Source organism: Heloderma suspectum, chromosome 5 (genome assembly GCF_057233095.1).
Source record: "Heloderma suspectum isolate Gila_16-S chromosome 5, 16-S_ref, whole genome shotgun sequence".
Lineage (NCBI taxonomy): Eukaryota > Metazoa > Chordata > Lepidosauria > Squamata > Helodermatidae > Heloderma > Heloderma suspectum.
Window position 1 is genome coordinate 100,959,537 of NC_139462.1, and position 288,358 is coordinate 101,247,894.

Sequence of the window (288,358 nt, forward strand, 5' to 3'; positions counted from 1 at the left end):
TACAACAGCTCATTGTCAAGATTGGTCTGTGGGAAATGTTCTTCCCAACAGACTCCAGTATATAGGGCTTGTTCTTTGAAAATCTGGCAAGGAAAATGGGGTTAGTGATTAAAAGAAATTGCAGAGAAAAAATCGGGGGGGGGGAAAGAAAGTAGAAAAGGGGAGTGCAAGGAAGGATGGATTAATGCAAGAAGAGACTTAACTTATTCTTTGTAAGTCCGAGAACTTTTTGTGCGTTTTCAGTGTTGTTGTCATTTTTTGGTGTCCTCCTATGGCCAGTATCAGGCTTGCAAAAGATTATGGGGAACGTCCCAGCTGACTAATGTGGCATCCCTTATATTTCTGCTTTTAAAAATTCAATAGATTATGCCATTCAGATAATATCATACATATACTGATTTAGATAATCAGCAAAATGCAAGAAAAAACTTATGGAATGGAAGTCAAGTTGCCTAAATTCTCGTTTTTATCTTTAAATCATGCAATAAGTGCAGTGATTGCACAAGCCCATCCCCCCACCCCGATTTTCTTTAAGTTTGAGCTAATACGCCTGGTGTATCTGGCAAATAACAGAGGGGAAGCTCCCTTTTATGAGTTACAACATGCATTCTGTCAGATCCAGTTTGAAAGTTACTCAGAAACCAAAAGTTAGAGCTGCTCCATGTTTCCAAGATGTTTTCTGCATCTCCTGTTTGGCTGTCCGGAGTAATTGTCGCATATAGTTGTCATACAAAGAGCAGCGTTGTTAACTGGGCAGGCTCCTAGTCACTTCCTATTTGCAATGCTCTGATGCTTACATTGCTATGCGCTCTTGTTACAGTATTTCTTCTTCTCCATAGATAAGCCTTTTATAATAATGACTTAAGGGCTACTTGTCTCTTTCCAAGGCTCAGCCCTGGTGATCCTGTTAAAGCATTGAGAGAAGTATTGCAATATTAACAAAGCAAAGTATGACATATTTGAATTGGCTACTTTGCCCCTTTCCATCCATTTTTAAAACAAGACATCTACCCTAGTTTTGCTAGCAACTCTGCTAGTCCATTTGAAACCATGTCTAGTCAATAGTGAATTGTTTGTTATTTTATATAGATAGCTTTATAGTCTACCCCATGCCAAAGGTTCAGGTGGGGAACAAGGAAAACCTGGATGAAATTTTATGACATTCACAAGTGGTCTGAAGCACGGAGCAAGGAGGAGGGACTGTGTTAGCATCTAGTTAGGCTCTGATTATCCTGTAAGAGTCACCCCTATCTCTTTCTGCAGTATAAAAGCAATCAAAACAAATGCTTTTAAAATGCACCACTTTTTTTGGTGGCCGATTTATTTATTTGGTAGTTTCATATCCAGCTTTTTGCCTAAACTCCTGAAAGTAGCTTACAATACTTAAAAATACAATGGGTTGGATCTAAACTTAGTCATGCTTAGACCCACTGAAATCAATGGAACAAGTTGGTCATGACTAAGACCAAATATGGAACCAACCCAGAGGATACACCAAGAACCACACATTCAAAACAAAAGAAAAAGCCCCACTGATTCTGAAGCCTTTTTTGTCTGTCCCCTCCCTCTCCTGTTCCTTCCCACAGAGCTGTTGGTGACAATTAGCCCTGTGAGGGAAGGACGGACTGTCTTGAATATAGCTAATCTTGAATATATCCTAGAGTGGGTATTTGAACCTTGCTGTGGATCTTCTTTTACATGCTGAAGCCTCTTCTCATCTATCCCACCACTGAAACCTGTAAAGCACTGTGACTCAAGATTTTTTTTATCTCCATTTTTTCCCTCAGCAAACTGGATGCAATTTATTTGGGAAAACACATGCAATGGTACAGGTTCAACTCAGAAAGGGGAAAAAATCACTTCAGAAACTCAAGCCTGAAATTCCAGAACTCAGCATTGTCCCTGGGAAATATGTAAAGATATGGTATTGGGACTGGGAATAACAAAAAATAACTGAAATGCTACAAGAGACCTGGTTTGGACTTACCCCCCTTGATGCTGGAAGTGCTTAGGAAACCAAGAGTCATGTTTTAAAAGTTGTGTGTCTGGAGGGTGGGGGGGAACAGAGCGTTTATTTTTACTGCCTCTTAACATTTCCTCCCATCATTTCGGGGCAGGAGTATGAATATGGATATCTCAGTCTGAGCACTTGTCAAACATTTCAAATGCCTGTCCTGCTAATTTGAGCCACCAGCAGGTTGAGGGAAACAGAAAGAACAAAGTGTGCTGTGTACCAGCAATAAAACTCTCTAGACTAGCAGGCGCGTTTGTAAAAAACGTAGGCTATTTTTCCCAAGCAAGGTCCTCCCAACACGAGGGCTACTTTCTCCCAGTCATCATAGAAATAAGGAACAGTTCACTTTCACCCTCAAATATCTTTGAAGCTGATAAACAGCTGTTACAATTCTCTTATTGCCATCGTTTTTATATACAAAGATAAGCACAGGATGGATTTCTGACTCACAAATAGCTTGGACAAAAAGGCAGTCTTATGATAATTAAAGCCTAATTCATTCCTGACCCTTTTAGCATTAGCGAGGTGGGTGTATAGAACCCTCTGTGAGAACGTTTGCTAGTGTTGTGAGATCTCTTTTTGTTTTTCTTGAAATTCTTCCGACGTTTTTAAAAAGCCAAGAGAGGAATATCCAAATGTGATATTCCTCGAACTTTCAGTTCAGGTGAAATTTGGTGGCAATTGTACTGTGATATCTGAATGTAAATTTGCATTTAAGATATTGCTGCAACATCAACAACAACAAAAGCCAATGTCTTGCAGATGCAAATAAAACGAATGAGGAGATATCTGTTCTCCAGAATTGTAGTGGCAGAAAGATAATGCCATTTATTGCACCAAATTGCCTTTAAATTAGTGCAAGCAATTTATTTTGAATTATGCAGAACTCTTCCCCCTATTCTTCTTCAGCTCTTCTTGGGAGATGATGTAGTGCAAAGTGGCTAAAAGTGTGAGCCCAAAAATCTTTAATTGAAATTTTACCTCAGTCAAGAACATTTCTCAGAATCAGTCCCACTGCTGCAGTGCAGAGAGAATCTGGTCCATCTTACTAAAAATAGGGCATTATCCAAATAAAGCTAAGCATATTTCAGTTCCATTGATTTAAATAGAAAAATTTAAGTTCGTGCTTAAATCTCTCTTTGAAATCAGTGGAACTTAAAGTTATGTAATTTTGGCTGGATCACACTCCACAGACCTGTATAAAATATTAGGTATTATTCAGTCTTTGTTTTTCAGAGCAAAAATAAAAGGAGGATTGCCATCTTTTGCACACTTACTTGGGAGTAAGCCTCTTTGTACAAAGTGGGATTACTTCTGAGTAAATGTGCATATGATCATGCTGCATGTTGTATGGCCAGAGCGACGCTCAAAGGCTGTAATTTCCAAATCCATGAGAGTTGCTTCTGGGTAAATGTGTTTAGGATCTGGGTGTGTATTTGCTGCATTTTAGAACAAACAAAAGGAGGTTGGTTCACTCCAGTCTTTAAAATGTTCAAACCCCTGTGTTAAATTGATGCAGTTCTCCAAATCTACTTCATTATTGCTGTTCTAAAATGCCTTGAATCAACCTTTGGATTGTCAACAATTATTGAAAGGTCAGTTGTGAATGTTTTTTAATTGTAATTTTGGTGTGGGCCTATTGGTAGGCTTAAGACACAAAATACCCCATAGAAACTATGCCAATTATGAGGAATGGTCCAGAGTCCACTGAAGAAAATGGGAGCCCTTATACTGGCCACTGTTTTTAACATCATCAGGCTTCTGCCATGAGCCGAGAGCAGTATTCCAAAATTGTCTGATAAGAGGGCAGATATTTGTGGATCCAAAGTTTGGCTAGTAACTGGAATGCCTTCATCACTACCCCCTTGCTATACTAAAAGGCTTTAAGCTACAAAGCGGCCACAGTGATTATAATGACCGCCCTCATGAATGGGGTAAGAATAGGCATTATGCTCATAGTTCAGGACACTGGCTCATTTGCCCGCCAAAAAACAGCTGGGAAAGCTTAGGCACTCTCCGCAAAATAAGTTGGTGTAATACAAAATATCAAGCCAACCAACTCTTCCCTGAGTTGACCCACAAAGCAGCAAAAACATTTAAAACAAAGGCCAGCCAGTTGAAATCCAAATCACCTTTGTCCTAGAAACTCTGTAAGTCATATAGTTACTAAAATAAATGGGATAATTGTCTGTTCCTGAAGCATTTTGAGGGATAATACTGGGTGCTTGGAAGGTAGCTAGCTGGCCTGGTAATATAATTATAATGCCTTTGGTTCAGTTTCGCTGTTTGGCGTGTGTGTGTGCTTAACGCTATGGGCCTGCTACATACATGAGCCGTGGTGAGCTGTGCCCACTCCTTCCTCTTGTGAGTGCCTGAGGAGGTCAGGGGGAGCCGCTTCTGGTTTTAAATGAACTACAGTTCCCTGTTAACATCTGAAATGGGGAAACTGCTTTGTTTAAAATAGTGGTTTATGAACCTGGCTTGTTCACTAACTGGAGTTTAAAGATAAACAAAGCACAGTTCCTTGAGTTTGATTGTTAGTGGGGAGCTGTGGTTAGTTTAAAACCAGAAACATACGCTTCCATCCTTCTCAGGCATGCATGAGAGCAGGAGAGGGAAGGGGAACACACACGGCCAAGGTTTGTCACTGTCATGCACTTGGCAGGAAATGACGGTATCTTTAAATCCAAATAGGCCCAAAGTCTCCTTTGGACACAGAGGTATTAAAATGAAATTTGATATAATTTTTAGGTCACAGTCCTCCATTTGAGAATTTGAAGCTTGACCATCTCCATTTTATGGAGAAGAGGATAAATGCAAAGTACACTGCATTGTAACGATTGAGATATCTAAAAGGAAATGGGGGACACATTTGGGACACAATCCTACATCTCAAGTTCAAACACTGTGTGACCCCCATTTTTAAGGAGGGGCAGCAAAGACCCAGTGCCAGGTCCAGGTTTTTGAGGGCTCTTGGGCAAGACACCCTCAGTGAGTCTACCTCCTCACCACCATGGTCACCAGCTTCCATTGCTCCTCCTCCTCTTTCTCATCATTGCTACTGCTTGCTTGACCAAAAGAGATCCATGGAGAAAATAGGGAGTGGCATCTCCTCCTCCTCCTCACCACCGCTGTTGTCTGGGCCAGAGTGAGAGGCAGCTGATCAAACAGGTTGCAGTGGTGAGGAGGGGGGGGCATTCCAGGGAGTGCCCATTGTCAGTGCGCCCCTGCTGGGGTGTGGGCCCACAGCAGGTGCCCAATCATGCCTACCATTGACACTGGCCCTGCTGTTCTCTCAGCCTGCATCTAGCATGCTAGTATTACTGAAATTAAAAGTTAGTAATGTTAGAATCATCACTCTTTTAAGATACCCAAAACCCAAATAATTTTGTCAAAAATGTCAAAAGCAACACCTTGAATTGTGCCCAGAAGCAATGTGCTAAAGTATACTTTTTTTTTTCAAAATATAGGGGGAGGAGATTACTCCCCATGGCCAATTCAAGCAAGTAACTGGGCTGCTACATTCTAGACTAGCTGAAGTTTCCAAACGGTCTCCAAGGACACCCGTACAAAGAGCATATTGCAGCAATCGTATTTGGAACATCAGCAGAACATCAATAATGAACTTTTAATCCTTCAATCAATATTGAAGCACAATTCTTACCCAGACCCTATAATTCAGCTTCCAGTTGTTACTTAATATGTGGTAGCCTTTGGATTTAATTTAAGTATAATTAAATTTCCTTATCGGAGATTTTGTCAGGGAAAATAAACCAAAATAGCATGAACTCATTTTCACAGAGTCTCCAGTGATGATGATAAACCATTTATATTCATAGTTCAATATTAGCTCTGTTTAAATATAGTGGCAAACTTTGTCTTCTTTCTTCCTTTAGTGAGCAAAAAGTAAATAAACCTGCCCTTTAAATGTTACAGGGCCCAAGCAAAAGTAGCTGAATAGTGCCATCTAGTGCTCAGTGTATGACATAACTGTTGTTTAAAATAGGTTTTCCAGGCTAGAGCCGCTAGTCCCCTTTCACACCTCTGAGGCATTGCTTTTCTGCAACTAGATGAAAGCCAAATTGTGGCACTTAATATAGCGCTATATTATCTAGCAATGGCTTTTCCCATGGCCAAGATCCTTCTATAATGTTTACTCAGAACTTCCGCAAAGGTGTTCAAACCACTGAGAAGGCCCTTTTTCTATTTCCCGCCAATTGGATCTTAGTGGCGAGGCTCAGATGCTCATCTCAAGACTCAGGGAGGTTCATGTGGAGCGTAGGTAATCGCTGAGACAACAACCGTGATTTTTGTCCCAAAACTTCTCGTTTCCAAGATGATAACTTATAAATGTGAATAAATTCTTGCTGGCTGACACTACCACAAAATCTTTATACCAGAAAGATATTTTTGTCATGCAGTTTAATTGTTCAAAGACACCATTTATGTTTAGAATACCTCCGAGGGTGCAAAGCATTATCTCAGATGTCCTTCAGATAATCCTACAATGTAGGTCAGGTCACCAAACTGAAGATAAGGAGGGGGTTAAGGCTGAGATAATATACATACTGCGTTCTCATAGCAGAGGCAACATTTCAGCCTGGTTTCCTAGTTCACAACTCAGTTCCTTGGGCACTACACTCAAGCACAAGAGCAGGCAGAAAGTAGATCAGCATCTATTGGATGATGTTTGGGTGATTTGCAGTTGATCATCAAGGATTTCTGAATCCTGATAATTTAACAATAGCAACAATAAAAATATTGCAGTCCTATATACACTTATTTGCCTGATCCAATGGGCAAGTTATTTCTCTGAGCCTGAGATTGCTGGCACAAATTGCTATACCTCAAAAAAAAAAAAAAAAACCACCCAACACCAAATCACCACTGCCATGTCTTGCCTTGAGTTAACCACTTATCTCTAAAACATGAGTATTAATTGATTTCTCTTTCACCACAGGTGCTTTCAGATGAGACTTTTACTATGCAATCCTATTGCCTCATTTACAGGATTTTACAGGGGGTCCAGGTGGCATTGTTTCCAATTTGTAGACCTACTGTGTTTCCCCACCATTTCTTCCATCTCTTTTTTTACCAGAAAAAAATCCATTAAAGAAGAAAAGACAGAATAGCAGCACAATGCTTTTGATTGTTAACAATAAGAGTCCTCAGGAGGATACCCCAGGACTTTGTTCCCTTCTGCTAGTCAGTTTTAGAGCTTTGCATTAGGATTCCTGACCTCTAGTAATTCAGATGTAGACTTGCACTTGTATATGCAGGTTGTCCGTGAGCATATGGCTCATGGAATGCAATAGATAACTGGTTCTATCCCCTGAGCCACCATTTTGCAACTGGCTCTGGCTGGTAGACCTCAGAGTTCTAGGCTTGCCCATCCTGCTCTAGCAGACCTGTAAGATGCTTATGTACACTTGAAAAATAGATGTTCTACTTTTTATATTTCTATCTTGTACACAATTACGTATCAGTGCACATGTTTTTACATTAAGTCATGATTCATAACAAGAATAGTTCACCTCTATTATTAAACTTTATTCATTTATTTAGCCCAGTCCTTGGCCAAAAAGGTTCCTGGAGTGGATTACATGTAATCAGTAAAATAAGAGTTCCTGCCACTCTAAAAAGACATGACACAAAATGGAATGGGATGGGATGGGATTTGATGGGATGGGAAGGGAAGGGAAGGGAAGGGAAGAGGAAAAAAATAACTAGTCTTTCAGCAGGACTGGTGGAATGGTGCTGCTTCCCCTCTCTCCTCCAAATGCAGCTTCCAAACCCCACAAGGGTGACACCATGGCCCTTTTGTTCAACTTGCTGTGAGGTACTTCAGTCACTCTTCTGTTAATCAGAATTTAGTTCAGCAAACAAATCCTTCATTTTTGCTGATATGTTTTGTTTTAGCTAGTAATCAAAGCTTCAGTTGTGCTGTCTCCAAAAGACAATTACCAACTAATGAAGGGAGCACTTCTGGGTTATTTCATTGTCAAAACCAGTTTGGTGTCAGTTTAACAACAAAACTTATTTGTCATCATGTGGTACATCACCCCACGTCCCACCTCACATAAGTAGCTGGCGGGGATATAGAATGACATCATGTCATGCACTGTGATGTAATAAACATTAAAGGATGAAGAGAGCAAGAGATATGGAATTGGGGCAGTTTGGAGTCTCATATAACATCTAATTGTGCCCTTAGATTTCAGTGGAGGCAGGTTAAGCTAACTCTGATATATCTGTATTTTGTTTTTAGGGCTATGCTAAATCTTTGTCCATTTCTGATTTCAGGCCAAAAATAGAAGTTTCAGGGAAGCTGAAATATTTCTTAAAAAACAACCTGTTCATTGTTTCTGCTGTGCGCTACTGCTTAGACACCATTAGCTACCTGCTACTGTTTGGCTAGAGTTTCTGTGTCTTGAATAGAATGATCCTAGGCAGTTAGGGAACATACAATGTATGTGATGATGTCATGACACTACATAGTTAGTCAGATTTGGCTATGGGCTGACATCACTGTGGGCAAATAAAGCTGATTTAGCGTGACTGCAATGCTTCTTGGATTTGTCACACAGGTAAACTTAATCAATTAGGAACATGATGGCATTTTCAAGGACAAATTAAGCCTATTAAGATCAGTTCTCCTAGAATAGGTGAACACTTTAATCCCCTTCACTGATCACAATGTAACATTTAGTAACATTGGATGTGCTCTGTGTTGGGTTGCTCTTTAAAAGCATCCAGAAAAATCAGCTGGTCCAAAATATCACTGCATGGTGCATGTTACTCTGGTCCTTCACTATCATTGCTGTTATCATCATCATCGGCTTCCTGTTCATTATGGATTCAGTTCAAAGTGCTGGTTCTTACCTTCGAAAGCCCTAAATGGTTTCCAATCTGGGCAACCTAAGGACTGCCTCCTTCCATAACTTCCACCTGTGTGCTCCAGTCAATATGTGAGGTCCTGCTCTGGGTTCCCCCACCAACTGAAGTTTGGCGGACAAGTACATAGGACAGATGTGGCACCAGCACTATGGCGTGGCCTCCCTAGGAAAGCCCACTAGAAAGCTCCCTAGGAAAGCCCACCACATCCAAATGCAGCTTTTTAGAATGGATTGTGTGGGAGGTTGGTGGGTGCTGAGTTTACGTTCTACCTGCTATGATTGGCGTTGGTGTCCCTTTTTATTCTGCTGATGGTTTTATTATTGTTGCTGTTGTATATTTGGTTGGGTTTGGCTGAAGCTATTGTTTGGTACTGAGTTGCATGTTGTTTGCTTTTTATCATTTTCCTGTAACCCATTTTGGGTTTTTATAAAGAAATGTGGAATATTTTTAAACTGGTGAATGAATACATTGGGTCATCTCAAGCTCTAGTATTATGAGAAAGGGAGAAAAAAATCCTCTCTCAAATACCACAATAAGTAGCTCAGGTTGGTGTGTAAGCCTCACAACAGCCCTGTGATGTAACTTAGTCTGAAAGATTAAAATTTGCCCAAGTGAATCATCCAGGCTTCTTCATTACTGAGCATTTAAACCTGGGGCCTGTCTTCATGGGTGATTTGTGTGGATTGGGACCGTTTGGAGGTCCTTTGCAGCATATGACATTGCAGCCAGTCTACAGCCACCCTGGAGTTTACCTGTGGGAAAGCCTCATTTTTACTCAATTTTTTTCTTTAATTCGGCTCCCCTGTGGTTCAGCTGCTGTGTACCCATTCCTCACTTTAAATTTGATATGATTGGCCGTTCCTAAGGGTGTGTCTTTCACCTGGCCATGACCTCAGTAACCTAGGTAACTAGAGTAACTATCCTGCCTTTCCAACTCATCAAAACGCTAGAGCGCTCTTCCGTGCTTTCAGACATGGGAGTAACTAGCCTCCATTTCCCAGCCCGTCCCCCTTGATAGCCTTGTCTGATGCTTACTGTATGTAACTTTGCTTCTCTGATGCTTGTGTTACTTCGCTGCTTCTCTGCACGGAGGGAAAGGGCTGGTTGGAGTTGCCTCCCTCTGCTAGCACTGCTGCTACCTCTGCCAGCCGCATCCTCTCCTCCCTTTCCTGCATTCTTTAGTTTTTGCAGTATCACCATATCGATACAGTGAAATACTGGGGCTGCAGGTTCCCACTCCCCTGAACGCCTCCTCTCGCTAGGTAGCTAGTACTTGAAACAGCACAGCTCCAATTTTCTCAGTGGGAAAAAGACACTACAGATTCCCAATGGGGGGAAGCAGGCAACAGAGGCTGCAGACTGAGAATGAGTGAAGCAGCTAGATCACTGTATTTACTTCCTGGAAAAGGAGAAAGGGGGTGGGAGCTCTAACTCCCTGACTGTTGGCTGGAATGGGACAAAATTGCATTGGTGGGGTGCTCTCATGGGCAGCCTTCAGATGCTATCAGGGGTAATAACGTGGTAGCTGGGGGGAGCCTGGACAGGGGTGGGAAACAAGCCCCTCTCATTGGTTGAGCAGCAGCTGCTGGGTTAATGATGTTCAGTTCTACTCCCCCAAACCCAGAAGTATGTTGCTTTCAAGCATCGCGTGACCCGTAAAAAGTGGATTTTTAAGGTATGGTACAAGTGGCTTTTCTTGCTTCGTGTGCCCCTGACCGACCAAAGCCAATTCCATGAAAATCCTGCAGTATTATCCAGTATTCCAGGATAATACTGCAACGCGCTTCCCATTCCGTTGTCACGAAGATCCCCCGTGGTTTCTTGAGTTTTTCACATTCTGACCCAACAAGCTAGATCTTGCACCGTACTGGTTCCTTCTGATATCATATAGACAGGCATTTTAAAGTGTAAAACAGAACATGAAAACATACTTCTGCAATTCTTCGATAAAGCAATCATGAATTAATATTTGTAAAAAAATAAGTGCCATTAAGTTAAGATAGGCAATTCCCTGATGTCATTATCTCTCGAGTTCTCTTTTCTGTTCATTTATCAACTACAGTGGCGAGAAAAAGTTTTGAACCTCTTAGGACTGTCATATATTTCCAACCTAAAATGTTATTAGATCTTAATCTAACCCCATATTCCAAGATAAAGAACAACAGACAACCTGATTAAACAAATGACACACAAACATGATGCCTTTTCAACATTTATTTATCCACAACTGACTCAACATTCAATATCCATGTGTGAAAAAGTATGTGAACATTTAGATTCAGTACCTGGTGACACCCCCTTGAGCAGCAGTGACTTCAAGTAAGCGTTTCCTGTTACTGTTGGTCTGTCTCTCACATAGGTTTTGAGGAATTTTGGCCCATTCCTCCTTACAGAACTGCTTCAGCTCTGACATTTGAGGGCTTCCTTGCATGAAGAGCTCATCTCTGGTCCTGCCACAACATTTTGATGGGGTTTAGGCCTGGACTTTGATTAGGCCATTCTAAAACACATTTCTTTCTTTTGTAGATCCGCCTGTATGTTTAAGATCATTGCCGTGTTGCATGACCCACTTTCAGTTCAGCTTCAGCTCACGGACAGATGACCCCACCTCCTTTAGAATCTTCTGATATGCTGCAGAATTCATGGTTGCGTCAGTGATGGCAAGCTGTCCAGGTCTTGAGAGAGCAAAGCAGGCCCAAACCATCACCTTCCCACCACTATTCTTGATGGTTAGGATGAGGTTCTTTTGTTCAAACTCAGTAGGGGGCTTTTTCACCAAACGTAACGTTTCTCATTGAGGCCAAAAAGTTCTACCTTTGACTCATCTGTCCAGAGAACGTTGTTCCAGAAGTCTTGGGGATCATCTATGTGATATTTAGCGAACTTCAGGGGGGCAGCAATGTTCTTTTTAGAGAGCAGCGGTTTTCTCCTGGCTATTCTCCCATGAACGCCATTCTTGTTCATTCTTTTTCTGATCACTGAGTCATAAATAGTCACATTAGCTAGGCAAGAGTGGCCTGGAGATCCTTGGATGTTGCTCTGGGATCCTTTTTGACTTCCTGGATGATGCGCTGGTTTGTTCTTGGAGAGATGTTGGTAGGACAACTGCTCCTGGGTACAGTGACTGTGATCTTGAACCTTCTCAATTTATAGATTATCTATCTGACAGTGAATTGGTGGAGCCCCAAATCCTTAGAAATGGTTTTGTAACTCTTTCTAGACTTTCTAAACAGCAATAACTGCTTTTTTGAGGTCCTCAGAGATGTCTTTCAATTGTGGTATAACATGTTCCCACACAACCCTATGGTGAAGACCAAACTCACAAAGTTTCTGATCCTTTTATAGGGTTGGGCCTCTCAAATTCTTCCCTGAAGATCTACCTAATTACTTAAACACCTGATTCTAATTATTCCCTATAATTGAGCTGATGCAACCAGAGGTTTACTTACTTTTGCACATACCCTGACTCTTAAGTACTCATTGTTTTCCTAATTTATACATAATTTTATTTCACAAGACACAGGATTGGTTAATATAAACCCTACTGGATATTTAGAAAAGGACTGGTTTTGATTCACAAATCATGATTCGCTATCATGATAAAACTATGGAATTTCCATAATTATCATTGGGGTTCACAAACGTTTTCTTGCCACTGTATGTTGAATACAGAGTTTATTGAAAATCTACCTACCTCTGGAAGATTGTCTTTTCCCCATCCCTTGAACGGGGCCTTGTGAATTCTGATTAAAATCTCTTCCTCTGGGCTGTATCACAGACCTAGTTCACTACCGCCAGACCCAAATAAGCTGTTTATCGTTCAAAGTAATGGAAGCCCTTGGAGAGATTTCTTAGAAGGGTATATGATTACATCAATTCTGTGACCCTCCACTCTTGGGAATGGAGTCTTTTCAGCCCCACCCATACCTACTCCTGTTTGGCTAATAATATTACTAGAGCATCTACAAGTCCCGGATTTTTATTGAGCTTGCAGAATTATGACAGTCTAGAGTATTTATGTGTAAAGGGTGTTTTGATTAGGATCTTTTGCTGAGGCATGGTAAATTGTACACTGTACTTCAACAAAATGGGGAAATTAGCTCAGTTGGAACATAGAATTGTTATTTTGCATAAATGTTTACAGAATGGAAATGAATAGTACACCAAACCCTAACTGGATCAGCAGACTATTTATTGTCATAGTGACAGAGCAAGAAGAGGCAAAGGCAGGGAATTATGGTTAACCAAACCAAGAGTGGGGAAGGTGCTAGGTGCCCATTGAAGCCCAAGTACAACAGGGGAACTATGACTATCAATGGCAAAGGGTAGGACACACAAGGGGCAGAATGGATAGATTTAAAGCAATTTCAAGAGGATGCAGAAGAAATTAAAAAGTGGGCATATTTGCCTTGCTTCAAAGGAAGGAGAACACAAGGGACCGCACTTCCTGGTTAGTCACGATCACTTGGAAAACCCTCCATGGGCACAAGCTATCCTGGCTTTTACCAGCTTTAAGGCATGTTTTGGCCTTGTTCTGGATTGGAGTGAGGACTACAGTGTGAGTTGCTGCCTGCTCAATGGCTGTTATGTCCAAAGATCATTGGACTGTTAGGCAGAGGTAATGATGGGGAGACTGAATGGCTAACTTAGCTGTTATTAGGGACCATGGAGTCCCACAAGGGTGCAGAATGCAGTTCAAAAATAGAATTTGAATAAAGAGCCCTAGAGCAAATTCTCCTGACTAATTTGAGGAAAATAACAAGCATTGGGAGAGGCAGGGGAGAAATCAGGCAATGATGGGAACCTCAGGCCTGGAGTCCCAGTCCAGCCCTCTGGAGTCCCCCAGATGGCTGTATCCCTTTTCCCCACCCAGTCGTTTGGTGGTTTTCCAGTTTTTGTGCAGTTTTTCCCCCCAATCTAAAAGGTTGAAGTGCCTTTCCGAAGGCTTAGCTACTGGCAGCAAGAGCTTTAAGCCAAAATAGGTTGAGTTTTTTGTTTCGTTTTTGGGGCCCAATTTGCTTTCAGCCCTGCCCACCATTGGAGTGGTGGCCCTAAGAGCTTCTCCAGAATGGAATTTGGCCCTCGCGCTGAAAGAGGTTTCCCACCCCTGTTGTACGGGGGTGGGTTTCACTTGACTCAAGATGCTGAAAACTCCAAGGCTTTCAGCTCGTCCACAAAGGAGAAACTACTCAGGTTAAAGACCGTAAACTTAAAAGCCATGTTGTCCCATGAGAAATGGTTGCCCCTTAGGTCCCAGAGGGTTGCCCACCAGACTCTGCAGCCCCATGAATGTGGCTACATACACAAAGTGGTGATCACCTCGTGCACCCCTAATGACAAGTAACTGGTCTCATAGCATGGGTGAGTCACCTTGCTGAAATGGATGCAGTCAAAATGCTTTAAGTCCTCAAAAGTGGTTTAGAAATCTGTTAAAAAAAAGCACAACATTGCTGTCTTGTGGAATTTTAGTGCTGTTCATTTGAGAGATGTTTGAGTATATATTTTAAGAATTATGATTTTACATTTGTATCATTTATTATTATATTCTATTTATTGTTTGCATTCTGCCTTCTGACAGCTATAAATCCTAAAAAGCAGTTTAGAAATCTGTTACTAATAAGTAATAATAAATTAAAATGCAGCAATGGGCTCATCACAGGGGGTGAAGCTCTATCTGGGTGTACAAGTCAGCAGATCTGTCTGGGCATACAAGGCAGCAAGATGGTATAAACAAGAAAAAAGGCATTCTGGCTCTGGAAACATAGTTTAGGCACCAAAGGAGGAGAGGGAGAGTGCTAGGAACAGATAATTAAGAACAGACTGTAAGCCATAGGGAACCCTGGGTGGATCTTGGGGCTGTGTAGCAGAATGTAATGCTGGGCCCTGTTATCAAAAAACATGCTGCATGGCCAGATTCAAAGGCAGATAGATATAGGTTTGTCTGAGAGCACATGATGAGTGCTGAATGCTGTCAAGATGAGGCTAAAACAAAGTATACTGTAGTAAACTGCAGGGACTGAGTAGGAATTCTCCAAAGGTTCCTGACTTCTTGACTGAATTTTCAGCTGCCTAGTTCGGAATTACAAAAGGCATGCTTCTGAGAGAGAAAGGTGGCAGTTCTTGGAATAAAAAACTTACCACAAGCGGTGCTTTACCTACTGCTTAGCTGTGAAGTGTGGGCATTTCATGGTGGAATCATATTTCCCACCAAGGCTTTAGACTGGCCAATTTAAGGTTACCAATCTGGGTAACCAAGGTCAGGAGGTCAGGAACTCCATTTATCTGGAGTTCCCATATTTTACATACTGCAGAAAGGTAACTCCTTTTAATTCATTTAAGGTAGAGCACTCAAAGCTCAATTAATTTTAAACACAATAGATACAGTAGCTTAGCACAGTAAGTGGCGCCCTAAGTAGGTCAGCTGTTAGCTACCCCGCACCTATCATAGGACTCATTTGCTTCTGTTGTTGTTGTTGTTCAGTCGTTCAGTCGTGTCCGACTCTTCGTGACCCCATGGACCATAGCACGCCAGGCCTTCCTGTCCTGCGCTCTCTCCCGGAGCGTGCTCAAGTTCATATTCATTGCATCCGTGATGCTATCTAGCCATCTCATCCTCTGCCGTCCCCTTCTCCTTTTGCCTTCAGTCTTTCCCAGCATCAGGGTCTTTTCCAGGGAGTTTTCTCTTCGCATTAGGTGGCCAAAATATTGGAGCTTCAGCTTCATTATCTGTCCTTCCAATGAGCACTCAGGGTTGATTTCCTTTAGGATGGACTGATTTGACCTCCTTGCAGTCCAGGGGACTCGTAAGAGTCTTCTCCAGCACCACAGTTCGAAAGCATCAGTTCTTCGGCGCTCAGCCTTCCTTATAGTCCAGCTCTCACAGCCATACGTTGCTACTGGGAAAACCATAGCTTTGATTAGACGGAAAAACGTCTATTTCTGCTTCATTGACTACGCTAAAGCCTTTGATTGTGTGGATCACAACAAACTGTGGCAAATTCTTAAAGTGATGGGAGTACCAGACCACCTTACCTTACTCAGGGTTGATTTCCTTACCTGTTATGGAATGGGCAGGGATAACTATCACTTCAAGCACATCTTTGCCCTAACAGTCAGGCGTGCTTTTATCATTTTACCAGGCTGTGATGTTTTGGCAGGAACAAGGGGTGTGAGGCAACTCTCTGGTGCACCTTTGCTGTTCACTGGAATGTGGCTAATCCAGTGTGCTTCCATGGCATCTTGGGGTCAGTTTTTAATGTATAGGCAGAGGCTGTCTACAACTGTATCTAAAATGTGTTTCTCCATCACAGAGGTGAGAATAACTAACGTGTGAAAACAGGATGGCAGGCGAGGAGAAAGAATCTGCAAATTGGTAAGAATCTGCATTATTTAATTTTAAAAACTTATTCTTTCAGTTATGTCCAAAGTTTGAAGGAAAACATTTGGGGCGTGGGGAAGCAAAACCCACCAGGAACTAATCCTGTGCACCTCCACTGAAATGAATAGTAGCTGACGATGACACCTCTAATTGTGTTTTTAGTAGGAAACCTTTAAGTAAGAAAATCAACTTGTATTTTCTGCTAGAGATTTTGTTTCTGTTTGCCTTTCTTGCACACACATTATCCTTACATATTGGGGGCGGGGGAAGCCTATTGCTTGATCTAGTTATGTGGGCAGCTGCCAGTACTGCAAACATGTCATGGAGCTGTAGCCTGCTTTCCTCGCTAAGTGAAGCTGCATCATTTCCAAGTGGGGTTTGAAAGAAATGAATGGAAAATCAGTGATTATCTCATAACCAACAGAAACTTCTATAACCCTGTCACCAAGCTCAAAGTATTTATGTATATTATAAGTGTCTGGGAATTGTTAGTGTCAGACATGTGTAACTTGAATACTATGGTTACTTTTAACTTCAGAAACTTTTACGTGACCACCTTCTTTAAATCAATAAGAGCTTCCTTAAGTGATGCCTAACCACCCCACTCACGGTCCTCCTAATAGCTAAAGGGAGATTTTATAGGTGAGACTGAACGGAGGGGGTTCTGGACAGGGAAATTCAGGTGTCTTCCCACTCAACCCATAGTGTTTCACCAGCAATTTTATAATACGTAAAGGATCATATTTTATGAGAAAGCTGCAAGTTGAACCAACAGCATAAGCCTCCTGCATAGAGTTGCTCTTTACAGCAGGGGTGGGGAAACTTTTTCAGCTCAAGAATTGCATTTTGTAGAAGGTCTTGAGGAGCACATTCCAGTGCTGGCCAGGTCCACAAATACGTATGGTTGGGGCTGAAAAATAAAAACACTCCAAATACCATTGTTACCCATTTATAGCTGGAAGTACTATACTTCCTGAAGTAATGAGTACTTCTACTCAGAAGTAAGCATGAGCAGCAGGTCTACTCACAAATAAACAGGAGAAGTCTCTGCATATCTTCTCAGAAGTAAGCAGGACAGAATCACTCAGCAGCATTTTCAAATAGCTTCTCAATATCACGCCACTGCATGTGTACTCAGATGTAAGCATGAGCATAATGTCTGCTCAGAAGCAAGCAGGGCAAGACTCCACATGTCTACTCAGAGGTAAGCAGAGCAAGGCTCAGAAAGAAACAGGGCTATGTCACTCAGCAGCTTCCTCCCCTGGCCCTACCCCCTCTGTCCCGCAGGGGAAAGCTTTTATCCTCCAGTTAGCAGCTGCCTCACCACCTCAGCAGCTGATCAGAGATAAGTGCTTTCCCCTGCTAAGCTTTGAGAAAGGAAGTTCAAGCTGCCTTGAGCTCTTTTATGCATCGGGGAGCATATGTTAAGAATCGTGTTTGAAGCTAGTCCTGCCCAGAAGCTGTTCTTCAGAATTTAACACAAGGAAAATCCTTACTGTTGTGAAAATGAGGTCCCTTTAAATGTCAGAGGTATATGGAATAATGGATTATGAAATACAAATCTTTGGCTCAGTTATCAGATTTTTACCATATGAGTTATGACTGAGCAAGTCATGCTTTTTTTTTTAGTGTTACCTGGATTTGCTTACATTAACCAAAGTTAAATAACACCATGACCTGATCTGGTGCCCTCAGCCTAGCATAACTTAAGAAATTAGTTTTCCATCCCAAGTACATTTTAGCTCAAATGACGCCACAGTTTATGTGAAAGCAGTGCCACCTAGAGTCAGCCTATCTGTGTTCCTTATTTTTGCTTAAATTCCTTTAACAACTTCAAGTAATATTTATATATAAATCAGCTAGCTAACATGCAACACAGCAAATATATCAAATGCTGAAAAAGCTGGACTCTAGAAGTTAAATGCTTATGGTAATTATTAGTAGCCAGTATTAACTAGGGCTGCGGAGAAACTGTAGAGAAGTGTTTAACCAAAAGTTCATAAAATTGACCCAGGCCGCATCTACACGGCGCTGATTTCATTGTTCGTTCCATCGGAACTGTGCAGTATTAGTGCTGTGAATTAACAACTGGGCTACTGGGTAGATGAGAGGGTTAAAACGGGCTTCCCAAGCTGGGAAGAGCAGAAAGCGCAGAGCTGGGGAGGAGGGTGCGGGGCTAGCATGTAGGACTTGCTTGTGAGTAGACACTCCTAACAAACCCCGCATACATGTTTCTGAGGTGGGCAGGCAGCTGCTGCCTCAGGAGATTGAGCCCGCACTGAGAGCAGAGAGTGTGGAGCTAGGGAGGAGGAGAGGGCAAGTAGCACATAGTCTCTTAACTGCCCAGTCAACAGGCTCCCCCACCCCCACACAAACACAGGCTCAGTGAAGTTCTTCCTACCTAGTACACATTTATGAAAATCATCTGCCCTGGCACCCACCCTTTCTCAGCTTCGCAGCTGCGAATCCACAAGTATCCAACGTGTCTCAGCTCTGTTCCTTCGTAGCTGAACATCTCCACTCTCAAGCTCCATACTTAAAATGAGAAAGGTAGTGATGTGGAACTGAAGGCAATGAGTTACTTACCGGTAGACATGTTTGCCCCTCTGCTCTCCCCCGCCCCCGGCTCCTTTCCCTTCCACTAATCAGCACGGCTTCCACCAGCCTGCTTCTTCATGCCTCTGTAACTGGAGCTGTGAAGGAGGAGGGGCATCGCTAACAATACCGCGATTTCAATCCGAGGAAGGGGCAGACAGCTCGCCCCCCCACTGCAGTGAACCCAAAGCAAGTGAAAACTTCACAGCAAACTGACTCTGAGAAAATCCGGATTTCTCCGTGAAAACCACAGTTGGGGACTACATCATCTGTCGCAAAGATCTTCCCTTCGAAGCAGCACCGGGGCAAATGGCTCGTGTAGATGGGCCCCAGTAATTCCAGGAGAAATGATTCCATGAAGCGCACCCTGCAACTGTGGTTCATCAGTTCATTACCTGGCTAATAAAACACGATTTCTTGCCTTGCGATTGAGGACGCAATACCTAGGAGTGAGGCCCATTGTATCTAATGTGGATTACTTCTGAGTAGACATGCATAGAATTGTTATTTTATTTTAAAATAACTCTTATTTTCCCCACCCCCAAAATGTAGGCATGGTTACGCCTCTGGGTCTGCTTTCAAATAAAGCATCTTTGGGATTTGCAAGACATTATTTTTATGTTTAAAATCCACACATAAACATTTCTCCGTAGTATTTCAGGTTTAAAAATAGGATTGCATAGAATGGCATACTGGGACTTTATGTTTTTAACAAGCCTGCTTCAGTCAATTCCCTTTCTCCAGAAGGATATTTAACGTAGCACTTCTTAAATAAAATGAGCTGCTGGAAGAACAATCTGACAACTCTTTAAACGTGTGCATTTTTCTTTAGCTGTTCACTATATTGGCAGCCCCAAATGAGTGGCAAAGGAGGCAGCCATTTTTTATGGGAACTGCAATTTTGAATTTCCCACGATGCACCTCAGAGCAGGACATTCTGAAGAAACGAAATGGCAGCCATGAGCCTACCAGAACTCAGATTTGTTTTCCTTCCGCCGAAACAATTTTGCATGTCCGCTCTGAAAAACTGCGGAATTGAAACAACCCATTTTGAGGTGAGTGAAATGTTTCGTAATGATCCGTGTCATTTTGCAATAGCCCTAAATTCAGTGGATGACATTAACACATAATAAAAAAGCACTTTCTTAATAACAGCCTTCAGTAAAGTAAATCTATAGATACAATCCAGCCGAAGTTAAGCACTTTGAAATTGCATGAATTTAAATGGGAGAACTGCACACATGCTAAATATCTTCCATCAAAATTAATGGCATTTAACAGTGCTAAATAGATTGTGCTATTTCGTCATTCCTGCTGACACTGTTTTGTGCTGGTTCTGGTCCTGTGTGGAAGACAGGTTCCAGAACATGGTGCTGGGGAAAACCCCATAAAAACAACAACACACAAATGCAACCATCTGGCAGGTGGTCTCCAAACAAACAGGCTGTTTGGCAATCCTAGACTGAATTAGATACATCTCCCCACTCCCAACCAATTTCTGCACTTTAATCATCTTCTGGATTTTTCAAAGAGCTTTCGCTATAGAATACCTGTGTGCTGTAGATACGTTACAATCCATTAGGTTTTTTTTTTAACTGCCTACATCCTCCGGGTGTCTGAGAGCCTTATAGCCTTTTCCATTCAAAGAGCAGTTTAATCACTTCAAGGCAGGGACTCATTGATTAAAAATGTCACAAGTGATGAGAATGTAAAAGATTGCTTCCACGCTTGATGAATTACACATGCAAGTTCGCATACGCTGCAAAATGAATAAAAAATGAAATGAATTAGAATCTTGTGAAGAAATGAACAAGCCCATATTTGCATGCAAAATTTATGAGGTGGGGTGGATGTGCTTATTTTTAGGAGAAACAGCATGTGCAAATCTTGGAATTTACTAAAACGACCTGCACTTATAGCTCATTAGAGCATGCTGTCTGTACTGTCAATGTGTGCAAACAATCTCAACTTTGTGTTTTCAGAAAAGGAAACTGCTCTGGCAAATTCAAAAAGATATTTCAGTTCCTTTCTAACATCTCTGATGTCTAGTTTGCAAAGGATTCTTCAATGCAGCAGAGTTAAATGCCTGGCCAATGATTTCTCACAACCAGTGCATTATTTTTCTCTGGAAAATTCTCCATTTCATTAGTAACAATGAATGGATGCCAACTGCTAATACAATATCAGGCAAGCTTGGTAATTTCAAAGTTGTAGATGAGTGGTGGTGGCAGCATATCATGCACAGTCCTTTGCAATTCTATGTGGATAGTTGGCAGTCTCTGAACTCAGAGGCTGCCAAGTATCCAATGCAGGACAGGAGGACAGTGGAAGCTATTTTCCCCTCCACACTCCAGTTGCCCTGCATTTCTGCTAGATGGGTGTCTAGCAGATGTTTTGCCCGTTTAGCAGTGGTGCCTTGGAGGGCGAGGGAAGGAGGCTGGGGCGGCTATAGGAAATGGCTTACCACAGCTGCCTCGGTCTCCTCTCCCCCAGGAATGCCCCCTTTTCCCCATCTCCACGCTCCATTTTCCAAATGCGGAGAGGTAGCCAGTGTGGTTCTCTTCACGCCAGCTACAACGGAGAGGGGAGCGGGGTTTTCTGGCTTTGAGGTTGGAGCCCTGCCTCTGACCTCAGAGCCAGGAAACTGAACAATCCAATGGCCCCCAGATGCTATCTAGGGGCCATAGGATTGCTCTCTTAGTGTGTCAACAGTTTTAATTACCTCTGTTTATTTTCTTAAATTTAAACAATGTAAAGGAAGTACATGCTATTGTCTTAAATTTTTTACAACTATTCCAATTTAAAATTTATATATTATAACATTTAAATCACATTATGTGTACTTTAATTTCTCTCCCTCAAATATTTCAGGTCAAATACTTGTGGTGTGTTGGGACAAAAAAATAACATGGGGTCCTTTTTTTAAGCATTATTATTCACTAAATACAAGTAAAATAAAGATGCTAAATTAGGTTACACTAGGGCAGAGCTTTCCAAACTTTTCATGTTGGTGACACACTTTTTAGACATGCATCATTTTGTGACACGGTAATTCAGTTTTACTAGCAAACCGGAGGTTAAACTAACCCGTTATAAGAGATACGGACACATACATCAATTGTAATAATGAAATGTATGGGGATAGAACATATCTCATGAAAACCTTTCATTTATATTTTTAAAAATATATGATTTGTAAGATAATAACATACATTGTTGTCATTTATGAGTAACAGTATGTAAATATGTGCAAGAAAATGTACATAAACAAAAAAATAAAATTTTAAAAATAAACAAAATTAACTAAAGTATTTACAATACATATTAGGACACGTAGGCCCAGGTAGGAGCTCAGCTGCAAAAACACATGAAATAGAGAAGCAAAAGTCCAACAAAAATGGTGTAAATATATATGTCTCACTACAAGGCTATATTGCTGTAAATATTTGCAATGCCTATGCCCAGAGTCCAGTTCCAGCACTCTCCGGTGGTACACTGCCAGTGGGTGGTTAATCCACAATTACAGCAGAGTGAAAATAAATGGCAGAAATCAAATCATAAGTGCCACATGGTGGGTGGTTTGCTGTTTGCCACATTGGGTTTGGGAGGGTGGCCTCCCTTCAGCCAGCAGCAGGTAGGTTGACTGGGTGACAGCCTGCAGCTGCGCTCGCCCGGGTGATTGGGAGCACGCCGATTCTGAGGCTTCTGGCCTCCACTGAGCTCCGTTCCGACTGGCCAAGATGGTGGACGGCCCGCTTGGTGCAGTCCCAGTCCCAGGCGGCGTTTCCACCCGCACGCTACTCTGGCCTGGCCACGCAGGAGCACGGTGCAGAAGTCTGCGAAGGGCGCGCTCGAAATCTCGCAGGGCTGGTGGCCGCTGCCACTTCTCCATGCCGTCATCAGCCAAGCTCTGCTCCCAGGGCGGCACCTCCCCTCCCCTCTCCTCTTTTTGCCCTGCGCCTCTACCTCGCCGTACTGCTCCAACACCGCCAATCGTGTGTCCTACGTCAAGACGCCACATGATCCTAAAGCAGCTAATGTTAAAGCAGCTAAGCCTTAGCTGCTTTAACATTAGCTGCTTTAGGAAGTTTTGGGGGAGGGGCTAAGGGAAGCAAACGCGAGTAAGGGAGCTCCGCAGTGCCCTTCCGCACAATTTTCTGCATTTCGCGCGACACACCTACACACTGCTGGTGACACACTAATGTGTCGTGGCACGCAGTTTGGAAAGCTCTGCACTAGGGCATCAGAAAATTAGCTGATGCAGTCTGAAGATTTCCATTGCAAATTGCCCTGTGCAAATTTGTATAAGAATTTTTTCCAGAAAATTTTCCCAATACAAAATTTTCTGGAAAACTCACATCGCTAGTCTGAAACCCTGGAGAGCCACTGCCAATCAGTATGGACAGTAGTGAGCTAGTCAGTCTGCCTTAGTATAAGGCAGCTTTTTGTGAACATTTTCAGGTTCTTTCAATCAATTTTGGTTGAATCTTGGAGTCTGGGCCTGATCAGGTCCCCAAATCCAGCATCCAAACCTAGGGTTTCCAGTGTTCAGAACCACCTCTATTCCATGCCAATTCAAGACAGTGAACAGACGTTTTTAAAGTAGCTGCTAGTGTGCATATGAGTTATTCGTGCCTTTGACATTCACCCTTTTGCTTCTTCCTTCACCCACATTCTGAAAAGAGAACAGGAAGGAGAAGTCCAAAATGTGCATGTGAATGCAGCAGCAGTAGATCAGTTTTCAAAGGGGCATCTGAGGATTTCAGCGTGAAAGAACAGAGGCCTGGGGAGGGCTTGAAAACTTGCTGGAGGCAGATGTGGCAGAGGTGCTAGAATGATAAGATGGAGAAGCCAAGAGGTGTGAGAAGGGGGAGAAGCAGCAGTGTGCAGGAGAAGAGGACAATAGCAGGGGCTGCAGTCATCATAAATGGATTGCAGAAAATTTGGAACACCTCTCTACTGTTGTATAATATAAAGGTTCTGTGAAACATTAACGGAAGACTGAATACTGCTGTCTGGTTCATAATATGAACTTCTTATAACGTCCTTGATTATTGCTGGCTTTTGTCTAGACATCTGAAAGATGTCACACATTTAAGTAATGTGTGTTGGTTTTGTGCACCCTCCCGCATAATTCCATTTTATGCTGCACTAATGTTGCTGTTACAGTATCCAAATTTCAAATTAACTTTTACCACCACATTTGCCTTCTGCCACCTAATGATGGAAATTTGCGTAAGAGGTAAACATATTGTTCTCCAACGCACCATTTCTCTTTATTAATTCAGTACCTAGTGTGTCATCTAAAATTATCCTCTGGCTTTGCTAATATAAGGACTATGTCATATTGTACTTCTGCTCTCAGGGACCAGTGAGTTCTGATTCGGGATGGAGAGAAAGCCAAATAACTGCTGGCTGTTACGATTTCAGATGTAACAGCCAGCAGCCACTGCTTCTTTGTTCAGAAGGCCTCACTGCAAACAGAACTTTTGCACTGGGCACAAACTCATCTAATTTAATCACCATCTTAAAATGGCAGTGTATTGCAGATGGGGCTCCTAGCATGCCCTATTCCAGCAACATATTTATTGTTATTTTATTATTAACATTTATATATCGCCTCAAGGTATAATAAAAAGAAGAAAACCTTAAAACAAGAGAAATAAGAACATAAGCAGTAAAAACCAAAACATTAAAACTACGTATTTTAAAAGGCTAAATGCAAAAGATGTGTCTTCACATTCTTTCTAAAGCCAATCATAGTTCTTGAGGGAGCTTTTGTTGTTTTACACACACACTCCCTGCCCCACCCTTTTATTTAATACTTAGTCTAAAGGACAAATGAGACATGACAGCAGCAACCCAGTGTGTCATGATAGAGGCAGTATCAAATTTCTGTATAGCAATAGATGGAGGAGTAATTTAAAAGGGCAGCAAGGGCAGGCAGCAAGGATGGGGATGCTGAACATTTGTCACTCTAAAACAGATACTTCCAGCTGGTTTTCTCCCAGTACTGCTCCCAGACTAGAAATAGCATTCACTCCCCCCCCCGGGGGGGCTTCTTTGCTGCACATTAAATTCCCCCCATCTCAGCCCTGCTTTGTAGGAAATCTTTATGAGCTGTATTCATAGAATAGTAGGATTGGAAGGGGCCTATAAGACCATCGAGTCCAACACACTTGTCATGCCATTGCCACTAAAATGCCTGTTTCCCCCTGGATAAAACTTAATTAACTGGACTTGAAAACTAGCCCACTGCTTTGGAGTTTTTCCTTGACCCTAATACAGGTATTATGATTCTGTCATTTCTTTTTCCTAATGGAGCAGCACAGCTAGCTACCTTTGTTTTTTTAAATTCAGATTTCTAGTGGAATCTAATAGTGCCCTCTAGAGGAATACAATTTGTATTGATCTCTTATTGACCATTAGAATGAGGGCCCTGTCTCTCTTTTCTTACCTGAACTAGGAAAATATTTCTTCTAAAGCCGCAAGCCTTCTTTGGCAATTTACTCTGCAACAAGGAAGCCTCTACTTCATTCCTTGAAATCCCTATTCCAAGGAACAGAATGATTTGTCTTTATTCAACAACGTATTTGCTGGCTGTGTTTGCACATAATTTGTTTCGTTTTATCAGTGAAATAATGGTTATCGCCATTGTATTTCAAACACCATCTTGAAGAAAAGATTGCCTGGGATAAATACTCCCAGAGCAAAATCCTGTAGGCACCTCCTTTCACTTCAGTAGGATACTTTTGTTCAACTTTGTGTACTATCTCGTACATTCCTACACATATCAGAAGAGAGAGCTATTTCTTAACACAGGCACAAAAACATAGTGCTGCCATCTTAAGTAGAGCTGGTTGAAGAATGGTGAAGGGGGTTCTAAAAGGACACTCCAGAATTAGACCAAGAACGTAGGTGACTATTGTCGCCAAGCTGCCCATAACAGAGCAGACACTGTCAGCTCCCACGGTATTTGGCAACCTTCAGTATGTCACTTTAAGAAACTCAGCCATAGTTAAGAAATTCAGCCAGGCAAAGGCAGGAAAACATAATGGTACAATAAGCCAAGTGAACTTGCCTGAAGCAGAGTAATGGTTAGTCAGTGTGCAAGGCTGACATTGAGCAAACGTTCAAGACAAATGGCAGGTAATCACAGACCACTCCCACCCCCAAGTGAGAAGGCATCAGTTTGTTATCAATAGACAAAGCATATCCCAGCCCTATAGTAATTCCCTCAGGAATTAACAAGCTTAGTTGCAAGACCAGGAATTTCCCAATCTTTGGAAGTGTTATTATGGGAGATTACCTCTCCCCAGCACTGCCACCACCTAAGGGGAAACTTCTCCTTCACTAGGCACTCCCACCTATGGGGGTTTCTTATTTCTAGCAAATGCTTATATTTCAAAGCCTAAGGAGCCCTCTGCCACTATAACTCAAGAGTTCCACAAGCTGACCCTTTTCCACTGCCACCAATTCTGTTAGAATACTTAAAAACCTCCTAGTAGCTAGTATAAGTGGCTTAGGCGTGAAATGGGCACTGACACGAGAGACAAGATGAATTATTAAACAAGTAATTTATTAAAGGGATATTTTATATATAAGAGTTTACTAGTATTTACTTTGGGGGGGTTTCAAAAAACTGCTTACTGACAATTCTTTAGGACTCAAGAAACACTGTTGCAAATACAAGCCACTTAGGGTGCAATGCTATGGGGATAGGCGTCCACCTCCGACCTCGGAGGCGACCGCCTATCCAATGCAGGGCAGGAGAAGCACGGGAGGGATCATTCCCTCCACGCTTCTCTTGCCCTCCATTTGCAGCTAGACAGCCGATTTCAGCTGTATAGCACGGGAAGGAGGAGCGGGGGAGGAGGCTACCGCACGACAAATAGGATGTGTCGTACCAGCTTTTCCGCCTTCCCCGCCCTGGAACGCCCCATTTTGGCCACTCCATGCTCCTCTTCCAAGCGTGGAGCGTGAGGCTGTTCCGTGCTGCCTGCAAGGCAGTGCAGGGAAGGGCAGTTCTCCAGGAACCAACCTCAGAGCACAGGCTCCAAGGTTGGTTCCCAGAAACCCACATATCCTATGGCCGTCTAGCCACTGACTAGCAGGCATAGGATTGCTCCCTCCATGGCTTCTTTTACCTCAGGCCAAATTCCCTAAACCTCTACCCCAGCCATATACTCCCACAACCAGGTCCAGCTTCTGGGTACAGCCTCCCTCTGATATCAGAGCTCTTCCTGTTGTATTTCTGGCTACTTGTACAGTTTATCTGGGTTTTTACTGCCTGCTTGTATAACCTTCTTCTGGCAAGATCTTAGGACAGGCTCCTGGCCTACACAGGTACCTGCTTCTTGCTCTTGACCTTCATCAGCCACATAGTTATCCCACAAAGAAGGAGTAGCTTACTATTCAGGCCTTACCTTATTCTTGTGTGCTGAATAAATTCCCCTGTTTGTGAAGAAACCTGTAGGTATCTGTATCATGGTTTACTTCTGTCAAGATGCGTTATTGCCAAGGTCTAAAGATCCCTTAACAAATGTGTGTCATAGATAGGGAGAAATCCGCCATGGACTCCAATGAGGCTGGATTCTTTAGAATCCAGCCCCCCAGAGTCCGTGGCGGAACAGACTACACCCCCCTTACCCCCCGAAATCCCCCCGGGACAGACCCTAGCTGGCGGCGGCGGCAGCGGCTGCTCCGGGTCGTTGTCTCCATCTGTTGCCGGGCTGCGGAACGAAATGGCGGCCAGTGTAGCAGCCGCCATTTGCGTCCCTGCCCATGGCCATGATTAGCTACGTAAATATATACGTAGCCTATCATGGCCTAACGTAGGGACACAAATGGCGGCCGCTACACCATTTGCGTCCCTGCGTTAGCCGTGATAGGCTACTTATATATTTACGGAGCCTATCATGGAAAGAGAAGGGACGCAAATGGCGTAGCAGCCGCCATTTGCGCCCCTGCTCTTTGCCGTGATAGGCTACGTAAATATATACGTAGCCTATCACGGCCTAACGTAGGGACACAAATGGCAGCCGCTACACCAGCCACCATTTGCAGCCGCAGCAGCCTGGCAGCGGGCAGCAGTCCGGCTGCGGATGGGCCCGGCCAGCAGCTCCGCAGACCCGCCACGGAGCGGAGCCAGCCGGGCAGGATTCCAGGCGGAGGGACGGATCACCTCCCCCCCCGCAGCGGACGCCGCCACCCAGAACAGTGAGTGGGGTTTGTACACTCCTAATCATAGAACGTACACAAGTGTGTACACATGTCTTGAGAACACATTTCATAGCACTCTCTGTATCTCATTTCTAGAGTTCAAATGACAGATGCCAAAGAAAGAAGGCAAAGTATCTATTAGTAAGTATGTCGAAAGTGCCACCACCTGTCTGACTATTTTGAATCAAAATATAATCAGCATTGACTTTTCCCAGTGTGTGTGTGTGTGATGGTATTTGTTCAAAATTCTCCCAGCTTTTGTTACCATCTGCTCATGTGTTTTGATTTTCCTTCCCCAATAACCATTTACAACTTAATTCTTCTTGGTTATCTTCCTTTTTGTCAGTATTTACTTGTATGCCCGTTGCGATCTTTTATTCATGATCTTCTTGTGTTTGCTTTTCTTTAATAGTTTTATTCAGATCTTTAAATATAATTTTATGAATAGGCAGCAGAATTGGGTGGGGAGAGACAAATCGGTGACTATAATGCATTCTAAGGAAATGTTTTACCTTGCAATAAGTGACTGTATTATGAATAAGCATATAAAGGAACCCTAGTCAATAAAGTGATAAGCATTTGTATTAAATCCAGGGAGGTGAACAATTAAACATTTGTTTGCAGTTCGTGTTCTGACATGCACTCAGATCCAGGGCTGGTGAATGCCTGGGGAAGATTGTCAAGCAAAAGATAAAAATAATAATCCACAGGCAGGTTTCCTCAACAGTAGGTTGGGCATACTAAGGGAGACCAGTGGATCTGGAGGTTTGTATTTGTTTGTTTGTTGTTTTATTTTTAAAACCTATACCCTGCCTTTTTTTTTTTACCAGGAGAATTCAAGCCAAGTTACAAAACAGAGCCTCATAATAGCAAGAATATAGCAGGCAATGGAACAGGATTGGCTCTCTAGGTTCATCTGTTTCCAAGGGTTGGAAGGATTTGGCAAGAACTGCTTGCAGTTCCATCCCCAACCAACAGGTGGTAGGGAACGAGTACTTGACCATGGGGCTCCCAATTCAAGCTTCATGGTATCAGTCATGTTCATCTGTATCTGCAAATTCTCCATTATCCTTCTTGTTCAGACATTGAACCATAGTTTTGAGTTAGAAACGGGTGGTTCAAGCACTCGGGACCAGTTTGAAACTGGCTCGGATTCATTTTTTGTGGCTGTGTGGTATATCTTTATATTCATGCCATGTAACTTCTCCCCTGAGACACATGCAATTAACATGTGTTTTTTGTTATGTAAATAGCAGCTGTGGCGAGGCCTGAACAGTCTTGGGGCTGAGGGAGATGGGGATGGGATGTTGTAACTCACTAAAGCTGCTATATATATGTCAAGGGAAGCGTCCACAAATAGAAATTTCCTTTCTGATGCACACTGGAACTTGGGAGGAGTGATGTGTCAGGACCATGGCAGGGAGGGAAAGGGCCTGTTTGCACGATCAACCAGCCCACCATGGTGTATTTAAGCCACAAGTGGCTGTGGCATGGGTAGGTGGCCATTTTTAATGTTCAAGCTGCAACCCTGGCTTGTTGTGTTGTGCAAACCCGGTGGGGGGGTGTTGTTGGTATAGTTAACAAACCACCCACAACCCTAAAACAGTCCATGGGTTTGGGGTGGTTTGTAACCACATCAACAACCCACCTTCTCCTGGTTTGGATGACACAACAAGGCGTCATTGCAGATTGAATACCCAAAAGCTGCCTGGCATGTGCCAGAACCCTCGGTGGCTTAGGCTTAAATAAGCCACAGTGGGCTGCTTGATAGTGTGAACAGGCCTTTTCTCTCCCTGCCACGGTCCTGACACACATCAACCCACCCAGGTTGCTATTGTGGCTTAGATAAACCATAGTGGGCTACAGTGATGGTGCAAATCCAGTCAATGAGTTAAACTTTCTCTCCCCGCTCACTGCCCAGGCTTCCCGGTGGCAGTTATTTACATAACAAAACAATCCAAGCATATTAATTTCAGTTATCTCAAGTCTACTTTGACCTATGTTTCAGACCCAAGCTCTTTTTTATGCTAAACTTAAACAGCACGGATATGAAACAAAAAATTGAGTTGACTGATATAGTCCAGATCTCAATTAGGAGTGAAGAATATTTTCATTTCTAGCGAGATGAGATGGATTAATAAAAGAATCCAGGAAGGCACCAATACATTTTTGTGCCTTGCTTTGATCATGTGCTTCTTCTTTCCTGAAATGTTTTAACTATACATTTCTACAGGATACACGGCAGATTTCTCCTTACCACTTGGCAAGATGGTCCAAATGGGGCCCAACTATTACCTTGTGGTAAGAGAGCTCTCCCCAGGGTACTTGGGTTGTCTGTAAGGTTTCAATGTCATCAGCTGTGCTTGAAAATTTGTGCTTGAAAATCTCTCATATACACAAAGTTCATCATTTGGAATATAAGTTCATCATTTAGAAATTCTAAATTGACTTCCATTTTAGTTAGATAGACTTCACCTTTTTATTTGCCCCCATTTGAAAAGAGTTTTAGGAACAAAGAAAATAAGAACATAAGAAGAGCCCTGCTGGATCAGACCAAGGGTCCATCTAGTCTAGCATTCTGTTCACACAGTGGCCAACCAGCTGTTAACCATACCACAAGCAGGGCATGAGCGCAACAGCACCCTCCTACCATGTTCCTCAGCAACTGGTGTACATAGGCTCACTGCCTCTGGTACTGGAGGTAGCACCTAGCCATCAAGGCTAGTAGCCATTGATAGCCTTCTCCTCCATGAATTTGTCCAACCCCCTTTTAAAGCCGTCCAAATTGGTGGCCCTCACTACATCCTGTGGTAGCAAATTCCATAGTTTTAACTGTGCGCTGTGTGAAGAAGTACTTCCTTTTATCTATCCTGAATCACCAATCAGCTTCATAGGATGACCCCGGGTTGTAGTATTTTGAGAGAGGGAGAAAAATGTCTCCCTATCCACATTCTCCACACCATGCCTTCCTTTTTTCCAAGCATTTCCAAGCATTTTTCAAAATGCAAAGTACAGGAGAAGAACCACTCCCAGAAAGGTTTCTCCATCTCTTCTCCGGTGCCTTCCTGGGGTGTGTTTCCATGCTATCAGCTTCACTTTGTTTGCAACTTTGTTGCAATGTTTCCCCAATCGCATCTTCTCCTTTTCCTGTTTCCACAGCCCTTAAAGACCCGGCTTAGCATCGCTGTAGCCTGGGGCTCTGTGCTATTTCCACTAATTGAATTATTTTCTTGATGGCTGGATGGAGTCTGAGTGGAGTCTGGGTTGGGTCTGAGTACCTCATCAGTGTTCCCACCTCCTCGGCCATGTTTCCACGACAACGGAAGAAGCTAATGGAGGCACCTGCATTTCAGGAGCAAGCCTCATTGAGCACAATGGGAGTTACTTCCAAGTAGACACACATATGCTTGTGCTGGGAAAGGGGGGAGGGAGAAAACAAAGAGGAAAACCAGCCCCCATTTTAACCCAGAGGACCTCATTGAGCACAATGGGAGTTACTTCTGAGGAGACACTAATAGGTTTGTTGTGGGAAAGAGCCTGAAACCAGTCCCCATTTTAATGCACAGGATCTCTATAAGGAAGCTGTGAAGGAGTTATGTCCTAAGGCAATAGACTGAAGCCTTGAGATCGCGCTTAATCGCATTTAAGGAATTGGGCTTTGATATGTGCCATGTCAATTGAGGGACTTCTCTGTTATTTCTGTGGTCATTGAGAAAGCAAGCCTCATTAAGCACAATGGAAAAAAAACACCCCTTGACTGGGGTCATGGGCTGTGTTCTAGTGCTTATTTTCAATTATGTTTTAAAAGTTGGTCCCTCAGCATCCTGCTCCAAAACGGAGATGAAACTTCCGGAAAACGGGGAGGGAAAGGGTTGGGTCACTGAGGTCAGAGCGACATACCCACAAAAGCTGGGCTACATGCCCCATGGGCAGGACTATGATACAAAGCCCAGTGAGGTTGTGGAAACAAGTCAGGAATGGAGCCAAAGTAAGCTGGAAAAGTCGGTCTATATCCAGTCTCAGAAAAAGTGGTTTTTCTGCGTTAAAATGCAGGGCTGGTGCTAAATGGCCATGATGTCATGGAAACACAGAGACCTCACCATGCAGCCAGGTTGGAGTAAATCATTGGTGGAGGAACAGCCCTGGAAATGATAGTCCAGGAATAATAGCCATGCTGGCTGGGAATGACTGGGGTTGTAGACCAATACATCTAGAGGGCATCAGGTTGGAGCAGCCAGCTTTTGCCTCTCTTTCTCTGCATTTGAGAGGCTCTTCCTTACCACCTTCAAATTAACATCCTGAACCACTTGTTTTGAAACGAGTATTGTTTTTATTTTGTTTCCTGTGTTTTCTTGATGGAGGGAGGTTATTTCTGGTTTTATAAGGCACCTGAGAGATTTTAGTCTGAGTTTCATTCTGGTTTGTTTGTGGAAGGGGGGGGGGGGGCAGAAACGTTACGTGCTCTGTTACAGGCAGCAAAATGTAGTCTGTCTGTAGCCTTGAATTCAAAAGTTCAGCCTCAGATTTCAAGAACTGAAAGCAAAGCAAACCTTGGCAAAATAATTTCTGCTCCACTCTCCACAGCACCATTCTACACTTTCTTACTAGAGCCTACATTTATATATATATAAAAAAAAAAACCTTCCCACAGCAGCATATGTGTTCACCTCTCCAAAATCTGTTCTAGATATGGAGTGGTATACAAATATTATAAATAAATATAACATCTAAGTCATCATTTTGCAAATGGGATAATGGCATCCCAACAGATAGCATTTTTATTATTGCAATCTTCTGGCCTTAAAATACATTCTTATAGTGTCCGTTGTGTCTCTTCTAAACACAGTAGTTGACAAAGTTGCCCTTTGTGAGCATTTACAAAAGTTAAATCCAATAAAGAACATACGGTTGTTAACTCATACAGGTGGGGTCTGCAACAAAATGTTGCAGTATGGAGTGTTCCTGATCAGTGTTTCAGCCAATCAGCCATGCTTTCTCCCAGAATATTTCATTACCCCTCTCTCTCTCTCTCTCAGTTGTCTGTTCTCCCCACACACACATCACATGCACAGTCAGGATTCTGTGGCCACTGAGCATACTCAGGCCTCATTGGGCTGTTTGGGGCGGGGGTGCCTCATTGGGTTCTTTTTCCTCTAGTTTTTTTTTTTAACTTCTGCAAACCTCAGGGTTCGCCAAGCCTGCTGATACCACTCTCATATTCATGGGTGGTGTCATTTGGGCTACTAGGCACCTGGAGAATGTGTTTTCCCTTAGTATACATTAGGGATGTATGAAAGTTCCGCCAGCGCATTCGGCCCCCCGAAATCGGTGGCAGAATGTCCCTGGGACAGGACTTACCTTAGGCGGATCTTCCTGGTGGCGGCGGCCAGTCTTCCGACCGGCTGCTGCCGCCGCCATTTCCAGGTAAAACAAAAACAAAAAAAGTGATAGGCTACGTAAAGATTTACGTAGCCTATCATGGCTAGATTTAAAAAAAACACCATGATAGGCTACGTAAATGTTTACGTAGCCTATCACGGCTGATTAAAAAAAAAAAATGCGTGTACGCAAATGGCGGCGCCCATGGGTGCTGCCATTTGCATTCCTTATTTTGGCATGTCTTAGTCTACGTAAACATTTACATAGACTAAGACGGCGAAAATAAGGGGAACGCAAATAGCTTAGACGCTACGCTATTTGTGTTCCCCTTATTTTCGCTGTCAGCATCTACACTATTTGCGTTCCCCTTATTTTCGCCGTCTTAGTCTACATAAATGTTTACGTAGACTAAGACATGCCAAAATAAGGAATGCAAATGGCGGTGCCCATGGGCGCCGCCATTTGCGTACGCACGTTTGTTTGTTTTTTAATCAGCTGTGATAGGCTACATAAACATTTATGTAGCCTATCACGGCTGACTGCTACGGCCGCCGCCATTTGCGTCCCTGCTAGCCAGCGGCCGGATGTCCGGCTGCTGGCAGAGCCAGCCGGCGGCTCCAGAGAATCCCTGCGGAGTGGAGCCGGCCGGCCAGGATTCTGGGGGGAGGGACGGAATGCCTCCCCCCCAGCATCAGCATAATCCGCGGAAAGGTAAGTACCTTTCGTACATCCCTAGTATACATCAGGGCAGGCAACATGGTGCCTATAGGCACCAGTGCAACCCTGGAGCTCTTTCTTGGTGCCCACCAGGATGTCCTACCCCTCCTTCTTTTTAAAAAAACACATTTTCTTACTGGCAGCTGGGATCACTGTGCAATGGGTTTCTAATGCTGCCAAAAACTGTGGGTTCAAAGGAGTTGTGTAGTGTGTTGGTGCACAGACCCCACCTCTGCCTTGTACTCAGTCTTTGGGGCAGGTTACTTGTCCTTTGCCGCACCTCCCATTGCAGCCATTTTGTGGTGGTACCCAGGACGGTTTCTCAAATTGCCAGATGTACCCACAGGCCAGAAACATTGCCTATCCCAGGTATACATGATGTTTTTGTCTCTAGGAAACCTGTGTATTAACTCTACATTCATGTGTCATTCTTTGTGAGAGTGTGGCAAGTTAGTCTGAAAGTTAAAAAAAAATCTGCAAAGATCTGATTTGCTGATGAATCTAGTATCTTGGGTGCCCAGTGAGTACAGAGTCACTTTGAAAATCAGTCTTTAAGAGACCAAAGGGAAAGAAAAGTTCCCAGCCAACATTCATGCTGCTAAAAGAGTTCCCTTTTCAGAAAGTCAAATAAGTAGCTTGATAAGATGATCTTCTGCCTTGTGTGTGTAAAGGGCACTTTTCAGAAATCCTGTTTTGGTCAAAGAAAATACAGATGACTTGTCCTAGAATACACTTCTAAAAGAATACAGAATACAATGAGCCAGGGTGGTGTGGTGAGAGTGTTGGACTGGGAGCAGGGAGATCCGGGTTCTAGTCCCCACTCGGCCATGGAAGCTCACTGGGTGACTTTGGGCCAGTCACAGATTCTCAGCCCAACCTACCTCACAGGGTTGTTGTGAGGATGAAATGGAGAGGAGGAGAATTATGTACACTGCCTTGCGTTCCTTGGAGGAAAAAAGCTGGGGTATAAATGCAATAAATAAGTAAGTACAGAAGGTGAGAAGCCATGCCTTGCAATCTAAACAAACAGTGTTTACCTGTGCAAAAATAATCTGCAAATCTGCTTCTTGCTCACAAGCATCACCTGTGCACAGATTAGTTGAATTTACAATGGGATTGACTACATGAAGGCTTCATTTCAGGGAGATACCATGAGAGCAAATAGGCTAGTCTAATTCTCAAAAGAGAAATGTCCATCACATTTTGGGGGGAATAGCACTCTGTCTTGGGAGAAATCAAAAGATATTGACTTTTCTTGCACAGACACTGACTGACTATGCATGGTGATGTATTAGCTCCTTTAGGGTTTATTCACATATTACATGCAGATGGTATGCTGCTCTGTATAACTGGCTGGGGCTGGTGAAAGTGGAACTGCCTGGAAAGTGCGTTCGATTCCCTCCTCCCCCCTACACTTGATCTTGAGCCTGCCTTTTCTGTTTGTTTCAAGGTATATAAGGCTGTGGCCGCCTGAGATGCTGTACTGGGGCTGGGGCTGGCGGGAGTATAACGGGGCTATAGAAGCATATCTAGACCACATTCCTTTAACAGTCATGACCTCTCTCCCATGGAATCCTGGGAATTGTAGTTCTCTGTGGGATAATAGGGATATCACACAGAATTCTAAGGGCATTTCTACACCAGCCTAAAATCCTGCACTTAAAATGGAGCTTTGTGCTTCAGTTTTAAATGCAGGATCACCACTGACTCACTTTACATGCGCTTCCTCCCCCCCCCCCCCCGTATCTTGAGTCTTCCATTATCTTTCATTGATCTCGCTCCTATGGGTGTGTGAAACCCCGTTCTGGCCGGCATTCCACAGTAGGGGGGGAGGCGATCCGTCTCTCCCCCCCCGGAATCCTCCCCGGTCGGTTCCGCTCCACAGCAAGGCTGCGGAGCCAGCTGCAGCCGGACTTCGGGCCGCCATTTGTGTCCCTGCCAAGCCGTGATAGGCTACATAAGTATCTACGTAGCCTATCACAGCAAAAGGCAGGGACGCAAATGGCGCCACTACGCCATTTGCGTCCCTGTCTTTTGCTGTGATAGGCTATGTAGATACTTACGTAGCCTATCACGGATTGGCAGGGACGCAAATGGCAGCCGGCGTGGCAGCCGCCATTTGCGGCCGCAGCCTGGCAGCGGCTGGAAGATGACCCGGAGCCACCGCCAGGTGGGTCCATTCCGGGGGGGATTTTGGGGGGTGGGGGGGGTAGTCTGTTCTGCCACAGACTCTGGAGGGTGGATTCTAAAGAATCCAGCCTCACTGGAGTCTGTGGCGGAATTCTCCAACATCCCTCCTTGCTCCTCTTTTTCATGGAGGAAATTGAAATGGAACACAAACGGGGTAATTTGATAGCTCATTATCTGCAATCTATTTAAAATGGAACAAAGGGCATTTAGTGCAGAAGGGTCATGGCAGGGTCGCGGCGTCATGTAAAGAGCCCACAGACTTCCATGAAGGAGCAATCTCAATCGCAGGATAAAAGCTCCATGTGATGAAGCCCTAAGTGCCCCCACCAAGTTCTAGTTTGTGGGATTCTTTGGGGAAAGCCACAACTGTCAAATAGACACATAACTAATATAAGTGTATAGTTTAGATATGACATAGGGATACTTTCATGTAAATAGGTTTGTGAGTGATCATAGTGCCAAGTACACCCCTCCCCCAGCCCCAAATTAGGCTGCAACTGTATGTTATGTTGATGGCGCTTTTTAATAAAGCATGCTTAAACTGACCACTTTTACTTCGAAGAAAAAGCAGGTGTGGTAGCCTGATCTGGAATATGCTCTCTATGAAGACCGGGGCCTTACCATCAGATTCCTGCTGAAAATTATTCTCCTCCACCTCTTGCTGGCCGCTATTTGCCCCCTAACATTCTGATCGCATCAAACAGCACCTTTTGGGACAAAATAGTAGCCAGGTGATGGGGGGATGATTTTCAGCAGGAAACTTGTGCAGGCCCCTGATACAGATTGGGAGCATGTTCCCGATCAGTGTCCTGCACCTTTTTCTACAAAATCAAAGTGGCCAGTTTAAGGGTGGAGAGGGGGGAGCATTAATAATGTAACCTGTAAATTGTCCAAGAAACATTCAAAGGAGTAATCTCCCTCCAATTGCTGATTGGGCTAGGGTACTGGGTAGATAGTGTGGTGCCAGTGGGCAATTCTTGGCGCCCACCAAGGTGCCCTACCTCTCCCACTTTTTTAAAAAATACTTTCTTACCGGTGGCTGTGAATTAGGCTTCTGCTGAAAACTGTAAGTTCAAAGGCATTGTTTAGTGTGTTGGGGCACAGACCACACCTCTGCCTTGTGCTTTGTCTTTTGAGCAGGTTTCTTGTCCTTTGCCACGCCTCCCATGGCAGCCATTTTGTGGTAGTGCCCAGGACAGTTTCTTAAATTGCCACATGTGCCCATGGCCCCAAAAGGTTGCCTACTTTGGACTAGCAGGATCAGCACAAGAAACGCACAAATAGTGACAGTGGGTCTAAACTCCTGAAGCTGGACATACCTATTCAGTAGGGATTATTTTTATGTTCTTAAGCTGCCAATTAATGTTTCTGCATCCCTATCCATTGATGAATTTTACTGTGTCCACATTTGGTATTGTGCATTTTATATCAGTCTTAGAGATTATCTTGTCAGAGCTCTTGAAATATATAAATCCTCCGTTAAAAACCAGTGCAAAAAATATTATTGTGCACGTCCCTGACAGCAAAATTACCATCACCTAGCCCTCATACTACAAATTCAGCGAGACGCAGTAAGAAATCAATAAAAACACAAATTGCTCCATCAATACGTGCATTCATTTATACTCTTCAAGGTTATCTTTGTAATGTTGGTGCAGAGGCACATTTTCTCTGTCATGCATATTAAACCAGGCAAAGAGTTATGGAAAGGAAACCCAATCTGTCAGAATAAATCTAGTCGAGCATCTACAATAGATAGGTGCCATGGGTTTCATTCCCACGCCTGCTCAGCCACACATATCCTCTAGGTGGATGTAGCTAATATTTTGAAATGTGCATAGATGATTTGATCAGTACTTCTAACCGACCTTCTCCTGTGTATATAATCAATAATGCCCCAAGGTTGACATGCTATTGTTAGCATGCAATGGGTTCATATTCATCTTAGCCACTTACTATGACTATCACCATAATGATGGTGTGAATTATTTTATTTTTTACAACAGATCACACTTGTGCAATCATTTTCCCCATACACAAAATAAAAGGCTAGCAAGTAATACTTTCTTAGTGTTTTCACATGTGTAAGCTTTTGGCAAAAATAATGGGAGATTAGAAATTAAGTCTATCCTCCTTCCTAAGGTTCTGGATCACTAAAAAAACCCAGTAGATTATTGAAGGAGAAAACATGGAAACATTGATTGTTGAAGGTAAAGCAACCTCTTTTAATCTCTGGATGTCAAATTTTAAAAGGGGAAATGATGTCAAGTATTCACACATTCATACTAATTTAGGGTTAAAGCCTAATCCAGCTCTCCTCAACATTCTGCTCTCCTACAGATATGTTGGACTACAGCTCCCATCGTGGCTCAAACTATGGAAATCATGACAGCCACATGGAAAGTCTGTGCTTGGAGGTACCAGCTCACAAGAATGGCACTTCTGTGTGAGCGCTGTTCAGCTGCAAGCCAAGTAGCATCCCCATAGATTCTAAGAGGTGAAAGCTGCAGGTGACCAGGTATACAAATCAGCTAATTGGACTCAAACATCAAATTGAATTCAAATAGTCTGTTTAGGTGTTAATGGATCTCAATATTTGAGGCATATATACTGAAGCTCTAGGCAAGTAAAAACAGAACAGAACTGAAGCACACAAACTTTCATTCAAAAAATCCCAGCTCCAGCTTGCTCCTGCTGTTTTAGTCCTAAAAGCCAACCTAGACCGAGCGGGCTTAAATCCTTCCAAGATGCTCGTAAGTCTCCAGGTGAGGGGGTGGAGAGTTCAGTCATTATGAAACAGACCAACAATTGCTTGCTGAGTGCTTTTTAAAAAAAACTACTTTGAAACATGGCATCGTTTAGAACACGGTTGGGCATCAGTTAGATCTCCATATGTTATGGACTTCAGCTTCCAGTGTTGGCCATACTAGCAGGGCCTATGGGAGCTGAAGTCCAAAACGTCTGGAGATACACTTTCTCCCGCACCTGGTTTAGAGGGTATGGTTGGTCGATCTTAGACACATAACGGGAAATGGCCTCCGCAGTATCTTGGAACTTAGCCATTGTCAGGTGCCACGGGGCTTGAACTGCAAGTCAGGCCTTAGGTCCCTGCTTCCTGCATCACTGATACTTCTTGTCACAAGAGGGAGCTACAATTTGAACTGGGACACTCTTCTCACTACAGCCCAGAATCCTCCAGGTCCAGAGAATTGGATAGGGACATACAAGAATTTTATTTCTGTTCACAAATCATGTGAACATGGCCTGTTTGCAATCCCAAACACATAGCAGGAGTGCATTTTCCAAGAAATGTTTTCAAATTCTTGAATTTGCTATTGCATTTGAAAATTGTGTGTTTTTAACAAATCACTTTGAAATGTGCATTTTTTTTAAAAAAAAATATGCATTTTAATGATTTAATCAATGGGGGAAAATGTATGCTTTTGGAAAAACGCACACAGAAATGTGCACTTTTCCCATTTGAGCTGAAAAACAGGTCGAAAAGAGAAGCAAGCCAAAACGAGCTTCCAAATGATTTTCGGAGGATTTAGATGAGCTTGAAAATCCCTGTTTCTCCTATCCATAGAATCGAATGATGCCAGAGAGTCATGTCTGCTGCCCTCCCTCAGTCTGGACAACTTGCCACTTGGGGAAGCCACCAACTTTCCTGTCTATGATGCTAAATCATCTGGGTGGCTGGCTGTACACCTGCTGTCAGTCTTCCTGATGCCTGCTGGTTGGATGTCTGGTTATCTTCCCTCAGGTATTTCCTGGACCTTGACTTGCATATCTGACAGTCATCTAGGGCAGCCTTCCCCAACCTGGTGCCTTCCAGATACTTTGGACTACAACTCCAGGGATTCTTGGCCATTGGCCATGCTGGCTGGGGCTGATGAGAGTTGCAGTCCAAAACATTTGGAGGGTGCCAGGTTGTGGAAGGCTGATCTAGAGTTTTTTAAGTTCAAGAACGGCACCTTAAATTGTGCATGAAAAACAACAAAGTCAATGAAGCCACTGATTAAATATGTTCCCAGAACCCCAGGTGTCTATACATTAATAAGCTGCTTATGGTCCATCAGGAAAACAATATTATATGCAGAGCCACAAAACTACAAAAGAATACAATTAGGGATGGCGGAGAAATCCGCCACGGACTCCAATGAGTCTGTGGTGGAACGGACTACCCCCCCCCCGCCACCCCGCAACATTTTCCTGGGATGGACCCTACCTGCTGCTAGCCGGTCCAGGTCCATCCCCTGCTGTCCATTGCCCCGGTCTGCGGATGCAAATGGCGTCCGGCGTAGCGGATGCCATTTGTGTCCCTGCTTTAGCTGTGATAGGCTACGTAAATCCTTACATAAAGATTTACGTAGCTTATCTAGGGATGTCAGAGAAATCTGCTCGAAAGTCAAATGGGACCGAATTCAAACACATTTGGCCCGCCGAACCCTCCCCCGGGATGGGGCGCCCCGGTCTACTCGAACCGGAGCTCACGCGGTACTTTTTTTTTTCTCTGCCGAAAATTTTACGAAGGTATTTACGAAGGAAACTTCGCAAATTGGGACGAAAGATGGCGAAAGGGATTTTACGAAACTATTTAATAAACATGCAGTTTCCTGCTACGACGCGGCTTTCTTTCGCTGGGAGGGACGGGGTCACGAAGTGCACATAGCCTGCCTGAGGCTGAGTCACGAACTGCATGTAGCCTCATCTTTTGTTTTATTGTCTGTGTGTGAAGGTGAGGTCAGGTTCAGGTCAGGTGAGGTCAGGTGAGCGAGATCCCTCCAGGCTACCCCCCCACCCCACCTGGAAGATAACGTCATTGAGGGGAGGGAACTCATTGACCATTTATCCCGTGGATTCCCGCCTTCAGTTCACATAGGACGGCGGTCGTGTATGTCCAGCAGCCTCAGTTGCTCCAGGCCAGACTCCAGAGTCCAGACTAGAACAGAGGCGCCGCTGCTGCAGACAGAGTGTCCGTCCCAGCAGCTGCGAGGAGTGTGTTTCTGCATCCCCCCATTCTACGGCACTGCAGTTCAACCTTTATTACAGTGAAGGTATGTTTACTTTACCTGAATGTGCCCCTATGCTTAGTGATTTTGGGGTGAGATGGAGGAGCAGGGGGAACTGGGTGGGAAGGCATCCTCCCTCCAGCAGCCTTTGTTAGTCTGCCGGGCCCGGGAAGGACTCCATCCCCCACCCTCCTGGGCTTTCCAGGATTAATCCATGTGCCTGCCTATGTATTTCTGAGTGGGTTGGGGCGGGGGGAACTGGGTGGGAGGGAAGGCATGCTCCAGCAGCCATTGTTAGTCTGCAAGGACTCCATCCCCCATCCTCCTGGGCTTTCCAGGATTAATCCATGTGCCTGCCTATGTATTTCTGAGTGGGTTGGGGCAGGGGGAGGGAAGGGAAGGGAACTGGGTGGGGGGAAAGGCATGAGCGGCCATTGTTAGTCTGCCGGGCCCGGGAAGGACTCCATCCTCCAGCATCCTGTGTGTACTGTAGGCTTGTGTTTTTCAGGCCGCATGGATGGACTACATCCTCCATCCTGGGCTTTTCAGCCTAATCTGCTGTACAGTATGCCCCTATTTAGTTAGCATTGAATGGCTGGATTGGTGGGTAACTACTTCTACACTGCACTATATCTGCGAATGTAGGCTGTTCACATGATTTCAGCTTTGCCACATGCATTTATGTCTCCTTCTGCCCAGAGACATGAACATGGAGAAAAGAGGAACTCGTGGTCAATCCAGCACTCAAAAGAGGCGTGGATGCCCGGCGAGAACATACACCGCTGAGGTTGCATTTCAGCGGTATTTTAAGAATGAGATGGAAGAGGAGGAAGCCCAAGGTGTGACCAGCAGCGGCAGCAGCCCCAGCCCCAGCCCACCCCACACCCGTAAGCAGCTCACACCACCAATTTCCGCTACAGAAAGTGGCACAGGCACAGCCGGCCACAACTCCAGAGGAAGAGGAAGAAAGTTCATGGATGGTGAGCGGAAGGGCAGTGTCTCCAAACCCAAAGCGGATGAAAATGTTCCCAAGGAGACTGTACAGCGGCGGAATGAAAGTCAAGATACCTACATCATTCCAAAGGATGAATCTGGTAAGACTCTGTCATCACAGGTGCTTGTAAATATCTGGATACAAATAAATATCTTTGAATATTTGAATAGTCCCTACATTAGCCTTCTGCAACCTGCAGCCTTCCAGATGTTTTCGGCTACAACTCCCAGCATTATTGACCATTGGTCATGCCGGCTGGGCCTGATGGGAGTTGAAGTCCAAAACCTTTGGAGGGGACCATTTGGGGAAGGGATCTTCTTCTTCAACACGACAAAACATACACGACTGTTTTACATTCATTCATATTCATTGCTGTGAACATATTTCATATTATTTAAATGTTACATGCTACTCCAGTACTAAAGAAAACCCCAATTCTTTAAAAGAACTGCAATACTTTCTCAAACGATACACCTTTTCGGTGGGAAAACACTTCAGTGTTTTGTGCTTGCTTTGTTTCCAAAGCCATTCATCATAGTTTGCTGTCTTGTTTGGCCTTGATCTCTTTTAACTAGAGCTGCAATGTGAATTGATTAAGCAATTACATTTCTGAGGATGGTTTTTAAAAGAGGGCCTGACTAATCAGACACTGCTCCCGGGGGGCCACAAATGCACCCCAGAAAAAGGCAGTGGGATTTGCCAAGTATGTGCTCAGGTCAGGACCAGCCCTATCGTTGGGTAGCAGCGAGGTGTTGGGGCACAGAACTGTGGGTGCTCCTCAGACTGCCTTGTAGCTCCTCAGCCAGCTTGTTGTCCTCTGGTGTGGTGGAAGAGGCTCTCCCATTGTCACTGTTCAAGTAAGATTCAGCTATCGCTCTGTGTAGGATGGAGGGGTGCCATTTTATCCTTTGCCTCAGGAAGCAAAACGCTTTGGGCCAGCCCTGTAGGTGCTGAGTCCCACACAGTGGTATAATAGAGCTGATGCAAAGGAGTGGACCTTGCAAGGGAGCAAGATATCTCCTCCCCCATGCTTTTCAGACTTTCACCGGTGAGGGCACGTTTAGATAACTCTTGTTGAGTTTCCAAGTCTGTACAGCACATTTTTTTTTGCACCTAATGTGTTTTCGCAGTGCTAGCTAGTGCAGTAGTAGCTTACATCTGCACCTTGTGTCATGTTGATTGATCGCAATTCCAAGCTATGTTTCATAGATTTCTGCAAATACACAGTTTTATTCTCTTGGCTATTACTCATGTGTAAAAGTTGCATTTCTCATGAAACTCGGCTTCTATCTATTTTGAATCTTTACAGAGATGCCCACAACCGTCCTCCCTGCATCAGACAGCGGAAGTGGGACAGGTGAACCAGGTCCACAGCTGCCTGCTGATAATCACCTCGTGGGCGGCGGCTCATGTGATTTTGAAAAAAAGGCCGGAGGACTTAGTGTCATCAGTGATCTGGACAGCAAAGATGAGGAGGAGCCCTTCTATATCAATGATGTCCCTGCTGAGACTGGGTCTGACTCTGTTCTCCACTTCCAGCCTTCTGGGTTCTTTGGGAGCAATCCCAAACCTCAGGAACAAACATCCCCTGCTAAGCACTGGTCAGCGCCATCAACAACACCGACAACAACACCATCCACGAATGAGCGGAAACGTGCAGCTCCTGATGCCACCTCATCTGGAACCGATACCCCCATTCCCCAAAGAAGAAATGGTGGTGGCAGGGTGAGCTCCTATGTGTGGCGCTTCTTCAAATATGCAGAGAACGACCGCTATGTCGTGATGTGCGATATTTGTCGAAGCCGTGTGCGGCTAGGAAAAGAAGGGGGCTGTGCACGAGTGGGCACGTCTGCCATGAGGCGACACATGGAGGTGCATCATCCGCTTCTTGTGCCCAAAGATAGCCACGGGAAGCCACAACCATCCAAAAAGAACAGTACCGCCTTCTTTGCCTCATCTTCCAAAGACCTCACGCAAAGTGGTCTGGGTGAGAAGGGCACAGAAGGCAGCTTCGCTAAGAGGCAGGCATCACTGGAGAAATGCCTCACGCTGACACAGAAATTCCCCTCTGACAGCGTCCAGGCACAAAGGTTGATTCAGGACCTGACAGTGGTCATTGCAACACGTATGCTTCCCTTCTCCCTGGTGGAAGATGAAGACTTTTTGCGCTTCATTAAGAGAATGTGCCCTCGGTGGGATGTCCCCTCTCGTCACTACATTAGTGGCATAGCCATTCCAGCCCTGGCTTCTGCAATCAGACGGGTGCTCCAACAGGATTTGAAATGTTCAGTTGGAGGAAGTGTACATTTAATGAGTGACACATGGACAAGTAACCAAACAAAGTCTTATCTGTGTGTCACCGCGCAATGGGTATCCATCAGTGCGAGCAGCCGACTGACTCGTAGAACAGCTACATTGTCCCTCACAATGCTCTCAGGGACACACACAGCAGAAAACATCAGCAGTAGCATCAGTGGTGTTGTTCAGTCCTGGTTGGCCCCCTTAAATCTAACAGTGGGCTGTGTAGCAACAGACAATGCCTCCAACTACCTAAAAGCAGCCCGCATCACACAGCTAAACCACATTCAGTGCGTTGTGCACTGTTTGAACCTTGTGGTGCATTCCGGATTGAGCAACGCATCTCCTAAAATAGGCAAGCTACTTAAGGTGGCCCGATCCATTTGCACCCACTTCAGGCAGTCCTGCTCAGCAATGGAGGCAATCGGCGCCATCCAACGTAGCCGTGGCCTTCCAGAACACAAATTCATTTTGGATGTGTGCACGCGCTGGAACAGCACATTGCATATGCTTCAGAGACTCTGTGAGCAGAGATCAGCTATAAACGACTACATTACTGAGAAACAACACCACTCCAAATTTTTTGTCACACCACATCAGTGGCTCTTGATGCAAGACCTGGTGGACATTTTAAACATTTCCGATGAATGCACAACGGTACTGAGTGCAGACTGTGCCACACTGGGCCAGGTTCTACCTGTGCTGAAGATTATAGAGGGGGTGCTGAGAAAACGCCATGCTGAGCTTTGTGAGCGCACCAGTGCTGTAGGCAGTCAAGTCCCCAATCCTGCAGTTAGGCTTGCTGAATTCCTTCTGCAGGAGCTGGGCACCAACAAACACATCACTTCGATGAGGGGGGACATGAAATACGTTGCTGCTGCATTCCTTGAACCACGGTTCCGGGATAGCCCAACAAGGGCGGTGACTTCCAAAGTGTAAAAACCTATTTGACAGAGAAAGTCATGGAGTGCTGCCGCAGCCAGAGAGATGTGCTGGATGAGAAGGAGCTGGGGAAGAGTGAGGTTAGTAGGACTACTACCTCCCCTGAAGATAATAGCTGCAGCAGTAGCACCATCACCAGGAGGAGGGGCGATGATGACGCCACAGCAGCTGCATCACCAACACAGCATACAGACACAGGGGCATCTTGTTGAAAGTTCACCTTGCACTCCTCAATGGCAGTGGAGCTCGGTGTAAGTGGGAGCAGGCAGGGGGAATGTGCCAAAGCAGCCAGGAAAGGATCAGCTTATGATGTGGCTATCCAGGAACTGGAAGCTTATGCCAGAGAGAGTTTCTCCGGAACACAGAGCAGCCCAGAGAGTGATCCTCTCCTCTCCTATACTGGGAGACAAACGTGGCGTTTGGCCAAATCTGACCAAAGTTGCCATTTGGCATCTATCTTGCCCTCCCTCGAGTGTGTCCTCTGAAAGGCTTTTCTACACCACTGGCAACATTGTCACCACCCACCGAAGCAGACTCACACCAGAACATGTCTCCACCCTTTCTTCATACGCTCCAACGGGTTGGATTCCCGAGGAGCACCTCCCCCCCTCCCCACCAGCTGTCAGCAGAGTGGAACAGTCATCAAGTGATGAGGAAGACCCCTGGAATGATGATACTGCTGCTAATGTGAGCCAGAGTTCTGAGGGACAATGAGGCAGAATGATATAATTTGTGAGTGTGGTCACACTGAGGTGTCCCTCAGAACTTTGTCCAAACAAGCAGTTCCTGTCTGGCCTGGGCAGAGCCCAAAGCACTGGCGATATGTGGCGGAGCTTTATAATACCTCACATGCAGAGTCCAGTTGCGCTGCCGGACTGTGTGTGGCGGACTATGCAACAGCGTACATCCCTGCTACACACACACACACACACACACACACACACAGAGTTTTCTATGCATCCCAGTGTACTTAGCTATCGACTGTATATGTGTATCTTTACCCCTCTGAATGTTAGTATGATTCTTATTCCCCAAATGTATGTATAGTTCTAATTCTCTTGATGTGTGCTTTTAATTCATTTAAAATTCTTTCATAAATCAAGGAATTGCTTTCAAAGACCTTGTTGTGGTCTCTTTCTGGACTCCCTCAGCTTTTGGGTTTTCCTAAGCACCGAGAGTTCTATGTGAAAAGATCCCTCTGGTATGTGTCCAGTTTACATGTATGTGATATGCACCTCCACGTAAAACAAAGCATACTTCATAGAATCATAGAGTTATAGAATCATAGGGTTGGAAGGGGCCTACAAGGCCATCGAGTCCAACCCCCTGCTCAATGCAGGTATCCAAGTCAGAGCATCCCTGGCAGATGGCTGTCCAGCCTCGTCTTGAATGCATTCATTCATAACATCAGGGATGCTGACTGACCATCTCCCTATGAGGGAAGCTTACAGCAGCTGGGCTTGTTTGGCTGGGATTCTGGGAAGGCATTCTTGTTGCAGTTAACAGTAAGCAAACACAGAGATCATTGTGTACAATGATATCTGTGGACTTGAACCAAGGAATTGTTACCTTTTTTTTCGAAAGAACTTTATATACAAACAGAACAGATCAAAACAAAACACAGAAAGAATTGCAATGTTGGGCTGGGCACTGGCTGGCTGCAGGCCTCAGTTCGTAGTAGGAGGATGCAGTTCCCGCTCCATGGCCTCCAGCCTTCTTTGAAGGTCGTCACCTGTGTGTAGAAAGAGAAGAATAAAGCACAATGGTAATATGCATCTTGCAGGCAGAGTTGTTAGCTCAGGTCAGGTGCCATTCTGTAGTACTACTTACAGGTCCTCCTGAGCATCTGGACGTCTCCCATCAGACCCATCAGGAGCACAAGAGGAGGGGCTTCATCTGTGGAAGAAGGGTGGCCTTCCTCCACAGATGCTGCTTCTCTTGCTGCTGGCTCTTCCTCCTCCTCTTCTTCCTCCTCCTCCTCTGTCCTCTCCCTCTCCGCGGCCCTCAGTGCCTCCTCCGCCAGCAAGGCACGATGCGCAGCTGTGGGATGTCACAGTAACAGAATGAATGCATTTATATATGTGGTGCGTGAACAAAACCACAGTCATTGATTGATCTGTCTATCACCATCCCCACTACCGTAAGAACCACTGATTCTGTCCTCCCACCACAAGGTCTAATGATGAGGGGATAATTAGGGAGGCAGATTATACAGTACTGACAGTTTTGGTGTGATGGGGACTGTTGGACTTCTGTAAACATGCACAGGATTGCACTTCTAGTCACCCATTTCTACATTTGCAATGCCATGGTATCTGTTTATTCTATTGATGCATTGCATAAATGCCACCTTTTTTCCTAGCGTAAGGAACCCAAGGCGGCTCACATTAGCCTCTCCCTCTCCATTTAACGCTCACAACAACAACACTGAGGTAGGCTGGGGCTTTCTGACTGGGCCAAAGTCACCCAGCGAGTTTCCATGGCTGAGTGGACTATACCCAGATCTCCAAGCTCTCAGATGAACACTTGCTCATGAGTTGACTTGAGCGCCAATGTCTTGGTAGAAAGGTGGGGTGGGTGGGGTGCAAAAATTCAGCAATCACTACATGAAGAAGGATAACGTGCACACTGAGAGACTGGTCCTGTTGCTGCTGAGCTGGTGCCAGTCCCCCTGTGTGCACTGTGCAGAGACCGGCAGCAGCAGCATTTCCCTGGAAATGGACAGCGTGTCAGTGTGTAATATGAGTTGTAGCCAGGCCCGCATAATCCTATGCATGTGGTTGTACAGGAAAAAGCAATGCAGTTCCCAGCATCCCTTCAACCAGCCAAAGTGGTCGGAAGATGATGGGACCTTTTTCTGTCCTAGTTCAACAAGCATAGGATTGCAGGCTAAATGTCAGGATTTGTTTGTTTCCGCATGAGACCACAAAGAGATAGCTTCATTTTCGGTACACATCCTCGTCTTCATATTTAGTTAAGCTTGATGATGGGATGGGATAACTATAACTTACCAGGCATATGCCTCTGCAAAAATGGGGGCCGGCCTGCTTTGACCCACATTCTGTGGGTGCGCCAGTAGTAGGGGGGGTTGGAGAGTGGTGCCCTCTTCTCGGCAGCAGCAATCCCCTCTCTGACGAAGGACTGCTTTAGTGCCTTCCATTTGGACCTCAATTGTCCAATTGTGCGATGGTGGCCCGCTCGCTCCATCCTCCTCTTTATCTGGGCCCAATAAAGTTCATTGCGGCAGGAGGAGCTGCCAAACAGCACTGCCACCGCCTCGCTGCTCTTAATGTTGATGAGGAGGGCCTTGGTCTCCTCATGGTCCCACCTCCTGCCATGCACTGGTGCAGCCATTTTAGAGCAGCCACACTACTACTACACACACACACCAAGACAGACAGCCACGCACAACCACCACTTAACTACACACAGACCAAACCGGACAAAAACACCACAATGCACAACTACACACACACACACACACACACACCAGACAAAACCACCACAATGCACAAACAACAGGAAATCCACTAAGCACCACCACTAACACACCACCACCACCACAGAACTCCACCCACAAATCACCACGCAGACGCAAGCGCAAATGCAGACGACATTCAGGAAGTTAGCAGGAAGTTGACGACAGATTTTGTGGAAGCGGAGCTGCAGCCCCATTTTTTTTTTATTGTGAGGCGGTTAGGTTAACAATAAACCTAACCAGTAAACACAATAAAACACCAGTAAACACAAGGATCATCAAGCACAAATACACAGAAATTAATAAAATCACAGTCCCTGTCCGAGAAAACAAGACAGTGGGGGAGCGCACAGAGGGCGGGAAACATTTCGGGCAGCAACGAAAAAAAATACGTAAATAATTACAGAAATAGTGGGAAAGTTCTGGCCAAGGCAATCCACAATGGCGAGAGTGCGGCGGAAGCTACGGGGGGATTCCCCCCTAGGGAGGAAATACATAAGCAACCCCAGCAATGGCGAGAGTGTGGCAGAAGCTATGGGGGGATTCCCCCCTAGGGGGGAAATACGTAAGCAATCACAACAAGGGATAGGGTCAATTCCGGCCAATGGAAACTACGTAAATATTTGCAACGAATAGTCTTTCGCAGAATGGCGGGACGGGACGGGCGGCTGTTGGGCGCGGAGAATTTTTCGATGTTTGCTGCGATTTTATTTATATAACTTTAGAGGCGAGGAAAAAAAAACAGTATTTTGGGGGTTTGCGGACAGCGGGGTGGGACAGAGGACGCCGATTGTGAAAGTCAAGCGGAATGGTAGGAGCACAATTCGTACATCCCTAAGCCTATCACGGCTAAAGCAGGGATGCAAATGGCAGACGCTACACTGGACACGATTTGCAGCTGCAGATGGGCCCGGCCGGCGGCTCTACAGACTCGCCACAGAGTGGAGCTGGCCAGGGAGGATTCCGGGAGGAGGGAGAGATCACCTCCTCACCCCCTCCCAGCAGACGCCCCAACCGGACGGGTGAGTGTGTTTCGTACACCCCTAAATACAATAAATGTCTCACTGTTAAGCAAAGAAAGCAATTTACTTGTTTGTTTCTATGTGCTGAATGCAGAATTTGATGATGCTTTCCCTATCAAAGGGTACCTTAATAATGCAACTATTGTTATTTTTCACCATTCAGTGTTCAATATGGAAATCTATGTAATCATCTAGCAACCTCTCCCTTGGATTTTAAGTTTTAAGCAGGCAAAACCATAAAGCAATGTGATTAACTCTGATTGTAAAACGCCCTCCATATAACAAAGATATAAATTATTGGTTCCCTTAACAACTGCAAATCACTCTTACCTGGTTGCATTACAATCTCTTTTTCTGCATTGTGAGCTATTATCAGCCTGACCTTGTTTGTGCAATACCAATGCTATGTTCTACAGCTCAAAAAATGTGCATTTTCCCATAGCTAGCCTGATCCTGAGTGTTTTTACCAGCTGCCTACCTACTCCCTAAGAATCCTAAGCAGTGAACTGGTGATATGTGCTTACTGGTGTCTGACCCAGTAGGCACATAAGTTATATATATCTACTGAGTCAGAGCAAACTAGTAGGGCAACAGGAGTATTGTTGCTGTTGTTGGTTTCACTGAAGTACTTCCCAATGCAGAAGAGTCAAGTCACTTTCTAAACTGAAAGTGTCTTGCCTCTTTGGCAGTGAGAATGGCTGCAGCAAAAAAACAACGTTCAGAGGTCCAGCTGCACTCAGGATCAGGTTTAAAGTTCAATAGACTTTTAAACTTGCATTACTGAACTGGCCTAAAAAAATAAATATATATATAATTATATTGATAGAGGGCTCCATTTATTTATTTAAATATTTGTTCCTCGGATATCTTATTTATTTATGAAGCATTTGTATCACTTCATAACAGTTTCTAGAAAAATAGCTATGTTAGTCATTTACAATAGGAAAAAGGAAAAAAATGTGGCGTCTTAAAGACAAACAGATTTACATTGCAATAGTATGATGTTCACTCAGAAGTAAGTTCCACTGAGTTCAGTGGGATTTACTTCAGTGTAAGTGTGTATAGGATTGCAGCCTTACTATAGTATAAGCTTTAGGGAGCATTCCTGTGGCCGCTAGTCAGCGGCTAGATGGCCATAGAATATATGGTTTTCTGGGAACTGACCTTGGAGCCCACGCTCCGAGGTCGGTTCCCGGAGAATCAACCTTCCCCCACTTCCACGCTCCCTTCCCTTGCTCCGCGTTTGCAAGAGGAGCGTGGAGCGGCCGAAATGGGGCGTTCCAGGGTGGAGAGGGCGGAAATGCCTGTACGACACATCCAATATGTCATACGGCAGCCGCCTCCCCCGCTCTGCCCTCCTGCGGCTAGACAGCCGCAATTGGCTGCCTAGCCAAAAATGCAGGGCAGGAGAAGCGTGGAGGGAACAATCCCCTCCGTGCTTCTCCTGCCCTGCTTTGGATAGGCAGTCGCCTCCAAGTTCGGAGGCAGCCACCTATCTGAATAGGATTGCGCCCTTATTCTATTTATAGTGGTGAAAGCTCATGCCACAATAAATATAAATCATATAAGGATTGAATATATATTTAAAAACCTGGACTTTAGTCATGAAGCGTTGGAATAATAAGCTTCAAGATATATATATATTACCTGTTTGCTTTATTTTTGTGTATTACAGTCCAAGTTAAGGAACAGAAAGATAGTTAAGTTCTTTGTAGAGAAAATGTAGCAAAGCAAAGAAGACTTTAACCACTTAACATTAAAGAATACATGTAGCTAGGCATCAGAAATATGTTTGGTTGAAAGTCCTTTAAGGCTTTATAAATATAACATTATGTAGCCTTTCTATAAGGTCCGTACAGCTTTGCAGATATTATCTTGTTATAATCCTTACAGCAACTCTGTAAGACAGGTAAGTAATATTATTCCCATATTACAGATGGGGAAGGGCTGAGGCTGGGAGAGAGTGGCTTGCCAAGGACCCTCTGCTGGAAACTTAAAGACAATTAAGAATAAACTCCATTGGACACAGTGGGACTCCCCCCCCCCCAGTAAAATCGTATAGAATGGAGCACTTATTTTGTGGCAAAGGAAGAGTCAAACAAGGGACTTTCTGATTTGTAACTCAGTCCCTTAGGCAATACACTGCACCAGGTCTCTCTATAATACAGCAGAAAGTAATAAAACAACATTGAGGTTGATATGAGATATAACATCAAACATAAAGACCAAATTGCAGTGTTACATATTGAATCCTGAAACTCTTACTGGCTTTTTATTGCTATCACTTATGTGGTCCTCAGCTTAGAATTATTTTTCTTCTGTACTTTAACAAAGTGATTTGTATTATGCAAGGTTTTACATCAGCAAAGGAGGAGAAATGACTGCAGACAGACCTCTTAACTTGTATATGGATATTTGAACTGGATGGTTACTGGCCCTGCTGAGAGTACAGTAAAAATTAAAGGCCCATTCAAAACAAGACTGCTGTTGCTTATAGTCATGGAAACCTATTAACGCTGCAGTCCTATGCACATTTTCTCAGACATAAATCCCACTGGTTTCAACAGGACATACTCCCAAGTAAGGGTGCATAGGATTGCAGCCTCGCAATCCCCAATTCAAAGCCTTGGGTGTGCTCTAGTGTGTACATGGAGCTCCATCTTCAGCAGGGGCTGCCATGTTCACCACAACAGTAAGCTAATTCGAAATGTGACCGTGGATATAAAACAATGCACTCCACATCTCACAGAAATCATTGTCAATCTCCCCTGATTTTAATGGCTGTGGGCTGCATTTGGGGAAAATACATTACTCACATGTATAGCTTTTGTATCAAATTCTCATAGTTCTCCATGCATGTTTACATGTGTGTGCACGTGCGCACAAGTGTGGGAACCATAGCTTGGTGAGGGAACTGAGAATTAGAGATGGCTAGCAGAGTATCCTCCCTACAGGACTACAGTCTCAGGATATCAGGAGAGAGGGAATGACTACTAAACCTGTTTAAATCCAGTGTAGAAATGCCCTGAATCAAGACAAACATATATCAGAGGTTGGACTTTAGGTTGTTGTTGTTCAGTCGTTCAGTCGTGTCCGACTCTTCGTGACCCCATGGACCATAGCACGCCAGGCCTTCCTGTCCTGCGCTCTCTCCCGGAGCGCGTAGTTAAAAGCTAAGAGTGTGAGAACAATGTGGCTAACTTCTTAGGCTTTCTTCTAAACCCTACAAAGCCAAACACCATCCCAATTGTCATTTTAAAAAGACATTTCAGAGGCAATGAATGACTCAGTGGATCCATTTTCAAGGACGTATCAATTTCTTTGCCTTGCTATTGCATCAGAAATACCAAAGAAATAGAACTGCTGATGATCAAGCCAGACAGCAGCAATCAGTCTCCATACATTTGTTTGCATAACATTTTGGGTACTTTCAAGCTGGGCCATCTGGTTTCAATTCTCATCAGAGCTGCAATAATAAGTACAGTACTTCACAAGTATATAGCACATTTCAAATATTTCAAGTGCTTCACACACATTATCTGAGTAATCCTAACAGCGACCCTATAAGGTAGGCAACTATTATCACTACCCCTGTTAGTAAAGTGGGTGTCCATATGCAGATGCACTTGGTGGAGGAACATGGGAAAGGACAGGAGGGGTTTTCTGCATCCTAAGTTATGCAAGAAGACGATTTAAACACACACACACACACCCAAAAACATGAGCAAAGCTATGCCTGCACGCTGCCCTTGTGCTGCCAGCGAATGTTGGCCGCAGAGAGCCCACAGCAAGTGCTTTTTGTTTCCCTTCAGCCTAAGAGGAAGGCAGGGAACCGGGTACAGACCTCTAAGCCCAATTCCCATCTTCCGTAGGATCCTTTAAGTTGCAAGGCAGACTGCCCCTTCACCTACTCATTATCATCATCTTTATTACAGTCACCGACCAGACTTTGAGCATACAAAAACAAAAAGAGTCTACAGACACATTTAGAGAATATGCAATAAAATCAGTTCTGAAGAGATCTTATTCTCATAGCATTCAAAAAGAATGTTGCAAAAGCCTCAATTGTATCCCTATCCTCTGTTCTGCAGTAAAGAAGTGCATTGATATCTGATCTAATATCAAACAGTAATTTCTCTGTAAACTCTATATAAAAGGAGCAGCAAAGTAAGACATGAATAACTGATTTGATTTCGTTCCTTCACCTACTTCAAGGGTGTGGAACCTCAAGCCTTGGGGCTGAATCTGACCCTCCAGGGGTCCCAATCCAGCCCTTTGGGATTCTCCAGGGTGCTCCACCCTTTCCGCTGGCCCAGCCCTTTCCCTCAACCACCAATCATGTGGTGGTTTCCCAGGTTTTGTGCACCCACCCACCCACCCCCTAATCCTAAAAATGCCCCTCCTAAGGCTTAGTTACTGGCAGTAAGAACGTTAAGCCAAAATAGGCTAGTGTTTTTGTGTTTTGGCCTCACTCCTTTGGTCTTCTCCCCTGCCCACCACTGGAATGCGTCCCCCAAGAGCTTCTCCAAAATGGAATTTGACCCTCAGGTTGGAAGAGGTTCCCCACCCCTGTTCCAAGATAAATACCAAAGGGTTCCTCAGCACACAAGTCAGCATGGAAAATATTCTCTGAAGGTGGAGAGTATAAACCATAGCCTTGAGTTATGTGATCTGGTGGTAATGGACAAAGACATCATTCACCAAGTAAATGTAGTAAGCTCCCTGCAGAAACATCTGTAGGGTGTAGGCTCTGTCCTCTGTTATACAGGAGGAGACGGCAAGACCTGTTGGGGTGAATACCCAGCTGGCACTGTAATCTCTATGAAGCAGAGGGGAAGCATCATCTTGGGGTATTGATTTAGATGCCTACCTGGAAAATTACCAGGATCTGGATCAATTTTATATATTTTTCTTTTCATATTTTTCTGATGGTATCTTGGTTCTGTCTTTGTTCTTTTCTTCTAGTGTGTCTTGGTTCTCTCACACACACACTGTGTCTATACTATAACATGTTAAAGTTACACTGAATCTATAATAGGAAATCCATTTTAAGAATCTATCTATCTATCTATCTATCTATCTATCTATCTATCTATCTATCTATCTATCTATCTATACACTGTAGGCACCTCTCCAAGACCGAGAGAACTCCCCACCATAACCTAGTGTTTTTCTGATATACCTTCCCTTTCCAACATGATGAATTTAGGTTTTTTCCCCACATGGAGGCTGTTCCAGGCAGTTCAAACTGAAAGCATCATTCTTATCTGTCTCAAGGGCAAAATGATCAAAAGAAAAAGCAAGGAGCAGGGCCACGAGGACTCGGAGTACATTGTAAATTCTCAAGAAGCAAAGAGCTTGTGTAAGATTGATGGCTCCCCATTAACTCTCTGCTTTTGACAACTGACAGAGGGAGAGAGATGCCTGGTAGATGAATCACTGGAAAGATTCAGGGAGCAACTCACATGGCCTTGGCACCTGTATCCACCTCCTTAGGGAGGCCCCCGTCTTACATCTATTCACATATGCTCCAGACTCAATGCTTAGTGGGATGGTGAAATAATGTCCACCTACTCCACCCCAGCTCTGCTTCAAGTCTACACATTTGATGTATTTCTTGGGCTTGGTTTGTCCATGCAAGAAGTACAAGACTCAAATTCTCTGCACTTCTTTGCTGTAAATTTGGAGGACTATCATCTTTGGAACACTATCAATTTATTTATGACATACCGTATCAACTGAATATGTGAATTAACATGGGACAATTTAGTTGCACCTTAAGTCACATTGATTTCACTGGGAACCAAGTGCAACTAACATAGGCTTGACCTAACCTACAGAACCCTACACATGTTCACCTGATTTGCACAATCTCCCCTCTGCCCACAGCACTATTTTGACAGGTAATGATTGTGTGTTGTAGGATATGAGCACCTAAGTGTCAGCACACAACTATGTCAAACACATGGAGGCAGTGAGTGAAGATGGACATTATCTCATGGCCCCCTCATGTGTTTGAGTTTGCTAATTTAGAAAGTACGTGATTAGGCCTTTTGAGAATCACAGTTTTATATTTTTACAAGTACTATCTATCTTATTTATTTAGAACTGGCCACCTTAACAATGCCATTCTTTTGAATGGTAATCAAGAATATGTACACAGATTCCTTAATTAAATCAAGTGATCAGCAGAAAAGATAATTAAATGCAGCACAAAAAGCCATAGCCATAAGCCATTCTGCAAGTAAACATTAGTAAGAACAACTAAAACTGTGTCAACTGCATTTTATTTTGTTTTAATTGGGATGACATTCTTTAAGCTACCATTTGAAAATCCATAGGCTTCTGTTGTGATCTGCTTTCCTTTTTCTTCATCCTGTGACCTTACTGCAGCAGGTATGAAATATGTTTCAAAGTACAGCTCTGAACTCATTTGCAACTAATTATAACAGCCAAGTGGTGCAGTAAATGGAACCACCAATTTTTCTTCATTCATATATATATATATATATATATATATATATATATATATATATAAGCTTTCTGATGTTCGGCAGGTGAATTCCATGCATAATGTAAGACAGGCAATGCTGTTTGCATAATAAGCTATTTTCTACCATAGAAGCAGAAACATTTTATCACTATAGAGAAAACTCAGATTATGAATACATTTTCCATATATATAAGTTGATTTATGTGAAAATTACCAATAAAAGCAGAGTGTAGCCATCAACAAAATGTTTACTCCCAGCTTAATGTTCTCCAAAAGTTACAAATAAATATTTACCGCATCCCACTAAATGCAGTATTTTTAATAGGATACAGTATAGTCTGCGGGGTGCAATTGCATTTGGTGCTAAGTGTTCTTATGACTCAGGGTACGTGAGACGTTATATACTTTTCCTGCATAGAGACCCATCATGCATATTTTTCAAATTGTCTCTTGTGAACTGACCAGAGAACATTGTTCTTGGCCAGCCTCTGTAAATTTCATAAATATAAAATATTCAGGGAAGCTACAACTGACCATGGCTTTGCAGTGTGAGTTCACCAAATGTTCACTCATATATGATAATCACATATCTACATGTGTGTGTGCATGCATTTCCTACACAGAAATGTCATGTGTAAAAAAAAAAAAAAAAAGGCCCCCAATGTGCCAGTAAGTTCAATGGGTTAACGCAAGCATTTCATCTTCCAATTCTCCCAAAACACCCCGAAGCAAGATTTAATTGTGAGCTATGCACATGAGAAGTGTTTTTAACTCAGGAGATGGACTCAAGGGCTGAAACCCCACCTCCACTCATGACCTGCAAGACAGGAAGGAGGAGGTGACTGGAAGGTTAAAGGTTATTCCCTGTCCACACAGTTGCATACCCTACCCACCCAACTCCTGTGGTGCAAACTTAGCAAAACATTAGCATGAGGGGGACAACCTGTTCCCTCACACCAGAACTGGGGCACAACCCTGGCGAGTAGTTTCCTGTCATATTGGTGCATTGGTGTTTTTCCTCCTGTCCCCCTGAGCAGTACAGCCATGTATACTGGACAATGCATGTAACAGGGCTTAAACTGGGAGCCCTGCAGGCCAGGCACTGTCTCCCTGCATCACTGAGGTTGCTTGTCAGAGAAAGGAACTAGTATTTTATTGACTAGGGTACAATCCCATCTGGATGCCTGTCAGCCCCCAAACTTAGAGGCTGACAGGCATTCTATGCAGAGTGAGAAAAGTTGGCTTTTGCAAGCTTGGAGAGGCAGCCAGCGCAGTTCTCTCTGCGCTGGCTGTGAGGGGGCAGGGAGCTCAGACTCCTGGGTCCAAGGTCAGAGCACTGACTCCAGCCTCAGATCCAGAAATCTGAACTATTCTATGCCCCCCATGCTGTCTAGGGGCCATAGAATTGCTCTCTTATTGCTTTTCTATGTTTTTGCATATTTTTGTATTGTTTTTGTCTTGTACGCAGCCTTGAGAGGTTCTACCCTTGAAAGTGGCTTAAAAATCACTACATAAAAATAAATAAACTCTAGGAAAGTTGAGCTGGGACACAATGGCCACAGCCTAGAATTCTTCCGGTCCAGAGAATCAGATGATGCCAGAAAGCCAATCATGGGCCACAGCTTGCTATAAAGCTCCTGATCTGGTGCACTCTTTCAATCTGGGCAACTAAATCACTGCAGGAGGCCACCTGGCTCACCCTCTGTACCTCCAGACTCTCTGACTGCAGGTGGTTGTCAAACCTGAGTGTCCAATAATGGGATTAAGAAGTGACTCAGTCTGTATACACTGCTGAGTGAATGTACCGGAACACACAGGTTGTCATGATGCCTGTGTTCCGTAACAGTTACCATTCTTACACTTCACTTTCCTAGTTGAAACTTCAGTAAGTGAGCAGACTGCTTAAATGCAATGCAGCAGTTATGCAGGAAAGGTCAACTTGATGCATGTGACGGCCATTAATCAATCCTTCCCATACTCTCTAATTATCCTGACTGGCTTTACTGAATGAAGTGTGGATTACAGATCATCTATATATTTATTCACTGTCTTGGCTCTTGCCGCTTCTCTTGGAGATTAGAGGAGATATTCAGTTGTGACGTCCCCCTCCAATGATGCTGCCATCCCCTTTCTATTCCTGACCTCTGAGTATTGATCTTGCTAGTTGAATGGTGACTTGAACAAGATATCTAGTGCCATGTTCTGGATGCACACAAATGGAAAGAGAAGCCTGAAAGTATGTAGGTTGTCGCTGGGGATATGTTAGAATCCAGAGATGGGGCTGAATATAGTTTCCTGTAGCTGGGGGCAGGATTCAGTGCCCTTCATAGTTTCTTTCCTCTCTTAGAACTAACAAAAGGCTTAAATTAGGCCAAGTCAGACAAATTATGCACATGTGCTTAATTTGCATAATTTTAGAAGTGGCAAAACTCAGCTTTCCTCATTGCAGAATTTAGGGTTGCTTTGGTGCAATTTTTTGTGTGTACACACAGCACAGCCCTTCGTACATCCCATGATGAACTTTCAGATGTATCCAAAGCTACTTTTTTTTTTTTTTTGCAATAACATCCATGTGACAAACCTAGATAGCTAGACTGCTGTTCTCAGTGGGGGCTCTCTCAGGCATGGAGCCCACCCCCACCCCCACCCCAAGGCTCATCATAGCCTGCAGCTGAGCTATTGGACGTGCTGTAGGATTTTGATGTGGGCTCACTTTGGGGTTGGGTAGAGGGACAAAGTTAGTCTAATAGTAGTAGGACAAGAAGTCATTTTACAGTGCTGTGTTAGTTGCTTTTAGATTTAAGTGGACATTTTTAATTTGCATTTCCTCCCCACCAACTGTTGCTGGTTTCAGGATGGGGTAGGCAATTCTTTGTAATTAATTAGATTTATTATTATTGACTGGAAATGTCATGTTCTTTTGACCCTCTTCTGGAACATTCAGAACTAAATGCCTTCTTTATGGTGGGGGGGGTCGCTTTGATCCTAGGTTGCTCCATTCATGTGAGAGGGAAATTTCTGTCAGTTCCACCTTCTTCTGTAACCCCTCAAACTACATCCCACACCATCACATTGACCATCCAGATGATGAAGTGGTTTTGGTTTTTTGAAATTGTACCGTTATAGCTCTCTCCTTTGTAAAATGTCTTATTCTAAGGACTGTGGTTTCCTCATAACTTAAGATGTATGCTTTTATTACGAGTTTGGCTTTAACAATAGGGCATGATTATGATAAGGTGCTTGCTTAATGGGTACTGATGATCCCTCGAGTATCCCAGAGCTTGGAATGTAAGTCACCACCTACCTGCCAGGATGGAGTCTCAGATGAGAGAGAGAGAGAATACCAGCGAATAGATAGATGCTTTTTAGTTTCCATCTGAGCTATTACTTCGGGCAGGAGGGGAGATCTCATTTCCCATAAAACTTGTTCTCATTATTTTTGCCACACAATGTGATGGACTCCACCTACAATGGTCATTAAGGGCTCATTTGGGGGTTGAAGACGTTATTTCAAGAGGCCTTCCTTGCATGACCAGCCATGGTTTGTTAAATTCCACCTTGTTGGGGTTTGTCTTTGTCTTTGTCTTTTTTTAATGTTTTAACTCTTTTAACCTGTGTTTTATTCTTTTATCATGTTGTTCACCACTCCGAAATCTTCTGATGTGGAACGGTATATAAATATTGTAAATAAATACATACATACATACATTTTGAAGCCCAGGGTGTCTTTCAAAATTGTATATTGCTGTGTGCCCAAATTAGCAGACACACAGCAGTAACTGATGGCCAAAGATTTATGAATTTTCCAAGTATGTCCACACCCATTATCTCTTATGCAGGTAGTTCTGTAATGGCTTTGGCTGTGTCAGTTCACCTACTTGTGATCTGTTCACCCAGCACATTTCAGTGCTATATTCCTATGCACACAATGATTTGGGCTGCGAGATTTCTGAAAAATTGAGAAATCCCCCTCCCTCCACCCCAGCCAACCAATAGGGGTGCACGAAAGCCACTTACCTGGTCTCGCAGCTTTTCGCGGTGGTGGGGAGGCACTTCGCTGCTCTCCCCCCGAAGTTCAGGCCGGGGGGGGAGGCTTCCCACCTCGCCCGGCCAAAATTCAGGCCTGGGGGGAGGCTTCCCGCCTTGCCTGGCCGAAATTCAGGCCGGGGAGGAGGCGCCTCGCCTCGCCCGGCCACGAAATAAAAAGTTAAAAAAAAACACGCCCCCGTGATAGGCTACGTGACGATTAACGTAGCCTATCACGGCTAGATCTGCAAAGTCAGCCGTGATAGGCTACGTAAATCGTCACGTAGCCTATCACGGGTGACTTAAAAAAAAAAAAAAGCGCATACGCAAATGGTGGCCCCCATAGGGAGCTGCCATTCGCGTTCCTTATTTGGTCGCTGTAGTCTACGTAAAGATTTACGTAGACTACGGCGAAAATAAGGGCAACGCAAATAGACTTTGCAAATCTAGCTGTGATAGGCTACGTTAATCGTCACGTAGCCTATCACGGGGGCGTGTGTGTTTTTTTTAGTTTTATTGGAATGGCGGCGGCGGCAGCCGGTCGAAAGATCGGCTGCCGCCCCCGCCCCTGACGAAGACCCAACGAACCGCCGCCGGGAGGGACATTTGGGAAAGGTAAGTCCCGTCCTGGGGGGGGGGTGCGGGGGGTGGGGGGGCGGAGAATTTCTCCCCGAAACTTCTTCGGGGGGCCGAACATGTTGGCGCTCGGCCCCCCGAAGTTTCGGGGAGAAATTCTCCGCCAACCCTACCAACCAACTTGTGTGCTAGATACTATAATGTCCATCAGCATAACTGCCTAGTCATCAACAGGGGAATGTGGTTTGGTGGCTGCACAGTTACAATTGCTAAGACACAGCCACAGATTATGCAAAATGCATGACACCCCCCCCCATTTTTGCCTCTCCCAACCAGTGCAAGGTACTATAATGTTCAAAATCCATTTGCTTGATAGTTTAGGATGTGTTCAGCAACACCAAGAAGAATTGTCTTAACATTCTAGTCGATTGTATTTTAAAACTGTTTCTATATATGTCAGCAATTCACATCAAGGAGAAGGTCCCCAAAATACAAATAACACAAAGTCAAAAGGACCCATATTAATATATAAGGTGATTTTTATTGCTAGAAAAAACGACAATGTGAAGTAGTACAAAAATAGTGCATAACAATATATGAAGAAGAAATTATGAAGAAACTGCATTTATCTGAGGTAAAAGTTGGATAGTATAAAGAGTTAACTGGGGGGGGGGGGTACTTTGGCTAGGGCCAGAAAAGTCATACAGACTTTGAATGTTATGCTGCCAATCTGCAAACAGATAAACAGCAATTCTGTTGCCTGTTGTTACCAAGGTGGTGGCTATACAGTGTGATATGTCTGTGAAGTTTCTGTGTTCTTTATACTGTAATGTGGAATCAAAATGTGGTCAGATATGACTGATTAACTTCTGGATGTTCTATTCAAATCTGTTGGTTCATTATTACAGTCCGGGGTGTGTGTGTGGATTTTATCCCGAAATGAGTTGATTGGCTGGAGGGAATATAAGGACAGTTTAGCACTTGCAAAGTCTTGTCAGTGGGCAGTCTGTGTTTGGAATCAATCAATTGCAGAAGAAGCTGGGAGAAGAGCTGAAGGAAGACTGAAGAACATCCCTGAGTCTGAAATCACTTGAGGCAAAGAAGGTCTGCAAGTGAGAAGCAGGAGTTTCCCGGGGCAGCCTTCAGGAAGGATCAGAAGCCAAAGTGACAGCAGGATGCAGCAGAGCTGAGGCAATGGTGGTTGCTGGACCAAACTGAAGACTGCAAATGAAGCTTGGAGAAAGCCTTAAAGGTACCTGAATGTGGAGAAGCCCTACCAGAGTGAAAGCTGCAAACAAAACCCTCAGTATAGTCTGCTTAGTAGCTCAGGTGGAGCTTTACAGGGAAATTGGCTTAAGGTTGGATAGGGAGCGGAACTAGGGCCAGCGCATAGCCAGCTTCTTACGGCAACAGTAACACCCAGTAGCGTAGTGGCAAATTCAGAAGTGCAGGGTCCCTTCATGACAGCCACAGCCATGCCCCCTCCTAAGACTGTACAACCCTGTAAGATATACAGCCTTCAGCTGGGATCCAAAAACAGTGCAGCTGAGAGTAAGGCAGTGGCATTTCAATTGGATGTCTGAGAAAACATGCAGGGGAGTTAAAATCTTTTTCACACACACACACACACACACATTTTAGGTTTTCAAAATATGATAGTCTATGGGAGCTTCACCCTCAGCCCTCATGGACAGATCCCTTCTCATTTAAACAGCCCCTTGCACACGCCCTTAGCACCCCAACATTACCCATTCACCTTTCCTAAGCTCCTTCATTATATCTCTCCCATCCCGCAACAGAAATGTCCACACACCCAGCTGGATTGAGACACACCTTCTTTCTCCTCTCCCCCAACTGATTTTTTTCTGTTTCCCTTCCCTCCACCAGGGTTTGCCCAGATACATGCCAACCTTGTACCAAAAAGTGTAGCTGACAGAGCAGGTTGCATTTGGCAGTTCTGCTTACTGTAGAAATTAATGTTCAAGAATTAACAGTGCAATCCAATGGGTCTTTTTGTTGTTGTTCAGTCGTTCAGTCGTGTCCGACTCTTCGTGACCCCATGGACCATATCACGCCAGGCCTTCCTGTCCTGCGCTCTCTCCCAGAGCGTGCTCAAGTTCATATTCATTGCATCGGTGATGCTATCTAGCCATCTCATCCTCTGCCGTCCCCTTCTCCTTTTGCCTTCAGTCTTTCCCAGCATCAGGGTCTTTTCCAGAGAGTTTTCTCTTCGCATTAGGTGGCCAAAATGTTTGAGCTTCAGCTTCAGTATCTGTCCTTCCAATGAGCACTCAGGGTTGATTTCCTTTAGGATTGACTGATTTGACCTCCTTGCAGTCCAGGGGACTCCTAAGAGTCTTCTCCAGCACCACAGTTCGAAAGCATCAATTCTTCGGCGCTCAGCCTTCCTTATAGTCCAGCTCTCACAGCCATACGTTACTACTGGGAAAACCATAGCTTTGATTAGACGGACCTTTGTCGGCAAGGTGATGTCTCTGCTTCTTACTATGCTGTCTAGGTTGGCCATAGCTTTCCTCCCAAGGAGCAAGCGTCTTTTAATTTCATGGCTACAGTCACTGTCTGCGGTGATCTTGGAGCCCAAGAAAGTAAAATCTGTCACTGCTTCCATTTCTTCCCCTTCTATATGCCAGGAAGTGATGGGGCCAGATGCCATGATCTTAGTTGTTTTAATGTTGAGTTTCAAACCAGCTTTTGCACTCTCCTCTTTCACCCTCAACAAGAGGCTCTTGAGATCCTCTTCGCTTTCTGCCATTAGGGTGGTATCGTCTGCATATCGGAGGTTGTTGATAATTCTCCCGGCAGTCTTAATTCCGACCTGTGATTCATCCAACCCGGCGTTTCTCATGATGTACTCTGCATATAAGTTAAATAAGCAGGGTGACAATATGCAGCCTTGTCGTACTCCTTTCCCAGTTTTGAACCAATCGGTTGTTCCATGTCTGGTTCTTACTGTTGCTTCTTGACCCTCGTACAAGTCTTTATTTCGAATTAAATTAAAAGGTCTTGGGAAGGCAGCTAAGGCTGCAGTCCTACACACACTTATCTGGGAGAAAGCCCAATTGGCAATTGAACATAGCGGGACTGACTTCTGAGTAAACATGCATAGGATTGTGTGATAAACCCTAAAAACTGGCACAAACCAGCCACCTGCCCTGCCCATAAGTAAATAATGGTGGCAGCAACGCCCCCCCCCCCACTGCTGCCGTGGGCAGCAACAGCCCTGAACGGGTGGCCGGTGTTGCAGGAGACGAGGGCGGTGCCAGGCGTGCACGCACGGAACAGGGATGGGTGGAGAAGCCGAGAGCTGAGGAGAAGGGGGGGCGAGAGTCAGCTGCAGAGCTCCTTCAGGCTCCCTCTCTTGCTCGCCCCCTTTGTCTGTCTGGCTGTGCGTAGTACACAAGAGGCAGCCTCCCGCACTCCCTTCCTCTGCTCCCTCCTCTTTCCCAAGCAGATGGCGACCCAGCTGGGGTCTGGCTTCAAAAAAAGTGCTGGAGCAAAGCCCCAGCGCGACCTGGCACCACTACACCGCTGGTAACACCGTTGTTGTTTGTGAGTCATCCATTAAAAGAAACAGTAGTATATTCTGTTAAAGTAAATTTACTTTTTAAACAATATAGTTTTGTTTTACTTATATGAGCTTCTGGTCTGTTTCGTCCTATGCCCAGCTACTGTAGGGAATAGGGATAACAGGAAAATAAGAGTTCATATTTTATGGAAGTGAATAAAGGGATAATTAACCAGTGGCGTGAGCCTCCATGTACTTGTAGCTGGTAGTCCTCATCAAGGTGGTATTTGAGTAGCGTGATAACCTGCGGGTTTCCCCCCCTTACACTTGGTGGTTACACTTGCTTGGACAGTCCTAAAAGAGATGGTTCCTCCTTGACAGATTGGTAACTAACAGCGGGATATCCCACATCATCATGGTGATTCCCCAATGGTAACAATAACACATGTCAAAATCAAACACACTGCAAAGCTGGACTTGCACCAAAAAAAAAACCAAACAAGCTGTAATGCTAAAGGCACAGTATAGTTGCTGTTGAAGCTGACTCTAGGATGGAACTATCACAGCTCTGAGCCCCACTCCCAATGTAGCAATGCTACATTGGTGCCCAGAAGCATTGTGGGGAAATAAACATGGCAGCTGCTGGCGTCACCCAGCTCAGCATTTCTCCAACCAGTGCTGGGCTGTAAAAATAAATTTAGAACGCAAAAGAACACACACCGCACCTATGTCTGCAGGCCTCTGCTGCTGCCAGATAAACTTGTGGGGGGACATCAACCACCAGAGATCCTGGCGGGGAGGTCCATCACAGCAACTTGGCTGGGGGCCCTCCTGCTACTTGGCCCTTTTAGATGGAGATGGCAGGGGTTGAACCTGGAACCTTCTGCATGCAAAGCATGTACTCGAATGCTGAGCTATGGTTGCATGTCTCTTTTAAAAACCATCACCACATCCTGGCATAGAGAATTCCATAGTTAGCTATGCACTGTGTGAAGAAATGCTTCCTTTTGTCTGTCCCAGCCCTATCGCCAGTGAGCTTCATTGTGTGACACCGAGTCCTAATATTACAAGAGAGGAAGTAACATTTCTCTTTATTGGGCATTTGGCTGTGTTGTTTTAAAAGGGAATGATCACTAAACCCATCCTCCCACAAAGGACCACATGGTTACCATTTACTGCTTGCATTCCTAATTTTTAAATATTTTTTTGGTTAGGTTCTGTATTTCTGTGCTTTGGGAAAGAAAATCCAAAGCAGCTTTCTTCTTATTTTTTCCTAGGGCTGAGCTGAAGGGACAGATCCTTGGCAGTAGGGCTTGGAAACTCCTCAAGCTGCTGGGGAGTATGTCTAGGGCAAGGGTACCCATCACAGTGTCCATGGGCACCTCCAATGGCACGCGCAAGGGTTCTCAACATGGTGCCCATGGGTACCCAAATGATTAAAAAATAATTATTTTTTTTAAAAAATCCCATATTTTAATATATGAAAAGCATACAACTTTCTGGCAATTATCCATAGGCTTCAACAAAAGTGGACCAAATATCCCAATAAGTATCCATTTGAGGGTGGTGTCTATATGCCACCCATTCAAATATTGTAAGGTCCTCAATCCATTGCATTATAGGTGGTGAGTGTTTATCCTTCCAGTGTTGTAATATCAGTCTTTTAGCTGTCAAAAAGCTGCAGAGAATCCATTTATGCTGGCCTGGCCATTTTTTAATTTCCATGAAGCAGGTAAATAATTTAAAAAAGTGTGTACATCAGTGAATACTAAGGTTTGAGTGCATCTAAGGGCCTCCTCCAAGTGCCTTCTCCAAGAGAAGCTCGGAAGGCAGCAACAAGGGTGGTGGCCCCCCGTCTGTGGAACGAGCTCCTCACTGAGGTCCGTCTGGTGCCAACATTATTATCTTTTCAGTGCCAGGTTAAGACTTAACTCTTTCCTCAGGCATTTGGCAGCACGTGATGAGTTTTAATTGGTCCTGGATGTGTCTTTAGTTATGACTGACAGTTCAAAGTTGTTTTTAGTTATATGTTATCTGTATATATTGTCTGTGTGCTTTTCTGTAAATGGCTTTTAAACTTTTTATATTGTATTTAATGTTTTAACTTCTGTAAACTGCCCAGAGAGCTTTGGCTATGGGGCGTTATAGAAACGTAATAAAGTGTTGTTGTTGTTGTTGTAGAACAACTGCAGTTGTTAGTAGAACAGTTGTAGTTCTTGATGAGATCTCCAGATTGTATCTTGTTTCATTACTTCATCAAAACCTAATTGGAACAGGGAAAATTGTCATGGTTGACAGTTGGAAATGACCCTCTGGCCTCTTTTGTATCTCTTTCAAACCACTTGCCTGATGTAAATCATCCAGAATATATCCCAGAAGAATTCCCCCAAGGAATTTATTACACACACTCTCCAAAAGCAGTAATGTGAAACAAATGTATAAGTGTTGCATACTGCTCCCAATAGAAAACTAAACCTTTACAATATAAAATGAAAATACTAACCTTCATTGTAAAAGTCAGTTCACAGCGACCTAGCAGTCTCAGTAGTGGACCAGCCCTGGGCTGCTCTTCACAAGATATGGCAGCACAAGATGACTTTTATAGAGTAACAGAAACCAGCTGCCCATCCACGTTACACAAGTTAAAGTCAGTAGTGTAGTGGCAAATTCAGAAGTGCAGGGTCCCTTCGTGCCAGTCAGCCATGCCCCCTCACAGCCACGCCCCCTTCTAAGATTGTACAACCTTGTAAGATATACAGCCTTCAGCTGGGATCCCAAAACAGTGCAGCTGAGAGTAAGGCAGTGGTATTTCAATTGGATGTCTGAGAAAAAAATGCAGGGGTGTTAATTTTTTCACTCACTCACTCACCCAAACACAAACATTTTAGGTTTTTAAAATATGATACTCTATGGAAGCCTCACCCTCTCAACTCAGCCCTCATGGACAGAACCCTTCTAATTTAAACAGCCCCCTGGCACACTCCCTTAGTGCCCCAACATCACCCATCAGCCTTCCCTAGGCTCCTTCATTATATCTCTCCCCTTCCCCCAAAAGAAACGTCCACACACCCGGCTGGATTGAAACACACACAAATTCCAACTGGTTTTTTTTTTCTGTTTCCCTTCCCTCCACCAGGGTTTGTTTGCCCAGATACATGCCAACCTTGTACCAAAAATTGTAGCTGACAGAGCAGGTTGCATCTGGCAATTCCGCTTACTATAGAAATTAATATTCAAGAATTAACTGCAATCCAATGGGTGTTTATTTCAAATTAAATTTACAGAGATCTTGGGAAGGCAGCTAAGGCTGCAGTCCTAAACACACTTAACTGAGAGAGCTGGTGTATTGTGGTGGCCCTGTTCTCCTCTCCTGCCCTGGGATTGTGAGAGTGGGATAGGATGATGCTCTAGCTGGCTCTGTCTGCTGGTACTGGGGTATAGTTTGGAGAACGGCCAAGAACAAGTTTAAGCATCAGGAGTTCTAAGGGTGATGCAGTAATGAGCCCCCCCACACACACACACCTCCACCACCATTATAAACAAACCTCAGTTAAGGGTATGTAAATCAGCTTTATGTGAGGTTTTAAATAAAAGGTACGAAACAATGGGAGTATATTTTGAAGAGGTGGACGAGGATCTAGGCCATTCACATCTCCACAACCTTACTTCCTAAAGGCACATTTTATCTAAATGTTGTGAGGAAAAAGGAGAACATAATAATGATAACAATATTGATAATTTGTATAATCAAAAATTAAGTTTCAAACAGCTGTGTAACTTTAGCTTACAAATTAAATTTAAATGTAGATTGTAAGCTTCTAGGGGCAGAGACCTGACTTTTTTGCTTATGATTCTTGGTAAAGTACCACACATATTGTAAAAACCAAAGTCTGTGCATCTTCTGGAACCAGCTGAAGACATGTTTTATTCAAACTGTCTTTTGGTGACCAACAACAGGGGAAGGTAAAGTAGATTGATTAGCATATTGTTACCAGCCCTGAGCCTTTTGGATGAAGTAGACTACACATCCAATCAATTAAGGGTGCTGTCCTATGCATGTTTAGACAGAAAAAGCCCTACAATTCCCAACATTCCCCAGCCAGCTTAGCTGGGGGATGCTGGGAGTTGTAGGACTTTTTTCTGTCTAAAGATTGTGCCCTAATTAGATATATAATACATCAGATATGGACAACAATGATGATGTATTCTTTTCTACCTCAGATAGAATAGTAACCCTATCATATGGATAGAATAAAGCCTCATGGCCATGAGGCTTACTCTCAAGTATGGGGGCTTACTCTCAAGTAAGCACAAAGCAAATATATGGAGGAAGTGTGTGTGTGTGTGTGTGTGTGTGTGTAGAGGGAGAACAAGAAAAAAGCTGCTTTACTTAAATTTATTCAAAGACCATCAGGGTTGCTGGTAATGCGCACTTTAGGCCCTCACCCTCTGCAGGAACAGTCAATAAGAAACACAGCAGGCTGCAGCCTTCCCTAACCTGGCACCCTCCAGATTTGCTGGATGACAACTCCCATTGGCTCCAGGCAGCATACTGGCTATGCTGGCTGGGAGGGGGGATGATAGGATTTGCAGCCCAACACATCTGGAGGGCACAAGGTTGGGAAAGGCTGGGTGAGAGACGCAATAGAGAAGTTCTCTGGCCCCTGCCCAGAGCTGTGTGGGCTGTGCGGAGGGAGGCGAGGCAGCTGGTATCCACGTACATGTCTTCTTGGAAGTAAGCGTATAGATTTCAATAGGTTTTATTCCCAGGTATTTCTCACCATTTGAATGTAATGTTTTAAATTTCATTTTTTTTCACTCATATAGACTTCCTCTTTCTTCTCTCTGCCCTCCCCACACAACCCCGCACCCTGACTGAGCTGACCTATCTGAGTCTGATGTTGGCCAGCGTGTTCTGGGGTACTGGGTGCATTGTGCCTTTCGCTGCAGCAGCCCATGCATGCTGGGTTGCCTTTGCTGTACAACTGGCTGGGCCTGCTGGGGGCACAGGATTGACGATCAGGATCAGTGTCTCCTACAAGCAACTTAGCCTGGCCCACATGCCCCCATCCTTTCCCGAAACTGGATGGCAGTCAGCTCCTCCATCTCTCTATCTCGGAGCAAGAAAAGGTGGGCTATAAGAGAGGGTACATTAACTGTTTGCTGGGCGAGGCTGCTCTACGGATAGGGCAGGGGGGAATTGGCCACTCTTCCTGTCCCATGCCTGGCACTTGGGGAGAGTAGCTGCTGCAAGCAATAGCAGCAGCACCGACTGCTCTAGGGCTCTTCCAACTGCCTGCCCTGCCCCACAAGGCAGAGCCCACACACACACACATTTAATTCTCTTAAAGTCAGGAGAACACATATTTGAAAGTAAGATGATTATAAAAATACAGACACATCCATTTTATCATTTAACCCTGTAGGGGACATTGTATGTAACTTATGTTCAGTTGCCAGCCATGAGAAATCGTTCTGTTTGAACTTGGTTTTGGTGTAGTAATGAAACAAGATACAATGCAGATATCTTGTCAACAACTACAAGAGATGTTCTACTAAAAACAAGAGCAGTTACAATTCCATCCCAGACTCAGCATTAATAATAACAATTCTACTATACTTTTAGTGTTAAAGTTTGATTTTTTGTACAAGTCCAACTTCACTGTGGGTTTTTTTTGTTGTTGTTATAACGTCATCGTTGGGGCCTTTTTTATTATTTAAACATGCTATTGATTGTAGAACCACATTTCTTGAACATTTATGTACAGATGTGATATTGTTTGGATAAAAATGCTATAATCAATAAGCACTAATATATAGGATGCACGGCCTTTTCATGTTGCATCATATATGGCTATTTCTACTGGATCTACTACAAGAGATCATGGGTGCAGGCATTCTTGAAAATGTGGAAATTTTGTAAGTCGTTGGCTGCTAATTACGGATGTATTTCTTCTAATCTGGGCACACAACATTTTGCATTTTTGAAAAAGATCCTGCGCTTCAAAATGAGCCTTTAACGACTGTGGAGGTAGAGTACATCTCATTTTATGACAAAAAGAACAAGCACAAGTTTTATGGAAAATATAACCTTGAACACATTTGTAGAGGGATGTGTCCCTGCCCCAATGGCATAAAAACACATGACTTTGGCTAGAGATATATTCCTATATGTATATGGACTCAGCAAAATCTCAACAGAACCATGACTATGATGCAAGCAAGCCCTGGTCACTGATTTGGCATGGAATGCCCCATGCACACACAAGATTTGTGTTTACTGTTTTATTGTACTGCATTTGTGGCACATGTTAGTATTTTCATGGTTGTATACGAGGCTGATATCTCTCATGATGAACAGCAGTTTAAAATTACTTTCCATAAGTAAATATGAGGTCTCATCCAGCTAGAGATACACATGCAGAGGCCTGTTTCTGCCCACATGTGCTCCCTGCTGGATGGGAACAATGACCTTTTTGTAATATCTTGTCATAATTATGTAATATTTGCAAACATACAAATTCTGTTTGGGGATTAGGCAGACACCAAGGCAGATAGCATTAGTCTTGGAACAGCACCAGTCCCCCAAAAGCAATGCAAAGTCTTGTGGCTCCTTCAGACTGCTGCTTTCTGGCCAACTTGAAAAACTCAGGCTTCTTTTTTGTCTGGCAATTCAAAATTTGTCTCTCTTCTCTCTTCTGTTGTTGTTGTTCAGTTGTTAAGTCGTGTCCAACTCTTTGTGACCCCATGGACCATAGCACACCAGGCCTTCCTGTCCTCCGCTCTCTCCCAGAGTGTGCTCGAGTTCATATTCATTGCATCGGTGATGCTATCTAGCCATCTCATCCTCTGCCGTCCCCTTCTCCTTTTGCCTTCAATCTTTCCCAGCATCAGGGTCTTTTCCAGTGAGTTTTCTCTTCGCATTAGGTGGCCAAAATATTTGAGCTTCAGTTTCAGTATCTGTCCTTCCAATGAGCAGTCAGGGTTGATTTCCTTTAGGATGGACTGATTTGACCTCCTTGCAGTCCAGGGGACTCGTAAGAGTCTTCTCCAGCACCACAGTTCGAAAGCATCAATTCTTCGGCACTCGGCCTTCCTTATAGTCCAGCTCTCACAGCCTTGCATTACTAGTGGGAAAACCATAGCTTTGATTATACGGACCTTTGTTGGCAAGGTGATGTCCCTGCTTCTTACTATGCTGTCTAGATTTGCCATAGCTTTCCTCCCAAGGAGCAAGCGTCTTTTAATTTCATGGCTACAGTCACTGTCTGCAGTGATCTTGGAGCCCAAGAAAATAAAATCTGTCACTGCTTCCATTTCTTCCCCTTCTATATGCCAGGAAGTGATGGGGCCAGATGCCATGATCTTCGTTTTTTTAATGTTGAGTTTCAAACCAGCTTTTGCACTCTTCATTTTCACCCTTAACAAGAGGCTCTTGAGATCCTCTTCGCTTTCTGCCATTAGGGTGGTATCGTCTGCGTATCTGAGGTTGTTGTTAATTCTCCCGGCAATCTTAATTCTGACCTGTGATTCATCCAGGCCAGCGTTTCTCATGATGTACTCTGCATATAAGTTAAATAAGCAGGGCGACAATATGCAGTCTTCTTGTACTCCTTTCTCAATTTTGAACCAATCGGTTGTTCCATGTCCGGTTCTTACTGTTGCTTCTTGACCCTCATACAGGTTTCTCAGGAGACAGGTAAGGTGGTCTGGTACTCCCACCTCTTTAAGAATTTGCCAGAGTTTGTTGTGATCCACACAATCAAAGGCTTTCGCGTAGTCAACGAAGCAGAAATAAACGTTCTTCTGGAATTCTTTTGCTTTCTCCATGATCCAGCGAATGTTGGCGATTTGATCTCTAGTTCCTCTGCCTCTTCAAAACCCAGCTTGTACTTCCAGTGGTTCTCGGTTCACATACCGCTGAAGCCTAGCTTGTAGGATTTTGAACATAACCTTGCTGGCATGTGAAATGAGTGCAATTGTACGGTAGTTTGAACACTCTTTGGCATTGCCCTTCTTGGGAAATGGAATGTAAACTGACCTTTTCCAGTCTTGTGGCCACTGTTGAGTGCTCCAAATTTGTTGGCATATTGAGTGCAGCACTTTAACAGCATCATCTTTTAGGATCTTAAATAGCTCAGCTGGAATACTGTCATCTCCACTAGCTTTGTTTTTACTAATGCTTCCTAAGGCCCACTTGACTTCACTCTCGAGGATGTCTGGCTCAAGTTCATTGACCACACTATCATGGCTATCAGGGACATTCAGATCTTTCCTGTATAGTTCTTCTGTGTATTCTTTCCACCTCTTCTTAATCTCATCTGCTTCTGGTAGGTCCCTGCCTTCTTTGTCCTTTATCATGCCCGTCTTTGCACAAAACGTTCCCTTGAGATCTCCGATTTTCTTGAAGAGATCTCTAGTCTTTCCCATTCTATTGTTTTCCTCAATTTCTTTGTTCATTTAAGAAGGCTTTCTTGTCTCTCCTTGCTATTCTCTGGAACTCTGCATTCAGTTGGATATATCTTCCCCTTTCTCCCTTGCTTTTCGCTTTCCTTCTTTCCTCAGCTACTTGTAAAGCCTCATCAGACAGCCACTTTGCTTTCTTGCATTTCTTTTTCTTTGGGATGGATTTAGTTGCTGCCTCTCCCCTACAGCCCCCCTCACACACATATACACCCAGGTAGAACAGTGGTGTCAGCCCCTTTGCAGGTAGGTAGATCTGACTGCCATTTCTAGCTGATCTTGATTGCCCATCGATCTGCATTCCTTGTTAGTGCATGGCCAAGTTACTGAGCAGGACAGTATGTGGCTCATCAAAAACCTGCAATGCTGGATGCCTTTTGGTACCAAGGATCCGAATCCAATGACATCGGCTCTATGCAGAATACAAATATTCTGTTGTATAAGCTGCCTAGCTTACAAGCTGTCAGTGTTTATAGGCTGCCTTAATGGCTCTCTCATTGGGCATATCGGTAGTCTCTTTCCTCCTTTCTATGAGTTCTCTCATCTCCAGTAGTCTACTTCTTTTTTCAATCTGTTCTTCAAGTAGGTTGTGTTAGCACCTCTTCCAACTGACTTGAGCTGCTATCAGCTCTGATTCTCAATCTCCAGTGATTGTGCCTGGGGACTTCACTGTTCCTCCTTTCCTTCCACTGCTTTTTTTTCAAATAAAGGCAATACATTGGGTCCTGAGAATGATTTCAGCAAGTTTCCCACAGGATTCTTATTATTCCTCCTGTATCCAATAATTTGCCTCTAGAAATATTTGATCTAGGGTTGCAGTTTAGTCAATTAGGGTGCAATCCTATGCATGTTTAGACAGAAAGAGGTCCTACAACTCCCAACATTTTCCAGCTAGCATGGCTGGCTGGGGAATGCTGGGAGTTGTAGGCCTTTTTTATGTCTAAATATACATAGGATTGCACTCTTAATATTGTGATGTAGCTCAACAGTGCCACCTGGTATGTGTGGGATTTTACTCCTATACAGTGAACGCAAATAAGCATATATCCTGAATTTTGTCTCTGAATAAACATTCTGACGACAATCCTCTTTTCTCTTCTCTTCTCTTCTCTTCTCTTCTCTTCTCTTCTCTTCTCTTCTCTTCTCACAAAAAGCAGCCAACCAGAATCAGCTATCTCTTTTATAATGTAAAAGCAGGTGAGGGCAGCATCTAATTTTATTTTTATTTTTTTACTAACCAGCTAGACAGGTGATAGCAGAGATGGGGCTTATCTCATCATTGGACAAAGCAGCAGTCCATCTCCACTAATGGGTTGGTCTCAGATTCCCATAACTAGGTAAAGTCTCACCAAAGTATTTTGTCTTCCTGAAAACATATAATCATAAGTCTAAATATATTCTCTCTCTGACTTTCTTCTCTGCAACGAACTCTGCACGTGGTCTGAAACTCAAGATTTTATTTAAGCAGGTAAAATGTACTAGCTAAGGGAGCAATCCTATGGCCACTAGTCAGTGGCTAGACAGCCATAGGATACGTCAGTTTCCAGGAACCGATCTCGGAGCCCGCACTCCGAGGTCGGTTCCCTGAGAACTGACCTTCCCCTCTCCCACGCTGCCTTGTAGGCAGCGCGGAATGGCTCCACACTCATAAGAACAGCATGGAGCAGCGTAAAAGGGCCGTTCCCGGGGGTGGGGAGGGTAGGGCAGTAATGCCAGTACGACACGTGTCATCCAGCTGCTGCCGCCCTCACTCTGACTTCCCATGGCTAGACAGCCAAAATCAGCTGTCTAGCTGCGAATGCAGGGCAGGAGAAGCGCAGAGGAGATGTTCCCCTCTATGCTTCTCCTGTCCTGCATTGGATAGGTGGTTGCCTCTGAGTTCAGAGGCAGCTGCCTATCCCCATAGGATTGCGCCCTAAGACTTTATTGGTTTTTATTTGGAATTGAACGTATGTGTGTTTTTGTGCCTTTTTCTTCCTGTCTCGCCCATTTTCTCAAATAAATTTCTTTTTTGTATTTGGACATTTGGCTGCATTCTTTTAAATGCGAATTTTTCACTGCACAGTTGCTAAACTATCCTTTGTGTTCTTAGGATATTTCACAAGGTTTTGTTAAGTACAGTGTCTTCTTTGGGGCAAGTAAATCCAAAGTGCCTTCCTTTGTATTTTATTTTCGCCTAGAGCTGAGCTGAAGAGTGGAGTCTGTCCATAGGGCTTAGAACTCCCAAAGCAGCAGGACAGCCCAGAGCAGGGATCAGGATAGCACATGCACTCTGCCACTGAGCTATGGTTCCCGCTCCCAAATGTGTATTTGTATGTGATGGGTACATGTGGGATACTTACACAGGCAAGAGCTTTTAACTGCAGCCATTTCTGTTTTTCATCCATTATGTTTGGCAGGCAGGTTTATCGACCCAGTGGAAGCCTCTCCACTCAGAGAGCTATCTGAAGGGCAGGAGCATTAGAAGCAAAAGCCACTCACTAATCAAAGTCGCACCCTCCCCTCTCCTCCCACCCCCCAAACCCCCACACTTCCTTACATTTTAACGGAGTTCGATTTGTTTAATTATCCTTGATCTGCCCAGGAGGCAGGTATGAACCACAGTAGGCCACCCTTGTTATATTTAAGGAGTCAAACTCTGCACATTCCAAGCTGAATTTTATTTGCTGTCCTTAAATAAAATGAGCTTTTCCTTGTGTTCACAATTGGATCCCTTAAAATATTTATATTTTCCCCACATCTTGTGTCAGAGCCATTACTTCTCCCTGCATACCCTTTTGACTATTTTTAAATAATTCATTCATTCATTCGTCAGTTCTCGGGGGAGCACGCTCCTCTTTTCTTCACACAACATGATCTTTCCAAACAAACATTCTCTCTTTCTCCTTCCATTATTCTTCCTTCCTTTTGTTTACTCTGTCCAAGTATTCAATTTGCTATGGTTTCGCTAAACTGCACAAGTTTCAGCCCAGAATGAGTTATATTTATTTACCAGTATGTGCCGGCTTCTCATCAGTGAAGAACCCCACTGTAATTAAAAACAAAAAAAAAGTAAAGCAAGTTCATTGAAACCACTGTAGTTAATGTAAAGTAGCCTTCCCCAATGTGGTGCCCCCCGGACATGTTATATTGCTAGGAATTATGGCAGCTGTTGTCCAAGACATCTGGAAGGCACCAGGTTGGGGAAGGCTGATGCAGAGAGAGAGACACACACAATAGCCCGAACCCCAATCGTCTCCCGTGCTACAGACAAAAGGCCAGATGCTGTCTTTATAAGGGAGGAGAGGAACAACTGAAGTGACCAAGTCCACAATTTGCTGGGCTGGCTGAGCTCAGCTGGGTTGCCTCCCACACACTTGGATCAATGAGGGTGCAGCTGGCAGAGGACACCTGGGAGGTATGCAGAGGGCAGGGCCCGGAGGGAGGGAGGGTGGGTGGAGTTCCACCTTCAAAAGGTCCATTGGTGTCAGGGGGCCCACCCTGAGCAGCACCCTGGATTCTGACTCAGATCAAGGTGAGAAGGGGCCAGTCAGACCAAGGCACCAAGATCACACCTGGGCTAGAGCCCAAGACACTAGGGACCAGAGAAACCTCAATTGGGACCTCCAGCGTCAGTAACCTCTGGGCCTGCACCCCATCACCACCCCACGCCAGGGAGCCATCCCTCTGCACACCAGGGGCTCTATGTCTCCCCATGTCTGCCCATTACAGCATGAAGGGATAACAGAGAAGAGTAACAGTATTTGGCTCCAGGCCAGAGGCCTGCCCTTTTAAGGCCTTCCACTGTTTGGGGAAGGGGAGGAGCCTGGGATTAGGTAGAGGAATAAAAGGCTCTGTTGGGCCCAGGCCTTGTTGAAGTAAATTGCTCACTTGGAGCTCTCCAAAGTCCTGCAATGCTGGCCTGCCTTGCTTCCCTGTCAAGCTCTGTGGGCTTCTTGTCAAAGTCAGTGTGGGGCTCTCCGAAAGAGCCCAGACCCTCAGAGTAGTCTCAGCCCACCTTATGTCAGAGGACAGGACTTGAGCCCATTCCAGGCCTCTGTTCTTGGACCTAGGAGCCCCAGTTCATCCTAGGGGAAGGTTGAGGACTGCCTACCCCTCCCCACTACATACCTTACTAGAATCCTTCTTCTCTGGGGCTGTCAGTGCTACTCCTTGCAAGCTTTCTCAGTCCTATCACTCTGTCCTCTCTTCCCTCTTATCTGTGGTTTATAAAGCTGCCCTTCCTGCTTATCACACCCCTCCAATTTCCAGCCACCACCCTTATCCAGTCTAGCTATGTTTAATTTCAACTAGCTAGCGTGGGTGAGGAGCCAAATTGTATCTCTCACTATCATCACAGTCAGGTTAGGACACATCGACCCCTTCTCTTCTTGGGCTGGGCAAACTGCTCATAGAATCTGGGAGGGATAAACTGAAAGTGCCGGTGTTTGCCCTTTGTGGGGAAATTGCAAGCTAATGTAGAGAGTAGAAAGAAGGGGCATGAGTGTGAGGCAGCCCCATTCTAAGACCTAACTTGCAAATCCCACTGAACCTTTCTCGAGAGAGAAGGAAGATTCAGGGCTCCCTGAAGCAAGGACAACCCTGCACCTAGAGCAAAGAAACATCAGGGTGTCCCCCTTCGGGTTGCATTTCCCCCGTCTTTGGTTTACTCCAAGGTGAAGCTTTGCTCTGTGGCTGGGACTGGAGGGCAACTGCTACATAATCCCTAGAAACTAGATAGGTTCCTGTATGAACTAGTTCAAAGACAGTTGGATTTTTTAAAGGGAAAATTTGGAACTGCACCATGGTATGTGGTTGTCGTTTGTGTATTTAGTGTGTGCCACTAAAACATATCTGTGCATTTTTCCTTATGTGTACACATAAGGAAAAGCATGCTTTATTGCTTAAGGTCACATTTCACTTAAATGTGATCAGGGTCTGGGGTTCTAAAGGAGCCTGAATTATTTACTGTACTTAAAAAAAAAAAAAGCTAACTTTTCTATGAGTTGGATTTCTAAACTGCATGAGTGTTCTTTTGGAACAGCACATTTTTTCCTGGAACTGCACATTTTGTTTGCACATTAAAAAAGAAAAAGAAAGCCCTGAAAAACAACAAGGACTCAGTTGGAGACTCCTTTCTGGCTCTTTGGACCAAACTCATCCTCCCCTGTAGCTATATAAAATGTTTGTGTGAGAGAGAGAATGAATGTTAAAAACCTGATGAATTGTCACATTTGTGTGTGACTTAACAACAATCCCAATGAATTTTGTGAATGCTCAAAACTAGATGTTTCCTCATATTTGACATACACATATGAATGTTGCATTTAGGTGACTATCAACATTCAGTAGTGTATCTCAGAGTTTTCAGACATTGTCAAAATGTGCCTGGAAATGTCAACATTTATATGTGAATTGTGACACCAGATTTTGGACATTCACTGTAATATATCAATGTAGTTCAGTGACTTTCAGCCCAACTTTAAGTACCAGTGACACTAGCAATTGACTGCTTTCTTAAGAAAAACATTTATCAGTTGCCACACACACACACACACACACACACAGTTAATTTAATTTTAAAATTAAATCAGACACATCAAAGAACATTAAATGAAACAGCAGCAGTACAAAGAGGAGATGTGGTAATCAGTTCCACTCCAGGGCCTTGCAAAACAAGGACATTTTTTTCACCAGTCTGCAGGTAACTCTTCAGGACTGAGCTTGGCAGGCTTTCCTTGGAAGGAGGTGCTACTACAGAAAAGGCCCTCCCTAATGTAACCATTAATGGTTCTCACCTATAAAGCCCTAACTGGCTTGGGGCCAGGGTATCTGAAAGACCTTCTCCTCTCATACAAACTTCATTCATCTTCTGAAGCCTGATTATGTGTCCCACCTCCTTAGAGAGGTGAGGATAGTGGGGACTTGAGGCAGGGCCTTTTATATAGTACAACCCCAGTTATGGAACTCCCTCCCCCAGGGATGTTAGTTTGGTTCCCCCATTATTTCAAAGCAAGGTGTAATGTTTTGACAATTCAAAGTGTTGATGATCACCTTTAAAACCTTAAGGGCACATTCCTATGCATGTTTAGACTGGCTGAGGAATGCTGTGAATTGTTGGACTTTTTTGTTCTAAACATACATAGGATTTTGCTTGGATCCAAGATACCTGAGGAATTGCCTCTGCCCATACTGACCAGCCCACTCCTTAAGATCAAGAGAGGCCCTTCTCTGTAGCCCATCTGTGGTCAAGGTACTGTTGATGGTGACAAGAGACAGGGCCTTCTTAGTGGCTGCACCAATATCGCGGAACACTTTGCTGCGTGAAGCGAAAGTGGCCCCCTCTCTGGATATTTTTCACAATTCAGTGAACACCTTTTTATTCCAGCAGCCTTTGGGCAGCTAAATGTTCATTTGGTCTCTGCCTCTTTATATTTATTGTATTTTACTGAATGTATAGTTTTATACTGTATTGTGATTTTACACTGTTGTGAGCTGCTCCAAGTGGTGCATAGGCACTAGAGGGGCAGGATATACATTTTCATTTAATTCAAATAAATAATGCATGTTCCCTGGCTTTTCCTGGTCAAGGGCCAAACAGCAACATTCTATACCAGCTGATGCTGCCAAATGGTCTTCCAGAGCAGCCCCATAATGGCCATATTGCAGCAATCCAACCCAAAATTACCAGGGCATACGTGGCAATAGCAAGATCTCAAACCTTGTAAAAATATTGTAACTAGTATGAATAAATCATAAACAGTGTCCTCCCCAACTGTCTTCTCCCAGAAATTACTGGTAAAATACAGCCAAGCAAAAAGTAATATTTTCCCATGGAAATCTGTATAAATATATTGAGGGGACAATGCTTAGTTCAGTTGATGAGTTATCAAAGGCCAACAGTACAGTACCACAACTCTCTGGGCTCAAGATTCAGCGAACTGATCCCATCTAGCCTCATAGCTAGAATCACCAGAGAGGTTAAAAACAGAAACAAACACTGCATAATCTGTAACCTCAGGGGACTTCAAAAAGAAAAAAAATTGCTGCGTCAATCTCATTTGCTTGTTAGGTTCATTATCATAATTGAAGGCCTAGGGTTCCGCCGCTCTTTGATACCTTTTTTTTTTTGTCTATCAAGAGCTGCTGAAACAGTGGATTCTGCACTCATCGTTTCCTTTTGATCCTCCTGACTATTTTGTTATTCATAAACATGAGTATTTGAGCTAGGCTTCAATTAGCTAGCTAAAGTTAAATGTTTCTGGAAGAAGAAAAAGATGGTCAGTTAAGTCCGCTCAAAAAGCAGCTTAGATTACAGAGGACAGTTGCTGATTGCAGCATTCATCAGGCAAATGTAGACGGTAACATTGGCATGTGCAGGGCAAATTGCATTTGCCCTCGGTAGGCTTGTCGGCAATTGAGTCTGGCATAAAAAGAGAGAGATTTAGCCATTGCTCCGAAGGTAGAGATAAATCGCTTTTGTTCTTTGAATACTTGCTTTGTTCTTTGAATACCGCACCTTCAGACACTGACACATTTCATGATTGATAGCCCATGTCTAGACTGAGTATTTTTCGCTCTACTACAAACACGTACTACTACGTAATATTTTCTAGAAAGATGAGAAGATATAAAGTAATGTGGCTGCCTGCCTAGGTCCCTTTATTATTTTCCTTTATTTTAATACCACGAAACATTCAAAAACATGCAACACATTCAAAATTCCACGCATTTTTATAGTAACATTGAATCTGTAGGACATGCAAGTAGGTAGCACTCCAGTTGCTTCTCCTATTTATAGCTGTTTGGTTCCTTACATTGTAAAATGTAAATACGGTGCACACATGCGCACACAGTCTTTGCACATTGTTTTTCATCCTGAACAGTACGAAGTTCCAGAGGAAGTTTTTTATTGCAGAGTTTGAGCAATGTATGGGTCGTTTAAATGCCTATTTATTTACTTCAATGTATATATACTGAGCATGGGAAACAGACAAACACCCAGCCAGTCTGCAATGTTGCATCAGTTCCCCGCAAAGCACGCCCTTGGTACCCCCAAGACTTCTCCTTGCCATCCAGTTTTTATAGATGGACTTTTATGTCCCTTCTGTCTTTGTTACATTCCAACTGCCAAAACTATTTCTTTCTCCAGTCTCCATAAGAACTTAAGAGCCATGCCGGATCAGACCAAGAGTCCATCTAGTCCAGCATTCTGTTCACACAGTGGCCAACCAGCTGCTGACCAGAAACCCACAAGCAGGATATGAGTGCAATAGCACCCTCCTATGTTCCCCAGCAACTGGTGTACATAGGCATACTGCCTCTGATACTGAGGTAGCATAGAGCCATCAAGACTAGTAGCTATTGATAGTTTATCCCCCATGAATTTGTCCAATCCCCTTTTAAAGCCAACGAAATTGGTGGCCATTACTATGTCTTGTGCAAGTGAATTCCATAGTTTCACTATGTGCTGTGTGATGAAGTCCTTCCTTTTATCTGTCCTGAATATCCCACCATTCAGCTTCATGGAATAACCCTGGGTTCTTTATTTTGAGAGAGGGAAAAAAATATCTCCCTATCCACTTTCTCTACACCATGCATAATTTTGTAAACCTCTGTCATGTCTCCCTTTACTCGCCTTTTTTTTAAAGCTAAACAATCCCAACTGTTGTAACCTTTCCTCATAGGGGAGATGCTCCAGCCCCTTGATCAAATGATTAGTTGCCCTTTTCTGTACTTTTTCCAACTCTACAATATCCTTTTTTAGGTGCAGTGACCAGAACTGTACACAGTGTTCCAAATGTGCTCACACCATAGATTTGTATAAGGGCAGTATGATATCGGCAGTTTTATTTTCCTTTCCTTTCCTAATTATGCCTAACATAGAATTTGCCTTTTTCACAGCAGCTGCACACTGGGTTGACATTTTCATCGAGCTGTCCACCACAAGCCAAGATCTCTTTCTTGGCCAGTCACTGCTAGTTCGGATCCCATCAGCTTATACTTCAATTTGGGATTTTTTTGCCCCAACATGCATCACTTCACACTTGCTTACATTGAACCGCATTTGCCATTTAGATGCCCATTCTCCAGTTTGGAGAGATACTTTTGGAGCTCCTCACAATCCTTTTTTGTTACTCACCTTAAATAATTTGATATCATCAGCAAACTTGGCCACTTCACTACTCACACCTAATTCCAAATGATTTATGAACAAGTTGAAAAGCATTGGTCCCAAATACATATCCCTGTGGGACACCACTTTTCACATCCCTCCATTAGGAGAAATTATCATTTATTCCTACTCTCTGCTTTCTGTTCTTTAACCAGTTACTGATCCATAAGAGGACCTGTCCTCTTAATCCATGACTGCTAAGTTTGCTCAGGAGTCTTTGGTGAGGAACTTTGTCAAAAGCCTTTTGGAAGTCTAAGTAAACGTCTACCAGATCACCCCTGTTTATGGACACTCTAAAATAATTCTAAAGGTTTAGTGAGGAAGGTCTTATCTTTGCGGAACTCATGTTGATTTTTTTTCCAGCTGGGCTTGTTCGTCTATATGTTTACTAATTTTATCTTTAATAATTATTTTAAACAATTTATCTGGAATAGACATTAAGCTAACCGGTCTGTAATTTCCCAGATCCCCTGGCTCCCTTTTTAAAAATTGGTGATACATTGGCCATTCTGCCCTCTGGCACCAAGGCTGATCTTAGGGACATGTTGCATATTTTGGTTAGAAGATCAGCAATTTCATATTTGGGTTCTTTAAGAACTCTAGGATGGATACCATCCGTGCCTGTTGATTTCTTAACTTCCAATTTGTCCATCCAAGCAGGTGGGGTGTGTCCAGGAAGTAGTAGCCACCAGCCATCAGTAACCATCAACAGTAATTTAAGTGAGGCTAGGCTCCCTTGTGTTCCCAATAGTGGCTCACCAGGTGCCTCTGGAATATTTCAACCAGGACATGAAAGTGATGGCTGTCCCAGTTTTTCTCCAGATCTGGTATTCAGAGAGATATTGCCTCTGAGTATGGAGGCTCCACTGTTCCACATTCCAACAGTAGTTCATTCAGAGAATAGGAAGGAATAGGAATGCATCTGCTACTCCTATTTTCTTGACCCAAACTGTTGTTTTATTCTACCAGGTTAAAGTGAATTGGGAGAAATAAGACAACTCACCCGAAATACCAGCCACTGAGGCAGCACTACAAATGTTTGGAATGAATGCAGTAGAACAGCTAAACAGACGAACTAACAAACTTGCAGCTCTTTTGTTTTTTCAGCAGCTTGGACTGTGCTGAGTTCCAAATCTCACCAAACTGCAAATGATGCCCAGTCCCAAGTTTAATTGCCATTTGAGGAATGAATGGCTCCAAAGTCCTTAGGCTTCAAATAAATGAACAAGCACAATCTTACCAGAGCTAAGTCCCACTGATTTCAAGGGTGGGAATTTCAGCCCAGTTCTGTGTTGACATGCCACCTTTTCAACTGTGCCTTTATCATCAGCTTGGTGTGTGGGAAGGTGATGATAATTCATCTCCGTGGTGCGAAACGTCTGCTGTCTTTTCAGGAGGAACAGCGTGACAGCAGGAGCAATGACATCTTCCTGGCCTGGATGATCTGTTTCTGGATTTGTTCCTGGGGGCTTGGAAGAGAATGGGTGCTTCCAGGGAGGGGCTGCTCTGCAAAACAGCCAGAACCTGACTAGGAACAGAGGAAGCTGCTTTGTACTGAATCAGGCCATTCGTCCATCTAGCCCAGTATTGTCGACACTGGCTGGCAGCAATGGCTGTCCAGGGTTTCAGACAGGATTTTTCCCTACCTGGAGATGCCAGGGCCTGAACCTGGGAGCTTCAGCATGCAAAGCAGGTGCAGATCGGCCCAACCATTACACAGAGCAAGCCGGCCCCCTCAAGCAGCCAATCTGGGGTGTGATGAAGAGGCAAGAAAAAGGTACCCGAGTTATTATTTGATTTATTAGTACTGTATTTCTGCTACCAGGGAGGCTTGGCCGGCCTTGGATATTGTGCACCTTGACTTGGGAGGCACTGTTTGCTGCTCTTCCTCGGGCAGCAAATGTCTTGGTCTGGTCCTGACTGTAATGTGCTTATGGGCCACCTGTGACTATGTTAAACCGCTTTGAGAACATAGGAAGCCACCTTAAGCCGAGTCAGATCCTTGGTCCATCTAGCCCAGTATTGTTGACACTGACCAGCAGTGGCTCTCCAGGGGTTCAGGCAGGAGTTTCTCCAGCCCTACCTGGAGATGCCGGGATTAAACCTTGAACCTTCTGCATGCAAAGCAGTTGCTCTACCATGGAGCTAGGGCCCCTCGCCTAGTCTTGCTGAAAAGCAGTAAATATTCTAAATAAACAACTATAAAAGCTTCAGGGGCCGGCTTCTGGTAATCAAGCAGCTTCTTAAAAGCAGGCCAGATGAGGCTGTTTCCCTGGTAAGCTGGCAGCCCTAGAAGCCACTCTCATCCATTTCTTATGGCCATGCTTCCAAGTAAGTATGCTGAGGACTGCATCCTTAAACCCCTGCTTAACTTTCCATTGAATTCAATAGGACTTAAGAGTGATTTGCATTAGCTGAAGTGGGCAGAACCGGTTTGTCCATTTGATTCCCCCCCCCCCCCCGGAATTAAACAGAAAAGGCTGGAGGCGGGAAGAAATGTGACCGTAAGAAACTGGTAACCGACTCCAGATGACAGGGAAGTCTTTTAAGAAAAACATCAGGCGCGAGCCGATGTGGAATTTGACATTGAAAAGCCAAAGGCTTTATTGTAATCCTGGTCAATTACAGCAGCAAAGCGAAGGCTTGGGCTGGGGAGAGGGGCACGGAGGAAGGAGAAGGCGACGCTCGAGCAAAAATATGTACGAAATCCCCCGTCTGAAAAAATTCGGGTTTGCTCCGGTTTATTTTCTCTCGGTACGTATCCCTCCATTGGAGCTGCCCGCCTCTCGCCTCGCCGTAGATCGCCTCGGTTCCTGAGCCGCGGGTCCCGGCAGCAGCACCGCCTCCCCTCGTTGGGCCCGGGCGTGCCCCTTCCCGGGGCGGGGAGGGGCGGCCGGCCACGCGTCCAGCGCCCGGAAGAGTTCAGGCGGGCAGGCGCCGGATCGCGGCGAGAGACGCGCCAGCCTTCCTTGCAAACCACGTCGGAGGACGTGACGAATCTCCGGCGTTCCCGGCAACCTGACATGCTTGAGCTCCAGCCCCGCCGCCGCCTCTCCGATTTCGCCATGAAGCAGCTTTGGCATAATGAGAAACAAAATGTCCTCTGCTCGCTCATCGGCCCTGGCGGCCTCCCTGGACTCCCGAATACTTTTATTTGTCGGCATGCCCGGTTTCCTCGCCAACCGAGGCGGAGGCGGGGCGGGCGGGCGGCGAGGGAGCGGGAAACATGCGGGGAGCAGGGCGGAATGGCAACGAGGCGGCTGCGTGACCCCAGCCCCGAGGGGAGGCGAGGGGACTGTCGCGATCGGGCACCCCCGCCCTGCCCCCGGCGTTCGTTTGCGCGGCTGGGGCTTGGAGACGCGGCCTGTAGCCGCGCTCTTAACCAAACTTACAGCGCGATCCTGTGCGCCTCTACTCAGAAGGAAGTCCCGCTGAGTTCAAAGAGATCAGTCCCAAGGAAGCGCGCAGAAGACTGCAGCCTGATCTTTAGGATTTTGTAAGCAAGCGGGCGGGGCGGGGGGGGGGCAGAACAGACATCACTTCAAACGCGCATCCAGAGGCTCTGCCTCCTTTTCATTTTTGCTGTAGAGGAGGTGCAAGGAGCCCGATCCGGATCTTAAAAGCCCGCCCCCGCCGAGCCCACTTGTTAGGAGCCCCATCCAGATGGGAGGGGCTACGCATACTTTAGAATCAGAATGAAAGAAGGCGGACCTGCTAAGCACTCGCTTAAAGTACCGTCTATTTGGCCCTAAGGACGCAATCCTCGGCAGGCTTAACAAAGTTGGGAGGAGGGACGTCCCACTGGCTTTACTTCCGAGTAAAAGTGCCCAGGATCTGGCTGCTGCTGCCCCCCCCCCCCACTTCACCAGGCTCAAGCGCCCCCATCACAAGAGCTGGCACGATCCTAAGCAGACGCACGGCGAGGTCCATGTGGCTTACTCCGAAGCAAGCGCGCAGAAGCTCGCGAGCAACTCCCCTTCGGGAAGCCGGATCCGGCCCGCCGAGCGCCGCACGCTTTTGCAGCGCCCCCGACCTCCCGCGCCAGGCACCTGCCGGGGCGGCGCACTCGACAGCGCCTTGGCGCAGCCGGCGTCGCTCTCCTCCGGGCGATCCCGCCTCCCCACCGCGGGCCGTCCCCATCAGCGGCCGGGGCGGCGGCGGGGGGCTCCCTCGCTCGCGCTTCGCTCCCTTCTCCCTGCAGGCATTGGCGAGGCCGCCTGTCAATCACGCGCCGCCACCCCCCCCCCGCCGCCGCCGCCCGCATCTCCCCCGGCGCCGCGCGACGGGGCGCAGGAGCGCCGCGCCGCCATCGAGCCCAGGCGGCGGCGGCGGCGGCGGCAGACGGAGCTCTGGAGAGCCGAGCGCGCGGCGGCGGCGGGCGAGCGCGATGCTGGCGCCGGAGGAGGAGATGCGGCCGGCGGCCGAGGAGGGCCCCAGCGTGGCCAAGATCTACAAGCAGCAGCGCAGCCCGTACAGCGCCCTCAAGACCTTCCCCGGCAGCAGGAGGCCGGCGCTGAGCAAGCGCTACGAGAGACCCACCATGGTGGAGCTCCCGCAGGTCCGGGCGGCCGTCGGGCACCCCCAGCACCACTTCCAGCCGCTGCCCGCCGCCGCCGCGTCGTCGGCCGGCGAGCCCCAGCAGCTGCCTTACCAGGCGCACGGCGCCTACCCCGGCGGCGGCAGAGCCTCGGCGCAGGGCCGTCCGCCCCGGACCCCGGGTCCGCGGCTGGGACATCAGGCGGCTCCTGCCGCCGCCGCCGCCTTCTCGGCCAGGTACGGCCACAGCCACCAGGGGGCAGCAAGCAGCAGCAGCAGCAGCGAGGGAAGCGGCGGCGGCGGCAGCCTGGAGCTGAGCGCAGGTATCCGCTGCGGCCGGGGGCTTGCCAGGCGCGGGGGTTCGTGGCACGCGACGTTCAGGGAGCCCCCCCCCCGCGCCGGTATTTCCCGCCACCTTTCTCGCCAGACGTAAAGTAACGGGAGTGGCCCCGAGCGCGTGCGGAGGGCGCGCGCCGCTGTTAACGCACCCCGAGTGCAGCCGGGGGCTTTCTGAGCGTTCAGAGCGCTTCGTGTGCGTTGTTTCGGCGGTGCTTGACGACCGCTCTTTGAGGTGGGCCAGTTTTAGGGAGAGCCGTTTTGTAGTTTGAGGATGGGGAGGGTTGCTGGGGCTGAGGAGAGGCTTGCAGCTGCTGGCTCATACTCTGAGCAGCTGCACTGTGCCAGGTCTCTTGAGAGGGGGGGGGGCGGCCATTAGGCAGTGTGAGGCAGCCACCTCAGGTGCTGGGGGGGCAGAGACCAGTGGCAAGGTGTTGGGGGACAGGGCAGTGTGTGCCCGCAGCCTGCCCTGAGGCCCCCCAAACCAGCCTGCTGCCCTCCGGTGCAGTGAGGACGTTGCCCTGCCCCAGAGCTGAAGGAAGACTCGACTGCCGGAGTCCAGCGGTGGCGTCCTGCCCCCTCTGCGGAATGGGGAGGAGGGTGTCATCTTGCCTCTTGCCTGAGGCAGCAAAATGCCTGGGGCTGGCACTGCTCATGGGGAACTGTAGCCAGCCTCAGACATCTCATAGGGCATTTCTGTGCTTGGAAATTAACCCCTGCTGGATCGTATGTTGGGCATCCCTTGGAAATGGCCTTCCGGGCCAGATTGCATCTGACTGACGCAGGAGCTGCACGAAAGGTTCAGGACGTGCAGGTGAGCGTGAGTATCCCACATGAAATCTTTCTGATATGCTATCAACTAAAAAAAAAGTTCTCAAAAGACTGGGGAGATGGCCCCTTCTCACCTCCCATCACTGACCCCTTCAGAAACTTATCTGCTCAGCCTCAGAGCCAGTTTCCAGTGTTAGAATTCACCTCGGACTGTATATAGTAAGAAAAACCGTCTCTGACCGTACACAACACACCTTACCCTTGCCGCCAGAGAACCATAGGTATTCCCCCCTACACACACCGAGGATTCACAAGCAGGGCTTTACAAGCTGGAGAGTGTTAACTTCCAGGCGGACTTGATCCGCGCATCTCTTATTTTCGAAGCGAAACAATTGGAGCAGGGTAGGCATGGGCTCTGGGGAGTGCCCTGTGCTGGTAGTGCAATGCGGACGGTGTGGGTGCTTCAGGCCCTAAATGTGGGGAACCTTACCTATTTGGGGGATCAGCAACCAGAGCCCCAATTCTGCTCTCTTATCTCTCCCTTTCCCAGCGGGCTGCCCAGAGAAGGGTGGGGTGGGGTGGAGGGAATATTGACCATGGCAGCAGGGCTTCCCGTTGGTCTAATGTGAAGAGGAGAAGCGGGGCCCTGACCTGCCACCATCCTCAGAGTGGCCCTCCCACCAACCATAGTTGCTGATGAGACTCTGCTGCATGGGGTTTGCTCTTGGCCCTTACAAGGGGCTTGGAGACTATCCTAGACCAGTTTTCAAACTTTCTGAACTCAGACCCCCCGCCCTTTAAACTTTACCTCCAAGCCTCCCCCAACCCCCAACTGGAAGTCATCTTTTTGGCAGGTGAGCACACCAAATCCTCGCAAAACAGCATCGGGATTTGTGGTTTGACATGCTCGACATCAGAAGAGGGCTAGAATGGATCTCAGATTCCGTCTTAAAGCCATCTGGCTAGGAATGGGGGTGGGGGAGAGGAGGAGGAGGAGGAGGAGCTGCTTGAACCAGAAGTTCCTACGTGTTCCCCGTTCCTCTGAGCAAACACTGATCCTCTGTTGGGAGACAAGTAGCTCTGTCTTCTACAGGATTGCTTCTCCACCCCCCTGGAGTCTTGTGCCCTTCCACAACTTCTAGGCCCCCCCACCCCCAGTTTGAGCAGCACTGCCATAGAAGGCCACACAGGGAAAAGCAGAAGGACACAGTTTGTATTGTCTCAAGGACACCTGGTACATCCATTGGATAAAATTCAATGTCAGTCCTACTTAGAGTGTTGTTGTTCAGTCGTTAAGTCGTGTCCGACTCTTCGTGACCCCATGGACCATAGCACGCCAGGCCTTCCTGTCCTGTGCTCTATCCCGGAGTGTGCTCAAGTTCGTATTCATTGCATCGGTGATGCTATCTAGCCATCTCATCCTCTGCCGTCCCCTTCTCCTTTTGCCTTCAATCTTTCCCAGCATCAGGGTCTTTTCCAGTGACTTTTCTCTTCGCATTAGGTGGCCAAAATATTTGAGCTTCAGCTTCAGTATCTGTCCTTCCAAAGAGCAGTCAGGGTTGATTTCCTTTAGGATTGACTGATTTGACCTCCTTGCAGTCCAGGGCACTCGTAAGAGTCTTCTCCAGCACCACAGTTCGAAAGCATCAATTCTTCGGCGCTCGGCCTTCCTTATAGTCCAGCTCTCACAGCCATACGTTGCTACTGGGAAAACCATAGCTTTGATTAGACGGACCTTTGTCGGCAAGGTGATGTCTTTGCTTCTTACTATGCTGTCTAGGTTTGCCATAGCTTTCCTTCCAAGGAGCAAGCGTCTTTTAATTTCATGGCTACAGTCACCGTCTGCGGTGATCTTGGAGCCCAAGAAAATAAAATCTGTCACTGCTTCCATTTCTTCCCCTTCTATATGCCAGAAAGTGATGGGGCCAGATGCCATGATCTTCATTTTTTTAATGTTGAGTTTCAAACCAGCTTTTGCACTCTCCACTTTCACCCTTGACAAGAGGCTCTTTAGATCCTCTTTGCCTTCTGCCATTAGGGTGGTATCATCTGCGTATCTGGGGTTGTTGATAATTCTCCCGGCAATCTTAGTTCCAACCTGTGATGCATCCAACCCGGGGTTTCTCATGATGTACTCTGCATATAAGTTAAATAAGCAGGGTGACAATATACAGCCTTGTCGTACTCCTTTCCCAATTTTGAACCAATCGGTTGTTCCATGTCCGGTTCTTACTGTTGCTTCTTGACCCTCATACAGGTTTCTCAGAAGACAGGTAAGGTGGTCTGGTACTCCCATCTCTTTAAGAATTTGCCAGAGTTTGTTGTGATCCACACAATCAAAGGCTTTCGCGTAGTCAATGAAGCATAAATAGACGTTTTTCTGGGATTCTCTTGCTTTCCCCATGATCCAGCGAATGTTGGCGATTTGATCTCTAGTTCCTCTGCCTCTTCGAAACCCAGCTTGTACTTCCAGTAGTTGTCGGTTCACATACCGCTGAAGCCTAGCTTGTAGGATTTTGAGCATAACCTTGCTGGCATGTGAAATGAGTGCAATTGTACGGTAGTTCGAACACTCTTTGGCATTGTCCTTCTTTGGAATTGGAATGTAAACTGACCTTTTCCAGTTTTGTGGCCACTGTTGAGTGTTCCAAATTTGTTGGCATATTGAGTGCCACACTTTAACAGCATCATCTTTTAGGACTGAGTCATTGAAAAGACTGGGACTTGCGTTAAGTCTTGATTAATTTAAGTCCCAGTCTTTTCAATGGGTCTACTCTAAGTAGGACTGACGTTGGATTTTACTCCTTGTATTTAACTGGGGTTTCCTCTACCACTTCCAGATCCAGTGTTATGCCTGGGATTCACTGTCCCTCTGATTTGTGCCTGGTCTGGTCTTGTTGCTGCTTGCCTGCAAATGAAATTAGGAGTTTAGACCCCCAGAAGGAGACATTATCTACAGCACGCTCACACACAGATCCCTGTGCTTTTGCCAACTGACATGTACAGATATTTCACACATCAGAATGATGCCAGCTTTTTGTTTCTTATATTGGTCAGAGGGTCCACAGCTTAGTCATGGGACGTTAGGTCTTTTGCATGCAGAAGAGACCCGAGCCCAATCCATGGCATCTCCGTTTAAAAGGTTCTTGAGTGACAGGGCTAAGAAAGACCTTGGAGACAGGCTACCAGTTGGAGCAGTAGAGTAAACCATGTTGGGTTATAGAAGGGCCAGTAGTCTGCCTCCGTATAAGGAAGCCTCATATGTTAGGCTTGTTTAATTACTCTTTGGCCTCCATCAGGCACATAAGACTTTTGCCCCAAAGGGGTGGGGTGGGGAGAGACTGTTAACCTCATATTGTGAAACTGCTGCGCATGGAAGGATGATTGAAAATATGACAGTCTTCCATGCCCTGTCTAAACCTTCTTGTGAAAAATGGAGCAGTATTGGGTAGCAACATTTTCTCATAGCTGCCTTGTGATAATGATTTTGCTTCTCTATTCACATCTGCAGCCTGATCTTTTAGAAGAGAGCTCCACTCTGCTTCTCCAATGAGGTGACAAGAGTCAGGGCCAAAATGACCATCTCTATTGACTTGCTTCTATGAAATGGATAGGGCCCTAGTACAGACTATTAGTGGAAAATAGACTAAAGATAATCCCCAAGTCTGGATGGGCACATAAGATTTTGATTTTTAAAAAAATAAAATAAAATTCTTGCGTGTTGGGTAGGTTAACTAAGATGAAGACAAGATCAAAATATTTCTCTCTCTCAAGGTATAACCTACTAAGGTGTATCCTTCTGTCTCTTTTTCCCCTCTTCTGCTACTGAAGGCTTGGTGTCGGAGCTCACGTAGTTCTTGATATGCAGCCTAAATTTGGCACCAGGAAATGGGAAATTGCATCTTTAAGCAGACTACAATCAAAAATGAATTACAATAAATCCTATATAATTGCATAGGTCATTCTCTTTAATGAGATTTTATTAACCTGACTGTCAGGCTTTTGAGTCGGGCAGATATTTTATCTTCTTCAACTGATAAAAGTGTCAGCTATAAACCACCGTATAAATATTCATAAATCTACACATCTGTGGCAGCCTATCAGCATCATTCTTTTGGACATTAAAAGCATTCTAATTACTTTCTGTCTAGCAGAGCTGAAAGGCTGCCTGTTATAGTACAGGGCTTGGCAGGCATGATTGCTTTTGTTTGCCCATCACAAATAACAGCATCTCTGTTTTATAGACTATGGGTCCAAGGAAATAGTCAGGGTTTGACTGATCAGGCTGAATACTGGGAGGCAACCATCTGGTTTTGAGAGCATTGGGCATCTCTACTCATCTGTTCATTTTGACACATCCTTTCCTTATTTATTTATTTATTTATTTATTGGGGACAATGAGGGGGGAGAATGGAAGCTGGTTTTACTAGCTTTGATGGCTCCCCCCCCCCCTTTAAGCAAATGCGATGGTGTCTTTTAAATGCCTTTTTCTGTGAAATTCATTAGCTGTGTCGGTTGCTGCCCTTGGCATGTGAGCGAAGTGCACCACAGGCTCCGTTTGCACCCAACTACAGAGCCGTTTCCTTGCAGTGTGACTGCGTGCCACGGGGAAGTTTGTATGAAGGAGCAACCGTGTCGTTGAGGCCGGCCATGCGGAGGGCTTCTTACCTCGTGATCTCCGTCGGGCTGGGAAGGAGAGAGACAGTCGGGTTGGAAATACCTATGTGACTCGTCTCTCCAGGCAGCTGTGTCATTCACACACACAGAGGTTGTTCGGTGGTGTGGAATGGCCCCACGAGGAAGTGTCTCCCCCATTCTTCTACAGGGGTATGTGAAGAGGACCCATTTCTTGGGCTCACGCATGTCTTTCCCATCTAGAACATCATGCGTGACATACGTACATCATGTGAGTGTACAGAGGACGATATGCCCTGGATTGCTCAAGGTGTTCTGCATGTGGTAGGAGGCTGCCTGAAAATCCAGGACTTAGGTTTTCCCTCACATGTACAGCCCATGCTCCAAGGCCCATTGTGAACCGTTCTGTTTTTTGTCACCCTCTTGGTTCTTTCCCTAATTGTTTTCTCAGGGAATATCTATACCACAGACTGGGATAATAGTCATTCCTGCTCAGTAGAATCCTAGTTTGAGTGAGGCAGAGCTGGTGTGGAAAGCCCCCGATTGTGGAAAGCTTCAACAGTTTAACAGGAATAAAATCCATATAATGTGTTTGTACATGTGTCCAAGCAAGTTTCAGTTCGCTGTATCAGCTTTCCCCAACAAAAAAAGCTTGCCCTCCAGATGTCTTGGACTACAATTCCCAACATCCCTGACTGGGGCTGATAGGAGTTGTACTCCCAACCTCTGGAAGGCACCACGTAGCAGAAGGCTGTCCTATATATTTGCTCATCATTTTCTTATTGACCTAGTGCTTTCAACGGTGGCTGCGGATTCTATAAAAATGCATTTTTAAAAATTTACATAATGAAATAAGACATCGTAATGTAAATTATTCATGTTTTGATTCTTCTTTCCCCCTCCCCACCCTGAATGTTCTCGGATATCCACATTCTCTTCTATGTAACCCCGTATCAGTTACATAAACAGCTCTTCCAAACTTGTAATTATCTGTATTTTACTTTGATGGCCTCGAGCAAATTCAGATTGTTTGGGCAGAAGGGAGAGGTGATGATCTTGTTTCATTATCAAAATGCCAGTACTGCAAAGACAGAAGTAGGATGCTCTTCAGAAGACATTTAACTGTCTGGTAAATATGATTGGATGCAGAGTATTATTGCTTGATTGGTCTAAGAGAATGAAAGGTACATGTAGGTAAGAGGTATGCAGAGGTGTTTTGGAAAGCACCAAATGGCAAAATAGCAGCACCCTGGTTCAGTGCTGACATTGCTGTTTCTTACCGAAACACATCTTGCAAATCTGTGTGAGTGAGGACACAAATGATTTAGCATCGCAGAGTTGTTCTTCACATGAAATGAGAATGAAGAACAAGGTGAATCCAAAACAAGGCTCACTAAACATGCAAATATTGTAGTCAGTTCAGGCTGGTAGTAACCTAATCACATAAAGCTGTTGCTGGCACCAGAAAATTGGCCTGCGGGGAAGAATACAAATTGTTGTTCAGATCCAGGGAATAAGAAGACCTTGGTTTTGGAAATGAGCAGAGATGCATGACGAAGGCGGACCTTGTGACACGCAAGGCCCTTCTGTGGCAAAGGACTAGTGCTCACTTCAGGAGTTACCCTCCCCTACACATGGTGGGGAGAGAATAGATTGCACCCTCTGTCCTGCCCATGAGATGCTCCTGCCCCATCTCCCAATACCACCAGTCAGCCCCATGTTGGCATAATGTTTTAATAGGGTCCGTGTGTATAAAATCCAATGCATATAAGTCCAAATTGCATGGTTGATTCCTGGACATCTTTGGCGTGAGGAGAAAGTTGATTGCATTATTTGGAGTGGGGTGATCTGGCACCCTTCCAAATGTTTTGGGTTACAACGCCCATAAAGCCCCAGCCAGAATGGCCAACAATCAGGGATTATGGGAATTGTAGTCCATTATATATTCTGGAGGTGACGGGCTCGACCTTGGGGGAGCTGGGGGTGGCGACGGCCGACAGGAAGCTCTGGCGTGGGCTGGTCCAGGAAGCCGCAAAGAGTCGGAAGCGACTGACCAAATAAACAACAAAGTCCATAACATCTGGAAGACACCAGGTTGCCTACCCCTGATTTAGAGTTACGCATGTTGGATTTGACATGCACACATGACCCCATTCAAATATTACGCAGAGTTGATGCACAAAAATGTGATTCAACCTTAAGGGTCCATCTTGTCTAAGGCTACCTCATCATTGAATGGTTTTATTATTAGGTTGTTCTCCTTACATTGTAAGTTGCATCAATGATATTAGGTTTTAGTTTTAATTTGTAAATTGCTTGCTGTGATACAGCCTTCCCCAACCTGGGGCCCTCCAGATGCATCAGACTACAACTCTCATAATCCCTAGATAGCATGATGGGAATTATGGGACTTGTAGTCCAACACATCTGAAGGGTGCCGGGTTGGGGAAGACTGCTGTAATGTTTGCCACTTGTTTCCTATTTTTGCAATGGCCAATGGCAAGAGAGCAGATATCCGATACTGACTTCTGCTTGTGACTAGGGACAGCATTAGATTTTAAAATGTTTAAATCGAGTGAGCATTATATATGCAAGCAGCCATGAAGGGGGCAGTGGGGTGACTGAAATGGAACAGGTGGGAGAGAAGGTGCAATCTAGTTCCCTTCCTCTTGTCATGTGTGAGAGTACCCTCTGAACCAGGTCGAAGAAGTCACAGCTGTACTGGGTGTACTGGGTGACATTCTTCAGTATTGCTACATTTGGCATGAAGATGACTCTTTTGAATCATGAAAGCTTGTGTTTTAATAATCACACTTGGCGTTTTTATCAGTCTTTCCTTTTGGGGGGAAAGTTCTCAGAGGCCGCATTCCAGTGGTGGCTGAAGGTAAAAAGGGTGGGGCAAAACCCCATCATATTCTACCTTAAATCTCTTACTGCGAGGAACCAAGCCTTAGGAGAGGCATTTCTACCTTCTAGAATGGTGAAAAAATGCACAGAAGCCCGTAGACCACCAAACGCCACGAGGCCAGGGAAAAGGGGGTGGGGCCAGGGAAAGGGGCATGGCCATCTGGGCAACCCTGAAGGACCCGATTGGAACCCCAGGAGGGCCAAATTTGGCCCCCAAGCCTGAGGTTCTGCACCCTTGCCATGTTGTTTTTCAGTCGTGAAGTCGTGTCCGACTCTTCGTGACCCCATGGACCATAGCATGCCAGGCCTTCCTGTCCTCCGCTCTTGCCATAAGTAGAGCCATAATTTTGTCACCATACTGCAGGGTGGGCAAGAGGTTTGAAGCGGAAAATGAGTGACTTGCCAAGCAACTGTGTGAATTCATGGCTGAGGTGAAATTTGAATTGCAAACTTCTCAGCTCTTGCTGTGTGGGCTACATTCTTTGGGGGTGCATAAGGGCCAAACTAGATGTGATGCTTGTCAGGTAGTTTGCCCTTGCATGGTTGATTTTTCATTAATGACTCCATGGAACCGAGGGTTGCTGAATCAGGGCCATAGGGGAAAGAGGCCTTCAACCCTTGTCCTCCTCACATAGTCCCAGTCAGACTAGCACGACGCAGAGGGGTGGGGTGGGGGTTGATTGGGACCACAGTGGGAGAAAGGGTTAAAGACCTGCCCTGTGCCAGAGTTCTGATCTGGATTGGACCCCTTTGTGCTGATAATTTGTTACAGCAAATCAACCATGCAAGGGCAAACTACATGACAAATGTTGCATCTAGTCTGGCCCTTTGTTAATACTGTTAACATGCTGGACTGTTATGGATGCAGTATTGCTTTATGCAGTGGAGGCTGGTGGCTCCGAGTTCCTTGGATACCTCCTTGAGAGTTCTGGCTGGTGTTGACGGAAACCCGGAATAGATGCACCGCCCCACCAAAATCGGTGCCACCAGCCCCCACTGGTTTTATGGCTTGTTTCTGTCATAGTCTTTGTGCAGTTGTCTACTTAGCAAAGTTGTACTAGAATCCAGGACCAAATCCACGATGCTGACACCAATTATTTATTTCAGAATGTTTATATACCGCTTCCCATTTTAAAAATCCCAAAGTGAAATGATAAAACAATACATCATTATAAAAGCACAACAATATTTAGACAAGGTAATGGTTGGGAAAAAGCCATGGCAAACAAGTACGTTTTTAATAATCAGTGAAAGCACATGATTGTCGGTGCCTGATGTATCGCAGAGGAGATGTTATGCGAGAGGGAGGGGGCCAACACAAAGAAGGCCCATTGCCCTGTCGCTGTCAGATGGGATTCTGCAGGAAGTGTCACAGACAGCAGGGCCTCCCCTGAGGATCATAGTGGTCTAACGGGTCTATATAGGGGGAGATGATCCTCCTATATAGCCCTAAGTTGTTTAGGGCTTTATATATGTCAATAATAAAACCTTGAACCTAGCTTGGGAGCAAGTTCCACACAGTATGGGACATAACACATTATTATTGAGGCATAAAATGAAAGTGTAGGTTGAAGTGCTGAGCGACTCAGTCTCGGTAGCAATGGCACCTTTTCCTATAGCATATTAGCCGGATATTAAGTCTGCAAGCAACTTCACATGTTGCAAGGAAGCACAAGTGAATTGTGCATCCTTTGTGCTTCTGGGGCAACAGGCAGAGCAGAAGATGCATACCGCCTCCACTGTGACCTGTGTGAGCCATCTCCTTACCTGGAGCATGTGCCACGTATGTCTGCAGGAGCAACCTGCAAGTTCACCATCTGCACATTGCCCCCGAAGAGCACAAAGAGGACGTGTGACTCGCCAACATGCTTCTCATCCACTTGAAAGCCATCTTGACCTGTCTGTGTTAGGACCTGAGTAAGGGACTGTTTTTCTGAGGAGTTGAATTGGACTGTATCACTTCAGATCACCACATATCACCATACAAGTGGGCATTGCCCACTTTGAAAGGCTCCCTGTGTTTAAAAACAAGTCATACAGTCTCCCCACATATAGAAAGCTAGTGAGTTGGGCGAGAGGGTTTTAGCCTAGCTTACCTGATCTGCTAACCTTTCACATGTGAGTCTTTTGTTTTGTTCGTAACAGTCTGAAATGCTTCAGTCCAGGAAGGACTGTGCTTTGTGCTTTTCCTTTAGGTTTGGCTTCAGCTCAGTGTTGCAAAGTACCTTTTCAGTAAAGCGAAAGGCTAATTCTAAGCCCTTCTACTCTCTGGGTCTCTCCTGTGCCATCCATCAAAGAACTCTGTGGTCCCCTTTGTAGTTGGTCTTGGGAGGATAATGCCTTTGAACTGGAACAATGTATTCAGGTTTGTAAATAAACATTTCATCCATTCTGGTTCTGTTTGTGAACTTTTGCACCCGCGCAACTGTTGATAGCATTGGAAGATCAGGAGCACTTGTCCAGCTTTCAGTTGAGGGTAAGATCTGAAGGACTTAAGCATGCAAAACATCACCGAAACCAACTACCCAAACCTGTTTGAGTTCTGCTTTGTTCCCTGTGTTGTACAAGGTGGAACCATTCCTTTGGTGGAACAAGGATGTTTAGCAGCACAACTTTCCATTTTGTTTGGGTCCTCAAAGTTTTGGACAGTCTTCAGAGAAGATGAGCTAGTACATGATTCAACACCCTTGCCATGAACACTTGCTCCTAGAGACATAGCCAGGGGATCCATGAGGGTAGGCGTCTAGAGAAATATTCTAGGCTCCTTCGCCTGGGTGAATTTTCAGTTGTTTAGGTACACCTATAGTTCTTTGTACACTTATAAGGTACAAGGAAAACTGTACAGGTATTCTGCTCAGTAAGAAGTAAACCTGTTTCCAGATTCTGGCTAATGAATGAAAACGTCAAGCTGCTTATATTCTAATTTTTTGCGATTTTGCAGTGACTTATGACACCCTCTCATTGTACCCTTAGGCTGTTCCACCATCATAAAATGTGTGACTACAAATGCAATTTGTGTTTAAAGATTTGCAACCATTTAAGCTATTAGTTGGAGATGTGTGTGTGTGTGTGTGTGTGTGTATATATATATATATATAAAATAACTGTCTTGTCTTGTTTTGTGGGACAGATTTATCTACAAGCAATCTGATCTTGTAAGCCATATCTCCCTCATCATTTACAGATATTTAAAAGACCCATGGTCTTTTAACCATGGAAAGGCAGCAAAGAAATGTATTAAATAAATTAAAATACATTTATTAAAATAAATTTATAAAGAAAAAAGAACCAACATGGCACATTGTTGTTATATTCTACTGATTTGTCACTTCCTGATTTTAAAATGTAGTAAGTTATTTACATTTATATTTGTGCTGTTGAAGAGTGGATCATTCTTATCTTTCTAGGGAAAACCACAATACTCAACACAGAATATATAATATCATTTTGAGCCTCCATTCATGTCTTGCTTCCTTTGTGGTTGGGGGAGGCAATGAAAGGATACAAAGGAGAAGAACTTCTGAAAACTTAGGATCATCATGATTAAAATGCACACAGTAAATACTGCTTTCAGGTCTAGAATCTGATTATAGGATTAAAACGAATGAAAAACTTCTGTGTATTTGAATTACAAAGTTTCAATCAATATCTTCCTTTGATATTTTTCAAAAGAGAAATGGAGTGAGTGAATACTGAGGGAAGCCAACCTTATATTGAGGCTTCTGCCGCTATTTAAATTTTCATGATTCTTTTATCATCTAATCAAAATGTTAGCAGACTCTCTCATTTTGTGTGTGAGTTTGTGTATGTGTGTGTGTGTGCATGTGCTTTTGTGTTTCTAGAGCTGTGAGTCCCATGGAAGCTTACATTACCATGGAATGTGTTTAGGAGTTGGGTTTAAACATATCTCATATCACGTGGGTGTTACTGACCTGACTGCACAGCAACCCAAGTACTTGCTAGCTGAGCAGAGTAGAGACGGAGGGTAAAATCCAGCATAAGCTCTACTTAGAGCAGCGGAGGCTGGTGGCTCCGATGTCAGTGGGGCAGTGAATCCACTTTGGGTTTCAGTCAGAACTCTGAAGGAGCTAGCCAAGGTGTGCACCTTGACTGAAACCCAAAGTGGATTCACTGCCCCACTGACATCGGAGCCACCAGCCTCTGCTGACTTAGAGTAGATCCATTGAAATTAATGGGACTTAGGTTAGTTATGACTAAGTCCCATTCATTTCAATGGGTCTACTCTAAGTAGGACTTATGTTGGATTTCACCAGGTTCCCTTGTAGTGTCTTGAAGGAAGTTGGAATACCATTCTAGGAGCGCACAACGTGCGAGTTGCACTTAGATCTCGCAGGTGGCGGTCTTACAATTCCAGAATCCACTTGGCCCAGAATCTCTGAAGAGGACAGGTCTCGTTTGAGGAGGATGGCAGGTCATCCAACTCCAGCTCTGGTAGGTCAGACCTTTCAGAGGGAAGAATCTTGAATCAAGCCATGAACCACCCCAGGTGATTGGCTGAGAGATGTATGAGGATTTCATTTGTGTCTACAAATCACAGGAGCATGCCCCATTTGCACCCCCAAACAGGAATGCGAACAGAAGAACATGTTCTCTAAAAATGCTCGCAAATTCCCAAACTCACATTTGCGCTTGCAAAAATGTGCATTAGAAAAATGCACTCTTAAAAGTACGCATTTTAATGTTTTACTCCATGTGGGCAAGCATGCATCTTTGGAGTGCTTTTTAAAAATGCACATTTTCTCATTCAGAATGTGCACTGAAATGCGGGAAATCGCACAAATGAATGCGGAAAACAAGGTGAGAAGAGCTTCAGATTGGTATTCAGAGAATCTGGGACAATCGCAAAAATCACTTGTTTGCCCACCCCTAGATGTGCTCTCCTCAAGGTCTCCACTGGAGAAGGCAGAAGGCACAATTTTGAGGCCACAGCACCATGCCAGAGCACCACTCCTTGTGAAAGCCCTAATCAATTAATTCAGCGTATGGTTTTCCCTAAAGTCAAGTCTCTCAGGGCAACTGCAGCCTCACTTAAGGAGTGGCATCTTAACAGTCATCATGCCCCATGTGGGAATATAAGCACAGATGCTACTGCAGTCTGATTGGCACTTTAGGCCTAAAGTCGAACTCATTTCCAGTGCAAAGTATGTAGGGGTTTTCACTATCAAGATGCAGATGAATGGAGCTCTTGGTCCATAGAGAATCATGGCCTATGGATTGGCATCTTTTAAAAATATTATATGTTCAGGCCATATATTGTTCTAAACTTTTCCTGTCTCTGTCCAGAATTATTAAGATTCAGCTGGCCTTGGGTTTTCTTGGATACCTATTCTGCACTCCCTGGGAGCTTTCCGTGGTCCTGCAGTACCTTTACCTGACAGGTCTCTGGGCCAAACTTGATGTTACATTCATACACTTGTGTAACATTGCCCTGCCTGCTGGTGTGTGTGTGTGTGTGGGGGGGTCATTTTAAAGGAAAGGCAGTCTGAAGTCAGGAGGAGAAGAAAGACAGAAAGGGGGCCAAACTAGATACTGCACACACGCGCGCGCGCACACCACTTTTTCCTCTATGGGAGAACATTTTACCCACAGTTGAAAGGCTTTGCTGCTGGAGAGCGTGTGGGGTTCACCCAGTTCCTCTTGGGAGTGCGAGACACACCCCTTGTCTCAAATTGACTAGCAAAATACCATTATAAATGGTCTTTTTGCAATTACATCTTCTTCCACCTTCAAGCCCTGGTCTCTCCAAACAAGTGCCAGTGTAAGACATAACTACTGTCACTACATTAATTATTATTTAGTTATGCATTTATCGGATTTATATCCTGCCCTTCCTCTCATAGAGCCCAGGGTGGCTAACAACCTTTATAAAACACAGTAAACAACATAAACAGCATTAATACCATGACTCTAAAATCACACATGTAGAATACCATAAAGCCATCAATCAATCCATTCATCAAAACAAAACAAATAGACCACTTGTCTATACTCCCAAAGCCTGCACAAATAAATAGGGCTTTAACTGGCACCTAAATGTCAACAGCGTGGTCAGCAAGAGTGTCAGGGAAGATAAAAAATAAAGCAGATTAAGCTTTGTTTGAGCAGAGGTGCCCTTTAGATTGAGAAGGCGGCAGTTCCCTTCCCCATATGCTTCAGGCCATGTGATCAAGCTTTGTCAACCTGGAATGCCATTCCCATCATTCCAAGCCAGCATGGCCATTGGAGCCAAGAGTCTGGATCCATCTTATTGTTTGGTTAGAGCAGAGGTGGGGAACCTGTAGTCCTCCAGATATGGTTGGACCTCAACTCCCATGAGCCCTAGCCAGCACAACTAGTGCTGAGGGATGATGGGAGTTGTAGGTCAGAACATCTGGAGGGACACAAGTTGCTGACCCCTGGTAAAAATGAAGAAAAGTACTTAAAGAACAGGGCAATGATAGGTTTAATATGTTTGGGTGGGTTTTTTGTTTGTTTGTCTCTAATGTAGTTGGATTTTTAATGAAGCTACAATTGGTGAAAAATGCAGCAGCAAGGCTGCTGACCAGTACACAATATCAGGACCATTTTACACTTGTCCTGAAAGATCCTCACTGGTTGCCAATTATTTCCCAGTTGCAATTCAAGGTGTTGATTTCAACCTTTAAAATTCTAAATGGCTCAGGACCTGGCTATGTAAGGAATTGCCTATCTCATTATCCATCTGTCCGGATATTCAGATCTGCAGAAGAGGCCTGTTTGTCAGGCACATGAGAAAGGGCTTTCTTCTGTGTCACTCCCAAGTTGTAGAATTCACTCCCTCAAGAACTACCATTGGCTCCCACTCCTTTGGCTTTTAGACAAGGGTGTGAAGATGTATCAGTTAAAATCTAGCCTTCTAAACTGTGCGGTTGTTTTAATGTTCTCAAGTTTTACTGTCCTAACTTTTATCGTTTTAAGGTTTGATAGTTTTAAATGGCTGTGCGCCATCTTGATGGCTTTTTAGCAAATGAGGATTGATATAAATGTTCATAATCAATCAATCAATCAATCAATCAATCCACTTCCTCATGCCCATTGTCTAGTCAGCATTTGTGACTGGCGGGTGGCTCTGCTTTGGGTTTCTGCGATTCATCTCTCCTTTTATTTCAGAGAGTCGTGTGATTCTGGATGCCTTTGCCCAGCAGTGCAGCCGGGTTCTTAGTCTTTTAAACTGTGGCGGAAAACTTCTGGAGAACAGTCGCTCTCACACCTTGGCTTCCTGCGTGAAGCAGGAGGGCATAAGCTTTAATGAGAGACCAGACCAGTGCCAGCTTGGGAAAATGGTCCCTAGTCAGACGTCTGACAGCTTAGACCTAGAGTTGCAGTACATGCACAAGAAGCAGCAAACCTCAGCTTTTCTGAGGGTATTTACTGATTCTCTTCAAAACTATTTGCTTTCTGGAAGCTTTCCATCTCAGAATGCGTCCTCTGCAAGCGATTTTGGCCACTTGGCAGATGTGGATCCACTCTCAACCTCTCCAGTGCACACGTTAGGTGGGTGGACCTCCCCGGCAACCTCTGAGTCCCATGGTCACCCGTCGTCTTCGACTCTTCCAGAGGAGGAAGAGGAGGAAGAGGAAGGCTACTGTCCTCGGTGCCAAGAGCTGGAGCAGGAGGTCATTTCATTGCAACAAGAAAATGAGGAACTCCGAAGGAAGCTGGAGAGCATTCCAGGTAATCTGAAAAAAACCAAATGAGACATTTGATGTAAGAGGTGTAAGGCCCAGCGATTAATATCTCTACACCCCATTGACATCAGTGGGACTTCTGCCCATGCAGGTGTGTTTAAGGCTCAAGGCCAGCATGGTCGTGCAGCTACCAGAGCCAGAGGAATGATGGGAATTTGTTGTTCAGGCTGCAAACCAAAATTGTTGTTGTTGTTCAGGCTGCAAACCAAAATTGTTGTTGTTGTTCAGTCGTTAAGTCGTGTCTGACTCTTCGTGACCCCATGGACCATAGCACGCCAGGCCTTCCTGTCCTCCGCTCTCTCCAGGAGTTAGGCTTACTTAAATGAAACAAGGACTACGTTCCAAAGAAATGTGTTTGGCATCAAGACATTGGTTACATGAGCCTTCTCCAACCTCCTGCTCTCCATTGTGTTGGATTGCAATTCCCATCATTCCCAGCCAGCATGGCTATACTGGGTGGGAATGATGGGAATTGCAATCTGACACATCTGGAGGGCGCTAAGTTGGGGGAGGCTGGCTTACAGCATGTTTATAACTTCTGCAGGAACTGGTAAGGTTTCATCTTCCATTCACAAAGAGATGGGCTAATATATTATTGCTTTCAGTTGCTGTTTTTCAACAGTACGGTGGGAGTATGCTGTTTTTCAGCAGGAAGTTTCTCCCCACTCAAATCATGGGAAGGGGAGGCCTTGCACTGTGTTCCCTCCTTCTCAGAAGGGAAACCATAGGGGACACAGGGCAGAGTCTGTTCTTCTGTGGCACCCCCCTTTGGATCTCTCTAGCCAGCCACTTCGCTTGAGCAACTTCCTTGTTCTCCTTCCATCAGTAGTTGAGGTCCTTTTAATCTCCAAATGTTTCCCTGATCACTGAAACTGATTCTCTAGGTATGATGACGTTTTTAAGTCTTCACTTATGTGCTTCCTAATTAATTTTAATCGGCTATTTTTACACTGATATTTTGTTTAAATGGGCTTTCGAATTTTTAAAAGTTGCTTTGAGAGCTTAATTTGTCTAAGCATGCATAGGATTGTGCCCTAAGGCATTAAATATATGCAAATGTTAAATATATATTAGATAGTAGAAGTAAATTACATGTTATATCAGGCCTGCACAACCCACCAGGCTGAAAACAGATTGCTAGCCATGTATTTTCCCCAACCTGGTGCCCTCCAAATTTTTTGGACTAGAACTTCCAGCATTCCCAACTTTTGGTCCATGCTGGCTGGGGCTGATGGGAGTTGCAGTCCAAAACATCTAGAGGGCACCCGGTTGGGGAAGGCTGTATTATGTCATCCCAGTCACGTGACATGTTTGCATACACGTGACCAGACACACACACCTGTTTTTGCAAGCTCCTGCTCTGGTACCATAGATGGCTGGTGGCTGCATCCATCTTGCCCAATCACAGGTTGTGCAGGCCTGATATAAGGTGTTATTTTACTTAGATGACTTATAATCATTAGTTGAAACATCAACCAAAAGATGCCATCGCATAAAGCAATTACACATCCTTGTACGCAGGTGTTTGTATGCTCAAGGATCTCTTTCTGTCAGACATGATCTCTCTGGCCATGCTGATCACAGCTTTTGAGGGTCAGGGAAGAGCTGCTTGGGTTCAGTTCCTCCATCTTCCAAACAGGATATCTGCCACTCCGCACCACTCATTGTTATACCAAAAAGAGTAGAACAAATATGTGCATACTTAGTCCCCTGTGCATCAGGGTGGAGAGAAGGCAGATCATTGGCCAATTTCCAGTGGGCTGCCTAATACAGAGGTGGGCAAATTGTGGCTGTCTGGATATTTTGGCCTACAACTCCCATCAAACCTAGCCAGTAGAGCCAGCAATAAGGGATGATGGGAGTTGTAGGCCAAAACATCAGGGTGGCAGGGGGACAAGTTTCCCACCCCTGGCCCTGTTGGTTTGCTGAGATTCTTCCAAAGAATGCTGGACTATTTATTTTTAGTAATATTAACCATTTAATGCTCTGCTTTTTTGCTTGCTTTTTTTTTAGTCCAAAAGACTTTCAAAGCAGAACTGCTTAGGTGGGCCTTGGTCTGATCCAGTAAGACACTTCCTCTGTTCCTAATCAAGTGTGGTTACTCAGGGCTACTGAACATGGATTAGTTATGCCTTCCCGGTTAAGAGTCCTGAGAGCGTACTCTTGTTTTGTTAGTTTTAAAATGCATTCGTGGACTACAGGAATTCTAGTTAAAGAAAAATGCAAACCATGCAAGGCTGAAATCAACACATACACACACCACCATTGTACATAACTCAAGGAAAAAGAAAAATGGCGGGGGGGGGAGACCAAGCCCAGCACCCAGCCTATTCCTACAGAGCAGCCTATGACCTGGTGCCTGCCAGATGTTTTGGACTTCAGCACCCATCAGCCCCAGCCAGTATGGCCAATGGTTAGGAATGCTGAGAGTTGTAGTCCAAAACATCTAAGGGGCAGGTTGGGGGAGGTTGTTATAGAGATATATAAGATGCCCTATGTATTATTTGAGGAGAATTCACTAAAGCCAGTGCTTAGCACATCATCTTCACGGTTGGATGAAGAGCCTGTAACAGTCACTTCTTAGGGCATATACCCAACAGATTTAGGTTGCAATCCTGTGCCCACTTGCCTTAGAGTAAGACCTATTGAACTCAGTGGGACTTGCTTCTGAGTAGCTATGTATAGGATTGTGCTGTTAACTGCTTTAGTAGTTATTTCCTCTCACCAGGGATCTCTGGGAACTCTTCCTCTGTGAGGAGAGCTCAGGATGCCTAATAGATCTTTCCCAGAACCCGCCCCTAATTACAGTTTCCAGGATTCTTTGGGGGATGGGGATGGGGAGAGCCATGATACTTATACCAATATATGTTTGTAATGTAGATGTGCCACTTTCAGATTCCAGTGGCCCAGTCCCAAGGATGTGAACTTGTAACCTATAGATGTAGGCCTCATTCAGTATTCCAGGCACAGATCACACACCCAGCTTACAAAACTACAAACAAATTAAAGGGAAGCAGGTATAAATATACTCAAGAACATTTATTTCGCATGATCTTCTTTCTATGATGACTTCATATTGATAGTTTCCAGAGGGTTAGCCATAGTAGTCAGTTGCAGCAAAAACAACTAACTTTTGTGGCGCCTTAAAGGCTAACAAATTTATTATGGCATCAGCAGACTTGCACAACCTGGCACCACTACCCCCCAGGTACACCGGTGTATTAGACTGCCACTCCCACCACCCCCATCCACTATGGCCATTGGGGGTTATGGGTGTTGTAGTCCAGTACATTCAGGGGCAGGGAGTACAGGTTGCAGAAGGATGGCATAAAGGTTTCATGGATTGGAATCCGCTTCATCAGAAGCTTATGCCATAATAAATGTGTTAGTCTTTGAGCTGTAACATTTAAATGGTGTGTTCAGGTAACTCTTATGCTTTGGGCTCAGCATTTCAGTGCCCATATGTGGTGAGGGAAAAGATACCAGGGCCTGTAGTAACATTTAGTAGCCAGTGGCCTGTTCCCATCTTTTCTCTCAATCCTCCAGCATTGTCCAAGGATTTGAATACCAGTGGTATAATACCTCTTTAAACCCCACCCGCCCCCTCACCACTCACCTTTTCCTCCCATCTACTCCATACACCTGCATCCAAGTTTGTCTTGTCTTGTTATTTGAGCCCCTACCTGTTTGTTTGGCAGTGGCATGGATTCCCTGTCCCCTGTGTATTTGTTCTGCATATCCGGGTGTTCCTGCTGGCAGCAGGAATGAATGTTCTGCCCTGGAATGCTCAGTCAGTGTCACAGGGTACTATTTGGCATGGGCCCTGCTAAGCCACCCATGCTGAGTTACTTGCCAGTCACATTTCTGGTAGCATGAAGGGGCCAGCTAACTAGAGATGGGAGAACCAGTGATTTTTGAGCACACCTAAATGCTCCAAACGTCGCTTCAAAGCTCATTTCAGCTCACTCCCATTTTTGTTTTTTACCTGTTTTTTTGCTCATTTGAATGGGAAAGGTTCGCATTTCAGTGCATATTTTTCAAAAGTGTGTACTTTCCCCCATTGACTAAGTCATAAAAATGCATATTTCAAAGTGCACATTTTAAAAAATGCACATTTTTCCAAATGCACATTTTTCGAGCACAATCATGAATTTGGGAATGTAAGAACAATTCTCGGGATGAGGGGGTATATGTTCGCATTTGGGATTGTGAAGGGGACATGTTCCCATGGTTTGCAAGCAAAAACAAAATTCTCATACATCCCTGCTGCTAAGCTCTGTGACTGTTTTGCCGTCATCCCAACTCCCACCCCAAATGATGGAAATGGAAAGAGATACGTCATGCAGAGGAGGAGGTATTTAGGTCACAAGATAGCGCTGGATTTTCTTTGGTTCACTTTCTCTGGCCTCTGTTGTATTCGCTTCTCATCTGTTTTGTGTGTGGTGGTGGTGGTGGTGGTGTTTTCCTTTATATCCGTGTGTGTGTGACTGAGTGTGGGTGGCTTTTTTAAAGGGTTAGATGAACACACAGAGGGCCAACCTATCAATATTCAGAGACTGCATCCCTTTGCTGACCAGGGGCTGAGGGCAAGCAACAGGGGCTGGCAGTCTCCATCTTGTTCAGTTCCTAAGTTTCCCAGAGGCACCTGGCTGGCCACTGCTGGAGAAAGTCTGCTGGGCCAGATGGAGCCTTCACCTGATTCCCTTCAGTTGGGAAAAAAACCTTCTCAGAGTACCATATTAATTTTAAAAAAGCAAACCAGGAAATATATAAGACACTACAAAGATAAAACAACAGAAGCAGCTATTTTTTTATTTAGGGTGTGATCCTATGCATATTTAGACCAAAAAAAACCCCAACACTTCTCAGCATGCCCCAGTCAGCATGGCTGCCTGGAGGTATGGTGGAAGTTGCAGGACTTTATTCTGTCAAAATATGCATAGGATTGCGCCCTTGGTGTCTTTTTTTTAGTCGCTTTTCAGGGCTGTGCTCTCTTAAAGCAGCACACGGACAAGAGCCCGGTCAGATACGAAACGTAACAGCCACAGTTGCAAGCATACAGACTACTTTGTGATGCTGCTTTGAACTCAAAAAGCAATTACAATTTCAATAATTGAATTCCCACCTTAGGAAGGCAGCTTTAAACAGAAAGGTCTTTACTGCTTGCTAAAAAACGCCTGCACAGTTGAAACAATGGCATACATTTCAGCAGAACTGAGAAAACCACAAGACTAGCTTACGTTACATGCTGAAACGTCCAGGCAGATAAAAAGGGGTTTGCCTGTTGCTGAAATGGCATCAAACCTGACACCAGGCAGGCCTCTCTGAGCTGGGCATTCTGCAGAGAGGACACCACCACCACAAAGGTCCCTTCTTGGTCCTAACCATTTTGGGCTTTGGAGTTCATCTCCAGTATTTTGAATTAGGCCCGCAAGCAAACCAATAGCCATGGTTGCAGTTTAAGAATGAGTGAGACATGCTCCATACAGCTGCTCTCAGTTGGTAATCTGGCAGCTGCTTTGAGGGCCTAACTACTCCTTACAGTAAGGATGTGACTAGTGATCACATTGTAGGTTTTTAAAAAGTAAGGATGCAATCCTATGCATGTTTAAACAGAAAGAAGTCCTACAACTCCCAGCATGCCCCAACCAGCCGTGGCTAGCTCGGGCATGCTGGGAGTTGTAGGATTTTTTTCCGCCTAAGCATGCATACGATTGCACCCTAAGTAACACTTGCAAGGGCGGGGAGGATTGTGATTGGCACCACAGTGTGTGGGGAGAAGAGGGCAGATATAAGTTTCCTTCCGCAGCCACAGTTTCGATAAAAATGTCCCCCACATGGCAATCAGCATGAGCGGGGGGAACTCCCTATTGGCACCAACTGAAGGTTTTTTTCCTAAAGCAAATTGCTGTACTAGGGGAGGTGGGAGAGATATTTTTTATCCCTATTGTGGTTGGGGTCTGTGATCGGCACCCATTTCCTAGGGTTCCAATCACAGTCACCCCAACACCTGTGCTGGGTATTTCATTTTTTAAAACCCACGACATGGTTGCTAGTCATGTTGTTAACTTGTAGTTAGGCCCTGTTAAGCAGGGGTGGTGGCTTAGTGATCGACACAAGAACCAGCCAATCACGCACAGCATTATCAGCCGCAAACCAGGTTTCCCTTGGGTTTGATTCAAGTCCTCTTTTAACACCCGCCCCCTCCTCTCTTTATTAAAAGTGGGTCTTTGTTCTCTTCTTCCCCCACCCCATCCCCAGTGATGTATTGTGTTTTATGTCTTTGTTGTATTTGTATCCCACCCATCTTCCAAGGGAAGCATTCTTAAGGGCGCAATCCTATGCATGTTTAAACAGGAAAAGTCCTACAATTCCCAGTATGCATGGCTGGGTGGAGGGATGCCGGGAGTTGTAGGACTTTTTTCTGTCTAAACATGCACAGGATTGCACCCTTAGTCTTGCAGCCATCTTGGGAGGGCACCGAGGCTGCTCAGCTGAGGACCTCTTCACACATTACAAAGCAGCAAACCCTGCAAAGAAAGAGACACAAATATCTTCACATATGGGAAAGCAGCAAACCCCACAAAGAAGGAAATACAAATATCTTCTGGTGATCCATTCCTGCCTTTTTGGAACGTTTGTCTTGCGTATGCAGCTCTCTTTTAATAGCGAGCAACCTATCTACAGTCACGTGTGTTATCTTTTCTGCAGTGCCCTGCCAGACTGTTCTCGATTACTTGAAGACGGTCCTTCAGCATCATAATCAGCTAATGATTCCTCAGCCAGTGGAGCAGCCGGCAGAGGTAGTGTGCAGCGATGCTGAGAAGCGCCTTTAGACTGGAAACTCCAGTGAACATATCCATACAGCGGGGTATAAGTCAGTCCATGCTGGATGAATCTGGGTTGGGTCCAGATTTAATCATCCTTCGAATGGACCCATTAAAATCAGCGGGACTTAAATTAGCCATGACTCACGGAAATCCCATTTATTTCAGCGGGCCTTCTGTAAGCATGACTAAATCTGAATCCGAGCCTAACCTCCGGTTTGCACGTCACAACTACCCAGGGGTTGTTCAAGCTGCTGGTAGTTGTGAACGAGTGGGAGTGAGAGTGCTGGCACCCACCTGAGCTAAACAACTCCCTGGGTTGTTGATCGTGAAGTCAGAACCAGAATTCTGCGTTGTTGGGGAAGAGGCAATTCAAAGTTGTAACCCAAGAACAAAGCACCGGTTACAACTCCGGGTTGTGTTTCCCTCAGCAACCCAGAATGCCCAGTTTGGACATCACAATTAACAACCCAGGGACAGGACATCCCTGGGTTGTTTGGCTCAGCAGGAGTGGGTGGACAGGAACCCACTTGCTCACTTCTGCCCATTCACAACTACCCATGGTTTAAACAACCCATGGGTAGTCGTGACATGCAAAACAGATCTATACTACTTGTTTAAAAAATGTAATCTTTGGTAACAAAACCCTTTATCTCTCAGATGCAGCACATTCTTGCGTTTACAAGACAGAGAAGCCCATTCGTTCTCAGCCCAAGTGCATAGGCTATACACCCAGCTGGTCTTGAAACAATCTTTGAGCTTACATGTCCTCTCTCACACCAGACATATAGCCTTTAATGTGAATTGGGGTCTACACTGAGAAATGATTCCACAATTAGGCTTCACTCGAACAGTTTTCCCACTGGAAAACAAATAAAGGGGCTGGATGGATCCTGTGAGTAAGGCCGGCATAGGTGTTTACAGGCATAGGCTCTAGGTCAGCTGTGGGAAACCTGTGGCCCTCAAGATATTTTGGCCTACAATTCCCATCAACCCTAGCCAGCATAGCTAATGGTGAGGGACCATGGGAGTTGTAGATATCTGGAGGGCCACAAGTTGCCCACCCCTGCTCTAGGTGAATGTTAAAAGTTATACACTCAGAGCGTATAGAAACTCAAGGCTTAAGCCCTACTGACTGTATAGCTGAGACAACTGGTCCATGTGTGAACGAAAAGGTTCATGTTTCCATTTCAGGCTCAGCTATAACCCACAGTCACTTCCCATTTGGTCACATGCTTCTGCTATATATGAATTCAATTTATGGTTGGCTCCTGTGGTTCGGTCTGCCTGAAAGCCTTGGCATATGCTGGGAATTAGCCCAGGCTAGATTTCTTCCATAGCTGCAGTGCAGTGAATTGTGAGAGGTGAGAGAGTAGGAGGAAAGAAAAAAAGTCCAACTCCAGACTTCTTGGCTTCCACATCAAGTCAGCCAAATATTCTTCTCCCTTTGTCCATAGACACACACACCCTGCCCTACACACAGAGAGGGACACTTTTTTGGCATCTTGGCTGATGAAGGAATCTACAGATGATCAGTGGAATGACCCATTTATGAAGGCATTCCCACGCTACAGCCTTAGGCCATTTTTACAACAATTCCCTCTTCATGACAGTTGCAATTGAGCAGGGGAGAGGGGAGGAGGCACTCAGGGGTCTGTAATAGAAGTATGCTCAGCATCTCTCCCCAAACTTCAATTCCCATCATTCTTAAGAGGAAGTCATGACAGTTAAAAGTAATACAAAACCACTATAAATTTGCACAGAAAGCAGAGGTAGCTATGGTGGCCATTTAAAAAGTGCGGGGGCTCACCCACATTGTGGAAGCTTTGAGATCTGCAGTTCTCTTCAGGCAAAATGTTAGAAAACATGGGGCAGAGGTGAGAGAGTAGGAGGAAAGAAAAAAAGTCCAACTCCAGACTTCTTGGCTTCCACATCAAGTCAGCCAAATATTCTTCTCCCTTTGTCCATAGACACACACACCCTGCCCTACACACAGAGAGGGACACTTTTTTGGCATCTTGGCTGATGAAGGAATCTACAGATGATCAGTGGAATGACCCATTTATGAAGGCATTCCCACGCTACAGCCTTAGGCCATTTTTACAACAATTCCCTCTTCATGACAGTTGCAATTGAGCAGGGGAGAGGGGAGGAGGCACTCAGGGGTCTGTAATAGAAGTATGCTCAGCATCTCTCCCCAAACTTCAATTCCCATCATTCTTAAGAGGAAGTCATGACAGTTAAAAGTAATACAAAACCACTATAAATTTGCACAGAAAGCAGAGGTAGCTATGGTGGCCATTTAAAAAGTGCGGGGGCTCACCCACATTGTGGAAGCTTTGAGATCTGCAGTTCTCTTCAGGCAAAATGTTAGAAAACATGGGGCAGAGGTGAGAGAGTAGGAGGAAAGAAAAAAAGTCCAACTCCAGACTTCTTGGCTTCCACATCAAGTCAGCCAAATATTCTTCTCCCTTTGTCCATAGACACACACACCCTGCCCTACACACAGAGAGGGACACTTTTTTGGCATCTTGGCTGATGAAGGAATCTACAGATGATGAAAGCTTACACATTTTTGGTGACTTTTGAGTTGTCCTAATAAAGGTATTACCCTAACATGGATTTATAAATTTGTACGGTAGATAGGGCCCCTGTGTAGCAGGAGACAAGGGGCATATCTGAACATCTCTCCACATGGAGCACTTCTCATGTTCTGTTAGAAGCTTTTAAAATCTGTTTCATAAGCCTTTGTCTGCCTCTATAGATAGCATCATTTGCTAGTACAGAGATTAAAATGTTCCGTCTTCTAATATTTGCTACATTCCATGACTTTGTGCCAAAATACAGCACACTTTTGCAAAGGGTTATTGCATCCCAAAACATATTACTTACAGAGATCCATGCCCCAAATTGGTAAGCAGTAAGTTACCCTTGAGGTCAGTACAAGATTTAGCTCATTTTGCCAATGGACATGTAAGTCTCTAAGTGTAATGTAAAATATATGTCCAAATGGCTTTTGAGGGAGAGGTGTTAAAACTCAATTTTCCTGAGAGAAGATATTAAACCTGACCTAATTAACAAATGGCACAAATCTCCCCTCTCCAGTTAACGTTCCCTTCCCTCAGTTATTGTTGAACATGTACACAGTGATCTAATTGCTACTTGCTACGTTGTACGAAATTAAACCCACCTTGATGTTTTACGCTGCCCCCCCTTTCCAAGTGGTGAAACCATTAGGACAGCCTTTATGATATAAAGCTGCAATTTGCTCACCTGAGAGTAAGTCCCATTTAACTCAGTGGAACTTGCTTCCAAGCAAGCGTACATAGGATCAGATATTTTCCTTGGAAGAAGAGAACACTGGAGATGGTATCATTTTAATCTTTACAAATATATAGGTTGAGCAGATATGAACAGGGGTGTAGAAAAAAATGTACAGGTGACACCAGATACACAGTGACAGCATTCCAGTCCCCTCAACCCTCAAACCACACCCTTCCAGCTCTTCTGGTGCATAGAATCATGGAATAGTAGGGTTGGAAGGGGCCTACAAGACCATCGAGTCCAACTCCCTGCTCAGTGCAGGAATCCAAGTCAGAGCATCCCTGACAAGTGGCTGTCCAGCTTCATCTTGAATGCCTCCAGTGTAGGAGAGCTCACTACCTCCCTAGGCAATTGGTTCCATGCACTTACACACACTATAGTCTCAAACTTAGGTAGGCTAATTTCTCACACACCCCTCCAGTGTCCACTGTCCCTCACCAACAATTAGGTCATACCAGAGCCTAGAGAGAGACCAATTTCTCCACAAAGTCACAGCTCACTGAAAAGTGTCACCCTGAGTTGCAAGTTTTCTGGAATTACGTTGTTGAGCTTGAGAAAGAGACCAAGATGTGATGTAATTCAAGGCAAGACATGAAGAACAGAACTTGTATATTATAAACTTCAAACTTCCTACACTTAGTGGCTTTCCAGTTTTTCTGTCTTCATGGAATCCTCTCCATTTTGACTTGTCTGTTGAGGAACCCTTGAGCATCTGGCATGGATCTCATCCTTGCTGCTGAAAATTCTGGGCTATGGTCTAAGCCAGATGTTCATATTCTAGGGCATACACACTGCCCAAGACTGTTGAGCCTCACTGTTGCTTCATGTAAACTGAGAGTGGACCCAACAAGGCCAGCCTTACCTTTATTTATTTATCTATTTACTTACATACTTACTTATTTAATAAAATAAAAAAATAGGTGTGGGAGCACCTTGGATAGCTCCTTTAGAGTTCTAACTGAAACCTGGAGAGGATTCACTACCCCAATGACATCAGAGTCACTAGCTTCCACAGCCTGATGGTGTCACTGAGGAACCCCTGTGAAACTTCCACAGAACTTTGGTGTTCTCTGGGCCACAGTTTGAAAACCACTGTCCAGCTGAGTCTGGGCTTTCCCCATTGTCTCATTACTATTGCAGGGTATCACACCACATCACTGCTAGAGAGACTTCTTACTCCTGTGTAAGAAGTCCAACTGTGTGCCAACATATAAACTAATGGCTCACGGCCTGGAATGTTTTGCAAGTCCTGGTTTTTTTAAGACTGTATTATTATTTATAAGGCACCAGCACTGCACATGAGGTTTTACAGAGTAACCTAAAGCAAAGATATACAGATCCCTGCCCTGGAGAAGCTTATAATCTAAGAACATTACCAGCGAAAGGGAGGAAAGGAAGTGGCAAGGGAAAAAAGAGATGAACATAATCAACTGCGGGACCAAACGATACATTAAAAGTGTTTTTAATTAATGTGAGTAGAACTGGCCATATATTTTTTTTCTTTAGAAAAAGTACTCAGTAGGTCCCATGATCTGGGCTGCAGCATGGGGGAAGAAGACTAATCATCCCCTTACTCTTTTCTCACCATAAATCACCTGCCACTAAGCTGCTCTTTTCCCCTGAAGGTGGTATTTATAGCAAATTGCCATTAGGTGGGGGGCAGTGGAGGCTGGTGGCTCTGATTTTGGTGAGGCTGTGAATCCATTCCAGGTTTCATTCAGAACCAGCCAGAACCCTGAAGGAGCTATCCAAGGTGCTGAAGCTATTTTGGGGCTAGGGATCAGCACCTTCGATAGGTCTTTCAGAGTTTGGGCTGGTTCTGACTGAAACCCACTGGCGGGGGGGGGGGGGCGGGATTGGCAGAAATATGGCACTGGGGGAAAGGGTAACCCCCTCCTGTGCCACATTACCAATCTGGACTGGGTGTGGGTGAGTGTAGCTGCTTTTGCTAAAGCGATATGGTCAGTTCTAAGCATGTTAGTTTGCCCTGCAGTCACCCATCAGGGTAAATGTCTGAATCTTGGCTCTACTTTTTACCTATTTAGAGCCAGGAGCTTTAAAGTAATATCAACCAGGAGAGTCTGTGGGAAGAGTTATCTCAAGCTGATGTGGCAGCGTTTGCACAAAGCTCTCGTTTGCATTTCTGCAGAGTTCATTAATAGTAACGCTCCTTTGCATCTTACGGTTGTAACTTTGTTTACTTGCTTTGGAGTTTTTCCTGCAACATAACTGCTATCAGGTTCTAAGAATGTTAAACAAAAGGTAATACATTAATTATGTAAATGGATTTATTAAAAATATATTCTGAAGTAGCTATCTGTCAGCTGCCATGAAAAGGCCTGTTTGATCACACTCTTCAGAATACATTTTTACACATTTTAATAGATTAAGAGAGATGATTATATTTAAATAGCTTTCCCAATCATTGGATCCTGACACTTTTTAACCTACCTGCGAAAGTACATTATAAATAGCTTCTTCTTCTCTCAAGGTGTTCATTATACCTCACTGGTTCCTGTTATAGAAAATGCAAATGTAATTTGCCTTTTTTTTAATGCACATTCTTGGGATGAGCAATTCCTTGTTCCCAGCACTGTGTTTTCATTGTCAGCATTTCACAGCTGCCTAATTTTTATTTGACTGAACTTGATTTGGCAACTGACTTCATCTTCCTTGTCCATTAGCCTTCTGAGAAACTGGGAAACCATTTTGCTTTTTTTCCCACCCCCAGGGGAGCAAGCAGTTGCTGAACAACTACCCCGTCTACATCACTAGCAAACAGTGGGACGAGGCTGTAAACTCCTCAAAGAAAGATGGGCGGCGGCTCCTTCGTTACCTCATTAGATTCGTCTTCACAACCGATGAGCTTAAGTACTCGTGCGGCCTTGGAAAAAGGAAAAGGTCAGTGCAGTCAGGAGACACTGGTCCTGAAAGACGTCCTCTGGATCCAGTAAAAGTAACATGTCTCAGAGGTACTGCATCTTTTCACTCGGTGTCCACCATATACAATCTCATTTCACCACATTGGCTCTGGCTTAATACCAAAAAAAATTTAGCTTCCTGTAACCTAGAGAGAAAGGGGGAGCTTCCTGTAAACATAAGGGGTCTTGGGGCTTAGATGGAAGAAAGAGTGGCTGATTCAATTACCTGCCTTTTAATCAATTTATCCAGTGGTTTACAAACTCTTGTCAGGAGCTCTGAGATTCCTCAGTAAGAAAATTAGTAATGGTGGGAAAACATCTTGGACAGATGGCTTGCCCATCACCACAACCAGTCTTCCCCTGCAAGCCACAGGTCTGGGAAGTGTGTTCTAGGATGCCCTCTCAGTTCTTGCTAGCCAAAAGTGAGGTCCCCTGTGAAGTCAGCATATAACCTAGAACATGCCCCAGGATCTATTGTAGTCAGCTAAGCAGTTCTTCATTGGACAAACTGATGGATAAATTGTCCTTGAAGATGGAAAGTTTGATCGTCACTGAACTAATTGAATTTTTAAAAGCATGTTTATTTCCAAAACCTCAGTATAGGTGCTTTCCATAAGTTGCACTTTCTTCATAATTTACAATATAATAAATGCAAGCATCCACTCCTTAAACATTTTCTTTTTCATTCTTCATTATGGCAGCAAACCCCAATTAAAATAGCCTCCATAGAAACAAGAGTGCCCTTACTCCCAAGCCCCACTGATCAAAAACTACTTACAGTGCAATACTGGGCATGTCTACTCAGAATTAAGCCCCATTGACTTCAATGGGACTTACTCCTAGGTAAATGAGTATAGGATTGCAGCCTTAGAGAGTAATTCTGTGGCTACTAGACAGTGTCTAGAGGACCACAGAATTTTTTGGTTCCCAGAAAACGCACTCCCCACACACTCCCCTGCCACCTCGTAGGCAGCATGGTTCTTCCCCATCTCCGCACTCGTAAGCGCAATGCAGGGCAGGCAAAAAAATGGCCGTTCCCAGGGGCAGGGAGGGGAGGGGAGGAGACTGCGGAAGCATCATTACGATGCTTTCTATGCACCATCTCCAGCACACACCCCGCCCTGCTCCAACGTCCCCAGCTAGACAGCCAAAATCGGCTGCCTACCACAAATGCAGGGTGGCCAGAGCATGGAGGAGAGGATCCCCTCTGCACCTCACCCACCCTGCACTGGATAGTCGGCCACCTCTGAACTTTCCCCATAGGATTGTGCCCTTAGTTGATGAAAACTGGCCCTATTTCATCAACTGAAATTTTAATCAGAGTTTAAATGAAACTGTATTTTAAAATGGACTGAAATTGATTGATCTTCTGATTTTTAACAAATTATGTAGGAACACAGAGGATTCACTATTTCAGAAATTATAGGTGGTTCCCTCCCCACCCTCCACCCCAGTGGAATAAAATTTGGTTGGTTAATAGGATGCTTTATTTAAGGAAATAAGAGTTTTCATTGCTTCTGAAGCCCATCTTTTTTGTGGAAACTATTTGTAATTTATTGGAATAGATAATATGCAAAACATATTGAATCGTATGGGCCCGGTCCAGCCATAATTGCACAACTAGCTGGAACTGCATGCAGCAAGATGTGGGGTGTGGATGAACAGCATCATACACAGACAGGTCCTCATCTGCATTAGTCACACTTGTCCCTTGCTGGAGCGGAATATGTGTGGTGGAAAATCTTCTAAATGCAAGGGGTTTCCTTTCTAACCCTGCAATGTGATTCTTTCCATTTTGGTGTGCCTGAATGTTTTGTAGATGTTGTAAGATACTAAAGGTATGTGAAACAGCAAATATTTTCAAGAAGATAAAAATAAAAAACTTCCTCCTTGTACCTCACCTGTATAATGCCTAGAGCAAAGAGAAATGCAGGGGCACTGACTTTCGATTACCAAAGACACAGGCCCCAATCTGGCTCTAGGTGCATGCAACTGTAACAGCAACTAGTGACTCTGGCAGGCCCAGTGTCAGCACCCAGCACACTGGAGCATTTGCACAACTGGGCTTACCAGGGCACATGCCTTGCCTGCCCGCTCCCCGCCTACCCCATACCTGCTGCCACTTGGGCCTCTTTGACAACTGTGCTGCTGCATCCACCATCTTCTCCCTCGCACTTGCGCTTGCACTCCCCAGCAGCCGTGACTCTGTAATGGGAGCGCAGTGGCCACTCAGGTTTCCAGCCACATTACAGCGTCCGCCTCACACACACACAGTTGGGTAAGCCCACCCACAAGGGGAGGCTGACAGCTGCTCCTCACTCTCATGAGCTCACCTGGCAGCGGTGCTGTAATGGGCCCGGGAGCCAAGCAGCAGCTCATTACACTGCCTGGGTAAGTCTACTTAGGCATGAGAGGAAGGCCGAGGAAGGCATCTGTAGCAGTGCTGCCACTGGGGTGAGGGCAAGTGGAAGCAGGTGTTAGGGGCCCCCGGTCAGCCCTGAGGGTGGGGCACCAAGGGCAGCCTGCCCAGGGTCCAGAAAACCTGGGATCTGGAATGGGACGCACATCCCCTTCCCCTTTGACAGATGAGTCCAGCTAGTTCAGGCCCCCCCGACCGCGATGAAGGTGCAGATACACGTCCAAGCATGTTTTTGCATGGGCAGTACACATGGAGGCCTTCGTCTGCATGCATGCATCCCTTGTTGGACTGAGACAGTCGTGAAAGTTGGTGTTCAGTGGCACCTGGCAACTGGTTTGTTCAGTGGCTAAATCAAATATAATCTACAGATGCTAAACCTTTTCAGTGTAAACTCTGCATATAAATCTCATCATCATTGAATGGGTCATTGGTTTTGTTCCTATTGCTTTTTGTTTTCTGAGGGCGTTTGTCATGGTGAAGGGTGTTTTTCGAATAAAACACGGGCTGTTAACCATTTATGCGTGGAGGCTGGTGGCTCCGATGTCAGTGGGGTGGTGAGGCTGCTCCGGGTTTCAGTCAGAACCAGTCAGAACTCTCAAGGAGCTCTCCAAGGTGCTTCCGCACCTTGGAGAGCTCCTTGAGAGTTCTGACTGAAACCCAGAGCGGACACCGCCCCACTGACATCGGACGCACCAGCCCCCACTGCCGTTTATAGGATTTCTAAAAGCTTAAAATAACTTGTAAACCACCAAACCCAATGCTGCCTACCTTGAGCTTGATAAATCTCCTGCCTGAGACTTCAAAAATGGGGGCTGGGGGTGGGGGGGATCAAGCACCTGGCAGCCCTGGCTATATTCAGCTTGCTGAAGCATGAGCTGTGCCGGCTCAGCGTCTTATACACTCTGCTACAGTCAAAAATATTGAAAATTATTGCCAAATGTTGCAGCAGCATAAAATGTTTCCTGGAGCTTAAAAACAGAAGAAGACGGAAAGCCATTTGTGTAGTACAGAGCTTTGCAGTCCCCACATTAGATGCAAGCCATCTGACGTTAATCTGGAACTAAAGGGTTTAAGGGTTGAATTCAAGTTCAATTAAATGCTTTTTAATTTCAAATAGTAATTTCTATTGAGGCAGAGGCATAATATCTAGCTTTGCCCCTCCAGCCTCTCTCTCTCTCTCTCTCTCTCTCTCACACACACACACACACAACTACCTACCTTCCTATCTCAGTCAAGTAAGGGCGATAAGTGTGCAAAATCACCTTTTGCTCAAGGCCCACCCTTGCTTGATTGGGAAATGAACATGCCCACTGGATGAAGATCAGCAGCTACATTGTGATGGGCATTCAGTGTGCCCCCTTCTCATTACCCAGTCATGGGAGGAAGTACATTTCCCTTCACACTGCAGCCTTTTCCTTGGACTGGATTGGGACCATCCCCTTCCTGCATTGCACCTAGAACAGCCTCAGAAAAATAAAGCTGTCCAGTAGGTTGATACGTCTGGCAATAGAAAACCATGTGTACATTGCTGGACACCTACACAAGAGACTCATTGGACTGGACAAAGTCTCTGAATGCATTTGAAACATTGCCTCAAAACCCAAATATAAAGATGGTCCTTTAGGCTTTGAAGGTTTTTTTTCTTGGAGGACTCCTTAGGTACTTATAATGAGCAAACCCCAAAGGGGTAGGGGAGAAGTGGTGGTGTCTATAGTGCCATCAGCCTCTCAGAGGCATGCATAAGCTTTTAAACAAGACCTCTGTCACCATCCAGACTGAGCTCTGGTAGTGCAGCGCCATGGCTGCGCATGGGTCTGAGCATGTGAAATCATCCCCTCTTCTCACTTTCTAACATTGAGTTCCACAGTTTCTTTAGAATTCTGGGAGTCCTAGCTTTCCGTTAAAAGAAGAGTAAGTTTGTAACCGTCATCATCATGACGATGAAGCTGAAAAGACACAAGCGGTTTCTTCAAGACGCTGAGAAACCAGAGACCTCTTTGGCTTCCTTTGGTGAGGGGACAAGGCTGCCCTTATGCTACAAAAGCACAGAACGTGGTATTAGGGACAGAGCTTGGCTTCTTGAGAACTTTGACCTTCCTTTAAAAAAGAAAAGAAAAAGGCCTGAGCGATTGCAAAAATTTGCTTGAAAGCAGATAGGCTGTGTAGCTGACCTCTCAAAAGCCATTTTCAGTGCTTCAGAACGGCCTTCGGCACCCCGCATAGCTCCATGCCACTCTTGTTGTCAGTAGTAAAACCAGAATAAAATGTGCAAAATAGTAGGAATCACTGAATAAATTATGCAAAAACAGCCACAGGAAAGGGAAGTTATGTCAGGTTCTGCTACCTGCATTGATTTGGCAAACTGAAATGTCTACTTTTTGGTACAGAATTTTATTTTATTTTATTTTATTTTTAACTTAGAATAAACACTGTCCCAGTCAGCAAGCAGCAGTTTGTCTCCAACGCACATATTTTCCACACTTTTTGTTTTTCCATGGACTCCTACCCCTAAACCAGCTGTCGTTCCTCAACATTCCACACACCCCATCACTCCTTTCCCTCCAACATCCCGATTGCTAGCCAAAGGTGCCAGAATCCTTTGGAAACCCACATTGTGCAGCCATCCTTATGTGAATTACCTTAGTTTTCATAACATATTGCATTCCCATAATGTAAGCTGGAGGCAGGGCATCATCCTAGGTGGTGCCATTCCAGGGCTGTTTATCGCACAGGTTAAAGTAAATCTGTTTTTACAGCTTTTCAACGGACTACCATTGCATTACCTACAACAGGGATGCAAAATCTTGGGCCCAGGGGCCAACTTTGGCCCTCTGATTTCCCCAGAGGGACATGCCCACTTCCAAAAGCCTTTCCCCCAGCCACCGATAATTTTGTGGTTTCCTGGCTTTTGTGCCCTTTTCCCTCCATTCCAAAAGGTTGAAATGCCTCTCCTAAGGCTTAATTGCTGGCCGTACGAGCCATAAATTAAAACATGCTGGAATTTTTGGCCCTGCCCCTTTTGGCTTTGGCCCCTCCCACCATGGACATGTGGCTCCCAAGAGCTTCTCTGAAATGGAGTTTGGCCCTTGGGCTGAAAGAGGTTCAACACCCCAAGTCTCCAAGGCTGTGCATCTGAAAAAGGGCCATGTGCATGCTGTGTAGCCACATGGAACTAGCCTGGCTAGCGAGAGCTAATGACTTTGTGTGCCAGGGAGGCAAGTTTGCTAACTCCACATTTTCTCCACAGAATTCATTAGGATGCACTGCACGTCCAACCCAGATTGGTGGATGCCTTCTGAAGAACAGATAAACAAGGTGTTCAGTGATGCCGTGGGACATGCTCGGCAAGGGCGTGCAGTGGGGACGTTCCTCCACAACGGGAACTCGTATTACGAGGGGATTGACCAGCACAGTTCACAAGATGACCTTTTCAGTAGGGGTGTCCATGATGGATCTGGAGAATGAGGGGAGGAAATCCATGCAAATGTGTATGAGGCAATGACAGAGACTATGTGTTCAATGTACTGTTTTAATGTGACTTAAGAATCCAAAGCATGTTCAGAGCCCTGTTTCATGCAAGGCCTTCCTATGAAAGTCCATAGTGTCTAAAACGTAGTCCACACAAACAGAACATCAGGAGGTGAACCCATTTCTGGACAGTAGCACTTTAGTCTCTAGATGCAGGATTGAGTACTCTTCCATGCAAACAACAGCAACAAAAACCCTCCCCCTAAAAAATTGGTATGCTGGGGAACATGCCTGGCTGGGACCCTTCTTCCTTATGTATTAGTTATTTATGTGGAGGATTTATTTCCTTCCTTCCTACCTTTTGTATTTTCAATTATGTGAGCCTCCACCTGTGAACTTAAGGGGTACAAAGCCAGATACAGGTTTACCTTCTCACCTGCTGTAGGGGAGAACTAGGCATAAGTTTGAAAACTAGTCTCACGTATGGACATCTCTTTAGCCCTGTTCGAATGTTTGCTGGCTTGCGTGCAGGGCTGAACAGTGTAGAGGGACATGGGTGTGTATGTCAGCCCCACACCCAGTGTCCCTGGGCTCCCAGCTGCACAGGGCTTTGTAAACACGTTCAGCCAAATGCGCTTGCAGAGATTCCATGATAGCCAACCTGGCCATATCGGGTTTCTCATCACAGAACCTCCATATGCGCGTTCAGTTGACTATGCTTACAAAGCCCTGCAGAAATCTTCACACTCAATACGCAAAGGTCTACACAGACGTTGGGCATGCAGGGACATTGGGGGCAGGGCTTACATACCCATCTACATCCCCCTACACGGTTTAGCTCTACACACAAGCAGGCAGACGCCTGCATAGGGCTTCTCTCGCGCTATATATATATATATATATATATTCTTCACAATAATGGTCAAATCAACAATCTTTTTTCACCTACCTGCACACTTTCCACATTATTCTGAACTCATGTGCAATTTTAGGATAGAACAAAAGAAGTTGTCCTTTACGATGGACTAGGAATGTGTACTCATAACATTTCATCAAAACTGGAAGGTATCAAAATCAGGGAGAGTTCTGACACTTCGTTGTTTTGTTTTGGGAGTTTCCTGTATTCAGTTAATACTGCATTTATTTTTGTCACCTAAAGAGAGTAGAACTACTCCGTACTGTTTTTCCATTGCCAACCGAAGTACTGTTTCAAGAGATCACTTGTTACCTCGCAAGCTTTTTCTGTTGCTTTAAAGATATATAGTCTTGTTTTTGCTTCTGCCACACTTCTTGTTTTATTCACTATCACCACTTCAGGATTACACTTCTCTTGTCCCTCAGGCATACAGCGCTGGTTACTGTCCTGGTTGACAACTAATTGGAATAGTTAAGTTTTTCAGCTGAAAGAGGGTCACTGACTCAGTCCCATGAACTCAGTCCCAAGACTCTTGTAGCCTCCCTCCTGGTCTGAACAACAACAGAGATGTGGTTGGGGTCCTCCCTTTATTCACCTTGGCCACTGACTCCCATTTGCTTGTCAGTAGTAGGAATTAAGGTGCAATAAAGCGGCTGTTGCATTGCTCCCCAAAACAAGGAGGCAGGCTCTACATAGTATTAACTGAACTAGTTTAGATCCTATCTCTATGAATTAAAGCTAATATGCAAGATAAATAAATATAATTAGAATATTCTTATATAGACAGGATCTTGTACTATCACGTGCAGGAACTGCTGTTATAGTACGTGTATAAATCTGAAATGTGATAACGCCTTCTTGTTATTTCAGGATTTTTAAAAAAGAAGTTCTTCCTCCTGTACTGTGCTTTGGATCCTCAGGTTCCTTGGGCAAGCAGAAAGCCATTTCTGCTTGCGTGAGGTGGCCTCCCGGATTTCCACTGAGTCTCATGCCACAACCCATGCTATCCTGGAGGGCTTCCCAAGCCTCACGTGTGTTCTTTTGGTGGGCACAAGGAGCTGCAATGGGAAGGAGAGGATGGGGAAGCACCTTCTTTTGGACCCAAGTCTATGTCAGGTAGGCCAAGTCTTCCACATCCATTGCGAATACCCAAATTGGCTGTTCTGGAGACATCAGCATCCTGATTGACAGATGCATTGCTTTGTTTTATTTATGCCACCCTCTCTCAGCGGCTCAGGGCAAGTTACCATCTCCTTTAAAAAAAAAAGTTAAACGAAACATATATCAGGGCCCCCAACTATATCATGCCTATGTTGGAGGCCAGGACTGTGCCCACGCTCTAAGCATGCTTCTCCCTCTCCTGGTCCGTCTCACAGCCATGCCCTGACTGACTTTGACGCGGGAATAAGGATGTGTGTAGGCCTAAGCCCTACAGTGGCGTAGGTCTATGCATGTCCCTATTCCGGCATTAAAGCCAGTCGGTGTATGGCTGTGATTTTGGGACAACCATCTCCCTGCCTTGTTCCAGTGCTTCATCCAGCCAGGTGCCAAGACAGGCTAGGCTGGCTCAGTGGGTTGCGCGGGTAGTTACAAGTCCATGTCCTGCCACAGACTCTGCTACAAGAGGAAGCAGCTTAGCACCCTGCAGGTGTTTTGGCCTACAACTCTCATAATCCCTGAGCATTGTCCATGCTGGCTGGGATTTATGGGAGCTGTAGTCCAAAACCTTTGGAGGGCAACAAATTGCTTCCCCCTGCGCTACACATTTAGAGTCTTGCATGAACCATCTCAGCAGATGGCAAGGGTTCCAGAGTGGAAACACCCAAACCTCAGAAAGCCATTGTACTAGGAAAGGTTGGGGTAGGCCCCTTTTTCCTTCTGTTGAATAAAAGTCTGCCAGTTATGTTGGAGCAAGTCTTGGTAAGGACGTTTCTGTTCAGTGCAAGACGAACGGCCCATGCACACAGGCACACATCACTGTGGAGTGATCCTAACCCACTGGGATATGTTTTTGTGGGCCCTCATATCCAGAAGAAAATATGGTATGTGAATAGACCATGCAAGTCACCCTCCCCAGGTCACATTGGTGTTAAGACACATACGAAGGTGGTATGTGATAACACCACAGGAAAGCGGTGCCCCTGCCACCGCAGGGGCAGATGAATTGGGCCCAAGCTTGCTGTTAAGTGAGAGACTGTTTTCCAGCTGTAGGAAATATACGATCAGATAGCCAATCTCTCCTAAAATCATATTTATTCCAGTTCGGGTTTTTTTTAAATGGCATGGTAAAGCAAAAGCTAAGCACTTTTTCAGTGCAATCCTATGCATATCCAAAAGTCAGTCCCCTTGAGCCCAATGGGAATTACTCCTAGGTAAGTGTGAATAGGATCGCAACCTCAAGCCCCACTCAAGCACATTCACAGCTCTTTTCTGTTTAAATGAGTAGGGATTAAAGGAGCTAAACTTCGGCAGGATTCATTTCTTTATTTCGATCGGAGCAAATACCGGCTCTCAATCTTAATAATATAATCTGCGTTGACTGGTGCCATCCGCTAGAATCAGCAGGACATTGTCATTGCCACAAGGAGGCCCATTGAGAAGATAAATACAACCATCCTTCAAAAATTACAGCATTTCTGTTCTAGCTGTTCAGTGTTGCCGTTAATGAACACATCAACTACCATGTTGCAAAATTGGTGCAGGCCTTGCTGGTGTACATTTCCTGTGGTGACACTTGCCCATCTCCTTGGTAAAAGTTGTCAGATAGAATGCATGAGTCCATATTTGTCCGCAGTATAATCTCATAGTGTATTTTTGAATAAGCTGTGTAAAATCCAGTGTTTGTGTGCGAAGTTAAAGTAAAAACGTTTCATTTCGAATTATGCACATCAAGGTCCATGTAACAGACCTCACTAAAGCAATACCATTTGGGATTTGCTAAGCCAATGGGTAAGCTTAGCTCTATTTTAATGGGAAGGTTGTCTTCAGATTTCTATCTGAAATATAGAAATATATTGGCCCCACTCATGCATTATAAAGTACAGCATAGAAGTTGCTTCTGTGAGTTCTAGCCTCTGGGTAACATCTAGAAAGAGTAACCACGTGGCTCAGCCCAAAGAGATATTTCTGTCCCACAACAGGCTTGCCATTCCTTGAGACTCTGGGTAGTATCCAACGGTGTCATTCCGCTAGCGCAAATGACGCTGCACTCACGGAAACTCAGTTCTGAACTGCACGCAAGAGGAGAATCCAAGTAAAGTTATATTTGCACAAGTGCGGTTGCACATTACGGTTACGGAACCTGTTGTGCAAGCCGTCGCACAACCGATTGTGCAAGCTGTTGTACAGTCCGTTTTGCAAACCATTATGCCTTTTTTAATGCAACCTGTCGTGCAAGTATAACACACAACTGCTTGCACAACAGGAAGATTCGGCAAAGCTCCGCTAGCGCTATATGAGTTTGCAGAACGACATCACTGGATACTAGCCTGTGTTATACTGGCGCGGAACTCACCTAATTGACGTGAGTCATGTAGATTCTCTTAATGGATGTTATATGTGTGGGCAAGGATACAGCACATGGAAGCAGCCCCAACACATGGATTCTAAGGGACCCTTCCACTGCTACCTTAGCAGCGCATACTCCTCCCACACAACTCTGGCAATGAAGAAGAATTTGGTCACAGAACGGTGGCCAGATAATACGACTCCTTCCCATCCCTTCCTTGAAATTGGGGCCATGGCACAGCACTGGGCTGCTGGTTCTCCCATGGGGTCTAGATCTTCTGGTGTTGGCAGAGTGGCACAGAACACGCTCATTAAGCAGCTTCCACACTATTAAGGTAGCATGAGAAGGGACCCTTAATTTGAATGTAATGGGTGATAACCATGTGCAGTTGCTTCCAGTATTGCAGAAAATGGTGAAGATCAAATCTATATAGCATGAGCCCTAATTCCACACCAAAGTGATGCCAGCCAATATTTTGCTCTCAGTGTATAAAATCTTTAAATGCTGAACAAAACAAATCACCAGAATGAGCAGCACAGAATTTTATCAAACTGAAACCTAACCACTTTGGGGATTTCTAAAGTTTTGAATGTTTGAAAATTCAGCCTGAATTATAGAAGGAGAATCTCACATTTCTGGATCTTTTGTTTCAGTAGTTGGCTATGAAACCTAGCTTCTGCCACAGAAGTCAATTTCTCGAATTTGAGGTTCTTCACCCATATCAGACTGTGACAGGTTATCTAATCGTTAATCTGTTTAAGGGCGCAATCCTATGCAGATAGGTGGCTGCCTCTGAACTTGGAGGCAACCGCCCATCCAATGCAAGGCAGGAGAAGCACGGTGGGGAATCATTCCCTCTGCGCTTCTCCTGCCCTGCATTTTTGGCTAGACAGCTGATTGCGGCTATTTAGCCACGGGAGGGCAGAGCAGGGGAAGAGGCTGCAGTACAACACATTGGATTTGTCATACAGACATTTCCGTCCGCCCCGGAATACCCTCTGGGAATGCCCCTTTTACGCTGCTCCGTGCTGCTCTTGCAAGCGCAGAGTACAGGACTCTTCCACGTTCCGTCTGAGGCAGTGCAGAAGTGAGGGGAGGTCGGTTCTCCGGGAACTGACCTTGGAGCACAGGCTCCAAGGTCATTTCCTGGAAAACCAGATATCCTTCAGCCATCTAGCCACTATCTAGTGGCCATAGGATTGCTCCCTCCATGTATTAACTCTGCTCTTTTAGAGTTACTGTAAAAACAAACAAACCTGGACTTATTCCTTTGGTGTAATGTAAGACCTGAACACCATATCTTGTACAAAAACTTCTCTTGTCTCCTTATTCTAACCAAGGAATATGTTCTCAGTCAAATTTAAAATCTGCAAGGCCTTAAATTGAGAATGTAATCCTGCTACCTCCATGGAATAAGGAAAGACTAAGGCCTTTAAGTAATAGGATCACTATGGAGTTGATCCTTCACTAACTACTGCCAGGTTTGTGTATAAATAAAGGGGTTACTCAGGCTGCAATTCTATACTTACCTGGGAGTAAGTCCCAGTGAATGGCATGGGACTTCTGAGTAGACATGGATAGGGTTACACTCTTAAGGCAGCATTGCAAATATATCAACTAACCCACCCCACCCCTTTCTTCATGTTAACTAATCGGCTCACAGTAAATATTGTTGGCCTAAAAATATTGTCTGCTTGGAGACAGAGGCAACTCAGAGAGTGGCTATTGACAAGTATGTATGAATTAGGCCTAATTAGTAATTAAGTAAGACAATTACTTTGTCTCCCATTGAATTAGTAAGACAAAGAGCAGATGAAATTATCACACTGCTGTTGGACTATAACACTTCCGACTATGGTGTGGGATTGCATGCCTGAATGCTGATCCCCTTGAAAAAAAGATGTATGCACATACAGTGTGGGAAGAAAGGTAAGCTAGAACTCTTTTTCCTATTATCTAGGGGTTTTGTTTTGTTTTGTTTTTTGGCTATGTGCAGGGCATTTCCAATATGGGGGAAGCAAGATATTCCATAGTTCCCCACCTGCAGTCTGAAATGGTACAGTCCAGGTCGGTTTTGTGTGAACGAGATAGCACATGACTTTGCTGAATGGCACTACAATGAACAAGAACTTTATAGCGCGGAGCTATAACTTATTTTTCCCGTATTTAAAATTTATAAGTGGCAGAATTACCTCAATTAGGACAGGATTTGCCTTCTGTTTTGGGTGCCACATCTTGTTTGGCCTGGCTTACTAGAACCTCACAATTACAAGTCTGTCATGAACAGACTTTCTGTTGTCACTCAAGTTACCTCCACCCAAACCACAGACACCATCTCCCCCAGCACATTTGACTGACAGGCTAACCCTTACGTGCACTAGAACCTGCAGCATACAACAGTTAAAAGACGAAACAGATTTTAACAATTACAATGCCCTTTTGGGAAATATATCGTTGCCGTATCCTCTCTGGTTGTTGACTCTTCCTCCCATTTCTGTAGCAACCTTTTCAAAACATATGTCTCACTCCTGCACGCACACCTGTGCCAAACTGCCTTCGCTCTATTTTCTGTGACAAAATATTGGTGGCGATACTGTGATCGAGGGACCCATTCCTCCTAATATTTCTATTGTTATAGTGTAAGTTAATTCTATTAACAATTTGTCCTGTGTAGAGTACAATAAAAGCTTAGGGATAGACAAATACCTGATTCTGTACAAAGTGAATAGTGTAATATAGGCTAGTATGTTTTGGTGAGAATTTCGATAGGATATGTGAATTGTTTTCTATGTGACATCAAGACACACCTTTCTTTTAAGGAATTAAACATATAAAATTTAGACAAGTTTTTTAAAACAGTGATATTTTCTGATTATAAAGATACCTTTGTTACTAGAGTTTACTATTTCAGGTGTTACCTCTTATTTCAATATTGGGTTTTATTACTACATGCCTCCAAATCCATTTGTTCAATTGCATAACAATGCACAATAAAAAGTTAGCCTCTACCTAGCATGTTTGGTGTGTGTGTGTATATCTAGTATTTTAAAGCAGAGGTCCACAGGAGGTAGAGTTCCAGATGTTTGGTACTTCCAACTCCCAGGAGCCCCTGCCAGCATCTGGAGTCCAAAACATCTGGAGATCTACTTTCTGCCTACCCATTAAAGAGTCATGCAGAATTACTGTTGGTCACTAACTTGGACTCACAGTGGTGAGAAAAAGTTTGTGAACCCCTTGGGGTTCACATATTTCTAACCTAAAACGTTATTAGATCTTAATCTAACCCCATATTCGTAGATAAAGAACAGTAGACAACCTGATTAAACAAATGACACACAAACATGATGCTTTTTCAACATTTATTTATCCACAACTCATGCAACATTCAATATTCATGACTGAAAAAGTATGTGAACCTTTAGATTCAGTACCTGCTGGCACCCCCTTGAGCAGCAATGACTTCAAGTAAACGTTTCCTGTAACTGTTGGTCTGTCTCTCACATAGGTTTTGAGGAATTTTGGCCCATTCCTCCTTACAGAACTGCTTCAGCTCTGACATTTGAAGGCTTCCTTGCATGGACAGCTCGTCTCTGGTCCTGCCACAGCATTTCGATGGGGTTTAGGTCCAGACTTTGACTAGGCCGTTCTAAAACATGGAATTCTTCTTCTGCAGCCATTCTTTTGTAGATCTGCTTGTATGTTTAGGACCACTGGCTTGTTGCATGACCCACTTTCGGTTCAACTTAAGCTCACAGATGGATGGCCTGGCATTCTCCTCTAGAATCTTCTGATACACTGCAGAATTCATGGTTGTGTCAATAATGGCAAGCCGTCCGGGTCCTGAGACAGCAAAGCAGGCCCAAACCATCACATTCCCACCACGCTTGACAGTTGCAATGAGGTTCTTCTGTTCGAACTCAGTGTTTGTTTTTTGCCAAACATAATGTTTCTCATTGAGGCCAAAAAATTCTACCTTTGACTCGTCTGTCCAGAGAACATTGTTCCAGAAGTGTTGGGGATCGACTATGTGATATTTAGCGAACTTCAGGGAGGCAGCAATGTTCTTTTTAGAGAGCAGTGGTTTCCTCCTGGCTATCCTCCCATGAATACCATTTTTGTTCAGTCTTTTTCTGATAATTGAGTCATGAAAATTCACATTAGCCAAGGTGAGAGTGGCTTGCAGATCCTTGGCTGTTACTCTGTGGTTCTTTTTGACTTCCTGGATGATGCACCAGTTTGTTCTTGGAGAGATGTTGGTAGGACGACCACTCCTGGGTAGAGTGATTGTGGTCTTGAACCTTCTCCATTTATAGATTATCTGACTGACAGTGGATTGGTGGTGCCCCAAATCCTTAGAAATTGTTTTGTAATGCTTTCTAGATTGATGAGCAGCAATAACTGCTTTTCTGAGGTCCTCGGAAATGTCTTTTGATCACGGCATGACGTGTTTCGACACAACTGTATGGTGAAGACCAAAGTTTCTGATATTTTTATAGGTGAGTTTGAGGCCTCCCAAACTCACCCCTCAAGATCTACCTAATTACTTAAACACCTGATTCTAATTATTCCCTTTAATTGAGCTGATGCAATCAGAGGTTCACTTACTTTGGCACATACCCTGACTCTTAAATACTCATTGTTTGCCTAATTTATACATGGTTTTATTTCACAAGACATGGAATTGCTTAACATAAACCCTATTGGATATTTAGAAAAGGACTGGTTTTGATTCACGAAGGCTATCATGGTAAAACTGTGGAATTTCCGTAATTATCATTAGGGTTCACAAACATTTTCTCACCACTGTAGTAAGCAGACTCTTCCATCCAGCCATCACAACTGAGGCATGCCCACCACGCCACTGGGGCACCACATTCTGCCCCATTAGGAGCAGGAGAGGTAGCACTTCTCAGGCTATTAGTCTCTAGTTATTCTCATTTTGTCCTTCAAAGCTAAGAGAGGTGGCTTTAGTACATCCTTAGGCCAGAAGTAGCCTACATCAGCCTCTGGGCACAATGGCAGCCATCTATCCCAGCTTTCAAATGATGCTTGGATAATGCCCCAATGCTCCTCCTTACCAAAGTGAACAAGTAGGCATTTGGTCAGCCACTCATCTGTAGACTCTAACGCAGCCTTCCTCAATCTGGGGCCCTCCAGATATTTTGGGTGGCAACTCCCAGCATTCCTGATCATCAGCCATGCTGGCTGGGGCTGATAGGAGTTGGAAGTCCAAAACCTTAGAAGGCAGCACGGTGGGGAGACTGCTCTAATATTATCCGCATGGCTGCTTTCCATGCTACAAAAGTAACCTCTGAATTTCTAGGACACATAGGAGAGTGCATGCTGTGGCACTGTCACCTGCCAGCGTTGCCCCCATTTCTGGGCAAAAGCTACCACAGGAAGGAGCTGCATTATAGATTTCTCCTATGTGATCCAGAGCATCTAACTTTACCTTCATAGCATGCAAAAGGACCATGCTACAGCAGCACCTACACTATGAAAACATAATGCTAGCCCATGGTTTATTTAACCCATGGGTTGTTAAATTCTGGGTTGTCATGATGTGTCAATGCACACGCACTAACAAACAATAGTTTGTTAACCACAAACACCCCAGAAAGAGAACCCATGGTTTATTGTTGGGTTGTGAACTCAGGATTCTTTAAACCATGGGTTGTCATTATGTGCAAACAGAGAACTGTGGGTTGGTCGAGGGTTGATTCATCAGGCTATAGAGAAGGCAGACAAGAATGATAAAACAAAAACAAAGAACAGCTGCTCTACATGCCAGTACTACAATGTTGCAAAGGCATTTGAGACACAGGGAGGGTGCAGACGAAGGAAGAGGGGAACATATAAACCCCGCATAGGGTAAGAAACCATGGGTTAAATAAACCATGGGTTAGCAACCAGGTCACTGTCTTTTCTATTGCCCTGCTAAAAGGTGAGGATTTTTTTACTCCCCACTCCCCCCAGATTTCTGATTGGGTGGAGGAAGTGTGGTAAAATTCTCACCTCTTGGATGTAGGTATGTGTAAAGGGAGTCCCTGTAATATATCACTTGTTTTGGTCATTTGTTTTTACCAGGTTTTGTAAGCTGCCTTGAATGCAACAGTTGGTAAGGCAGCAAGATAGAGAGCAGACTGGTAACCAAGTATAGGCTCACGTAATTGGTTTACCAAGTGGCTTCAAACACAATGAGATCAGTTACCACTTGGGAAATTATCTGTGTCACATCAAGCTGTCATAAAATGTGGCTCAGAACATGGCTGGAAACTACAGGAAACTGGTATCACATGTTGTTTCAGACACCTCAGCGAGTTGAGGCCACAACTTGGGAAACAGTCAACAGTAGTCATCCAGTCTTTTCAAATGCTTTGCATCAATGTTCTCTATGCAACTTAAGGCAGAGTTGCATTTAACTGGACTTAAATTTAAGTCCAATTAAATTTATACCAATCTACCCCATGACTATGTCTTCCCATCACTTGCTTTATGACAATAATGTAGGTTCTGAAGTCAAATTAGAACACAGGAGGGGGAAGGAGTTACCTGAAACTCTTTTTTAAAAACTGAATTAGTTACCAGATATTTTATGAAATACAGTCTGTACAAATATTACAAGGAGTCACAAAATAAAATCTATCCTGGGACAAACATTTTAATCAGGATCATCAGCAGTTCATTTGAAATAACAGTCGTTACCCAAGATGGAGGAGTGGACATACATTTAAAGGATATCTGCAGTTGCATAAAGGAAACAAAACTTTCAGTGTAGTTCCCGTTGAAGAAGCTCTGTAGAAAAAGTAAGGATTGCAACAGATTCAATGTAAAGGCATGTTTGCACTTTGTCACGTTGCTTTTGAGTTTCAGTTTGCCCCTTGTAGTCCTGATGCTAACCACTGCATGCTTTTTCTACATATACAACTCTTTGGATCCTTGATTTGGGGGTTCACACTGTAACACTGACAGTTAATGCTGATCATGTATAGCTGCACCCATACCCCCATACAAATCATATAGATGTCACCAAAAGGAGAGAGAGAATGAATGAATGAATGAATATGGCTGAATCTTGAAACGCTTCAGAAATAGTGAAGCTGATACACTTGAAGTCAAACATCCACTCCCACTGGAAAGAAAATTGCTGAAGAATGGGTCTAGTGAAGAGTGGTGGGTGAGTGGACACAATAAAGAACTTCACAACGTTTTTCTTTTGAAAAAAGCTCACATCAGGGGGACCATTTAGGGAGGACAGTTCCCCATCCCTTCCCCATTCCTTCCCCATCAAATTGCATGTGTGATGACTATGGAAGGAGCACTTGCATATCTTTACGAGATAGAAAACAAACTGCAAATTCTCTTCAAATATACAGGGGTGGGGGACAGAATTTAATCATTAATATACCATAGATGGTACACAGGGCCTACTGCCTGCGAAGCACCACTCCATGGTGTCCCTCTCCCTCGACCCCCAGTCAACTCCCCTCAGCACCTGGGACCAATTGTATGGTTACTTAGATCCAGGCCACATATCTACCCCTTCAAAGACTGCTGAAAGGTATGTCCCCCGTCACACTAAGGCTATCAATAGCTACAAGTCATGACAGCTATATATTACCGCCAGCGTTGAAGGCAGTACATCTCTGTATACCAGTTACTGGGGAACATGGGTTGGAGAGTGTTACTGCACTCATGACCTATTTCTGGGCTTCCCACAGGCAGCTGGGTGGCCACTGTGTGAACAGAATTCTGGGTTAAATAGGCCTTTGGTCTGGATCCAGCATGGCTCTTCTTACGTTATCAGGTGGCACATTTTAGACAGAACTAGATTAAAGGACCATGAAATTTTAGAGGTGTAAACAAATGATGTAAACGAAATTATAAAAGACGCCGCGTGGGGTTGCCCCTGCTGTAAGTAGCCTGATCGTTGCCAGGAGACGTGGAGTGGTGTCACAGCAGTTCTGCTGCAGTGCCTGATCAGACTGTCTCTTTCCCTCCTACAGAGTCATGTTGCTGCTCTGCCTGCTCTCAAATTAGAGGGGGCCAACACCCCGCACCATTAGTGAGGTCCCCCTTAGCAGCTGTTTTTGGAAGGCCGTCAGAGGCTGAAATTGGTGTAGAGCTGGTGTGGTGTAGTGGTTAGAGTGTTGGACCAGGACTCCATAGATCTGGATTCTTATACAGAGATTGGCGGATCTGTCAAGTCCATTTCGACAAACTTGCTCCTTTTCCCAACTCCAACTCTGTTTCATGCTCATTTTGTGTAGACCTTTTTTTATGTATGGAAAAAAATCCATACATATTTTTGTGCACATTTTCAAATGGAGGCATGCACCATTGATGAATGCGTGTTGGTGCACATTTTAGAAAATTATGCAGCATATTTAGAGATTCTCAAGTACAGTTGCATGCATCTTGTTGTTGCACACAAGAATCGATGGATGGGAACAGAACAGGAGAACAGTGGCATTAGAAAAGGAACAGAACAGGAGAACCCAAGGATGCTCTTCTAAAACCATTCAAACAAACTAAGGGAGCAATCCTACCGGGATAGGCAGCCGCCTCCAAACTCGGAGGCAACCACCTATCCAATGCAGGGCAGGAGAAGCGCGGAGGGGATCATCCCCTTCGCACTTCAGCTGCCCTGCATTTGCAGCTAGACAGCTGATTTTGGCTGTCTAGCCATGGGAAGGTGGAGCGGGGGAAGTGGCTTCTGGACGACATATAGGATGTGTCATACCGGCATTTCCGCCCTCCCCGACCTGGAACGCCCCCTGGAACACCCTGTTCTCACCACTCCACACTCCTCTTCCGAACATGGAGGCGTTCCGAGCTGCCTGCGAGGCAGCGTGGGCAGGGGGGAGGCTTTCCAGGAACCGACCTCTGAGTGCGGGCTCTGAGGTCGGTTTCTGGAAACCGACATATCCTATGGCCATCTAGCTGCTGACTAGTGGCCATAGGATTGCTCCCTAAGTGATTCAAATGAAGCAGTAACTCTTTTTCCCAGGTCATGCTGAGATGATGGGGCAGGGGAGGAGCATTTATCCCACAAATCCAATGTGGACCAGGGAAAGTCCACTTTCAGGAGACATTCAATCCAGTCATGTCTTGGCTGGTGCAAAAAGGGATGCTCCAACAGCTTCAGCATCCTATCCCTCCCTTGAACTTTGTACACCAAGGAGGGCCTGCCCCAGAATATGAAAACCACTCAGTTAACCTTCCCAGATTAGAACATCACCAAAGGTGACAGAAGATCATTTGAGAAGACCAGTTTAGGTTACAGCGCACAAGAAAGAACTTGGCACCCACCAAAGTTGTAGCTTTACACAAATATTTACGCCTTGCTTTTAAAATAGAACTCTTTATGATGCATTGTTAACAATTATGTTTACAGCTACATTATCAATCTAAAATGCAGTCTGAAGTCGGCCTTGCAAGTAAATCCACAAAGATTAGCAGCCCACAACATACATTGTTAGCCTGCCTGCATCAACATACCTAAGGCTCAAACCACACTAGTTCCTATAATTACATAGCATGTAGCTGAACCTTGCTTTATTAGTTGAAAGTAAGCATGCGCAGCCCAACTTGGATGGAGACCAGACCAGCATGCACCAAGACGGGAGGTTTAACTCTTTCTCCCTTGAGCAGTTTGCTTCCTGAAATCTCCATTGAATGGATACTTTTTTTCTTTTTCAAAGCTTCTGCGAAGAGGGGCAGGGGGAGATGTCAGGAAGCAAATGGCTGGTAGGGGGAAAGTTTAATCCTCCCCTCCTGGTGGACATTGGTCCCCATCCAAATAGGGGACATGTGCACTTACTCTCAAGTAAGAAAGCAAGAGAGGGCATCAGCTACATACTGTGCAATTAATGTAACATGTAGTTTGACCCTAAGTAACTTGTGGCTCAAAGGGAGAACTTTTGGTTAAGTTTCCCTGCCCATTTGCTTGGAGGAGTTTCCAACTAGCCAGAGGGAATGCTTGCAAATGGCCACAAAACACACTTTACATGGAATGAAGAGCCACTTAAACATTAATGTCCCAACACTGTTCTTGAGCCAGACTTCTGCAAATTAATAGCAGACACAGCTGCAGCACAAGCAGCCTTCCCCATTCAGTAGCACGGAAGGATTAGAGCCTCACAACCAAAGAAACATGCACACAGAAGCAGATGTGGAAGCAACATCATCTCCATTCACTTCAGACTAAAGGCTGCTTTGACTCTTGCTTCCACCAGAGATGTGTGTGCACAGAGAAGCTCATGTGTGTGCACACATGTGTGCAATAAACAGTTACTTGAGGTGAACATGATTACAAATGGGTAATTGTAATATAGTTGGCGAGGCGGGGGGAGGACACACGAGGCTGCAATTAAGCATTTACTAAATCATTGCCTTGGAAACATCAGGACTAAACACGAATAGCTCTTTTACTTCTAAATGTATGTAACAAAGTTATCGTTACACTCTAATTACAATATGTACAACTTAGTTTCCGAAACCTAAAATCTGCAACATCACTAAAAAAAATGCATGCAATTGTCAAAAGGCATACTATTTTAAAATGCTATTAATTCAAGAAGTGACACTTTGCACTTACATACTAAGCCAATGCTGACACATTTTGGTCTCCAGCATAATTTTTATCACCAATACATATCACTTTCCGCCGTGCCATCAAAGCCACCCTGCATCACTGAGAAGGTGGGGGAACTTTCTTCAGGTCAAAGACTTTCCAATAACAATTATTTTTAAAGTGCATAAAATATTTTGCTTATAAAGCAAGTTTACCACTGATGTTTCCGTTACAAAGAACTGGCTTACACATGGGTGCTCGTCACATGACAGCAGACATCAAAAGGTACCATGAATCTATGAATAAGCCATCACAGACCCAATACCAGATAGCGTTCCATTACACCACACACTTCAAAAACAATGCTTTGAGACAGTCAGTTTTCACATCATGCTGAACGATCAAGTGATGTAAACACGTGTGAACCAGCTCCAAGACTGCATGATTTGTGTTCAGTTTTAGCCTCCAATAATGGTAAAGGCTACAGTCCTCTTAACCACTTACTATCAGAGTACACGTCCTCTGAATTTTATTTTAAAAAACGCTTCCAAACCCAATAGTTCCAGGATTGTCACAAAATCTTAGGAGTTTGTAATCTGGATCTCCACTTCTTTCAGGCTCCCATTGTGTTCAACATTCTGAATTCTTTACTTTATGATTACTGAAAGCACCTGTAACATTCAGCGTGGCTGCTTTACTCCTTACAGGCAAGATGTTTCATGCTATAAAACTTCATCTGCCATTTAGAACTACATAAACTGTACCAATTATAAATTAAATATTCTAGCTGGGATCCAAACAGTTACTTGTGGTGCTGCTTAGTGCTATTTTAAGTGGGATTTTGGAGTATTTTTTTCCTTTGAACAGCAGACGCAGGACATTATAGTGTGCTGCTTTTAAAAACAGCTTGCTCTTTGAGAAACACAAGTCCAAAGCCCTCTTCGGAGCATGAAACACGTTACACAGTTCTTTGGATGCTGGACCTTCATTTCACTGGTATTATAAATAGCCTCAATGCATTTTAGAGAATGTTAAAAGTTCTGTTCTATGGGCTGCGGTTCACACAGAATGACAAGCCAAAATTCCAGAGAAACCTAGTTTATCATAAATCAGCTCTATGCTTGTTCAATGTTTGCTCCCTCCTCCCTACTACTGCACCCAGTATACAAACTAGGTAGGTTTTGCTCAGGGTGTTGTCCAAGCTGAGGACTCCTGGCTTACTGCTCTCAAAGCAGACAGGAATCCTAAACCAAGAACAAACCGTGGTTTGCAATTCTGGCTTATAAGAGGAGTAACAAGCGGGATTCTGGGTTTGGATGACATGCTAAGCAAACCCTTCCAGGTTTAATAGATGCGCTAGCAGGTAGGAGCAAAGCAGGAGGAAACATGAAGATCCTTCTGTACCATATTTCTTCCTGCATTTAACAAAATATAGAGAGAACGCCATAGAACACAGGAAAACAAAAAGAATAATGCGTGTTTAAAGCAAGGAAGCAAGAAAGCAGTGTAACAATGATCATGTTTTGGTTTCAGAATTACAAGCTTAGCAGTAATCAAGTTGGCAAGTGGATTTAAAAAAAAAACTAAGGTTCTTGTGAAGGGGAGCCAAGACAGACCATGTCTCTAAATTACCACCAAGAGCACGGCTGCTGCCACTGCATAGTTGCTCCCACACCACTCACAGTGACACCTGCAACTTCTGTCCATGTGGTTAGGACAAACGGCCCATTAGGAGTACATGTCACTGCTCTAGCAACAAAACCACGCAATCTGCCCTTATCACATGGGCAAAGCGGCTCCCAAAGCTGGGAGCAGCCACAGGGTCACAACACTAATGTCAGAGAAGAGCCATAGGCCAAGATCACGTACCTGGCACAATATCTCGGCTTGCTCTAGGACAACAAATGGCAGCATTCCAATTGGTCTGATCTCTAAAGTTTCCAAGTTGCCAAGCGCCACCAAACACCACAAGGAGGTAGTTTCCAGCTCGTGATAGTGAGGAACAGAAAAGGGTTCTGAGTTCATACAAGGAAAGACAGATAAAACCTACAGAACTGGAATACATTGATTGACTCAAGAAGGATAGCAACCTTTAAAGGGGCATGGATACATCTCCAAGATTTCTAACAAATGCCTAGAAAAAGCAGCTAATGCGCAAACAAGGTACAAAAACTTGAAACGGCAGCAAATATATAGTGTGTATTTTCAGAAACTGACATTTCAATAACTTATTTAATTTAAAGTTTCTAGTCCCAAATATTCATCTGTGCTACAGATGCACATGTAAAGAGATGGCAAGCAGCTGTCCTGGGAAACCAATCCAAAGAAAGCCATCACTCTTCCAAAACAAAAGAATCAGCACTAAAATCCAGAAGCTGAAATGCAGCAACATCTTGAGATCCCTGCAGTTTCAGATACTGTTTCATTCCTCAAAGGAGTCAATCCAGAAGAGAGATCTTAAAAGTTGCTTCCATGAAGTCTACAATATTTCCAGATCTACATGTCGCACCTCAGGATTCCGTTTCTGAAACAAAATTAATCGCACTTTCAACGAGCATGCAGTAAGAGTGTCAATACAGTGTAATGGATCAAGTGTTGGATTTGGATTGAGAAGACTGAGATGGCTTTGGGTAATTCACTTCTAAACTAACTCCCCTTGCAAGGATAAAATGGGATAAAAGCATGGATGCTACCCCGAGCAACTTGGTAGATGGCTGTGAAAATAAAGAATGTGACTGACTGACTGACTGACTGACTGATAGAGAACATATGTAGGATATATCATTTTTTTAACGTTCTTTATTCCATCCATCCCCCAAGGAGTTCCAAGTGGTATATATCAGGGATAGAGAGAAGGTAGATCTCCAGATGTTTTGGACTTCAGTTCCCAGCATTGACTATGTTGGCAGGGGCTTCTGGGAGTCAAAATTCCAAACATCTGAAGATCAACATTCTGTGCAGCCCTGGTATACATGGCTGTCTCTCATACACACACTCTTTTTTCCTCTCTCCCCGCTCCCCCACTGTCTTTATCCTTACAACAACCCTGTGAGGTAGACTAGGAAGAGAGGTAGCAACTGGGCCAAGGTCACCCAGCAAGATTCATGGCTGACAAATCTGAACAGTCTTAGTCCACTATGCCACATCCACACTCACAGCTTCATTGACATACTATTTTTGGCAACTAAGCAACAAACCCTCAAGGAAGGCATCTTCTGCTGCTTTGAAGTGCTCTTAAGAAGCTCTTTATCGTCTTAATGTGTGGCTTGGACAGGAGAAATCCCCAGCAGATTATGCCTGGTAAGCAGAGTGAGGCAATCATCTCAGGCAGCTGACTTGGGGTATCATGAAAGGGCAGCAAATTGTTGGCTACTTAATTTATCATTTTTTTTTTTACTGCCAAGGAAGGGAAGAGAAACTTGTGGGATTTTCTGCCTCAGGAGCCAAAATAATTCGACCAACCTTGGGTACGATGCACCTTGAGTTTGGGGTGGAGGTACTTGCTGCTCTGCCTCAAACAGCAAAATGTTATTGGCCAGCTCTGATAATGCCCGCAAAGTATATGACAAGGCAAGCAAAGGGAAGACAAAGACAAGTTCTCTAGGGGGAGGGGGGAGTGTCTAGATGTTTTGGACTTCAATTCCCAGCATTTCTGGGAACTCGGTGTCTAAATGTTTTGGACTTCAACCCCCAGCATTCCTGACCATCGGCCACTGTGACAAATGTTTGCCCCAGAAGCCTTTGCATCCTGCAAGATTCCTGCATTTGCTACCTTGCAAATATTTATCTAAAACAGAGTTATTGGTCTTCTACATTTCTCTCATGAGCTTATCTCCTCTCCCGTAAGTTTATAATTTTCAGAGAGAAATAAATGATGTATTAAAATGTATTATCATATGCAGGTTGGATCAGTTTGATTCCAACAGAAGCATTTGTGCTGACATGCTGTGATTTTTGACTGACCCTTTTACTAACATAGGAGCCTGCTATGAGAAAGATGAAATTTCCCCAGCTGAATTCAGGAAAGGCCAGTAGTTGTTTCAGATAAGAAAGCTGAAAAGAAAGGATAACTGCTTACTGGACTATTGCATATGTTCAGTGTATGATGCAAATAAACATAAAATATTGTGGGAAGTAAACAGAACTAAGAAATACTTAAGATTTAAAATAGTGAAACACTAAGCCCACAAAGAGAAGCCGATGTTATCCTATTTTGAAGAGAAGTAGTCAGGAAAGCTGACAAGATACGTAGGAAATATATTACTCCCAAATCAAAGCTGGGAACTTTGGAAAAAATAATAACTAATTGTTAGAGAAATTTCCGTTTGGAGAAGTATCAGGTAAGCAGTGCTAATAAGGAATCATAAATATGATGGGGGAAATACAGGGACTTCAGAACCAAACAATGGTTCTCACAGGACGCAACATTTGTCCTCGGGAGGACAATGGCACTGGTCCTCAATGACGTCTTTGTCCCATTTTGCTATCAGCTCAGACATGTCATGGGGTAAGATGCTTTAAACTTTAAAGGAAATGCTCCTAAGTGATTTTTAAAATGCTTTGAAACTAGTGTTTTGTTTGCAACTAGTATGTTTTCTTGTACGCTTCATGCTCTTATATCATGAAATGTAAAAACTGCTTAAGATGTTAACAGTAAAAGATGAAAAGAGACGCCTGATCTCAAGAGTCCTCTATTTAAAGAACTTAAATGGTGTGTTAATACCAGGAATGTGGGAAACTTACAATTCCTTGGTGACACTTTGTGCCTAGAATATGGCATGGGAAATGTTTCCTGCTGATCCATGGTCAAGTTAAGTACAGAAATCTCATGTTATAATATCCCTTGAGAAGGACAAATCTGTCACACCATGCTTGCAGTGGCTTCTGGGAGCTGAAGTCCAAAACATCTGGAGTTCTACCTTTTGCCCATGCCACCTCAGTGCTTGAAATATGCTTAGTGGCCCAACAAAGCCCCAATTATTACAAAAGGATAATTTTCCAGACTGTCAGTTTGGCAATCAAATAGTTGTAATTATCCCTGTTCATCAGCCAACTCTTACCTTTAGTTCCTTCTCAAGCCGGTCTACTTCTGCTCCTAGTGTGTCAATTATATTTTCACCATGTTTAAGCATGAAAGTCTCTAATTCCTCAAGAGTTTTCACCTGCTGGATTTCCTGCCATGAAATTAAGCGTAAGAGCTTTAAAAAAGTGAGGTATGAAATATACGCCATTTCCATGTTGTAGAATTTGCCCATGGTATTAGCAAAGGGAGGGGTTTTTTTAAATGTAGTATATACCACCTTCATGTTACCATGTACAAGAGTAACTGTTTATTTGGTAGCTGTTCAAACCACTATGCAGTCTTATCCCTATGTCAACTGAGGAAGAAACATAAAACAAAACTGGAATAACAACACACTGTTATAGACGTCAACTGGTTATATTCAGGGCTAAGTGTATCCAAGATTCTGCACAAGTGCAGAAAATCTACATAACTGAGTAATATTGAGAATCTCAGGTTTCTTTTCTTTCTTTTAGCCCCCGCAAGTATCTAACCCTTATGGATACAAAGATAAGCTTTAAGGTCCACAAGCAATGACTGCTGAAATCTCCAAAGCCAGAATTCATTTGGACTCCATGTGGTGGGAAGGCAGGGCCTGCATTCCAAATGGTCCTTCTGTATGATTGGCAGAAGCACAATGACGACTAAGGAAATATGTACAAATCTACTTAATTTGCATTATTCATACAGGCTGCAGAATCCAGCTTTCTGCAGTGCCAGATTTGAGCTATGTTGGCACAGTTTTTTGTTTAAATGTAGGTTAAAAATAGCCCCAGTTATATTTACATTATGAATATTCTTCATTTAGAAGACAATCCTTCAAAGCTAGGAAGGCTTTCCTTTATAAGCTTAATTTTTGGGGTAACAAATAACATGTAAGAGCTGAAGATCACATAGCAGAATTAAATACAAAGGCCATGATCCAGCTGAAGCACTCCCATTTACTTTAAGAGGAAAACTAAGCAGACACTTACCTGTCTGCTACTGAAATCAGAAAAGCTTAACTTTAGATGGATTATGCCAGAATACGTTGGCTGAACATATAAACATATGAAACTGCCAGAGGCTGCAATCCTGTGCCAGCTTACCTCGGAGTAAGACCCAATGAATGAAATGGGACTTACTTCTGAATTGGCACATATAAGATTGTGCGGTTAGAATTTGTCAGCACTAGGTGAGATGGTCTGCCCTGACTGGCAGTGACTTTCCATGGTTTTGGATAGAATTTTGCATTTCTAGTCTAAGGGAATGGAGCTGCACAGATTAAGGACAATTACTTCTGAAACAGAAGAGCAATTCTGGAGAACAAGCAACCACTGGCTGGGTCCAGTATTCATCAAAAGAGCTCACATCATAAAAATAGTGAAATACTGGTAAGAGGCATGGATGCATCTGGAGTCAGGTAATCATCACACTATCCTTTTGAGTTTTTCATGCTACAGAAATATAAGGGTGATCATATAATACAACAGATCTTTCAGAAATGTACATATTATTCTAGCAGACCTCCATAAAGGGGTGGGGAAGGGGACAGACAGAAAATCTCCAGTACCTTGCCAGATCTCATTTCCACACTGCTGTTGGAACTGCCTTCTATCTCCATAAGACACCAAACTGAAGGGTGCCCAGAACACGACGGATGACTGCCCCACTAGCTGCACACTGCTTTCTTGCTAAGAGAACTGCTGCATGTCTGAGGAGCAGACCAACATTCTGGAGCTTCTGTCTAAACTGAGCTTTTTCTCAGTTTATATACAATCGTAAGTGATAAAGATTCTCTTGGTTGGTACAAATTCAGGCTGAGGGTGGAGGGAAACTGTGTGTCTGAATTCTCCTACACACACACACACACACACACACACACACACACACACCTACCTTTCATGTCAAGAGACAGACCAGAGCAAAGGGTAGGCTGAATTTCCTGGCATGCTAGTTTTCTATGGGCAGGAATTTTTGTCAATGGGTTGTAGTCAAATATGTAACCCCACCTGCAGCCTGAAGTTGTACAGTCTAAGCCTGACTTCTTGATTCTCTCAGAGGAGACTATGACCCCTCTGTGTCCATTTTCATTTTTCTACCACTTGAAATGTTTGTGAACATTCTAATGCTTCAGATCAGCTCAAGCAAAAAACCCACCCTATTTCATTTACGTTGTCATGTGGTGTGAAGTAATGCTGCAATTTAAATCACTCTTTGATCTTATTTAGATACTAAAACATTTATACATCAACTTTCCATTCGAAAATCCACACAGCAGATTTGTACAGAGTCCATAAACATGACAGGAATTATGTATATGTACAACACGTACAGCATGTATTACCAGCAAAATGTGTTTTTAGCACATCTGAGTGAGAAAAACAAACTGTGGAAAACAATGCCTATTTCAACATACTTGTAGCAGCTGTTCAATGTCTTGTTTCTCCAAGTAAGACCGAGTAACAACCCGTCCGTCAAAGTCTACTTCTGCTTTGAATCTCACTTTGCTCATTCCCATATCTGTAGCTTTAACATCATGAATTGCTCTGAGATGAGTATTATGTAAGATGGGGCAGGACAAAGCAAAAAGACAACAAGCTATTAGGTGTTTTAAAATGGATAAAAGCAAATTGCCACTCGACAAAAATGGTGACTTTTCCCCCCTTTAAAGTCCCTCCAGACTTTAAATTATGAACTCACGATTCCATCCATATCTGTTCTGTTTTTATTGTTCTACTAGTTAGGCAATAATGACCTTTTGCAATCATAGAGGTTGTCAATCCAACTCTCTCACCTTACTGCAGGGTCGCTCTCCAGTAACTCAGTAAGCCTCTGCAGCTGGTCAGGCTGGATAGAGCGGCCTAGCAGTGCTTCCGTGTTCGTATAGATAAGAAATGCTGATACAGCTCCCAACAACGTTCCCACACCAAGAGATCCTAGGCTGTCATAGTATGGATTACCTGAAAGGACACAGGTACACATTAATTTCCCAAAAGGGAGCCCTTTTGTATGCCTTTTACATTCCTCTTTGTGGAGATGGTCACCTAGAAATAAGTCACCCACGCTATACTGCACTTTTGGCTAAGTAACTCTGTAATCATTTCCACAATGGGAGCTGTGTTAATTTGTTGCGGCAAAAGTAAAGAGGCTGTGGCACCTTAAAAGACAAACAAATGTATTATGGCATAAGCTTTTGTGGACTAGAATCCACTTCAGATGCAAGTAGCGTTATCCAGAGCCACAGAGGGGTGTGTGTGTATTTATTTATTGCATTTATATCCCACCCTTTTTCCTCCAAAGAGCCCAAGGTGGCGTACATAATGCTCCTCTTCCCCATTTTATCCTCACAACAACAACCCTGTGAGGTAGGTTGGGCTGAGAGTCTCTGACTGGCCCAAAGTCACCTAGTGAGCTTCCATAGCCAAGTGAGGACAGGAATCCAGATCTCCCGTCTCCCAGTCCAGCACTCAAACCACTACACCATACTGTATATACACATACACACACTATACACACACATGGGGCTGGAGGGGGAAATTTAAACAGTGAGGTCAGAGGAAAATGCACGTTATCAGAAGCGGTATGCAATTCACACAAGTCACAGCCATCACTAACCATAAGGGTGGGGGCCTGAGATAAGGAAGTTGGGAACACAAATGGGAAAGGAAGTATTTACTGAAAGCACTGTAGCCCCGCTCTTCAGCCGAAAGGACTTCAAAAAGCAACTTATGTACTATCAATAAGAACAAGACAATCCCTGCTCACAGGCTTACAATTTAAAATACATGATACGAAAGGAAAGAAGGGACTAGGAGGCGAGAGGAAAAGAAGCAAAGTCGGGCATCAATTCTTAAAAGGTACACAGTTGTTCTTGTAACAGCCAATTAAGGGAGAGGAGGGGTCCAGTGCACCTGGCCTCTCAGCAGAGCTGTGGGAGTGGCTTCGCTTCGCAACTCTCCCGCTGCTGCCCTTGCTGTTTCTCAGGGGACAGTATCACAAACTACTACTAATCAGTTCCACGGGGCTTAGATGACTGACAGAAATGAAGGGGTAACGCTTTTCCTAGGTTACACCACTTCAGCCTTCAGTTGGGAGATCGCACGTTTGAATGTTACCCCATGTAAAGAAAAACTCCCTATATCGAGAAAATTATCAAGGTCAAGCATTTGAGACTAGCCTTGTCCCCAACAGACCCAAACGTTCTGAATTTAACTCATTCTGGAGCAGTATTCAAATATGTAATCTCAAACCAGCAGCCTGAAGTGGCACAGTCCAGAGAAAGTTTTGTACAATCCTCTGTACATCCTCTAGTTAGTTTTAAGCGCTTGACAAAATACTACTACCAATTTTACTGTCTGTATAAAGAGATCCTGGTTTACGCCTTGCTTGGAAATCACAAGAAAATTCTGTCAGGCTAGTGTTCTATGCAAGTGTTCACTTAATAGGGATGCTTACCTGTTATGGAGGTCAGACCCATACAAGTGGCAGCTAACGTCACGCCCAGAACCGCTGCAGTGTCTTCTAACAACACAACATTTGTACTGGGATCGCGAGCCTGCATAACTGGATATTGAATACCATGTCAGACTGATGCAATTTCAGTGCACTGAAGTAGCCACAAAAGAGCAAATACATTCATGCAAACTTGCCCAAACCTTTACCCTACTATACAGGAGGCACTTCAAAATGTCATTAGTTTCTTAAATGAGGTCTTAGGGATACAGTACAGTTTATGGGGCATTAATGCTGAAGTGTAGCTAATTCAATAGTAGTAATTTCCTTGGCACCAAGAGGCTTTTCCTCCCATTTATGAAGGTTAGGGAAGTAATTAAAAGTTGTATAAATTCAAAACCAGTGAACGAAAGAAAGAAAACAGGTTGGAACTTATTTATTCAATTTATACCCGGCTTCTCCGCCAAAAAATGGCACTCATGGGTTGCCCCTCCACAAATGGAAAACTCTTGCTCTTGGCAGAGGGAAGCAGGATCCAGTGGATGGTCTCTGCAGGAGGAAGCAGGTGGGTGGCGATTTTCGCCAATACCTCCTTCCCCCTGCAGTCCCCAGGAACACCACACACTGTTCTGGAGGGTTGCCCAACACCTGGAATAGATCTGGGGGAATGGAGGGTGCACATGGGGCAAATCGGTAAAAATGGCCTTCCATCTGCAGGATCTATCAGTTCATGGAGTTCTAAGTCCATGCAACACTGGATCCAAACCAATTACCCTTCCGCCACTTTTTACACAATGGCCGGGTTCACATGATCGCGGGAATAGAAGCCGCCACCGTGGCTTCATAAACACTCTACACCCCCTACTGCAGATCATGAGTTGTAGGGTGTGTACAAAGCTATCCCTGCTGTGCCGTGCACCGGATTCAGACGACATGCCAATCCGCATGGCAGCATGGGGAATTATGTAAACAACTGGCACGTGCCAAGGGAAGAAGCCACAGTGGCTTCTTTTACCCCTAAGATTGTGCAAATCCAGTCAATGATGGGTTGAGTGTGGGTTCTCGTTGAAATGCGGGTTGTGTTGTCTCAACCTAGCCATGCTAACAAATCATGGTTTGTTAACCATGACCAACCCACAGTTCACAACCCAACAAAGCATGGGTTCTCTTCATGGGTTGTTTGTGGTTTATTTTATTTATTTATTTATTATTAAATTTATCAGTCGCCCATCTGGCTGGTCACCCAGCCACCCCGGGCAATGTACAACACACCACAAAACAATTTAAAACAATAAAATTCTAACATAATTTTTTTTTTTTAAATACCCTAACCCACCCAAAATGCCTGCCTGAACAACCACGTTTTTAATGCACGACAGAAGCTCATTAAAGAGGGGGCATGACGGAGTTCCCTAGGGAGGGAGTTCCACAGAGTGGGGGCCACCACAGAGAAGGCCCTCTCCCTCGTCCCCACCAGTCTAGCTGTCCTGGCTGATGGGACAGAGAGAAGGCCATCCGAGGCTGATCTTGTTAAGCGGCCTGTCTGGTGTTGCTGGAGGCGCTCCTTAAGATAGGCTGGGCCGGAACCATATAGGGTTTTAAAGGTCAAAACCAACACCTTGAATTTGGCCCGGAAAACAACTGGTAACCAGTGCAACTCCTTCAGCACTGGAGTGATGTGATCTCGCCGGCGGCTGCCTTTAATCAGGCGAGCCGCCGCGTTCTGTACCAGCTGCAGCTTCCGAACCGTCTTCAAGGGTAACCCCATGTAGAGCGCATTACAGTAGTCTAAACGAGAGGAGACCAGGGCATGTACTACCGATGGGAGCAGATGGTCGGGAAGGAAGGGGCGCAGCCGCCGTATCAGATGGAGGTGATACAGCGCTGTCCGGCTCACAGCTGACACCTGAGCCTCCATGGACAGCTGGGAGTCCAAAATGACCCCCAGGCTGCGGACCTGGTCTTTCAAGGGTAGCCATACCCCATTCAACACCAGGTCAACATCCCCCAGCCTCCTCTTGTCTCCCACCAAAAGTACCTCGGTCTTGTCAGGGTTCAGCTTCAGCTTATTCCTCCCCATCCAGCCACTCACCGTCTCCAGACATTTGGACAGGGATTCTATGGCCAACCTTGGGGAAGATTTGAATGAGAGGTAGAGCTGCATGTCATCCGCATATTGATGACACTGCACCCCAAACCTCCTGATGATAGCCCCCAGCGGCTTCACATAGATGTTAAATAGCATCGGGGAGAGGATGGAACCCTGTGGCACCCCACAAGTAAGTAGCCACGGGTCCAAAACCTCCTCTCCCAGTGCTACCCTCTGGTACCTGCCGGAGAGGAAGGACCGGAACCACCGCAATACAGTGTCTCCAATGCCCAACCCCTCCAGGCGGTCCAGGAGGATACCGTGGTCAACACTATCAAAAGCCGCTGAGAGGTCGAGGAGAACAAGGAAGGAGCATTCACCCCTATCCAGAGCCCTCCTCATATCATCCACCAAGGCGACCAAGGCCGTTTCTGTCCCATGCCCAGGCCTGAAGCCCGATTGAAATGGGTCTAGATAATCAGTTTCTTCCAAGTGTGCCTTCAACTGCACCGCCACCACCCGCTCAATCACCTTGCCCAAAAATGGCAGATTTGAGACTGGGCGAAAGTTGTTCAGAACTTGAGGATCCAAGGAGGGCTTCTTTACGAGCGGTCTTATCACTGCCTCCTTGAGGGCTGATGGCATCACTCCCTCCTCAAGGGAGGCATTCACCACCGCCCTGATCCCCTCACCCAGTCTCTCTCTGCAGCTCATAATGAGCAAAGATGGGCAAGGATCAAGTAAGCAGGTGGTCGGCCTTACAGATGAAAGCACCTTGTCCACTTCATCAGGAGGAAGAAGCTGGAACCGATCCCACAAAACCGGTTTGCCACAGGCCGCCTCTTGCTCACTAACTGTATCCACAGCGTGCAGAGTAACACACCTAATCTGATCAATTTTATCTGCAAAGTGCCTTGCCAAAGCCTCACAGGAGGCCTTAGAATGCTCCAGTGGTTCCGGAGCCACAGGACCGACCAGGCTCTGGACCACTTGGAACAGCCTCCTGGGACAGCACTCTGCAGACGCGATGGAGGCAGCATAATATTCCTTTTTTGCTGCCTTCACCACCACGTGATAGGCTGAAGATACAGCTCTAGCCCGTGTCTGATCGTCTTTGGAGCGAGACTTCCGCCACCGGCGCTCTAGCCGACTCACCTCCTGTTTCAGAGCTCGTAACCGCGGATTGAACCATGGTGCAGTCCGAGCCCTGTTCAGGGGGAGAGGGCGTTTCGGAGCCACCCGATCTAATGCCCCAGTGATTGCGGCATTCCAGCCACCCACCAGGGTCTCGACCGAGTGGCCGTTGGCATGCCCCAGAGAATCCCCAAGTGCGTTCAGGAATCCATTTGGATCCATAAGACGCCTGGGGCGGACCATTTTAATGGGTCCTCCACCCCTGCGGAGGGGTTGTGGAACCGAGAAGTCCAACGTCACCAGATAGTGATCTGACCATGACAAGGGGGTGGTGGATATACCCCCGACTTCCAGATCACTCCCCGCTTCTCCAGAAACAAACACAAGGTCTAGTGCATGACCGGCTACATGGGTGGGCCCAGTTAGAATATGGTGCAGCTCCCAGGAGGCCATGGTCTCCATGAAGTCCCGAGGTGCTCCTGTGAGGATGGCCTCCGAATGTACGTTGAAGTCCCCCAACACCAGTAAGTTAGGGGACTGTACACGCACATCAGAGACCACCTCAAGCACCTCGGCCAGGGAGTCAGTCGTGCAGCGGGGTGGACGGTACACGAGCAGAATCCCCAGACTGCCCTTCGGGCCCAACCTCCAGTACATGCACTCAGCAACCTTGGTCTCCCGGAGAGGGGGTCTGGTGAAGACCAAGGACTCTCGGTACATAACAGCCACTCCCCCTCCCTGATCCCCAGCCCTCGGCTGCTGTGCATACGAAAATCCAGCTGGACACATGGCTGCAAGGGTTGGAGCAGCAGCCTCGGCCAGCCAGGTCTCCGTAATACATGCCAGGTCTGCGCCCTCATCCAGGATCATGTCATGGATGAGAGAGGTTTTCTGGGTAACTGACCTGGCATTGCAGAGCAGCAAACGAAGGCCAGAAGATGGGGTCACGCCTCCCCCAGCCATCCTTTGGCTCTGGACAGGCCCGGAGCAGGGGACAGATACTACAGATCTCTCCCTTGTTCCCCTTACCTGGCATGGCCTGCCCCTGGCGCTCCGCCAGTGCCTGCCGCCCAGCCTCGGTACGTTCTGGCCCCCAACACTCCCCCCACTGCCTCCATCAGGTGGACACATGCCCCCTCGCTCCCGCCTATCAGGCAGGCTACCCACCCCTAAAAACACAACAAAATCCCCCCCAACAAAATAAAACAAACAAACAAAACAATTAAAATCCCCTTAAAAATGCCAGGCAGGAGTCCACAGGGAAGGCCTGGTGGTGGTGGTGGTGGTGGTGGCGGCGGCGGCGGCAGCAGCAGCAGGCCCAGCAGCAGCAAGCACGCCTCTTCCCCGGTGGTGGTGGCTTCTCCTGCAGGCCCTGGCTCTCCCAGGCCACCTCAGCCAGCCAGCTTATGTAGCCCCTCCAGAGAGGGGCAGGTGGAGCATCCATGGTTTGTTAGTGTGGCTGGTCTCAGACAACAAGACAACCAATATCTCAACAACAACCCACCTTGAGTGTGGGTTGTCCTCTTGTGTGAACCCAGTCACTGAGTGAATTCATCCTATATTAATTAATATACACATACCATATTGATAGAATGATACTCCTTTGGCCCGGGCACTCCTTCGAATTTCATTTATAGCTACAAGAAGAGTAGCTGAAACAAAAATAATAGAGGTCTTTGAATAAAAGGAAAAACACAAGGGAAGCATTTCAACCCCATTTTTAAAAATCCAGAAAAAGCTATCAGATAAAAAACAGTAAAAATTCCAAAATGAAATTTGCTAACCATGACGTTTAAATGCGGGTATAAAGGGATAAAGGAGGTATCTGAAATGGTGAAATATGTATAGATGAAGATCCAGACTTCAATCCATTCCCCACTTATTCTAGAATGCTTCCTTGGAGCCTTATAGAAGTGTTCTGGATCAAATTATTGCAGATCACAGCTCCCGTTCAAATGCACGCTAATGGCCTCCATCCAGAAAGTGACTTGGATTTCTACAAGGGTTTGAGTACATTCCAGGGGAATTCTTGCCTGGGACTCAAAGAGCTAACTGAAGTGTGCCTAAGAGTTTGGATAAGCCCAGTACAATTGTTTGTTTATTCCGATGAAAGGTAAATTCTCATAGTATATCACAGCCTCGTTTTGATATTAACCTCTTTCAAAAGATGACTGCTGTGCAATTTGGGAAACCCATGTCCAAAGCTTCCTTGCGCACATGGAACCAGCTTGGTGTTTCTTTGCATCCAGTCTTGACTTCCCCCCGCCCTTTGATCAGCAACCCCAAATGCCATATCACACACTGTTTTTAAAACTGCCCTCAGCTTCAAAATTAGTTTGCCATGCAGCACTGGGTGGGAGGAGGGGGATGATGTTAGAGAAACAGAAGTGTGAAGCCCTCTTGAACTCATGGAATTAGCTGGGTTGGATCTTGGCCAATACCCTTTTCTTTTTTGATGACTCCAATATATCAAGGTGTCAACTCATATATTTATACTCCATCTGACAAAATAAACATTTACTGCAGGGGTGGGAAACCTGTGGCCCTCCCGATGTTTTTGCCTACAAATCCCATGATGCCTCACAATTGGTTAAAGTGGCTAGGGCTGTTATAGGCCAAAACATCTGGAGGGCCACAAGTTGCAAATCTCTGCTTTACTGGAATGAACCGTTCACTGGAACTCTTTCAGCCATAATCATGGTACCTGATCTACTCGTGTGATCTTCTCTATAGCCCTGTTTGGGGATTCCCAATTCGTGTGGAATCAACATACGAGGAGAAGGAGCGCTCTACCACGCCCTTGCACATTTCCATCAGCCTGTACTCGCGTAGGGTGACAATCTGAAGAGGAGCAGCTCCTGTGTCTGTGGAGACACTCCACGTGATTAAGAACCACGGGTGCCCAGTGCAGAGTTCTTAATCACGTGGCGCACCTCCACGCTCCTTCTCCCTGAGAGTCAATTCGACACAAATTCTGAGTGCCCAAGTAGGGCTTCTATGTCAGCAGGTGCAGTGCTAATAAAAGTGTGTTCAGGGTGGTGCCTCTCCCCATGCTTTTTTTCTCTCTGATTTCTCATCTTTCTAGCCCGGCACACTTGTAGTACGCTGGCTGCCACTGTCCTTCTTTCCTTCCGGAGAACTCTGAGTTCTGTACTGTGCACGCATGCCGAGCACGCACATGCAGGTTATCCTGAGCAGCGTCTTTCCCAGAGGGTGCCCAGCAGGTAGGATCCTCATAGTATCCAACAGAATGGCCAAGGCGCTCTCTTTGTAGAGTTTTACAAGGGATGGTGCTCCTGGACACCCTGTGCTGCAGTTGCACAGCAGCCGGGTCAGGTGACCTGTACTGGGCCAATCAAGCTCATTAAAAACAACCTGCCCTTTGCCCAGCCTTCTCTCTGCGGCCAGATGGGCTGCAGCAGCAGCATTTCAGCCTTGTCTCCCACCCACTCACCTGTTGGAGCAAGAGAAGGCAGTTCAGAAGGGATGTCCTATTTTTACTTAACTCCCCACCCCCAACCAATTTTTGTCATGAAATTACACCCCAGAGCCCCCATGGAGGGTTAAAAGAAGAAGAAGAAGACTCCTCCATTAGAGTTTTCTCCCCCTTAATTCAATCCAGTGGGTGGAGGGAGTCTGCTGCCTAACATATATGGTCTGAAAGCCCATTTCACATGCATCTGTTGTAGGCATTAAAAAAAAACAGCTGAGGATGCTTGGAGAGTGTTTGCATATTTTAAAAACTCAGTGCAGGGGGCTGGGGCTGTTGGGCATTTTTAAAGATCCATTTAGGGGGCTGTGGCAGTTTGGGCATTAAAAAAGAACAATGTAGGGTGTGGGGATGCTTGGGCATTGTAAAAATCTATTTAGAGTCTTGGGGTGCTGGTGACCCATCTCACCGGCCACCAGCCGCCCCTGCATGTCAGTGACTACTAGTTTCACAAAGTAGGCCAAAACAAGTGGGACCGGCAACGAAATGTTTCAGTGTGGAGTGCAGGATTCCAGTCATTCAGATCCATTCATTCATTCATTCATTCAGATCATTCATCCGTTCATTAATTCATTCAGATCTGTTCAGGATTCCAGTCATTCCATTCCATCCCTCTCCTCTTTTTTCTGCCACCACCACCCCAACACCCACCCACAGAGCCAGTCAACATTCCACAGCCACTGAGCAGGCTCAGTCCTCTTTGGGCTAGTTTTGGAATCCTCTCACCCTTGGGGAGAGGTTCTAAAATATTTTTGCACTTCTGCAAGCCTTGGGGTTCTGCCACGCTTGTGAAGAACCCTGGAAAATCAAGGTTCACGGACGCATGCATGGTGCAATTTTAGCTACATAAATAATGGCATTCACAGGCTGAACCTTGGAAATAGGAAGAATGTTACATACTAGAATATCCCAAATGTCTTCAGAGCATCGATGGCTGTATTGATATAATACAGCTTTATCAACAGCCTGGGAGTGCCCAATGGTGCAGCCAAAATCTATTTGGTTAGATTTTCATGCCTCAAACTTAAACGACAATATCTTGAAGTGCTAAAGTGCTCATATATTTAGTGAGCAAGTGAGCGCAAACTTTTAAGTACCTATTAATGCATCCGCATAATAATGGGATATTGTTAAGTAATTATGGATTTTGCTGCTAGGAAGCATACCTCCTTCAGAGACCAATGATCCTGCTAAAATACAATAAGCCTAAAAGTAACAGGGGGAAAAAAGAGAATATAGTTACATATATAGTAGGAAGCCTTGTAAATCATACAAAATTCAAGAATAACTTCATATATCTTCCTATATGGACTGAAACAGGAGATCTAAAATATTAAGCTGTAATAATTGTTTGCCTTCTGGATAGCAAGCTTCTTCAATGTCAAGAATCACTCCATTCCACAAATAGCAGTCTAGGGGCCAGAACTGTATTTTACGTATAATATTCTATAATAAAGATGATGCCATCTAGAAGTAATGGCTTCCAGGTTTTGAAGCACACACACTCAAGCATAAAAATTACATAGAAATAGATATTACATTCAAGATCAAGGAGAGTTTTAGCATTAAGATGTGGTATCTACTTTATTTTTTACAACTTGAATACATTCTCTCGTCTTAAGAGAGAAACCTCAAGACCAAACTGCAAGAAAACATAATCCTTTGGGTCTGGATCTTGCCCGCAGGCTGCCAATTGACCATCCCTTACTTTCTTCCCAAACTACAAGAATCTATCAAACTCAGCAAGGCAAGGAGGAGGTCACTGCTTCAAAACCCATCCCTCCTATTCTCAGCCTTTACGTGAGCTGACCAAGCAAAACCCCATCCACTATCTGTGTGCACAAGCTAATATTAAAAAAGGATATAGGAAGTGATCTACATAGAATTAGAAGTATTTTCTATTTGGTTCCAGCAATATATGCATCCCAATGGCTGTGGATTTGTGATAAACAGAAGCAAAATCATGGGATGTTGGCTGGCAAACAATGGGGCAGACTGTCTATAATATGGGCAGGGAACCTACAGCCTTGCAGATGCTGTTGGACTGCAAATCTCATCATGCTTGGCCATTGGCCATGCCGGATGGGGGCTGATGGGGGTTAGAGTTCAACATCTGGATGATTACATGGTCCCCACATCAGTCTATAAGATGCTGAGCTTTCACATACAAAACAACTTTAAAAAAAAAGAACTCCACAGAAGTTCCCATCTCAGTTGGCTTGTTTTCCTCATGTATTGTCTTGAGGGTTTTTTTTAAAATCAAAGAAATGCAGGATTGTAACTAAACATAGCCTAGCTAAAGCACTATAATGTTAACAACTTACCCAAAGAAGAGATTCCATGGGCTGCGGATTAAGTAAACCTATAACACCGTGATACCATGAAAGGCCTGCACCCATCATGAAAATGCCAACACCACTAATCAGGGATGCAATGTAGCGCATATTTGTGAAGCCGTACCTGGGTGGGGAGAGGGGAAAACGGCACTTTTACGTAGGAATCACACCACCGGTCCACCGAGCTCAATACTGTCTACACCGGGGCAGACCACTGAGTGTCCTCCAGATATTTTTCGACTACAGGTTGAAAAGTTGCTGCCTGAACAGGTCCAGGAGAGAGAGGGAGGCTGGCCAGCAGGCTAAAACTACCTCAGCCCCCTGCTGGACTTTCCTTCCTTTCTCCCAGAGGGCCTTCTAAACTCAACTGTCCTGTACGGTGGATCCTTATGAGTTTTCTTTAATTATTTATAGCAATTTTGTTTATAGCGATTTTATTAATGTATCTTTATCTGTAAGACGCCTTGGAAAAATTTATATCCTAAAGGAGAGATAGAAGTAATCGTAATAAATACAGCAATGAAATAAATAAAACTCCCACAATCCCTGACCATTGGCCATGCCGGGGCTGATGGGAGCTGTAGTCAGCACCCGGTTGCCCACTCCTGGTCTGCACTGTCTGGAGGTGGCTCTCAGACAGGAGGCTTTTTCAGCCCTACCTGGAGATGGCACCTTGGACTCTCTGCTTGCAAAGCATGTGCTTTATCCACTGAGCCATGGCAGATCACCCCACCCTTGCAGGAGTCAATGAAATGGAAAAGGGAAACCCCGATGTCTCTCTATGTTCAGGAGCCAACTAAAATGCAGTTGCTAAACTCAAATCTGATCTCAGTGAAGTGATACTTCAAGAATTTTTAAGTCATGTGAACTATTATATAACATCAAAGCTTTGATAATTCTGCTTTACGCTCCATCTATTTATACCTCTGTCTATAATGCGCACCACAATTTCGGATGATTGTTTTAAACATGCATATGTTTAATGAACAACACACAAAAGCCAACGCGAGCCACTTTCATTAGCAATACTGCTCCTAAATTCAAAGCACCCGATAACAGGGATCCCCAAAATGACATCCTTTCAGTGGGCGGGAAAGGCGTCTCCCCGCCCTTTGTGGGCTGCATTCCACTGTGCGAAAGCTGTCGGGGACAGAGCCAGGAGTTAGCAGGGCTAGAGCCATCTTATACTCACTCTCTTACACACAGGTGCTAATGGGGGCTTTCCCCCGCAAAGCCTTATTGCCATGCGGAGGGGATTTTTCAGAGGGGAGAGTCACAACACATGGGGAGGGGAGGGTTAACTTTGCCCTGTCCAGCGGCTACACCATGAAAATAACCCACCCTGGCAACAGCTGGGCTTTTAGAAAGGCTTTGATTGGTACCAATGGAAGTTTTCCCCAAGACCAGTGGCCACAGAGGGCAATTTTCAGGGGGATCACAGCACATGAGAAGCTGTAGTGAACCCTTCCGTTGCGAGCTGCAATCCTCCTAAAAATCACCCCAGTGGCCTTAGGCTTTAAAAAAAAGCTTCCGCTGGCACCAATGAAAGCTTCTGATGCACAGAGGAGGGGCGGGGGGGAGAGAAGTTGCGATCACTGGTTCCTCACTCATTTTTAACACAGAAGCGTGGAACCTCTTTCAGCCAAAGGCACTGGGGGAAAAATACCAAAAATACCAGCATATTTTAGCTTAAAGCTCTTCCTGCAAGTACGAAAGCCCTAGTAGAGGCATTTCAACCCTTTAGAATGAGAAGCACACACACACCAGCCAGGAAAGCACCAAATGATCAACAGCTGGGGAAAAGGGGGTGGGGCCAGGACAGAAGTGTGCTCATCTGGGGAACCCTGGGGGGCTGTATTGGGACCCCCCAAGGGCCAGATTTGGCCTGCAGGCCTGAGGTTCTGCACCCCTAGTTTAACACAATGCTTCAGAATGTGCCATTTGCCACATGTCACCTTCAGGTGCCAAAGGGAGCAGCTCTATATACCCTTGTCAAGTCTAGCGAAAAGGCCCAAATTACCAGCTACTTTCTTCAGAGCTTCAACTTGAGCATGAACACTGACATTATGTTGTGACACAAGTTGGAAACATTCAAAAGATAAACACAGGTGTCAAATCTGGGCTTCAAAAGTCATGTTAAGCCTGTTAGAAAAAAAGAAAATTATTCCAGAAGCTGGTGTTAAAAAAAAAAAGACAATATCCTTACGGATGACTTGGGTCTGGTGTCCTCACAGACTGACTGATTCCCAATGCTAGCAAAGCCTGTGCATGAACAAAATGGGACAGGAAATTTCAAAATTGTCAAACACGTTTGGAATAGTTTAAACTGATTCATTCGACGTTAGTAATCCAGGTTTACTTGCACAAAAAATTATCCCTGTTTTAAGGGGGCAGGGGGAGGAGAACATTTAAGCTGAAACAGAATCACTACACATCAAATGACCTTACTACAATCTACCAGGAAGATTTTCACAGAAATACTTTGCTTAAACACATCCAAATCACAAGCTTATTTTGTGAGTTCAGAGAACAACACTGGGGTTACTGTACTTTGTAGACAGTAAAAGAACGATAAGGCTATCAATCACTAGTCGTCCTGATGGCTATATATTACCTCCAATTCAGAGGTAATATGCCTCTGAATACCAGTTGCTGGGGAACATGAGCAGAAGGGTGTTACTGCACACATGTCCTGTTTTTTAAAATATGAAAAGTGACCTTGACAGATGCCTGACTTTTTCAGTTCCCTACACAGCAAATAAGCTGCAAATAGTGTGCTTAAAGCCCTGAAGTACACTGTTTCTACACCTAACACTTTTGACAACTTTTGACCATATTGGACCAGGCTACTGCCAACACACAAATACCCCCACACACACTTCTGGGCCCCAACCCCATATACAGAATGAAGCCATCACATTGCGGGGGCTAGTTAAACTCTAATCCTTCCCTAATTGTTTGCAAAAATGATGTTACTGCCTTTATGTTTGGTGCATCATTTTCCTTTATCCCTTAAAACTGTAATAATGTTCATGTCTAAATTTGCAAGATGACTTGTCCTGGAAAATGTGTTTTAAAGACCAGGCCAGTGGTTTGCAGGCTTTCTATCTTCTGAAATCGTTTCTGCTGAGGAACCCTGCATGTCTGCCATTGGTCGTCAGCAGAAGAAAAAGGGGCATTCCAGGGCATTACGGGGATTTAAACATGGCAGGCAGCAGCACAGAGGAGCCAGCCGAGCGACAGTGGGTTTTGCCCCCACTCCACCCCCAAAGTTTACCTCCATGCCAAAGAATGCGAAGGATGCAAGGCAGGTTTGTCAACACTTTTCATCTTGTGACTCCACCCCGCACAGACACACAATATTTGAGCTAAACTGCTGAAAGTTTAGCCCAGCCCTACCTAGACTGCATCCAACACTTCCCTGAGGCCACGATGGCACGGAAAGACTGGCAAAGGTGAGCAAGCTGTCTTTCTGGAAAGCTTGTTCACCATTACTGGTCTTCGTGTTGAGAAACCCCCAAAGAAGCCCAGGGGTCCCCAGTACATCATTTGAAAACCACTGGGCTCAGCAGAAGTCAAAATTGCTGTTATAGGATCTGCCCTGTACTTTTAAAGAAAAAGCATGCCAAACGATCAAGGCAAAATTAACAAATCAGTTATAATTTACGATTTTGTAGCTGCCAGCACCAAGGGCTAAACTCATCATCAAGCTGAAGTTGCCACTTTGAGAAGTAATAGCTTGTTTTGGGTTCGCTATAAGCGTTGCTATACCAGCCGACTTCTCCAGCTTGGCACAATTTTGAAAATATTGCTTGAAAACCATTTGTGATGCTCTGCCATTTCTAACTCTGACCTTAAAAATTATGTACAACTTTGCTTTCCTGTCATAAAGGATGGCCAGGAAGGCTCATAGTTAACCCTCTCATTATTATTTTTTTCTGTTCCATCAGCACATCACTGCAGCTTGCCTACCAATGAATCTAAGAGGCAAATCACACTTTACAAAGCAGGCATATTTGCTGTCTATACCTCTGTTTGCAGTAGGAAATAATATACTGTGAAACTGAGACCTGTACTAGTAAATATAGGAACTCCCTACCACTAACCCTTCTGGATTTTTGGCACCTACTGAAAACATACTTCTTCCAGCAAGCATTCCCAGGAAGGTAATCTTGGGTTGGATCCAGATTTATGCTGGATCAATTGTGCTGGCAGATGTGGACTTCCTTGCCCGCTCCTCTCCACAGCAGCCTCTCCAGCCTCCTGAAAATGCTACAGTTAGGTCAGGAGACCCTGCTAAATGTTGGGGGGGACAGCCCCCAACTTTGGGCAGAAGTCCCTTCCTCTTGTGGAAGGCAGATGCTGGATTCAACCCCTTGTCTTCTTCATATTACACAATATTTAACTATGATCTTCATCTTTGTTTTGTACATTGCCTAGAGATTCCCATTAATGTAAGAATTAATATCATTAAATAAATACATACATAAATAAATATGCTTGAAAGTTGATGACCCACTGCACTACATTGTCCAACACAGAAATGCACAACTAAAGAGAATACTCACTTGATTGCAAGTATCTGCTAAAGAATGTATGGCTTCAGAGAACATGCTTGCAGAACCCGTGTAAACCCAAGCAAGAAGCTTGAAAAAAAAATTCAAGCCATTTCTGGAAATGAAGAAAAAAAAAATCATCATCACCATCATCATGATCTATAAAGCGCCTGCAGCTTTTGAAGTACTGTGCAAAGACTGGACACACAGCACATTTCCTGCCCAAAGGCTTACAAAATGAAAAAGGGATTGAATGAGCAACCCAAAATACTCGGGTATCAAAGCATTTGGGGGTTGGTGGGGTGGGGTTCTGATACTGGGAGCCTTACATCTGAACCTCTAAACCATGGTTCAGATATTGGGAGAATGCTGCAGGTTCCATCTGTCCTCCCCCATGCAAATTATTCTCTCCCATGGTTTGCTTTCACCATGATGTCTGCATCAGCACAAACCCTGGTGAGCACTGACCATATGCCCACATACTCAGGATGCTCGAGTTTACTTCAAGCCTGGATTCAAACTCTGGTTAAGAGAGGGGAAATCTGATTATCGTCAATGCAGACATTAATGCTAGTCCATGAAAGGGTAGGAGCAAGAAGAGAAGGATGAAACGCATGAGTCTACAACAGGTATGTTGAACCTCTTCCAGCCGGACAGCCAAATTCAAGAAGCTCTCAGGGGCCACATTCCAGTGATGGGTGGGGCCGAAGGCAAAATTGGACAGGGCCAAATGAAAAGGGGGTGGGGCCAAAACTCCAAAAATGCAAGCATATTTTTGCTTAAAGCTCTTACTGGCAGTAACTAAAGAAAGGCATTTCAACTTTTTTTGGGGGGGTGCACAAAAGCCAGGAAAACCCTAAATGATCAGCTGTTGGGGAAAGGGGAAGAAGTGTGTCCATCTGGGAAACCCTGGAGGGCCAGATTTGGCCCGCAGGCCTAAGGTTCTGCAACTGTGGCCTATAAGCACATTCTTGGTCTCCTAATCATGGTTAGGAGATTGAGAAAGCTACATCTCACTGGACCATTGATTAAATTTGCAATCACAAAGTAGAAATTGAGTGGGGGCCCATAAATAAAATATTGCTGCCTAAGCTATGCAGGCAACTAGCAAATATACTAGAAACATTGTCTTAGTGAATAAAATTAAAGTAATGAGAAATAGCTGCACTACATGATCCAATAGTCTTGGGGAAATGGTGCAAACTGTTGATGTTGCTTTAGTCTGTATTAAATGAGGCTTGTTCTCATTCTGTGGTGGCTTCACTTTTTATATGCACAAAAGCGTATAAATCCTATTTTCTGGGATATAATTGCTCAATCCACTTCTAGAGTCAGAACACCATGTGTATATATAAGCCTTCAATTTCTAGATTTAACACATCATGAAACAAACCAACTTTAGAAACAAATGAACTTACATGCAAATAGCAACCATCACAACTTTTCCTGGTCCGCTCAGAAACAAAGCTGATGTTCTGGACCGTGGCTAAATTAAAAACAAGCATGCAGTTTAAAATACATTGCTATGCTTATATATATGTGACCTCCTAGAGTACAATGTTATATAATTATAATTTCAAGTACTACAGATATACACCAAATTAAAGAAACTTTAAGCAAATATGCAGACAAGTTGTAATTGATTATCAATTAAATCTGCATAAATTTACATTTGAATAAAACAACAGATCCGAAGAAAAGGCACATATCGTTTTTAGATGATGCAACCAACATCTCAGAAAAGAAATTTCTTCCTGCAAGAAAGAGACATTGACCTGGTTCATGACAAGCCAGAGTACGGGTTGAGTATGGGTTGTCGTTGAACCATGGGTTGTTGTGTTGTGTGAACCCAGCCATGCCAAGAAACCATGGTTTGCTAACCACAAACAACCCATTGTTCACAATCCAAAAACAAACGGTGGGTTCTCTTTGTGGGTTGTTCATGGTTAACAAACCATAGTTTGTTAGTGCCGCTGGGTTCACACAACACAACAACTCACAATTTAACAACAACCCACGGTTCAACGACAACCCACACTCAACCCATAATCTGGCTTGTTGTGTTATGTGAACCCAGCCAAAGAGGGAAGGAATGCCTCTTCTAAGACAGGGTCTGCCACCTTGGTTTTGGTAACTGCATGTATTGAAAGAGGGGTGGGAAATCTGTGGCCCCCCAGATATTGTCAGACTACAACTCCCATCATCCCCAACTAATGACCACATTGCCTGGGGCTTATGGGATTTGGAGTCCAACACAGGTTCTCTTTCCCATCTTAAAAAAATAAACATTAAAAAAAACAAAACTGCTGCCTAATTAGCTGAAGGCACCTTTCATTGAAAAAAAAAATTTTTTTTAATAAAGTGATGTAACAGATTGATGAGCTAGACACTGCAGGCTTACTAGCAACCAAACAACAGTTTATAACAGGACGGTCCCAGCTATTTACACACTGGAAGCATTTGAACTGCGCTACACGTTTCATGTGTCTCCTTTACTGTTGACAGCAACTCTTCCGCAACTCAACACATGTGGGATTCCATGCAGAAACAAACGCAAAAGAGGCACAGCAAGTATAGAAACCTCCACGATGGGTAACTATACTCATACAGTCACTGCCCACACACTTTCAAGTTCATCTTCACACCCATAAGATCTAGAAGCTTGCTCTTCTTTCATAAGAAAGAGAGGTTCTCCAGAAGCTCAGTTCTCTGTACCCAACAACACATAGTTTGCTTTTCTGTCCTCTTGCAGAATCACAACATGCACACAGCACTATATACCCAGAAATGTGCTATAAGGAATACGATTTCACAGCCAAGGTATAAAAATATAATCCTCTTACCTTAGTTTCTCCTAGGAAGTCTTTGTATTCTTTCAACAACTTTTGGTTCCTAAACAAATCTGCAAAGGTAAGTTAGCAAGATGAAAGGAGGAAGAAAGCAGAATTGTAGCTACTCTTTCCCTGACAAAACACAAAGCTATGCTGTGTACAGATCTTATGTAAAGGATATCTAGGCCAGAGCAAGCCATCTTTTTCAACAGCTGCTGCTGTGGAGTTGCTGCATACATTGCCTTCTTTATGTATACTTATAAAAAGTTTTGTGCACGCACATGAAGCTATATGAGCTATAGGTATACATGACAGGGAGCTGGGATTTGCTGCTGATCTCCCAACAAGTGTACATTCCAACAAACATGCCTTTTTTCCTACTGATGTATGTGTAAATGTGTGAATCATGAGAGCTGAAAGGGGCCTTGGAGGGTATCTTCACCACAATAGCTGAAAACAAACATTTTAAGATTCCTGCCCCATGTTCCTCATGAGGACTTCAATACCACGAGCAGTATCACCCAGCATGTATTGATTAAATACACCATGTTTTTTGTTAGGTGACCCTCACAATCAGAACTATAAAGGGTTTCCTGTGGCATTCTACACTTACTTTCTCTGTATTCTATTTCTGCTTCTTTACGCTTTTTTCTTTCTCGAGCAAGAGCTTCCAGACTTCCCCAGACTTCTAAAGACCTGTATTGGGGGTTGGTGGGGAGGGAGAGAATCAAAGAGAGAAAAGGCTTCCTTCCAGTCCTATGACTGATCCTTTATGAAATAATACACTTTCCATTTTCTAATGCTTCTGATCATAAAGGGAGAATAAAGAAGCAATCCTATGGCCACTAGACAGCGGCTAGACGGACATAGGATATACTGTTTTCCTGGAAAACTGACCACCCCCTATATCTGCGCTGCCTTGGAGGGAGCACAGAGAAACCGTCCTCCGCGCTCACAAGAGGAGCATGGAGAGGCTGAAAAGGGGCGGGGCTGGGAGCGTTCTAGGGTGGGGAGAGCAGATCTGCATGTATGACACACCCGAAATTGGCTGTCTAGCAGAAAAAGCAGGGCAAATCCCCCCGTGCTTCTCCTGAGTGGCTTTGGATAGGCGGTCTCCTCCAAGTTTGGAGGCGGCCGTCTATCTAGACAGGATTGCACCCTAAGTCGAGCACTCTCATTTTCTGCCTCTTGAGATTTTTAATAGAGACCGAGGTGGAAATATGATGCCAGCCTGAAGCTGAACCCAAGCTGGTGAACCCAAACTAGAGGCTCCAACTAGCTTGGAAGGATAATGGAAACCTTCTTGAATCAAGCTCACTTTCAGACAATAATATGGATTGAAGTCTCATTACTACCCCTGGATACGCCTGACAACATCGTGAAGCCCCTACCACCAACTATAAAAGGTAGGGAGACTCTACATGGGAAGGCATTAGATAGGCATTAAAAACTATTATTTTGGATAACCAAAACCAAATTTTGTTTTCAGAGATGCTCTTACTTGGCCTCCACATCTGTTCTCAAAAACACAGTAAAAGCTTCTGTATCATCATGAGGGCTTCGCCGTCTGATTTTCCTGAGCTGATCAAGGTCACTGTTGAAAGACATAAGGAGTTTCTTGAAAGGAATATATATATAGAATTGCCACAAGACCTGAAGGTATTTACTGAAAGTAAAAGATAATCACAATTTATCCACTGGGCTACCACCTTCCTGGCTGGCTACCAGCATGCAGCCATTTTACAGCATCCCTAGTTACAACATACAGTTTGTACTTGTATTAAGAAGCAGAAATATTTATTGACCAAATTCTTTGCATCTCAGAAGAACATTTTAAAATATTTATAGGCTAAGCAACAAAGAGTGTAATCCTAGTAAATCACCAAGTAGCATGAACCACGCACTACAGGAGTATTTAGGCAAGGGGGAGGGTGGGAAGGGAGGGAGAAGAGACAACATGGGTCTACAAATGTAGGTTTGGTTGTCTACAGCAGCCTGGCCGTGTTCTTTGTTCAGAGATAGTTCTAGAAGAGGGGTGCAGGGAAGGTTGGTTCCTCCCAGCTTGTTGTAGATTTGGAAGTTCAAAGCATCCTTAAGAGGGGTCTTAACTATAGTTAATGCAATCCGTGTTTTGGCACGATATCTGAACTGACCATCTCTCTTCTGGATTTTCTACATAATCTATATATGTACACATTTATACAGAGTGCTATGCCTGTGTAAATGTTCTCCATGAATTGTGAAGCCCTTTTTGTTAGACAGTGCCAACTTAATGACCACTACCAGCCCCTGGACTACTGTCTGCTAAAGAAGAGAAGCCCTGAGATGGAAGTTGGGCATCTCTGATCTATAGCATCATTGCCATTTTCATTTCCTGCTGGCTCGCTGTTTAAGACATTTTAGCAAATCAGAGAGAATTTCATTCTAATTTTTAAACTCAGAAATGATCATACCTGGACTTGAGACAAAATTCATTTATTGCTCTGACACCAGTGATGAAATTATTCTTCATGTATTTTGGTCCATATTCTCTCTTTTTAAGCACGGCCTTCACTTTAAAGAAAAAAGTATTACATTCAGCCTCAGAAGTCACTGAATGATCTCTCTATAAGAGAGGTGCTAATGTACACAGAACTGCAGGTAATCACATTATCTGAATTCAATGGAAATTGGTGAACATTTTGTTTTGCCACAGGAATGAAATGCACGACACAATGATTGCAAAAATGCTGCAAACGGGACACTTAATAAGAAGTTAAATGACAAATTAAATAATACTCTCAGCTACTGGAGATGGATAGTTAGTTATCCATTAAGGCAGATACTTACGGGCCACTTTCATGTGAAGCCCATTCGCTCCCACCTGGCTTCTCACGCTAGCACAAGTGGAAAGGGTGAGAGGCGCGCTGGGGATAATCTGCAGAACAGAGGTAACAGGGCATGAGGCCAGCACGCAAAGCCAGGGACTCAGCAGGAGCCATTCGTCCAGGGGCAGGTCAAGTTATCCTTTGCGTGCCATCCACTGCCTCGATGTGGATGATGGGAGGAGTGCGAAGCTGGGGATGCACCTGGTGCTGGGAGGAACTGCTCCTCCAGGCACCAGCCAAGCAATCTTTGGCATTCTGCACGCGGCCCTGATAGGGACTGTGAGAGCTGTGCAAAGAAGTGCCAAATTCAGCCGGTGCTTAGAGGAGCCGCTCCTTCCAGTGCTGCCTGAGTTCCTTTTGCTCTGCTGAGAGAAGCATGGACCTCTGTGCTGTTCTCAGCAGCCATGCCCAGTGACGTCAACCAGCCCATAGAGGGCAACTTGGCCCCCAAAGTAAAAGAAGCTGCCCGCCCCTGGGCTAAACAAACTAGAAATGGGTTTGCTTAGCATGTCACCCAAACTCAGCATCATGGCTTGTTACTCCCAAACAAGCCAGATGTGTAAGTCAAGAACAAACCTGGTTTACGGTTTATGGTTTATTTAACCCCTTGTGCTACCAGGAGCAGCCAAGCAGGAGCAAACAGGCAGTGTGCACCAGCACAACATCATGCTCATGGTAAGCCAGGATGTCCCAGAATCCTGGCTTGCCCTTTGTGTACACGGCCAGAGACTAAACATTTGGGGAAATAAATCCCCAAATTATAAATAAATGAATTGGTCCCAGGGCATAGCCTGAAGGCACATGAGGCAGCCACCTTTCTGAGGCTACGCAGGTCTGGATTGGGTCAGTGCAAGGGAGACCACCTGGGAACCTGATGTAGCCACCTTTAGTTCCACAATGTAAGAAAGGTGGGATATAAATGTAATACATAAATAAATTTAAACGACTTATTTGAGATTTTGCACCTGACTGAAAGGAGTGACATCACACTCTGTTTTCAGCGGCAACCTCACATTTTACGTAGCATCTGCTGCAGTTTTATTTATGGCATTTGAAGAGAATTTGCAAATACCTTCAGCCATGCACACACACCCCAATGCAAAGTTATGGCTATAACAATTACCTTTTACATGAATTGGCTGTTGTGACAAAACTGATATTTGACTGCTAGCATCTCGGGCTGTAAAACAAAACAAAAATTACAAAAACATGGCTATTTTTCAAGAGTAAAACAGAAAGCTGCTTGGACCACATTTATTACATACTGTACCTTGGTTTTTTTTTTAAAGTATCTTGCTAATACTGATATTTGAAAATGCAATCATTGTTCAAAATAATAATTCAAATGTTGGTCCACCACTTAAATTTCACATTTTACTATGTTTGAAAGAATTTAAAGAACGTGACAGCTGGTTTTCAAAGAGTTTTATGAATCAAAGGACACTTCAACAAAAACTTCAAAATGAGAACCGTAACTGAACATTTATGATCTGCCATGTGTCATGTAAGCCTTGATTCAACCTCACTCCGGGACACCCCAAAGTAAAAGTAGAAAGCTGCATCTCCTTGTGTACCACGTTGAATCTGGCCCTGGATGATTTCCTGACCTGACCTTCAGGAGCAGCTTTCTGGATGACAAGTAGGAGAAGGGGGAGAGATACTGAAAAAGCTCCATTGCTGCATGGCCATTTGGATCATGGCCTAAGACAGACTTCCCCAACCTGGTGCCCTCCAGATGTGTTGGACTACAACCCCCGTAATCCCCAGCCAGCATAGTCATTGGAGGGCACCAGGTTGGGAAGACTGCCCTAAGGGTTTGAGTTAAAGACTGAAGTTTAGGATAAGAAGTTTTTTTTCATTATGTCAGTGGAATAGAAGTCATTCGTTAGCCCATTTCTGATGCTTACTGTGTCGCCCCTGCAGTGGGCACTGAACTCCTAGGTTAGAAGTGCCAAGATAGTGATAAATTAGACTCAAAGATTTACTTAAAAGGAGTACTTTATTGGGTAACTCAGGCGTACCCAATGGTTGGATCAGACAGCTCCTCTGAACCCCGAGCCACTGGGTACAATCGGTCTTATACTCTACATGTCAGCCATGAGGCAGCACAACACTAGCAAGCCCCCCTTGCGTTCATTCCCAGCATAAGCTAGAAGTGTTTGGTTCTCAAGCACAGCCCCCTGTGAACAAACTTCACTTCCCAGGCAGAGTGCTCGATAAGGCTTTCTACTCATTAGTAAGGAATGCGCTGAGAAGGCTGTTATCGGCCTTTTGACTCATCTGCACATGCTCAGAGGCTTACTAGCATGGGAACTGCACCAATAATGAACTTAAGCAAGCATTATGGATCTCTAGGCCCCTCTACACTACAAATGACTTGGCTACGCGCCTGGGGCCAATACATTTACATATAATCTGAGGGCAGAAGTACTCAACACTGTACTCAATCTGCAGCTAAAAACAGTAGCCCTGTGTCGAGTTCTCCCTGCCCTGTACCAATTATGTCTAGGCAAACTTACTTACACTGTTTCCCTTCCCCCAACAGCAGCAGCCAATGATGTGGAACGGTTATGGGGACATGACACAAGTAAATATGACTACATGTAATAAGGAGAGGACAGGAAGAACTTGAAGCGGCACTACCATTTTCTGTGGCAGCCCTATGTTAGCATCATGTATAGTACAGGAGCAGTTCCCTTTAGATGTTACAGCAATAAAGGAGTCACTTTCCCATGGATTCATCACACAGCACTGCTGTAATGTTTAAATGCCTGCCACCACAGGGGCAGTGCCAATTGTGAAGGTTTTCAACCCCAACCAGGCAACAATTGCTTGGGATGGGCCAGTATGATCGGTCCCACACATGGTGGCACACTTTGGAATGTTACACCAGTGCTCTGGGAAGAACCTACGAAGAAGCAGTTCTGACACTATTCAGGCATTCTGTACCCAAATAGGGCAAACATGTGACATGATGCGAGGGAGCATGCTAGTCCCAGCCCTCTCCTTTGTCGCATCTATCGCCCTCTACTCGTGGAAACTCTCCACAGATAAAGCAAGCTTTCCTCTTCAGACAGTCATCCACTACAAGTAGAGGGCGACAGATGTGATGAAGAAGAGGGGCGGAGGGTCTGGTGCACTCCCTTTCATCTTGTATTTGCCCTATTCAGGTACAGAATGCCTGAATAGGGCCCCTGTTGTTCTAACATCTAAAGGGCACCTACTTAACATGACAGGTAGTGTCCATCATGAAAGTTTGGGGCAGGTGACAAGAGGTACTTGTATTCTGCAGTTTAATTGATTTTATTTAAAATCCGGGGGGAAAAGACACAGAATGCAAGTATCTGCTAAATATACCAATACTAAATCCACCCATGCCAGCTTAATCACAGCAACTGAAAGCCAGCTCAGCTAAAGAGATCTTATAGTATTTTTGTAGATCCTCAAGCTAAAGCTTTGGAGATTTTCCAAGTATCAAACATTGGAAGAATCAGGGGGGCATGCAAAACCTATTTGATCTGGAAAAATGTACAGGAAATCTATGCTGTCTTCAGGTCATTACTCCTTTCCAGATCAATAAACTTAGAGCTATCACCCAAAGATTCATCATGATTTGCTTGCAAGCAGAGCCAAAAAACCTAGGCATTATTTTACGCCTGAGACAGACCAGTCAAGACATTGATCCACACACACATCCTCATGATTTGATTACTTTTAATATCACAGTTCTTTTCAATGGAGTCAATTCACACATTCAGCTGAGAGTCATCATATTGCGTATACAAGCAATGATAAATCAAGTAAGGTACACACAAGTGTAACCTGCCTTATGTCAGCAACACGTCGACTTGACCAGTTCTTACATGAACAATTTTGATTTAAAGAACAGCAACAAAAACACAAAGATAATTCTAATTCATATTTTATACAAAAAAACTTCGCTAATAAGCATTTGGAAACATATTTCAAGGTTTATCAGAATAAGTGTAATTATCCATGTTCCAAAGGCATATGCTAAAACATTTTAGTGGAAGCTGAATGTAAAGATCCCTGCATGTCACCAAGAACAGAAAGAAAGCTATCACACAAAGGACTTTTAACAAACATATGGGATTCTGGATACCTTCATTCATAAAAATTAAGATGTAGATGTTTCCCCTCTCAAACATCTATTCTCACTGAAGTACTTCTATCTGAAACTGGAAGAAATATTCATAGCATACCAGCCACAATATACATCCAGAGGGTAATCTTTTTCTTCCCTTTCCCCTCCCTTTGTTACTGCAGATATGATTGGTGGGCTGAGGAGGGAGGCAGGGCTGGCCACACCATTTCCAATCTCCCTCTTTTGCTGCTCAGTACTGAGTTTTAGTTTATCTCCCTTTCAATGTGCAAAGCAGCTTCCCATACACCAGGGTGGGCAACTTGTGGCCCTTCAGATTTTTGGTCTACAACTCCCACCAGCCCTAGCCAACATAGCCAATAGTGAGGGATCATGGGAACTGTAGGCTAAAACATCTGAAGGGCCACAAATTGGCCACCTTGTCCTACACGGTTTCTTTTGTTTCCCTCCCTCAGCACTACCCTTCTTATGGAACTCAGCAGCTAACGAACCTTTGCACCCCCAAAAGTTGAGAATATATTTTTTCCAAATACCTCCCAGTGAACAAGCTCCTGCCGCTTCATTCCAATTGCAGGTAGATTTTTTTAAGAACAGGAAGGTTTACTTTGTAAATCGATTGAATGCCTGGATAGGAGAAGGCAGAAGGCAATTTCAAGACTCCCTTTTAATTCCCTGAACTGCTTCCTTCCCTCTGCATGTCTACTTCTGTAGCCTTTCTCCATTCCCCAGCCTTATTTGTAACTGGCTTCTCTTTCATTTCCCCTTTCCACACAGGAAAGAAAGGGAGAGGAGAGAGACCAACTTCCTTTGTTTTGTTCTCTGGAAGCCATTTAAGCTAAGAAACAAAACAACAACAAAAACATTAGGTTATGAAGGGGAGCTGCTGTAGGGAAGGAAGAAAAACCTGGAGTGGATTTCTTTGGGAGGGAAAGACTGAAATTTCCTAGCCCTTTTTAACCCTGGTTTTGAAACAGATGCTTGCAGTGCTGGAGCTTGCCAGGGAAGTTGAGGCAATATTTAATTTTCAGAAAGAGACCTGCAGGGGACACAGGCTGATGGGGAACAATGCCATCTGTGCTATTAGCCCTTCTTCTTAAATCTATGGGAGGGACAAGCTGCTACTTGCTGGGTGGAAAGGGAAATGCAATCTGCATGTGTTTAGAGACAGTTTTACTATATTCTTGCAGGTTAGTAGAAATATTTTTTTGCTACTAAGTCTGGACATAATTTGTGGACCCCTGCTATAAATAATTCTCTCACTGATTGGCTAGACTACTGACATCAGAAATTGAGCTTATTTCATCACTTGAAAAAACAGTCTGTCTCTGCTAAGGGATCGACTTAACTTTTTTTTTTTTTTTGGAATAGTGCATGTGTGTGTGTTTGTTTTACTTAGTACTTCCCTTCCTCCCTCCTTTTTCCCCCAAATAAACTTTCTAATATCTGGACATTTGGCTGTGGGGGTTTTTTAATAAGGGAATTTCTTACTAAAACCTCCCCCACACGCAGAACTGCACAGTTGCAAAGCTGCTCTTTTTGTTCTCAGGATAATTTACAAGGTTCTGTGAAGTGTTGTGTCTTCTGGGCTTTGGGCAAAGTGCCTTCCTTTTTATTTTTTCCTAAAGCTGGGTTAAAGAGAGGGGTCTTTGGCAGAATGGCTTAGAATTGCCCCAAGCAGCTAGATGTTTCAGGAGGTTTAACCTGCCTGGTGGCAACCTATCATGATTCTGTGTTGAGGAATCTTTGCAAAGAAGGGATCAGCCAATAAGGGAAAGCCTCTCCTCACCCCTTCCAGGTCTGTAAGCCTAGGATTTTCTTCTAAAGATTGTGTGTATTTCTGCAAACCTTGGTATTTCCCAGAGAATCCCAATACCTCTTGTGCATGGATGGTGCCATTTTGCCTACATAAACAATGGCACTCACTGGCTGGGTTCACACAACACAACAACCCATATTCAACATTGAGTATGGGTTGAGTGTGAGTTATTGTTGAACCGTGGGTTGTTGTGTTGTGTGAACCCAGCTGCAATAACAAACCATGGTTTGTTAACCACAAACAACCCATGAAGAGCACCCAAGGTTTGTTGTTGGGTTGTGAACTATGGGTTGTTTGTGATTAACAAAACATGTTTTGTTAGTGCGGCTGGGTTCACACAGCACAACAACCCACAGTTCAATGACAACCCATAGTTCAACCCATACTCAATCTTGAGTACGGGTTGTTGTGTTGTGTGAACCCAGTTACAGTCTTAACATCAGAAATGATTATTCCCTCAGCCCTGAAACACACTGTTACCAGCTAGGCATGTTCCACCCCATCCCAAGCACTTTTAAGCTTGACTTCACTGAGAGAGATATACCACAAATCCATGTTTTTCCTTTGCACATCTCTGTCCTAATTAAGTGCATCAACAGAATTAAGTTCTTATGACTTCAGTAACAAGAGCTAATATAGTTCTGCTTTATTCTCTAGATCTGGATGCTTGCCATACATCCGCTACCAGTAAACAGAAACTAATTTTACTGAAACTGAAGAAATTAGGATTAGTGCTCTGAACTCAACAGTACTACAACATGGTCTGTGTTTTTATTAATAAAAAGGGTTGGTGTGTGATATGAATTATTCAAAAGTTAAGTATTAAAGTACTCATGGTCTATACAACTTATTTTTAAGTCAAGCAATTAGTTACTGCCTTAACAGAAAATGGATAGGCATAATTTACTTTATTTCCGAGAGAGAGAGAGAGAGAGAGAGAGAGAGAGAGAAGCTCAGAATAATGGTTTTCCATTTTATAATGTATACAGAGAAGACCTAATGAGTATGGAAGTTTTTGTTTATCCCAATACACAGCAGCAACCTTTTAGACTCAAAATAGACTCTTCATCAAGAGCAACAATATCAAAGGCTGGTTAAAAGTTATGCCGTTCCGTCCCTTCCTCCCTGTCTTTATTGTACTAAACTGGCAGGTTTTATACTGATAAGACGACGGCTGAATGCTGATATCATAGTTTCGCCCAGGCTTGCCAGCAGTAACTGACTATTATTGGGATGAACTTGTAAAACAGAAACTCAGTGACATTATTCAAGAAAAGGTTGAACCATAAAGTTTGATCAGGAAAAATAATCACCTACCAAATGTCAAGATTTACTATTGAAGATTCAAGCAGCATTGTGCACCCTTTAAAGAGTACACAACAGTGGCCTGGAGGCTTGACAAAAACACGGTGGTAGAATGAAGAGAAATCTGACCTATTCAATCACAGACCAGCTGATCTCTGGGTCAAGCAACCTTCAAGATGTTAATGTTTAAAGCCTGAAACCACTCTACAGAATATTAATATTCTGCAATGGAAAAAGAGAGACTCAGAGAACCTTATGGGAAAAACCATAGCACATTGGTAGAGCCCACGTGTTGCAAAAGGAAGGTCCCAAGTTCAATCCCTGGCATCTTCAAGTATGGCTGGGAAAGACCCCCCTCTGAAACCATGGAGTGCTGCCGCCAGTCAGTGTAGACAGTTCTGAGCTAGATGGACCAATGACCTGACTCAGCATAAGGCAGTTTGCTACGCTACCTAGTGTGAATTGCTTTGTGCCTTCCCCGTTCAAAGAAGCAAGAGATGCCTTTTACCAGCCTTCTACCCTGGGCGGGGATAGTTTGGCCAGTGTGCTACAGGGGCTGATAACCTCAAGACTGGATTACTGCAATGAGCTCTATGTAGGGCTGCCCTTAAGGCTGATCTGGAAGCTGCAGTTAGAGCAGAATGCAGCTGCTCAGGTGTTGTCAGGAGCTGCCCCTTTTTGGCACGTAACGCCTTTACTGAGAGAACGGCATTGGCTGCCTACTTGCTACCAGGCCAGGCTTAAGGCTTTGTTATTGGTGTATAAAGCCTAAACAACTTGGGACTGGGGTATGTGAGAGGGCGCCTTCTCCCTTATCTGCCTGCCCAGCCATTGAGATCATCAGATGGGACACTCCTGGTGGTTCCAAATGGACCTGAGGTCTCTTCAGAGTCAGCTTGAAGCAGAGCTTTTAGAGTACTGGCTCCCTCTCTGTGGAACTCCCCACCAGCTGATGTCAAGCAGGCACCAACGTTGTTGTTTCCGGAGTCTGCTAAAAACATTTTTATTTAAACAAGCTTTTTCTGATTGGCTAGCCATGGTTCCGTCAATATACATTGATTTTAAGTATTTTTATTCTCTTGTGATCTTTTTCTTTACTGTTTACTGCTCAGGAATCTTTTTTAGATATAGAGCAGTTTATCAATTTTGTAAATAAAGAAATAAAACACAGTTTGAAAACCATGGGCTTTACCTACCATTTCACCTTTAATAAAAACTGCCTTACAATAGTTAATCTAGACCAGGACTACAATAACAGAAATCAACAGGCTTTAATTCCAAATAAACATATTTAGCATGGCTGGCTGGCTGGGGAATGCTGGGAGTTGTAGGACTTTTTTCTGTCCAAACATGCATTAAGACTGTGCCCTTAGAACCTGAACGTCAGAATAGTTAGGGATTCTGGAATTCCTATTTTCAGTCAACCTGCCACATAGTAATACTTAAAGCACAGCTTTAGAAGCTTTTGTTTCCCCTTGACAGTCATCTTGAAATCAAGCTGAGATTCAACATCAGCCAGTTGCTTAACCGCCTCACGTGAAATCATTTCAGTTAACTCATAAAGTAAATGTGCAAGTTACTCCAAAATGTCTCAAGAACCATTCAGTTATTTTGATCTCCGCTGGATAAGACACTTGATTCTCAGAACCGGAAATGTGGTAATCACATTTGCAAATAAAGTAAATGTGCAAGTTACTCCAAAATGTCTCAAGAACCATTCAGTTATTTTGACCTCCACTGGATAAGACACTCGATTCTCAGAACCGGAAATGTGGTAATCACATTTGCAAATTAATCTCTACAAAACATGACGACAGACCTAGTGAGAACCTGGGCTGGAGGATTAAAGATTGCAACCGAAGAAATCTCTGGGTTGCAAGCTGGCAACTCTACTAAAACACTGCAATACAACATCACTAAGGCTTGAAAGGAAAGGCTAAGCCAAGGCAGGATTACCTGTTGCTGTTTTGGGCACGCTGCCTTCAGGGGTTGAGGAACTTGCATCTTGTGCTCCTGTGCTATTCTTCTGACCATCAGAGGTATAAACTCTTACTTGCCTTGAATAAACAGGCATACAGCGACCTGGCAGTATGGGCAAAAGGCTTCCAAGTTTAATGGGCATCTGCCATCCTGAAGGAAACAGGAAAGAAAACTTGCTGATACTTTTATAAGACAGTAAAGTCTCTTGGGGAACATTAAAAGACCAGGTGGGAAGAGATCATACTATCATGGTTACACATATGTTAACTGCTGCACAGATACAACTGGCAAAAGTCTGGACAACAGCTACAATGCTGATAGTTGATCAATGGAAGAGGAAGATCTGGAATACCATGATCATGAATAAATGACCAGCTATAGACTGTTATGGGAAGGGAAAATACAAAGCGACACCGATTTCCACCCCCCAAATTGGACATCAGCTAGAATCAACACAGATCAGCTCAACTAGCAACACTGGACATTTTGAGCATGAGCTAATTATATTTGTTTGTATCTAGCAGCCTCCCCCAACCTGGTGCTCTCCAGGTGAGTAGACTGCAAGAGTAAAATCCAACGCAAGTCTTACTTAAAGTAGACCCACTGAAATGGATAGGACTTTAGTCATGACTAACTTGTCACATTCATTTCAGTAAGTCTACTCTAAGTAGGACTTATGTTGGATTTTGCCCCAAATCCCCATGCTGGCTGGGGATGATGAACATTGTAATCAAACACATCTGAAGGGCACCCAACTGGAGGAGGCTGCTATATAGGATCAAAATTAAGGACTGAATATAAATACTGAGTGTATAGAATTTATATCATAAAAAATAACAGAAAAAAGGCAGCAGAGTGAAAGGGAAAAGACCAGAGAACCTAAATAAGTGTTCGCACACTTATGGGTCTCTCAAATAACTAGGATAGAATAAGTGTTATCACTGCATTAAGCACTCTGTGAAAAAACTAAAATATTTCTCCAACAGGTTCCAAGGCCATTGTTATTTCTCTCAACTATTCATGCTTCAACTATTCAACTATTTTTAGGCCCATACAGTTCTGAAAATTCCACACACAGTAAACAAAGAATACCTTATAATGCTTACTAACAGGCTACTTTGAGATTAGCTGCTGCTACAATAAGCCCTACTGGCCAATACAGAAGGCATTAGAGATCTGCAAATAGCCACTTGCCAGTCACCGCTGATAAGTAATGTATACCTATAGACATTCGGGCACAGATGCTTTTAATGGGCTCAAAGAGGGATGGCTCTTTTCCTTTCAGGCAGTCGATGTGCCCCAAATAATTAGCACTGGCATGTGTTGCACAGGCAGGCGTCTACAAATCTGTGTGGGCTAATAATCGTTTTGGACTTAGTTGCAAGGCAGGGGTATTATTATGGACTTAAGAGAACCAGAGCAAAAAGAAGTTAATGGGGATTCTGAATTTGACTGAAACTAGCTAGTTTTTAAGAACTGCCAACACATTATTTCAAGGAGTCATGGCACAAAAGAGCTGTCAAGCTGTCCTTCTATATATCTCTCCTTGTCAGACGAGCACCAGCAAACAGCAGAAACACAGAAGCTCATAAAAGACCAAGAAGAAATGAAGAAATGCACGTCACGGCGGAAATTCCTAGACTGTTTGACCCAGGATTTGCAGGGACGAGTGAAGTGCGTGAACTGCACGCTCGTTATTTCCGCTTTTAATTAACAACCCTGGGTTGTTTCATGATGTGCAAACGCAGAAACTCTCGGTTGTTTATGCATTAAACAACCCAGAGTTAACCCAACAACAAACCATGGGCAACTGTTGGGGTAGCTCTGGGTTGTTTAACCCATAAACAACTCAGAGTTTCTGAGTTTGCACATCACGAAACAAGCCAGTGTTGTTAATTAAAAGTGGAAACAATGCGCATGCAGCTTGAGCGCTCCACTTATTCCTGCAGGAATTGCTGCCGTGACGCGTGAACCAGGTCATACATGCTACATGAGTATGGAATAACATAGGGCAGAGAGGAGCATTAACAACCAGCATAAGACTCTTCAGGAATGCAAGTTAATAAAGATGTGTAGCGTTACAAAAGAAGTCAGTTAAGGTTAGAGGGCACTGGGGCTGTGGGTCTTGGAAATAGTAAAGCAAGGGGTTTGCCCAGATGTGGGACTGCCACCAGCCTGGACTTTTAAACTGGAATTATAATTTGTTGTTGGAGCTCAACCACAGGGATAAGGAATTGTCAGCTTTAAATAAGTATCCATCTAAATAAAATACACACAAGTGAGATTTTGGTTTCACCACTGCCCTCCCTGTAACTAATTGCTAAAGTGTGATTAGCAAAAAGGGAAGCCCTCAGAGTGAGAAAAGGGCTGATTTAAACATCTGTGATCTGACACGATAGTCCTTTCACACCACTGTATCACCTCAAGATGGCTGCGGGCTTAAAAGCAATCCCCCTGTGAAAAAATGCACCCCATATTAAAATTTAGCACACAATGTGGTATGTCCTTATTGAAATCACAGCTTTTGAATGGGGCTGCTTTAATCAAGCAACCCCTCTGCCTCCAGTGGCATTGGAGGTGGTGTAATCATTTGAGGGGGCTATACTATGCAAGACAGCAGGCGCATGAACTCATCTAACTAAGTGCTGTGTGGTAAAAATGCAGCTATGCTGGCTAGTGAACACACCGAGTTTTGCAAGGATATGATCAGAGACATTAGAGACTATCTAGGACAGCCTTCCCTAACTTGGCACCCCCAACATGTTTGAGACTACAATTCCCATCAGCCCCAGTCAGCAGAGCCTATGGTCAGGGATGATGGGATTTGTACACCAAAACATCTAGAGAGCACCAGGCTGGGGAAGCCTGATCTAGATCAGGGGCAGGCAGAAGGGAATCGGGAATGAGTATGGGCCTCCTGTCCCCTCCGCTGGCTCAAAGAACCAAGGGGGGTGTGAGTGGGGGGAACACAGCTCTGCTGAGGCCCACAGGACTCCTCTGTGCACTGGTGCTGCATCTGCCCAGGGAAGGATCCTGCCCACTGTGTTTAGAAGCAGGGGTGGGCAGAAGGGAGATCTCCAGATGTTTTGGACTCCAACTCCCTGCCAGCATGGAGTTCTACTTCCTTCCCACCCCTGATCTAGAAGGTATTAGTTCTGTAGAGTAGCACAGCTAATGGCTGGAACGGCACAGGGAGAATGCCATCGTTCAGTGCCAGAACACATGCTTTGCATACAGAAGGTCTCGAACACACAAACTCTTCCCTTCACCCACACCTCAGTTTGCAGAAATGGGGAGGTTTAAACTTCCCCTCCCTGCCCGCTGAGATCAGGTGATGATCCCTGATCACTGGGATGGGGGAGTTTAAAGCTTCCCACTCTGCTTCAGCAATCTTGATCCAGATTGCTGAGTGAGGGCAAAGTTAAAGCTATTAGCAGCAGGAAACAGCAATATCTGCATCACGATCGCTGGGAGGGGAGCAAAGTTAAAGCATCTCCCCCTCCTCCCACAAGAGATCCAGATCCCTGCTTCCCTGTGGGCTGCACAGAGAGTAGCCCAGCTTGCCCGTATGTGTACTAGCTGTATGTCTGCCCTGAGCCACTATTTAGCACCTGACTCCGGTTGGTAGCCTGTGAGGAAAGAACAAAGCAGATCTCAGAGGCCTGACATCTGCCCATCCCTGCTGTATAGCAGGATCAAGAAACAGGATTCGGGATGCTGCTGTGCAGATGGAGAGGTTGTACTCTGCCAACAGGAGCAGGCTTGGCTCCCAGTGGTTGTGGTCACCAGGCAGATGGAGCACGTACAGCCTCACAGTCCATCACTCCCACAAAAGTGAAAGGCTGCCATTCATGCCTGTCCAGGAGAAAGTAAAACATTGTACGGGGGGGGGGGGGGTGTCGTTACAGCCCTCTCTGTCTCCATTCCAAACACTGGATGGACAGGGGGCCCAAAGGTCCTTCCTCTACACACACCACCACCACCACCACCAGTCATGGCAATGGGCCTTTGGTTAGTAAAGCACAAGCAATGTAAAGTAACATCTTCCCCACAAGAGTTCAAAGTACTTCACAAACGTTATCTCAATAATGCTTAAAACAACCCTGTAAGGTAGGCCAGTATTATATTCCATGTTACAGATTTGTGGTTAAGGCCAAAGGACTTACAGCATGTCCCATTCTGACCAGTTAACATTAATAGCGACTTGCCTAAGGCCGACCTGACTCCAGGTCTTATGCTCTTGACTTCTACACTCCTGCTGGAAGAACAGCACATTTTGCCCTGTTGAGAAATGTTACGTTTCTAGTCCTCACCACTACCCGAAGGTGCGGGGAGACTGGGGTCCGCCGGACTGGGAGAGTGGTGCAGATGTGATCCGGGGGCGCCTACCGCCGAATATTCCTCCTGCCCCACTCACCGTGGCAGCCCGCCCCGGCGATCGGGACCCCCGCCGGGCACCGGCCCCTCCGCCGCAGCAGATGGAGCTGATAAAAGCAGCCCCATCCCCTGCGCTGGGCGGCCAGAGCCGGCAGCATCCTCCTGCTCTCGGACGACTGGCGCCGCCTCCGCTGGCTGCGGCAGGGGCGCGGGACGAGGGGAAAGAGGGGGCGGGCGGGACCCGCCTCTCACGGACTCGCCCAGCCCGAGCCGGCTGCCGGCTCCGCAGCGGGCTCCATCGGCCGAAGGCGGGGCCACAGGATCCGGAAGTGCAGCGGAACTCTGGCCACTCTGGCCTCATCGCATCTATGCTCTGTCCTCCCCGGGGCCGCTTGCAGGCACCAGTACGCATGCGCTCCCGGACAAGCGAAGAGGTGGGGCTGTGAGCCCCTCCTCCTCCAGGGACGAGGGAGTGCGCGGCCGGCTGTGCGCAGCCTCCCCCGGTCTCGCGGTGCGGGAGCGTTTAACGCCGGGGGCTGCTCAAAAATGGGTTTGCCCCACCTGCAGTCTGAATGGTACAGCCCGCTATAGAGTCGTCGTGTTGGGGCGTGTGTAGACCAGGCCTCCGGTAAAGCCGAGGGGGTACCCGATGCGCATGCGGGGGTGTAAACCTCTGAACAGCCCGAATTGGTTTAGAACTCCTCGGGCTGCAATTCTCTGCGCGTGGAGCCCTACTGAACTCAGCAGTAGGCACCTCAGAGTAAACCCATGTGTAGGATTGGGCTGGTAGTCTGAGGTCCTGTGAGCATTTACCCGGGAGTAACTCCTATTGAACGCAGTGGAACTATTGAATACGAATGCATAGGATAATGCTATAATTTTGGAATAAATCCCACTGTAACATACTTCAGAGAAAACCCGGCTGGCCATCACAAGAAAAACATTTGCTCAGAGTTCATTGCAGCTCATTGCAGCATGTGCATTTTATGCTGTTTATTTTAATTACGATCCAGTAATTCATTTCACAGTAAATATGAGCAGGTAGTAAACCTACATTCATTGTTGGTAGATGTGGAATTCATTAAGTTGCTCACTGTGGTTAACCATTCACATCGCTGCACGCTGGATCAGAGATTTATGTTTAACCCCTTTAGAGAGGTATGTGTAGAGCTGCCACAGGGTCAGTTCTGGTTGGATAAACTCCTGATTCTGCTGGGCAGACAGCATGAAGGGAACATCCTGAAGACTACTCAGAGAAGCAGGACACATTGCCGGACAACTCCCAGCATTCCAGATCATTGGCCATGCTAGCTAGGGCTGATGGGTGTTAAAGTCCAAAACATCTGGAGGGGATCACATTGTGGAAGGCTGTCCCGACAGACCTTTTGGGGAGATCTGGAATCTAGCTACCAAATGTGAGACTGATCGCTCCTCTTGAGATCCCCATTGGAGGAGGCAACAGGAGCAATTGGAGGCCATTCAACAGAGGCTTTAGCAATCATCAAACCAGCAAAGAACATGTGAGCTCACTTGATTCTGGCCTTCAGCAGAACAAATTGTCCACTGCCCAGAAACTGTCCATGGTCCTGAGAATCTTGCTATGGACCTTGCTTTCCCACCTGTTCTCTTGTTCCAGGTCCTCTGAGCCAACCACAGCTTGCCCCTTCAGAATGTGGTTGTCTCTGCCACAGTTGCCAACCATCCAAGACCCAGCCTAATACCTGTGGACTTTAACCTGTTGTTGTTCAGTCATTCAGTCGTGTCCGACCCTTCGTGACCCCATGGACCATAGCACGCCAGGCCTTCCTGTCCTGCGCTGTCTCCCGGAGCGTGCTCAAGTTCATATTCATTGCATCCGTGATGCTATCTAGCCATCTCATCCTCTGCCGTCCCCTTCTCCTTTTGCCTTCAGTCTTTCCCAGCATCAGGGTCTTTTCCAGGGAGTTTTCTCTTTGCATTAGATGGCCAAAATATTGGAGCTTCAGCTTCAGTATCTGTCCTTCCAATGAGCAGTCAGGGTTGATTTCCTTTAGGATGGACTGATTTGACCTCCTTGCAGTCCAGGGCACTCGTAAGAGTCTTCTCCAGCAACACAGTTCGAAAGCATCAATTCTTCGGCGCTCAGCCTTCCTTATAGTCCAGCTCTCACAGCCATACATTACTACTGGGAAAACCATAGCTTTGATTAGATGGACCTTTGTCGGCAAGGTGATGTCTCTGCTTCTTACTACGCTGTCTAGGTTTGCCATAGCTTTCCTCCCAAGGAGCAAGCGTCTTTTAATTTCATGGCTACAGTCACCGTCTGCGGTGATCTTGGAGCCCAAGAAAGTAAAATCTGTCACTGCTTCCATTTCTTCCCCTTCTATATGCCAGGAAGTGATGGGGCCAGATGCCATGATCTGAGTTTTTTTAATGTTGAGTTTCAAACTAGCTTTTGCACTCTCCTCTTTCACCCTCAACAAGAGGCTCTTGAGATCCTCTTCGCTTTCTGCCATTAGGGTGGTATCGTACGCATATCGGAGGTTGTTGATAATTCTCCCGGCAATATTAATTCCGACCTCTGATTCATCCAACCCGGCATTTCTCATGATGTACTCTGCATATAAGTTAAATAAGCAGGGTGACAATATGCAGCCTTGTCGTACTCCTTTCCCAATTTTGAACCAATCGGTTGTTCCATGTCCGGTTCTTACTGTTGCTTCTTGACCCTCGTACAGGTTTCTCAGGAGACAGGTCAGGTGGTCTGGTACTCCCATCACTTTAAGAATTTGCCACAGTTTGTTGTGATCCACACAATCAAAGGCTTTAGCGTAGTCAATGAAGCAGAAATAGACGTTTTTCTGGAATTCTCTTGCTTTCTCCATGATGCAGCGAATGTTGGCGATTTGATCTCTAGTTCCTCTGCCTCTTCGAAACCCAGCTTGTACTTCCGGTAGTTCTCGGTTCGCATACTGCTGAAGCCTAGCTTGTAGGATTTTGAGCATCACCTTGCTGGCATGTGAAATGAGCGCAATTGTGCGGTAGTTTGAACACTCTTTGGCGTTGCCCTTCTTTGGAATTGGAATGTAAACTGACCTTTTCCAGTCTTGTGGCCACTGTTGAGTGTTCCAGATTTGTTGGCATATTGAATGCAGCACTTTAACAGCATCATCTTTTAGGATTTTAAATAGCTCGGCTGGAATACTGTCATCTCCGCTAGCTTTGTTGTTACTAATGCTTCCTAAGGCCCACTTGACTTCACTCTCTAGGATGTCCGGCTCAAGTTCAGTGACCGCACTATCATGGCTATCAGGGACATTCAGATCTTTCCTGTATAGTTCTTCTGTGTATTCTTGCCACCTCTTCTTAATCTCATCTGCTTCTGTTAGGTCCCTGCCTTCTTTGTCCTTTATCATGCCCGTCTTTGCACAAAACGTTCCCTTGAGATCTCCAATTTTCTTGAAGAGATCTCTAGTCTTTCCCATTCTGTTGTTTTCCTTGATTTCTTTGCCTTGTTCATTTAAGAAGGCCTTCTTGTCTCTCCTTGCTATTCTCTGGAACTCTGCATTCAGTTGGGTATATCTTCCCCTTTCTCCTTTGCTTTTCGCTTCCCTTCTTTCGTGAGCTACTTGTAAAGCCTCATCAGACAGCCACTTGGCTTTCTTGCATTTCTTTTTCTTTGGGATGGATTGAGTTGCTGCCTCCTGAACAATGTTACGGACCTCCGTCCATAGTTCCTCAGGCACTCTGTCTATCAGGTCTAATCCCTGAAATCTATTCCTCACCTCCACTGTATATTCATCAGGGATATGATTTAGGTCATACCTGAAAGGTTTAGTGGTTTTCCCTACGTTCTTCAATTTAAGCCGAAATTTTGCAAGAAGCAGCTCATGATCTGAGCCACAGTCAGCTCCAGGTCTTGTTTTTACTGACTGTATGGAGCTTCTCCATCTTTGGCTGCAAAGGACATAATCAATCTGATTTCGATATTGACCATCTGGTGACGTCCATGTGTAGAGTCACCTCTTGTGCTGTTGGAAAAGAGTGTTTGCTATGATCAGCATGTTCTCTTGGCAAAACTCTATTAGCTTTTGTCCTGCTTCATTTTGTACACCAAGGCCATGCCTGCCAGTTATCCCGGTGATTTCTTGACTTCCTACTTTAGCATTCCAATCCCCTATGATGAAGAGGACATCTTTTTTTGGTGTTAGTTCTAGAAGGTGTTGTAGGTCTTCATAAAACCGATCAACCTCAGCTTCTTCGGCCTCAGTGGTTGGGGCATAGACTTGAATTACTGTGATGTTGAATGGTTTGCCTTGGATTCGTACTGAGATCATTCTATCATTTTTAAGATTGTACCCCAGTACTGCTTTTCCCACCCTTTTGTTGACTATGAGTGCTACTCCATTTCTTCTAAGGGATTCTTGCCCACAATAGTAGATATGATGGTCACCTGAATTAAATTCGCCCATGCCTGTCCATTTTAGTTCGCTGATTCCCAAGATGTCGATGTTCAATCTTGCCATCTCATGTTTGACCACCTCCAGCTTACCTTGATTCATTGATCTGACATTCCAGGTTCCTAAACAATATTGTTCTTTACAGCATCGGATTTTCTTTTCACCGCCAGACACATCCACAGCTGAGTGTCCTTTCGAGTTTGGCCCAGCCGCTTCACTCTTCCTGGCGCTACTTGGAAATACCCTCTGCTCTTCCCCAGTAGCATATTGGACACCTTCCGACCTGAGGGGCTCATCTTCCGGCGTCATCTCTTTTAGCCTTGTGATACGTTCCATGGGGTTTTCTTGGCAAGAATACTGGAGTGGGTTGCCATTTCCTTCTCCTGACCTCGCTAAAATTCAATAGCAGGAAAAATGGCTTCTCTCCAGCCTGGCATCATCCTATATACCAGGAGTAGGGAACCTTTTTCAGTTCGAGGACCAAATTCAATTTCAGAGAAGCTCTCAGGGGCTGCATTCCAGTGATGGGAGGAGCCAAATGCAAAGGGGGCGATGTCAAAAATGCCAAAAAAATTCTGGCATTTTTTAGCTTAAAGTTCTTACTGCCAGTCACTAAGCTTTAGGAGAGGCATTTCAATCATATAGAAGGGGAGGAAAACTGCACAAAAGCTGTGAAACCACCAAACAATCAGTGGTTATGGCGGAAAGGTTGAGGCCAAGGAAAGGGGGCATGGCCTTCTGGGTAACCGCAGAGGGCCGGATCAGCACACCAGGAGGGCTGGATTTGGTCCCCAGGCCTTAGGTTCCCCACTGATAGTGAACTCGTTATCCAAGTTCCAATCCTAATGTAGCAAAAACAGAACCACCCACAGGTACCTATAGGAGGTATTAGCAGGCTTGGAGGAACGCCAAGGTTTGCAGAAATCTAAAAAGTCTTTTGGGGAGAAAACCCCTAAAGGAGGGGAGGACCCAACACATCCCAATGAGAACTGAGATGGAGTATCCAGGAAGAGAGCATAGCTAGCTGGCTGGCTGGCTCCCTGAGCGGGGATACTGCACATAGCAACATTTTGGCGCAAATCCCACTTGTTTTCAGGGTGATGCTCATGGACCAGTGCAGATGATGTGGTTCAGATGCCTTCAGTGCAGTATAGTACTGGTGCTACTACTCAATCACCTTACATCTACCCCAGCTCAGCACATGCCCATGGAAGGTTGCCAGTTGCAGTGTTTTACTCACTTCACTGGTAACTGACCATGTTGCTAATTTTAGAGTTCCCCGAAAGCTTCAGTCCAAAGTTTATATACTTGAAAGTAAATTCCATGATCAGTGAGATTTCTTGCTAAGTAAATACACCCGAGAGAACCATGTAAGTATGATGGAGGGACCTTTATCAAGACCTACTGAGACCAGAATCTTAAGTACACTGAAATTGCAATCCAGTCGTCCCTGGGAGGGCATCCCGAAGGCCATAGGATATATTTGATCTCCCTCTCTGAGGACAGAGATCCACCAGTAGAGGGGGAAATCCAATCTCAGAACCCCCTCCCAATCACCTCTGTGGCCAGTTCTTCTCCAACATCCGAGAGGGTGGGGAAGAGGCAAGCTGGGGGGCATGTCAGGAGAGGTTTCCCAGCCCTTCTGGTCCCCAAACATGCCCCCACATCAGTGCCAGTCCTGGAGCTGGCACAGAATAATTCCTTCTCATTGAAATCAATGGGAGGGAACTCATACAAAAAGGAGGGGATGCTCAGGGAGAGAGGGAGCAAAAATGCTGCTGCTCCCCCCCCCACTCCCCCCAGTTGGCATAATCCTGGCACTGCTGGCAGGAGATTGGATATGACAATTCATCCACCTTTGAATCTCCCCAACTCAGTAGGCAGGAATTGCTCTGTTATAGTAAATTGGACTGCAATCCTGTGCAAAATACCTGGGAGTAAGTCCCATTGAACACAGACTTCCTTTTGAGTAAATGTGCACAGGCTTGTACCGTAAGTTCGACTGGAATCAAATTAGTGAGACATACTTCCACGTGATGGGCAACATCCAAAGATCAGCATATCTAGTTCCATCCTGTTCCCAAGGTGGACTTTAAGTTTCTGGTTCTTGAATAGCAGCCTCACACGCAATGCAGCCTGGCTCTCTTGAAGCAGAGAGGACTTGCAAAAAGCATTTTGTGATATGGCCTGGGGGAAACCTGCTGTTCAAAGAAAAATAAATCTCACAAAGCATGCCCATGTAACTATTTGGATCCCAGTCACGGCCCTGATCCAGCTATAGTTAGCCATAAATAGGGATGTTGGAGAAATCTGCAACAGATTCAAATGAGTTTGGATTTCTATGAATCCAACCCACAGGTTCTGTAGCAGACCAGCTTTTCCCAAGTTGCACAGATTCTGTGGACTTATGGCCTGTTGTTGTTGTTTTTTTACTTTAGTTGTAGAAAAATATGTAAAATAAAAAAACACTAGCCAACAATGTGCCTTTCCTCCATAGGCTAAAGCATGAAAATCTGCATTTGGGTGGGGATTTGCATATTTTGATGGGGGGAGAGACATGCACATTTTCACAGGTGCAAATTTGCGCAAATGCGGGAAATGGGAAAAATCCAATGCCATCAATGAACAGACGACGGAACAAAAGGCACCTGACAATCCACAAAACGCAGGCAGAACAGATTTCACAAAATCTGTACATCCCTAGTCATAAACTGCAATCCTACCACAATAACGCTTGCCTGAGGATCATAGAATCATAGAACAGTAGAGTTGGAAGGGGCCTACAAGGCCATCAAGGATAAGCCCCACTGAACATAGTAGGACTGACTCCTGAGCAAGCACGCATAGGATTGACCTGTAAGGCTGCAGTTCTATTCACACTTAACACTGAAATAAGTCTCATCAAACTCAGTGGGACAGACTTCAAAGATCCTATACTTCAAAGTATAGGACTGGTCTGTGTATCTCACTGAAACCAAAGGAAAGAGCAAGTTACAAGTAGCTTAAGTCCCATTTCTTTCACTAGGAATTTGCAATGACTTTCTTTAAGTAGATCGGGGCCAATGGTTTTAGGAACAGGCCTTATCCGCAGTCCAGATAAATCAGATTACTTGGATCTAATGCTGTTTAGTTCCATCAAAGCCAGCCGGCATAAATCTGTATAAATCCAAGTGTTTCAGCATAACGGGGCTGCAGATTGGGCTGTGAAAGAGTTAACGAGATCTTTCCACATGCTTCTTTCAAATAGTCAGATCCCTGTGTACCAAGTGTATTGCCAATACTGCAACAGATGCTGCCTCATTAAGGGCCAGCTGAATGTTGATGGGTTTAAGCGCTAAATTAGCTGTGGGTAAGCTGTAAAGCATCAACCATGGCGTGGTAATTCCCCCATTAACACTGTGAGCTAGAACACAAGATACTGATTTCATACTGTGGTAGGAGAACAGTGTATCCTACTGTAAAGGATAAGTCAGCCTTCCCCAGCATGCTGTCTGGGAATGATGGGAGTTGTAGGCCAACATATCTGGAGAGCAGCAGTTTGGGGAACGCTGGGATAACCATTGTAAGAGGTGAATACGATATCGGCAAGAAAAAAAATGTTTTCACATGTGCAAATATTCGAAATAATATGAACCCTGCAAAGAGTTACAAATGGTGTGATTCTGTGTGAGAATCTCTTACCGGCCCATTCAGAACATGATAGCCCACAGTTAGGACATTTTGTGAAATGCCTCAGTAAGTGGCTACTGCATCATAACCCCAGATTCTGTGCATTTATTTCAGCCCTTTAGGGCACAATCCTATGCATGTTTAGGCAGAAGAAAATCCTACAGCTCCCAGCATTGCACCGTTAAAAGATGCATTTCATGTTCCCACCCATCAGAGCCAAACTAGAGGAGGTTTGTGTGGGGTGGGGAGAGACGCGCAGGCCAAGGAAAGCTTACGCACCTCTATCCTGCCCACTTCAAATGCACTTTAAATCACCCACCACCCACTTGATAGGGGTTCTCTGGCAACCCAGTTCTGACACAGGAGGAGTCTGCTGCTGGTGCATCCAGCGTGACCCACAGTCTGTTCCATGAGAATGCTTCCAGAACGTTCTGGAGTTAGGCCGCTCGAGGTTTGCCATTTAATTCTTCCAAAATTCTTTTGACAGACAGATGGGGGGGAATAATGGTGTTTCTCAATAATGTTACCAAGTTAAAAAAAAAAAAAAATCAAAGGGGAAAATCACCTTTTGCAATATGACTGGGGGAAGTTCGACTGCCCCAATTATACGCGCGCGCGCACGCACAGAGTTACAAATGATAATATACCACCAGAGGGCAGCATTTGAGAGCATAATGCTAAAACAGGAAGTTTCTTCAAGTTAGGGGCTGAACTATGTGTCCCTTATACTGAATTAAGCATCAATTTGAATTGCAAGTTTGCTGGCGAATGGACTACCCAAGACAACAAAGTTAAATTATTATTATTATTATTATTATTATTAGTTGTTGTTGTTGTTTGTCTATTTGTTGTGTTTGGAAATCCTCACGCTGCAGAGTTGCTGCAGCTAAGCAGGTGTGCCTCTGATCACTTACTTGGATGGGAGACCACTGGGGAACCCCCCCCCCCCGCCGCCCTGACCCCAGGAGCAGGATGTAAATCTATATGAATGTGAAGAGGGAATACACTTAGGGCAACTATGCAGGGCCCTGCTAAACAGTGACAGCACAAAAACGTCGTAACTGTGCGAAATAACAGAATCGCTTAGCTAAAAAAACCCCACACGGCCAAAATAATGTAGCGCAAAATCAGTGTGTTTGCTTCACGTGTCTCCAAAGGCAGCCCCTAGTGCAGGGGTGCTCAACCTTTTCGGTGCCAAGGGCTGCATCTAGTGTTGGCTGAGGGGGATGCAAATGTGTGCATGTATGTGTGCGCTCTCGCGCACTCACTTGCCCTCTCTCTCAAACACCCACAGCCCCACACCCACAGAGGAGATGGGCTGCTTCAGAGTTGCTGGGGGAGGGAGGAGACGAAAGCTTCAGCTAGAGGCTCTTCCCAGGAACCCCAGCAGGATCGATGCTTTCTCATTGCCATAGGGCCTAGCGGGAGGGCTCTGTGTGCAGGCATCCCTTTCTTCTTTCTCCTTCTCTCTCTCCCAAATGGTTGTGGTGCCACTGGTGACTGCAACTTCAGGCCAGCCAGATTGTAATGCTCTTCAGCAGGATCAGTATGTCAAACAATCAGTATGTCAAACTAGAAGTGCCTGTAAAAGAAGGAACCGGCTTGTGGGGACGGGGGGGGGGGGGAATGCAAGTGACTTCTCCAGTGGGCCACAAGAGCAGATGGGAAAGAATGGGTTAATAGGGTTGTCACTATCTTGTCCAGCTCTGCTCCTGTGTTTTTAACAGTAGGTGGACATGCAGAAATTAAGCTGGTGAAGCTTTTCCCACCACTTATATCCATGTCAGTAAAAAGTTTTATTTTGGGATAATCAGGATAAGCAATGGTGAAAGCGGTGTATGGGGGTGGCGGGGGGGGGGGAGAGATTTCTGCCAAGTATACCAATAGCCTTTGTCTTGGGGTGCCAACTCTCCTCCAGATATACCTTCTTCATTTAAAAAAAACAACACACATTTTACTCACTATATTCCACTTTTACATGGGGCAGATTCTGATAGTCTCCCATCTAGAAGGAAAATTCTGGTCCACACCTGCTTAGCTGCAGCAGTGTTCGGCACTGGTTTCTCCTAGACCACTCTAGGCCAAGTGATGCCACTTCTTTCAAGGTAAGTTGTTGTTCAGTCGTTCAGTCGTGTCCGACTCTTCGTGACCCCATGGACCATAGCACAGCAGGCCTTCCTGTCCTGCGCTCTCTCCCGGAGTGTGCTCAAGTTCATATTCATTGCATCGGTGATGCTATCTAGCCATCTCATCCTCTGCCGTCCCCTTCTCCTTTGGCCTTCAGTCTTTCCCAGCATCAGGGTCTTTTCTAGGGAGTTTTCTCTTCGCATTAGGTGGCCAAAATATTTGAGTTTCAGCTTCAGCATCTGTCCTTCCAATGAGCAGTCAGGGTTGATTTCCTTTAGGATTGACTGATTTGACCTCCTTGCAGTCCAGGGCACTCATAAGAGTCTTCTCCAGCAACACAGTTCGAAAGCATCCATTCTTCAGCACTCAGCCTTCCTTATAGTCCAGCTCTCACAGACATACGTTGCTACTGGGAAAACCATAGCTTTGATTATACGAATCTTTGTTGGCAAGGTGATGTCTCCGCTTCTTACTATGCTGTCTAGGTTTGCCATAGCTTTCCTCCCAAGGAGCAAATGTCTTTTAATTTCATGGCTACAGTCACCGTCTGTGGTGATCTTGGAGCCCAAGAAAATGAGATCTGTCACTGCTTCCATTTCTTCCCCTCCTATATGCCAGGAAGTGATGGGGCCAGATGCCATGATCTTAGTTTTTTTAATGTTGAGTTTCAAAACAGCTTTTGCACTCTCCACGTTCACCCTCAACAAGAGGCTCTTTAGATCTTCGCTTTCTGCCATTAGGGTGGTATCGTCTGCATATCTGAGGTTGTTGATAATTCTCCCGGCAATCTTAATTCCAACCTGTGATGCGCTTCTCATGATGTACTCTACATATAAGTTAAATAAGCAGGGTGACAATATACAGCCTTGTCGTACTCCTTTCCCAATTTTGAACCAATCGGTTGTTCCATGTCCAGTTCTTACTGTTGCTTCTTGACCCTCGTACAGGTTTCTCAGGAGACAGGTAATGTGGTCTTGTACTCCCATCTCTTTAAGAATTTGCCAGAGTTTGTTGTGATCCACACAATCAAAGGCTTTAGCATAGTCAGTGAAGCAGAAATAGACGCTTTCTTTCAAGGTATACATAGGAAGTAACCTTATATAGAACCTCTGAGCATGCACAGAGTGTCTTCCCCTCACCACTTCTGCTTGATCCATATTAGAATTCAGGAACTGGCCTTCCATGCAAGACTAGGCCATGGCGCCTGCCTTTTTAGAAATTAAGCACTACTCTTCCAGGTGCTTGACAGCATTCTTACAGCACATGAAAAAAAAGTTTGTTAATGTTTATAGCTGGAGTGGGAAACCACCAGCCTGTGGGCCAAATATGGGCCCACCAGCCTATCCTCCGTTCCTTCTTCCTCAACCCCAAGTAAGCATGGCTGGGTCCCGCTGCCTCCTTGCCTGTGGAGGGTGAGGTTGTGTGTGTATGGGGGGAGGTGTGTGAGTGAAGTGTGTACATAGGATGTGTGCATCGTTTGGCTCCACCCACTGCCAGTATGGGGCTCCTGACCACTTTTCCTCAATGAAATGCAGCCCAGGGGGACCGGGGGCGGGATTCCCCACCCCTGCTTTAGGGCTTACAGCAGTACTCCCATGGCACCATTAAACCTTATGCCAGTACTTTGTGCTTCACAACATCCCCTCATTTCACAATGTCTGTAAGAACAGCAGAAACACAGGGAATGAAATCTGCATAGGGAGGTAGAGCCCACGCTCACTGAACTGCGCCCAGAATGCAACAGGCAAGCAATGCAGTAACAGGATGCTCAGCTATGGGCTGGTGTACAGCAGTTAAATCAGCTGAGAAGCTGGTCCTACGCACCTATTCTCATCCATTGTTATTTCACTGAATCACTTCCGCAGTACCACTCCCTACCGCCCACTAAAAAAATATAAAAATAAATCATCACAGTGATTCTGGTATCTTGCACCATCCAAACAAGAATGGCAATGCAAGAGAAATCAGAACTCTGATAACAGATGTTCCTTTGCAATATAAACTAGTGCTACTGTGACTGTTTTGAATCTCGGGTGTGCGTGGAGGGCTGCAATTTGATTTTGACAATATCAATAAAGCCAGAGATTTGACAATATAGGAGGGAGCAATTTAATTTGTGTTGAAATAAATATTAGACATACGAAGTGTCTAGAATGAAAGAGGGTCACAATAAATTATGAGTGGGGACATTTTGCTCAATCATTGCAGAAAGCCCTTGGTATTTCCAATTTCAGGCCATCGAATTTATCATTTTTGCTGATTTAAGCAGAACTCCAAACAAATATGGATCTCAGCGCTTACTTTCACAGGTACTGGCATGGATAATTTACTGTAGTGATCCAATTTGTAAATCAGTAGGGGCCACTAAATTGCGGCATAAAAAAGAAAGAGCGAATGAGGTCCTTTTTCCTCTGTGTCAGCAGGCTGCGATGATTATGTTTATTAGATTTCCTTGAAAGGGTTTCACATTTTCTCAAATATGCAGGAGAACGATTTCCCCTCTGAGGCCCACATTAGCATTTTGTGCTTCAGTCCTCAAAGACAGGGAAAATGATGAATTTTTCAATTTATTTTTTTCACATTTATGCTCAGGCCCACAGCACCTGGAGTGCAATGACAATCTGCTACCTAAAAGCAGTTCTGTTACTAAGGACAAACAAAAATTTTTGCACCAAAATTTTTGGAATATAGAATATATTCCCAATAGACTTCTCCAACCCAGTGCCCTCCAGGTAGGTGCTTTGGACTACAAGTGGTTAAGAGTGTTGGATTGGGACTTGAGAGATCCAGGTTCTAGTCCCCGCTTGGCCATGAAGCTCACGGGGTGACTTGGGGCCAGTCACTGCCTCTCTACCTAACCTACCTCACAGGGTTGTTGTGAGGATTAAATGGCGATGAGGACCACCATGTAAGCCATACTGGGTTCCTTGCAAGAGACAAAAAGATGGGACATAAATTTAATAAATAAATAACTCCCATTATGCCCAACCATTGGCCATGCTGGCTGGGGTTGATGGGTTTTATGTTCCAAAACAACTGGAGGGTATCATGTTGGGGAAAGCCATGGTGGACTAATTCACCCTGATTCAGTTAAGGGTGGTACACATTAGCGGTCAGGCTAGTGTATAGAAACCCTTAATGTGTACCGCCCCCATAACATTAAGCATGGCTCAACAACTTTGAGAGTGGGCGGAGGTGGCAGGTCAGGCCCCCGCAAGGATTTGCCAAAGTGGGCTGCCAACAAGTCCCATGCCCCCTGCCCCTGCAGCCTCCACTCACGCCATTTGGCACCTGGGAGGACAGATGCTATTGTGTAATTGGCGCAAAAACCAACTGAGTGCAATTCCACACAATTGCACTGGCTTGTATTTATGCCTTTTTTTCACTCTCCCTTTCTTCCTTCATCTCCTCCTCTGTTGAAATTTATACTGTCAGTTCTTTGAGGCAGGGACACCTCAGTCAGCTATGTCACCCTGTAAAGTCATGTACACTGAGGTGGCTACATTCTTATACACATTTCTGCATAGTGCGTACATTTAGTGGCCCCAAAGAGCTGATGGGCCCTGCATGCCCATGGACAATGGAGAAAACAAATGGCAATGTGTATCCCCATCAAAATCCTATGCTGCAACTGGAATGAGCATGAGATGCCTGTGTCTGGATGCACATGCGATACAGATGTGAATCTGAATTCCAGATGCCCCCATCCATGGGCATTGTTCCCCAGCCAGCAGGGAATCTTCTTCCCTGACTGAATATCTAGGCAATTTTCTTTCAATAGCTGCCCACCCTGAGAACATCCCATCCAGTTTTTACAATTCCCCTGAGTCTGAAATCCCCAACCCCTTTTTAAACTCAGGGGAGTTTAAAGAGCATTTTTAATGTTGGTGGCAGGATGGCTGCTAAGAGGAAATCTGAGAAAAATGTGACTGCAAGAACACAGGGTGCAGGCACATCCCTGTGGAACACGGGCAGAGAAAACACAAGTCTGACTACTCCAGCTGCCAGAGGATGGGGCTCATTTACCCAGCTGAACAATCAGCCACTCACAGTGGTCCCCGCTTCAGGGCTCTCTGCTCTTTCAGTTCTGTTCTTCCAGCTCCACATATGCAAATTACAGGTAGACACTGACAGCTCCAAGCAGCAGTTGTTAGGGGACTTTCCATTCCTCACATAGGACACCAGTGTAACATCACCAAATAATGTCGGAGGAAGCCCCATCCATGAGAAGCACAGCTTACCTAAGAAATAGGGTGCCTATACCACAGTTTGGGAGTACAGAAATGCATAGAATGGGGTAGCAGGTGTAAAAATGAGCTTCCTGACAACCTCATGTTTTTTTAAAGCAAGTTTCTAGCCCTTATGGCTGTAAGTGCCTGAAAGTGTGGGAAAGGCCTACTGGAATGGCTGAACACATTTTTCAGTGGATGGGGGTAGGGTTGCAGTGCCCTCATCCCTCCCACGACTAGCAAAACCAGAAATGTGAAAACAGCAAACATTTTAGAACAGCCTTCCCCAACTTGTTGCCCTCCAGTTGTTTTGGACTACACCTCCCATCAGCTTTAGCTGCAAATTCCAAAATATAAAACCACATTCAGGGGAAAAGAACCCTAAGGTTTCTCGGAGGCATTTCTCCAAGAGTTACAAAGTTTATTCCCAGAAGGACGACAGACTCACTCTGATTTAGCAAAAGATTGCATCTCAGATGAGTGCACCAACCTCCTTTATTGAAAACATCGCCCCTGCCCTCCTCCAAGGCAATCTCCCCAGTCTAGTGAAAAGAAAACCATGAAGTCCCTCCTAAGACAAGTTGAGAGAAGGGGGAAGAGATAAGGATATAGATATATTTATATTTAAACTAACAAAGCAGCTAGAGCTGAATTCTTAAGAGCAACAGTTCAGTTCAACCTTACCGCTGCTTAGGCAAGAGCCTGTCTGAGAGAGCAGGGTGGCTCCTCCCCCAATAAAGCAACAATTGGCTCTGCCTACGTTCCAGAGGGAGGCGCTATCCCAAAGTCAAGGAAGGCCCTCCATAGAGCTCTTGAGAATGTAGATGCACATGCTAGGGTGACCAGCTGTTAGGCATGACTAGTTGCCTGCAGCAGCAGCGAGAAGAACTGGACGGGGGCCTCTGTTCCATTCCTTTCCTCTGGCAGAATGCTCAGCTTCAGAATTCCAGTCTTACCACAGGATTCTGCTTACAGCTACAAGTAAGGCTGAAATCCCATGCCGGTCTACCATCACTTTAGTGCTGCAGAAATGTTAAGCCTTATAAAACCTTCAAAACAGGGTAGATATCTTGGATGGAAACCTGCACTCTTGTAATCATCTTCTCCATAAATTTTGGGTGTTTGAGCCAAAATGCTAAAAGGAGCCCAACAAGCAGTATTACCTCACCCCCATTGGAAAATCGCTGCATTTGTCTTGGCTTGGCAAGCAATGTATAGGACTGGCTCTTGATAAGCTAATGAATGAGTTTAATCTAAATGGCCATCACACCCTACTCAAAATAAATAAATAAGTCAGGTAGTTACACAGAAACATTTGCTTTAAAACAGTGGCATCATTCCAAAAAAATTAGTGTATCAGTTCATGCAAAGTTAAGACACTGAATTATGAAGTGGTTCAGAAGAATCACTGAATAACGCCCAGCCAAGTCATTCCTCAATCCTAAAATGGAGGTACTTGAAAGTAAAAAGGGATTTGGTCTTCATAAGCAGAATGCTCAGCCCCTTCCACTTCCCCTGCAGTGAAGGAGAAGCATACACATTTACATGTGTAAATGTAACAAGTTCCCCATCAGAGGAACAAGTTCCCCATCAGAGATTCCAGCGGAAAACTAAGGCAGTGGCATATATGCTTGTTGGCCCTCCTTATGATGTCCAGCTCCTGCTACCCCCGGTTTCAATGGACTTTTCCCCCCCATGTAGGGCCGAACACATAATCACTTCAGAGTGAACCCCACAAAGTCAGTGGCATTTACATCCAAAAATACATGCACAGGATAGGGGTCTAAGTTCACTAAGGATCACAGTCAGCTAAGCCATCAGCTGTCTACTATCCAAAATGTTTCCAAACATTTCACAGGAACAGGTGATATTCCGAGAGGTACTCCTATTTGTCCATGATTCAGTCCTAGTATACATGAACGATTCAGCTTGGGATAAAATCATTCCTAGATCATACTATTTTAGACTACAGCTGGGAGAAATCATGTTAACAGGATGCTCCTAGAAGTTTAAAAAAAATGCCCAGCATCTAGAAAAAAGGGTATCAAGAAGTACTCTCAAGTAACTTTTTCACAGACACGCTCAGTTTCTACATGCAAAGAGTTGCAAGTGTGTATGGGGGGGGGGGATATTTAAAGATGCAACCTGCCTGCACCCGAAGTCCAGGAAAAGTTTTACCAAATGATGAGCTGTTTGTCTAGACCTGTCCTTTTTTAAAGAGAAAGCAAGCAAGTTGGGCATTGCATAGCAAACAAGGGTGCTTCTAGATGAAGGGCTTCTAGCACTACTGATCAATAGGCAATCACAAGTAGCTAGACCTTCATATTTTCTAACCTCTACTGGGGAAGACAACATCTGCACTTCAGTAACTGCAGCCTTACTTCAGTGGGAGAACACTTTTGCTCCAGGTGATGATTGCTACAATAGTACTTTACACCAAGGGTGGGCAGAAAGTAAGATGTCCAGAGGTTTTGGACCTAAGCCCCCAGCATTCCTGACCACTGACTATGCTGACAGGGGCTTCTGGAAGTTTTAAGTCCAAAACATATGGAGATCTACCTTCTGCCCTTCCCTGCTTTACACAATACCCCACTCTATTTGAAACACAACGTGCAGGATCCTTCCCTGTGCAGATGCAGCACCTGTGGACGGAGGAATCCTCAGAAGAGCTCTGTTCCCCCAACCACACCAGTGGAGGAGAGCCAGTGGAGGAGAGAGGACTGGATCAGGGCAGGGACTCGTTCCCTGTTATAGTGCAGTTCCTGCAGGCACACCTATACATCTATGCTGAATGAGGTGGGAGAAAGAGGCTTTTTATAACCTTACAAAGACAACTCCAGTACTTAGGTGCTGCTCCTGCACAGAGTAGGCTCATGTCCATGACCTAGAAGCGAGCTCCCTTGATTTCAGCATAATCTGCATCTACAGACAGGCTTAGTATTGTGGCATAAGGTAGTGGTACGAGTTAAACTGAAATGGCCTAATTGTATGAAGTTTAAAAGTACCTCACCAGGACAACGACACTTCAATTTGTCTTAGAAATAAATGTAACATCCATCTTTATTATTCAATTTTTTCAAAGATTGGCATTTTAAGAGTTCCTGCTTTTGGAAGACAGCAAAAGTAGCAGGGCATTCAGATGTTTTAGAAAAATATTTACAAAGAAATAAATGTTTGGGGAACAGTGGAAAGCTTTCCATTTCAAAATCATTAAATCAGAACAGAATTAGATGCACAGTCCTATAGTTCACATTCAGAGCTGATGCCAATTGATTTGTATTGGGTACAATGATTTACTCAATTGAATGAGCTTCTTTAATTTACTGAATGGAAGGAATACTGACTCAAATGTACTGCATATACAGATATTCCCACTGCTACTCCTAAGAGGCTACTAACTATGCTGTAGCAACATCTTTATAGCTTGTTAGACACAATCCAGCTAGTATTGCCTGGACATACTTTTTTTTTTAATAAGTATTTTCATTCAGAATTGATGCGAACATACATGACAGCACATAAGCCGTATTGTACAATGCAGGTAATTTTTTGCCTTGAAAAGTATTTTGTCTAAGATGGCAGGCATTCATCTTCCATAAAGCACAGAAACATCATTTTGAAAAACAAGACTTTTTTTTTAACACATAGGATACAAGTCACAGAACAGGCTCTTCGAAGAAAACAACATTTTTTCATACAACCTTGACTGAGATCCTGAATTTATAAATCACCAGCAGAAATACCAGCTGCTCAGAATGTTCATTAGACACACAGATACATGTTTCCAGGGTGGGCTATGCAACGGTTGGTGCCAGTCTGCTGATAAAAGAAATGCTGCTGGCACAGAGTCTTCGCACAAATGCAGGGCATGATGGTTTCATTATGACATGCTCAACAACAATCCGCAGTTCTGTGAAGAGAGTCCTGAAAAGAACAGGGTTTTGTTTTTTTTCACGAACAGGCTTACTTTGCAACAGTACCTACTACATCTCACCTGAAATTAAACGCTGATTAAAATACCTCTTAAAACAAGGCTCCAATCCTATGCAAACTTACCTGGGAGTAAGTGCCAAGGAATTCGATAGGACTTGCTTCTGAGTATGCTGCCAGGCATGCATAGGAGTGGCAGCCACTCAGTGGCAGCCACTCATCAATCCCTCTAATAGGGAAACTCAGGTAGTGAGTACTGACACAACTGGAGCCAAATGCGCCCACTGAGAAATAAGCATGCTTGCGGGAAAGCAAAGGTTTGCAGAAGTACTCAAAAAGTATTTTTAAAACAACTTAAAGGGGAAAACTCAAAAAATCCCAACAGCTGAGCATGCTCAGTAGCCATGAAATGTTGAGTGTCAGATGGAATTGAAAAAGAGGGATGGAGGGAGAGACAGGAGGCAAGGATATGCTGCAACTTTTTGTTGCAGATCCCACTTTTCCTCTGAACTTTTAAGGTGCAAGAATTCTTAGATGTCTTTCTCCAGAAGGCGAGGCCTTTGCTCAGTACCTGAGCTGCCTTTTTAGCAGTCAGACTACGGTATCAGACCACTGGCCCAAATTGGAAATGCCAGAGATTGAACCGTGGACTTTTGGCATAGAGAACACATGCTCTGTCACTGATCTCCTCCCCATGCATTTATTTGGCTCACTCTTCTGATGCATATCCAGAAAAGGTGAAAGCTATTTGAGGAAGATGTTTTATTCCTATATGGCTAGAATAACCAAGTTATAGTTATTTTTAGTCCATGGTACAGCAACAGCTGCCTAAGCTTTGTATTTCCAGAGTGCAACAACAATTGTATAAATGTGGGTAATCTTAAGTGGCTTCTTACCGGCAATAAGGATTTCTGCGGGAAGAATAACGGAGTGTAAGAAACCTGTAGTAAATGAAAGGCTGCAGCAAGCTTCCCTGCCCACTGAAAAGAACAAAAGAAAAGAAAGGTGGTGGGTGGAGAGAATGGATTTACAGTGAGTCATCATCTTATGCTTTTCATCGCACATAGTAATCATTCTGAACCTAAGAAAAATCTTACATGTAAATAAATGTTTTGACATTATATTTCACACACACACACACACACACACACACGAACTATGAGGAATAGACAGATGCATAGTAGGTAGTCATCAAATATGGATCAGCTGCCAAAGTAGCTGAAATATTAAAAACTCAAAGCAGCAAGTAATTACCCAAATGAAAATGTGATGTCACCTCAGGGCTTTATGGAGCATACAGCTCAATCCTATGTATGTATGTATCTGTGTGTATATATATGATCTGAATACCTTTCCATGGTACCAAAATGAATAAAGCATCGACTCATCTCCCTTCAACCCTCTCCCAGCAATATCAAAAAAGAACAATAATTCTTCTAGGCCTAAGAAAAGTTTTTAAAAATTATTTTATGGCAAGAACTGCAAAAACCTCCTGGTATTCACTCAGAAGCAACAATGGTCATTATCACTACAGTGCTATATGCACAATCAAGCAATCTTTTATAAATATGCATTTAGGCAACACCCAGCTGTTCACCAAAAATGGGTCTCTTCCACTTGATTCCATCAGCTGCTGCATCACCTCAGAGGATAAGGGTGCAATTATATCAGATCTGCCCTTGATAGTCATACGCCTCCAAACAGAGGCTTATGAGTATCCAGTGCAGAGTGGGAGGTGTGGTGGAGGCAATCGTTGCCTCCGCTGCGCCTCTCACTCTGCAATTTAGCTTTTCCACACACTAGTTGAGGTATCCCGGAAGGGGAAGCGAGGAGGCCGGGAAGGCCTCTGGATATGGCATAAGCCAGCCTCCCTAGTCTCCTCCCCGACCACAGAACTGTCCCCTTTCCCTCCTCTCCGAGATCATTTCTGCAGCCTCAGAGAAGCAGCGGGCACGGTTCTATCTGTGCCAGCTGCAAAAGGGAGGAGGAGGGAGCTTGGATCCCTGTCTCCAGCCTTGGATCCAGGAATCCGAAATATCCTATGGCGCCCCCAGACTCTGTCTAGGGGCCATAGGTTTGATCTCTAAAGGCCCCTCCATTAAAACCAGGCACATTTAAGTCTAAACTAATTGGGCCAGTTTTGCTGAAATAATGTACTGCATACAGGGCTTCTTCGCCCATTAAACTACAGAATTGTTATTAACTTAAGCAGCTTAACGTTTATTGGAAACAGCTGGCTTTTTACCAGTGTTCTCCAAGGCAGCTTAGGTACATAATTAAAACAAAACAAAAATACTAATAAAATGGGACCTTAAAATTCAATGTATCTTGTTGACAACTTAATCTGCGGTTTTTTAACACACTTGAAAATCAATTTTCTCCAAAAGCAGATGAACCGACCATACAGATCTTCCACTTTAGGATCACAGAAACTATCCTTAGATAGTCACCTAGCAAATACCTTGCAACTTGAACCTCAAACTCGTGGGTTCTTTGCCAGCCAGACTCAGGTGATAGCCTGGAGTAAATCATTGCCCTGAGCCTTGGTTTTGAGCTTATAAAGTGGGTTCCTCATATGGATAGCACAAGGATAAACAAGAACTACTCTACAGCCTCTATATTCTAGTGTTGTTCCATAACAGCTTGAGAATAAAAATAATAAAAAGGTCAAAAGTTAACATGTTTTATCTCATACCTGAAAAGCATAAACACAGTAGCTGGCATCAAGAAGATTTCATTGCAGGCTACAAATTTTAGGATATTTTGCTGATTAGCATTTAACTTGTCCAAGAGATTTCTTAGAAAAGGAAGACTATTTGAACCTCGTGCCTTAAAAAGAAAGGGGAGGGGTAAAAATGCAATGTCAGGAAAAACAGTGGCTTTTGGTTTTGTGCTAATTTATATAAAATCAAACCATGAAGAAATTTTCAGCCATACTATTTATAAACCTTGAAGGGCACTAATTAAGTACCTAAAATCTCAAGTCTAAAGAGCAACTTGAAAAATTACTAAGGAATTTTGCGAATATTAAAAGTATATTTGATATCCCATTGGGAGAAAAAAGTACAGTGTACAACGTACCTTGTGAGTTACAATGATATTAAGTTATTCAAGGCTGCTTCATACATGACATTTTTATGTGCACACGCCAAGTATTTTTTAAAATTTTTATTTATTGCACTTCTAGATTACCCAATAACTAGAGTTCTCTGGGTGGTGTACAAACAAATTAAAAACAACAGGGCCGAATCCAACATTTCCACAGGACTAGCAGAAATGAATGCTAGTGCAGCAGGGAGCTAGTACTTGCTAGCACAACCAGAAACTAGCCCAAATTAGCGCTTCTGGAAGGGACAAGTCAGTGGAGCTTAGACGATCTCTCCTGTTCTGGAAGTGCTAAGTTGGGCAAGCTTCCAGGGTTGTGCTAGCTCCCTGTTGCACTAACGCTCAATTCTGCTAGCGCGATGTGCTTAGCACTGGCAGACTGCCAGCACTAGATACTGACCATATATAGCAAATATGCACACAAATGCCTCCCAATGTGCAATATGTAGATGTATTATATAGGTGCCTGCATGCATTAATGATGGCAAATATTCATGTGCTACCATGAAATGTGTGAAACAGCTCTCAGGGTTACACAAAGACGGAACTTCCATTTTTAGCATTAGCTTGAGCTTAAGGGAGCCTTGCATTTAACAACTTCCCTAGAAGCCATAAGCAAGAAAGAACTGCATGCAGGTGAGTGAGCAGGCTGGCGGAGAATGGTTTCCATGGTAGCTGTGGAGGAAAGGGCTTCCTGTCATCTGTGGCTGGCATGGAAATGTCAGTGATCTGCTCCTCTTCCACCAGCCCACTTGGTTTCCATGCTAGTCATGGAGGAAGGAAAGCCCCTTCCTCAGCAACCAGCACAGGAACCAAGTGGGCTGGTGGAGGAGGGGGACTGACTACCCCATTCATCCTCCACCAGCCCATTTAGTAAAAGGCTTTTTTTTTTTTTAACTAGCCTGCAGAGAGGCTAGTATTTCCATGCTGTGCACAGAGGACAGCACTTTCCTCCTCCATGGAAACACAAGTTACACAGGCTGTGGTTAGCCTAGCATGACGTTTTGTAGCCTAGTAACTTTTGTGGGCTTATTTATAAGTCTGGCTTAGGGGGAAGAACTAACTTTGAGAATCAAGGTAAAAAATTGAGGCATCTTATCCCATTAAATCCAAGAACCATTGGATAGCCAAAGACATGAAATACCTAGCATGGCTTCAATATCTACAGTATCCAAGAATAAAGAAGATAGGAACAGTATTTTGATAATTTAAAAGCTTGCTTCATGTTCCATACATGCATCATAACCACAACCCACTAGGAACATTTTTAGCACAGGCCCCACTGAAATGAATGGAAGATCTACAAAAGCCCTCCCACACAATTCCTGTTTACGCCAATTCTGCTTGTACAACGAGTGTGTCCAGCCTAACATTCCTCTTCTGTTTCCCCTCAGCTATTTTATCCTAACAATCTTGTTAGTCAGGTTACACCAGGTCAGGGGTGGGCAACTTCAGGAGATCAGGGGCTGGGAGGGGGGAGCTGGACCCTCCCTCCCCATGAGCTGCACTCTGCAGGTCATCAGGGGGAATTGGCAATTTGCCACCACAGTTCAGTGATAAACCACTCCATAGAACCCCAAGGGTTAAATTTAGCTTAAAACTGAATCTTTTAGTACTATGTAGTAGCTACAGATTGCCAAAAGGATAAAAAAAAAAAAAACAACTTCTGCCACCAAAGTCATCAAGGTCTGAGTATGGTGACTGGCCCAAAGTCACTCAGTGAGCTTCAATGCTGACTGGGAATTTGAACCCAAGTTTCTTTAGTCCTAGTTCAACCACACTACACATGCTCTCAGTGCCTTTGCTTTTCTTCCCTATTCACTGTTCCATGAGACAAGAAGCAGCAACAACAGCAAGCCCACAGTCTTCCCTTCAAGCCATGAGTGAAAATAGCGAGAATCCCCATTTTCAGCCTGCCCTTTTAAAAATCCATCCAGCATTTGTCACATCTGTATCCTGGCCTCCTTTACAAGGAGCAGGCTGACACATGTGGGAGACAGGTATATGCCATTAGCATGTAATACTTACATCAAGAACCTTCTTTGTGTAGGTGGCCGCATGAAGCAAAGAAAATAACAAAACTGGAAAAATACTCACTGAGGAGAAAGTTCAGGAAAATTACACACATCGCATACATTAGCCCACACTTACTCTATAAGCTGAATATTCAAATATCTCTCCCACCTATGATGTTGGAATGCAAGCCCATGGTTTCCATTTTTTATAACAGTTCAAACGTCTCATATGACAAATTTATTTTTATTCATTTAAAATTCTTTTTAGGCTGCCTTTAAAAGTGGGACCCTCCCAATTTGTAGTCATACCTTAAAATTCAGGAATTGAAAGCTCGGCTTTTTATTAATAACTTTGTACTATAAACCACATTACTACCCAGAGAAATATATTTCAAAATTAGGACTTGTGGTATGCAGTTGTAGAAGTGTAGACATTCAGCAGTTTGTGTGTATTTACATTTATTAGGGCTGTAGTTTAAATTAGTAGATCAAAGTTTTAGACTGCAATCCTATACATGCTTACGCAGAAGTCCTATTTGAGCTCAATGGGACTTACTACTCCCAGATAAGTGAGCACAGGATTGCAACATTATGCTGCAAGCCTAAACCCACTTACCTGGGAGTAAGTCCCAGTAAAATCCACAGGACTTACTTCTGAGTAGACATATATAGGGTTACACTGCTAGTTAATTAACTCATGGGGCTAAGAGACAAGAGCACACATTTATTTACTGAGGCCAATTTGATTCCGATATATTACATCTGTAGAGAATGAAAAAGGATATTTTTAATATTTTCAAAATGGTGTTTCCATTTGACAAGATGTGATAGTCTTAGGACCAAACTAGATATGACGAGGCCATAATTCATCCATTCACCCCATTCACATATAAAGCAGGAGCAGGGTGGGATTTTAACCATTAACAGCAAAATCAGCACACAGGAGATATTGTACTCTACTCACTCTTGTGCTTTACCTCCCTGCAACTGCTTGTTCCAGTCACTTTCTCCCTGCCTGGCTCCAATACTGGAAGTAAACTGGCAACAGAGTAAGAACCCTCCCCAACCCCCCCCATGTATATGTGAAAGGGGCAGACACGAGGAAAAGAAACACACGTCCCACCATCTCAGCAAATTTAGCCCTTAGTTGAACCTGCATGCTCTGCATGCTTCAGGAACTGCTTGAGTGATTCTGTTATCCAGTTCTCAAAAGGCAAGAGTGAGTGAGTGAGTGATTAATTAATTATGTTTTTGTCCAGCCCTTACTACAAGGGGCTGACAGCAACGTAGTCATTTCCCCTTTTAGCCTATCAACAACCCTGTGTAGAATACTAGGGTGAGTGACTGGCCTAACCTCACTCAGTCAGCCTTGCGGCTGAGCGATGATTTGAACTGGGAGTCTCCCTTGACCCAAGTCCAACGCTCTAACCACTACAGCAAATTTGCCATGAAACTATTTTGGAAATATTACAATTACGCATAAAGGATACTTGTAACGGGGTAGGAATTAACAAAGATGAGGGAATACAAAAGGTAGTGGCAGCTGTCCTCCAACAAGGCCTGAGCCAGGAATGCCCTGCTTAACTGAAAGTGTGGTAACCTTTGGTGAAGCCGAAGGGCGCTGGTAAGAGCGTTTGCCAGCAAGGCACGTTGATAAAAGCTAGCTGCTTCGTGCAACCTGGAATTATCAAAGGAGAGGTTACCATACAAACCGAGCCACGGATTCAAGTCCTCCTCCCACGAGCATTGCATCATCATTGCACTGAACCTCAAGCACGCCTTGCTAACCAGAGCCAAGATATAACTGCGATTCATACTGAGAGGAACGCCTTGTACTTGGCACTAAACACTGCAGGTCTATCAAGTGGGGGTAAATGGTTATGAAAAGATGTTTAATGCACACCAATCTATGTGCTGTTTCTCTGGAGAGAAAAAAATGGTAAATAAAAAAGAGCCACTGAAATAAACAGAACAAAAGCTGCTAGGTTTTATTCTGGTTGTATTTTTCTATTGTGGTTTTAAGCTTTCACATTTTATATTGTTTTATGCTATATCTTGTGGTTTTAATTTTTGTGAACTGCCCCAAGAGCTTCAGCTGTTGGGTGGTATAGAAAGGAAAGGAAATAAATAAATAATCAAATCTAATATTTTGAACAACTTTAAATGAGGGTACATGTCAAAACCTTAATAGCCTGCACTCACTTGAGCTGAATGTGTATAATGTACAGATACTGAACAAGCATAAAATAAATGATTAACCACAAAATATTAAGCAGTAATATTTACAGAATATGGGTCAAGGACCAACAACACTTGTACATCCCACTGATTTCAGTGGAAGAGTTAAACACATGCTTTGATCTCTCCCACTGAAATCGATGGAACATACAAGTGCTTAAACCATGGTGTATATACATGTAATATAATATAAAATGATGACACACAACTTTTTATATTATTTATGCTTTCTGCTTCATTCTATTCCTAAGTAACACAATGTCCTTTCTAAGGACCCAGGTATTGGGGCACCACTACCTTTAAGAACATACATACCCTAGAAGAGGCAGGACAAATAAAGCTGAACAGTAAACTGTGAATATACGAGAAAGCCACATTGCTGTGTCCAACTTATTAGTCATCAGAAATTGCTATAATGAAAGGAAAAGAAGTCAGTACAGAGCACGTTTGATGTCTACTGTTAAAGAACAAATGCTTATCATACTGATAATACATAGATAATAGACAACAAGTTATATCCAGTGTTAGTCCCACTTAGAGTAGACCCATTAAAATGAACAATATTAGATGAACCCAATATGAATAATTTGCATGCCTGTAAAAATCTGGCCTTTACACACATTTAAGTGGATAACGAAGAGGCAAAATCCACACCAATGCTCTTTATTTAGAACAATTACAAGACTTCTAGGTTTATGCTGGACGCCTGCTCTTTAAGCAGTGTAAGGATATCTAGCATGCCTCCCGCTAGCGCTCAGCATAGGTCAGGGGTGCAGAACCCTTTTGAGGTGGTGGGCCAGATTAAACTCTACCAAGCCTACCGCAAGCCGGATGACATCAGTGGGCATGACCTCACCCAGTGGTGGCACATCAGGAGGTGTAGTCACACCCACTGACATCACCCCCCACTTTTTTTTCACTCTCCATGCTAGGAGAGGCAGGGAGAAAGGGACTCAGCAGGCATGGGACAAGTCTCTGACTCTGTAATATCCCCAGCGTCCCCTCGGACACTGGCACCATGCAAAGTTACCTGGCCCATGCTGGGAAAAACAGCTGCTCTTCTCAGTGTGGGCTGAGTCTCTGGTTTATTATCTGTGAGTAATGTGGTGTTGCAAATCATATCTAAGCTAAAACTCTACCTACCTGAGGATTTTGCCAAAGGCCCTGCCTGCCTCTAAACTAAATGGAACAGGATAAATCTTGTTTTCAATAAGTAAGAGTCACACCCATCCTATACAGAGAATACATGAAAAAGATTGCCACGAGATTTACTGTTGCCTGGCCCGCACCCTGCCTTTCTCTGTAATATGTTTAGCAAATTCCTAGTGTATTCACATCCAGCCAATACTACGTGGTATGGAACTAGCTGCAGTCACTGGCACAGACCAAGACTGGGTTCAGACAACATGCCACAGGTCATCGTGGGTTATTTAACCCACAATGAGCTGCAGCACCCACAGGCACCAGACTGAATATGCTACCCGTGCTCGGTTAAAGAACCCTCGCATCATCCTAAAACAGACCATGAGTTATGCAAAGGTTGCTTAATCCTCGCATAACCCATGCTCACCAGGTTCACATGACATAACAACCCCCAAGTGGAGGTTGCATATTCAAAATGGCACCCCCCCCCCCATTATTTAACCTACCATGGACTGTTGCGTTGTGCAAACAGCCCCTAAGTGTTAGTTTGGAGAAATAAGACTGAAGTCCAAAGCATGCTTACAAGGAAGCAAGAATCAATGTTCAGTCAACAGTCCTTAGTCTGAAGTAAATTTGGGTAGCATTGTGCTATGAGGATGCATCCAAATGATAGTACATCCAAGCAACCCCAGCAGAAACCCAGACAGCAGTGCTACTGCAAACCTAAGCCAGATATTACCTCTCATCAGATCCCATCACTGTTGTCTGCACAGGGAGCAGAGTAATGTTTGTGCAAGATGTTCTCTCTTTGAGAACTAAGATCAAGTATTGTCTACCTCTTCTTCTACTTTCAAGGAAGTGCAGATACATCCACAAATGCCTTTTTTGACCTGGGACCAACAACTTTGAGGAGGGGCGATAGTTCTGTGGTAAAGCACATGCTTTGCATACAAAAGGTCCCAGGTAGACCTAGAAAAGACTCCTGTCTGAAACCCTGGAGATCCTCTGCCGGTCAGTGTACTGAACTAGACTAAGGGCCAGACGTGGTACAAGGCAGCTTCCCATATACAAATTTCTGTCTACTGGACAGTCAGTGGTTCAGAAAATATCACATTCGGGTAAGGATGGCCATTGCTGGGAAATCCGGTTCTTTTTTTTTACTCGATGGAGTTCCGCAGCGTGTACAACTCACTTTGTGTCTGTGAGCTGAGCTGCAAGCCATTTCCCAAACTCTGGGAACTTTTTTGCAAATTTTTTGGAAGGTTCTGCAATTTGCAGAAATTTCTGAGCAATCTGTGGAAATTGTGGTCAAATTTGGATCCAGGGGGGGATCCTAGGAAAACTCATCGAACTCCACCTCACAAACGGATTTCTCCAACATCTCTCCATTCAGGTAGACATGAACCTCAGCAGCTAGTTTGCTCTTTCACACATTCCACAAACTTTTGCCAATGGCAGCGGCAGGAAGAAAAGTAAGTTCCAGAAAGATAGGCATAAATTACATGCAGCGAAGACGGGCAAAACAGGGAACAGTGATTAACCTTTAAAAAGAAGAACTTGCTAAGGGTAACCAGAGGCAATGGAAGACAGGACTCCAGTACCTTTAATAGCCATGCAAAACAGGGAACGTTGGAAGGTACTGCTGGTCATGAGGAGATGAGGAAAAGCAGCACCTGTGAAATTCCCTTTTCAACATAACTATTAGAAGACCTTATGCCTTGATTTATTGCAAGGGAGGGGAGCATACGCGGTGCAGAAAGGTGCTCGGAGACACCCTCGTGGCTATAAAAGCAGATTTGGGGGCTATGCATTTGCTCCTCCTGAGCTCTGCATACAAGGCTCAGGAAGGGGAAACGAGCAGCCTACACTACACTTGAAGCCCGCTTAAACGGTGGCCGCTTCCTCACAACCCCCCCCCCGCCCCGGGGTTGCTTAGAGCTTCGCGGGAGTGCAGAGGGGCGCGTGCTAAGCGCCCTCAACGCCGCGTTTCCCCAACGATCTGCGCATCGAGAGGCCATCAGAGCCGAAGAAGGCTCAAACTGGTTCAACGTGCGCAGTGTAGGCGGCCCCGCAAGCGGAGTGCCGAAGCAGCACCACTATGCCGCGGGGCGGGACGTGCGGCCGGCCTCCGCATCCCATCCCCTGCCAGGCCGGGATGCTCGTCGGCCGGCTCCTTCTCCGCCAGTCAGCCACGCACTCACCACGGCTCCGCCGCCCGCGCCCCCTTGCATGGGCCCGTTCTGCGCCGTGTCCGCCATGGCCGCGCCGTCGCCCGGCTCCGCTCGGGAAGGAGAGACTCGGCCACGAGGGGGTCAGCCAGCCGCGGAGGGGAAGAGCGGGCAGCTGAGCGCGAGCCGTATCCGCGGGGCGGGCGGGGCGCAGCAGCAGCAGCAGCAAGCGCGCGGAAGATGACAGAACCTCTGAGCCGGAGGCGAGGAAGTCAGACCTCCAGCAACCCCGCCGCCGAGCGACTAGCAGTGCGCACGCGCCGGGAGGCCTCTTCCGGGTCAACCGGCTGCCAAGAAGCATGCTGGGCAATGCAGTCCTTGAGGCGCAGCCCCGAGACTTCGCGGGGCGGCCTTCGCCTGTCCGGGGGGGGGAGGGAGGGGGAGGGAGGGGGAGGGAGGGGGAGGGCGCCGCGCCGCGCCGCGCCGCGCCTCCGGGGAGGCTGGCGGCTGTGATTCAGCTCTGGGTTTCGGTCAGAACTCGAAAGGAGCTATTCAAAGTGCCGAGCCCTATCCCCCAAATGGGTGCAGCACCTTACATAGCCCCGTTAGCGTTCTGGCTGGGTCTGACCGAAACCCACAGCGGATGCACGGCCCTACTGACTTCGGAGCCACCAGCCTCCACGGCTTCCCCTAATCCTGGCGGCACCAGTAGGCTCTGTGTGACCGTGCAGCCTTCAAACCGGCTTTTTGAGCTGCTTTCCCCTGCAGAGCAGAGCGAGCAGAACCATTTCGCCTGGCCGCGTCGACTCCGGAGGTTTGGCTGCCACTTTTCTTTTTCTTTTCCTTCCCTAGCATTGTTGCTGCTGCTGCTGTGCCTTCAGCATCACTGCCTCTCCACGCTGGGGAGGGTTGAAATCAGAATGCAACTGGCAGAATTCAACCCGAGTAGCTTTACCGGTTGAATGTCTGCTGGCATGTCCGTCAAGAAAAAGGTAACAAGCAACCCTGTCTGGACGATGGCAGATTCGTATGGAGTGGATAGCAAAATGATTCATGAACAATAATTCTAAAGGGGCTAGGCCCTCTCTTTTCTCTCCAGTTCACTTATCCTCTAGTAAATATCAATCAATCCTCCCATACGCTGCATCCCATCTGTTTAATTTTCTGAAAAAGCATAGTAGGTGTTTTCTCGGTATCTATAGTGGTTGCTAGTGTGCACTGGACAGGGCCGGCCCTACCATTAGGCAGAGTGAGGCAACTGCCTTAGGCAGCAGATTGCCCCAAGCTGTTCCTCCTGAGTCCCCCAGTCCCTCCCATCTGTTGGAGGGCAGACCTGCATATGCCACATGGCCTGTTCTGTTCCCCACCTGCAAAACTAGCCTGCTGCCTTAGGTGTGGTGGATGATATTATCCTGTCAACTGCCAGTCCAGATAGATTCTGTGTGAGGAATAGGGAGGGGGCGCCATCTTGTCCTTTGCCTCAGGCAGCAAAATGTCTTCATCCAGCCCTGGCACTGGATGTGCATTGGACCTAATATCGGGGAGACAAATATTGTTATGTGAATAGACTAGGACCAGGGAGACCCAGGTTCAAATCCCCACTCAACACTGAAATTCCTTGGGTGACCTTTGGCCTGTAGTTACTGCTCTGTGAATGGTGGGGGTGGAGGGGGGATGGATGGGAAACCTGGAGAGGTGCCAGTCACAGAGTTTCTGAAACTGTGGTCCATGGACCACGGGTGGTCCAAGAGCAATATTGAAGTGATCCATGGAAGATTACAAAACAGTTGAGGATATCTGTACTTGGCCCTGCACTTGTTTTCCCCATCCCCACCTCCCAATGACAGAGATCGAGGCCATCTTGACTAGGACTGGATTTTCTTGATATGGCAGTGTTCAGTCTACTAATTTTCCCCATAAAAATTACCAATTAAAGAGGCCCTTCTCATTGGCCTGGCCTAAGGCCCATGATTTTCATAATATAGCATTTTGACAATGATGCCAAAAATGCCATTTCTCTGGAGAAAAACATGTTATGTAACTATGATTTGTGCATGTACTTTGATTTGTAGAACAAGTTTTTTTTTATTCTAGTAGTCCATCGAGACCCCCAACAATTTTAAAATGGTCTGCAAAAAAAGAAAAGACAAAAACAATAGTTGGAGAACCACTAGTGTAAACAATGCTCATCTAGATGGGTTTGACTCAGTACAAGGAAGGCTCTTTTGTTTCCATATTCTTCCTTCCTCACCCATGTGTCTAGGAGTGGGGCCTAAAAACAAATGCTGAATGCAGGTGATGTTTTCCTAGGAATGGAAGTGAGAGCATTTTAAAGCAGAGGTCTTCTGAAGAGAAAGAAGAAAGCAGGGAAGGAGGCTAACTCCGTAGGGATATATAAAGAGAGATGACTTAGCCCTGTTGTTATTATTGTAAACATCCATTCAGGAGATGACATTCCAGTGGAAAGTCCACAAAGCTTTTGACCCTGGTTTTTATCTGCATGGGTGGGAAACCTGTGGCCTTCCAGATGTTTTGCCCTACATCTCCCCTCCCTTATCATTGGCTATGCTGGCTAGGGCTGATGGGAGTTGTAGGGCAAAACATCTGGAGGGCCACAAGTTGCCCACCCATAATCTAAGGGTTAAAAAATGTCTAGCTTAAGAAACGCCATCAGTTAGCACTGTAAGTACGTTAAGTGCTGCATGTGCATAGCTCAGTCCAGGCTTACAATGTTAGTAGGGACACAATTGCCATGGGCTGTATAAAATGTGTCAGCTTATGGCATTTGCTGAATTAGCCTAATAAATTCCCTGCCAGTCCAGCTGCAAAGAGGAGCAGCCACTGCCAGAGAGAAAACAGAAATAATGTGAAGTCAATGCAATGATTCTTTGTTCCTTGTGGCAACCGCCCCCCTACACACACACACACACACAGACATAAAGCACTGCTGTGAGGAGAGGGGGTGGTGCTGGCAGCTCTCTCCTTACCAAGCGTGCAGTGAAGGGAGAGCTTGAGGACTCAAAGGGGGCTCTCCAGGTATGATCACCTGTATTTGCTGTTGGAACCAGGGGCTGATGCCAACAGAATATGCAGTCATGCATAATGCGTGAGCCAGCCCTTAAAGTCATTTAAATCCATTAGACCTGAGCAACTGTACAGTTGCAGCTAAAACTGCATGTTAACGTCATGTGCTGAAACCTTAGCTGCCACTTCTGTACAAACCAGCAGGGGGAAAGCAATTTGTAGTGGAAAAGTAGCAGACTGAAGCATGCTTGACCATTCTCTGACCTTCCACTTTTCCCCTGCCACTACCTCCTCCATTTGCTTTCCTCCCCAGCTGGGGTTTCAGACTCACATTTCCTTCACAAGTTTGGACTCCCAGCTAAGGGTGAAGCAGCTGGGAAAAGTCACTGCAAGAGGAAAAGCAGCAGTTGGGAAAGGGTTAAGCACCCTCCTCTGATCAAGTATTCCTACTACTATTACTGTGACCTACTACATTCTGTATATGTATATAGGCAGAAATGCGTATTTCCAGCTTATGTCCCCCTGATTTCAGTTGAACTTTTGCATGTCTCACTTCCTCTGGATTGCATCTGTTCTATTCAGTGGGATCAAGTTGCTTGCATTCAAGTCTATTGGCTTGATTGTTTAGGCAGATGTGCTGTACATTTTATTAAATCCATGTTTTATTAAATCCATGTGGATCAGGTTGCTTCTCTCAAGAAACCAAACCATGTATCACAGCCTCTGCCATATACTGCAGAAAATGAGCCTGACATTTAAAATGCCAGAATCTATGGAACAATACATCCCAGTCAGCCCACAGTGGGTTGTATCCAGTATTAGTCTTACTTAGAGTACACCAATTGAAATGAATGGGACTTAAGTTATGCTAACATTGGATACAAATCATTGCTTTTGCACTACCATTTTCATCCCCGCCCCGCCCCGCCAAAAAAAAACGGTGATGGAAGGAAGAATAAAAAGAATGGCATTTAATTCAGTTTATTCCTAGGACAACCAGATAAGAACAGAGAGGAGGACTCCTGGACTTTTCAACCATTGCATACAAGAAGGGATTTTGGCTGATGCAACTTATTGTGCTGGGGTAAGAAAAGCTGCACCTGGTCAAATTTCCACCTGCCCAGCCATTAAAGTTCTAGCATCACTATTCTCCTTGGCATCTGGTCAGCCTATTTATTACCTTTGTTTCACTACGCGGGGTCAGGAACTTACATTTCTGAGTTGCCTGCCTTGTCTGCCAATATCCTGATGTGACTATTTGAGGTGGATGGGGTGGGGGAGGGAGACAAAAGGGATGGGAAATAACCTTAAGAAAATGTTCACATGTTAGTGTCAAACACTGAGAGAAAGGCCAAAAAGACGAGGGAGGAGGGGAGTTTGAAGAAAAGAACAAAGCTGCCTGTCAATTAGTCTAGGTGAAGCTGAAGCTAATGGATCCTTGGCCAGAAGAGATGAAACGTGGAAAGAAAAGAGCCAGGAATACAAACACAAAAAGGAGGACATTAATTGTGCAGCTAAAGCTTTGGATGCGCGTGCCCCTCCCTCGAACGCAAACAGAGAGACATACAAAAGATGTCCATTGCTCTCTGGAGGGCCACTGCCTGGCACTTGTTTCAGGGATTGTATGGACCCAGCATATCAGATTCCCATAGACCTCATGCACTAGGAGCTTGCCAACCCTTGTAGTTCCCTTAGCCATTCACATGGTTGATGGGAAGGAGCATGCCAGAGCTTTGACTGCTCCACAGGGCAGGTTTTGCACAGCTACAAGGAGAAACATGATCACTGGCCCTCCAGACATTTGGGCCTACAACTCCCATCAGCCCTAGGCAGCATAATCAGTAGTGAGGGACAATGGGAGTTGTAGGCCCAAAACATCTGGAGGGCCACAAGTTGCCCACCCCTGTGGTAGGGGATCACTTTCCCACATAATATATATTCATTCATTACATTTCTATACTGCCCAATAGGCAAAGCTCTCTGGGTGGTTCACAGCATGAGAGGTCATAATATAAAACCTCTAACATTCAAGAATTTCAAACAATTTAAAAGCAAGTTAAAAACAACAAAACTACCAGGATCAAAAGTGTACATAGGCATACTTTCTCTGATACTGGAGGTAGGATATAGCATCATGACTAGTATCTGTTGATAGCCTTCTCTTCCATTAATTCGTTTAACCCCCTTTTAAAGCCATCGTGGTAGCAAATTCTATAATGTAACTATGTGCTGTGTAAAGAAGTACTTCCCTTTATCCTCAGTCTCCCATTAACCAGCTTCATGAGATGATCCCGGTTTTCTAGTATTATGAGAGTGGGAGAAAAATGTCTACCTATCCACTTTCTCCACACCATGCATAATTTTGTACACCTGTATCATGTTTCCCCTCACTTGCATATTCTGTAAGCTAAACTGTCCCAAATGTTGTAACTTTTCCTCATAGGGGAGTTTCTCCTGCCCCCTTGATCATTTTAGTTGCCATCTTCTGCACTTTTTCCAATGCTACAATATCCTTTCTTGAGTTTGGTGATCAGAACAGTACACAGTATTCCAAGTGCGGTCACACTATCAAGTCATATAAGGACAGTATGATATTAGCGGTTTAATTTTTGATTCCTTTCCTAATTATGCCTAACATAGAATTTGCCCTTTTCACAGCAGCCACACACTGGTTGACATTTTCATGGGGTTGACATTTTCATCAAGCTGTCCACCACAACCCCAAGATCCCTTTCCTGGTCAGTCACCACTAGCTCAGGTCCCATCAGCTTATATGTGAAATTCCGATTTTTTGCCCCAACAGGCCTCACTTTACACTTGCTTACATTGAACTGCATCTGCCGTTTTGATGCTTGTTCTCCCAATTTGGAGAGATCCTTTTGGACCTCCTCGCAATCCCTTTTTGTTTTACCCTAAATAATTTGGCATCATCAGCAAACTTGGCCACCTCACTGTTCACTTTTAATTCTAGATCATTTATGAACAAGTTGAGTTATGAACTTGAAAGTAAGTCCTCCTGCAGCCACCACCAATGGAGCTTAATCCCAGCAGGGTTAACATGCATAGGATTTGTAGCTTGGATACAAATTCATGTGTAGGATTTGTAGTATAGGTGAAAAAGAAGCCTTCTCTTTCCAGACAAGCTTCCCATGCTTTGGACTGTGACTAAAGAACCAAACTAAGATTGTGGGAAGCAGCATTACAGATGAGTTCCTGACCTCTGGGTATATTTCATAAGTGAGTGGGAAATTGCTTGATCACCCCCAAATATCTGACAACATTGGCTCCATCACCCCCCCCCCACTCCAGCACACCTGCATTTCTTCTGTTTGCAAGTGATCAAAGTGCTTACTTTACCATGAAGCAAAATGTGCTGCTTCTTTTTTAATATGTTGCAATCTGCCTTGGGGAGTTTAATCCTGATAGGCAGCCTATAAATACCAAAATAAATAAGTGAATAAAATGGAGTTGCTTCCAACAATAAAGTCCAGAGTTCTAAATGGCCTTATGTGCCATTTTAAAGCGGGGCTGCACAGCCTGTGGTCCACCGTGCTAAATGCAATCCAACAGGTCTGAAATAGTAGCTCACCGAGGCTTTTATTAAAGTCCTGCAGTTTAAGGGCTAAACTGCATGCTATGTTAAATGCATAGCATGTAGGTGATCACAACCTTTTTTTTTTCACCTTTGTGTAACTGCACATGGATAGGGGAGTTAAACCTTCTCAGCCAGCCACTTTTTTTCTTGTAAATTTATCCCCACCCCCACCCTGCCCCACTTAAGAAAGGGGTAAAAACCTCAATTGGTGCCAATGCTTGCTTGGAAAGCACATGGGATACACACCATACATGGATGATTTTGTAGTTGTTCTGACCTGAGCAGGAGTTCCCTTTCCTGTAAAGGCCCCCTCTAGCTTATAAGGAAGAAGACACTCTCCTAATTGCTGATATCAGAAAGCATACAGTTTTCTGTAGTAATGGTGGATGGAGAACCACCAGTTATGTGCATTGGATAGGACCCATTTTTGACAACAACAACAACCTGAAGATGTGAACCCACTTTTCTGTGTGGCCCTTGGAACATTTTTACTTGTGAGGCTTAAATCCATTTTTTGCATCCTTCAACCTGCCATGCAAATGGAAACCTCACATTGGCTAGAATGCCCATTTGATTTTAGTAAGGCTCCTTCTGCTGCAAAGACATGTACACACATGTGCCCAAAGAGTGGGTGAGAGGCTCAAACAATTAATGGCATTTTCCCCAATCAATCTATGATATGATGTAAATTTAAAACTTACTTTAGATTGAATGTACACTGGATTTCTCTCCCACATCCAGTCCTGCATATTCAAAAGGCCTAATTTAAATGAATTGTTATAGGTTGCGGGAACTTTCACTCCTGTGTTTGTTGTTTATTCAGTCAGTCGCTTCCGACTCTTTGTGGCTTCATGGACCAGCCCATGCCAGAGCTTCCTGTCGGCCATCACCACCCCCAGCTCCCCCAAGGTCGAGTCCGTCACCTCCAGAATATCATCCATCCATTTTCACTCCTGTAGTTGCTCCCATATGACTAAGTGCAGCTCCCGTTATATTAACATAAAACCTCTCCATACCTTGCTTGGGCAGCTAGTAGTTCCCAGTCATGTGAGGTTTAGGATGTACTCTTATCTACACACTTACCTGGAAATAAGTCTCATTGAACTCCAGTGGAGGCTGGTGGGTCCGATTTTGGTGGGGCTGTGATTCCATTCTGGGTATTAGAACTCTAAAGGAACTATCCAAGGTGCTGAACCCATTAGTCCCACTAAAATTGGAGGCACCAGTCTCCACTGCTGAGCTCAATGGAACTTACTTCTGAGTAGACATGGCTAGGATTATGCTGTAAAGATAATTTATAATGGGTCAAACATTGCACAAACAATGAGAAAAAGGTACAAATGCACTTATTAAGTGCCATCTACCAAGGGTGTGAAAATGTCTCCAATTGATTAAGAAAACGATTCCTGAACATTTGACATTTTGTTACAGCTATTCACACATGAACACAAACGGAGCCAGAGGAGTTAGAATAAAAGTGATTTCATTGTCAATGGTAAAAACCTCCTATCTGGAATCTCTGCAGCCTGATCTAATTCAGATTCTGAGAGATAGAAAGCAGCTCCTGATTCCTGAACAGCTTTCACTTTGGCATATGCTGTTTTCCTTGGTATAACCATGTAAATCATCAACCTTTATTTTTTTTTTTAAAAATAAACATTTTAAAAAGACAGAAAGAGATTGATTAGATGAAAAATCAAGGGTGACATGTGAGGAAATAAATACCAGGAGATAATTATAGCCTTGGGGTAAGATTTGACACAACCTCCAAGATCCCCTTCTTCTCTCACACACACACTCATTTAAAGATATGATTAACTAAGAACAGTCCCTTCTGAAAATGGTTCCCAGTTAATTTTGTTCAGCCAAAAAAAAGTATCCTGGCCTTAACAAAACTTCAAAACTGCAGTCTTTTAAAAGACTTTTAAAAGTAGGCCACTGTGGCATACACACACAGTAGTTTTAATGATTGCTTATGAGACTGCTGAGGCATAGTCTTATGTACGCTTACTTGGTACATAGCCCCATGGAAATCAATGTGATTTACTTTCAAGAAAAGATGGATGAGGGGATTGAAGAGAGGGTAAAAAGGATCTGACTGGTTGACATGGAAGAGTTGGGAGTAGGGTATTTATTTCCAGTCAAAATAGGGCTGCTTTGCATGCAGACAAAGCTGGAGAGGATGGAGTCCAACTTGGCATGCAAATGGTCCCAGGTTCAACCACTGGCATCTCCAGTTAAAAGGGTCAGGTAGCACAGAGGGCTAAAACAGCTTGAGACACCCCCCCCAGCTGTTGTCCATCCAAATAGTCCAGCTATCCCCAACCAGGCACCTTCCAGATGTGTTGGACTACAATCCCCATTAGCCCATGGCTGGGGGATAATGAGCACTGTAATCCAACGCATCTGGAAGGCGCCCAGTTGGGGAAGGCTGGAATAATCGTTTGATGCCCTGTAAGCAGTGGAGGCTGATGGCTCCAATTTCGGTGGGGCTGTAGAACCATTCTCGGTTTCAGTCAGAACCAGACGGAACTCTAAAGGAGCTATCCAAGGTGCTGAACCTATTGGATCGCTCAAGGTGCTGAACCTATTAGATAGCTCCTTTAGAGTTCTGGCTAGTTCTGACTAAGAATGGATTCATAGCCCCACCGAAATCGGAGCCACCAGTCTCCGCTGCCTGTAAGGAAGCTTCATTTATAGCGCAGATCATGAGCTCAGCATTAGAGGGCGGTTGTTTCCATCACTGCTCGCTATGGCATTGTGCTTCTTTATTGTAATTTCTTAAAAAAAAAAAAATGCACCGGACTCCAAACGAAAATAAAACTTCTCACCTCCAGCCCCCACCCCCCGCGTGAAGTGGCTTCCACGCGTGACTTCGCTTCTCTTGCTCCAAGCGCCTTCTTCCATTGGTGAAGGGGCGCCCGATGCTCCGATCAAAAAGCGAATTTAAAATCCACCCGGTTTAAATCTGCAGTTAATCGAGCGCTGGCGCCTGGCAGTGGATAATCGATCCACTCCTAGTTCACCCCACCCCACTGAAATCGAGGGACATGTCCGGGCTAACTTCCTTGGAGAAGGACCCGAGAGAGCTGGAGCCCAAAGGAAGAAGAGGAGAGCAGAGTATAATGGATGGACCATGGACTCAGGACGGACAGATGTGGTTTTGGTACTTGAGCAGAAGTCCGCCAGATTTTTCTGTCTGCTCCTTCATCCTAATTTCTACCTCCTTCCAGTGGAGGGTGGTGGTTCCGTTTTCAGTGGAGCTGTGAATCCACTCTGGGTTTCAGTCAGAACCAGTCAGAACTCTAAAGGAGCTAGCCAACCCATTTTGAGGATAGGGTTCAGCACCTTGGATAGCTCCTTTAGCGTTCTGACTGAAACCAGAGCGGATTCGCAGTCCCGCTGGCATCGGAGGCACCAGCCTCCATCGCACCTTCCATTTCCTCCACACATCCCAGTCAATCCCAGCGCTTGATGACCCCCGAAGCACGCGAAAAGGATCCTTTCAAAGCAAGTCTGAGGCAGCCATCCCAGGCACGCTTCTTTGGGAGTAAAGCCCCTTTGAATTCAGTGGGGCTTACTTCAGAGTAAACATGCGTAGGGTTCCTCAGCAGCACTGCAGCCTCACAACTCGGCCCTGACCTTATTTACTCAGAAGCAAATCTCATTATGTTCAATGGGGCTTACTGCCTGGTAAGTGCGGATAGGATTGCACCGTTCAGCATACTTACTTGAATATAAAGTCCATGTATTTCAAACTTCTGAGGAAACAGGTTTAAAACTGGAGAGAGTTAGAGAATAATCGGGTCAACTTTTAAAAAATCTGTTTTTGTACTGGTGTCACAAATGTTCGGTTGGTTTGATTTTCTCTAATATTTAAATTTAGGTTGCAATCTTATACACACTTACCAGAAAGTAAGTCCCGGTGGGATTTCTGAGTTGTCGTGCATAAGAATAATATTCATTCCTATGCATATAATTAGGAATTACATTTTCTCCCAGATTTTTCTACGATCTTTGAAAGGATCTTTCTTCATCATCCGTGGGTCTTCGTTACTGAGCTTCTCCTTTTATAGCAATCCCAAAGGTTGACAATAATTTCCTGGTTCTATCGATCCTGCTACGCAGCTGGTTAAGAGAAGGCAAGATGGAGGCGGTATTGATATACCCTGTGAACAGCATGGATCAGATCATCACGATAGTATACAACATGTCTCTGTTTTGAATAATAACTAAATTGTCCGATTTTAACAATTGCTTTCCAGCTCATGTCCCGCTAATCATCCACATCCATTTTATATGTTGCATGTAAACATTTGCAGAGCTGGTGATGCCTTCGCCCAGGTAGATGCTTTCCTCCGTTCATCCGCTAGAGGGCACCGCTCTCCTCTTTTCCGGGCTGTAAATTGATCAAGGCAGAAGCCCAAGATAATTAGTTTTATGTATATAATATTCGATCATGAAATATTCTTTGCCTTATCCTAGGATAGGGAGTCTGTAATATATGTTAAAACGGTTAATTTTTTTATTATCTCTCCGAATTGTTTTACCAGTCCTGGCCCCCCAAATTATTGTAGCATCCACTGAAAATGCAGGCAATGTAAGCAATGTTAAATCTAATTTTTTCCTGTGCAAAACCTAATTAACCATTAAAAAAAAAAAAAAGGTTAACGCCAGCGCCTGAGACGGTTTTTGTTTAATAATCCTATTACTGACGGCTCATCATGTATAAAATGGTGCTGTAGGATGCAAAATTTTCCACTTGTTTGTGGGAGAAATGTATAAGCACAGGAGGCAGGCAGGGCAGTGGGCGATGGAAGGCACACGCCTCAAATGTAAGTAGTCGTTCTCCCCCCACCCCACCCCACCCCAGACTTTGCTTTTATTGCCGTCAAAACAGGAATGTTATGTCTGCTCCTGGAGAGGTCTCCAAATATCCTGCCCGGGACCGGGGCTGTTTTGTCTTATTTTTGTTTTCCCTGCAGAGCAACAAAGCTGATGCCTCGGAGAATAAGGGATCTCGAGGCTCAACGCGGTTTTGGATTGGGTTTTTTCCTTTTCTGGGAAGAGGGGGGCAAATTATGTATATAGTTTGGAGACCTTTCCCCCCACCCCCTAGCATCCATTCAACTGCACCGTCCGGCATAATCGTCGGACTGAACGTGTAGCCATCGAAAGAGTTTAAGGCTGCGGTCCATATTCTAGGCACTGACTTAGGAGCAAGTTCCATTGAACTCAGTGGAATTTGCTTACGAGATAAGAACTGGCTGCTGCCAAACGACCTGCTCTGCGAGTTTCGCTTTTCAGATCCGAAGGGTCGCAAGAACTTTAACTAAGCATCTGTCAAAGTAGTGCTTAAAAAAAAAAAAAAATCCACTATCTGTCAATCCGCCCAAAATCTATCCAAACTTTGGGTCTTCTCTCCCTTTTCTTAAAGAGCCCAGACATTTCGATCTCTGTGCGTATTTCACAGTCCGTCTTGGTCCCGAGTCATACACTTACAGTGCAATCCTAGGCATATCTACTCAGAAGTAAGCCCCATAGCCTTCAATGGGACTTACTCTCAGGTAAGTGTGTATAGGATTGTAACCCTACAAAGGAAAATAAATTTACCCCACTTAAAAATTCGATAATGGGTTGGTAGCGCTATTTTTTAAGGAAGGAAGAGAAAGAAAGACAGACAGACTGACAGACTGGCTTTTGTAGTTTTATTAATTTATATTTTATATTTATATTTATTTCAAATATTTTTAACCCGGCTTTCGGGGCGCGTTGTAGTCTTATTTTCAAAAGGTGGTTATACGTACACTCACACGGAGAAAGAGAGAGGACTACATATGTGAATAACAAAACAGATTTCTCTTTGCCTTGGAAATAGAACGGAATTCGTGCCATCCCACCATCGTTGTGTAGAATGTAAAGCGGGTTAAGACAGGTACAAGACCCATCTTCCGCAGACTAAACATCAAACCTTCCATCTCTTAGTCCAGATTATTTATTTCCGGTGTAGATTTAGATCATTAGGAGAGGGACGTTTCTGGGGGGAGGGGTGTTTTACCTCTCCTAAACCGGCCAGGGCTCAGTGTAAAAAAAAAAAGATTATTTTATCACGCTGATGTCAAATACCTACTGGATGAGGTTCTCTTTTTTTGGTAAATAAAGAAAAGTCCCTTACACGATGATTCTAAATACATTGTTGGTTGGGTTTTTGTTCCGCCTTTTGTTTTAACCCGTAGAAATCATTGACGGTTTGAGATGTAAAGGTAGAGGCGGCTGGGCAACAAGCCTTAAAGGAGGTATTTCGGTGCGGTGTGCGTGGGGTTGTTGGTTGGTTGGTAGAGTGGGTGGGTGGGTGTTGCTGTAACGTGCCCCTACGGCGAGAGAATTCGGACTTCGGGAGTGCATTCCCTGCGATCCCGTTGAAAAGAAGCAGTCCCGGGTTATGTGAAGTGGTTTGTATAGAAACGAGAAATCGCTACTAAAAGGGAACCCATCTTCTCCTCTTCACCTCCAGCATGCGGAAGAAATTGGGGAGGGGGGCTTTGTTTTGGGTGTGTTTTTCTTTTTAAACTGCTGTTGATGCTGTTTTCGCCCCACATTTCTGCATCCGAGGCAAGCGCTCTGCTTTCACCCAAGCGGGAGCAATTATTAAGGAAAGGCGACTTTCTCGCGGGTCCCGCGTTGGCTCCTCTCCTTCGGGCCCATCCGAAAACGGATCCATCTGCGGGTAGCGGGGCGTTTAAAGGAGGTTTTCCTCCCCTCAGCCCCAACCCCCTTTTTCCCTCTTGAAGGGAAACGCGGGACGGAAACAAAAGGCTGCCATTCACACGAGAAGTCAAAGGCGCTAAAGAGGGGAGGGACATCAAAAGCGCTCCCCAAACAGGAATCCGGGTCCAATCGGGGCAAAAGAGGAGAGAGAAGGGAAAGGGGAGAGGGAAAGAAAACGAATTCGTTTCTTTATCTCCAAAAAGAATAAGGAAAAGTCCTAAAGCAAACAGACAGAAGAGAGAACGCGAGGGTGTTTTTTTTTTTTTTGCAGGGGTGGGAGGTTCATACCAAAAGGATGAAGGGAGAGAGGGAGGGAGGGAGAATAAAGAAACAATCTTATGAATGTATTTCCTAGATTTTTTTTTTTTAAGAGAAGAAAGACGAGAGAACAACAGCTGCTTCTGCGCTAGACTCGGCCGTCCCCTGTGATGAGCCTTTTAGCGACATCTGGTTAAGCATTTCTGGCAGTGCCGGTTGGAGCGTCCTTGGAACACCAGAAACGCGGGCCCAGCGGACTCGCTGTTAGTCGATTAAAAACACAAACCAAAAACCTATTCTCTAACTGGCCTCCATTCTAAAGTGGATCGGCATATATTTAATATAAGTTTTGTGGGGGAGGGGGCGGCGGCGGGGGAGTCTATGGGATCCCTCTGAAGAAATGTGACTCAAGAGGAATTTGCGTTTTTTCAAAACGAGAAATAAACCGATTTGTGACTTGGTGCCTTTGTGTTCATGGTGTTGGATTCGGATTTGTGCGGCTTTGTCGATTTGACCATCTGGCAGAAATACAACGAAATCCCCCTGCCCGTTTTCGGATGGGCCCGAAGGGGGCAGTTTTTACCCTATAAGACTAATTAAAGAGTCCTACGGGTGGCTAAAAGTCTTTTCGAAATCTCGGTGGACAGCCAAAATTTCAGCACTTTTTAAAAAAACCATTTCCATGGGAGCATTATGAGCGCGGGTCTAGCGCAGAAATTCCCCGCACCCTTTATAAGGGAAGTCAGTTTGATTGGACTCAGTGGGTTGTATCCAATGTTATGTTAGTCCTATGTAGAGTACAGCCACAGAAATGAATGGGACTTAAGTTAGACAGACTAACATTGGATACAACCCAGTACTAGGACTTTACTTTGGAGTGGGCCAACATAGAATCAGGCGATAAATATCTCCTGCTGAAACTTCTTCCATTCCAATGGGAAATGTATTGTTCAGTCAGAACCGGTGCGTGTTACTACTACAGACCGGTGTAACCTCTAATGTGAGTGGGAAAGATGCGAATGACTAAGGCAGCTGCTTCTGTGGCTAGAAGTACAGGACGCGTTACGCTCTTCCCCTCTCCAGTCACAGATCCCGTTGAGGATATTCGCTGTCTCCTTCAGACGTTAATTTATACACGGGGAAAAAACACTATCTACATCGAAATGTAAGGTCAGGAGGAGACTGGATTTCCATCAGGTGACAGGAATCTTCGTTTTGCCAGAGGAGAAGGCTTCTGGGAAGGTAGAAATTCGGGGCTCGTTCGTCGGGTCCAGATGCACAGTTTGTTTGTGTGGAAAGACTTAGATTGAAATTGACTGGTCCCGACTGAGGCTTAAATCCAGCCTCGGCAACATCATCTGGTTATGAATCGGAATGTTCGTTATTGGAAAGGTGTTGTTGATCTGGTTCCCCTTCAAATGTTTTCGAATTCTCCCTGCTCTGATAGGGAACACCTATTGCTTTATTTATTCCGTTCAAAAGAAGAGAAATCTCCGTAAATCGTACTCACCCCCATATTCTCTTGCCTACCTCCCTCGTCCTAAACAGACTACCTCCTGAATTTACTCCAAAATAAGTGTGGCAGCTGCATAAATTATCTTTGTGCCTTCCCTTGTATCATCATCATTAGTAGTAGTAGTATTGTTTTTATTTATTTTATTTTTAAAAGACTGCTTGCGTTGCCTTAAGAATCACCCCAGACCAAACTACTGTCTCCATCAATGTCCGGGATGGGAAAGGCAATCCAACAACTAGTGCCCTAAGTGTCAAAACAGCTGGGCCGAGGTCACTTCCGTTTTATTCCGTCTCTATTGGCCGAGTCGAGTTGATTTCAGTCCCGCTGAAGTAAATGGGGTAAAAAAAAATCGCCCTTAAAATCGTGACACTTCTGTTTAATTGGGAAACTGGGACAGGGGAGAGGACTACCCCGCGGAAATGTCTGCTCCCCTCCCCGCCCACGCACCCCCCAAGCCACCAGCCTGTTGTGGTGCGTTTCTGTGGGACTCTTTGGATTTCTCCAGTCGGTAGCAATGACACTGCGCGTAGCTTGCAGAGGACCGTGTACCTATGTATTCCCCTCGCTCTGGACTGCAACAGGACCAAAGCAGACATTACATCTGTATCTAGCAGGTACGTCTTTTCGTTCCTCTTGTTCATGTTTACTCTAGAGTAGGAGCAGGGGACGCTGATCCGGATCTGGACTCTATCGTGGTGGGTGGGTGGGGGGTGTTGAAGATCCGGACTGGCCCCCTGCGCATACTCTAGAGTCAACATGAAAAGAAAAAGAAAGACATAGGTAGAGACAGATTTAAAGTAATGTCTGTTTTGGTCCCCGGTGTAGAATCCAGTGACGTGGGGCGGGAGGGACTGTTGAAACCTCCCCCAAAGGCTACGGAACGGCAACCCAAATGGGAGCCTGAGCGATGGGTGGATTTGGGGGTAGTGGTCGCAGCCCCCCTCCAATGGACATTGGTGAGGAGGGATCGGGCCCTTGCGGGATCTGAGAAGGGCTCTTTGGATCGGCTGTAGTTTGTGGGCCTAACTCCACTCGTGCCCCGCGCCCCGGCCCCGGCCCCGGCCCCGGCCCCGGCCCCAGCCCCGGCCCCGGCCCCGGCCCCGGCCCCAGCCCCAGCCCAGCCCAGCCCAGCCCTGGTTTTTCCGCTGCCTCTCAAGCCCTTTCCGACAAGGGAGGGCCAGGGCCAGGCTCCAGGGCAAGGAACTCCCCTTTGGTCTCAGTGTGTGTTCTGTAAAGTTGTGACAGATTATTAGCAAAGGGAGGGGTTTCACAGTTTGATGAAGATATAACACACTCTGGACCATCCATCCTCCGGCCCCCTTCATTCATCAGCAAGAGGAGAGACAGAGGGGGAAGGCAGCCGCGGAAAAATGGCTTTCCCCCAAAGCGATTAATCACCGCCGGCTGAATTGAGGCGGGCTTTCTTTTGTCTTCAGTCAAAGACTGCTTCGAACCTCTGCTAGCCACCTCGGCGAGTTTTCCGTTCAGAAAGGAGCCATCTTAAAAGCCGGCTTCCCCCGCCCCGTTGCCAGTTACCGGAGGTGATAAATGAAACCTGCGATCCTAGGCGTGTCTACTCAGAAGTAAATCCCATTGAGTTGAATGGGATTTACTCCCAGGTTAATGTCTAGAGGGTTGCAGTCTAATACGATTCAGAGACGTTCACACGATCGTTAGGGTCACACGCAAACGGATTTTTCCTCCCTCCCCCCATCACGATTCCTTACTTCCAAAAAGGATTGAAAAAGTAGGCACCTGATGATCATCCCGATACTCCAGTGTAACTAAGGACCGCTTCACAGGTGATGCTTTTCCTACACCCGTGTATGCCATGCCATGTGAAGAACACACAGAGGGCTACTGTGGGAAATATACAGTGCTTGGGAAGGTTACCAGTCCAAGCTTCCCAAGGAGCAACACGCATATATAAAAAATAGATAACCTTTCACGCATAGTTAAACTCTGCGTTATCGCTTCCACAATATGTAGTGATGGCCACCAATTCGGATGGCTTTAAAAGGGGGTTAGACAAATTCCTGGAGGAGAAGGCTGTCAATGGCTACTAGTCCTGATGGCTAAACGCTACCTCTGCTATCAGAAGCAGTATGCCTATATACACCAGTTACTGGGGAACATGGGTGAGAGGGTGCTGTGGCTTGTGGATTCTGGGCAGGGCAGCTGGTTGGCCACCGTGTGAACAGAATGCTGGACCAGATGGACCCTTGGTCTATCCAGCATGGCTCTTCTTATGTTCATATATAATCGTGTACACCCACCCTACAATCCCAAACTAACCAGTTCAGCACCTTGGATAGCTCTTTTAGAGTTCTGACGGGTTCTGACTGAAACCAAGAGCTGATTTACCGTCCCATGACATCCGAGACACCAGCCTCCACCGAAGGGGAGATGGCAAAGACAGACGGGGCGAGCCTCAGCCGCAGGGCAGCTCCTTTGCATGAGGAAGGCCCCAGGTTCGACCCCCTGCATCTCCATCTAGAGCTGGAAAAACGCCTGAAACCCTAAAGAGCCACTGCGACCCCGTGTCGACAATAGTGGGCTAGATGGACCCATGGTCTGACAGTATAAAGCAGCTTCGTTGTTCATCGGCAGCCTCTTCCTGTCTGATGCCTGGTTGGGAGATTCCAGCGATCCTTGCTTGGAAGCCCCGTCGAGCTCAGCAGGGCTTACTTCCAAGGAGAGTGGCTTAAAATCCGGGTGAAAGAGGGGGGTTGTGGAAAAGCTTCCATAAACAGGCACTGAACTCACGTTCTGCTGCGGAACTCGGCAAGGCGGCGGAACTCCGAGGGCGCTGGTCGCCGCCGTGCAACTCGTGATGAATTGAATCTTGAGAACACAACCGTGAAATGGGTTTGCGTTTGTGTGGGGTTTTATTCTGTTTTGTTTTGTTGGTGCTTGTGGAGACAGAACAAAGGAATGAGTTGATTCTGTATTGATTCATGTATTAATAACATATGTCAGAATTAATCACTCTAGGAGAAACAGAGAACGATGCCACCTCTGGTACGAACCAGATGAAGGCTTTCTCGTTGTAGCCCGCACCATCACTTTAGATTTTCTAATATTCGTTTCCAATCTCACATCTCTGCTGTAGCTCTGATGTACTTTCAGACATTCTTATCTACCCCTGAAAATAGTTTTTGGGTTTTGTTTTGATTTTTTTTTTTTTAGTAAAGCTTATTAAGAAGAAAACAATTAAAACAGGACATTTTAATTGCCCGATACCCCACCCCCGTCCCCCACCCCCCAAACACTCTAACAACCTGCGGCTGAAGCAGAAAAGTTCGCCTTAGCCTCTGTCAGGGAGACATCGTCGCCAAACTCAAGCTAAGAAATACAATCGAACAACCGAATATTAGACTGGCAAGCTTTAAGCGATTCAACGGGAGATTAATTAGCGAAAGCTTTCGGGTATTAATCGGCAAACAGATTTTATTGTTGCATGGGAGGAGTTGAGTGTTGAGGACTTATTTATTTTCTGAAGCTATTTTGGTTCTGGGGTATTATTGTGACTGGGGGGGAGTAAAGATGGCCTTCTGTTCTTACAATTAAGGCTCGTCTTTTTGTTCGTTGAGGCTTCAATCCTATACATACGCACTTACCTGGGAGCAAGCCCCACTGAATGCAGTGGGACTTACTTCTGAGTAGACATGTCTAGGAATGCACGGTAAGGCTGCAATCCTCTCTCTAGTTCCTTGGGAATAAGTCGTGCTGAATTCAATGGGACGCAACTTTCGAGTTCACATGTACATAGGACCAGTGGAAGCTGGTGGTTCCGATTTCGGTGAGGCCGTAGATCCATTCTGGGTTTCACTCAGAACCAGCCAGAACTCCAAAGGAACCACCCAAGGTGCTGAAACATATCCCCCAAATAGGTTTAGTATTCTTTAGAGTTCTGGCTTGTTCTGACTGAAACCTAGAATAGATTTACAACACCACCGAAATTGGAGCCACCAGTCTCCACTGCATAGGATTGGGTTGCATTATAAGTCGCAGAGCAGCCTTCCTCAGTTCGGCCCCTCCAGATGAGTTGGACTACAAGTCCCGTCAGCCCCAGTAAACATAGCCAATGGTCAGGGGTGATGGAGTTGTAGTCAAAACATCTGGAGGATACCAGGTTGGGGAAGTTCTCTCACATTTCCTCCCACATCCTGAAAAAGTCACCTATCCTGAGGGCTTGGAACCATGGACATGTATTTGATCGATCCAAAACCAGGAGAGTCATCCATTAAAATGGAAACGTTAATCGTTTAGGATTAATCGATTAAGATCTTAACTGGTTAATCACTTAAGGCCTAAATAAACACAGATAAGGTTTGTAGAAAGGCGACAATAGCCTCTGCTACATTTTTGAGGAGGGGGACTAAGGCTCCAATCCCGCACACACGCACCGGGGAGTATGTCCCATTGAACTCGGTGGGACTTACTTTTGAGTAGACATGTATGGAATTGCTCTGTATTGATCCAGTAACTTGAGGCTGCGATCCTAAGAGCAAAGGAAGAAGTAAAATTTATCTGAAAGTAAGTCCGTTGAGGATTATAGGTCTACCCTCAGAAGAGGGAAATGAATCCATTCTAAGTAGTGACATGACCGAGGGCGTTTCAATATTCGGATGCGTCACTTGTGAACGTCCTTCATGCTTAATAAAGAAACAGAAGACTGTTCTTATTTACTTACTTGCTTACAATCGAATGTATATGCTTCCCAAGCAATCCAGGCTTTGGATATTGGGAATGTTTGGAAAAACGGCAAACGCCAAAAAACAAACAAAAGCAAAAAGGATTTCAGCGTCACTGGTGACATCGTTAATAGGGCTCGCAAGGAACAGTTGGCAGTAACCATTTAGTGGGGAAGGTTTTAACTGAAACCGATGGGAGGGATGCTCTGGAGTTTGAGGATCACCCAGCCATGGCATATCAACTAAACTATTTATCCGGAGACAAACTATAGAAAGGGAAGAGCGTTGGCGGTTTTGCCATCTTAAGTTCCTCGGGGTGCAGTCCTATTTTTGAGTATGGCGGAATAATAAGAAATAACAACCATAGTAGTCTGAGGATCGCAGTTCCACGCGGTATAGTCATTTCCCTCTCTACCTCTGGGTTCTGGTGGGCGAGGGGATTACCTCTTACACTATTTGGGGATGGAGGGTGGGGGAGGCATTAAGGTGGTGCTTGCCAGGCAGGAGAAAGGAAAGAAATTAATTGCAAGCAATTAATAATTAATCCCGTTTTAAACAGCTTTATTATCTTCCCTTTCCTCCTCCTCCCTTCACCAGCGCTCCCTGAACCAGAGGGAATTTTGTCTGATAACCCCCCGAAGACCAAATGTCAAGTTTAACCAAATAGTTATTGCTTTATCAAGCCGAGCCCGCAAATAAATTAATCAAACGCAAATATGTCCTCGGCGAGCCTCATTTGCCCGTAATGGATGGAGAAGAAGCTCCGCCGATATTATTGTCTGTCATTCAATCTAACAAAGTGAACATTTATTGCATATATATTAAAAATTATCCCTTAATCGAGTGGGGAATCGGGATGGGGGTGCGGGTGGGGTTGCAGTTATTGGAGTCCTCCCAGAGGTGAAGTCCCCCTTGGATAGAACTGGGGAGAAAAAAACAGCAGGGCTTTCTGCTGTCTCTCTTGTGCCGCCCCCCCCCCCCCATGTTCTTCACGGCTTGAAAATGCCTGAGATGTATTGCTACATGGAGCGGCTTTACTACTCACCGTCCCCGGAAAAACCACCGCGCTGAACGCGGCGAAGGGAGAGACGGTCTTCTGCCTCGATCAAGGCAGATACGGGCGCACGGAGGGCGCGCGAAGAGTTACTGGCAATGAAGGCTGGTGGCTCCGATGTCACGGGGCTCTGAATCCCTTCTGGGTTTCAGTCGGAACCAGTCAGAACTCTGAAGGAGTTGTCCGGGGTGCTGAACCCTATCCTCAAAGTGGGTTGAGGACCTTGGATAGCTCCTTTAGAGTTCTGTCTGGTTCTGACTGAAACCCAGAGCAGATGCACCTCTGTCCTGACATGGGACCACCAGGCTCCCTGGCCATCGCTTTCCCCTGGGAGGGGGCGGCTGGGGAGTCAGCCCGGGAAAACCCTCTTGTCCCTCCCGCCTGCTTGTGGATCACATCATTTTCTAATTAGGCATAAAATTGCCTTCATACACGGCCATCGCCGTCTTCATAAACATCCCCGCTCCGGTTCACAGAGGAGGCCATTGTGGCCAAAAATAGAAGAGAAGTTTGGAGAGGTTCGAGGAAGGGCCTTCTCTTTGTTCCCCCTTGAGGGAAGATGGATGGCCCCGTGTCGTCCAGATTATGACTTTGGGCGAGAGGGGTTTGTCCAAAAGGAGGACTCTCTCTCATAATCATCACAATAATAATAACACGGAGAATTATGGCGTTTTCTTCGAGAGGAGACAGATTGGTTTCCCCCCGGGGTGGGGCTGGGACAGTTTGGAGACTAAGCGAGGAAGGCTGAAGGACTGAGGAGGCTTGTGGGAGGGGGAGCAAACTGGGATCACTGAGGATTGATAACAGTGGGGAAGGTAAAAGTGGGATGAACTAGTAAGAGAGGATAAGCTAGGATACCTGTGGACCGAACTGAGCAATAGGCTGATGACAGACTTATAGGAAAGTAGAAAGAATGATATGAAAAGTGTGTGTATGTGTGTGGGGGGAAATAGGGGAGTATCCAATGCCCTATGTAGAGTAGACCCATTGAAATTAATGAGACTAAGTTAGTCATAGCTAACTTAATTCCCATTCATTTCAATAGATCTACTCTATGTAAGACTAATATTGGATACTACCCATAGTTGGTGTATGTTCTTGCTACACTGACAGTGTAATATTAATGTGTGTATAAGTTTCAGCCAAGGTTAAGCACTTTTTACAGTACAATCCTATAAATTTCTACTCAGAAGTAAGGTCTGCTGACTTTAGTGAGACTCACTCTCAGGAGGTGGGTACAGGATTGCAGCCTAAGGCCTTACTTACTTGGAGGTCAGTCCCATTGAGCGCAACGGGGATTACTTCTGAGTAGACATATATCCCATTGTACTGTAAGTTAAAGTGACTTCAGTGGGAAGGTGTTGAGCATGATCCACCCTTCCCTATTAAGTCTAATTGGGACTGACTCCCAAGAAAATTGGAGAGGTATGGAATTGTAGCCTGAGTCTGCAACCTTTAGTTCACTTACCTCAGAGTGAGTCCCACTGAACTCATTGGGACTTACTTCTGAGTAGAAGCATATAGGGCTGTATTGTCAAATGAGCTTAACCTTGTGGGGTGGATGCCTAGTTATTTAAAAAGTGTGCTGCAGTTGGGAGCCGTAAGAATCTCACTCAGGCCTCACCATTTGCTTTACTTTTCACATCAGTCAATCTTTTTGTTGTTCAGTCCTGTCCGACTCTTCGTGACCCCATGGACCATAGCATGCCAGGCCTTCCTGTCCTCCGCTCTCTCCCAGAGCATGCTCAGGTCCATATTCATTGCATCAGTGATGCTATCTAGCCATCTCATCCTCTGCCGTCCCCTCCCCTTCTCCTTTTGCCTTCAGTCTTTCCCAGAATCAGGGTCTTTTCCAGAGAGTTTTCTCTTCACATTAGGTGGCCAAAATATCTGAGCTTCAGCTTCAGTATCTGTCCTTCCAATGAGCACTCAGGGTTGATTTCCTTTGGGATTGACTGATTTGACCTCCTTGCAGTCCAGGGCACTCGTAAGAGTCTTCTCCACAGTTAATCTTACCTCCAGCATAAAAGCCATCTATGGAACAGAATCCATATCTATTTAAAACAAAGTCCTGCCCTTTGCTTCAGTGGCAGGCAAGTTGGACTCTATTTTGAAATAGTTTACTTTTTATAGAAAACCTTTTCCTTTGGGGAGAAAACCACCTCTACCTCCACCCTGATGATGAGAATGACTGAGATAAATTACCTAAGTTTAGATGGTAAGCTCCTAGGGACAGAGACCTGACTCTACCCTCCACCCTGACACTGCCTTACGTCACTTTGCAATGTGCCAGCTGCCAGTTTCTTTGAAGGCACTCCTGATTAATTTACATTTATGTCTTTATTACATTTATATCTCACCTTTCCTCTGAGAAACATAAGGTGGGATACATGCCCCCCCATTTTATAATCATAGCAGCAACCCTGTGAGGTAGCTTAGGCTGACAGATAACTGACTAGCCCAAGATTCAGGCCTAAGTGAGGACTGGGTCTTCTCAATCCTAGTCTAGCACTACAGTGGAAAGAAAGGTCCCAGTCTGTCTGGAAACACCAGAGTCAGATCTGGAGGCCCTTCTCTGATGCATGGGGATTCTCTAGTGAAGGCTAATTGCTCTGCAATAAATAAATTACTACAACTACTACTATTATGTAGTTATTAGGAAATACAATCTGTACCTGCTCTTACTTCTTCTGTTTTTACTCCATGTAGACCAGAGCTGAGCCCCAGCACTGAAAACAGATGCAAGGTCTCACACCAGACACAAATTAAACCCTGCTTTACCCTTTATTTATCTTTCTTCCTTATTTATTTTCTATTTTCCCTGAGCATCCAGTCCTGACCACAGTCAGAGACAGTATACTGGGTTCAGCTGCTAGACCAGGGAGCCTGATGTTTATTGCCAGAATGCCAGTGCAGCCCAGATGAATTTTCTTCATTTCCTGAGAGGGGGGCAAAGGGAGAGGGCCATAAAAGCAATGACTAAATGTTGCTAGGAATTGTTTCTCTCAGGCCTGGCCAGGCTAAGCCCTGCTGGGAGCACAAGCACTAAGTGGATGGAGATGGATGGAGCCGCCCCAGTCCCCACGACATGGTGTCAGGCCTGGGACAATTACTGTCTCCTGGAGGCTGCCGGACAGACTGGACTGCCACTGACCTCAGTGCGCTGGCCCAGTGGCATTAGCCCCAAGGAGTTTTTCCCCTGCAAATTGCTGGCTTGCCTTTACAATAAGCTGATTTGACACAAATAACTCCCATGCTGTGTCTGTGCCTGCATGACCTCCCGACCTGGGGTGGAGACATCACTTCTGCTTCTCACATCCAGGCTTGGTGTTGATTGGAGCTTTTACAATTTAGCCATTAAATAGATAGAGATAGAGATAGAGATAGAGATAGAGATATACATATACATATACATATACATACAGGTATAGATACCTCTAAAAAATCTGGCTGCACAGGAAACCCTGACTGCTACATTGCCCACTCTGGTTAAAAAACAACAACAAAACACTAATATTCATCACACAAAAAAAACATTATTTGACCAATTACTAGCACAGTCAATCCTTTTGAAATCCTATGTCAACAAGAGAACGATAAGCCTGGACATTATTCTCCTACTGGTGTAACAAGGGATGCATATGAGCAAATATAGTTACATGTACTTAAGGTATGTTCAGGTGGTGATGAGGAGTAAGGCAAGGGACTGGACCAAAGTCTCATAGAAAAGGTGGGATTTGGAGAGAAGGAGATTGCTGGAACCATGTAGCTATGCTGGGAGGGAGTTCCTGGTTTACAGCAGGGATGGAATTGGGAGGGGGGGGGCAGGCCAGCAAAGCCTACCTTGTTATTATCTTGGGGTCTCAGTAGTTAATCTTTTACTTGTGTTAGGCTAACAGAAAACTATAGAAAATATTTAGAAAATTCACAAGAAGGAGTCTTCTGGCACCTTAAAAACTCCACAAATTTATGATGGTATAAGCTTTCAAGGACTGCAGCCCACTTTATCAGAATCTGACGCATCTGATGAAGTTGATTCGAGGGCATAAAAGATTATGCCCAGATAAATGTGCTAGTCTTCAGGATGCCACAAGACTCTTTGGGCTACTTCCAGTATTACACTTGTGGACTTCTGCTTGCACAATGAGAGTTTACTTTCTCCATCTCCCCTCTGTGGCCCCCCACATGCCCCCAAAATCTGCTCCGGAGGGTCACCCAACCCTCCACAGCAGATTTGAGAGGTTGGGGGGCTGGAGGGGGTTCAATCCACCAGCGCTGTCTGTTCCACTGGTAGAAGGACACCACTGGCATCCCTTTATTGTTTTTGCTGCAACAGAATAACATGACCACCCCTCTGGAAATTAGAAAATTTAATTTTGCTAGTCTACTCCATCTGTAAAACAGGTAGGGTTTTTTTTTTTTTCATAGCTTGCCTTCTACAAATGCTTAATTCCTTGACAATATATTGCATATATTAATGATATCTGTTTTGTGACTTGATGTGTAGCCTGTGAACAAGGTCATGTGCTTTGCGTATCTGTCTAGTTCTTGCTTTGTGCTTGTAGCACATTGTGCTAGTCTCTGGAGTAGGGCAGATTAACAGTGGTGACTTCTTATCATTTGGGGGAGGGTATGTGCTACCTTCCTTCTGAATTAGAATTCTAGCCCTCGTGTACAGTGCAATCCTATGCATGTCTACTGACAAGTAAAGCCCATTGCATTCAGTGGAACGTACTCTCAGGAAAGTGTGTCTAGAATTGCAGCCTTAAGAGGCAGCAAGCAAATAGGATCAAAGTTGTTCAAGGGAGCAGTAGACTTTTAGACCTGTTAATGGTAGAACTGGAGAAAATGTAATGCATGGTGGGCCCTGGACCAAACCCAAGCAAGGGGGCTCTTCAGTGCTGAGTTCTCTCCATTTGTTCAGCATTTTAATACGTCATCATATTATTATTAGCCCATTTCATAACTTGGATGCACGATCTGCATGCATGATCCATCCCTCTCGTATAAGACCATAGATTGGCATGTATGTTGATCTGATCATTAATCACTCAGCATCATTCACAGACTGTTGAACTGGGTCCTGAATGATGCAGCGAATTTTCCCATGAATAGTAACTGTAATCATTAAATGTAAAAGAACTTTAACACAACCCTGATTATGGAGATCAGTACTGCCAGCTTTACAAGTGAAGCTGAAGTGCTCATTCTGTTGGTTTCAGCTGATCAGTGGATAGTTAGGTAAACTGTGATAGTCCTCCACACAGCCTGCTGCCCCCCAAACCCCTCAACCTGGCCCTGGGTTACGGGCAGAAAGATATGGGGGAATAAGGGCAAGGAAGACGAAGCAAAGCCATGGAGATCTTTAAAGGTAAGGTCAAAGAAGTTTGTGTTGGAAGCCAGTGCAGGGGTTTGAGGCAAGGCATTACAAACTGAGAGCAAGGAGAGAGGTGCTGTGATTACGGCAGTGGAGATCTGGAGAGAGGCAATAGGACTAAGGCAGGAATGCAGAACCACAGGCCCAGGGGCCAAATCTGTCCTGCCTGAGGTTCCAATCTGCCTCTCCAGCGGTCCCCAGATGGCCACACGTCCTTCCCCTGACCACCGATCGTTTGGTGGTTTCCTGGCTTTGGTGAGATTTTTCCCCCATTCTAAAAGGTTGAAATGCCTCTCCTAAGGCTTAATTACTGTAAGAGCTTTAAACTACAATATGCTGCCATGTTGGTCTCTTTGGCCCTGCCCCTTTGTCTGTGGATCTGTCCCTTTTGCCTTTGGCCCCACCCACCACTGGAATGCCCCCCACCCCCGCTTCTCCAAAATGGAATTAAGCCCTTGGGCTGACAGAGGTTCAACACACTAAGGGAAGGCCAGAGGGGTAATAACTTCTTTAATTCATAATGACTATAGGGCAATGTTATCAATACATGCCAAATATTCGCCTTAAAAAATAAATAAAAGCAAATGGATTGGTGCCTTTGGCATGTGTGCTTAGCACATGGGTCCATTTCATTCATTGCAACAATGGTTGAATCAATGAGTTGGCCAGAAATAGAGGTGTTCACAGGAACAATTACACATTCTCCTAAAATGGTGGGCCTGAGCAGCAGTACTAATACTACTGCTAATCTATTAGCAGTACTAATAGATTATAAGTGCTAATGGCAGTGATTGCAGTAGGTTTAGAAGTAGTAGTGGCAATTACTAGAAGTACTAATGGGAGCAGGAGCAGCCTACAGCATGGTTTTCTAGCTCCTGTCATTGACTTTGCCATCCCATTTGTGAAATTATTTTATTTTTAAATTTTGTATCTCACCTTTCTTCATAAAGAAACTCAAAACGGCTAAACAAAAACACAAATAAAAACAAAAATCAATAAAAGCCAAAACAAATCAATGGGTTGGATCCAGGATCTGCTTTCCATGGACAGAAGGGCGCTACTCACAGAAGGTCCCTCCTGCTGATTTTTGGGAACCCACCCCGGCACCATAGCTCACCCCATTCAGGAAGGGCCCCCATTCAGCAGGGAGCATTTTAAGGGTGCTAAAGTGGCTGATGTAGGGAGGGGGCAGGGAAGGCCCCTTCCACCAGCCCAGCTGCACATGCCTAAATCCATTGTGCAGTTGAAATGGAGGAAGATTTAAACAGATACGTGGCGCCATCTTAGATGTTTACTCTGAAGCCAGTTCCCATTGAGTTCAGTGGAACTTACTTCCTAGTAAGCATGCTCAGGATTGTGGCCTTAGTTCTATTTGAACTGAACAAGTCTAAACTGTCCAGTTGCCAAATACATCAGTGTAATGGAAGTGTTGATTGCACTGCCACAGTTCATTTTTTAAATCAGTGCGAGCCATTTCCTGGTGAAAATGTTTAGGAGTAGTGGTCCAGAAATCGACTATTGTTGCTTCTACAGTGAAGTAATATTTACATGGTAAGACTAGAGCACCTTCGGATGCTAGGGAGAGGGGAAGGTAATATTTCCAAGAGTCCATCATTGGGGAGCAGGCCTGCGTGCCAACTCTTTCAGCCTCTACAAAGTTTGCATGCATCTAAACTCACAGCTTCTTTGTAGCAGGAAAGCTGCATTTTCCCTCTGTTTTGCTTCCATGTACAAGGCCAAGTGGCTTTCTTGTGCACAACATCTCAGTTATCATTACACTGAATATTGCATCAAACAACCTCCTCTCCACTGATCCACAAGCAACTGCAACTTACTGGCCCACCTCAGTAACAACCCCATCCCTGCCTCCAAGGGTTGCCTTTTCCTCTGCCCTTTGAATTTGCCTTCAGATCGGAACAACCCTATTGCTGCTGACCTCCTTGGGGTCTCTCTTGCTGAGGGAATGTTGACTTGGACGCTGTCTTCTTGTCTGCCTTTTGGGAGTCAGCAGATTTATGGATTTTTGATATTAAATTCTTGCCATCATTAAGCCTGCTCTCCTGTTGACTTTCATTGACCCACTGACCTCGGTTCTCCCCTCCTGCCTCATCCTTTTTCCTCCCATTGAAGCCTGATCTCATTTTTTCTCCTCCTTCTCCATTGTGGCCTCCTAGTTGACTGCTGCTCCTAATGGCCTGGGCTTGTTTGCTCTGTTCTTGAACTTGGTGGGGGTCACAGAGTCTAGGCCCGGGTTACCCTCTGCCTGCCTGCCTGCCTGGATCCCTAGCTACCAACTTCCTAATGACTTAAACAAACACCTTCTTCTCCCCTTGCCCCCCCCCACTAATGATCCCCCAGGCTCCCCTGAACTCTTTGGGGTTTTTTGTTCAGCTGCAGGCCTGGCTTGGCCTACCAACGCCTTGGCCTTTCTGACCCGAGCCATCACCAGCCCTTCCCTTGCCTTGTCCAGTTTCCCCTGGGCCAAAGGCCAACCCCGTGGGAGCCTTGCGTGCCACCAGCTGCCTTGAGGTGACACCCCAGTCACAAAGGGAGAAAGCCCTCTGCTCACAGACCAATGAATGTGCCCATTGATCTTTCTCCCCCCCCCCCATGCTTGTTTATTTTTTTCCCTGCTTACCCCCTTTAAATTGCTGCATGGAGGAGAATAGGAAGCAATAAGCCTACGATCTGGAGAAAGATTGGCTCTCTCTCATATCTTGGGGGTCTGTTCAATATCACTGTAGCCAATTTCTTTCTCTCCTCCACCCCCCCAGAGCTGCTTGATGGTGTTTTTGCTTGCCTGCCTGCCTGTGCATTTGTGGCCCGGAGGTCCCTTTCCAAATGGATACTAATTGCAGGGGCTGCACACACTGCTTGGCTGCTGCAATTGCCCCCAGGGCTCCCAGGACCTGCTCTTCAATGGCTTAATTGACAAGGGCTTGTCTCTCGTTAGGAGCAGCTGGTCCAGAGCATTGGCACATCAGGGCCAGCTTAACACAGCAGCCTTACTTCGCCTGGAGGAGGAGGAGGAGGGAGAAAGGGGGTTAATCGTGGTTAAAATGAAGAAAGATTTATTGTTAGCCCCTTTGGGGAGAGCGACAAGAGACAGCTCCCAAGTTGTTATTGTTTCTCCCCCTTCCTTAAAAAATAAAAAATAAAAGGGCAACAGTCTTTCATTCATCAAACACCAGGTCTTGGCAACACAACCAGGTGCCACATTCTAGCTATTGTAAAAAAGAGGAAGCACCATCTCCAGCCATTAAGTAGGTAAGCATCTTCCATGAGGATGCTGGGGTCCAAAGGAAGACCAAAAGCACACGGATCGATAATTGAAAATCTCTTCTTCTGCACTGACTTCCTGATTTTACTACAAGTGGAGAAAGAAACCAAGAAAGGCCCTGTAGAAAACAGTGGCAGAAGATTTAGCAGTAGTTTGGCAACGTGGCCAGAAGCAGTGAACGTTCGACACCGCAAAAGAAAATTCTGAACCATGTTTTCAAAATGCTGTGGAGGGAACTGTTTCAAACAAGAACTGCCAAGGCTTAGACCTGCATGGGAGCCCTGCTGTCTCTCCTGGAAGGAAGCTCTGCTCCCAAGTTCTAAAAGCATATTGAGAGGCTGTAGCTGCCTAGTGGTGAGGCAAAAGCACTCCTACATGATCAGAGGCACTTTTCTTCATTATATATTAGTTCACATCTGTTAGAAGCCTGGCCACTGATGGGAAGGGAGTGTTGCTAAATGTACAAGGCTACAGAACAAAGGATGAGACTTCATAACCTATTGCTTTCAGGAGGATATTGAGCACTTATTTATACAGGGAATTGGCTGGGTGCCTTCACTCAATGATAACAGGCTTTAGTTGCATGTGCTATCAAAAAAAGAGAATCAGGAAATGAAAGAATATGTAGCTGGGTTTGACATGAAAACAAACATGTGGACACCAAGCCCATTTAAGTCCCACATAGATTTCAGAGGGGGGTAATGCTTAATTCTCCCATCGATACTAATGGGACTTATGTGAGCTTAAGGAGAAGGGGACGGCAGAGGATGAGATGGCTAGATAGCATCACAGATGCAATGAATATGAATTTGAGCATGCTCCGGGAGAGAGCACAGGACAGGAAGGCCTGGTGTGCTGTGGTCCATGGGGTCACGAAGAGTCGGACACGACTGAACAACAACTTTGGCTGGATTGTGCTCACTGTTTTGATTCTTTGAAAGATGTGAGAAACCCATCCAGTTATGCACCACTGAATTTTCTTTCACAGAATTTTTTGTTCTAAAAAAAATGCAGGGGTGGGGGAGACATTAATGGAATCCTACACCTAGCACACTGCTGCTGGGAAATAACATGAAATAGCATCTGGAGAAATCCTATTCCTACTTACTTAAAAGTTAATCCCTATGAATTCAGTGGGATTTACTTCCAGGTAAACCTACATAAGATTGTACAGCATGTGCTTAAGTCTGCCATGCTAACGGGATTTAAGTGGTTCAGCTTGGCTGGATCAATCCCAGTACCCTTGCTGTTTAAACCTATATTCTGTTTCCAACCCTCCATTTAATATTTGATTTTAACATGAGAGTCACTTCTCTTTCTTTCCTGCGATGGTTATTTAACACTTTACAAAGCCAGCATTGGTTGAAAAGCTGGGTTTTGTTGTCCCCATGTGTGGGAAATCACTGGGACGTTCACCCACTTTGCCCCTGCCTGAATAAGGATAATGGTTTGGGGGATCCTCATTGAAATTTGAAGTTTTCTTAAACAGAAATTCCCTAACTTTTGCTCATTTTCTCCACTTTTTTTTCCACCCTGCAGGAACAATGCCAACATTGAAGCCCTCAGTTGGAGTCTGCACAGTTGGAGATCTTTGGTGCCATTTTAGACATCTTTGGATTTCATCAATCAAACTGACTGCAATTTTCCATAAAACCCCCTGAATTTGGGTCAGAAAGTGGGCAAAGCAGATAAAGATCATTGGAGCTGTCTTATGAGATGATAAATAGATAGCCTTTCAGGCCAACAATGCAAGAAAGTGCATTTTCCCCCTTTTGGTAATTCACCCCCAAATTGGGTTGAATGCAGTGAGTCTAAACAATTTCTCCATGTTTTCCCATGGTTTAGAAGATGTCTTCGCAGACTTGTCAATAGTAACTTGACCCCCTTTCCCACTCCCACAGAGTTAACTAAGTTTTTTTTTCTCAGAAAAGTCCTCACCCCTACTCCCTCCGGGAACTAAAAGAAATAATAGAACATTTTTTGCTTATCCCAATAATAAAGAAATTGTAGGTAGCTGGTATGTAAAAACTCCATTCTGGGTCTCACGGATTGTTTGCATGAATGACTTGCTGTTTTAGCCTGATAAGTAGGGTGAGTTTTAAAAGCAAGAGGAAACAGTTGGACTTGCTCTTGAACTTGATGAATGGCTTTTTAAATAAGGAAAACTTTAAAGGTAAGCCATAGCTCTATGCACAGTCCAATGTACAGGAGCATCTTAAAAGGGCTGAAGCATTTAGACGCTATAAACTGGATTGCGGATCCTAAGTATGTTCACTTGGGAATAAGCCTGCCCCCTAACACACACACACACTGTGAAGCTTATTTGAGATCAAAGATACATAAGACTGGGCAGACTTTGGATGAACTGCAGCGTGGATCCAGTTGCCAACCAGAGAAATGAGATCACAGTTGCATAGTCGTAGTAGCATAGGGTTGCCAGCTTTTGAAGTGGACCCCAACAGCAGCTTGCTATGCAGGCAGTAGAGGTAGAAATGTTTATCCTCAAATTATTATAAACCTCACCTGCTAGTCTCTGTACATCAAGCTGCTGTTAAAGGCACAAGAACAGTGTGTGCTCTGGACAGTTGGCAGCCCCCAATCCAACAAAGGCTGCTTGTAATCACAATGAATACATTGTGCAGATTCAGTGGACTTTTCCTGTGGGTCAACGGCCCTTATAGGAAAAAGGTTCCCCACCCCCAGTGTGCAGCATAACTATCAGACTTTCTACGACCCAGTTATGGTATCACCCCATCAAGTTACCACAGAGTCCTTCTAAATGGGATTATGGACTGATATGACCACTGGTGACAATGTGTTTCAATAAGAAAAATGTGTATATGGTAAAATGTGAATACAGTTAATAAAATGTGGGACTGTTATAACAATGGCTTCATTCAAAATCTTTCTTGGCTTTTAGATGCCTGAAGCTCACTACCATTATCCCCATTTTACAGCTGAAGGAAGCTGAGTCACAAAAGCTGTAATCCCCAAGCACGCCTAGCTGGAAGTAAGTCTCATCAAGTTCAATGGGACTTATGATCTAATGCCAGCTGCTTCACACATAAGTGTTAATCATTTGCGGATTGCAATAACATATGATCCCATGTCATGCATGTGAACAGGCTCTCACAGATACTATAGAAAGAATTTTCACCTTCTCCGTCATCTCCTCTAACATTGAGCAATGTCTCTCCCCACACCCCCAGCTGTCTACCCATTTTAAACAGGTGCCCAGCTCCCAATGATGGTTGCAGGAGTTAAGGAACCTCTTTCATTTAGACCCCCTTATAAGTAGCAGAGGCAGAGTGTAAACAGAGTTCTTGCGTGCTGCCCCTGACCGTCTTGGGTCTGCCATGTTGGGTCAGTGGGCCATAGCCAAGTCCTGACCTCACCCCTTCTGAAACTAGTCCTGCCCGATCCCCCTGAGTATGCAGATCATGGCATGAAAGACGAGTGTTGAGACCAAAATCAGGTTAAGTACACACTCACACGTGCACGTGTGTGTCTGCGTGTGAGTGAACTAGGCCATGATGGCTGGTAATGAAGGGTTGATCTAATGTTACTGCTACTTAGAGTAGAGCCACTGAAGTGCATGGGGCTTAACTTTGGATACAACCCATGTTATGCAAACAGACTCCATTGAACAGCACTGAATTTGAGGCAGGTAATGTGTTTCGTGCTGGCCCATTCACATGTGCACTTGATGGTACAGTCACCAAGTGAACTTCTTTAGAATGATGCACCACGGTGTTCTGTGGACTAGATCTAGTTCTCCTCATATTTTAATAAATCCCAATTATATATTATATAACTATATGTTCTTCTAAAGCTTCCAAAAAGACTTAAATCTTAACAGAAAATCATAAATATTCCAAATCCTAAAACATTAAAATCTTAATCACAAATATTAGAACTGTAAGACACATTGACCATAATTAAGAGATAAATACATATCTAAAATTAGAACATTAAAACACTATGGCCACATCCAATAATTCTCTTTTCTCTGTACCTTGTAAGCTCCTCCCACCAACTATCTTCAGTCAATGGATGCTTCTGAACGTTCCATACAGTTAGTTCTTAGCTTCTCTCCCATGTTTTGATAATCATGCTCTACTATTTATAGACTACTAGAAAGTAAAAATAATTGAAACAGTTCCACAGAGGTCAAAACTCAGGCAGCCGTCAGATATTCCATCTCTAATTTACTAGAATCATTATTCTTCCACCGAAGGGAGAGAGAGAGAAAAGTCTCTTACACACACCTTCTCTTTTTCCACATAAACACAATTCTGTTAAGCCACAGGGATTTCAGTGGACAAGCTGTAACTTCATCTTAATACTTCCCTTTTGAAAATGCATTTACTTTCCTTGAAATCTCATTTTAAAACAAATATATGAACATTTACAGTATAAGACTGCAATCCCATACACATGTACTTAGAAATAAGGTCCCAAACAGATGGGAGGGTGGCCAGACGTAAGGCACTTGCCCAGATAAGAGTTCCACACACTGAACACACACTGACCACATGAAAATCCCCATTCATGCCCTGGCTGTACTACTGACATGCTAGTTCTACAAACAAATGGACCTGTCTTTCATAGAATCATAGGGTTGGAAGGGGCCTACAAGACCATCGAGTTCAACCCCCTGCTCAGTGCAAGAAGCCTGATTCCCAGGTGGTCTCCCATCCAAGTACTAACCAGGGCTGACCCTGCTTAGCATGAGCACACCTACACACACATACAGGGTGTTCTTGTGTTTATATAAATATGCTGGAGAAGTAAAGAGAGTGGAGACAAAAATAGATTTCATACCCACAGGGAAAAATGAGTGGACTTTAGTGTTAGCTCTCATTCTGTTATAGCCATGGTGAGATCATATCCTGGAAGTTACTTGTCTACACCCCAATTCTAAATATATTTACTTGGAAGTCAGTCCCATTGATTTCAATGAAATGTACCATGCAATATAACGAGACAGAAGATTTTCCTCTCCTTTAGTAGTTCAACAATGCTAAGTGGTACCCGCTATCAGTTAATGGATAGTACAGTAACCCATGACCTGCACCATACAGCTTCCTCTCAAGCATCTGGTGAAAGCTGCTCTTACTATTAATTGCATTTTGTAACCTAAGCCAAGATAAGTTTCCACCTCTGAGGAAATTTTAGAAATAACATTTATTTGATATTCTTCTTCCTCTCTGGCTCAAGGGTAATGGCAGTCACAGCAGCGTTTGGCTTGTCAAAATCAGTAGAATGTATTTGAAAACCATAGTACAGAATGCAGAAGACAAAAAAAACCTAGCTGTGTTGTGAATTAAATAAACATAAATAAAAATAACAATGAGTCTCACTCATTGATTCTGTTCTGGTAAAATCTTATTCTACCCTCTTCCACATCCATCCTTAGTAAAATAGTTTTTTAAAAAAAATTCACTGTAAGGTACCAGTTCATCACCATTATTAATGTTCATATTTCATCACTACCATTCTTATTATTCTGCCCCCAAAGCCCTTGGAGATATATTGTGGTAGGACATGACTGACAATAGATAAAGCATACTTTCCTTAACACTAAACACCATATTGTACAATCAGACAGGGAAATCTGCTAAAATCTTTGGGGAACGAGAAGGGAAAGAGAAAGATTTATTCTGTGAAACTCCAGAAAAATCTCCAGTCATGACATTTCAAGCCTTTTTCCTTCACTAGAACAATGCAGGGCAGAAACTTGCCTTTAAAAAGAAAAAAAAGACACTGGAATTCTGGAGATCCTGTGTATGCCACCAAAATTTGTACAGGGCAGAAAAACTGAAAGATGAGGGCATGTGTGGCCCATCTAGGAAAATGAAGATTTATTACACACATTCAAACAAAGCATTACTTCTTTGTACAGCACACAAATGAGAAGAAGTTGGACATCTGCAGGACAAGCTGATGATGCCATTAAGATTTTGCATTAAAGAGAAAAAGATGGTGTCTCCCAACTCTGTGCTCGGCTGCCACCTCTCTTTTCCTCCTCTGACGGTAATGAGTGTGAAGACACACGCCGGATATGTATTTGTCATATCTCTTATTCTCACACCAAGCATCAGGACTGCAACTCTGACGATGAGGCCTTTCCCCGCCACTATTCATCAATTTACAGCCTGTCCCGCACTGTGGGATTCTTCAGCAGGTTCTGTTAGCAAACTGCCCACAAACTATTTTCCAAGAACGGTGAGTAGGGGGCTAGATCCATCGTTATGCAAATAGACTTCCGCTGGCGCAATGGGGGTTCCCTTCCTCCCCCGCCGCCCACCAGATCGGCTCCGGAGGGGGCCGCAGCCCTGTTGAGCGGGGAGGGGAGGGGAGGGGAGGGGGAATGAGATCCGCCAGCAGCGTCCGTTCCGCCGGCAGGCGAACGCCGTTGGAGAGACGCCTGCTCCCAATGGTTGTCCCAAGTGTAGAGTAGCTGCAATTTAAACGAAGCGCTCACTTTGTGGGAAGATGGCTGTGGAGGGGTGGAAAGAAATCCGTGCACGGGCATTTTAGTCCATGTGGTTCAACTTAATTGCGCGAGAACTCAAGTCAGGGGCCCCTGCCCAGCCCGAACATCTGATATTTATATGCGCTGAGCGGGGCAGCCGACATCCCAGGCCTCCACCGGCAGAAGGGGGCGTGGCTCCCGGCGAGCTGGCTGGAGCCTGGGCGCCCAGGTGGCCGGGTCCGGCGCGGAGCCGGCCATCGTGGCTCGCTCGCCCGCTCGCCTCCCTCCCTCCGGCTACTCCCCGCGCATGCTAATCGCCGTCCCTCGCCCTCGGTGCCACTCACGGCCGCAGGGGGCTCGCCGCTCTCAGCGGCGTCGCTCGCGGGCCTCTCAAAGCCCCTTTCAGCAGCGCCGCGGGCTGCTCTCCGGAGGAGGCCGGCGCTACATAAAGGCGCTTTATGAGGCGGGGGCAGCTTCAGCTGGGGCAGCTGACTCCGGAGCCGCGAGAGAAGGAGCAACAGAGCCCCTTTATCCGCCACCAGGCCGCGCCCCGCGCCTTGGGGAGGCGGAGGGGCTGCCGCCGCGGCAAAGCCTGCTGGGAGCGCCGCCGTTGGCGCCTGAGGCCTAGCTCGCCCGAGCGACGCCGGAGCCGTGGAGCCGTTCCTCGGCGGCACCGCTTCAGACGGGGGGGGGGGGGGATGTAGTGCGTGCTGGGGGAGGAGAGCCGTCGCTTTTCCGCACGAAGAAGGGTTTCTCCTGTAGTACATAAAGGGGGCGAATTCCTCGGGGGGCGCGGGGAGAACTGGGCCTCCTCCAGGCTGGAATCCCCTCCTCAAGCGTTAGTTTTATCTGGAGAGGATTCGTTCGACGGGGAACGACTCTAGCACGGCATATAGGGCGAGGGTGGGGGCACCAAGGCGTAAGACGAATTTATTTGAGTGGGGGGGGGCTGGTGGTCGACGACAATACATTCCGTGAATGCGGAGCAGCCCAAGACCCAGCGCCTCCAATGGTGCGTCGATTACTGCCGGAGTCTTGCACTGTTGACGATCTACAGCGAGCTGATGATAAAGCTGTGGCGGTAGCCGCATTTCGGCGGAGCGAAGTTTGATCTGGACAAGAAATAAATAAATTTTATATATACGAATATGAGAACCCGTGTGTGTGCGCGCATGCACACAGTTCCTCTTACATTGTATATGTATATACACAACCCAAGCCTTCACTCGCCTCCCACCTGCGGGGTGAAGTTGTGAAGCGGCACCGATCAAGTCAGCCCGTGGCTTTTTGCCTAGCGGGCCGGAAAGGATCAGAAGGGGGTTTCCCAGCCAGGCTTCAAATGGGACTTCTCAGTGTAGCGTGATAAGTTCTGCAGCAAACGGCAGCAACGTTTGTAAGGCAGCTTGTCGCTGCGGCCAGATCTACGCCTTGTGTCATATCATTAGGATCCCATCATGGTAACGCTATATCCCTCTTGTGCATTTATACCTGGTAGGACAGTCAGTGACATTTGCTGCAGTATTTTGGATAATGTGGAACAAAAAGCAGGAAATGCTATGATAGTGGCATATCGAATGTGTAATGTGCCCCAACAGTTATCAGTGCACTTCAATACTGCTATAAAGCAGTAATGTAGATCTAGCCTAGGACTCGTGTGAATTGCCAGCCCTCCCACATTCAGGGACATGACAGAGGTGAGATGTATGCCTCTTTACTCCACATTCATTAACCTACAGAAAACACCAGTCCTCTAGTTGCATCCCCGCCCCCACTGTCGATATTAAAAGTGAGAATAATCTCCATCCACGTAAACCTACTTATCAGAAGTGAGGGCAGGTACCCTGTTGCCACGCTTCAACCACCGGGTAGCTCAGGACTCGTCTCCTTATGCCTGCGTGTAAATGTGCACGCCCCGCTTTTCTGACTTGCTATGCCAGGGCATAAGTGATCTGCCTTAAAGCGATAAGTAGGTGCCCTTAGAAGTCTTACTACACGTGTCAATGAGCCGTCCTCAGGCACCACAGACATAACTCGCATATCTCATATCACTTAAACTCAAGCCTTCCTAACGGAGTCACATATTCAGCAGGGACTCATCAAGGGATGCGAAACCAACTGATGTGAACCAGCCCACGGAACGATAGAACTGTTACACCACCTGGTCCTACCTCAAACGCCACGTTTTCCCATTAGATTAGTTCAAACATTAAATGCCGGGTAATCCAGCTCTGTACGCATGTGTGTGAACCAACCAGCTCTAAGTGAATCGACTCGAGACAAAAATGCCACTGACCTTTAAAAAATTAATCTGAAATTGGCAACCAAAAACACCCAGTGAAACCAAAGACTTGGAATAGAATCTCTGGGTTCAAAGAGGATTGGTATTCCCGCAGCCTAAAGACATGTACTTGGAATTAACTCCCATTGTTTTCAACAGAACTTCTTTCCTAGGATGTATAATTGGGAACTACAGCAATCCATTTGGCTAAATCCAAGTATTTGGGTCTAAATGGAAAAAAGGCGTACGAAAACGAGCAAAACGCCGGTGTGTTCTGGCATTGTGGCGTATACAGTCACCTCTTTTCACTTACCCACCCCCACCAGAAAGAAAAATCAAAAGGGGCTTTGGCAGATATGATATATGGGGGCAGATGAGCTGGGCTGGTATTCAAAATATTACCCATTGTGTTGTTAATTGCCCTTAACTCGGCCGCTTTATGACTATAATAAATCCTTTAATATTAATAAAGGGAAGTCTCAGTTTTCCGTGCTGGGTGTGCAGGTGTCCTCCCAAGCAACCTGTTCACACTGAGAGCTCCTGATGTTAATTCTGCTCCCGGGGTATTATTTAGCTGGCTAAGCAGGTGCTGTTTTATTTTTATTTATTTATTTTAAACGAAACGAAAAACAGCCGCGGCCAAATAAAAGGCTTGTTTAAATTTGGCTCTCTCCGAGCAAGAAGAATCGGCTGATTTCTGAAGTGGAGGAGGGTGCCGAGGGGGGGTGGGGTGGGGTGGGGTGGGGGGAAGCGACCAGGCTCTTCTGTTGCTGCTGCCGGGATATGACATTTCCTGTGGTGAAGCCTGCATTGGCTGCTAATAGAGATCTAATTGATGGGTGAAGTCCCATTTCCGCACTCTCTCCTTTATTGCTCCATCCAGTCTGTTGCAAAATATAAACCTTAATCTGATTGAGCAATTCCTCCAGGATTCGGTGCAAGCTCACAGCCCAGGAAAAAAAATCGTTATTAAAAAAGTTAAAGCACAAGGCTTGGATCCCAGAACCTTGCATGCTTCAGGGGGTGGGCCTTTCTGCCATTTAACACTTTCTCTTTCTGCAATCAGTCCCTCTTGATGATTATTAATATCGAAAACTAGGGCGGGGGGTGTCGATCGGTGACAACGCCAACCCCGCCTCTTCCCTTTCAAATACGATTGTCGATGTTCTTTTTTCTGGAACGAATTGCATCACTTAATGCTGCTCGTAGGCTGGAATCCTTCCATCACTCCCTACGACCGCCTCCCCCTCCTCATCCATACACTCATGTTATATCAGGAGAACTGCTTGATTGGATATGATAAACCTCATCACACTATTCCTTACGATTTCTTCCCGCTGAGAAATTCATTCTCGCGATTGTAGGTCAACCGAAGAAGTCCGGGTTGCCAGACGGCCCTAGTCAATTTCATACGATTGTAAAGGCCTGCAAGCTCTGATGGTGATGATGGGGATGTCTGAATGCTTTTTAAGAACAGTATTGATCCTACTTCCGCCATTTACATATAAAGCCATGGGATTTACATATTTTCCACGTCCATCCTAAAACCATTTACTTGGAAGTAATTTCCACAAACCTCAATGGGATTTTGTTGTTGTTCAGTCGTTCAGTCGTGTCCGACTCTTCGTGACCCCATGGACCATAGCACGCCAGGCCTTCCTGTCCTGCGCTCTCTCCCGGAGCGTGCTCAAGTTCATATTCATTGCATCCGTGATGCTATCTAGCCATCTCATCCTCTGCCGTCCCCTTCTCCTTTGGCCTTCAGTCTTTCCCAGCATCAGGGTCTTTTCCAGGGAGTTTTCTCTTCGCATTAGGTGGCCAAAATATTGGAGCTTCAGCTTCAGTATCTGTCCTTCCAATGAGCACTCAGGGTTGATTTCCTTTAGGATGGACTGATTTGACCTCCTTGCAGTCCAGGGGACTCGTAAGAGTCTTCTCCAGCACCACAGTTCGAAAGCATCAGTTCTTCGGCGCTCAGCCTTCCTTATAGTCCAGCTCTCACAGCCATACATTACTACTGGGAAAACCATAGCTTTGATTAGACGGACCTTTGTCGGCAAGGTGATGTCTCTGCTTCTTACTATGCTGTCTAGGTTGGCCATAGCTTTCCTCCCAAGGAGCAAGCTTTTAATTTCATGGCTACAGTCACCGTCTGCCGTGATCTTGGAGCCCAAGAAAGTAAAATCTGTCACTGCTTCCATTTCTTCCCCTTCTATATGGCAGGAAGTGATGGGGCCAGATGCCATGATCTTAGTTTTTTTAATGTTGAGTTTCAAACCAGCTTTTGCACTCTCCTCTTTCACCCTCAACAAGAGGCTCTTTAGATCCTCTTCGCTTTCTGCCATTAGGGTGGTATCGTCTGCATATCGGAGGTTGTTGTGTTTAGTATAGGAATCTTCAAATGAAAGCTGCAGTGCAGTGCTCATCTAAAATGAGAGGTACCGGGGCAGAAGTTTGTCTAGCTGCCCATCTCGAATCCCATGTCTCTAATTCCAGGTGTGTGGGGTGGGGGCGGGGTAGCTGAGGTTAATTTTGTGATGAACAAAGGGCACTCTGCACATGTTCATGTATTATTACTGTGGATGTTTCAGTGCTGACTGCTGGCATTAAAACAGGTTCCAGGTTCAAAGACCTGTCTCACTCTCAATCAACCCTACTTCCACTGTGCTCAGTGGCAGAACTCCTTGTGATTTTAATGAGACAGGACTGCACCCTCACATCCAGACTCTACACAGGGTTACTTAAAAGAATGGCAAGTTCACACAAAAAATAGCTTGATCACTCAACTTTTGATAACTTGAATGCGTGACCTGGCTCCATTGACAAACGTTGTGTCTGAGACTAGGAGATGTGACTAGGATTCTGTGGTGTTTGATCTGTGGTGGCTTATTCACACATGCAAACCATCACTTTGATGCTTGCAGTCAGCAAGCAATGAACATGCGTGCATGGACGGCATGAACCATTGGCCCTGAGTCTCATTGGCCCACTGGATCTTCTCTCCATTGTATTTGGAATCGAGATGCCATTTTAAAAATTCTGCTGTGATTAAAGGGTTTCAGTTAAGAATTTTATTGAACAGTGAACCTTTTTCAAAATGTTCAGTCTATGGTGTCAAGTGCACAAAATGTTCCATTTGTTGAATCAGGCAGTGAAATGCATTGCCCAGTCCTCCAAGACCTGCACTGCTGCAATGCCTATTGAAATGAAGGGAGTTTACAGGTGGTCGAGGGTTACATTCTTCTTGACACTTCTATGTCTGTCTGTAGAACTTCCAAAGTTGTACTGTACAATCCACATTCTCATACCTGTCCCCTCCCTTTGGGTCCTACTAGGAATATGAAGAAATATGAAGCCATGCTCAACATTAATCTGTAATTTAATCTGACATGCATTATATTGAAACCCAGTTTTCTAAAATACCCACACTTGAAATAGCTTGCATGTATATTGGTGTCTTTTTAAAAAATGCATGTTAACTGATATGATCTGACTGAAATATTTGTCGATTAACTGTTTTACTTTTAATCTGTTCATTACAAGCTTCAGCTAAATATGGCAGTGGTTACAGTAACCTGCCTGAATTTGAACACATACATCCATAGACTGTCCAGAAGCCTTGCAGCACCAATCAGGTGTGATTAAAATCCAATTTTAAACCCCTGTCTCAAATCCATGATTATCAACACTCCTGAAATGATTAATCCTTTCAGTCCCTATTGATGTCACCTTGCAGTTGAGATTTCAGGAATTAGTCTTTAGTCGATTATTATTAGAGAGATAATAAACCAAAAAATGTGTGCAGGGCCCCTTCTCCCTCCCTCTCCAATGCTGTGACTGTGTGCCAGGACTGGACTCTAGGAACTCTTGCAGTGTCACAGAACATGCTGGGACCTTACTCTCTGGATCCCTGGTTGTGCAGAATTTCAGAGTCACACCCCCAGCACCAGATGCTCCTTATAGGAAGGCCCCCTCTGTTACCTCCCCTGATTACCTAAACCACACATGGTTACTCCTCAGGAGTACCTATATTTCTTGCAAACTTATGGGTTCCACATGTATATACCATTATTGTCATAAACAACTCACTGTGCAGTCCTGTGAATATTTATTCAGAGGTAAATTCCACTGTGTTTAATTGATCTTATTCCCTAAGTAACTGTGTTCAGGATTATAGCCTAACAATATAGCAATCCTATACCTGTCTACTTGGAAATAAATCTCATTGAGTTCAGTGGGGCTTACTCCCAGGTAAATGGGTATAGGATTGCAGCCTTAATGAGCCCATGCATTTTATTTATTTATTTATTTATTTGACTTGTAACCCACCTTTTTACCAAAAATGGCACTCAAGGCAGCATGCTAATGGCACAAATCTCTTTACTTAAAAGATTTGGCATGCTTGATAACACTGCTATAATTTCTGAGGTGTGAAAAAAGCAGCCACTACTAATGCCCTTAAAATTAAGTAGGTGTTTGGGGGTATTGCTTTGTTTTTGCAATTTAATCTTGAATATTCCCCCTGCACATGCACACACACACACAGACAAGCAGGAGTCTAAACCTTCCTGAGAATTCCCATCTCAAACTGGAATCCAAGATGTCCATCTTACTCTGAGAAATTATCACTCTATCCTTGAATAATAATAATAATAATAATAATAATAATAATTTTGTTCTCCACGCCCCATCTTGATCTTTTCACTCCTCTGAAATCTTTACATCCCATACATCAAAGATTACATCCTCCATTGTTTGATTCTGCCCTTGCTCCCTTGCTGCTCCCCATCAGTAGCAACTCTTGACATCTGTCTGGATCCTTCTGTTGGTGTCTTTAAATGCATGAGAAAATCTTTCTTCGTCACCCGATCTTTCTCTGACTCGTCTGGCAGCTTTACCATTGCTCACCATTTCCCTTCCCTTATGTGCCTTGCGTGTGTGTGTGACTTATATGGTAAACCTCATGTCAGGGCAGAGTCTATGCCTCTTGTATTGTGTTATTATGTATAGTAGAAATACAGAAATACATTCTTTAGGACAGGCTTCCCCAGCCAGGCACCCTTCGGATGTGTTGGAATACAAGCTCCATCATCCCCAGCCAGCATGGCAATTGCTGGCTGGGGGACCATGGGAGTGGTTGTCTAACATATCTGGAGGGCTCCAGGTTGGAAAAGGCTGCTCTAGAAACAACCACGACAATACACAAACACTGGTGGGTTCGTGCTTGAATGCCTGTGTATATAGCAAACTTGGCGAAGTGTGGCTTGTAAAGATAATGAGACATTTCGGATTCCAGTCTAAGGCGGGGATTCTCAGGTGAGACGCTGCATTTAGAGGTCTTCTTTCTTTTCAGGGTCAATCATAAACCATAATGATGATCCCAACCTTATAATAATCAGCCCCGCATTTGGAAAGCCCAGTTCTCAACGTTCCCGACATCTCCGCGCTTGTTTTCGTAAACCCCTTGAACGCCACCCGACCCCCTTAACTCTGCTCTTCTTCACCCCCGGTAGCTGTCGCCCCGGCCTCTACGTCCGTGCTTGGGAAGGTCCCTCTCCGCCCCGGCCATGTCGACAGGGAAGCGTCCTTGCTTTCACAAAGGCCTCTTTGCCTTTCTGCTTTCTTTGCGGCTGTCTTTCTTTCTTCCTCCAAACCTCGGAAACATCAGCGAGCGAGAAAGGGGGTGTGCAGGCATTCTGCGGCTTTACAAATCTCGCTTCGCTCCCCCCCCCCCCTTTTGATCGGTTAAATGAGGCGGAACGCTATGAAGGGGATTTGAACCGCTCTAAATGATTGATGAAGCCGAGGGCAAAGCGGAGCCTTTTCCGGATAAAGCTCCATACATCCCGGCATAATGGCTGGATAGTGGCAGGGCTGGGCTGCTTCAAAAGCCGTGGCCCAAACGTACTGAGAAAAAACAGCGAGGGAAGGTGCTCTGTTGTTACCTAATCAGTTTATGCGCTGCGCCACCAGCCGCCTGAAGGCGCAGAGCGCTGGAGAGGAAGTGGAGCGGGTGAAAGGGGAGAGATCAGGCCGCAAACGCGCACCCACGCACACACACCCCGCCCGCCGCTGCCCCCGCTCGCCCCCTCCTCCCCTCCCCTCCCCTCCCCTCCCCTCCTCTCCGCCTCGCTCAGGGCTGCGATCGGCCCATGCAGCTGCCCGCCTGAGAACCCAGCATGGGACGAGCGCGCTCGCTCCAGGGAGCTGAAGGAGCCGGGCGGCGGGAGAGAAAGGCGGCGCGAGAAAGCGAAGGTACAAATGGGACGCTCAACAATCGACGCGGCCCCGCGCCTCGCCTCGCTTCGCCTCCTCCCACGCACCGCGCGGAGCGCCGCTTCAGGGGACCGACCGCGGACGAGCTTCGTCCCTCTGGCCTGGCCAAACAGGAGAAGACATCCGGTCCGTAAACGTGGCATCAGTCCCTTCAGCAGCAGACTGAAATTAGATGAAGATTCTCTTTCTTTCTTTCTTTCTTTCTTTCCTTCCTTCCTTCCTTCCTTCCTTCCTTTCACCATCCCCCATCCACTAGGAAATCAGCGCCAATTTTCCAGCCCGATCCTACGCAGTTAATCGCTTCCAAGCTCATTGACACTAGTGGTTCAAGCCAGGCCATTCAGGACCAGGCTGCAAGTGTTTCTTTCGGCATCCTACCCCTTTCGCCAAATGATGAATAAAGTTTCGCTGCCTCTGACAAATTACATAGGAGCATATTAGGAAGCTGCCCTAGACCGAGTCAGACCATTCGTCTATGCAGCCCAGTATTGTCGACACTGACTGGCAGCAGCTCTCCAGGATTTCAGGCAAGATTTCCCCCTAATTCTACATGGAGACGCCCGGGATTGAATTTGGCACCATCTGTATACAAAGCAGGTGTTCTGCCACTGAACTATTACAGACCCTCGTAAATTGAAGAGAATTAGCCGCTGGGATTTATACAATAAATAAATAAACCTTTCTCTCTGCTGTATTGGTGTACCACATACAGAGAAATTTGCAGGGAGGGAGGGAGTATTCGAAACACAATGCCGTGCCTGCAGTCTGAAGTGTGGAATGCAATCTACCTCCTCAGTCTATCTCATTCCATGTAATGGGTAGGCCAGCTCTAAACTGCAACAGAATCTGAAGCCTAATCTGATACATGTTTACTCAGAAATAAGGCTCTTGAGTTCAGTGCAGCTCACTGCCAAGTAAGTGGCCTTTGGTTTGCAGCTATTTCCTGAAATGCAGAACTGTAGTAATATATTAGTTGCCTGGGCAATGAATTTGTACTGTATTTCTCAATTGGCACGGTATGCTAAAAGTAACAGTTCAGATCCCACAGCTATTCTTTATATGGCTGTGGCATGGTGGAGTCACCATGAATGAACTGTTTTTGTTTTGTTTTTTGTGTCATGGGCAGTGTCAGAAATGCTCTAAAACGTCCTGAGGTCAGAACTCACATTATATCACCAATCTGTTGTACTGGCCTATTCTGAGAAAAAGTATTTTTAAACCCACTTGCAGCATGGTGGTGTAGCTGTTAAAAACCCACTTTTGTCAGTTATCCCATGCTAATGCTACTGAGCATGCTCAGTAACAGCAAGTGAAGATGCTGTTTTTTATTGCCCTTTTATTGCCCAGACATGGAATCTGATTCTAAGGAACTATGGGCAAAATAAGTCTGAATCAGGGGAAAGAGGATCAGGCACTACACAATGCATTATTTTATGCCCAAATACGACTACAACATATAGATGACCAAAGAGCTGGATGTGCCTGATCTCGTCTGATCTCGGAAGCTAAGCAGGGTCAGCCCTGGTTAGTACTTGGATGGGAGACCGCCTGGGAATCAGGCTTCCTGCACTGAGCAGGGGGTTGGATTCGATGGTCTTGTAGGCCCCTTCCAACCCTATGATTCCAGAAGTACAATACCTCTAGACCAAATGGTGTGCAGGTGGCAGTATCTTCAGTGCCCCTGTCCATGACTTCGACATTTTAAATGGAATTTCTAGCCCAGCTCACAACTTCGATGCACTATTTACATGCATGATAAGATCTCTGGTACATGAAGTGTAACTTTCCCTGCAGTTTAAAGAAAACCAACAACAAACATGGATGCAATGTTGGCCATGGAAGCAAGTGTTGCCAGGTTTAAAATCTGAAGGTGAACTGACAGCACTCTTTCTTTTAGCTGTTGAGTGGATAGTTGAGTTCATAACCCTAATAGTCACCTCGCAAGCCTGACATCCCACAAACCCAGGTAGTTGCCTTGGTTGTCAGGATAAATTGGGCTGCCAATCCCCAAAATGGCTTCAGAACCTGGATAGTTCCTTTAGAGTTCTGACTGGTTGTGACTGAAACCCAGAGCGGATTTACAGCCCCACTGACATTGGAGCCACCAGCCTCCACTGACATTATTTACCTTGTCAAGGCAGCATTGCAGAACTGTGCTGTTTGGGAGGAGTTCCCACAGTAATCCCATCATTTCCTTCAAGGGAGAGGAAGAGAAGAGGGGCTGAATTCTAGCATCCCCCCGCACCACCCTGCCCCCGCACCACACACAGAGATTTCTACCCAGACTATCATGCCATAAGTGTTGCACAAGGGCACTGCATAAGGGCCACAGACTGTTAGGCCAGGACTTTCATTTTTTTAAGTACAGACATGATGCTCTTAAAATGAACCAGGACTCCTATTCTGAACTCTTCATAATAGTTTCTTTAAATAATAATACTAATAATAATACTAATAATAATCTGAAGATTGTATGAATGACTAATAAGCTAGGATGAGAAATTAGTGGTCTTTGTAAACTAATACAAGGTACAATTTACTAGGGTAGCTCAACAAATGTTGTGATTGAAAGGGTGGTGCCATATAATCAGATACGTAAGTTTAATAAGGGAAGCAATTACATAAGCTGTGCAATTGAAAGGGCTATGCAGCCTAAAGGGTTCTGCAATTTGAAAAGCTCTTACTGTGTGTGTGTGAGTGTGTGTGTGCCATATTCATGGACCGCACACACATTCATACATACCCCATCTGTGTATGGTGCTTTACAAAGCAGCATAAGCAAAACAACCCTGGTCCTTGCCCCCTAGGAGCTTACACTATTAAAGTCAAATTTTCTGGGAGATGACAAAGGAAGGAAAAGTAAGCTAGAGGTAGGCCATATGGCACCCCCAAGCATCAGTACACCCCTGGACACCTTTCTTGGTGCCTGCCAAGGTGCCCTACCCTTCCTACTTTTAAAAAAAAAACAAACGTATTTTCTTACTGACAGCTGTGAAATGGGTTTCTGTTGCTACTGAAAGCAGGGCTCAAAGGAGTTGTGTAGTGCGTTAGGGCTCAGACTCCACGTCTGCCCTGTACTCAGGCTTTGGAGCAAGATACTTGTCCTTTGCCAGGCCTCCCATGGCAGCCATTTTGTGGTGATGCCCACAATGGGTTCTCAAATTGCCAAATGTGCCCATGGCCCAAAAAGCAGTGGAGGCTGGTGGCCCCGATGTCAGTGGGGTGGTAAATACACTCCAGGTTTCAGTCAAAACTCTAAAGGAGCCATCCAAGGTGAGCTCCTTGAGAGTTCTGACTGGTTCTGACTGAAAGGCAGTGTGAATCCACCATCCCACTGACATCGGAGCCATCAGCCTCCCTGCCAAAAAGGTTGCCTCCCCCTTGGATAGGCAATGGTAATAAAGATTCATAGTTACTGAACCACCAACTACAACAGCAGCGTGAAAAACCTGCAGGATCGCTGCTAGTGCGGAGCTCCCATACCTCACAGTGTAAACACATTTGATCCTGCGCTTCAAGAAACCTGCTTGGAGGGGTGTAAGCAAAGTGCCAGTGAATGGCTCCAGACTGTTCAACAGCATTCTATTATAAACTATCCATGGTAGCAACAGAAGAGGGAAGCTGCAGTGGTTGTTCAGTTTTGCCTGCCCCCTCCCCGCTCCCTTTGGAATTGGGACAATTAAGCCAGTGTTCAGAAGCTATTCCATTAATCATGGTTTCACTGCACACACACACAGCCTGTAGGAAGTTTGCTAATTTCAGACCACCATACCACAGTGCTTTCATCATTAGTCCGGAGTCAATACCAGATGCCTTTCCATTTTTTAGCTGTCCAACGGTTTGCATAAAGTCATCCATAGTAAATGGATCACAACTTAATGGGCAGATCAGTCAGCACTGGGAACATCTTGCTTGGAAGGACTGAATCATCACTGGCATGGAACACATCTGGCTAGTTCTGACTCTGTTCCTTCCTCTGACAGTTCCTCCCCAAGTTCCTGCTCTGTGCCTGGAGAACAGGTCTGCCAAGAGCAAGGAAAGCATCAGACATAATCTACTACAGGTGTCCTATATTAATCAAGCCTCCCATGCCAGAGTCTCACACACAGAGCTACAGACTTCCACATGAATTTGTCCTGGGCCTCTCATAATTCGAAATACTTACAGTGCTCTTAAATTTGGGGAGGGTGAAATCATGTGTCTACATCAGGTGTAGGCAACCTGACATCCTCCAGGTGTTTTGGACTACAACTCCCATAAGCCCCATCCAACATGGTCAATGCATAGGGGTTATGGGAGGTGTAGTCCAAAACAAATGGAGTGCACTAGGTTGCCTACACCTGGTCTACCTTAAGGAAGCGATGGGCATAGGCAACATTTTTCCCCACACACAATTCAGAGGGGTTAAAAAAAAATTTTTTTTTTAAGCCCTAAATGGCTTGGGCCCTAGTTATCTTAGACAACACATATCCCCATATAAACATTCCTGCTCCCTAAGATTATCTGGAGAGGTCTTGCTGTGCAGACTTTCTTTTTCTACTGCTAAAGATAAAGATTGACAATGACTTATGCCAGGACCTTCTTCTTGGTGGCACCATTTTTGTTGCACTCCCTCCTTAGAGAAGCCTGTCCAGTTCAGTCCTTGAGGACTTTAAAAAAAAATGCCAACAACTGTAATTACTTTTTGATTCACTGGCTTAGACTGAGTTTAGCATTAATCTTATCTGCTGAAGATCTGATGTTTAACTGTATGTAGCTAGGTTTATGTGCTTTCATGTTCTAAGGGTACTGAATCTATATCTGTCGAGCACTTATGTGCTGGGACCTGCCTTGAATTCCTTTTGGACAAACAGTGGGACAGATGTTGAAGGAACTAAAAAGATGATCCTAGAACAAGGCCTCACAACTTGTGGCTCCCCAAGCTGAGCACAATTCAGTAGCCATGTGTGGTCTATCAAGTCCTTAGCAATTTCCCTTTTACTGAAGTTCCAGGCAGGTAGCAGAAACAGGAGAGCTATCAAACCCATTTTGGACCACAATACATGATGGGCTGAATTTGGCTTAATCAGTCATGTGTGCAGGCCTGACTTGGACTCTAGAGCAGTCTAGACTCTTGGCACTGTGTTATCCCACTTGCGAGCGGATGTAGACCTCAATCGTTTCTACATTCCAGAAGGACTCTAGATTCAGGAATGACACCCTTTTATCATAGGAGGAGTGATGACTGGTAGTGACTGTCAGAAGCATAGAGATGCTGTCTCTTCACTCTTGCTACGTATGAGAGCCAGTGTGGGGTAGTAGTAAGAACAGGGGTAGGCAACTTGATGCCTCCAGAAGTTTTGAGCTGCATTTCCCATGATCGCTAACCACTGGCCATTTTAGCTGGGGCTGATGGGACATATAGTCTAAAACATCTGGAGGAGACCAAGTTGTCTATATCTAAGTCAGTGTGTCACACTAGGATTGTGGAGACTCAGGTTCAAGTCCTCACTCAGCCATGAATCTCACTAGATGACTGTGGGCCACTCATGCTCTCTCAGAGCAGAGACATAGGAAGCCGTCTTATATTAAGTCCATCTAGCTCAATATTGTCAACACTGACTGGCAGCAGCTCTCCAGGGTTCCAGACAGAGGTCTTTCTCAGCCCTACCTGGAGATGCCCAGGATTGTACCTGAGACCTTTTGCTTGCAAAGCATGTGCTTTATCACTGAGCTATGCCCCCTTAGACTACCTCACAGAGTTGTTGTGAGGATGAAATGGGGACAGATAACCAGGTATGCTTCCTTGAGCTCCTTGGAGGAAAGTGGGATATAAATCAAAGACATAAATGAATGTTTCCATTATGGTTGATTATAGTCCATGGGCTGGATCCAGATTTAGTCATACCTAGAGTTGACCTATTGAAATCAATGGGACTTGAGGCTGTCATGGCTTACTTGACCCATTTGTTTCAATAGGTCTACTGTATGTGTGGCTAAACCTGGAAGCAGTCCAAAAGCTCTGTTTGGAACTTTCACTGTTTTGTTGCATATTTGCTGGATCTCTATTTCTTGAACAGCCTTTTCTAAGAGGCTTGTTCAGACATGAAAGTCTCTCTGTATTTTCTGTTCTTCAGTTTCTTGTCTTGTCTTTTCTCTTTTAAGCTTGATTTCTTTCAGACTGTTTTGTCTTCTGTCACGTTGCCTCTCCATGGAAAAAATGCACTGTTCAGGTCCTTGCAAGCTGTGTAATCAATTAACCTGAATAGTTGAGTTCTAGTCTGAATGCACAGATATTTCCCATTTCAAAAAACTATAAAACCAGTGATAGGATCCTGAAAAAAATTGTGTTCAGTGTATGAGCCAAACTAAGGAAAATGAGAACTAATATTCTGGAGATCAACGCTGCAGGCGTAGATGCCTTGGCCACAATCCAGCACAGAGTGAAGCACACAGATAGCACAATTATATGCGTGTTTACTCAAAAGCCAATTTTATTGTGTTTGGTGGGGCTTGCTCCTGGGAAAGTATGCATAGGACTGCAGCCTTAAGACCATTGAAATTTAGGAGCATAAAAATTAGGGGCCATAAGTGTGCTTAATTCTGTCAGATTGCAGCCACTGACTTGGACATAAATTCTACTGATTACTGTGAAAGTACATCCATCCACATAGTAATGTGGTGTAAATAGTACATTCATCGTATCTTAGGTTGTTTTTTGATGCTGCTGCTGCTGATGATGATTAAAGGCAGTAGTGATTACATTATGTGGGTACTCTTGTTGATTCTAAGGAAGGAATTGTGGGACACAATCAAGCCCCAGTTAAGCAGACCTGAGCCCCATTGATTTCAATGGGGAAGATTTAAGTAGAAGCTGAACTCTCCAGTTGAAATCAATGGGGCTTGAAAGTGCTTAACTTTAACTGAGTCACTGTGCCCTATGACTTAAAATAAGACACCAGCCAGGTGTAGACAGTGGTCAAGATCCAATCACAGTTAAGAAAGTAGAAATCTGATTGATGTTAAAGTGAAAGTTTAAGCCTATGCTCAGCTCATCCATTGGCATCAATGGACCTTCAGCACAATCATTAGAATGGTTACTCAAAAGTAAGTCCCACTAAGTTCAACAGAACATACTCTCTAGCAAGCAAGCTCAAGATTATGACCTTAACAGTGTAAGCCTATACATGTCTACTCAGAAGAATCCCTACTGACCACAGTAGGACTTACTCCCCCAAAATGTAAATAGAATTGCAGCCTTAGGGTTATATCCAATGTTAGTCCTATCTAGAGTGTTCGGTCTATTCTAAATAGGACTAACATTGGATTAGGGATGTACGAAAGTCACTTACCTTTTCGAAGGGTGACATTCATGGTGGGGGGAGGTGCTCTGTCCCTCCCCCTGAAATTCTGGCCGGGGGGGGAGGCGCTCCATCCCTCCCCCCCCAAATCCTGGCCAGCCGGCTCCGCTCCGCAGGGATTCTGCGGAGCTGCCGGCCGGCTCCACCAGCGGCCGGACATCCGGCCGCTGGCTAGCAGGGATGCAAATGGCGGCTGTAGCCGCCGCCGTTTGCATCCCTGCAGTCAGCCGTGATAGGCTACGTAAATGTTTACGTAGCCTATCACGGCTGATTTAAAAGGAAAAAAAAATGTGCATACGCAAATGGCGGCGCCCATGGGCGCTGCCAATTGCGTTCCTTATTTTGGCATGTCTTAGTCTACGTAAACATTTACGTAGACTAAGACGGCAAAAATAAGGGGAACGCAAATAGCGTAGCATCTACGCTATTTGCGTTCCCCTTATTTTCGCCATCTTAGTCTATGTAAATGTTTACGTAGACTAAGACGTGCCAAAATAAGGAATGCAAATGGCGGCGCCCATGGGCGCCGCCATTTGCATACGTGCATTTTTTTTCCTTTCTTTTAAATCAGTAAACATTTATGTAGCCTATCACGTTTTTTTGTTTGTTTGTTTTTTTAACTGGAAATGGCAGTGGCGGATGCTGGTCGGAAGACTGGCCGCCACCGCCGAACCGCCGCTGAACCACCGCCAGAGCCGCCGCCGCCAGGAAGATCCGCCCAAAGTAAGTCCCATCCCGGGGTGGGTGGGGGGGTGGCGGAATGGTCTGTGCTGGCATTCGGCCTCCCTGAGATTCGTGGCGGAATTCTCTGACATCCCTACATTGGATACAACCCAGAGAGTGCTTAACCTTTGACTGGATCAGCCCTCGTATTGTCTTTGCATGTGAATGGTTCTTTTTTTTCTTAACTGTCTCAAAACGTGCTGTACTTTTTGAGATCCTCACAACTATTTCGATGGCTTTAAAGAATGGAAACTGCAGTCAGAAAAATGAGCAACAAAGAGCAGCCAGCAAGTGCTTGCTCAGAGCAGCTCCCTGTCCCATCCCTGCTCCCCTCCCCTTTGACTCTCCTGTCAACGGTCAGTCATAATAAAAGAAGAACAAAGTTCCAAAGTTGCCTGTGGTTCCATTCAAAGGCTCTGTTGCCAGACAAGCCAGCAGGCAAAATTGAACAGCCACGCTTCCCAGCACTGGTTAACAGCGATCGAGGGATCCATAACTCTTCAACCTCTAGATATGCGGGTCATCTTTCAATACTACCCCACTGTCATATACAACGTTTGTCTTGTCTCACATTCAGCTAATTGTGTCAATCTGCAGGGCCACGCTATAATACACATCTACAAAAGCACAATGCCAGCAATAATCTCCTGCCCAGTGGCTTTATTTATTTAAGTGCTATTACAAAGTTTCCTGCCGTAAGAAGACCCAGGGAGGCTCCAACCTACCCAAGCTCCACAACAGCTATCTGCATGAAGGAAACAACAGGATTGGCTCAATTTTTTTTTTATTGTGAGCAAGCAGAATGACAGAAGAGAATGTTACTTGGCTGTAGATATGACATAAAACTTTGCAGAGAATTAAGTGAATGTAAATGTGTGTTTCCTATAGCATTATTTTCTGCTTTGTTTGTTTAAAGTAGGAGCATTATTTAAATTGCTTCTCATTATTCATGGCACAAACAGAAATAGAGGTCATATGTCACTAGGAAACTAAGCATTTAAATGCTTAAATGGAAGACAGAATTGTAACTTACAATTTTAACATGAATTACTTTTAGAGCAGCAAAACAATGTTTCTTCTGGGCTGAAAAATCCAATGGCATTATAATGAAGGGAAAGTGTTACTGTGGCTTTCAGCTTCAGTATCTGGAATCTATTTTCCTCCAAGATATTAAGAATTATATTGCATACGATCAGCCTGTGACTTGCCAAGACCTGCCAAGCCAAAGGCAGCCAACCAGGAATTTACTGTAGCTTGGCAACTCCTTTTTTTGCAGTCACAGACAGGCAGCAAAACTAAGAATTTCAACGAGCCTTAATAGATTGCTATGCTTGGCTCTGCTGGCTATATTTGGCTTGGTGAATCACAATAGGCTCAGTATAAAATAATCAGATTGCTGTGAGATACCAAGGTAATAATTGTATTTTTCTATTGGAAAACCTGCTCAAAATGATCTAAATTAGGAAGGGACCGAAAGTAGATCTGCAGAAGTTTTGGACTTCAACCCCCAGAAACCCTTGCCAGCATGGCTAATGGTCAGGAATGATGGGAGTTGAAGTCCAAAGTATCTAGAGGTCTGTTTGTGGCTCAGCAAAAAATAAATTAAAAAAATCACTACAGATGATAGGAAATTTGAACCATCAGTATGTGGATACTTCCTTAGAAACTTAGCTCCCTGTTTTTTTACAGTGCAATCCTATCCATATCAACTCAGAAGGAAGCCCCATTGAGTTCAGTAGGACTTACTCCCAGAGAAGTGTGTATCAGATTACAGCCTTAATTTTGTTAAAGCTTGAAAGAAATTATACAGTAGGCCAGAAAGATTCAAATCAATCTTTATTTTGTAGAAATGTGAGTAGAGTAATGCACCATTGACAATTGAGCCTCCCTGTTATTTCTGATGTTTGTGCTTCCATCAAATTGCTGTATTATTGAAATCTTGCCTAATTACAGTTTTTATTATTATTATTATTATTATTATTATTATTATTTTATTATTTATTTCATTTCTATACCGCCCAATAGCCGAAGCTCTCTGGGCAGTTCACAAAAATTAAAACCAAACAACACACAATAAAAGAATTTAAAATATATAGAACATTAAAATCATAATATAACAATACAACCACAATAAAACCTAGCAGCAGTACAGGAGTTTAAAATACAGATTTAAAACAGCAAAGATAAAAATTTAGAAAGCTAAAATGCCTGGGAAAATAAAAAGGTCTTCACCTGGCGCCGAAAGGAGTACAATGTAGGCACCAGGCGAACCTCACTAGGGAGCTCATTCCAGAGCTGGGGTGCCACAACAGAAAAAGCCCTCCTCCTAGTAGCCACCTGCCTCACTTCCTTTGGCAGGGGCTCACGGAGAAGGGCCGCTGATGATGATCTTAAGGTCCGGGCAGGCACATATGGGAAGAGGCGATCCTTCAGGTAACCTGGCCCCAAGCCGTTAAGGGCTTTGAATGTTAACACCAGCACTTTGAATCGGGCCCAGAAATGGACCGGCAGCCAGTGCAGCTGGAAAAGTACTGGCGTAATATGAGCTCGCAGGCCAGTCCCTGTTAACAATCTTGCTGCCCTATTTTGGACCAGCTGAAGTTTCCGGACCGTTTTCAAAGGCAGCCCCACGTATAACGCATTGCAGTAATCCAGACGAGAAGTTATCAGAGCATGGATAACTGTAGCTAGGCTATCCCTGTCCAGATAAGGGCGTAGTTGGTATACCAGCCTAAGCTGATAAAAAGTGCTCCGTGCCACTGAGTTCACCTGTGCCTCAAGTGACAGTTCTGGATCCAAGAGCACCCCCAAACTACGAACCTGATCCTTTAGGGGGAGTGCAACCCCCTCCAGAACAGGTTGAATATCACCTAGCCGGGCAGACAAACCACCCACTAACAGTACCTCCGTCTTGTCTGGATTGAGTTTTAAACTTACATTTTGTTGTAGCCCAACTCACCAAAGCTTAGAGTAAAAGGCAAAAGATGCCCAAGCATAATTGATCCATACGTCATGCTGATCCATACATCATGCTGTCTTTTCTGCCAGCCCAAATGAAAAAAGGCATGTATTTCTTTTCCATACCTAAATTGTATATTTATCCCTTTTAAAAAGTCACAGCTGGGCAATACCTTCATTGTTGTTGTTGTTGTTCAGTCGTTAAGTCATGTCGGACTCTTCGTGACCCCATGGACCATAGCACGCCAGGCCTTCCTGTCCTCCGCTCTCTCCCGGAGCGTGCTCAAGTCCATATTCATTGCATCGGTGATGCTATCTAGCCATCTCATCCTCTGCCGTCTCCTTCTCCTTTTGCCTTCAGTCTTTCCCAGCATCAGGGTCTTTTCCAGGGAGTTTTCTCTTTGCATTAGGTGGCCAAAATATTTGAGCTTCAGCATCTGTCCTTCCAATGAGCAGTCAGGGTTGATTTCCTTTAGGATGGACTGATTTGACCTCCTTGCAGTGCAGGGGACTCGTAAGAGTCTTCTCCAGCACCACAGTTTGAAAGCATCAGTTCTTCAGCGCTCAGCCTTCCTTATAGTCCAGCTTCGTTAGTATCAAGTAAACATCACAAAATAGTGATCAAGCTTTCAAGTTCTCCAGAACTTTTTTTGAGGCTGCACATTAAGCAACGTTGAGAGGGGATGGGTGGGGGGAAGAGAAAAAGTGGGTTATGATGTTGGAGCACCCAGGCTTACAGTTTGCAGACCCAGAGATATCACATGCCCAAGTTCCACCAAAGCCCAGTCTGAGGGAGAGGAAGGTGGTGAAGCAAATGGCCTGCTGACGTGGAGCTGTCCCTGGTCCTGCTTCCTCTCTGCTGGCTATTTTCTAATATTTGCCCTTTTTGCTTCTGAGATACCTCCGTTTTGCCAGACCCCCATAAACATGCAAGATCCCCTCTTCTACATAAGCAGTGATGACATGCCTGAGGAGGAGCATCCCCTGAGCAACTTGGTGCCAAAGTATATTGACTGCGAACCATCTCTGCATTTAGTCATGGGTGCAATCAAAGTGCTTCATGGAGCCTGTGGGGCTTTCCATAAGCAGGGGATGCCTCATAAATGTTAGGGAATGTCTATGACAGCCTTCCTCAACCTGGTGCCCTCCAGATGTGTTGGACTACAACTCCCATAATCCTTTGCTGGCTGGGGATCATGGGAGGTATCATCCAACACACCTGGAGGGCACCAGGTTGCAGAAGGCTGGTCTGCAAAGAGGGCAGGGAATCAAAGAGCATTTATGTGCTAAAGAGAACAGGATGCGCCTGTTTATGCAGCATACCATGTGTGAACTAAAGCTTCTTGCAAGGCCCCCTGAATGAAGAGCATTAGGACCAGGTATATGTGCATGCCTTCTGTCCCTGCCATTTCAGGCAATTAATACATTACAGAGCTCACATAGTAGCTGCCTAAAAGTCACTACCCCATGGTATGGCTCCCCATAAGGAAGGTCCTATCACTCAAAGTTACTCTGATGACAGGATTAGTTCGTGCCCTGGTGCCACCCACCTGCCCAAGCCAGAAGCGCTGGGGTGAGAAGGAACATGATCAGAGTGACCCCAAATGATAAAAGCGTCCTCCTGTTACCAAGGTAACATGGATCTGGACCATAAGAGGCGAGTGTTTTTGGCTGCTTTCATTCCTCCTTAGTAACATCTGAACTGGGCTTTGATGATGCAGGAAACAGACAAAATGATGGTAAAGAATACAATGTCTAATGCACTGAGGGTGGTGTAGCTACTAAGTGAACATGTCCCTGGGAGCATGATTGTGCCAGCACTCATGTGAGGCTGCTATATGGATCTTCCTACTTAGAACTTTGGAGCAAATGTGCAAACTGCTCGACACAAAAGTATGGCACAGAGGTACCTTTTACCAAAAAAGAAAGAAAGAAAGAAAGAAAGAAAGAAAGAAAGCCAGGAACAAAGAGCAGGAAAAATACACGCTACAGAAGGGAGCTCCCATTTAATTGCTCCTTAGATATTGCTCCAGCTTGGCGAGGACCTGTACCAGCTTTCCTCAACCTGGTGCCCTCCAGATGTTTTGGACTACAATTCTCAGAATTCCTGATCCTTGGCTATGCTGGATAGGGGCTGATGGGAGTTGAAGTCTAAAACATCTGGAGGGCACAAGACTGGGAAAGGCTGACTACAGTATTTAGCATGATAGTTAACTAAAAGCCAACTATCTGTATAGCCTACATAGTTACTGTTTAGTATTTTTACAGTAAGGAAGTAAGAATAATTTGATCATAGAGTCAGAAGACAGAAATGCTTTTCATCTTACAGAGGTCAACAGAAATGGACCTTTGGAGTAGGCCAATTATGCCCCAAGGATTAGGTTATGTTTAAGCCAATTAAAGAAGACAGGGCAAAATTATATCTATGGAGAGGTTATTTAGGAATTGTCTACTGTAAGGTTCCTTGCACTTTGCTCTGAAATCTCTGATATCTTTCCAAGGCTGGATATCAAAAGCATATGCATTTGTAGTTTCATTGAACATGACGATCCCCATGACCCAATTTTCTTTTCTTTTGAATTGAAGCATACATGCATGGAGTAGTTTTACCTGTGGGAATACTCTCACTGAAGTCAGCAAGGAATACTTGTCTGAAGTCATTTCTAGGCACAAAAGGTTAGCAGGATCAGACATTTGAATGGCAAACAGATTATTAGTACAGTACTATGGAAGAGTGTTTTTAAAAGACCTCATTAATGCTGGCTGAAATTACTGGAACATAAATTGTGAAACTCAATATTACACCAGGGAAGCCAATGTAAAAGAAATAATTACTGACATATTTCTAAAGAAAACACTTTATTAAAAGCCATAGTATCACTGATATCTGAAGCAGCCTTCCCCAACCTAGAGCTCTCTATATGTTTTTGAATGCAATGGCCAGAATTCCTGACCATTGGCCATGCTGGCTGGAGCTGATGGGAGTTGAAGTCCAAAACATCTGGAGGATACCAGGTTGGGGAAAGGCTGAATAACATGGGTTTCAAATAGGAATTGGAATTAAATCTAATCAATTGGAATTAAATTTAATTAATACTAGGAATAGGAACTAAACACACTTCGAATTAATAGGAAACATTGGGATCATAAAGGAAACAATCACAATGCAAATGTTTTTGTTTTACTTGTATTACTTTTTAATTATTATTCCTGACTATTCTTCAACCTGGATGTAGTGATGGCCACCAATTTGGATGGCTTCAAAAGGGGGTTGGACAAACCCCTGGAGGAGAAGGCTATCAATGGATACCATCAGATACTAATCCTGAAGGCTATGTGCTACCCCCAGTAGCACATACCCCTACCAGAGGCAGTGAGCCTATGTACACCAATTGCTGGGGAACATGGGTGGGAGGGTGCTGTTGCACTCATGTCCTGCTTGTGGGTTCCTGGTTGACAGCTGGTTGGCCACTGTGTGAACAGAGTGCTGGGTTAGATGGACCCTTCGTCTGATCTAGCAGGGCTCTTCTTATGTTCTTAACCTTAGGTAATAATAGTTCTTCCCCTTTAATCTCACAGCAACCCTATAGGGTAGGTTATGTTGAACCAGGCAGGGGTGGGGAACCTCTTTCAAGCCAAGAGCCAAATTCAATTTTGGAGATGCTCTTGGGGGCTGCATTCCAGCGGTGGGTGGGGTGAAGGCAAAAGGGGCAGGCCAACATTTTAAAAATACCATCGTATTGTAGCTTAAAGTTCTCATTGCTTTAGGAGTAACTAAGCCTTAGGGGAGGTGTTTCAATATTTTGGAATGGGGGAAAAACTGCACAAAAGCTGGTAAACTACCAAATGATTGGTGGCTGGGAGAAAGGAATGGGGCATGGGGATGGGGTGTGGCCATCTGGGGGATCCCAGGGGGCTGGCTTTGGCCCCCAGACCTGAGGATCTCACCCCTGTGCTAAGGCATAATGACTGGCCTAAGGTTACCTCCTTGAGGCTCATGGCTCTGGAATTTAACCTGGGCATCTTCAGTATAAATCCAGCACTCCCTCCAGTGCACCACGTTGTTTTTTTTCCCAAATCACAAGGAAAGCAGCAGAAACATTGTTTCACATCCCTCCACTTTGCCAAATAGGAGGAAGGTGCCTTATACTGGGTCAGACCACTGGCCCATCTAACTCAGTATTGTCTGTACCAGGGGCACAAGAATACCATCAGCCAAAAAATTACAGCAACACACACACACACAAACACACACACACATCGAAAAATGCTTCCTGCCATAGAAGTCTTGTTCCTAGCATATCCCAGAGTTTCATAGGAAGCGGTGCTCAAAGGCTCCTACTACCTTCTTAGGATACTCTAGGAATGGGCTTCTATGGCAGGAACCTTAGAGCCCATTACTAGACTATTATTCCCTGCCTTAAAAGATCCCAGGAAACAAAAGGGTGTAACTGGGTCAGGACAACCCTGGGTGTGGAGCAGGCAGCAGCCTCCTCCCATCCCCAGGAACCCTCACATAGCAACCCCTATGTGTGAGAGTGTGAGTGGTGTGCGTGTGTGAATGAGTGACTCATATGTGAATGTGCATGCGTGTACATGTGCAGCCCCTGCCAACCCAGCAGACACTCGATGCAACCTTTTTCAGGGCTGAGAAGGTTGTGCACTCCTGGTCTATATTGACTGGCAGTAGCTCTCCAGAGTTTCCGACAGGAGTATTTTCTGGCCTTACCTGGGATGGCACAATTAAAGGGGCATTTGGCACCAGAGAAGCTGGGCCAGAGATCAGTCCCTGTGCAAATGGAGGATGCACCCCAGAACCTTGTCTCAGTTCATGCAGGAAGACAACCATGCTGGAAACAACGTGACTTGGCTGGCAACTTGCGTTCATGGAAAGTGCACCCCAAAACATTGCAGGGCTTCTGGGGTACACTCTCGGGTTCTGTAGGGATATCAGTGCTTCATCTATCATCTATCCCACCCCACTTAGGCTGGCAAAACAACAACAGCCCCAACCCCCAAAACCTTCAGCTATCCCTGTCTGCTTCTTCAGGTTTGGAACACTTTCCTACTAGAACTGGGGGCGGGGGGAGATCCTCAGGCCTGGGAGCCAAATCCATCCCTCGGGGCTTCCTTCACCATACCCTCTTTCCCCTGACCACTGATCGTTCAGGGATCTCCTGGCTTTTGTGCAGTGTCCTCCCCCGGCCCCATGCCCATTTTTAAAAGGTTGAATTGCCTTTCTTAAGGGTTAGTTACTGGCAGTAGGAGCTTGAAGCCAAAATGTGCTGGTATCTTGGCCCCTCCCCTTTTGCCTTTGGCCCCTCCCCCTTTGCTTTTGGCCCCACTCACTATGGAATGTGCCCCCCCTCCACTTTTCCAAAATGGAATTCAGCCCTCCGGCTGAAAAACGCTCAACTCCCCTGCACTAGAGTTTGCTTCTGTAAGACAAATTAATCATGGCAACTAAATGGAACTTCCATATCCAGAGGCACTGTACCCCGAATACTAGTTGCTGGTAGACAAATGGGGGGGGAGCGACGTTGCCTTCTGGCCCTGCTTGTGCATTCCCTAGATACATCTGGCGGGCCACTGTTGGAAACAGGGTGCTATATCCTTGGACTGACTGAGCAGAATTCTTCTTCTTATGTTCTTATGATTAATACAATGGAACAGAGGAGATGGAGGCTACATTGTACATGTGTGCTCCCAGGATGGACACAGAACATTCATTGGATAATGGAATTCAAAATAAAGGCCAGCTAGAGGGATATCATCAATGGCCAGACCAAACATAGTCCCATTTTTGCAGAGAAAGAGAACTTCTACTTGAGACAGATACCAAGCACAAAGGATCAGTCAATTCTTGTCCATATAAAGCTCTTTTCAGAAAGTAAATCTATTTTGTAAATGAATAGGTACAGGAAATCAGTTCTCCATTCATACAGGACAACCCCTTACTTAAAAGGAGCTGCTTGCAGCATGTACAGATCATTGGCAACCCTCTAATATTTTTCTAACGATGCAGTGGCCGTCTATTCCATATATACACAAGCATCCGCCTTATCCAGAGCATAATTGTGGATAATTCAATGTTCAGATTCGATAATGGATGCTCAAATAAATATGAGAATTCCAAGCAAATTTCTGCAAATGAAAAAAGATTTCCTCTGACATAATGGCCTGGTGCAAGGCTGTCTATAATGAGCCGTAATTTGCCTAGAAGAGCATTTTGAAGGGGTTGATCCGTCCACTGGAAGAGCAGCGAACTGCTCAGAGACGAGAAGCAATGAGCCAGCCTGCCTCGTCTCCAAGGAAATTACGCCATGAGCCAGCCAAATTTCTGACAACTTCCATAAATTATTTCGGATTTTCATATTTCAAATTTCATCTGCATTCATCATGTGCATTTGACTGGGGGAAAATGTCTAGGCGGAGGCTCTGCTAGTATTCAGTGCAGCAGTCCGAGGAGCCTGCCCTGGGACTAGATAATCGAATTTAGTTTTGATTAGATTATTCTTCCTGCAGTCTACTGCCAATCTGAAGTATTGTGCCTTCTCTTCTACTTAACCTTCCTGCCCTGTGCCTGTTCCAGCTTGCATGCAGCTCTCTGTATTGTAGAATATATTTGAACAATCAAACTTAGGAGTTATTATTTTGCTTTCTATTGTCCATCCTTATAAAGGCACACATCTTTCACTGTGTTCCCTCTTCCCAGAAATCAGATTACTTCTTTTCCCCCCACCCTTTTCTTATTTTTTTTTAAAGTTTATAATATTGTTTACCATTTTCAGTGGAAAGTGCCCTGTAATTTGGGAGATGGGCAGGGGATTTAAAATAATTACTAAAATATCTCAGTGATGCAATATACCCTAAATAAGAATGATCTTATAAATATCTATAATCATCATCGCTAAGCAATACACAGGAGGATACAAACAGGTAAATAATGAATACATCCATCTATTATAGGTAAACAATTACTGATAACCAAAGTTATTCATCAACCCCTTTACTAAATGGTCAATAAAAATGGGAATGGCTTGTCAAAATCAAGGCATTAGAAATTCAGAATATCAATTCACAGCGGAAATATAATAAATGTCATCAGGATTAACCTTACCCCAAAGCTGTTAAAACAACAAAATATTATTGAAAACCCTTTTCTCTCTAATTTCATTTAAATGACATTTGAATATGTGTCAAGACAATTAACAGTAAAGAGGAATAAAATCATATACAGACATTGCTTATGATTATTATTGTAATTCCTTCACAGGATCTGATTGTATTTCTGCATGTTTCTGTAGTGGAATGTTTACAGTTCCTCATGTTATAGTCTCGTTTCTTAGAAATGCATATAAATTAAACAAAACTAATGTTCTACTCTAAGTAACATCTATCACTTCCCCTGTTATTGGTTTATTTCTTTTTAAAAAAATATAGGGCTATTTGATGCTGTTGTGCATGAGCCAGGGAGTTTAGGTTCTTTATTGTTCTCCATTTTGATGAAAAACAATTGAATTGGGGGCTGTTATATTGAGTTTTGTTCAGTAAATATCCTGAAATCATATTTTTGTTAGAAACTATCAATAAATCTAGTCTACGAAAAGTAATAAGATACAAATATGAGCAGGACCTTTGCAAAGGAAATATTACAAAGAGAGCAAACCTATAAAATATATTAGGGAATGGGATTTCTCCCTTGTGACAGAATATAGGGGGGGGGGGAAATCTGAATTATGTCTTATTTGTAACACTGTATTTGAAACCAAAAGCGTGTTGAAGGCAATAATTATATAGAATGTGCCTATTTGCTTTGTCAATAGGCATGTTTAAGGGATCATTAGTGATGACCTCAGAGTTTTCTCTCTCATTAACAGAATTTGCTGCAACAAAGCATTTTAATATGTAATGTATTTTGCCAAGATTGTAGCCAGTGCAGATCACAATCCAAAAAATCTAACTACAGATTCTTAATCAATTTATATATCAAGTCTACCAGTTAATAAGGAGGTATTAATTTCATTATGGGCTGTTTTGCGGGCCTGATCCTGACAACCTTGATCAACCATGGTTACAGTGGCTTGGAGAAGCCTGTTGAATTCACTGGATAATTAAGCAAGTTTTAATTGCTTGAGCAAGGCTTGCAAAATGTGGTTTTAAATGATAGCGGTGTTAAACCAGAGAAACACAGTGATTTCCCAATATCTTCTTGCGTGTTGTTGATGTAATTTTGTAACACTTTAAAGACATTCCAAGTATAACATTTTCCACCTTCATATATCCACAGTACAGCTTGTCATGATTCAGCCATGCATTTCTAACCAATTTGTGGTCTATCAAAAATAGGTGTTTCGCTAAAACAACAACAACAACAACATGATCTTGATATTCCACGTGACTGGTCAGTTTAGGATAGGGAACTAGTTCAAAAGAATTCAGAGACTGATCCAAAACCCACTGAAACAAGCATAGGTCCTCATTGCCATATTTTCAACACAGAATTTTGTCACTGGTGCATTTTTTTTTTTTTTAAGGCATGCGAGCTAAAAAGATAAACATTTCATTGAGCTAAAACAATGTTGTTTCCTTGTGACAAAGAAAAATGCAAATATTGTACTGGACATAATCATGATCAACAGAAAGATTCCAGGTATTCTTGGTACCCTGGCATACATATACTTAATAACAAGAAAATTAACTACAGAGACCCAAACTGCGACAAATAATGTATTTGCAGACTAATACATGCTTAATTCCAATTATTAGTGGGGGAGCCTGGAGTACATTATTATTTAAAAGCACACCATGCTAAATAGTTTATACAACATGAAAGCATAATGTGGTTAAGTGTAGTTAATGAAAATGAGGATTCATAATCATGTCCTATGAAATGCAATAGAAGTTATACTTGTTAAATTAAATAGACTTCCATATGTGTGTGCGTTCCTTATTGTGTACAATATTAGTCGCTAGCAGACATTACATCCTGGTTTAAAATCTCTCCTAGCTCTGGTGGACAAAATGGAGAAAGTACTAATCCATCTCCAATAACCCCGTCTTTGAAATCAATGGAATGGGGCCAGCCTACCTGGCTAGCAGAGTGAGGCAGCTGTCTGGAGCCTGATTAAACATCAGCATTGGCATGTAAAAACAAACAAACAAACAAACAATGTACCTATGTGGGCTCCCATGATGCAGGCACTTCATTTAAACCACACACGCCACATTAACACACCAGCACAGCATCCTCCCCAGCCACAGATACTTGGCATGCTAATGTTGCCCATGGAGGCATGACAAAAAGTGTATGGTGGAACTATGCATAGCTAAGGTTTGTTATTGTTCTACTACCAGGCAAAAGAAATCCATGTTTTCTTTTGTCTGGATTGTATTTAAATCAGACTTTAGGCAGCAGGTTTTCCAGGCCAAAGTGCAGCAAATTTCAATGATTATTATAATGTTTACTATGTGATGAAGTGGAATCTGGTTTTTCTGTCACAGGCAAACTAACATGTTGGGCCAGATGGGGAGATCAGCCCGTCTCCAGAGGGTGTTTCAGAGTTTCCAATAGCTGGTGTGTGTAAGAAAGATTTCAATATGTATGGAACAAACCACAGCAAGGTCCAATGGCCCATTCTTGGGCGCATTCAAAATTAGATTGTGAAGAAGCTGTAATATATATTGTGATTATTCTCTTTTTCTTAAGCACCACACAAGAACAGTTCAACACTACAACTCTATTTACTTCCAAATAATTGCATTTAAGACTGAAATGTAAATGACAACATAGTTTTAGTGAAATCAGTGGGGGATATTCCCTGAAAACTTAGAGTTACAAAGCAATCAAAACAGGTTACAGTTGGGTTCCTGCAAGTTATTTTAAGGCTAAGTATGTAATAGCTACAATATCTGCATCGGCCCATATTTTTATATGCTTCCCCTATTAACATAAACTGGTATAACTGTCAGGGTTTCCCACCTTCTCCCCAAAGGAATCCTGGGAATTGTGCAAGGACTAGCTGCTAACAGAGTGGTCTCAGAACATGTAGAAACTACAATACCCAGGATTCCTGATGGTTCAGCAAAAGGCCTATACCAATTAAACTAAGTTAAAAATCAGCTTGAGGCACAATCCTATGCATATTTAGGCAGAAAAAAGTCCTACAGCTTCCAGCAACTGACTGGAGGCATTCAAGATGAGGCTGGACAGCCATCTGTCAGGGATGCTCTGACTTGGATTCCTGCACTGAGCAGGGGGTTGGACTCGATGGTCTCATAGGTGCCGTCCAACCCTACTATTCTATGATTCTATGAAAATGGCTCTCCTCTCCTTTTTGCCCCACATTAAAGTTAACATTACAGACTAAACAGCATTATTGAAGTCACCTCTGAAAAGGCCCAAGACATGTCATTTCCTCTCTATTTAAATTAAAGGAGGAAAATATTATTTTAATGGCCTTTACTAGCCTTCCCTAACTTGGTGTCCTCCAGAACTGTTGATCTTCAATTCCCATAACCCCCCCATTCACCTAAACTGACTGAGGAATTATGGGAATTGTAGCTCAACACATCTGGAGGGCTCCAGGTTGTGGGAAGGCTGCCCTATACATTTTAATTAGAATTAGGGAGCAATCCTATGGCCGCTAGTCAGTGGCTAGACGGCCATAGGATATGTGGTTTTCTGGGAACCAACCTCGGAGTCTGCGCCCTGAGGTTGGTTCCTAGAGAACTGATCTTCCCCCTCTTCCGCGCTGCCTCTCAGGCAGCATGGAATGGCCTCATGCTCTGCACTCCCAAGAGGAGTGCAGAACAACCAAGACGGGGCATTCTGGGGCAGGGAAGGCAGAAATGCCAGTACAACACATTCTATGTGTAGTCTGGCAGCCTCCTCCCATGTTCTGCCTTCCTGCAGCAAGACAGCCAAAATCAGCTGTCTAGCCACAAATGCAGGGCCGGAGAAGCGTGGAGGGAATGATCCCCTCCATGCTTCTCCTGCCTTGCATTGGATAAGCAGTTGCCTCCGAGTTCTGAGGTGGCCACTTATCCCGATAGGCTTGCACCCTTATTTATTTAATGGGATAATATCCAATTTTTTAGGGTAAAATCCTCACAAGGCAGCTTACAGCAATTAAGAAATACCATTAGGGACGTATGAATCAGTGAAACTCAAGCTCACCAAAGTTCTCTGAATTCCATTTTTAAGCACGTTCCAACTTGAGTCGGTATCAGACTGCAAGCTTTGTGTTGTTTTTACATGAAAATCTGTGTGTATTTTTTCCAAATGTACACATCAGTTGTGTTTATCTTTGAAATGTACATCGTCTGTTCCCATTGATTAAAGTGTATTTGTGCACATTTTTCAAAAGTATGCATTTTTTCACAAACATTTTTCAAATGTACGCACACTGTTGAAGACATTTCGGGGGGTCCGTGAATCACATTGCCAGCTCGGAAATGTATGGACTTCAACCGCAGATTGAGTCCGAGTCTGTGTTTGGTCCAGAAGGGGCAAACTAGGAAAATCTGGATCAAAAGCAAACTGAAACGAATTTCTCGTACATCCCTAAATACCATATATCAAGCAATAAAACATTATAAACAAAATCAGTATATTAACGATTCAGACAGTAGCAATTATAAACACAAAACCAAATAAAACCATCAATAAAAAGCAGAGCAGAATAAAACCATTTTTAAATCAGCTTAAAAGCTACCAATGAGATGGCTATACGCACCTCCCAAGGGGGGGGGATTTCAAAGATGTGGAGCTATCACAGAAAAGGCCCTGTTGTTGATACCCACCAATTTTATTTATTTGTTTGTTTGTTTGTTTGTTTATTTATTACATTTATATCCTGCCATTTTCCCTCTTTTAAGGAACCCAAGGCGGCATACATAATCCTCCTCCTCTCCATTTTATCCTCACAACAAAAACCCTGTGAGGTAGGTTGGGCTGGGAGTCTGTGACTGGCCCAAGGTCACCCAGTGAGCTTCCATAGTCAAGTGGGGACTAGAACCCAGATCTCCTGGCTCCCAGTCCAACACTCTCAGCACTACACCACACTGGCTCTCTTAATCTGATGGTTTTAGCAGTGATCCAGAGAACTGGGTCTCTGACACCCAAGCAGTTTTATATGGGTGTAGGAAGCCCTTCAGGTAACCTGGTCCCAAACCATTTAGGGTTTTAAGGTCAACACTAGTGCCATAAATGAATAGGCAACCAATGCAACTGGTGCAGAGCTGGGGTAACATCACTTGGAGTAGAATTCTACATGAGCCATGCTTTCATAACCTAAATGTATTGTCTTAACTTGCCTTGTTGCATCCTGAGTCAGTGGGCTTGACTAATCTTACACATGACTCAGAAGAATGTGTACCAAACCCTCATGGCCACAGTTTCTAATCAAAAACAATTTTTGAAAGATAGCAATTTGAAGTGGAAAGGAGCAGGAGCTGGGGTGCTTAACCCATTTCCCACCTGCCACTTCTCTGCTCTAAATCGTAGACAAATGTGCATACTGAAGTCTGCGGGGTGGAAAGCAGCTCAGGTGTGTGTGACTTGTGCTGGAGAAGCAGCAGGTAGAGAAAAGGAGAAATCCCCCCCCCCCCAATTCTCTGTCTCTAATCATCCAAAGATGCCTAACCTTCCCTCCATGGAATCCCAAACATGAGTTTGTAAGGATAAAAACCCCAGAGGGGGAAAGTGGCTAAGGAACACCCTTACTATGACCTGGTTCAAATGATGGCCATAGCTTAAACAATGCCAGGCACGTTAGGTGCAATTTGCCTAATTACATGACTTGTACTGTCCGAATGCAAGTGGCATGGCTTGTTGAGGGAAGAAACGACCCTCAAACAACCCAAGAACAAGCCATGGCCATGGTTATGATCATGGCTGTGATCGTGTGAACCAGGTCAAAGTATAATGTTGTCACACTTCCCTACCCCCCACTTCACTTCAAATGCCCAAACATACACAGATGAGAGGCTTCTATTCCATTACTTCACAGGGTCATACAGATGCAAATTCTCAGAGAAACTCCTGGTCTGCAAGGAATGCCTCCAGGGGATCCAAATGGAATTTACAAGAGTGGTCCGCCATTTGAAGAGGGAGGCGGTCTCACTAGCCTAACTTAATGGTGGGAGGCCCCTCTCTTCTCTTGAGGCCTCTAAGTGCAGCTTCTCATGCAAGGCCAATTGGGTAGATCATCTTAGTTCCTCCCCTGCCTTCTCTCTTTTTGCTCTGCACCTGTGCCTGGCATCTATTAGGTCAATCTCCTGTTCACTGCCTCTCACGGGATGGGGGTGGGGTGAGGAGGGACCCTCAACCTCAGCCAGCTGGACGTTTGTAACCTGGGAAGCAGGCCTACTCATATCTGGACTAGCCTGGGAAAACAACTCCCCCATGTCTGATGGTTCTCGTTCAGAATCTGAACTGCTTTCCCACTCCCTGTGCTCAGAGACACCCCTGACAAATGTATGGGTAGTTCCTCTGACTCAGGATAGAACAAGGCAAATTGTTTCATAACTTTATATTGGGAAAGTGTGGATTGCTTTACAATATATGAACCATTAAACTAGAATTTTGGAGCAGAGATGCATCTGGGGGAGAGTTAGACACCCCCCACCCTGCCCCCAGATTCTGCTCCAAATATGTCCCTTCCAAATATGCTTTGGCTTAGAAATAGCAGCTGATCAAGGGTTCAGTAGATGAGTTTGCGTATAATGCGGAGTTAGGCCTAAAAGAAGGGGTGTTGAACCTCTTTCACCTCAAGGGTCAACTTCAGTTTTGGAGAAGGGGGCAAAATATCAAAAATGCCTCAGCTTATTTTAGCTGAAAGTTCTTACTATGAGAAACTAAGCCTTAAGATAAACATTTCAACTTTTTAGAATGGGGGAACAAGACATGCAAAAGTGAGGGAACCATCAAATGACTGGTCACTGGGGGAAAGGGGGTGGCCATCTGGGGAACTCTGGAGGCCTGGATTGGGCCTGTGGGCCTGAAGTTCAGCACCCCGGTCTAAAGGAATTTGATAAAATGACACTTTTTGCAGTGGGGTGGTAGGACAGGACACACCTAGCCCAGATCACCTACCTTTTCCAACTATTCAGTATAAGATGGTGTTGCTGAAATGCCATAGATTCTAGCCTGAATTTTTTCATCATTGATACATTTTTCACATTTGTGTATTGAAGAATTATCCAGCAGTTACCTGAAAATGAGGTAATCAGGCACTCACCCTTGAAAGCTATGGTCTTTCTTTGCTACATGCGATTTCTACCCCACCCTCCCCTCAGGGTGACCTATATTTCTGACCAAGTCATTAGTTTTACACAACAAATAGCTACCCATAATAAACTGTTTAATAGGCCTGTATGTAAGATATGCATGCCAAAGACACCACTTCTTTTTTTCTTTGACAACAGTAACAACAAAACAAGTATATGTGTGCCTGTTTGTACTGTGTTAATAACATTGTTACTGTTCTTGTATGGTGCTTAAGAAAAAGAGAATAATCACAATATATATTACAGCTTCCTCACAATCTAATTTTGAATGCGCCCAAGAATGGGCCATTGGACCTTGCTGTGGTTTGTTCCATACATATTGAAATCTTTCTCACACACACCAGCTATTGGAAACTCTGAAACACCCTCTGGAGATGGGCTGATCTCCCCATCTAGCCCACTGGTTCAGATGCCCCATAGTAAAGAAGCTGCTGTGGCATGCAACTCCCACCTCACCCCCACAAAAATAGGATATGCCTTCCTCTTGATGAGTCAGCAGGAAGGAAAGCAAAACATTCCTCTCTCTCCCTGCCCCCCACCCTTCTCACCTCTTCCTTTCTGGGTTGGAGAAGTGTGAATCGTCGTCTTGACAAGTGTCACCTTGCCTACATAAAGTTTGCTTCAAACTTCCTTCAGCAATCCCAGGGCTGGTCCTACCTACCATTCAGCAGAGTGAAGCAGTCCCTCAGGTGGTAAATGCTGGGAGGTGGCAGCAAGGTGTTGGAGGAGAGACTTGTGTGCCATGAGGCCTGTTTTGAGTCCCCTAAATTAGCCTGCTGCCTCCAGATGGACTGGAGGATATTGTCCCATCATCAGTGTTGAAGACAGATTCATCTGCCAGTCCAGTTGGCTTTTGTGCATGGGATGGAAGGGGCATCCTATTCTTCTTCACCTTGGGCAGCAAAATGTCTTGGGCAGGCTCCAAGCAATCCTGATTGGAGGATTTCCTTCCACCTGCCAGTCTTTCCCACCACATACACTCTAGGGAGATAAATGGGGTTGGGTTTGCCTATGCATGTTGCCTGTCACTGAACATCTAGTTGAACCTTTGCAGATAAGTTTACTGATTATCTAAAGGTTTGTCTAGTATAGGATATTTAGAACTCTTTAATTTCTTTTTATGCTACTTCTTATTTCTCCCATAACCACATCTTGATCCTTAATAAACCTTTGGATTTGGAATCTGGAGTTTATGTGATATTTTTAATAGATCATGGATCACTCCCACCTTCAAGCCAGATTGCTTGCATCATGCTACATGCTTGGAAAGGAGAGGTAAAGGGAACCATAGATCAGGGAGTGCCTTGCTGTAGCTAGGTGAGAGTTTGCTCAGAGATGCTTGCCTCTTCTCCAGTAAACAACCTGATGATCTGAGCATCCTCCCAGATGTAGGATGAATTGTGGCACCTGCTAACCCTCAGTTAGGAAGTATATTTCATCATGGTCTGCTCCGGAGTGCAGTTGAAGTGGCTTCTTCCACACATCCCTGCTTACACTGTACTTCATAGTTCCCAAAACTAGGGACCACAGATTATCTTGCAAGTCCAGTCAACCAGGGTATGTATTACTAACCCCCTGTAGCATAGGGCCTATATTGTTAGAAAGCAAAGATCTGGCAATAAATTATTTTTGTTATGGTATTTATTTACAATATTTGTATACCGGTCCATATCAGATTTTGGAGCAGTGAACACATAAGATAAAACAGTAAAAGAATAAAAAGATTAAAACACCACATTAAAAAAAACACAGAATGCCAATAGAAACTGTGGCTGGTCAAGGTGACAATGCCTCCTGGGACAGTGCTGTTTTCAGGAGATACCAGAAACAACACAGTGTTCGTGCCTGCCTGGCCTCCAGAGGCAGGGAGTTCCAAAGAAAGGGACATCTCCCGTTTGACATCTCCCTCATAGTGACAGAATATGTCCCAGCTACAACTCCATTGGGAGGGGAAAATGTACATCCTATAACATAGCCTGTCTACTCTATGAGCTCCTGTAAAAGAGACCAGGAACAAGGGGCGTTTGCTTCTCTATGGATGCTCACAATGCTCTTGGAACAATAAAAGCCTGACTGTGAAAATATGCCCAAACTCACACGAAACCAGTCCATTTTGTGTTGGGGCAGTTGGGGAGTTTACTACTGTGACTGCTAATGATGCAGGAGGGGCCTCTATGCAAGGCGCCACAGGACTCAGTCATCAGAACTCAGGTGTCGTACTCCCCTGCGCCACTGGGACAGCTCTCAGCCAGAGGGAACCAGCCCAATTTCTGCTATGCTGCAGCATCACCCATATGGTGGCCGGAGCTGGAACTGCTGTTTTTAGTCCATCCAGGTTAAAACTGCCCTCCTCTTCCCTCAGCCATTTGGCAGCACATAAGGGGTCTCTTTGATTGTCTCTGGCTGATTGTTTTAAATTGTTTTATATTTGTATATATATATATATATATATATATATATATGTTGTTGTTGTTTGTGCTATTTGTGATGTTATTCTGCGAACGGTTTTATACTTTATATAATGTATTTTAATGTATTTTTAATTTTTGTGAACCGCCCAGAGTGCTTCAGCTATGGGGCGGTATAGAAATATAATAAACGAAGTGAAATGAAAGCAAGGACAGGGATGCCGAAGGGCCAAATTCAATTTCAGAGAAGCTCTCGGGGGCTGCATTCCAGTGGTGGGTGTGGCCAAGGGTAAACCTGGGCAAGGCCAAAGGCAAAAAGAGGAAGGGCCAAAACACTAAAAATGCCAGCATGTGTCATGTTCCCCAGGCTTGACCCATCCTCTGGCTCCAAAGAGGACTCAGGGGCAGAGGAGACTCCCTCCATTAATCCAGTCCCCACTAGGCCAGGGCCTCCCAGACTAGAGGATGTGCCTCTACCTGACTCCTCTGGTGCAGAAGACACTCCCCCATTACAGCCTTCACCACCCCCACCCTGTAGGAGCCAGCGGTTACAAATCAGGCAGTAGCCCTTTAAGAAACAAACTACTTCTCTGAGGGGGTGGAGTTAACTGCAAGTCTTGAGCTGCTGGCCTTTATGAGGCTTCAGAAAGCCTTTGACTGTTGCTGAGTCAATGGTTCTCCTTGCTTGAGTCTCAGCTAACTGGGCGAGTCTCAGTTAACTGGGAGCTAGCCAACGTCCTGGAAGACACTGCCTTGTCTAACTTGCCCGGCTATTCAGCACCCTACATTGGACTGGCCTTGACTGGACTGGACCTGACCTGACCTGACCTGACTTGCCAGGTCCTTGCCTGTACGTACCTTGCTGGTTTTGGCCCCTCTGGGTGCCTTGAAACAAGCTGGACAGGACAGCATATTTCAGTTTAAAGCTTTTACTGCCAGTAACTAAGCCTTAGAGGCATTTCAGCCTTTTAGAATGGAGAAAAATGCACAAAAGCTGAGAAACCACCAAACAATTGGTGGGAAGGGGGCGAGGCTATTTGGGAGGGCTAGATTGGGACCCTGGGCAGGCTGGATTTGGCCCATGAGCCTGAGGTTCAGCATCCCTGATCTAGGACCATACAGCTTGAGGAACCCATGGGGACCTGGCTGGCTCTATATAACTGCTGCTCCAAGTTGTGTTCCTTAGTCTGTGCAACCCATCCCTATACGCAACAGCTGACTCCTCTTGCCTTGTCTTGTCTGCCTGATCAGGATCTGAATCCAGCCTGTTTCTGATCATATCTGTTATTGCTTCTTGTCCCTTTTATCTTCAGCAGCCTGATCTGGCCCTGTCTTCTGCGTCTGGCATATTTGACCTTCACAGGGCCTGACAACCCCAGGAATAATGGTGGGCAGCAATGACATTAGTGAGCCTAAAGACATGCATATGCTCTCAGGGCACAGGCTGCATGTTCCAGGGAGGAGCAATATTGTCATGGCAGGACCACAGCGGAAGTGGTGGAGACCAGGCTAAGAGAAGCCCCAGCTGGGGAAATGGAGGACCAGCCAATATAAGGGTACTTCTGCCCTACACGGTTTGACCCATTGGGGTGGGCCACCAAGGACTTCTCCCAAGAACTCTGGGCAGGTCTGACCCAAGGCATTTTGCTGCCTGCGGTGAAGAAGAAGATGACACCCCCATTCCATGTACAGAAGCCAACTGGTCTGGTACCTGGATCTTGCTTCACCACTGAGAATGGGATAGTGCCCTCCATTGCAACTGAAAGCAGCTGGCTAGTTTAGCAGGTGCATCACAGGCCTCATGGCACACATAGCTGTATCCGCCAGCAGAGAGGAACACCCAGGGGATTCACGAGGAATGCCCAGGGGCAAGGCTGCCATTGCTGTCCTACAGCATTTGTCACCTGAGGCAGCCACCTCACTCTGTCTGATGGTAGGGCTGGCCCTGTAGAAGTGTAAGTCCTTGGAGGGGCTAACTGAATTCCCACTGCCTTAACATAACTAGAATTCCCACAGTCTGGGGAAACAATGACAATGAAATTGGTTTAAAATGGGTTTTCCATTGGTAATATACATATATCTTTAGGAAGAGAGAAGGCAAAACAACTGATTATTGAAAATGCATTGAGGGATAGGTTACTTCAAGTTCTGTTATAAATGTTAATACAAGGAGAGGAATACAAACATCGTCTAGTGCAAGACATATGTTATGTAGAGAGCTGTGCTTACTGCTGTCTTGCTCTCTGCAAACACAGAAGTGTCACTGTCGAAGACAGTGGGCATTTGGCTCCGGGTTCTACTGTCCCCTAGGGACCTTATTCCATCTAGCCTTAGCATCCAAGAATCAATGTATTTATTCCTTGAACAGCTTGCCCTAGGTCACATGCAAGTCATTATTGGTGTTGGTCAAAAATAATTTGAGTGTCGGAAGCAAAGACTAACCCAGAATATAGATGTGCAGTACAACAAGCTCGCAAGCATTAAGCTGACCATACCACATAATCAAAGAGGGCCCCACTGTGTCCCTTTATATGTCTAAAGAAGTGTCAATAAGTTTGACACTTGATATGTCACTTTAAGGGCTGCAGTAACAGAAAAGTAAGATCAACTCTGCATTAAGTCAGAATCCAAATATGAATCCAGTTAACCTATATTCCTTATCAACCTGCATACAGTAAATACTACATAGACAATCAGAAAATACTGGGATGGCCAGAATGATCCACACTTCCTGATCAAGGTTACCTTGTTCTCATTATGCAGCAGCACATCTGGCCTGGCCCCTGGGACCCTGAGAATCCCTAATACATTAAGAAGACTTACACCTCCTAAAATTGCATTTTCTTTGATTAACTCTCACACAGCTGGTCTTAGCTGCATTTTTAAAAGGCCACTGTATAGGCTTATAATACAGCAAGTGGATCCTAAACATCTTGGAAAGTGCATATGCTGCTACCTTTCACATGCCAGTTCTGGAGCAGTCCCACTTAAGTCAATGGACCTTCTCCAGAGTAAGTGGTCAGAGGATTTGAATCTCAATCTTTACTGGGACATCTATCAAATATTGATCTTTTTGCTCAGTGGTTAATTTCTAAAATGAGAGGTATCGCAGTCTGTCAATGCCCTGTCCCATAATCCCTGAGGTGTGGGCTGGTTGCAGTTACAGCATGGCAAACAGCACTGTGCACATGCTCAGAAGCATTCTCTTAAGAACATAAGAGGGGCCATGCTGAATCAGAACAAAGGCCTATCTAGTCCACCATTCTGTTCATGTGGTGACTAACCAGCTGCCTGTGGGAAGCCCAAAAGTAGAACATGAATGCAACAGCACTCTTTCGCTCATGTTCCCCAACAACTGGTATACAGAGACCTACTGACTCCAATACTGGATGTAATACATGGCTATCATAACTAGTCGCCATTGAAAGCTTTATCCTCCATGAATCTGTCTAATCCCTTTGTAAAGCCATCCAAGTTGGTAGCCATCACTACATTTACCTGGGTTCTAGTATTATGGAACTAGTACTATGGTTTTAGTATCTTCTTTATTATTACTTCATATCTTCTATGGCTGAGCCCTGGCACTGAACACAGTTTAGGTATGAGCCCTGATTAGACCTGACTCAAATGTAAGTCTTGTTTGGGGCACATTTTAAGGGCAGATTATAACTGAAATATCTATCACCAGTGTAATCTCTTGTGAACATTGAAATTATACTATGTAACCACTTACTGAAAACAGATTCCCTCTATTACCCAATCAGGGCAAAATCCAGCCAGCTAAGCACTTTTAAGTCACATGCTGAAATTCTCCCCTGAAATAAATGGGACAAGGAATTGTTTCACCTTCCCTGAGTATTAGAAAGCTCTGGGCCAGTTTCTTTTGGAGTAGTGACAGCACCAGAGACTTATGATGCCTATAATAATTTGTTTCTTTACAGCTTGGGTATTATGGGAAGTAGTAGAAAGCACACAGGCTATATCGAAGTCACAGCAACACCCTGGAATCCTCCCCACCAATTCTCCATGCTTCTCCACAGAAACCAAATTCAAACTGCTGCTGTTCAGCACTGATTGATTGAGTGATTGTACCTAGACTTTGCCAGGGAAACTCAGGGGCCCCAACCCATGCACGTACGGGTGGCTTGGCCTATATTCAAGATACCTAGAAGATCAAATGGCCCATTTTTCATCATCAAGTCATCCCAAGCCCCGGGACAGAACTATTTTGCGTAATAGAACAGCATGGCTGTTGTAATAACAGCTTTACTCAGAAGATGAAAATGGAGATCAAAGCACACTCAAACCATCAAAACTCATTTTCAAACACAGAATAATCAACATGCCAACACCAAGACCCAGCTCCATCCTCCAGAATGAGGTGGTGCTGGTAATAGTAATACCATCACCCCCTCTCCCCCAGTGTGATCTCATTGTTCTATATTATTGGAATGGCACTGGGGAGAGCCAATGGGGAATGGTCACCACACCAATCCTACAACATAGGAACCAGCCATCAGAGAAATGAACAGAGGTGGGCCTGTATAAGGAGCACATTGTCCCATAATGGCAGGGCCACCATTGTAAAGGCCCTACTTTGTCCATCCACAGATCTCACCATCCTAGTGAAAGGAGCTCTCAGCAGGGTCCTGCCATATGATCTTAGTGACTGGCATCACAGCTCCTACTAATTAACTTAATTCATTCTAATAATCCATAGAAGGCCATTTTAGTCACCCTTTTTAAACAGTCCACTACAGAATAGCCCCACTGAGAACTGTTGCCTGTAACTGTTACAGTGTAATGGATGTGACCCACCCAGCACTGCACCCACACAGCTCTGCACACCGTCCACCTTGATAGATGTTGTCTCTACACCTCTAGCAGACCTTTGGAAATAACCAAGCTTTTAAAAAGAGCAGGCAAACAAGGCACAGCCATAGGTGCCTTGTCTCTGCAGCGGAATGGTGGCACCCAGATCTTAGCAGCAAACATTGGTGGCCCTAAAAGAAACATAATCTGTACATTCCCTCCTAGTTAGAAATGCAGAAACCTCTTTGTTCGTCAACAAACAAGGCTGCAGGAGATCAATTCTTCTTTGCCCGCCATTAGGTGTCAGAGCGGTAAATGGAAATTATAGACAAATGGTTTTAAAAAGAGAAACCATTACTAAAGAAAAGGATTTTTCTAAGAATGAGGGGGGAAAGCACCTCTGTATGTAGAGAGAAGGGTGGCTGTTGTACGGAGCCTTCTAATGGTGAACGGCCCACAATGCATTGCCAAATGTTTGGCTTTACAAATACAAAGGTATTTGTTTTGCCTCAACAAAGCATAAATGCCTTGGAGTAGTCATGAAACCAAAAAGGATTCCAAATTCTTCCAGAAATTCCTTGTACGTTGTAATAGGGATACAAAAACATAAGAAAGAAAACCTCAACAGGGAAATTACCTCCCTCAGACAAAAACAACATCCTCTTCCTGTGCTGAAAACAAAATAGAATCCAAAGTGGGCAGGAAGGAATAATATACAATGTTCATAATTCAAGCTGAGGGTTCATTTTGTAGCCATGACAAAGGTTCTGCATTTCACAGTGTAGGAGGCTTTGTATTGCATTTGCAAAACAAGAAAGAAAATGTCCTCAATCTAAGCATATCTGTGATTCTAAATGCCTTTCCAAAACATCTTTTTTTTTTTCGAATAGAAAGGGGAAGAAATTACAGCTCAATCTTCCCTGTCCCATTCCTCTGTATGTTTACTCACTTGTGCATTCAATTACTCCCAAGAAAGTGTGCATAAGCCTGCAGCCCTTTGCACACGTTGCATTGCACAGAAACCCTGCTGAGGATTGGGCTTTTAGTCCATTCTATCCCATAGGTATTGTGACCTTTTCTACATGAGGCATTTACTGTGGGCCTGTCATCTTACTATCTCACTAAATTTCATCAATTGCACTATCTATCAAACTTTGCCTATCCTATCTTTTCACGTGGGTCATAGAATCATAGAATAGTAGGGTTGGAAGGGGCCTACAAGACCATTGAGTCCAACCCCCTATGATTTAGGGTTTTTCCTGTTCTTTGCTTTAAACTATTTTAGCAACTGTTAATATATTAAAAATCACTGGAGGGTATGTTTTAAGTACTGTCAAATGGGTATGTTCAAGTAGCATAGTTTTGAAATCTAATCATATTTCATAATTAGGCTTCAGTCCAATATGCATTTATCTGGGAGTGAGCCCCATTCACCTCAACAGTATTTACTTCTGAATAGACATGTGTAGGATCATGCTGTTAATTGTTGTTGGGTTCTTGACCTGAACCCAAAATACCAGTATCACAGGACAGGTCCACCACAACTGTGAGTAATCTGCTGTAGATAGACCACATCTCCAAAAAACAGGGCCAGCTCCAGGTTTGAGGGGATCCTTGGCAAAGTGCACTCTGGTAGGCCTCCTCCTCCTCTGTCAGTAGCCTCTGGTAGACTTACCTGCTGACAGTGTGCAGCAATGCTCCAAGCATTACTCTGAGCATCGCCGGGAGGCTAGGTCCAGTTGCTATTGTAATTTCCCACAATGCCCTGGAATGTCCCAAATGTATGGGGCATTTGGGGGGGAATTTAAACAGTGACTAGATCCAGCTTGGAGCACTAGGCTGAGATATATTTCTAAAAGGGGGACCATGGTAAGCATCAGTAGCAGGTCCTGCCAGAACACCGGGGGGGGGGGGAGTTGGCAGCTGCCCAAAGGTGCACAGTGCTGATGTTGAACCTCCTAACACATATGCTTATTAGTTTTGACCATCTTCATTTTCCATGATGAACACGGTCCAACAATATCTTGTTGGCTAATGCCTAGTAATTGATTATTTCAGGTTTATGTAGATGGAGTTGGATCCAGGGTTCCATGAATGGATTTCTACTTATAGAACAGGGAACTCTCAGGTTGTAGCTCCTTCTTCCCCCTGCATGTCCTGAAAATCTGCTCCAGAAGATTGGGGGAACCTTTTAAATGGCATGGGGGGAGAGGGGGCAGGAGCTGAGGGAGCTGCAAATATCACCTCCACCTACTTCTGTTTGTAGAAGCCTCCTCTGGATGCAACCAAGCCCCTCCTGTAAATGGAATGCTATTCACAGACGGACATCTTCTGATCCAACTCATAGGGCCAAATCAGACATTACTTTAAATGTGTGTCTAGCAGTTCTGTCTTCTTTTCATTGTTACTCTAGAGTAGGCAGAGGGGGCCCAATCTGGATCTTAAAAGCTCCCCTACCAGCCCCCAGCTGGGGTCCTGATCTGGATCAAGGGCCCTGGGCCAACTCTAGAGTAA

The 288,358-nt window shown here is 44.8% G+C and overlaps 3 protein-coding genes across 9 annotated transcripts; 1 reads left to right on the forward strand and 2 right to left on the reverse strand.

The window, feature by feature from the left end:
- The first annotated feature begins 86,763 nt into the window (after positions 1-86,763).
- Positions 86,764-122,244, forward strand: BEND4 (BEN domain containing 4). Its single transcript, XM_084860326.1, is given in 6 exon segments — positions 86,764-87,235; positions 102,711-103,274; positions 110,000-110,096; positions 110,098-110,137; positions 116,171-116,411; positions 122,027-122,244. Coding segments are annotated over 6 exon segments (1,632 nt in total).
- Positions 122,245-133,309: 11,065 nt separating this feature from the next.
- SLC30A9 (solute carrier family 30 member 9) lies at positions 133,310-180,074 on the reverse strand. Of its 7 annotated transcripts, none has more exons than XM_084856875.1 (19): positions 179,688-180,074; positions 179,479-179,551; positions 175,247-175,420; positions 167,170-167,226; positions 165,633-165,732; positions 164,681-164,773; positions 163,793-163,875; positions 163,192-163,250; positions 161,767-161,834; positions 160,361-160,463; positions 157,999-158,054; positions 155,781-155,916; positions 154,623-154,662; positions 151,547-151,618; positions 146,747-146,854; positions 145,086-145,251; positions 144,708-144,837; positions 142,308-142,421; positions 135,993-139,771 (listed from the first exon to the last, which is right to left on the reverse strand). In XM_084856875.1, exons 1-19 carry the CDS (start codon positions 180,057-180,059, stop codon positions 139,727-139,729), a joined length of 2,049 nt encoding a protein of 682 aa, XP_084713001.1. In that variant the 5' UTR covers positions 180,060-180,074; the 3' UTR covers positions 135,993-139,726. The 7 variants fall into 7 exon arrangements, with proteins under 7 accessions (XP_084713004.1, XP_084713001.1, XP_084713007.1 ...); XM_084856881.1 differs by lacking the exon at positions 179,479-179,551 and adding an exon at positions 166,009-166,096 and having other exon boundaries at positions 179,688-179,947; XM_084856878.1 differs by lacking the exon at positions 179,479-179,551 and having other exon boundaries at positions 133,310-139,771; positions 179,688-179,947.
- Positions 180,075-197,550: 17,476 nt separating this feature from the next.
- Positions 197,551-209,016, reverse strand: TMEM33 (transmembrane protein 33). Its single transcript, XM_084856882.1, has 7 exons — positions 208,744-209,016; positions 205,715-205,809; positions 204,652-204,839; positions 203,175-203,242; positions 200,737-200,870; positions 198,938-199,021; positions 197,551-198,035 (listed from the first exon to the last, which is right to left on the reverse strand). The coding sequence occupies exons 1-7, from the start codon at positions 208,798-208,800 to the stop codon at positions 197,906-197,908; spliced, it is 756 nt and encodes a 251-aa protein (XP_084713008.1). The 5' UTR covers positions 208,801-209,016; the 3' UTR covers positions 197,551-197,905.
- Between the last annotated feature and the right edge of the window lie 79,342 nt (positions 209,017-288,358).

Coding starts and splice junctions, on each gene's coding strand:
- SLC30A9 (XM_084856875.1), bottom strand. CDS start 180,059: ATGCGTACTGGTGCCTGCAAGCGGCCCCGGGGAGGACAGAGCATAGAT. Junction 155,917..157,998: donor ACACCAGACCCAAGTCATCC/GTAAGGATATTG, acceptor CTCCCCACCCAG/GTACGGCTTCACAAATATGC. Junction 151,619..154,622: donor ATCATTGGTCTCTGAAGGAG/GTATGCTTCCTA, acceptor TTTTTGTTTCAG/CTACTCTTCTTGTAGCTATA.
- TMEM33 (XM_084856882.1), bottom strand. CDS start 208,800: ATGGCGGACACGGCGCAGAACGGGCCCATGCAAGGGGGCGCGGGCGGC. Junction 200,871..203,174: donor ACACAAAGAAGGTTCTTGAT/GTAAGTATTACA, acceptor TTTCTTTTTAAG/GCACGAGGTTCAAATAGTCT. Junction 199,022..200,736: donor ACTGTGTTTATGCTTTTCAG/GTATGAGATAAA, acceptor TGTTCTTTTCAG/TGGGCAGGGAAGCTTGCTGC.